Source organism: Loxodonta africana, chromosome 2 (assembly GCF_030014295.1).
Source record: "Loxodonta africana isolate mLoxAfr1 chromosome 2, mLoxAfr1.hap2, whole genome shotgun sequence".
In the NCBI taxonomy this organism is placed as follows: Eukaryota; Metazoa; Chordata; class Mammalia; order Proboscidea; family Elephantidae; genus Loxodonta; species Loxodonta africana.
In genome coordinates, this window is record NC_087343.1 from 20,786,378 (window position 1) to 21,074,735 (window position 288,358).

Consider the following 288,358-nt stretch of genomic DNA (forward strand, 5'->3'; position numbering starts at 1 on the left):
CTGTGTTTTCTCAGTAGCTTTTGTTGTTGTTACTGTGTCCCAGTAGTTTACCACTACCACTGCCACGTTTAGTGGTTGCGAAATAAATGTTTCATGTGAATATTGCACTACATGTTTTAATAGTTTGAAAATGGAAGAGATACATCTCTTTGAATAAGAGCGTGTTTCGTAGAGCTGTAGGCGCTCTTAACCTCTTGCATCAAGAATGAAATAATTATGTTCTGATGTGCTGTGGAACCAGGGTTGTTCAGTCTGGTTTGTGATTCCACGTTACAGTTTGGAAACTCTTGGGGTTAGTCATCTGTTCGTGCCTGTCACTGGTGATTTATATGGCGATCAGGAGCAACGTTAAATGCACATATTTTATGAACTGCAAGTGGAAGAGTCAAAAGTAGCCATAAAAGTTATTTTCAAAGCATTTCCTTTCAGAAGCGTAAGGAATGCTGACTATTCAACAAACAGTAGTTGGTTAAGGAAGAGTTTTGGTCCCATGGCCTGGCTGAGGCTTTGCATCAACAGCTGCTTATCTCATGAGTGGTATTTCCTGTTAATATTCCTTCGGGCTAATTGTTCATCAAAAGTATAACAAATGTCCACAAATATCACAAATGTGTTGCCTCTTAGTGTTTAAGCAACATCAGAAATAGCTCAGATGCTTAACTTGGTCACGCTTGCTCTGAAGGCAGCAGCACAATCTTTTTAGCTTCCGCCCTGAACTCCCCTTGATGGGATTCCTGGTATTCAGAGAAACCATTTGGTTTGAAGGCCTTTCCTTTTAATTTACCACAACATGCAGCTTAAGAAAGGAGCCGGCTAAGGGAAGAGACAAGATTGTAACTTCAAATAATGTATTGCTTTGCTGTGAATGGGTTTCATACAGTTTTCATCCCAAATACATGTGGATATAAAGCTTCTTAGACTAAAAATACTTCACATGGACTATTAAATTCCTTGGCAGCAACCACAAAGACATCTACTTTTGCGCTTGAGAAGTGAGTTGCTTGGGGTAGAGCACCCAATGGTAGGAAGTAGAAACACCAGGAGACCAGAGGTGGAAATTTTGTTGACAGTGGAAACTTCCTAGCATACAAGACAACAGATTTTTATAAAAAGTATTTCCATCTGGTTTCTCCTAGTAATATTAGCATTTTGCACTAAGGTGTAAGTTGAGATGCTGTGACCAGGAAGGTGCTCAGGAAGAAAATTTAGCACACCACTCTGTCCTCCTTCTTGATATTAATCATGCCCTATTTTCTTTCTTTCCTTTTTTCTTTTTTTTTTTTTCAATAGCACTGACAAGCTCAGTGTTCTTAAGCACTAGATCTGTGTACACGTTTCTCATGAGGAAAGTGTCCACAGATCAATGAGCTACAGGAGTTTTTCTACTTCCTTCCAGGTTGTTTCAATCTTTGTTCTCCTTTCAGACAGTGGTGATAATGGAATCAGGCTTCTGGAACCCAGGGTTCTCGTCTCATCTCTGGTGTTTTCTTCTGGGAGGGGAGGGGTAGTACTCTCATAGGCTTTGGGAAACCCTGGTGGCATAGTGGGTAAGAGCTGTGGATGCTAACCAAAAGGTCGGCAGTTCCAATCCACCAGGTGGTTCTTGGAATCCCTATGGGGCAGTTCCACTGTGTCCTCTAGTATCGCTGTGATTCCGACTCGACGGCAAAGGGTTTGGTTCTGGCTTTGTGGGTTCCAAGGCAGTTTCATTACTCCCCCCTCTGCTATCCTGTCTGTTTGGCTACATCTTTAGCCGGCTCCTCTCTCCCCTGGACACTTGTGTTTAGTCCCAAGGACTTCCGAGTCCGGAATGATCAGCTGCTGCACACCACCTCTACCCTCTTACCCCCCTGGACGAAGACTAGGCAAGTGGCTTAACACAAGGGTGGTGTTATTTACATGTCGCTGTCTGTGGCTGATGCTCTGTGTTTTTACATGGTATTCTTATATTCTGTTTAGATCAATTTTCTGGATTAATAGCAAATTCTTGGGAAGAGGAGTCAGGCCTTTAGGAGAAATGGCTGATTCCAAGCCTGATTCAGGGAACGTTAAGGTAAGGATGGAAATCTTGTGCTTCAAAGCAAAAAAACTGTCAAAGGCTAATGCAATCATGTCAAAAGGACATTAAGGAATTATTGTCATTTTCTTAGATGTGGTGATGGTGCTATGGTTCTGTAGAAAAATACCCTTATAGAATGATTACTCCAAAGAACTAGTGAACCACAAGTACCACAGCCTCCACCAGACTGAGTCCAGCACAAATAGATGGTGCCCAGCTACCACCACTGACTGCTCTGACAGGGATCACAATAAAGGGTCTCCAGATAGAGCTGGAGAAAAACGTAGAACAAAATTCTAACTCACAAAAAAAAGACCAGACTTACTGGCCTGACACAGACTGGAGAAACCTCGAGAGTATAGCCCCTGGACAACTTTTAGCTCAGTAATGAAGTCACTCCTGAGGTTCGCCCTTCAGCCAAAGATTAGACAGACCCATAAAACAAAACTAGACTAAAGGGGCACACCAGCCCCGAGGCAAGGACTAGAAGGCAGGAGGGTACAGGAAGGCTTGTAATAGGGAACCCAAGGTCGAGAAGGAAGAGTATTGACATGTCATGGGGCTGGTAACCAATATCATAAAACAATATGTGTGCTAGCTGTTTAATGAGAAACTAGTTTGTTCTGTAAACCTTCACCTAAAGTACAATAATTAAAAAAATAAAAAAGAAAGAAAAATGCCCTTATATTTGGATAGATAAATGCTTAAGTACTAAGTGGTCAACTGTCATGTCTGCAAATCATTTTCTAATATTATATAGATCTGATTATAATATATAGTATATAGATCTGAACTATTTGAATGGTTTGCCGACATGATAGTTGACTCCTTAGTACTTAACATATATGTCGTATATTTATTACATACTTTTTATATGTTGCTAGTTAGTTGTTGTTGTTGTTAGTTGCCATGGAGTCGACCCCAGCTCATGGCTACCTTGTGTACAACAGAACAAAATGTTGCCTGGGTCCTGCGCCATCTCCATGATCCTTGGGAGGCTTGAGTCCACTGTAGTGGCTAACTGCGTCAGTTCATCTCATTGAGGGTTTCCCTCGTTTTCACTGACGCTTTACTTTTACCAACCATGATGTCAGTTTTTAGTGATTAGACTTTCCTGATGACAAGACCAAAGTGAGCCTTGCTACCCTCGCTTCTGAGGAGCATTCTGGTTATATTTCCTGTATGATTGGCTTGTTTCTTCTTTTGGCAGTCCGTGGTATGTATATCATGTCTGCGGTATATACATATAAATTTCTGTTATATATGTATATATACAGTGTATCTTTCATCTAGCTAGCTAACTGTCTTGCTAGCATATTGCAAAATACAAGTAGTCCCCAACTTCTGACGGGGTTCCATTCTGATGAGTCTTGTAAGTTGGCTCTGACATAAATCGAATATCTCATCTTTTTTTAGTTTCCATTATTATTGCCTTTTATTATCAGTATTTTTATAAATCCAATCTTTATTTGTCTTTGGGGGTTAGAACATTACATACAAACTAACAGATAAATTCTAATATATACATACTGTCATAGGCACCTAGTGCTGCTATAACAGAAATACCATAAGTGAATGGCTCTAACAAACAGAAGTTTATTCTCTCACAGTCTAGTAGGCTACAAGTCCAACTCAGGGCATCAGCTCCAGAAGAAGGCTTTCTTTCTCCATTGGTTCTGGAGGAAGGTCCTTGTCATCCATCTTCCCCTTGGTCTAGGAGCTGTCTGCACAGGAACCTCTGGGTCCAAAGGACACACTCTGCTCCCAGCACTGCTTTCTTGGTGGTATGTGGTCCCCCTTTTCTCTGCTTGCTTCTCCCTTTTATATCTCAAAACAGATTGACTCAAGATACAATCTAATCTTGTAGATTGAGTCCTGCCTCCTTAATTTAACTGCCTCTAATCCCGCCTCATTAACATCATCGAGGTAGGATTTACAACACCTAGGAAAATCACATCAGATGACAAAATGGTGGACAATCACACAACATGGGAAACCATGGCCTAGCCAACTTGACATACATTTTGGGGGGGACACAATTCAATTCATAACACATACATATATAAAAAATACATAAATCATAAAAATGTATTCTGATGGTGAAGAAGAATTGGAAGACATTGGAATCTTCTCAGTTTTGGTAATAACTCCATTTGTGGAAGGTTCTGGGTCATCTGGATTATCTCTGAGAATGGGGATGGCATTTCCAGTCAGAAAAGTAGTGAAGGTAGTCTGTATGGTTCTTTTATTTTTTTCTTCATGTGGTTCTCCCACGGCTAGGTGTTTTTGCTGCTTTCGTTGAAACATGTCTTATTCGACTAAGCCCTTGGAAATTTTTACCTCAGGGGATGATTATCTGGGTATAGAAATTAGACAAATTTTGGATAATCTGTGACAAAAGACCTCTTTAAAATCTTAAAAAACAAAGATGTCACTTTGCTGGCTAAGATGCCATTGCCCCAAGCCATGGTCTTTTCAATTGCCTCATATGCATATGAAAGCTGCACAATGAGAAAGGAAGACCAAAGGAGAATTGATGCCTCTGAATGACAGTGTTGAGGAAGTATATTGAATACATATCATGGACTGCCAGAAGAACAAACAAATCTGTCTTGGAAGGAGTACAGTCAAAATGCTCCTTAGAAGTAAGGATGGAGAGAGTTCATCTCATGTACTTTGGACATGTGATCAGAAAGGACCAGTCCCTGGAGAAAGACATCATGCTTGGTAAAGTGGAGGGTCAGCAAAAAAACATGAGATGATTGATGCAGTGGCTTCAACAATGGCCTCAAACACCACAACTATTGTGAGGATGGTGCAGGGCTGGGCAGTACTTTGTTCTGTTGTGCATAGGGTCACTATGAGTCAGAGACAATTTGATGGCACCTAACGACAATTAACAAAAGAGAGATGCACCAGAGAAGCCTTTTGCCCTCCTTTTTCTCCACCCTGTCCCCCTCTCATACTTTCCTCTTGCCTTGCATGGTGTCTTGTGCAGTGTCAGAACCATCTTGTGAAGATCGGGATGATATTAATAAATAAAAATGGTAAGAGTTATATGCCAGGCCCTGGTTAAGGAGTTTATATTATAGTAACTAATTTTATGCTAACATCAAGTGTATGAGAAAGTCACCATTATTATGTCCAATTTAAAGATAGTGAAACTGAGGTTCAGAGAAGTTAAGTAACTTGCCTGAAGTCACACAACCAAGAAATGGCAGAGATCAAATTTGAACCCAGGAGAGCAAGGCAAAGCCTGCCCTCCTCATTGCTACACTATACTGCCTTTCTAGAACCGAGAGAAATGTAGAGAAGCTGCGTAACCCTAGAACTACCTATCTCTAGTCTTCTTGTTACAAAAGATTCTTAAATGTCTGTATGTTTAAAGCCTTGAGCGCTTATTTGGAGGTTCTAGAATGATTCTCTTCTATCTGGGAAGGTTGTTCTCTTTGTCTGAAAGGGTAGCTTTGGGAGGAGTGCACATGGAGCACAAGGGAGGAAGGGGATGCCCCAACCAGCCGAATTAGCCCCGGTGATTAATGGGTGATAGATGTTGTAGACAGACCATCCTCACATGCACCCGTCTGTCAGTGAGTTGTACTGTGATTGCTTGCATGTCTCCATAATACTGGAAGGTATGCCACTGATATTTCAAATACCAGCAGGGTCACCCATGTTGGACAGATTTCAGTGGAGCTTCCAGATTAAGACAAACTAGGAAAAAGCCTGGAGATCTACTTCTGAAACACAGCCAATGAAAATCCTATGGATCACACCAGAATATTAGCCAATATAATGCCAGAAGATGAGCCCCCTAGGTTGAAAGACACTCAAAATACGTAGTGGCAGCAACAATGCACTTGAACATACCAAAGATGGTAAAGATGGCATAGCACCAGGCAACGTTTCATTCTGCCATACATGGGGTCATCATGAGTAGGAGGCAACTAACAACAACAACGTTTAAAGCCACTTTAGGTTGGGTTTGTATGACTTGCAGCCCGAAACATCCAAGTGATACAGTGTTTTTGAGTGTGTCTTCTTCTGGATTTCCTGACTACAGTAGTCTACTAAATCATGTTCTATCAAGAACTGATTCACTACATTCCATGTCTTCTCCACCAGTCATAGATTAGGAAAACATCCCAACGTCAGAGGAAGAGTAATCCATATATGGTATATAAGGCTGGTGTTGAAATACCTAGACAGTGACACAACAAGGTAATCCAATTCTGCCAGCTTTCCACACAGAGCCTATAGAAAAGGCCAGTCCCTCAGCATCTGCCCATTTTCTCTGATAATGAAAAACGAAGTTTGTCCAAAGGTATTGTGGGAATGAGAAGCTCAGAGATATGGGGAGACTTCCAAAAAAAAAATGTATGAAAGGATGCAGTGTGTTTACTTAAAGATTCAGCTCCTATTATTCACTATGTTCTCATCACGTACTCAGCGTCTGGACTTCCCCAGTACCCAAAACCCTCTTCTGTGACTAAGCATTCAGACAGACTTCAAGTTGTAATTCACTGATAAGGTGGGCTGTTTTTCCTTCCTGGCTTAAGAAAATTTGGAAATATATGAATGTTCAAGCCATTCTGTCAGTTGTAAACATGGGTTTTGGGAATAACGCTGGGAACTCTTGCTTATAATGGCGCATGCTATGCTGAGCTTGGGACAGAAGAGACTCCCATTCACAGAAAGCTGCAGGAAATTCCCTTACGTCTATGTAGTCATCCTTCTTTCTTCTCCCTTGCTGCTGGGTGGCCCCCCCGCTCACCTTTCACCCTCCACAACTTTGGCTCTTATGTCTTACTACATCCTAGGGTTAAGTAGAGCCAAGTTTGCAATGGTAGAACAAATGGGTGACCAAAGAGGAAGAAAGAGCAAATCTAAGTGGCAGACAGCTCCTGGGCCTGTCACTCACCACAGTCTTCATTCATCCTTTCACTCACTTAGCAAATAATTATTGAGCTCCTATTTTTTTTTTTTACTATATACTGGTGACCGCATGTGTGCCAAAGGAGAATCGCATTCCATAGGGTTTTCAACTGCTGATCTTTGAGAAGTAGGCCACCAGGCCTTTCTCCCGAGGTGGCTCTGGGTAGACTTGAACAATCAAGTGTGTTAACAATTGTACCACCCAGGTTGCCATGAGTTGGAATCAACTCCAAGGAAATAGGTGTTTACTACATAATGAATGCTGAAAATAGAATGGTAGAAAATCTCTTTCTGAGAGAAAAAGGAACCTGATTGAGGATTCCATGGGGTTTTACTTCTTAATCTTATTTCAGTATTCAGTGTATGCGAACACCCAACATTATATTTATATCAAGCCTGTGAGATAAGCTGTTCTGGGGTTATTATTTCACATGTGAGAGCAGCAAGACTGAGGTCAAATGCCTTTTTCATATGAGATGGGTAAGTGGCAGACCCAAGCCTCAAACACACATCTTCTCACTTATTTTTAGCCTGCAGCCCTGGTGGTGAAATGGTTAAGAGCTTGGTTGCAAGTGAAAGGTTGACAGTTCAAACCCACTATCATGGATTGAATTGTGTCTCCCAAAAATGTGTGTATCAATTTTGCTAGGCCATGATTCCCAGTACAGTGTGATTAATTGTCCACCATTTTGTCATCTGATGTGACTTTCCTATGTGTTGTAGATCCTACCTCTATGATGTCAATGAGGTGGCATAGGCAGCAGACAATGGTGTTAGTGAAGCAGGACTAAATCTACAAGATTGAATTGTGTCTTGAGCCAATCTCTTTTGAGATATAAAAGAGAAGCGAGCAGAGAGACAGGGGGACCTCATATCACCATGAAAGCAGCCTTGGGAGTAGGGCATGTCCTTTGGACCCCAGGGTTCCTGCATGGAGGAGCTACTAGTCCAGGGAAAGACTGACGACAAGGACCTCCCTCCAGAGCCAACAGAGAAAGCCTACCCCTGGAACCGACATCCTGAATTCGTACTTCTAGCCTCTAGACTGTGAGAGAGTAGACTTCTGTTTATTGTAGTTACCCACTTGTAGTATTTCTGTTACAGCAGCACTAAACAATGAAGACACCCACCTAGCTGCTCCACAGAGGAAAGATGTGGCAGTTTGCTTCTGTAAAGATTACAGCCTAGAATACCCTATGAGGCAGTTCTACTCTGTCACATGCTGTCACTATGAGTTGGAATTTACTTGATGGCACACAAAAACAGCGTGACACCTTACACCAGAGTCTGGCCTGGGCAGAGCCAGCCACTGAAGTTGTCCTCACTAAGTCTCCCTTCACTGTGACACCTTTCTCATAGGGAAAGGAGGGGGCCACTGGCGGCTTCCAGCTTGATCCTGCTGGTTAGTCTTTGAAGTGAAAAATCTCAAGTTCAAAGAAACTGTTTTGTTGAACTCAGCTATTTGCCCTTGATCTGCTAGAAACCTTAATTTAATTAGCAATATAAACGTTGTAAAGATTTCACTTTCCCATCTTCGTTTAACTTACAGTCTTTCTTTTATTCCCAAGTGACATGGACCAAATAAGGAAAAAAATCTTAAATAAGATACAGCCTACACAATGCTTGGAGCCCTGGTGGTGCAGTGGTTAAGAGCTCGGCTGCTAACCAAAGACATTGGCAATTCAAGTCCACCAACTATGGGGCAGTTCCACTCTGAGTTGAAACTGACTTGTTGGAGACTGGTTTGGGTTTTTTAATACAGTTATTCTATCCATGAATAGTTTCGAACAGTACTGACCCAAATATGTGTACTTCTCCTGCTCTAATGAGTAATAAGTTGTAGTGAGAAATATTTTGAACTAAATTATCTAGCTATGTTCCAGAAAGACAAACTTCCCAGATTCCTTCATGTTTGAAATCATAGCATATTAGAAAGGAAGGTACTAGCATGTGCTGACATAATCCATAGTCAGACACTTTATATATGTTTAAAGGATTCAGTTCTTACAAAAAGCCTGTAGGAGAGGTATTTCTCTCTCTATGGATGAAAACAGCTGACTTTCTTAAGCTCACACAGCTGAGAAGTGTGACTCTAATGCTTGACTCCACACGTGGTGGCTGCTACATCCTATTCTATGCTGTCTTTGGGTGGTGCAAACCACTGCTAACCAAGAGGATAGAGGTTTGAGTCCACCCAGAGGTGCCTTAGAGAAAGACCTTGCTATCTATCTGCAAAAAATGCAGGCATTGAAAACCCCGCGGAGCACGGTTCTACTCTGACACACATGGCGACTCCACAAGTTGGGATCTACTTGACAGCCAACTGGTTTTTATTCGGTGTTAGTAGTTTACTATGCTTTTCGACCTGCCTTAAAGAAACCACCTGGTCCACTTCTTCCCCTTATTTCAGAGATGAAGAAAACGAGTCCCTGAATCCTAGAGTACTTGCCTGCCCAGGCCTGACAAAGTAGAGACAAAACCCAGACCATGGACTCTCCAGAGGACAGTTTTTTCCCTTGTACTTTTGCAGATGAATAACGATGGGAAAAATTGTCCTAGATGAATGCACTTCACCTCTGGGTCCTAGAGAAAAGCTCCCATCCCGGGAGGTGTGGCTTGCCTCTGAGCATAGGGCAACAATGCTGCCAGTGATAACGGACATGTCAGGCCATTCATGCCACAGAGACTGGTTCACCCCATTGCCATTTGTGTATGGTGTGTGTCTACCATCAGTTTGTCGTACTGCAATGGCTTGCATGCTGCTATGATGCTGGAAGTGATGCCATCGGCATTTCGAATACCTGCAGTGCCACCCATGATTGGCAGGTTTCAGCAGAGCTTCTAGGCTAAGACAGACCAAAAAGAAAGCCCTGGCGATCTACTTCTGAAAATTAGCCTATAGAAACCTTCTGGATTGCAACAGAACATTGTCTGGTGCTCTTACATTTGACATATCATTAGAAGGAATCAACAGCTAAAGGAGGACATCATGTTTGGTGAAATATCAAACTAACAAGGGTGAAAGAGACCCTTGGTGAAATGGCTTGGCACGATAGCCACAATGATGGATGTGAACATTCTGGTGATTGTGGACTAAGCAATGTTTTTTCTGTTGTACGTAAGATCACCATGAGTCAGAGTCAACTCGACAGCAACTATCTATCTATCTATCTATGGCGTGTGAGTGTGTGTGTGTGTGTGTGTGTGTAAAAGTGAAAGCTATGGGTTTACCTCTCCTCTGCGTGACGGTATCCATTTTAGAAAAATATCTGCCTTAAGCATCTTATTCCAGGGAAGATCCCACGTGGAAGTAGAGATACTGCTTGCCAAGATTTCGGGCCCTCATCTATTTCATGCCCAAACTATTGTTATGTAGATGTGGTCAGTATTTTGGGGCAGTTATTCGAGTTCACCAAGTCCCACAATGGTTGGTTTCGAATGGTTCTAGTAACAAAGAACATGACTAGATCTTGAGCTAAAATTGGCACCTACCGCTCATAATTTTTTCCTTTCATTTTCACCTAACAGAAAACAAGTAGACATGAATAAGTGACTGTTAATTTTTTTATTATTATTATAATTTTTATTGTGCTTTAAGTGAAAGTTTACAAATCAAGTCAGTCTCTCACACAAAAACCCATATACACCTTGCTACATACTCCCAATTACTCTCCCCCCAATGAGACAGCCCTCTCTCTCCCTCCACTCTCTCTTTTCACATCCATTTCACCAGCTTCTAACTCCCTCTACCCTCTCATCTCCCCTCCAGGCAGGAGGTGCCAACATAGTCTTAAGTGTCCACCTGATCCAAGAAGCTCACTCCTCACCAGCATCCGTCTCCAACCCATTGTCCATTCCAATCCATGTCTGAAGAGTTGGCTTCGAGAATGGTTCCTGTCCTGGGCCAACAGAAGGTCTGGGGGCCATGATTACTGGGTCCTTCTAGCCTCAGTCAGACCAGTAAGTCTGTTCTTTTTATGAGAATTTGGGGTCTGCATCCCACTGCTGTTCTTCTCCCTCACAGGTTCTCTGTTGTGTTCCCGTCAGGGCAGTCATTGGTTGTAGCCAGGCACCATCTAGTTCTTCTGGTCTCAGGAAGATGTAGTCTCTGGTTCATGTGGCCCTTTCTGTCTCTTTGGCTCGTAATTACCTTGTGTCCTTGGTGTTCTTCATTCTCCTTTGATCCAGGTGGGTTGAAACCAATTAATGCATCTTAGATGGCTGCTTGCTACCACTTAAGACCCCAGACGCCACTCTCCAAAGTGGGATGCAGAATGTTTTCTTAATAGATTTTATTATGCCAATTGACTTAGATGTCCCCTGAAACCATGGTCCCCAAACCCCTGCCCCTGCTACATCGGCCTTTGAAGCATTGAGTTTATTCAGGAAACTTCTTTGCTGTTGGTTTAGTCCAGTTGTGCTGACCTCCACTGTATTGTGTGTCGTCTTTCTCTTCACCTAAAGTAGTTCTTATCCACTATCTAATTAGTGAATGCCCCTCTCCCCACCCTCCCTCCCTCTCATAACCACTAAAGAATGCTTTCTTCTCAGTTTAAACTATTTCTCAAGTTCTTATAATAGTGGTCTTGCACAATATTGGGACTGTTAATATTGATGATACAAATGCGCTTTTTCTCAATCAGGTCATGGTCATGCTCTTTAAAATTAAGAGAAAAAAAGAAGGAGAAGAAGAAAGAAAGGAAGGGAAATCACAGTCTACCTCTGAGAAACTTCCAAAAGCAATGTCTCATTCTTAATCAGGAATCATGGCCAGTTCTGACTCCTTCCAGAACAGTCTCCATTGACTCACCCTAAAATGACCTCCCATGGATCTTTTTTTTTTTCCAAGCCAAAACCAAACCCATTGCCCTTGAGTGGATCCTGACTCATAGCGATGCTATAGGGCAGAGTAGAACTACCCCCATAGGATTTTCAAGGCTGTAATCTTTATGGAAACAGACTGCCACATCTTTGTCCCACGGAACAGCTGGTGGGTGTAAACCGCCGACCTTTCAGTTAGCAGTGGAGCTCTTAACCACTGGGCCACCAGGGCTCCTCCTTTTTCTTTAAACGGTCTGAAATGTATACTTCCATTATGTGGCTGGAGTTTTCAGAAATCAAGTGTTATTTACGTCACTCCCTTTCTGTTGTTCTTCCTCCCGCCCTCCTCTCTCCCACCCCAGCCACACCCCCACCCCATCCACACCATCTCTTCAGCTAGGAAATTTTTGTAAAGCTTCTTACTGGAATTTGCTGCATGTGGTTAAAATCTCCAACCAGTAAAATGTGAGCTTGGCACATAGAAACAGTTTTGTCTTAGAGCCACATTCAGAGCAGTAAGTTAAAATGAGATACATTCCATTTTCAGGCGGCTCCTGGTAGAAAATTCCTAAATCGTATAACCTACTGACCGCTCTGAAATCTAATTAAAATTCAGAACCCTGAAGAGTTTTGGGAAACAGATTGTTTGTAATTTGTACTGAGAAATATCTCAGTACAAGAGGAAACATGGAGGGAGTGGGCAACACCAAATTTTATGTGACATTCTAATGCATCATTTCTTTTGCTTTGCTTTGCTTGGCTTGGCTTTCCTTCACTTTTCTTCCCTTCCCTTTCTGGAACATGACCTGCAGAATGCGGTGGCCAAAATGAGTTGATAATTGTGGAAGCTGGGTGGTGGGTACTTCAGGTGTCTTTGCTTCATACTTTTGTGCATGCTAGAAAATTCCCATAATTGAAAAGAAAAGAATGGCCAAGATAAGTTATTATGGCTGTAATGGTTAAGTGCTGGATTGCTAACCAAAAGGTTGGAGGTTCAAATCCACCCAGTGGCTCCATGGGAGAAGAGACCTGACAATCTGTAAAGATTACAGCCCAGGAAACCTTATGGGGCCGTTCTACTCTGTCATATAGGGTCACCATGAGTTGGAATTGACCTGACAGCACACAACAGCGACAACAACGACAACAGTATTGGGCTGTTCTCAGCTTGGAAGAGCCATTGGGGAGAACTAAACAGAAGCAGGAATTACATTGGGTTCAAACTTATTTTCCAAGGAGGCCTTTTCTCACTGTTTTCCTGGAACCTTAAGAATGATGTATTCCTGAACTGTGTCAACATGACCCCGCCTGGCAGGGGTCAGAGATGGCATGAGTACAAGACAGTTGAGAAAGCTATGACATAGCTAGTGGCTGGCTGAGAGAGTTTCCAAATAGAAATATGACCAAATCGATGGTTTGCAATTCGAAAAGTGACTGAAGCCAGTGACCCTGAGACTTCAGTGCTGTGACTGCCACATATGTTCTCCTTATCTGGGGGCCAGGATATATTGGTTTACTTTGAAGTTCTCCATGATTGTAACTGCTACAGGTGTTGCTCTTTTGGGTAATTCTCTGCTGCGCGCCTATCAAACACTGCAGAGTATACAATCAAGCTCGGGGCAAATTGCTCTGTTTCAGGTTTTCCAGTGGAAAAGAAGAACGCATATTAAGCAGATTATTTTTCCTTCCTTTCATCACACCAGGTAAGCCTCCTAAACCAGCTAATGCCCCTTTTGCGAGGTCTGGCAGCCTCCAGGCAGTAGCTAGGTGAATCAGATCTCCTTCCTCTGCCATATCTGTGGCTCCTAAGATTCCATTTTTACCAGAGGTAGAAACCAGCTGACCACGGGCCCAGTGTGCTGGTGCCCTGGCAGCTCAGAGGACAGGGGAAGAACTGAATGTGTGTGGGGCCCTGGAGGCTGGCAAGGCCTATCTTGCCTGCCAACCTGTCATTACCAAGGAACACCCAAGTTCTGGGCCCTCCGGCAATCAGTCTCTCTTATACACACTTGCTCCCTCCCCTGCTGCCCTGTGGGTCTTCCTCTCTGACTCCTGACTCCTCTTTAAATCCCCCGCCAATCCTTTCTACTGGGCCTCCTGGAAGCTTTGCTCCATGGTGGATAATCCCTTCTGTGTGCTCAGAGTCTTCAGAGCAGCTAACCCTAACTGAAGTCTGGCTGTCTCCAGATTATCCTGGTTTCCCACGTTTCCACATTTCATCTCTCGGGCTGGTGACTCAGCATTACACCAGCACTCCATGGTCACTTGCCATCCATTACTCCTCCTCCTTTTGGAAAATATGCCCCCTCTGTAGAGTCCTTGACAGTCTTTCATTCCTCTCTCCATCCTTTCTTCCATGCTGTCCCCTATTTGATCTCCTGATGACTGCTCTTTCAACCTCTGCAATTCAGTCAAGACACCAGTGAGTGAGTGTATGTGTGTATGTGTACATACGTAGTGTTAAGTGTTCCATCTGCAATACCCATGACATGGATTCTAATCTGGACTTTGTACTCTCTAGTTTGTCTGACTTTGGGTACCTTATTAATCTTGTTAAGCATGTTAAGTCTTCCATAAAATGAGGATAACTGTCGTTCCTATAGTATAGGATTGTTGTGAGAGTTAAATGAGAAGATCCACATAAAGCCATTAGCCTGTTTCTGGGATAACTCAATAGATGTTAACTAGTAGTATATTTGGCCTATTTTCATTCCTTCTCAATTCTCACCAGTGCATCTTGGGAAACTTCAGTGTTATTTTGAACTATACGAACTATTCCCATCCACAGTTCCCTGCCTTTCTTACTCCACTACAAGCCAATACTGCTGTCTTACAACAGCCTTCTGGTCTACCCTTTCTCACAGGCCACCTTCTCCCTGCCAGTATCACTGCCTATCTTTTCATCACTTCAGCCATGTCCATTAAAATCCTGAATGCCTTCGCTCCTTTTTATTTTTTTCTGTAGCACTAGCCTGTAACCTTCAGTCTTGGTCGGGTGGGTTACTTTCACTACAGTCTACACAGGCTATGCTAAGATGTGTATGTAATTCATCTCATATGAATGTCATGCTTATTATAGGGTTATGTTTTTGTAGGTTTTCCATTATAAGCATCTACATGGAGCAAAACGACTCCCTATGCGCAACACAAGCTAGATCACATCTGAAGAATGTGGCCATCTACCACTCACCTGGAGATTTGGGCTTTGCTCAGTAATGACCTTGATCTCCCAGGGCAAGTTGTCTAGGATGCTGGTTTGGCAGGGAGTTGGGATGGCATTTTTTACATGGTAATGATTGCTGGGATACAAGGAGTCCTGGTAGGCAGGCCATAAGGTTGCCATGTGTGGTTGTAATTATCTGAATTGACTCGTTGAGCTAGGGTGAGGAATAGGATAGGATCTGTGAACTTGTGAACTGTAGGATAAACCCAGTTATGTTTCTATGCTTCCATGATTTTCTTTGATTACCTTTTCTTTAGTACTTTTGCCTGTTTCAGCCTGTCTCAATCCTGCTGAGACGAAACAAGGTAATGGATTTTGTTCTGGCTTGGGCCAGATCTTTAAGACAGAGCTCATCTTTTGGGGGGCAGAATGGTGGTGGCAGAAAGTCTGCTAAGGCTTTCTAAACAGCTGTAGCCCATGGAGGATGTCTGAAGCGGTAGGTTAATGACCATCTTGTCCCAGTGTCTTAGTCATCTAGTGCTGCTATAACAGAAATACCACAAGAGGATGGTTTTAACAAAGAGAAGTTTATTCTCTCACAGTCCAGTAGGCTACAAGTCCAAATTCAGGGTGTCAGCTCCAGGGGAAGACCTCTGTCCATTGGCTCTGGAGGAAGGTCCCTGTCATCAGTCTTCCCCTGATCCAGGAACACCTGAGGTCCAAAGGATGCGCTCTGCTGCCTGCTCTGCTTTCTTGGTGGTATGAGGTCACCCCATCTCTCTGCTTGCTTCTCTCTTTTATATCTCAAAAGAGATTGGCTTAAGACACTATCTAATCTTACTGATCTCATCAATATAACTGCCACTAATCCATCTCATTAACATCACAGTGGTAGGATTTACAACACTGGGAAATCACATCAGATGACTAAATGGTAGACAATCATTACAATACTGGGAATTATGACCTAGCCAAGTTGACAGATATTTGGGGGGGACACAATTCAACCCATGACACTCAGGGACACATAAAGTCAGGAAACTTGGGGAAAAGGTTTAGCTGTGTGTGTGCCTGGTCTTTCTCATCATGTTGAGAGGTGACATGGCCCTTGCTCAGAATGGAATGGAGAAGAAGGGAGAACGCTTGTGGCTACTGTGAAAATAAAATATGTCAAAGTACTTGTTGTATTTTGTTTGAGGTTTTATGAATTTCCAGAGTATTAGAGACATTTCTATCCAAATTACTGAAAAAGTCCCCCAAAAGACAACTCTTGATTTACCATCACGTGGAGGATTTATTCACTCTTCTATTGTTATTGTTGGATGTTGTCGAGTCAATTCCTACTCACAGGGACCCCATGTGACACAGTAGAATTGTTCCATAGGGCTTCCTAGGCTGTAATCATCACAAGAAACAAGTTCTGGTGGCACAGTGGTTAAAGCGCTTGGTTGCTAACCCAAAAGTTGCTGGTTCGAACGTACCAGCCGCTTCTCAGTAGAAAGATGTGGCAGTCCACTTCAGTAAAAATTAAAGCCTTGGAAATCCTATGGGGCAGTTCTACTCTGTCCTGTAGGGTCACTGTCTTAGTCATCTAGTGCTGTTATAACAGAAATACCACAAGTGGATGGCTTTAACAAAGAGAAGTTTATTTCCTCACAGTAAAGTAGGCTAAAAGTCCAAATTCAGGGTGTTACTTTCAGGGAAAGGCTTTCTCTCTTTATTGGCCTTCTCATCAATCCTCCCACAAACTAGGAACTTCTTTGCGCAGGAACCCCTCTTCCAAAGGATGCGCTCTGCTCCTGGAAGTGCTTTCTTGGTGGTATGAGGTCCCCTGTCTCTCTGCCCACTTCTCTGTTTTACATCTCAAGAGATTGCCTCAAGATACAATCCAATCCCTTAGGCTGAGTCACTAACACAACTGCTGCCCATTCTCCCTCATTAACATCATAGAGGCACAATTTACAACATATAGGAAAATCACAGAATACTGGGAATCATGGCCTAGCCAAACTGATACAGACATTTTGGGGGGGGGCGGGTGGGGAACATAATTCAATCCAAGACAGTCACTATGAGTCAGAATCAACTAGATGGCAATGGGATTGGTTTGGTTATTTTTCAAATCTTTATGGGAACATATCTCCAGGTCTTTTCTCCCCCTGAACTGCTGGTAGGTTTTGGTTAGCAGCTGAGCACTTAATCATTGTGCCACTAGGGCTCCTGCTCTTAAGGGTGGATGTTTAGTAATCAACTCTAATTGCATGGTGTTTAAAGGAGGCTGTACAATTTGTTGGGAGAGCTGCCTCCACAGCCCTGTTAACCCACTGAAGGCCATGTGATTTAGCACAAGCTACACACACACGCTTAACTTTGCTCTGTATTCCCTGAGGTTGAAAATAACTGTTTGTTTTCTTATCTTTTCCTTTAAGAACTCATGGAGAATAGTAAGGGAACGTTTCTGTCAAATACTTTAAGCAGCTCAAGGGGGCAGAGTGATTTTAAAATGCCAAGAGGACGGTGAGGTTTGAGGGCATTTGAGGAGCCCTACAAAATGCACTAGAAAAAATAGACATGTCTCCAGAACTCACTAAGGGCTGTGCATTTAAATATAAATAAAAATCAGTTTTATATGAAAAAAATGGAATATTGGAGGTGGATGTTGGTGGTGGTTGCCATCGCGACAGCTCCGACTCCTGGTAACTTTACGTATAACAGAAGGAAATGTTGCCTGGTCCTGCGCCATCTTTGTGATCACTGGTATGTGTGAGTCCGCTGCTGCGGCTATTTTGTCAATCCATCTCCTGGCTGGTTTTCCTCATTTTCACTGGCCCTCTACTTTACCAAGTATGATGTCCTTTCTAGCAATTGGTCTTTGCAATGATGAAGGTAGGTAGACAGGAAAAAAGGGAAAAAAAGGAAAAAATACAGGAAACTGCAAAGGTTCTTTAAAACCTGTGTTTTAATTCTTAGAATTCCGCTCTGATGTTTCTGAATTTTGTCATAAATAATTAGGAAAATTAGTTGACCTGGGGGGAAAGAAAAAAAAAACTCTCACTGTGCCAGGGCAACCCTGCACTGGTGACTTGTCTGTGTGGATGAGGTCTCTTAGTGGCCTCCGTCATAGGGCAGGTGAGGAAGCCCGGGGACCAGGAGTCGTAGGCAAGTGACTCGTGATCTAAGTGCCTTGATGTTGTCTCTGTTGTAGCTTCTTCCTTGAGTTCCCGTCACGTCCTTTTCTACGCCACTTCCCCCTGTTGTTCCTCAACTCTCAGTCCAAGAAATTTAGTTTTAGTTTGATAAAGAAATCAAATGTGTTTAAAAAATGAATTTCGTTTCATGAATAAGTCAAATGCTTTAAAAAGTGAACCGTTGGAAGAAAGTCCCAGTGATCTACTTCTGAAAAATCAGCCATTGGCAACCATATGGAGCACATTTCTACTCTGACACCCAGGAGGTCACCAGGAGTCAGAGTCAATGGCAACCGTTTTTTTTTTTTTTTTTTTTTAAAGACGGTATTGGCCGTGGCTATTGAACCACAACCGTAATAAAGAAGCCCGCTTTGTTAAAAAAGCAAATAAAGAAAGAAAAAACAGGTTGGAAACATAGGTTTCTAACCTCTTCACTCTGTTTTTCCTCTTCTCCATTTGCTGCAGCCTCCGAGAGGGCACATACCGACCTTATGTAGCAAGGAGACCACTTCTCCCGGGAGATTCTACCCTCACTCACTTGGAGTCAGCTGGAGGCACATCAGATGCCTTTTAAAATTAAATATCCTCCACTCCTAAATCTTGTTTTAAAGCTTGTGAGTTGTCTCGATTTTAGTGCCTGTGAATATCAGTAGGAGTTGCAGGGTGAGGGCAAATCGAGGGGACGGGAGGAGGACGTTTTTCAGCAGAGCAAGCACAGTTTGACGTTTACAAGAGCTGCATGTTATCTCTGACCTGGCGCCTTGGTTCACATTCCTGTGCGGACTCAGATTTCTCGAGCACGTGTATACCACACCCCCCGCTTTTCGCCACTTCGCCTTTAGGAAAGCCCTGCATTGGCGCAGGTAGCCCCCACGTTTCGAAAGTTCACTTTAGGCCACTTCACTTTCAGGAAAGACCTACATCAGTGCCCGTTTTTACTAACTGAAAAGAAATCCGAAGAATATTTTTGTTTTTACGAGAAAAGGCAAAAGTGTTCAATGTTTGTTTTGCAGGGAGCTGTTAAAGAGGCAGTGGGCACCCCCCAGCAGTGAGAGTGGCATCACCAAGCTCCTTCTGTACCTACGTTAAATCTGCTTTATATAGGCTGTGTATTTATCATATTGTCTTGATTATCTAGTGCTGCTTTGACAGAAATACAACAAGTGGATGGCTTTAACAAGAGAAATTTATTCTTTCGAAGTCTAAGAGACTAGAAGTCCAAATCAGGGCATCAGCTCCAGGGGAAGGCTTTCTCTCTCTGTCAGCTCTGGAGGAAGGTTCTTGTTATCAGTCTTCCCCCAGACTAGGAGCTTCTCCTTGCAGGAACCCCGAGTCCAAGGGACATGCAATTCTCCTGGCTCTTATTTCTTGATGATATGAGGTCCCCATGTCTCTCTGCTTGCTTCCCTCTTTGTATCTGAAGAGAGATTGGCTCAAGGCACAATCCGAATTTGTAGATTGAGTCCTGCCTCATTAACATAACTGCTGTTAATCCCATCTCGTCAACATCATCCAAAAAAAACCCAACCAAACCCAGTGCCATCGAGTCCATTCCAACTCATAGTGAGTCGATTCCAACTCGTAGTGACCCAAAAGGAGAGATTAGAACTGCCCCATAGAGTTTCCAAGGGGCGCCTGGAAGATTCCAACTGCCAACCCTTTCGTTCGCAGCCATAGCACTTAACCACTAGGCTACCAGGGTTTCCCATCAACATCACAGAGGGAGGATTTACAACACTTTGGAAAATCACATCAGATGAGAAACTGGTGGATGGTCATAAGACTGGGAATCACAGCCTAGCCAAATTAATGCACGTATCTTTGGGGGACACAACTCAACCCATGATGTATAACATTCCTGCTTTTACCATACGTTAGTGTTGTTTTAGGTTTTATGTGTTACTTGGTATGATCTGGTAGGTTATTTTTTGGGTCTGGGAATGCTAAAAAAATTTTCCCTTATAAATTAATGGTAATTGTTTCTTCACTTTACATCATTTTGGCTAACGAAAGCTTTCGTAAGAACACTCTACTTTTGGATAGCAGGGGAAATTTGTAGTGACCTTCCAAACTAAAACAAAAGCCCATTGCTCTCAAGCCGACTCCAACTCATACTGAATCTATAGGACAGAGTACAACTATCCCATAGAGTTTTTACAGCTGTAATCTTTATGGAAGCAGACCACCACATCTTTCCCCCGCAGAGCGGATGGTGAGTTTAAACCACCTACGTTTTGGTTAGCAGCCAAGTGCCTTAACCACTGTACTGCCAGGGCTCCTTATATTGACCTTAAACCCAAAACCAAACCTGTTGCTGTTGAGTCGATTCCGACTCACAGTGATCATATAGGACAGACTAGAGCTGCGTCATAGGGATTTGAACTGCTGACATTTTGGTTAGCAGACGAGCTCTTAACCACTGTGCCACCAGGACTCCATATTGACCTTAAACCCAAACCCACTGCCGTTGAGTGGATTCCAAGTCACAGCGACCCTATAGGACAGAGTAGAACTGTCCCATAGAGTTTCCAAGGAGCACCTGGAGGATTTGAACTGCCAACCTTTTGGTTAGCAGCCGTAGCACTTAACCACTACGCAAAAAAAAAAAAAACCCAAACCCACTGCCGTCCAGTTGATTCCGACTGATAGCGACCCTATAGGACAGTGTTGAACTTCCCCATAGAGTTTCCAAGGAGTGCCTGGTGGATTTGAACTGCTGACCTCTTGGTTAGCAGCGGTAGTACTTAACCACTATGCAACCAGGGTTTCCACCACTATACCACCAAGGGCTAATTTTGGATGCTGTGAGTTAGCTATTTGAAGCTTCTGCTGTTGGAAAATGGATACTTTTTTCTTGAGCCAAGAGTGCCTTGTGCAATTTTTACCTAAATATATCTTACAAAAGGAAGGGGCCTCTTGTTTTTTAAAACAATTAACTTTTGACAATATTAAAAACATGAACCAGGTTTATGAAGGGGTTGAGTCCATTTCCTGTGTGCTTTGACTGCAGTGCCCCCTAGTGGATATTTTTTGTGCTGCATGTGGGTCTCATTTTTGAGCCATTTTCACATAAACATAAGAATACATTTTAAGAAACATTATTTTCTAAGGTGGGCCTATATTTAGTTTCTTGTTTTTTTTCACCCAGCTAAGGTTCACTTAAATGCATAACCAAATTGTGTATATGAAGGAGCCTTGGTGGCACAATGGTTAAAGTGTTTGGCTGCTAACTGAATGGTTGGTCGTTCGAACCTTCCCAGCGGCTCCACAGGAGAAGAGACCTGGCAATGTACTCCCATAGAGATCAAAGCCTAGAAACCCTATGGGGCAGTTCTACTCTATCACATGGGGCTGCTGTAAGTCAAAATCGACTTGATGGCACCCAACAGCAACAACAAATAAATCTCTAATTGTTCACACGAAATTTTCTCTACAACCTTTCTTCCTCATCTTAGGAGAGAAGGATGATGTAGTAAGAAATGGCAGAGGAGGGAATTGCCACGAGGGCTTTTGAACTGTGGTAGGGAACATAACATGTGCATGGAGAAAACCAAAATGCCGAAAATATGACTGTACTGAAGCTGGGTAGCTAAGAGTAGGATGATTAAATTTTTAATAAACAGCATAGGGACATGAATTCACTGACATCTACTTTGTGCTGGAGAACTTGTGCCAAGTAGAAGGGGAGGAAAAGGCAGGTCCCTAGATAAAGCTGAATTTTTTTTTTTATTGCTTTGCATAAAATGTGTCCGGCCAGTGACCTTATTCCCAATTTGTCCAGCCAAGACCAGGATCTCCAGCTGTTGGCATGTTCTCACTCATTCTGGTGTGAAGTTTTGATGGAAGCAAAGGTCCTGGCCTCTCCTCCTTGCACTGTAGCTGCCAAGAGATTGCAGAACGTCAAAGTCAAGTTATCATCTTGTACTGTACACAGATTTGAAGGGATCTCAAAACTTCTCCAAATTAATTGTAAAGTTATTGCAGAGATTCTCAGATTTTACCGAAAAAAAAGTAATAGTGAAGTGAAAATGTGTCTTCTAAGTAACTGCATTAAAATGAATTCATTAATAACCAAACCACTCTTATCATCTGTCACCCCACCCACTGTCAGTTTGTTGTACCGTGGAGGCTTGTGGTGTGTTGCTGTGATGCTGGGATCTGTGCTATCAGTATTCAGATACCAGCAGGGTCACCCATGGAGGGCAGGTTTCAGCTGAGCTTTCAAACTAAGATAGGCTAGGAAGAAGGACCCGGCAGTCTACTTCTGAAAAGCATTAGCCAGTGAAAACCTTATGAATAGCAGCAGAACATTGTCTGATATAGTGCGGGAAGATGAGCCCCCCAGGTTGGAAGGCACTCAAAAGATGACTAGGGAAGAGCTGCCTCCTCAAAGTAGAGTCGACCTTAATGACGTGGACGGAGTAAAGCTTTTGGGACCTTCATTTGCTGATGTGGCACGACTCAAAATGAGAAGAAACAGCTGCAAACATCTGTTAATAATTGGAACCTGGAATGTACAAAGTATGAATCTAGGAAAATAGGAAATCATCCAAAATGAGATGGAACGCATAAACATTGATATCCTAGGCATTAGTGAGCTGAAATGGACTGGTATGGCCATTTCGAATAGAATGATCCTACGGTCTACTACGCTGGGAATGACAACTCAAAGAGGAACGGCATTGCATTCATCCTCAGAAAGAATATTTCAAGATCTAGCCTGAAGTACAACACTGTCAGTGATAGGATAATATCTACATGCCTACAAGGAAGACCAGTTGATTCGACTATTATTCAAGTTTATGCATGATCCACTAAGGCCAAAGATGAAGAAATTGAAGATTTTTACCAACTTCTACAGTTTGAAATTGATCAAATGTGCAATCAAGATGCATTGATAATTACTGGTGATTGGAATGTGAACATTGGAAACAAAGAAGAAGGATCAGCAGTTGGAAAATATGGCCTTGGTGATAGAAACTATGCTGGAGATCACATGGTAGAATTTTGCAAGACCAACAACTTGTTCGCTCCAAATACCTTTTTTTCGACAACAAAATAGTGACTATACATGTGGTCCTTGGCAGATGGAATACAGAGGAATCAAATCAAATATATCTGTGGAGAGAGATGATGGAAAAGCTCAGTATTATCAGTTAGAACAAGGCTGGGGCAGACTGTGGAACACACCATCAATTGCTCATACGCAAGTTCAAGTTGAAGCTGAAAAAAAATCAGAACAAGCCCATGAGAGCCAAGTACTACCTTGAGTATATCCCACCTGAATTTAGAGATCATCTCAAAATACACTTGATGCATTGAACATTAATGACCAAAGACCAGACAAGTTGTGGGATGACATCAAGGATATTATACACAAAGAAAGCAAGAGGTCATTAAAAAGACAGGAAAGAAAGATTGGACAAAAACGAATGTCAGAAGTGACTCTGAAATTTGCTCTCGAATGTCGAGTAGCTAAAGCCAACAGAAGAAATGATGAAGGAAAAGACCTGAACAGAAGATTTCAAAGGGCAGCTTGAGAAAACAAAGTAAAATATTATGATGAAATGTGCAAAGACCTGGAGTTAGAAAACCAAAAGAGAAGAACGTGCTTGGCATTTCTCAAGCTGAAAAAACTGAAGAAAAAATTCAAGCCTTAAGTGGTAATATTGGAGGATTCTATGGGCAAAATATTGAATGATACAGGAAGCATCAAAAGAAGATGGAAAGAATACACAGAGTCACTGTACCAAAAAGAACTGGTTGATGATCAACCATTTCAGGAGGTAGCATGTGCTCAAGAACCAATGATACTGAAGGAAGAAGTCCAAGCTGGACTGAGGACACTGGCAAAAAAAAACAAGGCTCCAGGAATTGACAGAATGCCAAGTGAGATGTTTCAACAAATGGATGCAAGGCTGGAAGTGCTCACTCATCTATGCCAACAGAATGGAAGAGATCCATATTTACACCTATTCCAAAGAAAGGTGATCCAATAGAATGCAGAAATTATTGAACTATGTCATTAATATCACATGCAAGTAAACTTTTGCTGAAGATCATTCAAAAAGGGTTGCAGCAGTACATTGACAGAGAACTGGCAGAAATTCAAATTGGATTCAGAAGAGGATGTCAAATGAGGCATACCTTTGCTGATGTCAGATGGATCTTGGGTGAAATCAGAGAATACCAGAAAGATGTCTACCTGTGTTTTATTGACTATGCGAAAATATTCGAGTGTGTGGATCATAACGAAATTATGGATAACATTGTGAAGAATGCAGATTCCAGAACACTTAATTGTGCTCATGAAGAACCTGTACTTAGACCAAGGGGCAGTCATTCAGACAGAACATGGGGATACTGTATGGTTTAAAGACAGAAAATGTGTGCATCAGGGTTGTATCCTTTCACCAAAAAATAAATAAATAAATAATTTTTTTTAATTCAATCTGTATGCTTAGCAAATAATTTTTGAAACTGGACTATATGAAGGAGAACACGGCATCAGAATTGAAAGAAGACTCTTTAACAACCTGTGTTATGCAGATGACACAACCTTGCTTGCTGAAAAGTGAAGAGGACTTGAACCACTTATTGATGAAGATCAAAAACCACAGCCTTCAGTATGATTACAGCTCAACATAAAGAAAAATCCCTGCAACTGGACCAATAAGCAACATCATGATAAATGGAAAAAAGACTGAAGTTGTAAAGGATGTCAATTTTACTTGGGTCCACGATCAACGCCTAGGGAAGCAGGAGTCAAGAAATCAAATGATGCATTCCACTGGGCAAATCTGCTGCTAAAGATCTCTTTAAAGTGTTGAAAAGCAAAGATGTCACTCTGAGGACTAAGGTATGACTGACCCAAGCCATGGTGTTTTCAATCACCTCATATGCATGTGAAAGCTGGACAATGAATAAGGAAGACCAAAGAAGGATTGATGCCTTTTAATTACGGTGTTGGCAAAGACTATTGAATATACCATGGACTGCCAGAAGAACAAACAAATCTGTCTTGGAAGAAATACAACCAGAATGTTCCTTAGAAGTAAGGATGGTGAGACTATGTCTCACATACTTTGGACATGTTATCAGGAGGAATCAGTCCCTGGAGAAGGACATCACACTTGGTAAAGTAGAGGGTTAGTGAAAATAAGGAAGACCCTCAATGAGGTGGATTGACACAGTGGCTGAAACAATGCACTCAAGCATAACAATTGTGAGGATGACACAGGACAGGGCAGTGTTTTGATCTGTTGTACATGAGCTCCCTATGAGTCGGAACCGACTTGAAGGCACCTAAAAAAAACACTTGCTCCACAGAAGAAAAGATCTGGCGATCTGCTTCTTTAAAGATTACATCTTAGGAAACCCTACAGGGGAGTTCTATTCCATCATGTGGGGTTGTTATGAGTTGGAATCGGCTGGGTAGCACACGACAACAATACATTTATATGTACATGTATATATCCTTTCCACAGTAAAATGAGAGAAAAGTGAGGGCTATTCTATAATTATATATATATCTCAAACCCTTTGCTGTCGAGTTAATTATGACTTATAATGTACTGACTCCATAGGACAGAGTAGAACTGCCCCATGGGTTTTCCAATGAGCTGATGGATTCAAACTGCAGACCCTTTTGGTTAGTAGCCATGTTCTTAATCACTGTGCCACCAGGGCTGTGTGTATATATATATATATATATATATATATATATATATTTAAAAAACCAAATATATGTATATATATATATATAAATCCAAAAAGCAAACCCCTTGCCATCAAGTCGATTTCAACTCATAAAGGTCGGTGATTCGAACCCATTCAGAGGTGCCATGGGAGACAGACCTGCAGATCTGTTTCTTAAAGGTCACAGCCTGAAAAACCCTATGGAGTAGTTCTGCCCTGCATACTTGGGGTCGCCATGGGTTGGAAATGACTCAATAGCAACTAACAAGAACAAACACATGTACCTAAATGCATATGTACAAATACATGTATAAAATAGTATATACAGTGTATTTGTCTAAAATATAAAATTGTCCTTACCTTTCTCTCAGTTTACCATGGAACATGGAAAAGTTTGTCCTGAATGGGCACCAGTCCATGCACTGGCATTTGAAGACCAGTGGAAGCACTTTGCATTTGAACCTCATGTTCTTTGGAAACCATGGTTAAGAGCTCCGACGGCTAACCAAATCTTTGAAATTAGGAATCAGGACTTTATTGTTGTGTAATGATACATAAACTCTGAGAGATTTGGCCCTCTTGAGTTACAGCACTTGCTTGCTGCTGGTCTCTGCCTGCTTTGGAAGACACGTGAGAACAGGAGACCTCAGAGTATCTCAGGTGCCATAATACCTGGGGGACTGCCTGGTTAATCCCTCTGAGTTTAGTGCAGAACTGTGCACGAATCATTCCAGACGTACGGGATTGTTTCCTCCCGGTCAGGGCCTCAAAAGGAGAGATTCCAGAGCGTCCCTTGACAATGCATTCCAAAGTTCAGGAATGCTCCCTCTCAAAAAGAAAATTTTCAGATGCTTAGAATCAGCAGTTTAAAGCTGGAATGGGCCTAAAATCACATGGTTGAATTCCTCCAAGTTTCAGAGTCACTAATTAGCCTCAGAGAGACAAAGGGCAAGCAGAGCTTTACCAAATGGTCTTTGGGGGAGGCCAGTGCTTCTCCCTATGACCCACATAGCTAATCACCAGGGCCCTGAATAAGGATGCCCATCTCAGAGGGTGGGTTCGGGAGGGACCACCTGAGGGCCTAATACCACCCCTAACCCCAACCCTCTGAGGTGCAAAGTTAACCTCTTCCTAACCCTACGAGATGAAGAAAAGCCAACATCAGTTTCCCTTCTCCAAAGCCTTCACGTGCTGGGCTTGGACTTGGGCCTCTTTGATTCCCAAGCATTCTCTTACCCCTGCTCGAACTTTCTGTCATTTATTTAAAGGCCTGGTTTCTCAAATATTTAATTGCTAGATTTTTTTTTTTCTTCAGATTCTTATTTCCTTTTTCACACTGTTATGTCCCAAATAAACCACTGTAATTCCAGTCAGTATTGAATATTTGCATGCCATATGCATTCTCCTGTACCCTTTGGGGTCTGTTTATCACACACTCTCACTTATAAATGACAAGCGTTTGCTCTTGTCTTTCAATTTGCTTTATTTTGTCTTCTTCATTTTGAATTGAGTGTGTACTTCAACTGTTTGACTCAGTTTGTTGGTTTTTGATAATGTCTTTGTAGTGAGGTGCCAAAGAGAAAAATTAATAACAGACATCTTACTTCGATTTTAGGATTTTTCTTCCCGTGAAACCAAATATTAACTGTGAAAATTTTTACTTAACTTAAATTTTAAAAGCTATCATGGCTGCAGGTAGATGGAGGACCAGAGACCACCTGGTGACCTGATAACAGTTGATCTCAGTAGAAGGGGGAGAGTAGCCTTCTGTCAATCATGTTAAAATTCCCCAGCAGTTGATCTTTTCTTCTCCCTCCTCTTCTCGTTATAAGCTCCAGTTACAACTAGCCTGTTTCAAGCCATTTGCTGTTTTTTTGGAATCAGAATGGTCTCCCTATACGTATATAGAATAAATGCACGGAATAAACCATATGTTTCAATCTCTTTGAGTTTTGATTATTTTTAACAGAGTTGAACATGGCTCCCCCAAAAGATATGTCCACCTTCTAATTCCTGGAACTGGCATATTCTCTCTGATTCTGGCCCAAAATTGGAGTGGAAGCAATTTATTTGGAAAAAGGATCTTTGCTGAGGTAATTAAGGATCTTGAGATGAGGAGGCCTGCATGGGTTATTTGGTTGGGCCCTAAACCCTGTAAGTGTTCTTACAAGTAACGTACAGAGGAGACGGTGATGTGAGGATGAAGGCAGAGACTAGAGTGTCGAGGCCACAAACCAAGGAAGCCAGAAGCTAGAAGAGGCAAAGAGTGAATTCTCCCCTAGGCTCTCCAGAGGGATTGCGGCCTTATCAACATCTTGATTTCAGACTTCTGGTCTTCAGCACTGTGAAGAGAATAAATTTCTCTTGTTTTGAGTCATCAAGTTTGTAATCTGCAATGACAGCCACAGAAAACTAATACAGCATCCAATATTCTATGACTGTGTTTAACACCTGCACCCCTCTGTTGGTTTGTCCTACTGTGATGTCTTTCGTGTTGCTGTGATGCTGAAAGCTATGCCACCAGTATTGCAGAGACTAGCAGGGTCACTCGTGGTAGACAGGTTTTAGCGGCACGTCTAGATTTAGAAAGACAAGGAAGAAAGGCCTGGCGATCTACTTCCAAAAATTAACCAGTGAAAACCCTATGGATCATATCAGAATATTGCCCAAGAATTCGACTCACTTACTTTGGATGCCTCGTCGGGAGGGATCGATTGCTGGAGAAGGACATCATGTTTGATAAAGTGGAGGGCCAGTGAAGGTGAGGGAAACAAAGCCTCAATGACATGGATTGACACAATGACCACAGTAATGTACTCAAACATACCAGCAGTCGTGGAGATGGCACAGGACCAAGCGATGTTTCCTTCCAACACAAAGTTGCTATGAGATGGAGCCAACTCAGCCGCAGCTATGAACAACAACAACAACAAAATGTTTAACACTTTTCCTATAAGGTGTTGCCAGTCATTGTTCCCCATATTTACTGTTATTTTTCAACTGTCAACATTTCATTCTATCTTTAGGTCACTGATCTCAGTCGTTTTGTGTATTCGTTACATTTTATTTGCCAATTTATGGACTGTGGTCTAGAACCAGAGGCTTTTGTGCCCTTAAACCAAACCAAACCCATTGCCATCGAGTTGATTTTGACTCATAGTGACCCTATAGGACAGAGTAGAACTGCCCTATAGGGTTTCCAAGCAGTAGCTGGTGGATTCGAACTGCTGACCTTTTGGTTAGTAGCCATAGCCCTTAACCACTGCACCCCCCAGGGCTTCTATTAAACAAAAAGAAAATCAAACCTGTTGCCATGAAGTCGATTCCAACTCATAGTCACCCTGTAGGACACAGTAGAACTGCCCCATAGGGTTTTGAAGGCTGTAAATCTTTATGGAAGCAGGCTGCCACATCTTTCTCCCATGGCATGGCTGGTGGGTTTGAACCGTCATCCTTTCAGTTAGCAACTGAGCACTTATCTGCTGCACCGCCAAGGCTCCTGTTGCACCTTACTAGTAAACAGAAAATAAGTCAGTTCATTTCTACTTAACAAATTTTGGAGCAAAAGCTGAGAAAAGTTATAGAATTGAATGATTTAGAGTCATTAAAAGATGTTTTTGAGTAATTACAATAATTATACTCTTTTAGCACTTAGTGTGTGTTTTGGAGCTAGACTCCCTGAGTTGGAATCCAGCTTTGCCATTTGATCATGGTCAAGTTATTTATCTTCTGTAGGCCTCAATTTCCTCATTGTGAAATGGGTATAATAATTGTACCAACTCACAGTGTTGTGGTGAGGATTAAGTGAACTCATATGTCTTAGAACATTACCTAGGACATGGTAAGCGCCATATACAAGTTCATTATTGTTTGTGTGTTTATGCCTTGAATATCTGATTAGTGTGAAACTTCTTAAAAATGGGGATGGTCTTAGTTTTCATAATCTTGAATTATTCCCTTGGGCTTAGAGCATCAAGCAAGCACTCCTACATATATAACTCTGTGTAACCCTGAATATGGAGCCCTGACAGCGTAGTGGTTAAGAGCTTGGCTGGTAACCAAAAGGTCGACAGTTCAAATCCACTAGCCACTCCTTGGAAACCCTATGGGGCAGTTCCGCTCTGTCCTATAGGGTTGCTATGAGTAGGAATCAACTTGATGGCAACAGGTTTGGTTTGGGTACCCCTGAATATGGGGAAGTTATGCATACATACATATGTACTCATCTAGGAGCAAGTACGGAACTGTATGATCATATAGTATTAACTTTTTTTTATTGCGCTTTATGCTATTGATAGCTATATTTAGGAGGCAGTAGCCATAGTGGCACAGTGGTTAAGCTCTAGGCTGCTAACTGAAATGCTGGCAGTTCGAACCCACAAACTGCCCCTTGGGAACCCTATGGGGCATGGGGCAGTTCTACTCTGTCCTATAGGGTCGCTATGAGTCAGAATCAACTTGACGGCAACAAGTTTGGTTTGGGGATGCAAACAGTTAACAAACTCAACTGCTAACCTGAAAGGTTGGAGGTTCGAGTCCACCCACAGGCTCTTCAGAAGAAAGGCCTGGAGATCTCCTTCTGAAAAATCAGCCACTGAAAACCCCATTGAGCACAGTTCCACTCTGACACACACAGGGTTGCCACGAGTCAGAATTGACTCGAAGGCAGCTTTTTTTCCTTTTCTTTTCTTTTTTTAAGTATGGTTTACTCTTGAGCCTCGTAAGGTATGTAAGGTTATTTCTTTTTACGGAATTTTGTTTTTTCTGAAGGTGCCACATTTTCTTCTTTTTGTTCTTTCTGAAACTATGATAAGTTTTTAATTTCAAAACGCTCTCGCAGAACTTTGAAATGTCTTCTCAGTATAATTTTCCAAATTCCCAAACGCATCAGATAATCTTTCGGTTAGATTTTTTCCAGAGACCTTCCTCCCACAAACTACTTTCGACCTGATCCAGCGTGGACTGTGTATTGTCTAGGTTGGCTGCACAGTCGCCATAGTGAGACTAAGCTTTGGTAGTCTCCTGTGTTAGAGACCACCTTCCTGAAGCCCAGTTCTCCCTTCTTGCTTTTGACCCTCTTTCTGCTGGGGTCCTTGACTGTCTGAAAATGTCTATTCTACCCTTAATTTTAACGATAGATTGGGAATAAAATTCTAGACTGAGAACCATTTTCTCTTAAAATTTTAAAAGCCTCATCTTCTTGCTTCTAATGTTGCCAACCAGATTCCCGATTCCATTTACTTGCTTCCTCTCTAGAAGGTTCTAGCATTTTCTCTTTATCTCTGTTGTTGTTTGGGGCCAGAGTTGGCTCCAACTAATAGCGACCCTATGCACAACAGAACAAAACGCTGCCTGGTCCTGTGCCATCCTCACAATCGTTACGCTTGAGCCCATCGTTGCAGCCACTGTGTCAACCCATCTCATTGAGGGTCTTCCTCTCTCTAACTCTAGGTTCTATAACTTCAAGGTGGTGTGCCTTGGTGTGGTCTTTCTATTCACTGTGCTTGACTCTCAGTGGCCCTTTTAATATGGATACTTGTGGTCCTCAGTTTCTAGGAAAAAATTTTTATAATTTCTTTGATAATTTCCTCTTCTTGGAATTTCAGTCTGTCCAATGTTGGATCTCTGGTTTTGGAAATTTGTCTTATCTTTTCTCTCCTGTTATCTACTTCTTGATATCTTCATTTTACCTTTTAGGGTTTTTTCCATACTATGTTTAATCCTTCTATTGTAGTTTACAGAAACCCTGGTGGTGTAGTGGTTAAGTGCTACGGCTGCTAACCAAAGGGTCGGCAGTTCGAATCCGCCAGGCGCTCCTTGGACACTCTATGGGGCAGCTCTACTCTGTCCTATAGGGTTGCTATGAGTCAGAATCGACTCGATGGCACTGGGTTTGGTTTTTTGGTTTACTGAAATTTATATCTTGATTATCATATTTTTGATTCCCAAGAAATCTCTCTTGCACTCCATTGCTGGTTTCATATCATCTTGTTCTTGTTTAATGAACATAATCTCTTCTTCAATAGCTCTGAGGCTATTGATTACATATACTTATATTTGTTTGTATTTATATTAAAATTTCTCCATTTCTCTGCATCATCTCTGTTTCCTCTGAAGTCCTTCTCATTTCTGTCTCCAGTTTCTGTTGCAAGTTTTTTTTTTTTTTTTTTTTTAAATACCTGGCCATCCTTGGTTATTCTTTTATGATGAGGAGTAAGGTATTTGTCATGGATTGAATTGTGTCCCCCCAAAAAATGTGTCAACTTGGCTAGGCCATGATTCCCAGTATTGTATGGTTGTCCACCATTTTGTCATCTGATGTGATTATCACATGTGTTATAAAGAGGCAGGATTAGAGGCAGTTCTGTTAATGAGGCAGGACTCAATTTACAGGATTAGGTTGTATCTTGTGTCTATCTCTTTTGAGATAGAAAAGAGAATCAAGCAGAGAGAAAGGGACCTCATACCACCAAGAAAGGAGCTCCAGGAGCAGAGGGCGTCCTTTGGACCTGGGGTCCCTGCACTGAGAAAGTCCTAGGCCAGGGGAAGATGGATGACAAAGACCTTCCCCCAGAACCGACAGGGACAGAGAAAGCCTTTCCCTGGAGCTGGCACCCTGAATTCAGATTTCTAGCCTCCTAGACTGTGAGAGAATAAGTTTCTGTTTGTTAAAGCGATCCAATTGTGGTATTTCTGTTATAGCAGCACTAGGTAACTGAGACAATATTTAAAAGTGATTTGCAAGCTCTAGGTGTGTGGGTGTGGGCAGAGCTTGTGGATGAGTGGGCTTCACAGTAGAGTGGCTAGGGGGCAGAGAAGTCTCCATTCTCCTATTGGGGAGTAATTGCTTGGCTGCTGCCCTTCTGATAGCAGGTTGTGGGAAACGCGCTGGGCATTCTATCACCATTAGGCAGACTTTCTGCTACCAGTTGCTGTCAAGCGACTCCTGGCGACCCATGTGCGTCAGAGAAGATCTGAGCTCCATCGAGTTTTTAATAGTTGATTTTTGGAAGCAGATCACCAGGCCTTTCTTCCAAGGTGCTTCTGGGTGAACTTGAACTTCCAACCTTTTGGTTAGAAGTCGAGAATATTAACCATTTGCACCACCCAGGGACCCCAGACATTCTGCTAATCCCATTTTCATGCCTGTGCCTCACCTTCTCCTCCTCTGTACTGGGTAACAATTTGACTGGCATCTCTTGGAGTCAATTTCTCTAGTCAAGGATGAGGCGGGGAGGGCAGAGGTGCTTGTTTTATGGAATGACCTAGAAGGGAACCTGGGGTTTACTTGCTCTGCGCTGAGACTTTCTAACCAATCCCTGCGCTGTCCCTTTCCCTGCCTTCTTCTCTTCTTTTGGGTGTCTCCTGCCTCTTAGTCCTGGATCTTTGAGGGGTTCCACAGGGCACATGGGCTTTCAAACTCTCCTTGGAAAGAATGCAGTTTAAAACCTTTTTCTTTTTTAAAGGCACCGGTCATAGGAATATTGTTGTGAACTGTCTGACTGGGGGTAGTTTATTACGCTTAATTTGGGTTGAAAGAATCAACTGAAACCGCAGGCCAGAATCCACAAAATTTATTAAGTTTGTTGTTAACATGGAATTCAAAACTGTAACAGAACACTAAATTATCACCAAAAAACTCCTAAAAAAAACCAAACGAGTGGCTGTCCAGTCAATTCTGACCCATGGTTACTCATGTGCGCAGAGCAGAACTGAACTCTGCAGGGTTTTCAGTGACTGTGAACTTTGGGAAGCAGATCACGAGGACTTTCTTCCAAGAAGCCTCTGGGTGAGCTCGAACCACCAACTTGCAGTTAGTAGTCGCTTAACCATTTGCACTGGCGCATCAACCATAAACTGTCACCAGTTTGAAAGTCAATTTGTATTCTTTGGGACATTAGGTTGTGTTCTTGGGGATGAATTGAGGGATTTCAAAATAATCATAGTTTGGTACGAAACAGCCCTTGCTTTGTTACTCTGCCCTAGGACAGATACGGGAGGGTGCAGTTTCCTTCCGTGGATCCCAAGGAGACTGAGAGAACAAAATTATTCAAGGGAATCAAATTGAAAAAAAATTAGAATATCTTAGGTTAAGTAATTTCTTTTTATTGGTTGTATTTAGCGGTTGAAGAAATGTGTACCTTCTGAACAGTAGAGCTCACGAAGGCAGAGGAATGGCATCAGAGAAGTGACGCTAACTGTCCAATAAATATTCTTGAGCATACGGCTCCTGCTGATGGTACTGGGCCAGCAGAGCTTTTCATTCCTTCCCATGTAGACAACGCCTTGACCTCTTCATTGGACTCTAAATCTCATTCTAAACTTCTGAATGATGCCAACATCTTGTAATAGAAATTAAAGTCCAGATGTGTTTTTAGCTGGAATATGGCAGGTAGAATGAATGAATGATCAACGATATTGGTAACTTAACATTTATTCATTTCTTAATATATGCCACACGCTGGCCTAAGTATTTCATAGGTATTACATCGTTCATTCTCACCACCCCTATATGAGATATCGTATCAGTCAGTTTTCACTCGACTAAACCCAAACCCAAAACCCATTACCGTCGAGTCAATTCCAACTCATAGTGACCCTACAGGACAGAGAACTGCCCCATATGGTTTCCAAGGCTTTAAATCTTTATGGAACCAGACTGCCACGTTCTTCTGCTGTGGAGTGGCTGGTGGGGTTCAGCAGCAGACCTTTTGGCTAGCAGCTGAGCATTTAATCACTGCATCACCAGGGCTCCTTTCACTCTCACTGCTAACCTAAAAAGGAGCCCTGGTGGTGCAGTAGTTAAGCACTTGGCTAATAACCAAAAGGTCTATGCTTTGAACCCTACCAGAGGCTCAGGGGGAAAAGACATGACCATCTGCTCCTGTAAAAATTGTTGTTGTTGAGTGCTGTCGAGTCAATTCAAACTCATAGTGACCCCATGTGACAGAGTAGAACTGCCCCATAGAGTTTTCTAGACTGTAATCTTTACGGAAACAGATTGCCTGGTCTTTCTCCTGCAAAGCAGCTAATGGATTCGAACCGCTGACCTTTCAGTTAGCAGCCTAGTGCTTAACCGTTGCCCCAGCAGGGCTCCTTCCATAAAGATTAGAGCCTAGGAAACTCTATGGGCAAATTCTCTGTCCTATGAGTCAGAAAAGACTTGATGGTGCACAACAACAACACTAACCTAAAGTTGTCCGTTTGAACCTACCCAGCAGTGCCATGGAAGAATGGCCAGGTGATCTGCTCCTATAAATGTTACAGCCGAGAAAACCCTATGGAGCAGTTCTACTCTGTCACACAGGGTGTTGCCATGGGTCAGAATGGACACGACGGTTTGTATTTTGGGTTTTGGTCGTATCAACTGATGCAAAGACACTAAGCTGCGCTGCAGTGATAGGTAGCCCCTGTGCTCAGAGGCACGTGCTTCTTTCTCACCCACATGAGGGGCCCATTGTGAGGCTGTGTCCCTGGGGCCCCAGAGGTGGAGCTGTGCCTGTGCAGGGTCTTGGCAGTCAGGAGAAGAAGGATGGCAACCACGAGCTGGTTCTTAAAGCTTCTCCTCAGAAGTGGCACGTGTGACACTTCTTACCTCGTTTCAGTGGCCAAAGCAAGTCACGTGGTTACTCCCTACCTCAATGGGGCAGGGAGGTGTTATCTTATCACACAGGGTGGCATCTCAAATCCCACGGCCACGCTTGATACCAAGCGGTGGGAATCTACAATCTTCGGCCAGAGGAAGGGCAGCAAATATTTTGACTGATACCATCTGCCACCCGTCTGTCAGTTTGCTGTCCTGTTGTGTCTTTCATGTTGCTGTGATGCTGGCAGCCATGTCACTGATATTTCAAATGCCAGCAGGGTCACCCATGGTTGATGAGTTTCAGTGGGGCATCTAGATTAAGACAGACTAGTACGAAAGGCCTGGTGATCTACCTCTGAAAATTAACCAATGAAAACCTAGGGATCAAAAGAGAATATTGTTACTTTGGACACGTCATCAGGAAAGACAGATCACTGACGGGGCATCACGTTTGGTGAAGTGGAGGCCCTCGATGAGATGGATTGACGTAGTGACGGTAACAGTGGCTTCAAACATGCCAGCCATCGTGGGGCTGGCTCTGGACCCAGCAATGTTTTGCTCAGTTGTACATGGGGTCACCATGAATCGGAGCCAACTCAATGGCAACTGACAACCACAGGTAGATATTATCGCCCATTTTACAGACGAGGGAAATGAAGCGAGTTAAAGATGCCGTCTAATTCCGAAACCCGGGGAAGGAAGGAATCATTTGAATACTTAGAAGATTGTATACATTTCATCTAATTAAAATGCAAACGAGACAAAACACAACAAACACACAGTGTCAAGGACTGAATAACGCAGAGGTAATAGAATCAAACCCTGCACGTCACTTTTTTAAGACAGAAAAATTAATTTTCACCTGAGTCTTATTTTCAGAGCTTTGGGTGGGAAAGAACAATAAAACATTAAGATATTACCTATTAAGACTAACTCCCAGAGATTTTTTTTTTCAGAAGGAACAATCTAATATTATTTGTACAAATCAGATTCTAAAATCTAGACTTTAGAGAACTTAGGTGGTCTCAGCCAGGATCCTGCTTCACTTTGGGGATTTTCTAGTGTCTTACATTCAGCATTTAACTTTGAAATTTGCCAAACATGAGAAATAGCAGTTGCAGTGTGTCTTGTTATATTAAGGGAAAATAATTTCATGTTACTTGAAGCATTTTATTTTTGCATTTCCTATCCTTTCTCATTCTGAGCACAGTTCTCTAAGCAGTTTTTTCTGCCGTAAGACAAGTAAGTATACGTACATTCTAATACTCTAATGTGTTTTCCAGTATACTGAAATGTTCATTAAAAAGTAACCACTTCTCTGGGCTTAGTATTTGCTAGCTGCTGTCAAGTTGGCCCTGGACTCGTGGTGACCCCATGCAGGACGAAATGAAATGCTGCTCTGTCCTGCGCCATCCCCATGAACGATTGTACATCTGAGCATTGTGATCCAAAGGCTTTTCATTATTTGAGTTCAGAAGTAGATCACCAGGCTTTTCTTCCTAGTCTGTCAGCTCTGCCGAAATCTGTTCAGCATCATAGCAACACCCAAGCTTTCACTGATAGATGGGTAGTAGCTAGGTGTGAGGAGCCATGGCATCAAACCCTGTCTCCCACATAAAACAAAACAAAACAAACTCATTGCCATCGAGTGGATTCCAACTCACAGCCACCCTATCTATGCGACAGAATAGAACTGTCCCATTTTCAAGGAGCGGCTGGTGGATTCAAACTACAGACCTTTCAGTTAGCAGCCGAGCTCCTAACCACTACACCACCAGGGCACATCCAAAAACCAAACCTATTGCTGGCGGGTAGATTCCGACCCATAATGACCCTAGAGGACAGAGTAGAACTGCCCCCCAGGGTTTCCAAGGAGTGACTGGTGGATCTGAACCGCCAACCTTTTGGTTAGCTGCCGTATGATTTAACCACTGCGCCACCACCAGCCCCCTCCAGGGTACATAAACCTGAAACCCACTGATTCCGACTCAGCGACCCTAGAGGACAGAGTAGAACTGCCCATAGAGTTTCTAAGGAGCACTTGGTGGATTCAAACCGCTGACCGTTTGGTTAGCACCCATAACTCTTAACCACTGCACCACCAGGGTTTCACCAGGATACAGAGAAGGCAAGAATTCTACCCCCAAACCACCAATGCCCTCAGTATTTATTCTGTTACAGAAATTAGCCAACTGGGTGACATTGTGTTTTCTTGATGGAGCCTGCCACCTTGTGGTTGTTTGGAAAATTGGCACGGCAAAAACTAGTCCTCTGTATACTTTTTCTTCAAGAAAGATCTATCGAGCACCTGCTGTGTGCCAGGCCTTGTTCCAGACACAGAATATAAAACTGTGAATGAAATAGACAAGAAGCCCCAGCCTCATGGAGCTTATGTTTCATAGCATAAGAACTTGTGCATATAAGTTACTATTTAGAAAGGTGGTTCACCTTGATCAATCTGCTAAGCAACTATCCCACCCACACGGGTGCCCACCCTCTCTACCGTTCTTCCTGCTATGTGTGGGTGAAACGTCCCTGCTCCTTTGAAGGCCAGCCCTTCCACTTGTGCTCCCCATCCAAACACCTCGCCTTCTCAAGGACTTTGCATCTGTAAATGTCGCTGTCCTCCTACATCATTTAAAGCACCCTCCCCTGGCATGTCCCCCATCAACATATACATGCTCTGCAGGCTTCTATGGAGCTCTGGGTGGCACAGTGGTTAAGAGCTAGGCTGCTAACCAAAAGGCTTCTACAGAAAAAAGAATCCTTCTTTAACCTCAAGTTCTCTCTAGCTAATGCTCTATTTATCTGCTTCCCTTCACAGTAAAACTTCCCAAAGGTTATCTAGAGTCGCTGTCTCCGCCTCTGCTCCACTGGCTTTAATTCAGGGTTTTTTTTGTTATCACCTCTCTTTTGGAACCACTTCGGACAAGGTCACACACCATCGCCAGACACAAGGGGCCATTTTCTGTTCTCAGCATTTAGCACAGTCTTTCTCTCTTTCCAACATGCCTTAAATGGGTTGCCAGTGAGCTGATTCTGGCTCATGGCAACCCCATGCATGTCAGAACAGAACTGTGTTCCAGACTGTTTTCAGTAGCTGATTTTTTTGGCAGGAGATTGCCAGGCCTTTCTTCCTAGGTGCCTCTCGGTGAACTTGAACCTTTAGTCTTTTGATTAGCACCTGAACACATTAGCCATTTGTACCATCCAGGGACTCCTCCAGCATGCCTAAAACCCTTTGCTGTTGAGTAGATTCTGACTAAGAATAACCCTATAGAAAGGAGTAGAACTGCCCATCAGAAGGAGCTGCTGGTGGATTCGAACTTCTGTCCCCCAAAAATATGTGCTGTAAATCCTGACCCCTATACCTGTGGTTAAAATCTCATTTGGGAATAGGTTTTCTTTGTAATGCTAATAAGGCAGTATTCCTGTAGGGTGTGTCTTAAATCAACCTTTTTTGAGATGTAAAAAAGCAGATTAAGCAAGCAGAGATGGGGGAAAATAGATGTCACACCACATGAACATCACCAAGGACGCAGGGAAGAGGAGGTAAAAAGAGACAAGGACCTTCCTCTGGAGCCAACAGAGACAGAAAGCCTTCCCCTACAGCCAGTACTCTGAATTCAGAGTTCCAGCCTCCTAACTCTGAGGAAATCAATTTCTGTTCGTTAAAGCCACCCACTTGTGGTATTTCTGTTACAGCAGCATTAGATAAGTAAGGCAGTATTTTCAGTAGTAACTCCTCCCAGGGGAAAACAATGTAATGAGTTGGGAATGAGGACCAACTTTGAATTGAGTTGTCAGGGAAGCGCTGAGAATGTAGCCTTTGAGTTTAGACTTGAATGACGAGAGCCAGCTATGGAAAAATGTGGTGAAGGATGTACAGGGCAGAGGCAATGGCTCATTTAGAACCCCTAAGGTGTGCTGGGGAGCCCTGGTGGTGCAGTGCAGTGGTTAAGAACTCAGCTGCTAACCAAAAGGTCAGCAGTTTGAATCCACCAGCTGCTGCTTGGAAGCCCTATGGGCAGTTCAGCTCTGCCCTGTAGGGTCACTGTGAGTCAGAATCGACTCAATGGCAGCAGATTTTTTTAATTTTGGGGGACACAATTTAATCCATAACAATACCTTCTTTGGTTCTTTTTATCCCCCGCCTCATCCCCACAAGAACCTCCTCTGCCTGGCTTATTTTGTATTCCCAGCACCCAGGAACCATTTCTGGCAGTAAGGAGGTGCTCAACAAATATGCTCAGTTTGCATATGGATTCATATCATATGAATAGTGCCCCCACCCTGCCCCAACCTCTGAGTAATGTGGTATTTTTGGAAAACAAGAGAAGTAGGGAGGTCACTGGACTGACAGGAGAATTTCTTTTAGCCCTTAAGCAGATATTTTAACTTTATGGTGATTTAGGTTCCTGTCTTAGTCTCCTAGTGCTGATGTAACAGAAATGCCACAAATGGATGGCTTTAAAGAAGAGAATTTTTTTCTCACAGTTCTAGAGGCTAAAAGTCCAGATCAGGGTCTCAGCTCTGTTGATCCCTTTTGTGAGCCGTCCTTAGTTTCTAGTGTCCTCCAGTGATCCTTAGCATTCCTTGGTGGCTGTCTTTCCCCTGTGTACATCTCCGTGTCCACTCTGGTCACCTTACAACTCAGAAATGATCAGGTTCAGGACCCACCCCACAGTGGTCTGGCCTTATTAACACAACAAAGGAAAAATCCTCTTTCCATACAGGCTCACACCCACAGGTACAAGGGCCAGGAACTCAACACATATTTTTGGAAGACACAAAGAAATCCGTAACACCAGGAGTCATCTGATATCCTGAACACAAAGAAAAGGTATTTTACTGTATAATATTTAAAAATATTCCTTTCTGAAAAATGTCCTGCTTACTTACCATGCTTAATCTTTTATTTCTCTTTAAGATATCTTTCCTTCTCCTCTAGTTGGCTGACTGACCTTGCTTGCTTTCTCTCGTTTTGCTTGTCTACAAGGAGATAATTCCTGGCTAGACTGACAAATATTGCAAGCTGTTTTTCAATTAAGCCAAAAAACCAAACGCATTGCCATTGAGTCAATTCGATTTCGACTCATAGTGACTCTAGAGGACAGAGTAGAACTGCCCCATAGGATCTCGCCGTCTGTAATCTTTACGGAAGCAGACTGCCACATCTTTCTTTCGAGGAGTGGCTGGTGGGTTCGAATCACTGACCTTTTAGTTAGCGGCCAAGCGCTTAACCATTGTACCACCAGGGCTCCTATATTTCAATCACTGGATAATAAATGTAAAATTAATGAGATTAAAATAAAATAAACCTCAGAAGGGAGTGTAAGACCCTTTTGATGAAAGTCAGGATTAAATGCAAATTTTTCATCACTTTATGTGTCAGATTTTGAGCAGATGAAAAATCAATGTATGTAAAAGGAAACTGAGTGTTTTGAAGGAAGCTTCAAACTGATGATTTCGGCAGGAGTAAATTATTAGTGATCTAAATAAGGCGTCCACCACTCGTCTGCCAGTTTGTCATCCTGTGGTGACTTGCAAGTTGCTGTGATGCTGTAAGCTTGCCGCTGGTATTTCACATACGAGCAGGGTCACTCATGGTGGACAGGTCGTAGCTGAGCTTCCAGACTAAGACAGGCTAAAAAGAAGGGCTTGTCAACCTATTTCTAAAAAAAAATTACCCAGTGAAAAACTTATGAATAGCAGGGGAACATTTCTGATATAGTGCCAGAAGATGAAACCCTCCGGCTGGAAGGCACTCAAAATATGACTGGGGAAGAGCTGCCTCCTCAAAGTAGAGTTGACTTTAATGACATGGATGGAGCAAACCTTTGGAAGCTTCATTTGCTGTTGTGGCATGACTCAAAATGAGAAGAAATAGCTGCAAAAATAATTGGAACCTTGAATGTATGAAATGTGAATCTAGGAAAATTGGAAGCCGTCAAAAATGAAATAGGATACACAAAGATCAATATCCTAGGCATTAGTGAGCTGAAATGGACTAGTATTGGCCATTTTGAATCAGATAATCATATCGTCTGCTATGCCTGGGATGACAGCTTGAAGAGGAATGGCATTGCATTCATCATCAAAAACAACATTTCAAGATTTGAAGTACAATGCTGTCAGTGATAGGATGAGATCCATACGTCTACAACGAAGATCAGTTAATATGACTGTTATTCAAATTTACCCACCAAACCGCTAAGGCCAAAGGTGAAGAAACTGAAGATTTTTACCAACTTCTGCAGTCTGAAATTGATCAAACATACAATCAAGGCGCATTGATAATTACCGGTGATTGGAATGTGAAAATTGGAAACAAGAAGAATCGGTAGTTGGAAACCATGGCCTTGGTGATAGAAATGATGCGAGAGATCGCATGATAGAATTTTGCAAGACCAATGACTTCTTCATTGCAAATACCTTTTTTCAACAACATAAACAATGACTACACACGTGGACCTCACTGGAAGGAATACACAAGAATCAAATCGACTACATCTGTGGAAAGAGAAAACAGAAAATCTCAAGATCAGCAGTCAGAACAAGACCAGGGGCTGACTGCAGAACAGACCATCAATTGCTTATATGTAAGTTCAAGCTGAAGCCGAAGAAAATTAGAACAAGTCCACGAGAACCAAAATATGACCTTGAGTATATCCATCCTGAATTTAGAGACCATCTTAAGAATAGGTTTGACACATTAAACACTAATGACTGAAGACCAAACAAGTTATGAGATGACATCAAGAGCATCATACCTGTATAAAGCAAGAGGTCATTAAAATGACAGGAAAGAAAGGACCAAAATGGATGTCAGGAGAGACTATGAAACTTGCTCTTGAATGTAGAGTAGCTAAAGCAAATGGAAGAAATGATAAAGTAAAAGACCTGAACAGAAGATTTCAAGGGCCATCTTGAAGGATGAAGTGCAGTATTATAATGAAATGTGAAAAGACCTGGAGTTAGAAAAAAAAAAGGGAAGAAGACATTTGGTATTTCTCAAGCTGAAAGAACTGAAATAAAAATTCAAGCCTCAAGTTGCAATATTGATGGATTCTACGGGGAAAATATCGATCGACGCAGGAAGCATCAAAAGATGATGGAAAGAACACAGAGTCACTATAGCTAAAAGAATTGGTCGACATTCAACCATTTCACAAGGCACGTTATGATGAAGAGCTCATGGTATCAAAGGAAGAAGTCCAAGTCTCTCTTAAATTTAAAGAAGACAAAAAACAAATGAACAAAATTAAAATACAAATTATTTTATTTTTTTTCTGTCAATATAATGCTTCAGAAATCAATTTTTGGTCTGCAATTCTTTAAAATTCACACAATATGTTTGGCATTTAGTAAGAATCTGAGAGAAGGGGGTTGTATTAGCTTCCTAGGGCTGCCATAAAGAAGTAAAACAACCTGGGTGGCTTGAAACAACAGATATTTATTGTCTCAAAATTCTAGGGGCTAGAAGTCTAAAGTTAATGTGTCAATAGGGCCAACCTATTTCTGAAGGCTCTAGAGGAAGCTCTTTCCTTGCCTCTTTACAGCTTCTGGTAGCTGCTGACAATCCTTGGCTTGTAGCTGCATCACTCCAACCTCTGCCTCCATTATCACATGGCAGCTTTCCGTCTGTGTCTCTTCTCTTCTTCTTCTAAGGATTTAGTCATATTGGATAAGGGCCCCCTCTACTTCAATATGACCTCATGCAAACTTAACTAATAATATCTTCAAAGACCCTGTTTCCAAATAAGGTCATGTTCACAGGTACTAGGGGTTAGAATTCCAGCATATCTTTTTGGAGGGATATAATTCGACTGTCAATTGGACTGGTATTGGCCATTTTCAATCAGACAATCACATAGTCTACTATGCCAGAAATGACAACTTCAAGGAGAATGGTGTTGCATTCATCATCCAAAAGAACATTTCAAGATCTATCCTGAAGTACAACACTGTAACTGAGAGGATAATATCCATACACCTACAAGGAAGACCAGTTAATACAACTATTATTCAAATTTATGCACCAACCACTAAGGTCAAAGATGAAGAAATTGAAGATTTTTATCAGTTTCTGTAGTCTAGAATTGATCAAACATGGAATCAGGATACATTGATAATTACTGGTGATTGGAATGGGAAAGTTGGAAACAAAGAAGGATTAGTAGTTGGAAAATATGGCCTTAATGATAGAAACAATGCCAGAGATAGAATGATAGAATTTTGCAAGACCAACAAATTCTTCATTGCAATCACCTTTTTTCACCAACATAAACAGCGACTATACACATGGACCTCGCCAGAGGGAAAACACAGGAAGCAAATTGACTACATCTGTGGAAAGAGACGATGGAAAAGCTCAATATCATCAGTCAGAACAAGGCCAGGGGCTGACTGTGGAACAGACCATCAATTGCTCATACGTAAGTTCAAGTTTGCTGAGCAAATAATCTGAGAAACTGGCCTATATGAAGAACGGGGCATGAGGATTGGGAAAAGGCTCATTAACAGCCTGTGTTATGCAGAGGACACAACCTTGCTTGCTGAAAGTGAAGAGGACTTGAAGCACTGCACTTACTAATGAAGATCAAAGACCATAGCCTTCAGTATGGATTACACTTCAACATAAAGAAAACAAAAATCCTCACAACTGGACAAATAAGCAACATCATGATTAACAGGGAAAAGATTGAAGTTGTCACAGATTTCATTTTACTTGGATCCACAATCAACACCCGTGGAGGGGAGGTAGCAGTCAGGAAATCAAAAGACTCATTGCGTTGGGTAAATCTGCTGCAAAAGACCTCTTTGAAGTATTGAAAAGCAAAGATGTCACCTTGAAGACCAAGGTACACCTGACCTAAGCCATGGTATTTTCAATTGCCTCATATGCATGTGAAAACTGGACAATGAATAAGAAAGACCGAAGAAGAATTGGCGCCTTTGAATTGTGGTCTTGGCAAAGAATATTGAATACACCATGGACTGCCAAAAGAATGAACAAATCTGTTTTGCAAGCAGTACAACCAGAATGCTCCTTAGATGCAAGGATGGTGAGACTACATCTTACATACTTTGGACATGTTGTCAGGAAGGATCAGTCCCTGAAGAAGGACATCATGCTCGGTAGAGGGCCAGCGAAAGAGAGGAAGACCCTCAATGAGATGGGTTGTCACAGTGGCTGCAACAATGGGCTCAAGCATAACAATGATTGTGAGCATGGCGCAGGACTGGGCAGTGTTTAGTTCTGTGGTACATAGGGTCGCTATGAGTCGGAACCAACTCTACAGCACCTAATAACAACAACAAGTTCAAATAGAAATTGAAGAAAATCAGAGCAAGTCCAAGAGAGCCAAAATATGACCTTGAGAATATCTCACTTGAATTTAGAGACCATGCCAAGAACAGATTTGAGGCTTTGAACACTAGTGACTGAAGAGCAGATGAGTTGTGGAATGACATCAAGGACATCATACATGAAGAAAGCAAGAGGTCATTGAAAAGACAGCAAAGAAAGAAAAGACCAAGATGAATGTCAGAGGAGACTCTGAAACTTGCTCTTGAATGTGGAGCAGCTAAAGCAAAATGAAGAAATGATAAAGTAAAAGAACCGAACAGAAGATTTCAAAGGGTGGCTCAAGAAGACAAAGTATTATAATGACATGAGCAAACGGCTGGAGATAAAAAACCAAAAGGGAAGAACACGCTTGGCATTTTTCAAGCTGAAAGAACTGAAGAAAAAATTCAAGCCTTGAGTTCCAACAGTGAAGGATTATATGGGGAAAATATTAAACAATGAAGGAAGCGTCAAAAGGAGATGGAAAGAATACACAGAGACATTATACCAAAAAGGATTAGTCGAAGTTCAATGATTTCAAGAGGTGTCATATGATCAGGAACCCACAGTACTGAAGGAAGAAGTCCAAGCTGCACTGAAGGCATTGGCAAAAAACAAGGCTCCAGGAACCGATGGAATATAAATTGAGATATTTCAATAAACAGATGCAGCACTGGAAGTACTCACTCGTCTATGCCAAGAAATTTGGAAGATAGCTACCTGGCCAACTGACTGGAAGAGATCCATATTTATGCCTACTCCCAAGAAAAGTGATCCAGCCCAACGGAGAAATGATCAAGCAATATCATTAATATCACACACAAGCAAAATTTTGCTGAAGATCATTCAAAAACGGCTGCAGCGGTATATTGACAGGGAGCTGCCAGAAATTCAGGCTGGTTTCAGAAGAGGACGTGGAACCAGGGATATCATTGCTGAAGTTAGATGGATCCTGGCTGACAGCAGAGAATACCAGAAGGATGTTTACCTGTGTTTTATTGACTATGCAAAGGCATTCGACTGTGTGGTTCATAACAAATTATGGATAACATTGTGAAGAATGGGAATTCCAGAACACTTAATTGTGCTCATGAGGAATCTATACGTAGATCAAGAGGCAGTTGTTTGGACAGAAGAAGGGGATACTGAGTAGTTCAAAGATAGGAAAAGTGTGTATCAGGGTTGTAACCTTTCACCATACCTAGTCAATCTGTACCCTGAACAATTAATCTGAGAAGCTGGACCGTATGAAGAAGAACAGGCATCAGGATAGGAGGAGACTCATTAACAACCTGCGTTATGCAGATGACATAACCTTGCTTGTTGAAAGTGAAGAGGACTTGAAGCACTTACCAATGAAGATCAAAGGCCACAGCCTTCAGTATAGATTACGCCACAACATAGAACAAAAATTCTCACAACTGGTCTAATAAGCCACAGCATGATAAATGGAGAAAAGATTGAAGTTGTCACAGATTTCATTTTACTTGGATTCACAATCAACACCCGCGGAAGCAGCAGTCGAGAAATCAAAAGATGCATTGCATTGGGAAAATCTGCTGCAAAGGACATCTTTAAACTGTTGAAAAGCAAAGATGTCACCTTGAAAACTAAGGTGTGCGTGACCCAAGCCATGGTATTTTCAATTGCATGTGAAAGTGAAACAATGAATAAGGGAGACTGAAGACGAATTGACGTCTTTGAATTGTGGTGTTGAGGAAGAATACTGAATATGCTATGGACTGCCAAAAGGAAGGAACAAATCTGTCTTGGAGGAAGTACAACCAGAATGCTCCTTAGAAGCAAGGATGGAGAGACTGTGTCTTCCATACTTTGGACATGTTGTCAGAAGGGATCAGTCCCTGGAGAAGGACATCATGCTTGGTAAAGTACAGGGTCAGTGGAAAGAGGAAGATCCTCAATGAGATGGATTGACACAGCGGCTGCAACAATGGGCTCAAGTATAACAAAGATCGTAAGGATGGAGCAGGACCGGGCAGTGTTTGGTTCTGTGGTACATATAAGTAGGAACCGACTCTACAGCACCTAACAACAACAACAAGAATTCAACTTTCAATCAAAAAAGATAAAAGAACGCAAACCCGTTGCCGTCGAGTCGATTTCGACTCATAGTCACCCTGTAGGACAAAGTAGAACTGCCCTGTAGGGTTTCCAAGGAGTTGCTGGTCCATTCCAGCTGTCGACCTTTTGGTTAGCAGCCAAGTGCTTAACTACTGTGCCACCAGGGCTCCAGATGTTAAAAAATTCCCTAAGGTCCATCCTTAAATCTCGTATGATTCTGGGGTCCTCAGATTCAACAAGGTCTGCCTGAGATTAAAGGGGCAAAACAGTTTCAAAGGCTGGGAAGCCTCAGACTCCTTTCCCTGGTGGAAATTCTGACACAGTTCCAAGGAGAGGCTTCCTATTTCTTCCCTCCACCTCTCCACCCTCCACCTGTATGGCCAATCCCTGCTGTAAACTCTAGTACAAAGTTGCCTGTATGGACTACAGTATTTTTACTTTCTCATAAAAAATGCATTAGCAGAATTATAATATGATGGTCTCTACACTTATGAAGATTGATACAATAAATGGCCTATGAGAAAATTTTTATTCTTCAGTAAAAATCATTATTGAAAGACTGTCCTTTAGGAAATTCAGTATCTTTTACGTAAAGGATACATCAATACATTCTTCTCATAGTTGATTGCTAGGAATATTTGTCTCTCCTGACATATTGGAAACATTTTCTCTTACTAGATAGTGGGAGTTAAATAGTTCATAATATTTTTATTTTTTTCCCTTGGTTTCCAGCAAGCTTAGAGATAAATTCCTCGTGCAAACATAGTGACATACTTCAGGTTTTCCATTATTGCTCTTTGCCCTCACATCCTCCCTAAGTCAATACATGGCTCTTGTTGCTTTTGTCTTTTCCTTAATGGTCCTATTGGTGGTGTTACAAAATCAACATCTTTAGGGCACATTTTTTCTGAGCATGTCTTTTGAATTGGGTCCTAGGCTAATCGGGTACATTTTCTTCTATAATCCTCAGAACAACCCCATGAGGTTGGTAATATTCCCATTTTCCAGATGAAAAGACTAAGGCTTAGAGAGTTGATGGAATTCGTTCAAAGTCTCAAAACTAAAAAGTGGAGGCAAAGGCAGGATTTGAACCCATTACTATTGTTCTAGTGAAAACACTAGGCTGATGCTCCATTAGAAATTGTACAAATAGTTTTATTAAAGGAAAAAAAAAAGTTAGATTCCACAAAATGGAGAATCACATGGGCACTCAAACAAGAGGCAGCATGTGTTCTGGCTTGCAGGGAGAGCAGTGAGGTATTTATCAGGCAGAGTGAAAAAAGGCAAAATGGTTTCACATCAAGGAGGGTACAGGAGAAGGAAGGAAAATTTACAAGGGCTTGTCAAACTACAAGCTTTCTTAACATCAGTTTCTAACCTAACATCAATCTCTTATTTCCAGATACAAATTGTTTAAAGCATTATTTCTAAAGCAAGCCATGTAAACATTCCTGATGTGGGAGTTTAGTGATTGATTATAGGCTGGTTCAACTTCAGTTGGAGTCCTTGAAATGTGAAAATTGACCGTTTGGTTAGGAAGGAGATTAAACCAGCTCTAACTTTAAACCATTCAAAATGTAAACATGGCCCATCTGGCTAGGAGGAAGTGAGTCAGGGCCTGATAACAGTTAAGACAGCAAGATTATTTACATGTTGAAGGCACTAGGTTGGGTTAAGGCCTGGATCTCTACACTTTTTTTGTGTCACAAGCTATCAGAACTTTCACAGAAAGCTGGTTTGTCATTTGTGGAAGGCAGAGGCAGTCTTCAAACCTAGCTGCAGCTTAATTTAAAATAGAATTTCAATTTAGGTTGGGATTAACCATTTCAATTATGCCAAGAAGCCCCAGTTTTAAGGTTTTCTTATTCACTATCTGGAAACCCTGCTGGCATAGTGGTTAAGTGGTATGGCTGCCAACCAAAAGGTCCACAGTTTGAATCCACCAGGAGATCCTTGGAAATTCTACGGGCAGGTCTACTCTGTTCTATAGGGTTGCTATGAGTCGGAATTGACTCGATGGAAATAGGTTTGGTTTTGGTTGGGTATTCACTATCTAACACCTAAGCTTGGCCATTCAATCACTAAGATTTATTATCTCTCCTAGCTGTGTTCCAAAGGAGTTCAGCAGGTGTCAAAGAGAACTGGTCAGTAAGCATTACTTTTTTTATAGAAAAATGAACAAAATAATGAACAGAAGACTTTTATCAGTAGAATTGATATTAACCCTTTCATAGGAGACTGAGACTATTACCCCAGAAGAAAGAAATAACATTTGAAAAAAAGAAAGAGCCTAATCTTATGGGTAACTAAATATATGCAACTCAAAACCATTTTGCACCTACGAAAAAATTTAAAATGCACTGGTGCTGGAGCTCTGGGCAAACGAGTTCTCTCAGGTTTTTGTGGTTCCACTGAAGTTGTTAAATCTCATTGGAGAGCAAAAGTTATAAAAATCGGCATAGCGTTTGATTGATGGAACTTATTTCTAGGAACTTATACTGAGAAAATATTTCAAAAGTAGAAAACTATGGGCTTAAAGCTGTCATAATAGCATTATTAGGAGTCAAAAATGGAAAAGAAGATAATTGACCTCCAAAAGAAAGTCAAATGCTCGAGTGATTTTGACGCAGCAGCAATCCTGTGTAATAGGGAAATCATTCAGATATACTGAGAAAGACATACTGCGTGGAAAACTCATATAAATTCCTTGTCAGCTCTGTTCCCCTGTATTCCCCTTCTTTTCTGACCCTAATCACCTGCAGCTAGATCAGACTTCACAGACTGAAGGGCATACAGAGTTCTCCAGTCTGCCAAGTCTACCCAAGACCGTAGATACCAGCTGTAAGCTTGAAAGTCCCAGTAACGCCCTTGTTTCTGACCTGCTAGCTACAAATTTGGGATTTTCCCACTACCCCTTTAGAATGCCAGTCGTAAGATCAGGAGTCCTCAGGCGTCCTCACTTTTGATCTTCTGGCTACAAATATGGGGGTTCCTTCTACCCTCTCAGGATACCAGGCATAATCTCAGGGGTCTGCAGCCTCCCTCACGTCTGACTTGCTGCCTTCCACCACTCCCTTGGGTTTGGTAATTTGCTAGAACAAGCCACAGAACTGAAGAAAAGTGCTATACTTAAAATTATAGTTTTATCGCAGCCAAAGGATACAAATGAAGAAACACATAGGGTAAAGTCTGGGAGGGTTCCCAACATGGAGCGTCTGTGGCCCAGAGCCTTTATTGGGGCTTCATTAAGTAGTCATGATTGATTCAACCATGTCCCCATCACCCCCAGGTTGGCTGATACCACGTGGTGGGTCTGGCCTGGCCAGCCCCTCCCTGAGTCATCTCATTAGCATAAACCCTCAGATGTGGTCTGGGGACCTCAACACAGACACTCTAATTATTGGGGAAAGTTCAAGGTTTTAGAGGTTATCTCTCAGGAACCAAGGACAAAGATCAAATTCTTTACCCCACGCTTACAATGTTATATAGAAAACAGAATGCAGACTTTGTAAGTGTGTTATTGTGGGCCCATTGATACATAAACTAAGTGAATATATGGATGGAGTAGGTAGGGCTGACTATAGGCTGAAACTGCCTTCTTCCTGTAATCACTGCTCATTTGATAACCAAAAAGCCTGTTGCCCTGGCGTTGATTCCAACTTGTAGTGATCCTATAGGACAGAGTAGAACTGCCCCATAGGGTTTCCAAGGAGCAGCTGGTGGACTGGAACTGCCGATCTTTTTGGTTAGCAGCTGTAGTTCTTAACCGCTGCACCATCAGGGCTCCACTCATTCGACAAATCCCCTCAAAATGAACGAAGCTCTGGGGGGAAGATTTTTTGTGCCAGAGGTGGGCTGGGGTGTGGCATTCCAGACACCTGCGCCACGAGTGGAATGTCTGTTTGCTCTCAGGTCAGAATGAGTGGAGATAAGGGGACAAAACTCAGAGTGTTGGAGCTGGAGCCAAGCTCTTCATCCAGTGGAGTCACTAATTGAAAGACGAAGCAGCAGAAAGGTGGGTAGGAAGCAGAAACATGGTGCTCAAAAAGCAGAGCCCAGAGGAAGATGCTGAGAAGGCAAGCTCCATGCAGTGATTCCTCAGCCTGAGACATTTCTCCTGAACACCCTCCAAAATTCTATATTCTCATTACCAAAGTGGGGCTCAAGCATAATGATTGAGGGTTGACTCGACGGCACCTAACAATAACAACATTACCAAAGTAATAAATGGCTGTTGCAAAACATTCATTCAGTGTAGAATTTTATAACATGGCATTAGAAAGCTGAACTACTCTTCACCCCCATCTCTGAAATGCCACCAATTCTCAGCAAGAGCTACTGTGCAGACTTGCGTAAAATCCTACAGACGTTTTCTCATATATTTATTTGTAACATACATGGGATAATATTCTATGTATTGTTCAACATTTTGTTTTAGGGACCTTTCCTATGTTTTTTTTTTCTTTTTAAATTGTGGTAAAAGTATATATTCCTTCCATCTTCTTTTGATGCTTCCCGCGTCATTCAACATTTTCCCCATAGAATCCTTCACTATTGCAACTCAAGGCTTGTTTTCTTTCTCCAGTGCTTTCAGCTTGAGAAATGCCAAGCGTGTTCTTTCCTTTTGGTTTTCTATCTCCAGCTCTTTGCACATGTCATTATAATACTTTGCTTTGTCTTCTCATGCTACCCTTTGAAATCTTCTGTTCGGCTCCTCTACTTCATCATTTCTTCCTTTTGCTTTAGTTACTAGACGTTCAAGAGAAAGTCTGAGTCTCTCCTGACATCCATTTTGGTCTTTTCTCTCTTTCCTATCTTTTTAATGGCCTTTTGCATGTATGGTGTTCACAACTCGTCTGGTCTTTAGTCATTAGTGTTCAGTGTCTCAAATCTATTCTTGAGATGGTCTCTAAATTCAGGTGGGATATACTCAAGGTCGTATTTTGGCTCTCGTGGACTTTTTCTAATTTTCTTCAGCTTTATGTACTTTGGACACATTATCAGGAGAGACCAGACCTTGGAGAAGGACATCATGCTTGGTAAAGTAGAATGTCAGCAAAAAAGAAGACGCTCAATGAAACGGATTGACACAGTGGCTGTAACAATGGGCTCAAACACAACAACGACTGTGAGGATGGCACAAGACTGGGTGGTGTTTCGTTCTGTTGTACACGGGGTTGCTATGAGTCAGAACAGACTCGATGGCACCTAACAACAACCCAAAAATATATATAACAAGATACTTGCCATTTCAACATTTATCACATGTACAATTCAATGATATTAACTACTTTCATGGTATTATATGATCATCACCACCATCTGTTTCTAATTTTTCCACCACCCTTAGCAGAGGCTCAGTGCCCCCTAAGCAATAACTACTGCTTCTCCCTGGTAACAACCAATAAACTTTGTCTCTATATATTTGCCAATGTATATGTCATATAAATGGAATCATACACATTTGTCTTTTTGTAACCGACCTATTTCACTCAGAAGATGTTTTCAAGGTTCATGCTTATTGTAGCATGCGTCAGGACTTCATTTTTCTTTATGGTCAAATAATATTCCATCATACATACACCTCTTTTATCCATTCATGTCAATTTTGATGCAATTAATATTTTAATTACAATAAAATAGCTTTTCCTTTTTGTTACAAGTCTCCCAGTAACACTGATGTTTCAAGAAGGGAACTATGATTTCTTTCCTTTTTTTTTTTTTTTTTTATTTCTTAGCATTTTATTCTGCTTCTGCACCTGAGTGAAGTCCTTTTTTGCAATATCTTATTTAATCCTCACAACATCTTTATAAGTAGATACTTTACTTACTGAGAAGGAAACAAGTTCAGAGAGATCTAGCAATTTAGGAAACTATGCTTTTTTCATACTTGGGCACTCTGTCCTGAAAACTACTAACATAATACATGTAGGTTTTTTTTATTGTTATTTTTAAATATCCTCAATTGTTTATGTCATTTTTTTGTTAACACATTCTAAGCCTGTTTCTTGTTTATCTTACCTTTTTGCTTGGGGAGAAATCACTCTGACATGGAGTTCAGCTTATCTCAGTAGGAGATTCCAGGGCTGGAGAAGCAAGAAGGTTATGATAAGTATTTGGGAGTCTTAGGGAATCTCTCAGAAGAGCAGAGTTAGGTAGAAGTTGAAGTTTGGACAGTGTTTGCACTTGGAAAAATAAGCAAAGCTGCACCTCCTTTTTTTATTTATAACAAAAATCTGCATGCTTCGCACTCTGTGTGGCAACTTGCTTTTTGCACTTACCAGTTTCTTTTGGACACCCTTCCTGGGATTGGATTTAAAGTAAAAACATTTTGTTTCCCAGTAGTGGGGTGATCTAAGCGGAGAAGCTGATGGTGCTGAGTGGGCGCGGACTTAACGCTCAGGCGGTTTAACACCAGAACCTCTACAGTCTAATTTATTCAGAAGTGGAGCCACGTGCATAATCTGTTTCCCAGCATTCTTTCTGCTGTTGTAAAGCAACTTGTGTTCTGAAGGGTTTGGTGGGTGATTACGGAGGAAGGGTAGCCCAAGAATTCAGGAGTGATTTCCGAGGGCCAGGTTTCTCTGCTCTAATCCCCTTCCTGGTGTCTGGGGAGACAAGGAGGCACTGCTGGAAAAAGGCCTCGCTGGGTCAGGGTGCAAACACTTGTTTATCCTGGGTTTTATTTGTTTTCTTAATAGAATAATACTGGTGAGTAGAAGGGTTCTAAGGAGGCTTGGTGGTGCAATGGTTAAGTGCTCGGCTGCTAATTCAAAGGTCGATGGGTTGAACCTAGCCAATGGCTCTGTGGGAGAAAGACCTGGCAATCTGATCCAGTAAAGACTACAGCCTTGGAAACCCTATGGGGCAGTTCTCCTCTGTCGTATAGGGTCCCTACGAGTCAGAATCAAGCTGATGGCACCCAACAAAAGAAAAGTACTTCGGGCTAGGAAGGACGAAGAGGATTGGTGGCACACTACAGGCTATGAGATGGAGGAGAGGGTTGGAAATGAGAAATACTGTCCCAGGGCAGCATGAAGGCTTTCCGTTTCAACTTGGTAGTAAACAAATGTTTGTGCTGGTTTCTGAGATATCTTTTTACAGAACATAAAGAGGAAGGCGAAATAAGGAACTGAGGTTAAGCTGTTTTCTTCCAGTTACTCAGCGTGCAGTAACAGGGAATAGAATTTGAAATCCCCAGTTTTAATCTTTTGCATTGCTCTTGAAGTGACCTCCTACATCTGTGTTATGGGGGGAGAAGCGTGGTCAGGGAAGGGGCAGGGTGCACGAGGCCAGTCCTAAAAGGGAAATCTCCCTGAAAGTTTTGCTCCTCCACATCTGAGGCCTTTCTGCAGACAGGCTGAACCACAGCAAGGGGCGGCTGTACTTTGTGGCATGTGCTTGTGAAAAAGAAAATCAGGCCTTTTCCAGCTGGGCAGTAAGTTCATGCCCATCTGAGCCAGTGTTTCTCAAGTTTGGCACTATGGCCATTTTGGACAGGATAAATCTTTGTGGTGGGAGCTGTCATGCGCACTGTAGGATATTTAGCAGCACTGCTGGCTTCTATCATTTGATAAAATCAGTTGCCTTCAAGCCGAATCTTCTACTGTTCAGGTACTGCAAACAGTTAACACTCTAGTCTACTAACCAAAAGGTTGGAGGTTCCAGTCCACTTTGGAAGAAAGGCCTGGCAATCTACTTCCGGGCAATCAGTGATTGAAAACCCTACGGAGCACTGTTCTACTCTGACGCGCATAGGGTAGCAGTCAGACTGGACTCTACAGCGAATGGTTACCCCTAAATGCCAGTACCATCCTCCCACCCCGCAGTCGTGACAACCAAAAATGACTCCAGATGTTGCGAAATGTCCTCTTGGGGGCAAAATCCCCCTGGCTGAGAACCACTGATTTAAACAGAAGTTCTTTCACCTGCTATGAGGCTGTAAAAATCCAGGGGTGGGAGGGCAGGATGACGACAGACGAAGTAACTCTATGGGTTTCAATATTTTCCTCTGATTAAAAATCATAAATATATTTACGGGGAGAAAAGGTGTACGTATTATGTAATATTGACTGTCTGGCCTTTAGTTTGCAATTCATAGAGGAGCCTTTGTGAACGAATTGCAGCAGTCGAGAGGAATTTGCCTTCAAATTCTATAGCTGGGTCTCTAAGAGTTTAGATTAATTCAGTGGCCTTGAACGGATACTATTTATAAAGGTGTTGAGCAGAGGCGGCTGGGCCAATGCTGGGGTGACACCACTGTCACCCTAAGTTTGCTTTTGTGTCATTCACACTGGTCTGCATCTTCTATTTGGGATCTTAACCTTCTTTCTTCTATTTAGGAAAAAAGGAAGAGGAACCGAAGGCAAATGCAGGGCCTCTTGGGTAATATGGAGGGTACAGAGAGGGGAGTCCGGGATAAGATTTCGAGGTGAGATGAGGTTTATGTAATAATCTATCGTATCTGTCTAAATTGACACGATATAGTTTGAAAAGCTGAGCATACATTGACATTTTTGTGAACAGACAAGTAATACAAGTTAAAGTAAGCCCAGTATTTTGCAAACAATTCTATGGTAAGTCCTTCGGCAAAATGAGTCATCACTGAGGAATATGTCTTTTTTGATAAATATTTTCATAATGCAGGTTTTGTTTTTATTGAAGCAAGTTAAGCAGACAATTAAAAATAACAATGGAGTTCATTTTACAGCCTATGAAGTCCAGCTTTGCTTATTGAAAATATATTAATTCCATTTGGACAGTAAAGCAGTTTTTTTTTTTCTTTATGAGCCAATTAAATTTTGGCATCTTTAACAAATGCCCCCAAGTCCATTAGTCTATAATCCAAACAGCTATGTGACACTTTCAAGATTAACAATATTAGTATAACAATTTTCTAAACTCCAGAGCTCCAAACGCTTATGAATTAATTCCCTAAAAAAAAAAAAAAAGTGCATACACCCTAAAAAATGTTAGATGTGAGAATGAACAACTAAAAAAGAGACTAAAAGGGTCACCAAATTGGATTTTATATAGTGATGAATTTGTGGCAAAATGTAACATTTTGGTCACCATGTGACGATTTGACGTATATCTACAAATCCTGCAAATCTTCCACTCTCAAGATTAGAACACCGTCAGTCAGATAAATCATTATTTCGTTAAAATAAAGGTGTTTTTTTTTTTGTTTGTTTTTTACCTTTAAGAGGACTAGTAAATCTGATGTTAGACAAAACTGAGCTGACCTGCAGTTTTCCTCTTTGGTATAAATCTTTCCCATCGGTTTCTATGGTAACCTGTGATCTGTATTCCAATCACACCTTTGAAGGGTTGGTTTTCTCCATCATGAAAATTTAGCCGCAAGCATTTATGTCGTCTTCTTTTAAAAAGATTGGGAAAAGAAAATAGAAAGATGTTGACGCCCACAGGCTTATCATTTAAACACAAAAGGAACATACATTTCCTAATTTTAAGATAATTTGCATGCCTAGAAGATCACAGGGAAGATCACTGGGTGCTTAATGAAAAACGACTCAGCTCTCCTAACAGACACAGTTGGTAAATGTTTCGGGCATAAAATTGCAAACATTCATCTAATGGGGTAAAAACCTAGCGTCTTACTCACAAACGTTTAAAGATGACAGCCTTGGAAACCCTGTGGTGCAGTTCTACTCTGTCCGATAGGGTCCCTATGACTCAGAATCCACTGGAAAGCAATGGGTTTGGTTTGGGTTGGGTTTGATTCTCAATGGGGAGTGACTTGTCTCTCAGGTGACATTTGGTAATGTCTGGAGACATTTTTAATTGTTATGACCGGGGAGATGCTACTGGCCTCCAGTGGATAGGGGCCAGCCAGGTTGCTAAATACCCTGCAATGCACATGACAGCCCCCACAACAAAGAATTATCAGCCCCCTTTTTAAAGGTTGATATGAGGTCTGTGAGACATCTAGCCTCATAGACGGGTGTGCTGGAATCAGGGAAGTAAGCCTTTAGATAAATAAAATGCTTTGGCAGCAACTTTATTTGTAATTTGCTTCCCTGTTCTAGTATCATATTCACTTGTTATTTCATTTAAATGGCAAAAAATAGAAAACCTAAAAAACCCACTCTGTTCTTATGACCTTTTGGTGAAAATGCAAACAGTTTCAGCTTGCATGTCTTGAACAAATTTTGTGCGGCCCCGTAGAAACTGCTAAACCGGGTAGTCAAGGCTTTTTCCGCTACAAAAACTGCTAGAATAGTAGTGGGTCACCATCGCCACGTCGCTTAAATTATATACAGTTAAGTTCTGAAGGAGCCCTGGTGGCTCAGTGGTTACATGTTTATCTTCCTGTTATGCAAAAATGGACTTACCTTTCTTCAGTTGGATAAGGATTCAGTTGTCTTTGTCGTCTGATCCCCCCCACCCAAATCATTTTGTCACCTCCATTCTGGAGGCAAACCTGTCCCAAATCCACTCCCAGGTCAGGGGGCAGATCCACCTTGGAGAAGAACTCAGTGGGATTCTTGGCAGGGATGCAGGCAAGCATGAAAGTAATCCAAGCACCGCCAGAGGGCGCTAAAATGTTGCATATGAAAGTTGCCAAGGTTCAGACGGTTTTTGCAGATTTGTAAAATTGGCTTTGTCTAATGAAAGGGCTACCATTGGACGCATTTCCCTCTTGCCAACAGGTAAGCAAGGTGAGCAGGACTTTCCCCTCGGTGGTTGTTTTGTGTCCTGGTGGTACACCTCGGGACACCCAGCACCCCGCACCTGGCCAGGCTTTGGGCCGTGCGCTTCCCAGCAGCCCGCTGGGGCTGCCTCGTCTAAGGCTGTTTCTGAGAACTGTGGCCTCCATCCAAGCACATCCATCCAAAAATACTACGGCTCTTTTCTCAGGGTGCTTCTCTTCCCTCTGTCCTCTCCCAAGTCCTGAGAGCATCCTCGCTGTGCCGACGCCGCGCGCCCTGCAGCCGGACTCTGGCCGTCGCGGGTCTCCCGCCCGGCTGTCTTCCCGGCTCAGCCCTCCCGGCTAGGGGGCCGCCTGCCGTGCGCGTCTCCTCCGCGGAGGCGCGGGGCAGAGTTGCCTGCCGTTGGAGGCCACCTTCAACCCCGCGGACATATGTCCCGGTTGGCTGAGGGGAGCCACCAGGTCACCCCCAACCCCACTGCCCTCGGTGGGAGAAGCCACCTCCCCGACGTCGGGGGCGGGAGGCATCGGGGTGCTGAGAAGGGTGGCTGGTGGCACGGTACGTCGTTCCACCTCGAGGCAGCCCTTAAGTCTGAGAGAGAGCCTGAGCACTTCTTGTTCAATCCTTTCAAGTGAGAGAGAGAGAGGGAGAAGGGGACGGACGGTGACAGTGAGAGGGAGAGGGAGCGAAAGTGCCCACCGACAGCCCTGGCGCGGCTGGGGGGAGGGAGGGGCGCCGGGGCCCGAGCAGAGGGGGAGGGAGGTGGGGGGAGGGCTGGGATGGAGGGGAGGGGAGGGGGCTGGGATGGAGGGGAGGGGAGGGGGCTGGGATGGAGGGGAGAGGAGGGAAGGCGGCCTGGGGACCCTGATGGAGGGGAGCAGCTAGCGGCGGGAAGGGTCGGGAGGGAGGCTGGGCGGGCTGGCGGGGGGTAGGGGAGACCGTGATGTAGGTGAGAGGAGGGGAGGGGAGGCGGGCGGAGGCTGGGACGGAGGGGAGGGGAGGGGAGGGCGAGCGGCGGGCGGGGTCGGGGAGGGAGGCTGGGCGGGCGGCTGCGCCGGGGGAGGGCGCTGGGCAGGAAGGGGAGGGGGAGCGCGAGCGCGAGAAATGCAGAGGCTGCAGCGGCGGCGGCGGCAGTAGCGGCAGCGGTGACGGCGGCGGCGGCAGCGCTCCGACTCGCTCCTCGCTCCGGACTCCGCCGTCGAGCCGGGGAGAGCGCCTCCGCCAGCAGACACCAGCCGGGCCGACGACGCCAGCGACCCGGGCCCTTCGGCGGCACTGCGCGCATCCCGGGCGGTACAGGCACCCAGAGCCGGTAAGGAGGCGCGCCCGGTGGCCCCGCTGCCATCGTGACCCGGGGCTCGGGGGACATCGGGGACCCGTGCCCCCACCGCACCACCCTCCTTCCCCCTTCGTTTTCCCCCTTCCCCCCGCAGCTGGACGTGCGGGGCCCAACTGGACGGCGGCGGGCGCGGGGTGCCTCCCAGAGGGCTCCCCAGCGCTTCGGGGAGACTGGGCGACGCGGGTCCCCGAGGTGGGCGGCTGCAGCCACTCGCCGGGGGCCGGGGAGAGGTTGATAAGCAGAGCTGGAGGAGCGGCAGCGGGGAGGGTGGGCTACTGTTTAAGGAGGAAATGCCGAATGCGAAGCCTTTAAGCGCATTGAGTCCCAAAGGGACGGCTTTGTGGGGCTGAAGGCAGCGTGTCCGTCATCTGAACGACTCACAGCCGAGAAGAAAGCGCTCAGCGCGAGGGGCGCAGCAGCAGAAGATGGAGGGTGGGGGTGGGGTGGGGCGGGAGGAACCCGGAGCAAGAAGAAGGGGGTGGCCCGCGGTGGACGCCAATCTAGTCTGACCAGAAGGAAGGGGGTGGCTTTTGGGTTCGGCACATGGGGACGCTTGACCCGCGGGACTCCCGAATCTTGGCTTGGGGTGGCCAAGGAATATGAGGTTCACACGACAACGTGCATCCCTGCAGAAGCCCCATCCTGATCAGATCAACGCCCCAGCCTTGCCCATAGCCGAATTCCCTCCCCACTAACTTGTGGGCGCCTTCTGCACATTTTATTTTCTCGAGCCTTCGGTTAAAGGATTGCGCTGGGCGCCTCCGCCCGCGGCCCCCGCCGGGGGGTGTGAGCTTGAACGTGACAGCGCGCGGCCCCGAACCCGGCTCGGCCTCACTGCAGGCCAGGGTTTGGGGTTTAGCAGCTGCTGCCTAAAGCGCTCGCGCTGAAACCGCACACCCATTCCTGACCCCCACTTCTCCCCACAGACAGAAAAATAAAAATTCCAGAGTCCCTGGAGCCGAGCGCGCACACAATGCATGGCTAGGAACCGCATTCTTTTCATGAATATTCATCGAGCGCTTAGCTGGGCTACTTATTTGCTTCCCCAGAGGTAGTTCTGCCTTGAAACGGACTCCGTGGTCAGCTTTTGCCTGTGTAATTTTCATTCGGCTGAAATTAGCACAGCGCACATGGGTGATTTTAGAACCTTGTAAAGGGTTGACACGCCTCGGTCTCTCCCGAGGTCCCTACCACGAGTGTGGCTGGTTAAAATCAAACACTAGAATCAAGGTGGCCTTCTGGCTCTAGGGGTGTGGATCAGCCCCCCGGGATTACAACCCGGGCTAACAGACCCCCAGGACTGCGGGGAAAATGAATGAATCGGGACTGTAATTACCTATTCCTTTGTCTTGGCGTCGCGCATGCGCCGGAGAGCAGGGTGTGGAGGGCCCGGGCCGCCCCATCTGATCTCTCCATCATCTACCCACCCACCCACCTCCTTTCCGAAGCCCAGGAACAAAGGCGTTTGCCCTAAATGTTGCGTGAACCCCTTGGACGCGAATGACAGTTTCCCCAAGGTGTGTCTCTTTTTTCCCGGGCTGTCTCGCGTCTTTTGCTTTCTTAGTGATTTCAGTTGACCAAAAATGAGATTGGCCTTTATGTTGAGGGCAGAGATGATTTAAAAAAAAAAAAAAAAAAAATTTTTTTTTTTTAAACTGAACATTCTTATTTTCTTCTCTAGTTCGGCCCATTGTTCTTTTTCCTGCAATATATTGCATTGCAGCGACGGTGGCTCTCTGAATTTGCATCGATTAACCGTTTGTCTGACAGATCTTTGTGGCTGGACCTTTGATAAGGGACATGGGCTCAAAACTGACAGTGGGTGTTGCCCTTAGTGACACTAGTTGGGGAAAATGAAGACATCTTGGCGTTTATACCAACAAAATGGCCTACAAAAACTAGAAGAGAGAAAATGGTTACCTCTGGATCCTAACGGTGGCTGTTTTCTCCTGAGTCCAACCTTATTGTTTCATTAAGAATCCCCAAAGGGAGACTCCATGGAGATGGAAATCCACTGGCCAGGGAGGAAGAAGGCAGCTCAGCCAGCTGGAGTGAAGATAGTTGATTAAGTGCACAAGGCTTCCTTATTTTATTTTTTTTTAATGTTTTTTGCAATATCTAACAGTAGTCATGCTACCTATCGCCTTGATGGCTGATTTTCCTTTCAACGATATATTATCCAGCTTGTAGCCCCTTAGATTTCTTTTTGGGTTGGTTTGGTTTTATCATCCAAAAGTAGACTTCTTGTGTGTATGAAATGAAATAGGAGGCTAAATATTATATTTTGTAATGGTGGGTTATGTTGAAAAGAATTTATGCTAAGTATTCCCAGTAGACCCTGGTGGAAAAACACGTGGCATCAAATGCAAACCATCTTTTGTTCTTTTTAATAAGAACTTGATATTGACCGAGCATAATATATAAGAGCCTATGCTTGCATTGAACGTAGGGGGCTGGCTTGGCTGCCTGCTAGGTGACCTGAATTATACCCTCTTTTTTTTTTTTTTGCTATTTAGTTTTGAGTGGTTTATTATGATTTAGAAGATAATATATACTTCTCTCTCTTTTTCTTTTACGTATTTTTTTGGAAGGGGAGTGAGTTGAAATATATACAAAATTCAGTACCATTTGGCATATCAGTATGCCCCTAATTCAGTGGGCCTTGGGTTTTTGAGGAAGATAATGAAAAAATTTTTAGATAAAATTAAAAAAAAAAATTATCAGTGATCTTTTTCCTTTAGCTACCTAGCTTTTTGCCAAACCTTAGTAGGTATAGAAAGAGAGCTAGTTAGGCCTTTTGACAAAATCCACCAACACTATCTCGACAGTGGCATTTCTGTCTCAACCCATGCTGTAATTGTGGTGTGTCGATAAAAACCTTTTTCCCTCCCAAAATCCTAATTTCAATGCTCAGTGGAGAAGAGCCCCGAGAGCTTAGGCTCACTGTCCTTTTAGGTATCTCTATAACACCTTAGATTTATGCTCAGTGGAGTAGAGGCCCGAGAGCTTAGGCTCACTGTCCTTTTAGGTTCACCAGAGCAAACCATAAGATGGTCTAAGATGGGGTGTGTTCCATTTGCTTATTTTTTTAATTTTACCTTAAGAACAATGTCATTCCATGGTCAAGATACACAGTATATGATATGAGGAAAAAAGTTAGGTTTGGGAGATTGGGAGTCGGGTGGTTGGCTACTGTAAAATGGATGCCTGCGTCTCTTGTAAATAAATGCAAAATCCCAAACCATTTCGTAAAACAATTAGGCTGATTTTATGTATATATGTATATATATATAATGTATTATATATAACAGATATTATATATAATAAATTTAACATATTACATAGACATATTAATATATATATTTTATTGATGACATGAAACTAAACTAGTTGGTATAGAATATAAAAAATATAGTTTCTTCATATTTGTCCTTGGGAAATAATCAATTTGTCATCTTCCAAAAACTGTATTTAAAAGGGAGAGTCGAGCTAGTCCCAATAAGCTCACGTCCAGTTTCTACAAATGTAGTCCGAAAATAAATGGGTTGCACTGAACATTGGAACTTAGCCTTAAATTAAGATGTTCATTTACAGGTTAAGCACTACTGAACTTTTAGAGTTTGAATAAACAATGCTTACTAAATAAAGGATTTATAAAATCATTTCGTCTTATTTTTTGTGATCTCATGAAATTCTGTTTTATAAAATGGCCAAAAAAGACTTATAAACTAATATTTGCCAAAAGCAATTGCCTTTGGTGTCTGATTCTGTTGAAAGAAACACATTGGATTTGCTTAGGCCTTTATCTTTCCTATCTGTAGTTTTTACCTATTTATATCTTGTTGTTGAGAACGTATAGCAGAACATACACCAACTCAACGATTCCTGCTTGTGCATTCAGTGACATGTTGATTACATTCCTCAAGTTGTGTGACCATTCTCACCCTCCTTTTCCTAATTGTTCCTCCCGCATTAACATAAACTCACTCATTTCCTATGTAATCTTTCAAGTTATTGTCAGTTTGGTCCGGTGTAGATAGTTCTTAGAAGAACATAGTGGTCAAGGCAGCCATTCTTTGCTAGTTAAGTTAAACTGTCGTTTGATGATTAATATCTTAATGGAAGCAGCAGTCAAGAAATCAAACTACTTATTGCATTGGGCAAATCTGCTGCAAAATACCTCTTTAAAGTGTTAAAAAGCAAAGATGTCACTTTGAGGACAAAGGTGAGCCCGACCCAAGCCATGGTATTTTCGTTCTCCTCACATCCATGCAAAGACTGGATAATGAGTAAGGAAGACTGAAGAATTGATTCCTTTGAATTATGGTGTTGGTGAAGAATATTGAATATACCATGGACTGCCAGAAGAACAAACAAGTCTGTCTTGGAAGATGTACAGCCAGGGTGCTCCTTAGAAGTGAGAATGGTGTACTTTGGACATGTTAGCAGAAGGGACCAGTCTCTGGAGAAGGACATCATGGTTGGTAGAGTAGAAGATCAGTGAAAAAGAGGAAGACCCTCAATGAGTTGGAGTGACACAGTGACTGCAAATGGGCTCAAACATAGTAATGATTATGAGGATGGTGTGGGACCAGGCAGTGTTTCTTTCTGTTGTACATAGGGCCACTATGAGTCGGAACCCACTGGACAAGTACTTCACAACAACAATGATTGTCTTAGCTGGTACAACTGGAAACCAGGTAACTGCTCAGGAAAAAATCCTGAGTACATAGACAAGTTGAATGCCTTCAATGGCTGTGAAATCTTTGTCATTTTATTAAATTTTCCCAACTCACTTAACCCATTTCCAATTTATTTTCTCTCTTAAGATCTTAAGTAACCCATTGCAACATGAGCTTTTCTGTTTGGCTTCATTAAAGTGGACAGGCATCAGGAAATAACTATAAGCTGCAAATAGAATTTATTTTTAAAGATAAAAATACCCTTGCTGTGGGGTGCATATTGGGAAATGGTGGAAAGAAACTGGATTTGAAAATTTCTAGACAGTGGCTAAGCCACTTTGGACAAATTACTTCACTTTAAACCTCTCTGAATCTCCCTTTCTTCAACTGTAAAATTGGGATAGTAATTCTTATTTTTAGTTTCTAATAAGGACCATACATAATGTCTGAAAAAACGAAGACTGGATCTTAAGGACCCCTCTACCTGTCAGTCTACTCTTCCAACACATTCAGTGTGGTTGACATCACTGACTAGTTTCTGGATATTGAGCTCCCTGTTGAGGAATGAGGATCTGAGGGCCTTTAAGCGGGTTCAGTCAGAAGTAGGCCATCTCAGTCTCAAAGAGGCCCACATACTGTAATTCCTAACTTCCTGTCTTTGTGTATATACATATTTGAAATTCTGTGAGGCACCATGTGGGAATTTTGTCCAAAAGTGCATGAGGAAGTATGAAATCAGAATGGTCAACCTCATTGAATTTCCCAGGGCTGCTTATGGAACCCAAGAGATGGCATTTAAGTTCTTTTGAGAAGATATATGGGGGTGGGGTGGGGTGGGGTGGTGTCTGAAAACCACAGCAGTTTCCAACTTGCCAAAGGAAGGTAGGACTGTTCCCTACATGGCTATGGCAATTAAGACAGACATCTAGGTAAATGTCACAGGAGACCAATTGTCTGGTGAACCTTCTCAAGAGCAAAAGACAGTCACGTAGAATCACATTCTTACCAGAATATAGTTAAATTGTAATTTGGAGAAGACTGAAGCCTAAGGAGCGGTGTGATTCAAGAACAGTCTCCTTTTTTCTCTCTGGAAGTCAGAAATGGATGAAATGGGAGTGAAATAGGGTGTGTTTTTCTTTCTTTATACCCTAAGGATTTAAATAACTTAAAATCAGACTTTCCAAAGGCAGTACGTTTTGAACAAAAACAGGGAAAGCAGAGATTTATTTTCTGACTAGCCAAGGCCATCCATGCCGTGAAGGTGCTATTACTGCAGCAGGCTTGGGAGTCTAGGGATAAATTCCTGAAAGCATCGGAGGGTTAGAAATAGAAACCATCTGTGAGCACAACAGGGCTCCAGGCCTAAGGAAACACTTCAAGGTAATATAGGAACAGGGTGTTCAGTGGGGAAGGCCAGGCACTTCCGTAATATTTTCTCCTGTTACTAAAACTTGGTTTTCAATGGATTTGGGGGATGAGGGAGGAGGGACTGGTCTTCTTTGGTTAGTTTTGTGAACTTCTGTTTGAAACATATATGTCAGCAATTGTTTATTCATTGTATAGAGGATATGGGTTTTAGAAAGCATAAATTGGAGGGCGAGTTGTAATGAAATTGGACTTCGAAGCCAGATTCATTGCGTTAGAATCCTGTCTCTGCTATTTACTAGCTGTTTGACCTGTGGCAAATTGCTTATCTTCTCTGTGCCTCAGTCCTCCTCTGTAAAGGAGATTGTAATAGAGGGTTATTGTAAGGATTAAGTGAAATTGTCATACACTTAGAACAATGCTTGACATATATTAAGTGCGTATTTTTAGTTTAATTTTTAAGGCAAATTTATCATAAAGTCGTGAGAATACTAGTTCTATTTACTTCATCTTCTCCCTCTATAGCTATTCATTTGCTTATCTCAAAGAGACCACCACGGCAAGGCAGGCCAGTGGAGGTCCCTGGGACAGTAGTTGGTAGAGCATCGGCATTTGCGTAGAAAGGGTCCCCCAGGTGTGGTTATGATATCTTGAATATGTTGGCAGGACACTTGTACTAGTTTCAAAGTCCAAAGTGGGTGGGAAGTTAATACAACCCCACCCCGGCCTCCATACTCGATTGGCATTTATCAAAATGAAAAAATAAATGTGAAAGTCCTTGGAACTTCAGAGACCTTCAGAGAAAGGCCCACATTTAGTATGTTGAGTCAGGACTCAACTTGATTAGCTGTATGACCTTGACTATAAAACGTAATTCATTTAGATTCCTGAAATCACTTAGCTTTGTTGTGTTCCGAATCTAGCCGCATTCATTAGCATTTAAAAGAAGTATCTTTTTCATTAGTACTAAGATCGATTAGCCAACTTAAAAAAAAAAAAAAAGCCAACTTAGATTTGTTTAAAATTCTAAGATAACAGTATTAAGAACCTAGGGACGTCCCAGCTTATCTACACAAACACCCACTCTCGCGCGCGCGCACACACACATACCCACACCAACACCACAAATTTGGTACGCCTTTTTTTATTTTCCCATGTCCTCACCACCCCCATGGGAAGCCCTCATTGGTAGCACAGTGGTTTAAGAGCTACAGCTGCTAACCAAAAGGTCCAGCAGTTCAAATCCACCAGGCGCTCCTTGGAAACTCTATGGGGCAGTTCTTCTCTATCCTATAGGGTCACTATGATTTGGAATGGACTCGATAGCAGGGGGTTTTTCACCACCCCCATATAAGGAATAAAACAGAGGCTCATATTATGCAAGAATGTAACAAAGGTGTTGTTACCTTGTGGACAAATCTTGGCAAGCAGTTTTCCCCGTGGAGACTTTGGTCACTGTGGTCTCTTAAAAACAAACAAAAAAATTCCCTGGAATTTCGGATATTTGGCGTGGATCAGTCCAGTGAGTTGGAACTGACAGTGGGTTTGTTTGCTTCCATTGGGTTTGCTTGGTTCCATCGTAGAATCAGTCTTAATGGTTCAGGCATTTAATTCAGGGATACGCCCAAGTAATTTCTTTTTGACTTCTGGATACTTGTTTCTGTTGTTGAGTAAAGGTAAACTCATTTTACAACTTATTTACATTTTGTATAAATTCTTTATTTTTCTTCTAATACTTTTGAACAGGGTTTTGAATTATATGGATTCAGGAGAGAAATTCTATATTCACTTTATCTGTCAGGTGTTCAGTGTGAGGAAAGGAAGTTTTGAATATGGAAGTTGCATTTTTTTTGGAAAGCTTCCTAGTTTAGGTGTGAGGACAAGATTGGAGGTTTATTTATTTATTTTTTTGGGGGGGAGTGGAAACTGAAAGGATGAGAATGGATATTTCTTTGACTATATGTTGTAACGTCATGTGCTGTAATTGAATTTTATCCCCTCAAACACCTCGAAAATGCATTCTACCTGTGAAGAAATGGAAAATGTAGGGGTTCATGCACAATGGCCCTAAGAACCCACAGTGAATAGAAAGTGATGGAATTTGAATGTCTGTCTGATGGTTTTCAGCCCTATTCCACTGGCCCATGCTACACTGTAGTTCCCATAAGCCTGACCATTGTATCTTATGTAACATGGACCCTTGAGAAAATGGTTAGCCTTCTAACTTAGTAACATCTTCAGTATTCATTTAGAGAGAGTTGCACTAGGTTCTCCAATTAAAATTAGTTATCATGGAAGACATGTAGCCTTTAACCATTTAATCAGTAAATACATTTAAGTCACCTGCGGATTACCGGGGATTCTTGTCATAGTTCTACTCTGTCCTATAGGGTCGCTATGAATTGGAATCGACTCGACAGCAATAGGTTATGGGGTTTTCTTGTCATAGTGCACATGAACTAATATGCTTTTCAAGAATAATGACAATGATGATAAGGGTTATAGATGGACGTGTGTTGGTTTGTCGTCTTTACGTTGCTCCTTATACTTCACAGGTGGAAGTAATCACCCAAATGCCTTAACTTAATTCTGGCTTTTGGGGTGCTGGTCAAGAGATTCTGGTAGGCTCTTTTCCAGCTGTGAAGTTAGGGTTGCCTAACTAGCAATAAGCCAAGTACTAAATTGTGAACCTGTTTTTGTTTTCTGCCTCCATGTAGGATTCATTTACAGATAGGGGTGGCTGCCTTTAAATACCATCCTAAGTACAATTTCAGTCCTTTGTTAAATACTTGAGTCATCATGACAGAAGCTTTGAAAGCTTATCACTGAAACCCTTATTTTGGAACTGAGAAGGATCTTGGAAAAGTTAGTGCTCGTTCAAGGTCACATGGGCTGGTTAGTGGCTCAGTGGAAACCCAGGTTATTTCCCAATAAAGCCTCACCCTTGGACACCCCCCTCATGAGAGAGAGAGAGAAATAATCACAGAATGACTGATTGAGTCAAACTCCTACTTAGTGTCTGCAACTTAAAAAAAAAAAAAAATCCTACCATTCTTTTACCCTGGGAATAATTTTTGAAAATCTAGACTTGGTTCCATGAGGTCCTCCCCCCTCTCCCTCAGCCTCTTGCTCTTCTGCCTTCTAACCCATCCCATGGGCCTCTCTTTGGGAACTCATCAGGTACTGCCTGCTATTACCTTGTCCATGTGTCTACTTTTCCCCTCAACATATTTCTCTTTGCTTCCTAAATCATATGTACAGGGTTTCCTTCATATGCCAAAGAATAATTGGCATGCATTCATAGTGTCTTTCCTCATAAAGCTGAATTTTAGTGTTGTATCCTCATTTTCCTCCTCAAGATGGACATTGGTGCAGGGGCAGGGGGCTGCAGATAGAGGGTACATGTTAGGAAAGAAAGCCAGGTGGTTTTAGACTTGACTTTGAGAGCGGCAGAGGGAGATGCTGAGACTCTGGGTGGAACAAATAGTTAATGTGCTCGCTGCTACCCAAAACGTTGGAGAATCTGAATCCACCCAGAGGCATCGCAGAAGAAAGGCCTGATGACCTACTTCTGAAAATCAGCCGTGGAAAACCCTGTGGAGCACAGTTCTGCTTTAACGCACGTAGCGTCTCCATGAGTTGGAACTGACTCCAAGGCAGCCGGTTTCAAGGGAAGTGCAGTCCAGCCTCCTGCCCTCGAAACGCTCCAGAGTCTCTGAAGGTCCAGCCTGGACGACGTGGTGGGGGTGTAGTGGGTGGGGATGAGCTATTATGCTATTAGCAGGTGTTATGTGGCTTCTTGGTTTGAAGCCTCCATGAAAATAATGCTTAATCTTTTTCTCTTGAGAATCATCGTCGGTGGTATTTGGGCCCATTTAGAGGATTTAAAAAGATCTGTAAATTTCTGAAATAGTCTTTCAAACAGGGGACTTAAGTACTTAAGTTGTTAAAGCACACTTCATATAAAGCTTAATTTTGGGATGTTTGAAAGTGATGCCAGCAATGTAAGCTGTTTTTGTGAATTTGTATCTGGACAAATTGTGATAAATTTAGTTTTAGGTTAGACACGGTTTTATTTTCATTTTTTAAAAAATTGTATTTTGTTGTCGTTGAGGATATACCAATATACACAGCAAAACACACCAGCGGTTTCTGCGTGTACAATTCAGTGATACTGATGAGGTTTGCTGAGGGCGGCAACCATTCTTGCCCTCCTTCTCTGAGTTGTTCCTCCCCCATTAACCTATTCTCACTGCCCTTAAGGTGCCTATCTAATCTTTTGAGTTGCTGTTGTCGCTTTGATCCCATATTGATAGTTCTTTATTTTCACATTGAAAATGGTCTATTTAGAAGTTTTTTTTTTAAAGTGGAGATAATATATTTTTCCAGAGAAACCTGCAGTCAATGACTTAGCAGATTTCATAGTTGCTTTTAATAATTAGTCATGCAGATTTAGAAATGAATACATTCCTTGAACAAACTCAGATAAAAACTTTTCTCTGCTTGTGAAGAAGTATGTTAAGAGAACACCTTTTCCAGGTTGAGCTGTCTAAATAACAGGTTTCCTGGATTGCCTCAAATCAGTTTACCCGTTTACAGCCCGTTCAGAGCACCATTACCACATAGACTAATACAATAATAATAAAAAAAAAAATACAATAGGGAAGTTAAATAGTAACAAGGTCTGTTTGGGAAAACAGTATATTGAAATGGAAAATCTCAGCAGCCACCCACCAACTGTGAGAATGTCCCTGTTCATATAAAAGAAACGGCTCCTTAGAATTGTGGGTCTTCAGAGTCATTTCCTAAGCTTCTCTGAGCTTGCTTTGGAAACCGCAGAGGCCTTAGGAATATTTGCTGTCTTTGACCTTTACAAAATATTCTCGGGTGTTTTAATGGAGGGTAGCCACATCTGTGCTTACTTTGGCTTATTGAAGATGCCTGGGGAAAAGAAAAACCTAGAGACCTCAGTGATTTTAAAGGTGGGAAGATTTGCAGTTAGTCTCTTCTCCACTTGGGTGTTTACTAAAGATATTAGTATGACTAATAAGCTGACCTGGAATTTTCTTGCAATAACTCATTTTTCTGAGGAAAAATGAAAGAATCTCCTTACAATAGTAGTGACAGGAGCTTCTGGGGTTTTTCGTGATCACCCAACCTCAGTGAATACCATTCTATTGACGGAAAGTTGACTGTGGTGTTAGTGTTTCTTCAAGTAGCCCTGGAGATCTTTTGTTGAGACCTCCAGCTCTGATTTCTCAGGACCCTCCCAACTGGGCTTTAGAAACCTGGTTCTGGACTTTTCAGTGTTTGCTTTTCAGACAGATAATAACAAGTGTTTGTTCTGAAGTTCTCTGGGAGTTTGTTAATACAAGATTGATGGTGGTTTCCCAGATAGGTGTTTCTTTGTATACTACTGCCTGGTTGTTCTGTATGTTATCTGCCTTCATCCAACTCAGTGGTTGACTAATGAAAAGTCTTATTGAAGGTTTGGTTATTTTTTCATTGGCGTAAGAGACAAAGCGCATGTACGCCTGTGCACATACACAGACAAAACATTAATCACTTACCAGGTTCTTCTCCATCTTTTCTCTTCTAACTGATTTTATTTCCACTGTCCAGAGAACTTGGCATTGATTTCATTTGTTTTAAAGTCTTGGGTGAGTAGGTGGGGATGGTCAGAAGAGAACTCAACTTATCACAATGCAGAGAGAAGTAACTACAGGAAGGAAAGATAACAAATGATTTTGCTAAGGTAAGAGTTGTAGATGGAATGAAACTCGTAATGGGAAAGTGTTGTTAATATTTCTAAGGTATTACGTTTAACTTACTTCGAACTTCGAATGCAGACAAGTGAACAAAAGAGTTAAAAAAAAAATGAAATGTCAACAAGCTTAACATCTTCCCTACCTCCAGCCCCCCCAAATCATGTTGATTAGCCCTTCCTGCTTTAAAAAAAAAAAAAAAACCACTTTGTTGCACTTTAAACTTCAATGCTGTCAATAGCAACCCATTCTTTTACTATGTCCTTGTATCCAGCAACAAATACTACAATATTAAGGGGAGAAGGAAGTGGTGGTTAGAGAGAGCAGTTGGCAAACTAAGGTTAATGTACTCCTGTGGCTAAGAGCTTGGCTGCTAACCAAAAGGTTGGCAGTCCGAATCTACCAGCCACTCCTTGTAAACCCTATGGGGCAGCTCTACTCTGTCCTGTAGGGTCTTTATGAGTCAGAATTGACTTGATGGCAATGTGTTTAAGGCCACCCATTAAACTTACTCTCTTTGGATAAGAACTGCTACTTGTAGATCTTACTGCTGTGTTGATCCCCATTGGCTAGGTAGACGACGCAAAGGAGTACCCTTAGTCACGTCTGTAGTGGGCTTGCCAAGAATTTCAGATAATAGACAAAGAAGTCCAGAATGATGTAATACTGCAAAAACTGTTCCTGCTGTTTCTAAGGCGAGTGAAAGGAACGCAAGCTAGTTTTGAGTTGGGCGTGATTCCTGTTGGGAGATGGTGAGCAGTGGGGGAGATGCAGTGTTTTTTTTTTTTTTTTTTAGACCCCCTAGGGTATTATAGACAGTTGTTAATATTAGTGGCATACAGCATGGCAAACCTGCATGCCCTGACATGTTAACAAGTGTTTGCCTAGTTTACCTGGTAGAGAAAATATCTTAAATGATTGAACAAATGTTTTAGAATGCTAGCATGCACGGTGGTTCCAGGGTGAGGTTTAACAGTCTGGGGAAGCATTTCCATTTCAATTGGATTCTGATAACATATTTAACTACTCCGCCAGCTAATTAAACTGCCCTGCCTTTCTAAAGGGAGAGGCATTTGTGAACAGTAGCCTTTCTTGTTAAGCACTGTTGTGGATGGTAAAACCCTTCTTAAAAGGAAGAAATGGCTGTACTTACAGGGGGTTTCAGCAGGGTGATTTTGCAGCCAGGTAAGTCCCATGTTCCTATGCTCTTGGATGGGGAGAGGGGAAAGTCACTTCTGGGTTCTTTGGAGGGTCTGGCTTCCCCTTAGCATGGGCAGGGTTCCTGGTAATTGCAATACAGGAAGCAAAACTCCCTCGTTCAAGATCAGCAGTCAGTGACTCCTTGTTTCTGAGCCCTACCACTCCCTCTGCAGAATTTTTTAGGGGAAAAAAGGAGAATAGAGCATGAGAGGAGGAAGGGGAGGGGGAGGAGAAGTTGGGAAGAGACACATGCGGTAGAAGTGGTACAAAGGCAAAAACCAGCTGCCATCGAGTCAGTTCCAACTCATGGTGACCTCACATATGTCAGAATAGAACTGCTCCTTAAGGTTTTCGTGGGCTGATTTTCTGGAAGTAGATCGCCAGGCCTTCCTTTGGGAGAAGGACATCAATGCTTTATTCCTGTTTCACATTGGGAAAGATGGGCCCCTGTGCCAAATGCTGCTTCACTAGTACCTGCCCTCAGGAGGAAGGAAGGGGGCAGATTGGCAACCGTTGAGCCCCTGGTTTATTCCTTACAAATCCATGTGAGGCAATCATACCCTATACCCGTTGCCATCAAGTCGATACCAACTCATAGTGACCCTGTAGGACAGAGTAGAACTGTCCCATAGGGTTTCTAAGGCTGTAATCTTTATGGAAGCAGACTGCCACAGCTTTCTCCCTTGGAGCGGCTGGTGGGTTCAAACCATTGACCTTTTTGGTTAGCAGCTGAGTGCTTAACCACTGTGTAACCAGAGCTTCTGGAGGTAATCATTAGGGCCCCCATTTTGCCTATGAGATGCAAAGAAGTTCATTTCCCCAAGATTCACATAGCTAGGAAAGTTAGAACCTAGTCTGGGATTCAAAGTCAGGCTTTTCATGCTCCATTGTACTGGGATTGGCCAAGGGATCATGCAACTACCAGCCTTCTTTTTCGTTTCCTGGTGGTCATGGGGACGTGAATGAGGCCTCAGGATCCTTTTCAACACAGTGATCTAGGCGCCTCTGCCAATCAGTAGATACTAACGTGGTCATGCCTGTTCTTCATTCCATCACCGTATATCATGATGCGTTCCCTCTGCAAGAAGACTTTCCCATTGGGGTATCCGCATACCCAACTTTTACAGGAGAATGAGTGAAGAGAGGAAGATTAACTTGGTGACTGCAGTGTGAAAACGTAGCCAGTCTCAAATTTTCTAAATTAAAATAAAGTTATTTTGGGAAGGACCATTTAAAAATCTACCAACGATGGCAATGATAGAGAGTGCTTCTTGTTCTGGAAAGAAGTGTTGACCCAATGTCTAGGCCAGTTTAAAATCCTAATCTAGCATCCATGTTTATTGGTAGGAATTTACCAGACACTTACCTTGGGGCAGGTTTTACTAAATGGAGGGCTTGGAGTTGAAGACATTGGAAGACAGAGGCTGTCAGAAAAGTAAAATGTGGAAAGAGTGGTTGGTGTTTAGCTAGAAGGTATATAGATACAGCTGGACATGAAGGAAGGGAAGTTACAGGTACCAGGAATCATATGAAGTTGATGCTTAAGGGAGTTTTTTGGGGGGCTATTTTCAACAAGTGTTGATGTGGGTATGTCTATAGTTAACACTTTTGAGAGGCTGTCTGAAAAAAACCGGTTAACAACTTTGTGGGTGTAGACTCTCAAATAATTCAATCATTGCTTCTCTGTTTCAGATTTCAGGTCACATCATGTTGTGTTAACTATGGCAATAAAAAATCACTTCATTAATCAACAGTAAAATTGAATAACAATTTTATTTTACTCCACCAGGTGAACCCACTGGCCCCCAATGTGAACGTTGGTACTGTTTAATAGTTTTTTATGAAAAGTTCCACGTGTGCATGGTTTTCTACCTTAGAACATGTGATGTGAGTGACTGTAGAATTTAAAATTTTTAATTCTTTAGTTTATGCAAGTTTGTCTTAGCTAGTGCAGCTGTAGCACAAATACCACAAATGGGTGGCTTTTGAGAATGGAAATTTCTTTTTTCCAGAGTTCTGGGGGCTGAAAGTCCAAGTGAGGGTCCAGCCTGTGTGATCCCTTCCTGATTGGTAGCCCCGGGTGCTCCTCGTTTTCCTTGGTTTTTGGCGATCCTCACATTGGCGTCAGTCTACACCAGTATATGCCTGTCTCTGTCTGATCTGCTCTTTCATAACTCAGAAATGTTTAGGTTTAAGGTCCACCCTACACTGATAGGACCTCAGCTGGTTGATTGATTAGATTGCACTGTGGCAGGTGATCTGTTCTACTCCAGGCCAACTGATTTAATCTCATGGTCATATCAGAACAGCATATGGACAGGATTTCAATCCGTATTTTGGGTAGACACAATTCCATCCATCACAAACTTGTATTTTGAAGGCAAACGCAATGGTCTCCTTGTAGGGCTCACTTCCTTGGTCAATAGCACCTGCAGCCACTCATGCCAGAAAACTGGGCATGTCTTTGCTAATTCCATCTATTGCCTTTCCTGGGTAACAAAGCTCTAGCTATTCTACCTTGAGGAACCCTATGGCAGAGTGATTAAGCACTTGGCTGCTAACCGAAAGGACACCTGTTCAAACACCCCAGTTGCTCCATGGGAGAAAGAAGTGGCAGTCCGCTTCCATGAAGATTACAGCCATGGAAAGCCCATGGGGCAGTTCTGCTATGTCCTATAGGGTCTCTATGAGTCAGAATTGACTCCAATGGGATATCTCTCACATATGTCCATTTCCCTACTCTAGGCCAGGGATTTAGTTAAAGCTTCTATTCCCTTCCTGGATTACTGTGCTAATACTCGTCTACGTGCAAGCATGGCATTTCTCTGTCTCAGACCTGATATAACTTTCTGTTACACTTAGAGTTCACTGTTAAACTTGGAATTCAAATCCTTTTCTGATCTGAAAGGTCTGGTGTGTTCATCTATCTTCCTCTTCAACTTCCTTTTCACACTCACTGTCTCACCCACCCTCTGTTCTCCAGTCACACCTCCATCTTTCAGTTCTCCCAGGGCTCCAAGCTCTTTTCTACTGTTTCTTCTGCCTGGAATACTCTTTTCTCCACTTTATAGATCCCCCTAGTGCAGGTCTCAGCTTAAATGCCACTTTCTCTGGGATGCCTTCCTGATTGCCCCTGCATCTCTCGAAGCACTTGGCTTTTTGGTCTATCCACTTATCAAAGTTGATGTGATTATTTAACGTTGTCACCCACTCTAGATGAAAAGACCCAGGAGGCAGAGGTATGTTGGCTTTGTTGACCTATCATAGTTGCCTATAACAGTTTCTGGTACCTTCCAAAGCACTCCATATGTGTTCAACATCAAAGGTTGCCTACGGTACATTACACTCATGAAGGGCAGGTTACACATGTTTTCTGAAAGTCACCTTTGGCAGCTGAAATGACTTCCATACATAGACATTAAATTTCACGTCCACTCGTTAGTGCTTACTATGAAAATGAATATCTAATAAACTGCAATTAGTGCAGTTACATTGTTTCCAGGCTGTCGCCTTAGTAGTAATTGCTCTAAAGCCCGGAGACTTTACAAGCGGACAGTGCTAATGGTTCATGCAGGCAAGCTTCCTTCTAAGGTAGAATCTCAAATGAAGACTTAAATTGTGCATTCTCTGTGGGAAACAATATCACATGGTGGAACCTTTTCAGAAATACACCACAACGTGTAGAAGCTGGAGCTGATTGTAGCTATATTCCTTGTCCATTCTTTCAAGTCGTTGAATGTTGGGGGTCTGCTCCAGATTGGTCATTATTGGGCACCTTAACCATGGCATATAGTAAATCGGGCTCTGTGAAGTCAGAAGTATCAGGCCACTAGACAAACATGCGGCTTTTAAAGCTTTATGCATTAGGTGACTGGGAAATCTAACGAAGTAAAAGTGAATTTAGCCCGGACTCTGCTGTGACTGCTTAACTCTAAATTGTGAGTCCCTGGAAGCTAGGACCTTGCTTAGTTCATCTTTGGACTTCAGCTTCTAGCATAGAAGCTGCGGTTGGCCTGGTAAAGGGCTCATTGCGTGGGATGGCAAGTTTCCTGGCCCTTTGACATCACGCTGTGCCGATAAAGCATATTGCAGAATGTCGTGCTTTGCAATACTTCCGTATGCGGGAACTAGTTCGTAAGGAACCTTTAACTGAGTTCACGGTGTTTTTTTTTTTTCTTTTCTTTTGGGTGGTGGGGTGGGGCATAATTAATACACAGACAAAACCCAAACCTGTTGCTGTATAGTTGATTCCAACTCATGGCGACCCCATGTGTTACAGAGTAGAACTGCTCTAGAGGGTTTTCTTGGCTGTGATCTTTTTATTATTATTATTGTGCTTTAGGTGAAAGTTTACAGCTCAAGTTATACACATATTGTTTTGTGACATTGGTTGCAGTCCCCACAATGTGACAGCACACTCCTCCGTTCCGTCCCGGGTTCCCTGTGTCCATTTGTCCAGTTCCTGCCCCTTTCTGCCTTCTCATCCTGCATCTGGACAGGAGCCGCCCATTTGGTCTCGTTTATCTGATTGAACTAAGAAGCATGTTCCTCGTATGTATTATTTTTTGCTTTGTAGTCCTGTCTGATCTTTGTCTGAAGAGTGGGCTTCGGGAATGGTTTCAGTTCTGGGTTAATAGCATTCAGGGGTCCCTCCAGTCTCTGTCAGACCAGTAAGTCTGATCTTTTTACATGAATTAGAATTCTGTTCTACATTTTCCCCTGCTCTGCCTGGGACTCTGTTGTACTCCCTGTCAGGGGGGTCATTGGTGGTAGCCGGGCAACACCTAGTTCCTCAGGTCTCAGACAGGTGAAGTCTCTGGTTCATTTCTTGGCTGTAATCTTTACAAAGCAGATCACCAGGCTTTTCTTTTGCAGCACTGCTGGGCCGGCTGGAACCACCAGTTTTTCGGTTAATAGTTGAGAGAAAACCATTTGCTTCACCCAGGGACCTATAGGTAGGACATTTCTGATTTATTCCTCCCTCACTGCCCGTTGTCATGTACACCTTGATGACTACTGTTCATTTTTCCTTGTCCCAGCCCCGAGTGTCATTGGCCTTGGTTTGAACAAAGATTATGAGAGATAAATATTTTCATGTCAACCCCGAGATCTCTTATTAGGTCAGTGTTTAGTTTTTTCTAAGGCTGACATTTATTGATGGGATTCTTATTAAATTAAAAGAAAATGGCTGTAGTTTTCACAATGATATGAAATTGATTTTTTTTTAAAGTAATCTGTAGTTAAGAAATAATAATACAGGGTCCCAATCAAACCAGACCCGTAGCTGTCAAATCAACTCCAATGCATAGTGTCCCTATAGGACAAAGTAGAACTGCCCCATAAGGTTTCCAAGACTGTAATCTTTATGGAAGCAGACTGCTACATGTTTCTCCCACTGAGCGGCTGGTGGGTTTGAACCGCTGACCTTTTGATTTGCAGCCAAGCGCTTAACCACTGCACCACCTGGGCTTCTTAGGGTCTCAATAAGCAAGCCTAATTCTAGCAGTATGATTTACTCATTCTGAAACATTTCTAGTTACTGATGACCCTTTTTTTTTTTTATTGTGGTAAATATATATGTAACAACATACTTGTCATCCAATAATCTTCACATGTACAGTTCAGTGACGTTAATTACGCTCATCGTGTTGTCTAGCCATCACCCTTGATACCTTGTTCACCACTTTTTACTTTACTTGGCTTTGCTTTTACATATGAAAAGTGTATTTTTAGTTGAAGTGGTTGCAGGGTTTTAATTCTTACATGTATGAGCTGAGTTGGAGTATAATACATTCTCACACTAGCTGCATAATTTATACCATAAACAGTTGGATCTAACAACAACAGCGTTTTACTATTAAGTTATTATTTTGTCTTTAAATTGTTTCACTTCAAAGTAAATTCAGTTCATGAATTAGCCAATGGCATTCTCTACAGTGGCAACTCCTTTATCTCTCTTTTCCCTAATCCCCCTTCCGCCTAACATACGAGAAGACACTTTCATAGACAAGGTTTAGGCCTGGGGATCTAAAGGAACTAGCCAACAGGAAAGGAGAGCACAGCCCTGGAATATCCAATTCCTAAAGTAAGATCAGTCTGGGCTAAACTGAATAGTAGAATAGAAAAAGTAGCCTGGGTGGTGCAAACAGTTAAGCACTCAACTACTAGCTGAAAGGTTGGTGGTCTGAATCCACCAGAGGTGCCTCAGAAGATAGGCCTGGCGATTTGCTTCGGAAAGATCACAGATCAGGAGGCAAGTGACTGGTGAGTTAAGAGCCCTAAATATGGTCTAAGATAAAGAATTACCTGCCTTCTGATTTTTCACGTACCAAACTTCAGGCTTTGTTTGGAAGTCTTGGCTCCTGTTGTACAGTATATACTTGGAATGTGTAATTAGCCAGAACGATATGGTATCAGTGGCTGAGCAGGACTTTATGGCACACACGTGTAACTGGGGTGACTAATATACCTTTTATTGTGTAGTTCCAAGCAGTTCACTAGATGATATTTTCCTCTTTTTTTTTTTTTTTTTTTAACCCTTCTCTAACATGACTCACTAGGGTTGTAGCGTCATTTTGGTTTTAAAATTGGGGAATCCAAACAGAAAAGTTGCTATGGCTGGAATGCGGAAGCTCAAGAGATGATTGGCATAGAATGTTTAGTTTCTGCCATCTTTGAACTCCAGGAAACGTTTCCCACAGGCTTCAGTCTTCCGCTGTTGTGGGTACCTGTTCCATTCACCTTGAATTGTGTGAAGATTTTTCTATTTCTGCTGTATAAATAAAGCTATTAGGTTAGACACGCAGGGTGTACATTTATACTTTTGAGGCCATACGTAAAAAAAAAAATTATCTTGTATAGTTAAAAGGAAGGTACGAGCACTGCTTTTGTGAAAATCCATTGTTTATTGAAAGATCAGTGGCATTTGTAACCTGGTTTCTTAAGACTAAGCTCTTTAAAAGCAGTTCGAATGGCTGAAAAATACTCTCCGAAAGTATGCTGAAAACTTGTTTTTGTGCATATGAATTAGCAGCTGATGTGGGGTTTATCTCCACTATTAAATGCATTGTGGGAGCATCGAAACCTCATCAAAATATAGCAGAAGTACTGTTTATTAATTTTTTCTTTTTTTAATGTTTATTTACTGAGCTGAGAGAGGCAATGACAGGTTTCCCTCCTTTAAGGAGCTTATGGTCTGGCAAAAGGAGACAAGTAGACCAGCAATTATGGTATTGGTACGCAGGTGCGTGGGGCTCCTGTGGAAGGACAACGTCGGGGCTGTTAACCAGCAGCGAGTGCATTAAATTGATTACTCAGACCAATCATTACGGTTGTTTCTTCCCTGTTCTGCTGTCTCTCAGTACATAAACTTCTTTCACGTGACTAAGCCATCTGAAATATCCCAAGTTCAATTGGCTATTATGTAAAAAGTTTCATGTAAATATCACTTTTGAGAGTATGGGAGAATTCAGGATTGAATTAATTAAGTTCAAAGGTCTTAATTACTAGATAGAAAAGACATTGGCATATCTTGAATTCCTATCAAATACCGAGTACTTTGGAATTAGAAAGTAGAAGAAAAGCTTTCTAAGAATAGCTAGTTCTTAAACTACAGTTAGCGTGTGCTTATATCTCAGGCCTTATCCTTACAGGGACTGTCAGACCTCTTGGGGAACTGTCCCCTGCAGGTGCTCCCTCAGGCCAGCTTACCTGTGTTAAGACAGGTTGGTCAGCTGAGGAAACAGAGTTAAGAGTTGCTGTTGCTCCCATCTTCAAGATTCAAGATTTCAAGTCAGATAAGTCTGACTTTGCAGGATCGTGAGTATCTTTATTCTAGGGAAGGTACTGCCTGAATCCAAGGAATGAATGGTCTTTTGTCCTTTGTTCCAGGGGAAGATGTAATCTCTAGGAAGGCAAGCTGGGATACCTATAAATCTTTTTGAAATCAACGTGACACACCGTGAAAAAACGGTATCTCTACCAACAAAACATTTTATTTTGATAAACTGGCTTTGGGAAATGTTAGTTCCGAAGTTTCTTTGGTGGTTTGGTAAGGTGCTAGTGCTAGTGCCAAAGTAGGTAACAGCTCATTTTTCCATTAATGTTTCGCCATAAAACGCACTGCCGTCGAGTCGATTCCGACTCATAGCGACCCTATAGGACAGAGTAGAACTGCCCCATAGAGTTTCCGAGGAACGCCTGGTGGATTTGAACTGCCGACCTCTTGGTTAGCAGCTGTAGCACTTAACCACGACGCCGCCAGGGTTTCACCATAGGAGTTACATTTCCCTACCCATCTAGTCAGTTATACCTGTGGCTTTTGCCCTAACTTGTTGGGTTCTCATGACTCCTGAATTGCAAATAGATTATAGAGGTAGCTGGGACTCTTCAACAGGATCTTTTCTCTTTGAAATGGAATGTTTTTTTCTGAATTGAAGGATGGGCTGAAAATCTGTTCTTAATATTAACTGGTTGCCATTGAATTGACTCCGACGTGTGGCCCATGTGAAATGTTTCCTGGAGTTCAAAGATGGTAGAAACTAAACATTTTATTCCAATCACCCTTTGAGCTTCCTCATTCCAGCCACAGCAACTTTGCTGTTTATATTCCCCAATTTTAAAACTCAAAAGATGCTGTAACGCTAGCAAGTCATGTTAGAGAAGGGTTAAAAGGATCATAGATTTATGGCAGCTTGGTAACCTATCACTTATCATTCTGCTAGCCTTCACACAGCACTTGGCCCAGAGTAATTGCTCAGTGTGACCTAATGCATTCATCTTTGAGGCTATTCTACTTCTGGAGAGACTAAAAACCCATTACCCATTGCCATCAAGTTGATCCTGACTCCTAGCAACCCTATAGGACAGAGTAGAACTGCTTCATAGAATTTCCAAGGAGCGCCTGGTGGATTTGAACTGCTTACCTTTGGCTAGCAGCCGTAGTGCTTAACCACTATACCACCAGGGTTTCCCTGCAGAGATTAGCAGACATTAATTTATTATTGCATGTATGTAAACCAGTGTTTACATTTGTGGGGATCTTGGCCAAATCATTTCTTGGCTGATAAATGAGAATTATTTATTCTCTGTTGCTGTTCTCTCCTGTATGGTTAGATGGCTAGTAAATATGTCCCGAGAGCATGGCCTAAGAGTTTAGTTGTTGTCTCATTGTTTAGGAATACAGAAAAACTTTAATAAGAGGAATTAAAGATTTATATCAAGTCCTCCTCATAGACCCAGATACCCAAAAGTTGAGTGGTACAAATGTGGTGAGTAATATACTTTTGATCAGAGCTCTATCTTAAAAAAAAAAAAAAAAAATTCTTAATAGACGGCACCGCTATAAATCAGTCACAGTTCTAAGTATCAAAAAAACTGCTTGTGCTGCTGTGCAATTGCCTTGAAATCTTCAAAAGCTGGGATTTCTCTGTATACCTTGCAGGCTTGCAAATGGAATCTGCAGGTCTACACTGAAGTAAACAACTGGGAATTCTTCTTGGAGGTGGGGTATAAGGAAACTGATAAGACTCTGATTAGGGACCCAAGGAATCCTCCTTTCAAACTCTGAGCTCATCTGGAATGTTTTTTCTGAACTGAAGGACGGGCTGAAAAATCCGTCCTTAACATTAGCTAGTTGCTGTTGAATTGACTCTGAAGCATAGCGACCCCACGTGTGTCAGAGTAGAACTGTGCTCCGTAGGATTTTTACTGGCTGATTTTTTGGAAGTCCAAGGCACCTCTGGGTAGGCTCAAACCTCCAGCCTTTTGGTTAGCAGCCAAGATCATTAAACTTTTGCATCACCCAGGAACTCTGTGTTTAACATTAGTGACCTGGGTAGTTTTCATTTCGAAGAAGGAAAACTACCTTCATCTGTGGATGAGCTTGCACGCATCACAGGTGTAGGCCTCTGGAAATGAGGTGCTTAAACAGGTTCTGTAACCCGGCCCTTGCTAGGTGGGTGACCCCTGATATTGTTGTCACAAGTCAGAGTCCTTAGTGTTCTCAGTGTCACCAAGCCAGTAACAAATATAATGTTTATATTAAGAGGCTGTTAAGTCATATAAATGCTTATTTGAGGGATTATTGTCTTTTCCAGTTCTCTGTTCCATTCTTTTCTGGATATATCTAAGCAGTTTGACACTTCTGCTAACACTTTATTGGATTTGTGACCTGAAATATTTTAGTGAAATTTATACCTGTGCTACCTGTAACTGTGCCTTTCTATTTTTTTTCTCTACTTAAATAGGTCTGCTTTTCCAGAATAGTCCTAGACTTTCCTTTCTTCTTAAAACCTCATCATTTTGGCCTTTTTTTCTTTTTTTTACTGGAAACGTGGTCACTTTTTTAACCAACTCAATTTATATAACTGGCTCTCTGAGTTTTTACTGAAACCAAAATAAAACTTCAAAGAAACTGCAGAGGCTCAAGCCTCCCTCCTCTCCCTTTTAACTAACACCTACTGCTGTTTATCTTGGAAATAATTTCATGTTGATTTGATGAAGCATGTAGTTAAGAGTTAATGGAGACCGATGCCAAGCTTCTGAACGTTCTGGAGTCATCCTTAATATTCTTTGTTGTGTGTTTGATACCAGTGCTCTATGGAGTCCATGGGTGCTAGCAGTAAAACTGTTTTCTTGACTCCAAATAATCTCAACTGAATGGAGCCACAACCATTTCAAACCTGAACTTGACCCACCTTTTCATCTTCATCTACCTCTGTCTCTTCCTCCTTTCTTATGGCACCTCCAGCTTATCAGCCTGTGTTTCTAGCATCATTAACTGTTCATAAGTGCTGATACATATCTGTTGTGTGGCATAAATTATATGACTATTGATTGATTATGAATTGTATTGAAATATTGTGGTTAGTTGCCATCGAGTCAACTCCAACTCATAGTGACCTTATGTATAAACAGAATAAATGTTGCCCAGTCCACCGCCGTCTTCATGATCGTTGGTGTATTTAAATAGAGATGTGACTTAATAATAAGTTTTCAAAGAAAACTTTGTAGATTTTTTTTTTTTTGAGAATAAACTATTATCACTATTTTCTATTCAACTTTGGTTACCTTGGGTAAACTTTTAATATCTTTCCACTCAGAAGGAGAATTGGTTTAATGCTTGCCACGTTTTAGCCAAGTAAAAAGCCAGTTAGCTGGGTTCATCCAATTAAAAAAACCCCATTGCCACTGAGTTGATTCGGACTCATAGCGACCTCATAGGACAGAGTAGAACTGCCTCAGAGGGTTTCCAAGGCTGTAATCGTTACAGAAACAGATTGCCACATCTTTCTCCCTCGGAGTGGCTGGTAGGTTAGCAGCTAAATGCTTAACCACTGTGCCACCACCAGGGCTTCAATAGAAATTATAAATGAATTGGGAAATGAAGCCATATAGCTCTTGCTCTTTGCCCGAATAAGAAGCATGTGACTCATTGCTACACACTGCCTTCAACTCTTTCTGAAAGATGGTATGACAGACATACATGAAATATGAAAATATAGAAACTCTTCTTATTCATTCTGTCTTTTCTCATTCAACCATGTTAGAGATCACCAAACTCGGGGTCCAAATGAAATAAGTCAAAGTTAGTGCAAGTGACAGAAGGCAGTGTATTCAGTGGTAACCGTTTGACCTCACACCTCCCTTGTGGCATAGGCATCAGTTTCCTGAAGGCCAAGCTGAGATAGCTGGAGGCCATCTGTCTTCATTACAGCCTCAGTTATCTTCCTTCCAGGGCTTTGCAAAGAAAAGCTGGGCCCCTTAGGGCCCCAGTTAGGAATTTAGATATGGGTACCACCTGAGAATCTGATACTGTCCTTTTACGGTTGGGAACACAAGCATAAAGTAAAGAGGCAAGACTCTACTAGCCCCAGATTACCTGGGAGAGCCTGGGTTCCCCCTAAGATCTGTGGATTTTCCAGAGCCTCGTTACTGATCACTCTAGTCATGTGGGGGCGTTTGTTTTTTCTCTTCTTTAGTCTGTAGTCTTATGGTCGGGACTGATTATGTTGTTGTTAGTAACTGTCGAGTTGACTCTGACTCATGGGAACTTCATGTATACAGAATGAAATGTTGCCCAGCCCTGCGCCATCTTCATGATTGTTGGCCAATACCTATGGATGTTTGCTGCTGTTACTGCTCCTTCTGAGTCATGCATATCAGCAAATGAAGGGCCTGAAGGCTTTACTTTGTCTGCCTCATTGAGGTCAACTCTATTTTGAGGAGGCAGGTCTTCCTCAGTCATATTTTAAGTGCCTTCCAACCTGGGGGACACATCCTTGAGCACCATACTAGACAGTATCCTTTTGTGATCCATAGGGTCTTCATTGGCTGATTTTTGGAAGTAGATCTCTAGAACTTTCTTCCTAGTCTGTCTTAGCCTGGGAGCTCTGCTGAAACCTGTCCACCATGGGTGACCTGGCTGGTATTTGACATATCAAGTGCCATAGCTTCCAGCGTCATTGCAACATGCAAGCCACCACAGTACGACAAACTGACAGACAAGTGGTGGAGTGATTATAAAGACATAATTTTAAACAACTGCTAAATAAAAATACCGTTTTGTGGTTTCACTTTTAAGTTGGTAACATAAACCAGTATTAAATAGAAAGTGAAACTATGTAAAGATTTATTGAATTTGTTGTTGAGAATGTAGACAGAAAAACATACCCCAATTCAACAATTTCTGCATGTACAATTCAGTGACATTGATTACGTTCTTCAAATTGTGCAACCCTTCTCGTCCTCTTTGTCCTAATTGTTCCTTCGCAATTAATGTCAACTCCACTGCCCCCTAAGCTCCTGTCTTACCTTTTCTGTTGTTTTTGTCAATTTGATCCCATATACCAAACCCATTGCCATTGAGTCAATTTCTTCTTATAGGAACCCTATAGGACAGAGTAGAACTGCCCCACAGAGTTTCCAAGGAGCATCTGGTGGATGCGAACTGCCAGTATGACCCAAGCCTTTTGGTCCACGTTCCATCGTCTTAACCTGCCTGAGCATTTCAGTGAACGCGGAAAATTAATTCGTTGCTTTTACTTGGCGTAACTTTTCTTAAAGAAAAACAAGCAGTTGCCGAGTCAGTTCCGACTCTTGGCTACCCCGTGTGTGTCAGAGTAGAGCTGGCCTCCATGGGGTCTCCAGTGGCTGGCTTTTTGGAAGGAGATCCCCAGACCTTTCTTCTTAGGCACCTCTGGGTGGACTCAAACCTCCAGCCATTCAGTTAGCTGCCAATCATGTTAACCGTTTGCACCACCAGGGTCTCCAATTTTTCTCTTGCTTCTTTAAATGAGACTGTGCTGTTGGAACATGAATGTTTTCATAGGTCTGCCCGAGACCCAGGGTGGAGCCAGCATGCATAGCGGCAGGTTCCTTTGAGCCCTGTGTGCCCCAGCTGTCACGGACGCTCCTTCCTTGAGCCCTGTCGGCCGCACTGGGTGCTCTGGTCCAATACACGAGAACAAAACGGAGGCTCTGATGGGGACCTGCGGGATTCAGGGGCAAGGCTGCAAAAAATGATGGAGCCAGAGTGCAAACTTGGACTTTCCCGAGACTCAGACTTAAGCATTTTATTTTCATTTTTGACTAAGTCAGAGTCTCTTCATTAACAGACTGAACTATGCTGAGGGCTCCCCCAAAACGCACGGTGTGCCGCATTTTAAATATAAGAGGTTATCTCCAGAGGAAAACCCTTCTGTCTCTCCCACTCGGTGGAACTTCGTATGCTTTCTTGAGTGGCAGAGAAATAGTAAAATCACTTTTAGATGCTATCCTAGTAGTCTGCTCCCTGGAGTAAAGTATCTTTGAGGCACCGTTAATGGTTTTAGCAGTTATTATAAACTGCAGTGAATATGTAGTTTCTTTTTAGATTCTATCAATGACTCAGTTTTTAACCAAAAGACAGGGAGAGGTAGAAAAATGTTTCTTATGCCTCCATATCTACAGTGAGCGGGTGAGCGTGGTCCCGCGGCTGTGTCTCCTCCTAAGTGCTGATGTCAGGACTTCTCGTTTAAGGAGGGGATTTGGTGATTGCACACACATTTGCGTTGCCATTAGTCTAATTAATGATATATTTAAACCGAAAAGCCAAACCCATTGCCATGAAGTCACTTCCGACTAATAGCGACCCTATAGGACAGAGTAGAACTGCCCCATAGGGTTTCCAAGGAGCACCTGGTGGATTCGAACCGCCCACCTTTTGGTTAGCAGTTGTAGCACTTAACCACTACGCCACCAGGGTTTCCATTAAGAACCTGTGAATTCTACACATTATAACTTTAAACAACAGCAACAAAAATGTTAACGTTATTTGTAGCAGTTCGTTCTTCCTCACTGTATTAATATCGCACTGGAGTGGAGGTCTAGAAAATAACATATCAACTCAGTTAAGAAAATAAAAGTAAGAAAATTTTCCTTCTAAAAACAGATTTTTTTGGGAGGTAGGTGTGATATCTTTAGGTAAATGAAAACATACTTGTAAAGTGACATTTTTACAAGCCCTCGTATCCCCATCAATTTGTGCATTTATTAAAAATCTGGGTATGAGAGCAGGTCATGTGTATAAAGGGAGCGAGAACATTCTGGGGCATCTGTAGCATACTGCCTCCAGCATCCGTACGTGGCATGTGACCAAAGGACACCGTAGGAGAACTACCTGGGCTGAAATCTTTGTTCTACCTCTTCTTTATGTCTACCTGGCCTGGGTAAATTCCTTCCAGCTTCTGAGCTTCAGTTACTTTGGATCTAATTTATACTGTTGATGTCTGTGTTTTACCCCATGTTATTAGCTCAGCAGTTAAGTGCTCAGCAGCTAACCTAAAGGTTGGCAGTTCCAACCCACCCTGTGGCTTTGTGGAAGAAAGACCTGGCGATTCGCTCCTGTGAAGATTTTAGCCTAGAAAATCCTATGGGGCAGCTCTACTCTGTCACATAGGATCACTGAATTAAAAATCGACTCAACAGCACACAACATTGTAAGGATTAGCCAAGCTCATAGTAGCCTTTCAGTAAGTGGTGGTTGTCACTCTTATTCCCCTCCCTTCTAATCTAGATCCTTGTTTGTTTCCTTCATAACGTTTATGAGAAGTGTAATTTTTTTGTCTGTGAATTTGTCTTGTTCGTAGACTCTGTCTTACTGCATGATCTTAATGTTGTGAACCCATCTTACTTGGTGTGACTGTTTTGGGTCAGCTCACATGTCTAACTGGATATAAACTTATAAGAATATTTGTAACTTGGAGAAATCTGCATTCCCTAACTGCCTTTCCCACTTTGCTTTAAAATCTTTCTGTTAAAGGTCTTTGAAAAGTGACATTTCCTCTGGAGCCTGCACATTTTGGCTGAGGCCATTGGGTAGCACCTACCTTCTGTCACTTAATGTTGTTTGGATTTCTGAATGTTGGATCCTTACTTAGGTTAAAGTTCTGAACCCACAAGGTGCTGACCACTGGATCTGAGGGCCTTTAAATCCGGAGGCTCACAGTGTGAGAAGGCGACGTAGTATCTATAAAGACCAGGGATCCTGACTTCATGAGTACCGACAACTACGTGATGTTTCCACTTGAGATAACCTGTTGTCGTCGAGTCAACTCTGACTCATAGTGACCCTATTGGACCTAGTAGAACTGCCCCATAGGGTTTCCAAGGGTGTAATCTTTACTGCCACATTTTTCTCCCATGGAGCAGCTGGTGGGTTTGAACTGCTAACCTTTCGGTTAGCAACCAAGCACTTAACCACTGCATGCCAGGGCTTCTATTCATTTGAAATAAAAGGTTGAAAAATATAGAAGTTATCATGCCTTTATTCAATTATGGGAGAAATCAGTTGAATACCAGGTTGCCGATAGGTGTTCATTCTTTATACTCTCAGGCTTTGGAGACTGAGCTGAAGCTGTAAATCTGCTTCTTCAGAAGAGGCTAGTGGTTGGGCAGTCAACTTTGATGTGGCCGGTGAACCTCCTGGGGCAGCACTTAAGCCAGCCGTGGAGGAAATAACCGCTCAGGAAAAAAGCAAAACAAACCTAGTTGCTGTCGAGTTGGTTCTGACTCACGGCAGCCCCACATGCGCAGAGTAGAACTGAGCTCCCTACAGTTTTCGAGGCTGTGACCTTTAGGAAGCAGACCACCAGGTCTTTTTTTGGAGGCTCCTCTAGGTAGGCTCAAACTACCAGGCTTTTGGTTAGTAGTGAGGCACTTAACCATCTGTGCCACCCAGGGGCTCAACTGCTCAGTGTGATTTAAGAAATTGTATCTCTTTCGGTATTAGGCAGTGGCAGGAATGAAGTATGGTCATATCAATGCGCTGACATTTCCTAAATAAATTCATGTTCCAGGTTTATTCAAAAGAATCAATAGACTTCATGTTATGAGAATCATGGAATAAATGTATTGCAGAGGATTTGGAAAATCTTTAGCAATTTATGTGTTTTATTAGCAATGCCTCAGTCTTTTCTGGAAAAGGACGCTGATAACTTGGAAAAATTGTGAATCTCTGTGGCACAGATTGGCCAATAGCCCCCCAGTTGTGAGGCTCCCTCTCTCTCATTTTCAGTTGCTTATGGGATTATCTCAGTTCAGACTTGTACATTCCAGATCTGGGGTAGTGGACAGATGGTTCATGCTAGTCAGTATTTTGGAAGATGTATTTTAGACAGTTCTTGTAGACACGTCAGAATTCTCACTTTGGCTATAAATGCAGCCATTCCTTTGCACATCCTTAAATTTAGACCACTGCTTGTAAACTGTTGTCATAAAAGGACCTATTTCCCCATCCATTATATGGAGAAAATGCCCAACAGGGGTGTGCTTCATGGAAGCCTGTGTGTGAGCTGAGTCTGTTCATTTGATGTGAAAACAATCGTGTCCTACTTTAAAATTAAAGATTTCTTTTTTTCCCCATGGTATACTGTTGCTGTGTATGGTAGATAAGGATTTTGTAACTAAAATTGATTTCTCACTATCAGTCGTATACATGGCAGCCTGCTCTGACTCATGGCAACCCAATATACAACAGCACAAAACATTGCCCAGTCCTGTGCCACCTTCATGATCATTGCTATGCTTGGGTCTGTTGCTGTGGCCAATGTGTATTTTGGGTGTCTTCTAACCTAGGAGGCTCATCTTCTAGCATTATATTGAAAAATATTCTGCTATGATCCATAGGGTTTTCATTTGCTAATTTTCATAGCTAGTTGTCGGGCCTTTCTTCCTAGCCTGTCTTAGTGTAGAAACTCCTCTGAAACCTATCCATCTTGGGTGACCCTGCTGGTGGCTGAAATATCCATGGCACAGCTTCCAGCATCATAGCAACGCACAAGCTATCACAGTAGGACAAACTGACAGGCAGGTGGTGGATAGCTGACTCTGCTGCGTAAATTTAAATGTGAGGTTACTTCAGCAGAACCATTGAAAAGTATCTGCTTCAGCTCTAGCTGGACATTAGCCTGGGGTATGATGGTGTTTAATAAGCATTAACATAAGATGGTTCAATGTTGATTCAACCACTGAATGTGCTTATTGCATAAACACTAGAGTTAATAAATCCAAGTTCAAACTCAGAAGGACAGGAGGTAATGTGCTCCATTGTAGAATGTGTGACTTCCAGCCCACAATGTTGCCATGTGTCCTAAGCCACAGTTATAGGTGCTCACATGAAACAAGATGGCGCCTGATGACTCTTTTCTTAACTCCATACTTTGCTAAAACTACACTCCACTTTGCAATTATGCTAGCTTTTAAAGTGCTTTACATGTTGGTGTACCTGTCTCAAGGCTCCTTGGTTATGTTTTTGCTTCATATACTACCATTCCCTAGGCTCCAACTGAAAAAAGCCCGTTGCCGTTGGTTGAGTTGATTCCGACTCATAGCAACCCTATAGGACAGAGTAGAACTGCCCCATAGGGTTTCCAGGGAGCAGTTGGTGGATTCCAACTGCTGACCTTTTGGTTAGCAGCTGAGCTCACAACCACTGCACCACAGGCTCTACCATCTCTCAATTATAGAGGAAAGTGGAGTGAGAAAAACAGTCATCAGGTGCCATCTTGTTTACATATTAAAATATACATACCTCCCATATTAAATATAATTAAAAAAAAAAAAAAACCCAGGTGCTGATGAGACGATTCCAACTCATGGTGACCCCATGTGTGTCAGAGTAAAGCTGAACTCCAAAAGGGCTTTTCAGTGGCTGTGAAGTAGATCACCAGGCCACCTCTGGGCCTACTGAAATAGTCCAGTGCTTAACCATTTGTATCACCTGGGGACTCCTAAATATAACTTCACTATAAATCTGTGTGAGTTGTAGAAACTAGTTGGGATAACTATTATTGAAGACAGTTGCCACTTATGAATTAAATTGAAGATTTCCTTTTTGCGTTTTGGATATACTATTTTATTTTTTGAGATCTCAACCTTTAGGCTTTCCAGGACCCTCGTGAGCTCAGACGCTTTTGCTCTGTCCTTGCAAGGCCAGTCGTTGGAACCATCCCCATTCCTGGCTCTGCCTTGCTTCACCTCTGGGCAGGTATAACCTGTGTGAGCCCAGTAACTCTCCTGACAGCCTTCTTTTTCTCTTGCTTTCACCCAGAAGTCAATTTGGTCAGAGGTAAGTCATCTGCTCCTCCCTGGTGCATGCCTGTGGTGGTGAGTCAGGGTTTTATCTTCTGGATTGCAATGTTCTGGGTCTTCTGCCTGGTGGCTCCTTACTAAGCTGTGGGGCCAGTGAATGTCTGGATGGATGTGATTCACTGATGTGGAATTTGAAAAGCCAAACCGAGTTACTACTTCCATGAGATTTTTCCAGTCCTATTTAATCACTGTCAGGGCATTTTCCCATTTTCCCAACATGAATTTTTTTTTGCCTATGGAAAATCTTATGCTACATACAACTTCTTCATCTTTTTTAAACTTCACTTTAGACTCAAGCATATTTTGTATCATTGGCTTCCCCCCCCCCCGGCCACCATATTCTAACATTTCATTGTCTTTGCTTGTGTTGCACCTTCCTGCTTCTTTAAATTTTCTTTAACCCACAACTTAATCTAAGTCTTTTTTTCTTGATCATTGCTAAGGCAGCCTCTCATCCTAATGAGTTCTTAGGGTTTCCTACTGCTGAGGTTCACTTTTGCAAGTGCTGTCTTGTCCACCTGTATTAAATGCTTCTTCTACTTTGATTTGATGTATGATCCAGGCAACTATAAATATAAGTGTGTTCCTTGATTGACTTGTCTATTGTGAAATTATCTGCATTGATTTCGTAGTAACTATTAAAAATCAACAGAATTTTTTAATATGATTTTTTACAGCATCAGTACCTATTTTATATGAAGCAATTCATTTAGTGGACTTGGCATATTCAAGTGATATAATACTCTAAACCCTAATAATTGGGAAATTTATGTGTTTGAGAGTAGATAGGGAGTCATATACCAAATGTACTGAGTTATTTTAACCTGAATTTTTGGTGTTCAAACAGTGGATATAAGAATTCTACTCTCTGTTAGCATTAGGTTTTGCTGCATAGAAGAGAAAATTAAAAAAATTATAGTGGTTTAAATAAGAGAGAAACTTAATTTTCTCTTACATAAAAAGTACAGAGATGGGCTCCAGGACTGATGTGGCAGTTTAGAGGTGTGATCATGGTTCCCGGCTCCTATCTTTCAGCACTTTCAACCTCAGCATTGATTTCCATCCTCATGGTATAACATGGCTGCTGGGGCTCCATCCATCTTTGCCTAGCAGCAATAGGAAGCATGGATGAACAAAAGTTTTCTCAGAAGTACATGCAACACTAGCTCATACTTTGTTTGCTAGAACTTGGCAGTGCAATTGTAACAGATTTTAAGGGCACAAGCAGTTGGACATGAGAATAGAGTTGTGTGGTACAGGTTGGTCCTGAAGGAACTTCGTGTTCTCTGGGTGGATGGGTGGTTCTAGTCTCTTGGATGGAAACATGTGAAAAGGAGCAGGTCCAGGTAGGTGGTAAATGGTGAAGAGCTCCCTTGGGGAAGTGTTAAGTTAGAGGTACATGAGACACATCCATGTTGGTCAGTGGTAGATCACGTTGTTCACAAGTCTGAGAAGATAAAGTCACTAGGCCAGAGAGACTAGACAAATCCTCAGCATCTGCACTAAGTAAAGGGCAAAGTGGGAAAATCCCACCTTTGTTGCTACCTGCATGGTAATGATCAGCATGAATTCAATCCCCAAAATGTGGGAATGGATCCAGTCCTCAGCTTCCCACTTTTCCATCGTCATCACCAACCACCCAAGTCACACTCTCTTGGACCCTAACTGCCTGGAGCTTGGATCAGAGCTCACAAATTAGATGAACACCATCCTTCAGACTGCCAAACAGACAGATGTCACCCCCTGCTGACTCTCACTGCCTCGGTGGGTTTGTTAATTCCCTGGAATAACTCACAGAATTCACAGAGAGTATACCGTATTTATGGCTACAGATTTATTACAACCACAAAGGATACAAACAAAGAGATGTATAGGGTGAGCCCTGGGAGGGGTCCCAGCACAGAGCTTCCACGTCCCAAAGAGGGATGTGTTATCCTCTCCTGTGTCTGGTCACCAACCAGGAAGCTCATCTCAGCTTTAGAGCCTAGGGCTCTTAAGCCCTGTGGCCATGATAGATTCCATCATGCTTCCTGCAGCTTAGTCAGCATCAGGCCCCAGGTAGTCCTTCTCAGTCTGGTCAGCCCCTACTGATTAGCCTCAGGTGGTCTGGCTCTCAGGAACCAAGACCAACGGCCAAGTTGTATTTCACCAGGTCACATATCACCTTACAGCATCCCAGAAGGCTCCTGAAACTGCTAGGTAGAATTAAAGAGAAGCTTTGACTCAGGGTGAACTAATGATAAGAAAAACTGCTGTATTTTCTTTATCTTCACTTTTACTATTGGACTATAGTTTGATATTATGGGAGCATCATGAGGATGAATATTTTATCTTCAGAGAAGGCCAAGTGTGATACAATCCGAAGGGTGCCACAGGACCACCTATTTGCTCAAGTGGAGCATTTAAGTCTTTATTATCTTATTTAAGTTTTGTAACACCTTTCACATGCAGGTATTATTATCCCTATTTTATGCTTACAAAACAGCAGAGGTTAGGTGACTCACTCTACACCACAGAAAGAGATGGAACCCTTGATGTGGTTTCAGGTTTTTGTGGATTTAGTCAGTGGTGTCACTAGGGTTGGTGCCACCCAGTGTGGTAACTCATGGTGCCACCCTCCCCCCCACGGACCTCAAAACTAACAATCAAATTGTTTTATAAAATCTTTCTACTTTGAATTACAACATTATTAGTAACAGAGTTGAAGCCTTTTTTTTTTTAATTCTTTTCTCCTCCTGTAATTACTACTTCAGTCTCAAAAAAGTTGTTGATATAGGTTCCCAAATACTAATTACCAAGATATTATAGCTGAAACACCAGAAAATTTGACAAAATCAATGACTATAAAAACACCTGCAGCAACGAAAACAACAGCTCATGCTATTGACAAAACCACATAATGGGAAGCATCATTGTGATTGAATCATAATGTCAGCTCTGACTGAGCACATTAGAAGGTTCAAAAAGTACATTAGCACAGAGTTTTAGCCCTGTAGGTATGCCGATACATGGAAGCTAGGCTTAGAAAAAAATGTTTTTGTTATTAAAACTAACTACAGGGATATTTTAATAAAAAATAATAAATATTTGCTGAGACACTGCACAGAAATTTTATGGACAGTAATTTTAGTGTCAGCCCATCTGACGGTGTCACCCAGTGCTGTCCATACCCCTCAGATCCCTCTAGTGACACCACTGGATTTAGTGCTGGGTAGTACTGGGTCTTCCTGAGAGGTTAAGTAATTTGTCCATCCAGAGGTTTTTTTTTTCCCCTTTTATACTTTCTTTTTTTTTAATTGTGAGAAATATGTATGCAACAAAATACTTACCATTTCAACACTCTTCACACATTCAGTTTGGTGACATTAACGTATGTGCATCACATTGTTTAATCGTCACCTTATTCCTTCCCAAATGTTTCCATCTTTTCCAGGGTTCTTGTTGTGCTAAGTGCTGCTTTAATACTTCAACCTCTCTTTTTACTCTCAGGCAGTCAGAATACACAGGATAAATGATTAGAGTAAAAGAAAGACTATTTTGTTCCCCAAACTTTTGTTTATTTTTTTATTGTACTTTAGATGAAGGTTTACAGAACAAACCAGCTTCTCATTAAACAGTCAGCACCCATGTTGTATTATGACATTGGTTAACCCCCCCACGACATGCCAACACTCTCCATTCTCAATCTTGGGTTCCCTATTACCAGCTTTCCTGTCCCCTCTTGCCTTCTAGTCCTTGCCCCAGGGCTGGTGTGCCACTTTAGTCTTGTTTTGTTTTATGGGTCTCTCCAGTCTTTGGCTGAAGGGTGAACTTCATGTTCCCCAGTCTTAAAACGTTCCTGTGTGGTGTTCTTTTTTTTTTTTTTTTTTAAAAAAAACTGATAATGGTGTTGCAAACCCAAAAGAGCCAGATTAATCTTTGGAGCATCCTTTAGACTTGATGGGAAACCCTGGTGGCTCAGTGGTTAAGTGCCATGGCTGCTAACCAAAAGGTCGGCAGTTCAAATCCATGAGGCACTCCTTGGAAACTATGGGGCAGTTCTACTCTGTCCTGTAGGGCCGCTTTGAGTTGGAATTGACTCAAGAACAATGGGTTTTTTTAGACTTGAGTGACACCATCATTTGATAGTCAGAACTGAGTCAGTGCTTAAATAGGTTTATCTAAGACTCTAGAACAGGAGTTGACAGACTTTTTTTTTTTAAGGACCAGATAGTAAATATTTTAGGCTATGCTAGCCATACAATTTCTGATACAACTACTAAGCTCTGCTGTTGTAATGTGAAAGCAGTCATAGAGAATACACAAACAAATGGACAAGGTTGCATGCCAAGTCTTTATTTTAAAAAACAGGCAGCTGGCCCAATTTGCCGACCGCTGCTCTAAGAAAAAAAAAGTGCTAAATTCTAGAATTTCTGTCTAATCCTTCCGGTAAAACCATCCAATAAGATTATGAAAAGAGCCAATAGTTGCTATTCTTTTTTGTTTCCAGAATTCAAAATACTTTAACCAATTATCATTTTTAAAGTGACTTCTCACGGTAATGATTGTTTAGAAATGAAATAACAGTTTTAGAAGCATTGTTGAAGTATAAAATTAGGTTCCCCACCTTGTTCTCTGTTCTGTCTTCTCCTGGGCAGTCTTGATCTAATTCTGAGTTATCAAGGGCCTTTCCAATCCCCCCAAAATAATTCCTGCCTTTTAAAACTGCTCCCTAAGTCATGGAGATCTTTGATGACCAAACTGAGGATTTTGGGTGGCTTTGTTTACCAAAAAAAAAAAAAAATTTTCTTTCTTTTTTTTTTTTGTTTACCACGGAAACCCTGATGATGCAGTGGTTAAGTGCTATGACTGCTAACCAAAAAATCAGCAGCTCAAATCCACCAGGCACTCCTTGGAAATTCTGGGATAGTTCTACTCTGTCCTATAGAGTCGCTATGAAGTCAGAATTGACTCGATGGCAATGGGTTTAGTTTTTGGTTTTTGTTTACCACGTATGAGCACACTTTATACCTGTGGGGTTACAAACTGGTTCTGTGAACTACAGAAATCAAGCTTGGATTATCACCTTAGTAGCTAATTTGCGGGTATTATGCTTGCCAATGATGAGATCACGGGCACGTTCTGGAGGATTTATGGAACAGGAAAACTCTCCAATATTAATTCCTACAGCTGCTGTTTTTTATTTGTATTATGCAGAAGAAACAGATATTCGATATATCTAAATCTTAGAAAAGCATTGTAAGTGGACTTTGCCTGTTGCTAGTTTCATGATCAGATTGTAAATCACCATTCAAGCGCCAATTGAGAGTTTTGGTGTTTGGACTAGACTGGATTTTCGAGGCAAAATACTTTTTACTCAGAAGAAAGAACAAACTAGGAGGACTTTAGCACTTTGTATGCATATCAGTGCTGCTGATGACAAATGAGCGTAAGTAATTTGTAAGGGACTCATAAACAGGTTCTCTATTCTTTTTAGCAGTTTGTTTTCATTTACTTGTAACTGAAAAAATAAATTCGCACTGAAATAATGGCAGTCCATACTTTGTGTTCATTTGAAAATGCCCTTCCTGCAGGCCCCCCAGACAGGCTGCATGCATTGTGGTGATATAGGGGTGCCCCTGTAACAAATGCACCTTCTCCCTGCTGTGATAATCTATGGCTTTTCTCAGGCTATGGGGAATAACATAATTCTCCTGGTAGAAAAGGTTCTGTTAATTTTAGAGTGAGTGGGGGAGTTGGAAAGGTTTGGAGACTTTTCCGAATTTATAATCATCACCTATAGCAGTGACACTTCACTAATTCCAAGTAAAGGGTGACCGTTTTCCCCACTTACAGGATGGTTCAGCATCGTTTTTTAGGACGTGCAGTTCTGTTACTTTCGAAGCTACGTGATGAACAGCATAAGTTTGTGTGAATAAGTAAAGTGAGATGAATTAACAGAAATATTCAATTTGTGGTCAGAGCTTCATTGTAGAATGAAGTACTCAGTGAACTTCTTTATTGTTCTGAAACTATAGATGGCACCCCATTTATGAACTTAACATTTTTCAAGTATACGATCAGTGAGATCCCTTACATCAGTCATGTTGTGCAACCCTCACCAACGTCCTTCAGCCAGTTTTCCATCTCCATAAACAAAAAGCCCTTGCTTCCTAAACAGTGCTTTCGTTCGCCCTCCGTCCCGCCTTTGGTGACCACTATTAAACTCTGATCTCCATGTATTTACTTATTCTAGGTGCTTCATATGTGTGAGATCATGTAATATTTGTCCTTTTGTGATTGACTTATTTCACGCAGCATAATTTTCTCAAGGTTCATCCATGTCATGACGTGTATCAGGACTCCATTTCTTGAATTTTGGAGAAACCACAGTTATTTCTCAAGTTTTAATTTGAGTAAGAATTGCAAATCCTGTTTTTGAGTCACTACATAGTGTGAATGATTGTGATCTAGAAGAATGAGGGTTTACTGTAGATCGCGCTGTTGGTACTGATTCCAAAGACATTTTAGGTTTATATTAGAGAAGAGGCTGACAAAAATGAAGAGACTAAAGCTTAAATAACACCATTTACCTTGGACATCCTACTTCAGTAGACACCAAAGGAAGTAACAAGGTTCTAATATTGATGTTTACCATGTTAGATGCCCTCACTGCTATTGGTGGACTTAGGCAATTTTAGTTTACTTTCTGCAGCTTCTTTTTTTTTTTTTTAATTGTGCTTTAAGTGAGAGTTTACAGTTGAAGTTAGTTTCTCATACAAAAATTTGTACACACGTTGTTATGTGACCCTAGTTGCGTTCCCTATAATGTGTCAGCATACTCCTCCTTTCCACCCCAGATTTCTCACGTCCATTCAGCCAGCTCTTGTCCCTTTCTGCCTTTTCATCTCACCTCCAGACAGAAGCTGCCCATTTAGTCTCATGTATCTACTTGAGCTAAGAGGCACATTGTTCACAAGTATCATTTTATGTCTTATAGTCCAGTCCAGTCTTTGTCTGAAGAATTGGCTTCGGGAATGGTTTCCATTCTGGGTTAACAGAGAGTCCGGGGGCCATGTCTTCTGGGATCCCTCCAGTCTCTGTCAGACCATTAAGTCTGGTCTTTCTGCTAGAATTTGAGTTCTGCACCCCACTTTTCTCCTGCTCCATCAGGAACTCTGTTGTGTTCCCTATCAGGGTGTGGTGATTGGTGGTAGCCGGGTACCATCTAGCTCCTCTGGTCTCAGGCTGATGGATCTCTGCTTCTTTTTAGTTTTCCAATGGACTGAAGGTAATAGCTGTGACTTTTCTTCATGTTACATGATATCCTTATTCTAACCAGCATCATTTTTACTAATTTATTTGTATATTTTGGCCCCTTGTTTAAAACATGTCAACAGTTTTGAAAGTGCAAATTTTTCCGTATTGGTATTTACTGTGTTCGTGTTAAATACACATGAAATGTTAGAGGTGAAATTGCAGAAACCTCATAGGCTAAGAGATGGGAGGGCCTAGTGTTGGGTCACAGAGCTAGGAGATGCTGTTCTTACAAAGATTCTCCTTCCCTTCGGTTCACTTAACCTATTTTAGGTCCTTCTGTCTTCATGCTAATAACAGAGTAAAATAATCTACCCACTTAGTACTAGAATAAATTCACCAGGTTTTCCCCCAGGAAAACACATTCATGACTCACAGCATACTATTACTTTCCAAGCTTTTATTATCTGCTCTCCTTACCATCCACAGTCTGGTGGGATCTGTGATACCTGTGCAGATTCTGAGGCTGCTATGTGTTTTGAAATCTCTTGCCCCACATTGGATGCCTAATGTCAATCAGGAAATGAAATTTGCAACCCACTGCCTGTGACGATGTTACAGAGTGTAGGAAGTTGTGGGGGTGTGGGGTTGGTGGTGGGTATGAGTAATAGAACACTCAGGCTCGTCTGCGCTAGGCTGAGTTTTGCCAGCTCTTATCAGTCAGATAAACATTCTTGTGTTAAACGCATCTTCTCTATCACTTCCACCTTCTGTTTGAAAATGAAAATATGTTTGCCTGTGACTGTTACTGAGTTAGTACATACAGCCAGTATGTACGCCTCTCCTCAACCATATCTGTTGCAACTTCAGAATTGCTTCAGCCTCAAGGTGACACCGGTATATTCCATTTAGCAATGTCTTATAGACCAGAGAAGGTTTATAGCCTGGGAACTCAAGACACCTACACGTAGGAGAAATGGGTCGAGCGCATAGAATAGGCTACTTGGTCAACCAATCAGAAGGAATTGGTGCCTGGCTGAACCTTGAGGTGTCTATCAGTGACATCTGAGGTTTAACATAACCTGTCCCTCGTACATGTCTGATATCAGCACGAATTCCCTCCCTTGCCTTTTAGTACCCCACTTTTTAATAGCTCACACTTTAGTCCACGTCTCAAGATAGTGCAAAACAATTGAAGGCCATTCCAAAGAGATCCCAGAAATATTTGAGTCTCTGCCTATGTATTTTCTACTCTAACTCTTGCGAAATAAAGGGACTTTCTATTGTTAGAATTGTATAAGCCATGCTGCCAGATTCTAGCCTCCAGGCTAGCATTTGCTCTCTTACCTTTGACCTTTTTAAGAGGCATGGTTTTGTTTTGTTCTTTAATCATCTAGATTGGAAAGAACTATGGGAGATCAGAGACCACCTTGTTTCCCATTGGGTGCTCTCTGGCTTTCCTGAAATGAACGAGCAATGGAGTTGGGTGCTCAGTGAAACCTAATTAATTGTATACATTATTACTGCACACTTGTGAAAAGACTCAAAATTACAGACCTAAGGATACCATTCTAATCATTTATGTTACAACTGGAACAACTAAGGCCTAGGGAATTAAAAGTGGCTTTTTTTTTGTTTAACATAAACAGCTAGTTAGTGACCGAGTGAGACTTAAGCCCAAGATGAAAGGATTGTTGAAGGATTCCAGTTCACAAAATCACGGACAAGGGAGTCAGCTCCTTTTCTGAGGATGTTGATTTGGGTGGGTTATTCATGGCTTAAACACCCAAGAGGGACTCCACTGAAGTATTACATTGGTGCCCGATTCAAAGTTGAGTGTGTTGGGGTGGTATTTAACAATTTGATCCACAGGATGGGTACCAAGATGATACTGGTATGGCCTGGAATGCAATACCACCTTCCCACTTTTCCAAGAAAACTGCTCCTGGATTCAGGCGATCTAGTTTTCTTGACTTCCTTTCTCTAAGCCTATAGGAAAAAAATAGTCATGGTTGACTTCTTGCTTAAATTGTATAGGGTTCAGGGAGTTATTGTTAGCTGCCATCAAATCAGTTCCGACTCATGGTGACCCCATGTGTGCAGAATAGAATTCCTCCATTGAGTTTTCAAGGCTGTGACTTTTTGGAGGCAGATTGCCAGGCCTGCCTTCCGAGGCGCCCTGGGTGGATTTGAACCACCAACCTTTCAGCTTAGTGGTTGGGCACTTTACCCCTTTGTGCATCACCCAGGAACTCCTAGATTCGGGGAGGGTATGAGGTAATTCGTTCCTTTAATTTGAGTTTGAGTATATTATTTCGTAGCTGTAAGGTGGAAAATAAAATATTGTTAGGGAAAAGGTTTACTGATATTTCCAATTTTAAAACTATTTCCGAACGCCAAAGATATGGTACCTGGCCCTTTGCCATAGCCGCTCAATTAACTAAAACAAGTAAGATAGAAATAAAAGTTGGGGTAGATGTTCTTTCCCTGACCGTCACCCTCAATCACGTTTTAAGGCACATTCTCCATTTTGATTTTCGTGTTTTCCCTGGAAGCATTTTCCCATGCGTGCTTAGTCATTTGGTGTTCGTGGTTGACATTCATCTTTCCCCAGTGTGAGACATCTGCTTTTATTGTAAGATTTTGCCCACTTGGTAACATTTACTTGCTTTTAACATACGCAGATTATATAATGGATATTCCAGGTTTTAATATAGGACTTAACTATTAAAGGAAAATATTTAGTATTTTTATTATAATCAAATCAACTTCCATGCATGTTTGCCAGTTTTGAACGCAGTGACTTGTTCCACCTCTGTGTTACATAACGAGCCCTGGTGGCTTGTTATTGGCACAACAGTTAAGTGTTTGGCTGTTACCTGTAAGGTGGGCGGTTTGAACCCACCCAGCAGCTCCGTGGTACAAAGACCTGGTGATCTGCTCCTGTAAAGGTCACAGCCAGAAAACCCTATGGGGCAGTTGTCTTCTGTCACATGGGGCTGCTATGGATCGAAATTGTCTCAATGGTACCTAACAACAACTATGCTACTTCATCTTTAAACTGGTTTACTTCCTATCACATTGTAACAGGGCTGAGAAGTAGTTTTAGGTCAAGGAAGGTAAACAGAAGTTTATTGAACATCTAATGTACACCAGGCACTGAACTGTACGCATTCCTGCAAGTATTCCATGTAATACTGTCAACAGCCTCCCCCCGCCATGCCCCATTTTTTCTCTAATAGGTGAGGTTGAGTTTGCTGAGACTAACTTCCCTGTCCAAGTTCATATAGCTGCACTTGGCCTGCTGACCCCATTGCCCATATGCTTTCTCCCACAGAGTCAATTGGATCAGGGCTCAAAACTTGTTGGCAAGCCATCAATGTTCCATGTGCACTAAAAGAGAAAAACCTGTTTTCTGAAACGTGGACTCTAATTACATAAAGTGGATGCTTCTGAAAACAGTATCGTCTCACAGGGCAGGCTGCAAACGTTGAACAATTGCAGCCTCGTGTTATGCAAGAAGGAGTTTATAGAGCCGAATAACGACAGTGCTGTTTCCCCTTCACTGACAGAGTTGCTGGGGTAAGAAGGGACTGGTCAGGCATGGGGTGAGGGGTGTCTCTGCAGTTGATCTAACTGCTGTGTGGTTGGGAGCCTTGCTCTTCTAAGCAGGCTGCTTCTGTCTTGTCACTCCATGGCTAAACAATGGCCCTAGGAAGGAAGGGAGTGGTAGTAGCAGAGTGTTGGGGAGGGTAGTACCAAAAAACAAAAAAACAAACCAAACCCATTGTGGTTGAGTCAAATTCTGACTCATAGTGACCCTAAAGGACAGAGTAGAACTGCCCCATAGTGTTTCCAAGGGGTGCCTAGTGGTTTTGAACTGCCGACCTCTTGGTTAGCAGCGGTAGCTTTTAACCACTACACCACCAGGGTTTCCAGTAGGGGGATAGTGGGGGCAATTGACTGCTCTGGAGTTTCTGGTAGGGAGAACAAAAAATAAGCCAGTCGCTGTCAAGTCAACCCTGACACGTGGCAACCCCATGTGTGTTAGCGTACACCTGTGCTCCATAGGGTTTTCAGGGGGTGATTTTTCAGACGCGGATCACAAAGCCTTTCTTCTGAGGTACCTCTGGATGGACTTGACCCTACAACATTTCAGCTGGCAGCCAAGCCCATTAATGGTTTGCAGGACTCTGGGTAGGGAGAAAAAGCCGTTATAATTCTAATTCTTTGTAGCTCTGATAGCGAAATTATAAACAAATATCTCAATAGTCGATGAGATTTCATTAGGCCTAATACCACCCTGTTCTGTCCATCCTTACGCCCAGGTTAGAACAAACTAGGTTTTCTGCCATGCTTGTTCCTAGCTTTATAAAAAAAAATAGCCACCAGTGTATCACACCGATCTTTGGGATTTTCATGTGTAATGGTTTTTATAGATAATGCAGAAGTGTGAACCGACTCCATGTCTCTACAATCTCCTACGTATCTGTAATTCTCAGTGTTCCCTGAACCACCTGCTTTGGCTTTACCTGGTCACCTTTAAAAAAAAAAGATTCTTAGGACTCACTGTAAAAACAAACCAAAACAAACCAAGCCTGTTGCCATCAAGTTGATTCCAGCTCATAGTGACCTTATAGGACAGGGTAGAACTGCCCCATAGGGTTTCCAAGGAGCAGCTGGTGGATTCCAACTGCCAATCTTTGGGTTGGCAGCCAGGCTCCTGACCACTGTGCCACCAGGACTTCAGCACCCACTCTAGACCTAGTAATTAATCTCTGGAAAGAGACCCCCCCATCTGCGTTTTTTTTTTTTTTAATTCTCTTACCTCATGACCATCGGGTGGCTTTTTTTTTTTCTTTCCTATCTGCACTTTTAACAAGCTCTTCAGATGATTTCTCTGTGCACAAATTCCATTACTCCTATTTTGCACATTATACAGGGAAGTAAACAAATATAAGGAGCCCTGGTGGCACAGTGGTTAAGTGCTTGACTGCTAACCAAAAGGTTGGAGGTTTGAACTTACCCAGTGGCTCCAAGGGGGAAAAAATCTGGTGATCTGTTCCTGTAAAGATTACAGCCTAGAAAACCCTTTCGGGGCATCTACTCTGTCACATAGGGTCACTACGAATCAAAATTGATTGGACAGCACCCAACAACAACACAGACAAATAAGACAAGTTAAGTGACTTTGCTGCAAGTCACAGCCTGAGTAAGGGGCAAATTGGTATTGAGTTATAGTTGGTTCTGTTAGAATTCATTCCCATTCACTCACTCACTGAAAAAGTACGTATTGAGTTTTTACTGTGTGCCAGGTCTGGGGATGAAAGACCTAGTCTCTCTTCTCTAGGAGTTCCACAGTTAGGAAGGAATACTCCCCAGAGTTGGTTTCAAATCTCAAAACATTCTAGGATTCAAGCCTTCAGTGCTTCCTCATTTCTGCGTGTCTCACTGGTAGTCAAGAAGCTTGTATTTGAAGAAGGTAAAAGTATGAGGGGTGGGGAGGAGGGAGTATGAACCTGGACAGCTTGGGGTGGAGTGTTTGGTGGAGAAATTTGGGAAGATTTGGATTTTTAAGGACGTGTTGGATCACAGATGGCATTAAATGCTACCCCTGTTATTTGAGGAGTACCAATGTAGTGCAAGCAGTTAACGTGCTCAGTTGCTAACCAAAAGGTGGGAGGTTCAAGTCTACCCAGAGATGCTTCAGAAGAAAGGCCTGGTGATCTATTTCCCAAAAGTCAGCCCTTGAACAGCCTGTGGAGCACAGTTCTACTCAGGCACACATAGGGTCACTGTGAATCGGGGTCAACTTTACGGCAGCTGGGTTTGTGTTCTTTGAACTCAACGTTGCAGTAGACTCTTGAAGATAAGTTCTTCACATACTATTCACCTGTGACTTTAACACATTATTTCATTAATTCAGCAAACATTTATTGAACCCCTGTTTGTGCTAAGCCTGGCACCAAGAGAAAAACAAATTTTTTAGTTTAATAAATCAAGGACATACGTAATGAATTTTAGAGTGGCTTTCATTGAAAATTATTAAAACATGAAATGGCTTTTAGACTAGAAATACTACATTTGCTTTGGTGCCAGATAAAAATAACATATTAAAATGTCAATACGTAGCAATTGTAGGTGGTTATTAAAAACTGTGAACCGGCCCTTCATGCTTGAAGATAGAAATTACCAGAAATAAAATTGCAGTTATTCCAGACATGGGCAGACCTCTCCTCTTCTCCTTGGCCACGAGCCTGGGAGCTACATTGGGTGAATCTCTCAGGGCTCCAAAGTCCATCACGGTCTGTCTAGTCCATTAATAAGCAGCAAAAACATCTCAGTTGCTTCAAGTTTTTTCCCCCATGCTTTACTTTGAATTTTCAGAATTCTAAATTAGCTGTGGTGCTAAGATATATTAGCCTTCTGGGTCTGTGGAAGAGAGAAATAATCCAGAAATGATCTCAGTAGCTTCCATTTCCTGAGCTGGTTGAGGTTCACTTACTAGCCTTATTGACTAAAAGAGCAGGTGATTCATGTAAGTCTTAAGTTAGGATGCTGCAACCAGGGCTTTTGAAAGGACCACCCGTTAAGTGCAAATAAATAACGATGTGAACGCACAAGTGACTCTAAAAGCATGCTGGACTATTGATGAGAATGAATAATACATGTTTTCTGATGGTGTTTGCTGCATGTGGCAGGAAACTTTTAAAAAGAAAAAAAAAAAAAAACTCTGAATAATGTGTATATTCAGTCAACCATTGCATTCAAAGACAAGCTATCATCTGCCATCTTTATAGCAGCATCATCGATTCAGAGTTTTATGGTTAAAACTTATAAAAATCAATTAGGAGCTACACTTTGAAAAATTGGCTCCTGTGATATGCATAATGTGCCCTGGCATTGCAGTGGTTGAAGCGCTCGGCTGCTAACCAAAATGTTGGTGGTTCGAACCCACCAGCTGCTCCATGGGAGAGAGATGTGACAGCCTGCTTCCATAAAGATTACAGCCTAGGAAACCATATGGGGGAGTTCTGCCCTGACCTATAGGGTCACTATGATTCAGAACTGACTTGACAACAGTGAGTGGGTTTTTTTTATGATATGCATATAGTAAAATCTCGCCAGTATCATTACATTGATTTCTGCATTCTCATCTTTAATTATGTGATGGGTCCTAATGGCAGAGAATATGTCACTGTGGATGATGCCTGAGACTTGGCTGTGTCTCATTTAATGGGATGGAAATTTCACTTATACTTTAGCATATTTATTTTTTTCTGTTAAGTTAAAGCTGGGTTTATCTAATTCAATTAGTAGTCATGGTTGTATTGACTCATCTCAGAAGTTTATAATTGGAAAATTGCATTTTTTGCATTGCGTAGCAAGCCTGTAACATTGTGGCAATGTGTAGCAAGCCTGTAACATTGTGGCAGTGTATAGTAAGCCTGTAACAGTGTTGCAGTGTATATTAAGCATGTAACAATTGTTGCAGTGTATAACAAGACTGTGACATTGTTGTAGCGTATACTAAGCCTGTAACATTGTTGTAGTGTATAGCAAGTCTGCAAAATTGTTGTGGTCTGTAGTAAGTCTGTAACATTGTTGCAGCGTATAGTAAGTCTGTAACTTTACAGCATATAGTAAATCTGTAACACTGTTGCAGCATACAGTAGGTCTGTGACATTGTTCCAGTATACAGCAAGTCTGTAACATTATTGTGGTGTATAGTAAGTCTGTAACATTGTTGTGGTATATAGTGAGCCTGTAACATTTAGCAAATATTGACCATAAAACAAAATCTTTGCCATCTAATACATGCTGGGTAAATATCTGAAAGAAGGCTTTAAGTCAGTATTCAAGGGAGGTCAGATCTATTTTACTGCTAGGACTTCCAACATATAATACATCAGAGTAGGAAAAGGTACAAGAATAATGATGCAGATCCATGATCAGAGATGAATGGTTTTGTCTAAAGATTTAAGACCAGATTTCATAATAAGGAAAGAATAAGGATAATAAAAGAGTTTCTTTTTTAAAGAAATAGGGTCTTCTTTATATTTACATTGAGAGTATATGTCTAGATAACAACTTACCTAAGAAACTCAAAGTTTCCTAAAACAAACCTATTGGCTCTACTTTTGCACATCAAGTTGTTTCACAATACAACCTCTCCAGGTTTAGTGGTCACTATGCTAGTCTTTTAGTATTGTAGTTGGTGAAATACTTGTCATTTTCCTCTCGGTATTTAAGAAATCCAAAGTGTTGTAATATGAAAGAACTGAGAAGTTAAATGACTAGACAGATAGAGACCTAAAATACTGAAAGATAAATGACCATTTCAAAGATACGTGATCTAACATTTATACAGAGAGATCTCGTTAGAGTCTTTGCTCTGGAATAGCTCAGATTTGACTGTATTCAATTAAAGAAGAGTGCTGTCGAGTCAGGGAACACTCCTTGGATTTGGAATTTATCTTTCTCCTCTCCCTTCCTCCCCCATTTAAATACAGTGTCCCTCTTCCCCAAGTTTAATCCTGACCTTCTTTTCTGAGTCTTCAGGACCTTGCTCTGTCGATTATTTCTCTCTTGTCTTTCCATTGTAGTTCTTTATTCTTTTTTTGCCTTACCCCTTTTTTCTCATATTCTCAGTTCTCCCAAATCCTCATAAACAAATGAATTAAGCCCAGTCTTACCAGGTCCTTGCAAGTTCCTATCTTGGCCTTTACCGTCACTTAACCAACACTCTTCCAGGTAACCATTGTGGATACCTGGCTCTTCTGGTTCCTCATAGGCCCTGCAAGCCCTTCCGAAGAGGCAAGTGTCTTCTTCGCCCCTCAACCTAAGTCCTCCGGAGGCATCAGTGACAGCTCATCACCAGATCGAATTGCACAATCTTAGCTTCTTATCTGCCTTACCCTTTTTGCATACGACTCTGCTTTTTAAAGCTCTGTCTTCTTTTGTTGACAGTAGGTGCTTCAGAAACAATTCACCAGTGAATTGATCACATCATCTCACTAATCCAGTGAACATTTGTTGAACCCCTATTTGTGTTCATTTTGATTTCTGAGACATAATTTTTTTTTTTTTCCTTTCTAACTCCTTTAAAAGCTACTTTTCTGTTTGCTACTGTCTAAATATAGACATTCTCCCTTTTAGGTAACCTTTGTGGATTTATATTCTACCATCCATTTACTTCAGGTCAGTGAGAATCCTCACCACTCCTGAATGTGAAGAGGGTTTTCTTACAGTCTTGACGGGGCACGTCTTATTTGTTCCCTCTCACATAAATGCTTTGCTTCTCTATCTTCATCTGTAGGAGGCTCATCCATCCTTCAAGGAGGCTTCACTCAAGAGTCAGGTGCCTGGGTTCAAATCATGTCTCTACAAGCTACTAGTTGTATGATCTTGAGTTTGTTCCTTACCTCCTATGTAATTTAGTATCCTCATTGTAAAGTGGGGAAAGTAATAATTCCCTCCTCATAGGGGTGTTGAGACAGTTAATGGGTTCATAGGTGTAAAGATCAACTATTAAAAGTCTTAGACATGGTAAGTACTGTATATGTAAGTACTCTCACTATTTCTACTATCTCAAATTCCACCTTCTCTATAAAACTTCTCTCAACCCCCTGACCCCAAAAGAGCTTCTGGTGAAACTCTATTATTTCCACTCTCTTGTGACACTGTTCTGCTAGGTGACTGTTGTTGTTGATAGGAGCCAAGTCGATTTTGAATCGTAGCAGCCCCATGTGACAGAGTAGAACTGCTCCGTGGAGTTTTCTGGGCTGAAATCTTTATGGGAACAAATTGTCAGGTCTTTCTCCAGTGGAGCCGCTCTGGATGGGTTGGAACTGCCAACCTTTCGGTGAAGAGCGGAGTGCGTAACCGTCGTATCACACCGGAGTGGGCTTTCTGCTCACATATTCGCCTGTCATGACATACACTTAGTTGCTGTTGTTAGTTGCCGCTGAGTTGGCTCTGACTTGTGGTGATCTTTTGTATAAGAAAATGATATGTTTAGCCTGGTTACACTTAGTACACACTTCAAAAAAGATTCTTTTCCACTAAGGTCCAGTCTATTTTTCTAGAATAACTTGTGAACACTGGCTGTTCTTAGGCTATTCTGCAGGTAGACTTTGGATCAGAGATCCCCAAAGACACTTTGAGGGTGATTCTGTAGGGTCCTTCATAAAGGAGAAAAAAGGGGAATCACTTGGAATTAATCCTGTTTTGTTGGGGTTGTCCGGTTATGCCTCAAAAGAGGGGATAATTAGGAGGACTTTCTGATTTTATAGGACAACTCATTCTTCATCACCTCTTTGGGAAAAATGGGTTGTAGAAGTATGTGTGTATACTTTTTTCACATATTTCTTGGACATTTTTACAGTAAAACACAGTGCTGACATTTTTGTTGTAACAAGGGAACAAATTGTCTTGAAAATATTTTCTCTAAATTTTTATTCCTAATACTTAACAGGTTTGCCTTAGAAACTTAGACATGGGTTGACAACTCTTAAACTGTAGCTGTCTCTCCCCAGAGAACACTCCCAGCCCCTAAATGCTGATAATGTATGAATTGCTGAATGGAAGCTTTGACTGAGTCAGACACTGACAGCAGTAACTCCAACAATGGAAATTACCACCAGGCATTGATGAAACCTGACAGCCAGTCGTAGGACAAGACCTGTGGCAGAGCGCGTACTGGTAGGAACGCCAAAAAACGCATAGGCTATGTTATCTTGTAGTCCGCGTTCCCCTGCTGTTATTGAGAATACTAGTTTTGTCCATTTATAAGGAAAGGGCCAGTAATTTGTGAAAAATTAGGAATTATTGGACTTAACCAAATGTTTTAGGCTGCTCTCTTTTTATTCTTACTGGAAACACTTTTTGAATGCAGTTGTACTCCTTTCATTCTCTGCAATGAGTATGATTTTTTCTCTTTTAGTCCAGCATTTGCTTCAGCTGGGTTTAATCAATAATTTGGATTTTTCTGGCCTGAGTAATTATAAGCCCAGCTTGTCTGGTGTTGAGTTTCCCTGTAGATGCGACTCATGAGTCAGTCGTAACTTCATATGTTACTTAAAAAAAAAAAAAAATCAATAGTAGATTGCCTGGTATATAACCTGTTTAACCTTTGCAGCCCTGGACTGATGAAAGCAAGCACCTCCCCGATATATTCTTATCTCTCATTGTGGTGTACAGAGGCCAAGTTTGGTAGTATATTTTGAATTTTATATTATTATGTTGTGATCTCGGCTGATTGCTCTCTGAGTAGATGCTGCTGACTTTTGATATATCCTGATTTTTTCTTTCCAACATTAGGAAATAGTAGTCTAGCTGAATTAAGAGATATCAGAGGGATCGATCAAGCTCTTCAATTTACAGAGCATCTACTAACTGACTGATTGATAAGTGAACAAAACTAGATCCCTCTTACTACTCTTATAGCCCAGAAAGGCTGGTGACATATATATATGTAATCAGTTGATGTCATATTGATTCTGACTCCTGGTGACCCATATATGCTCCATATGGTTTTCAATGGCTGGTTTTTTGAGAGTAGATTGCCAAGCTTTTCATCCAAGGCACCTCTGGGTAGACTCAAACATCCAACCTTTGGTTAGCAGCTCAGTGTGTTGTTTACGCCACCCAGGCACTCTGAAACATATATGGTAAACAGTAATGAGAAGTGGAATGGCGTAAGAGTAATACAAGAAGGTTCTGCAAAGGTCATGCAAGTTCTCGTTATTTCCCATGAGTTTAGATTTCCCAAGCAGATTGTGAACATGAAGAACCATAGTTTTCTATCTTAGAGCCCAGCACTTTACTGGGCTTATGTTGAAACAGTGATGGGAGGAAGCATGTTGTCGTCGATATTAGGTGCTCTTGAGTCGATTTTCCATTGACAGTGACCCCATGTGACAGAATGGAACCGACCCATAGGGTTCCCTAGGCTGTAATTTTTATGGGAGCAGATCACCAGGTCTTTGTCCTGCAGAGCTGCTGGGTGGGTTTGAACCGCCAGCATTTCAGCTAGCAACCAAGTGCTTAACCATTGTGCCACCAGGGCTCCTTGGAGGAAGCATAAGACATTGCAGTTGAGGAAAATGAGGACTTGAGCTCTAGGACCACAGTTCTAGGGCTAAGCTGGGAAAGGTAGAATTTGGGGAAGAGGAGAACATTATTAGAATACTGGAAGGGGTCTTCTATGATAGCTGGAGCTCTCAATTTTTTTGTTTGTTTTTTTAGCTGTCTGCCGTGATCTGCTCTGGCTTCTGCATTATGGAGGGAGCTTCTTTAACTACCCAGATAGTTTAGTTTTAACTGAAAAGCCTGGGTTGGGAAAGAACTGAAAAGGTCTTAGCTACTCTGCCCCTCTTCCGCTTTAGTCAAGGGACCTTCCAGTCTAATCCGTAGGCTGAAAGTGCGTGTGGCTGAAAACTTGCAAGAGCTTTTCTAATATCTTCCAGCATCTTCCAGCTGTACAGCCCATCTTCCTTGTTGAAAATAAAGATGAAAGAGTGTTTACTTAAATCCAGGCTAATAAGACATCTCTTCTACTGGGAAACACAAAAAGCCACTTAATCCACTTAAAATCCGCTTAATTTTTATTCTTTAAAAAACATCTACATTGCTGTAAGTTATTAATTGCTTTCTCATTTCCTGCCAAGCCTTCCAGATTGTAAGTTCCAAGTTTAAAGGATTGAATAATGTCCCATATTTTTTTCAAAGCATTACTGCTTAAATGGTTTGAGGTGTGTTATATATCTGGTACATGTAGATAGACCTAATTTTGTGTGTTTCTGTAGTTCTGCTGATAAATGGAGTACCATGCATTCTTGTATTGAAATGATTAATTGCCTTCCAAAATACTAGAGTATTAGGTGTGCCAAAAAGGACATTCACCTGGAGATATTTTATAAACATAAATGGTGATAGTGAAATGCACTTTGCCCAGATTAAGAACATAATTTTGCTTAAAATGAGGACAAGCACAACAGTACGATTGATGGATCGGGCTTGAGTTTTGTACCTAGACTGGAATCCCAGCTCAGCAGATTGCTCACTAGAGGAACTGGAACAAGTTACTCTTTCCCCATCTTTCAGTAATACCTGTGGTGTGAGAGGATTCAGTGAGATCACTGCAAAGTTCCTGGCATGTACAATACCCAGATCCACTGCCATTGAGTCGATTCCAACTTATAGCGACCCCATAGGGTTTCCGAGGCTGTAAATCTCTACCGAAGCAGACTGCCACATCTTTCTTCTGCCGAGCCTCTGGTGGTTTTGAACTGCAGAACTTTTGGTTAGCAGCCCATTGCTTTACCCACTGCACTACCAGGGCTCCAAAAAGGATTGTTTTTTTAATTCACTTAGTTAAAATTACCTAGGCTATTGTCTTATTTTTCTCTGTTGAAAATAGCAGACAAAATTCAAGAGTAGTGACCCATGTACCAGGCATGTATCATACTCCATACCTTGTTTGCATATTTCTCATTTAATCCTTAGAACAATGCCAGGAGATACCCCAGAGTGACAAAGGCTTGGCCAAAGATACACAGCTAATGTGCTGCAGTCACATATTAACTCTGTCAAGAAACATTGATTCATTCTCGGCATCCTTCTAAGGCACATGTATTTCCTTCTGATTATAAGATGGAAACAGAATCAAAAGGAGGTCCTGATCACATGAGGAAGCAGCAGTCAAACCAAAAGCAAGACTCCAGGCTCTGACACGCATTGCCACATATTCATGTTGGTTTTGTTTTAGACTTGCTGACATCTTCTCCAATGTAACCTGTTGGATACCATCTGTTATGAGCTGACTTGTGTCCCCCCCAAAATATGTATCAACGTGGCTAGGCCATGATTCTCAGCCTTATGTAATTATCCTCCATTTTGTGATCTGATGTGATTATCCTACGTGTTGTAAAGCCTAACCGGTATGATGTTAATGAGGCAGGATTAAAAGTAGTTATGTTAATGAGACAGGACACAATGTATAGGATTAGATTGTATCTTGAGTTGATCTTTTTTGAGATATAGAAGAGATTAAAGAAACAAGCAGAGATCAAGGGACCTCACTACCACCAAGAAAGAAAAGCCAGAAGTAGAGTGAATCCTTTGGACGCAAGGTCCCTGCACTGGGAACCCTCTAGACCCAGGGAAAGATTGATGCCAAGACACATGAAGATCTCCATGGTACATCGGGCCCAGGGTCGTTGAAAGGAGATAAGGACCTTCACCCAGGGCTAACAGAGAAAGTTTTCCCCTAGAGCTAGAGCTAGAGCCCTGATTTTGATCTTCTAGCCTCCTCAACTGTGAGAGGATAAATTTCTGTTTGGTAAAACCAACCACTTGTGGTATTTCTATTATAGCCGTACTTTTTTTTTAGATAACTAAGACATTATCCTTAATAATGCCCTCCTGCTGGTTCTAGATGAAATGGAAGATTGGCTGGGTATTAATTAATCTAGTGTTGTATTTCAAGATAGAAATTTGGCAGTGAATGGGACCTTTGTATGGTTCAAACTGCCCCATATAGAAAGTGCCTAAAGATTTTTAGTGAAAGAAAGAAGACAAGAACAGCATGTGAAGTAGTGACTGTGGTAACTTTCAGATGATCATGGAGAAATTTGATATGAATTATGTTTATATTTTGTTTTACTCATCAGTTAATATTTATTTGCCACTGATTTTTCATTAAGCCACAGAACTGAGTTGTCCATTCATTGACAGTGATATAAATGTAAAGACATGCTAATGAGAAATGGAACTGGGAGATATCATCATGGAGTATGCAGTCATTGAAGGAAGAATACAATGCATACCATCCCTGTGGTTTTTAGGGTAGTTAATTCCTGGAAACTGTGCCATTATGCAAGACTGCATTTTCTGAATAGGGTCAGTGATATAACTGGGATTTGCATTTTTTATCCAAAGTCATGGGCAACACTGAGTAGTGGATATAACCAACAAAGTGTTATCAAAATGAAGACTCACCGGTTACAAATGATGATCCTCCGTATAGCAAAACATCTAAAATTCAGTAAGTAGGCTGGAATAAACACGAACATTTAATTAACAGTGCTGTTGCTTGTTACCAAGATACAGAAGGGCTCTTGAAAGTTACTTGGTTATTTGGATGACCCAGGTCTCCAGGGGAACTCTTCCAGGAAGCCTGTTGACACACCGTTACTAAGACCTGCCTCGAGGGACGAGAGTCTTTTTCAAGTTGGTGCTGACAATGCTGCTGTCGTTTCTTCTACTCAGAGCTCCTTTGAATCCAATACTTCTCCCTTTCTCCCTCATCTGTATCTTACCAGACTAATTAAATCATAATTTGTTTAAAGGACTAAAGAAAGGAAATAGTGATGGTTCATAGAGGCCTCACATTTCATTGGAAAACCATACAGACAACTTCCATAATGACTACAATCTCCACTGGGCACAGTCCTGCTGTGTAGGGCTGTGTCTTAGGACATTCTTGATTGAATCCAAAGGAATGTAAAGGCAGTGTGGACAGGATGTGTTCTCACTTGGTACCAGCAGTAGAATTTTAGAACCTCAGTCAACACAGTCCTTCAGTGGAGGACATGATGAGAGTATTCTATTACTCCCAAGGACAATGGGGTCAGCTCACCGCTTCACCCACCAGAGCAATTGGTAGCCACCCAACTTGGGCTCCTTTGGTAGCACTGGAGGGCTAGGACAAGCATCTCAACGGGCTTCCTGAGTCCTAACACCATGACTTCACTTTGGTGCAGAATGGGGTCAGGGTTTTAATCCTATCCTTCAGCATACTCCCATTCTTGGGTTGCTTGTGAAGAGTTCCTGTTACAGAAACTTGTGGAATGGAATATTTGGCTTCAGGTTCCATAAGTTAAAAATGCAGAAACAGATGGGGTCCAGGAGTAGATTTTGAGAAGACGAGCGGCAGTACAGGGAGAGCAAAGAGAGACTTGATTAAAAATGAGCAGCTCTCTCTCCTTCTTTTGATCTTTCTTTCATGTAGGGGTGGCCTTCTTGTGTTTAAAGTCACCATGACCTCCTAGTGATATTCCCAAAGCAAAACCATTGGCATTAAAAGCTAGAACTGCCCTGAAATGCTTTCCCAACTTATAAACTCCAAACAAAATCTTCTAAAATATTGCATTCCAATAGATCTGTAAAAACAGTGATATGTCCCAGTTTTTGTTTTCTATGGCTTTTCCATTACTGTGAATGTCGAAAGAAATTATCCCTTTATTTTGAAATAGAAAAAGCAACTCAGGACAGATTTCTTAGTTAAGACTGTTTAACTGGGTTCTGAACATATAAGAGAATCCAGGAAATGGTATGGGCCTTTATGAACAAATTAAAAAAAATTTTTTTTCCTTTGAAGAAATGCTCTGTACTAATAAGCTTAACTGAAAATAAACAAAAAAAGATTCCTCCTAAAATAAGTGCCATAACTGATTGGTAATAACCGTGTTTATGTGTTAAGCCCCTCAAATTTGTTGAAGGAAGGAAAAAGGAGTAAGTCAGCAATTAAATGCTTCAACTGTGGTAAAATTTAGACCATGTTTTGTGGTACTGAACAATCTCAACGTGTATTCTGTCTCAGAAATTTAACCTACTTCATAAAATTCAAGATACTTGTATTTTATCTTTTTTTTCCTTCCTGATCTTAACCTACACATAAATAAAATTGTCCTGTATATTTTAAGTATCTCTTGCTAGCTCTTGAGGGCAAAGGAGTCTGCGATGAGGAACTGAAGAACATGTTAGCATTTACTGAGGCGGAAGTGAATTTTGCCGAGAACGTAACTGCTTTTACTCACCAGTAGCAAGTGGGAGGAAGCAGATTTCTGGCAGAGAAAATACCCTGGGTGGGAGGATACACATGGCTCAGCTCTCACTAATAGAGTCCCTGGGAAACAGCACTATCTTGCTTTAGAAAATAGGCAAGTTCTCCCTTTGCAGTGAGCTTGTGCTGGAGCCCTGGTAGCACAGTGATTAAGAGATTGGCTGCTAACCAAAAGGTCAGCAGTTCAAATCCACCAGCTCCTTGGAAACCCTATGGGGCCATTCTACTCTGTCCTATAGGGTCCCTATGAGTTGGAATCGACTAGACAGCAATGGGTTTGGTGTTTGTGTGTTCCTGCAGATTTGAAAACCCTGTCCACAATATTAACTACTTCTGGATGAGGCGGCAGAGATGATGGTGGCAAGAAAATAATCTCCACACTTGTACAAGTTCACTTATGGTTTATAAATGAATCTGCTGTATAGGGAACAGATTGCTTAGTCAGCTTTAGAATACTGAGCACTGAGCTTATATATGTAGATGATACAGAGTGGGGAAAGGAACTTGTTTTAGTTTAGCTTTACAGGCTTGGCAGTTGTTCTAACATCACGGAATTTCTACTTAAGAAGCCCTGGTGGCACAGTGGTTAAGAACTTGGTTGCTAACACAAAGGTTGGAGGCATGAACCCACCCAGTGGCTCCATGAGAGAAAAAACCTGGTGATCTGCTCCTGTAAAGATTATAGCCTAGACAGCCCTATGTAGCAGATCTTCTTGTCACATGGAGTCACTATGAGTCAAAATCAATTTGACACCATCTAACAACAACAACACACTTCTATTTGAATTAGAAGGCTCCTCACCCACCCCTATTTTTCAAGAGTATTGGGTGGATATAGTCTAGAAATCTGGACCTAAGAACTCTTCCCATTTTTCAACACTTCTATACAACACTAAACTGAATGCCATGTTAGTTTTTGATAATTGTGAATGGTCCTCCTTAGAGTGATCTAGTTGCCCCTAGATGGTGCAGTCAATGTGCTTGGTTGCTAACTGAAAGGTGGGAGGTTTGAGTCCACCCAGAAGCACCTCAGAAGAGAGGCCTAGTGATGGACTTCCGAAAAATCAGCCATTGAAAACGATGAGTCACAGTTCTACTCTGACACACATGGAGTCTTCATGAGTTGGAGTCGTCTGGACATCATTTGGATTTAGAGTGACTTAAACTGGAAACCCTGGTGACATAGTGGTTAACTGCTGCAGCTGCCAGCCAATAGGTCAGCAGTTCAAATCCACCAGGTGCTCCTAGAAATTCTATGGTGCAGCTCTACTCCATCCTATGGGGTTACTATGAGTTAGAATCGACTCAGTGGCAATGGATTTGATTTTGATTTAAACTGTATTTGAAATGGTTGTTTTAAAATGCCCGTCAGCTGGTAGTGCTTAGCATTGCATAAAAGGGGTAGATGATCAGCATTTGGTTGTTTTTAGGCAACACCCTAGCTCAGAGATTTTGGGTCTAGGCAAATCTTGCTGAGTAGGACCACTAATGCTTGGCCAAGGACCCATCAGAAATAGTAGAGAGGGAGTAACTGAAGCATCTTCTGTCACCACAGTGAGGAGAAGCAGCTTTGTGCAAGAGAAGCTAATAAGACCTGATTTCTCTGAAAACTAACTTCATCTGGGATCTCTTCAGTGTGACGGTCCATCTCGACTCATCACTTCCCAGAGCTGACACTAAAAGCAGTTCCTAAATGTAATTGAAAACATTAAAAATCTTTATTTTTTGATGAATACTTGGATATTGTTTTGGAAATTCAAATTTCAAAATTTTAACATGCTTTGAATATGTTGAAATCAAGTACAATGGCATCCAATCATAGCAGTTAACCAGCTGGTTGTCAATGGAATCTTCTGGGTGAAAGATGATGATAATCTTTATGTAGTGATTAGTGGGAGTATAGAACTTTATTGATTCTGTCACATTTTTCTCAAACATAACATTTTGCTTAATGCCATAAACATAAAAAAAACATTCATATATACATACACATACATACGTATATACATATACTTACACATACATACATACATACGTACATACACACACACACACATATATATTGTTTTTGGTAGGTACCATTCAGTCAGTTCCGACTCATAGCAACCATATGTACAGCAGAAGGAAACACTGCCTGGTCTGTGCCATCCTCAGAGTCATTGCTATGTTTGACCTCATTGTTGCAGCCACTGTATCAGTCCCATCTCCTTGAGGTTTTTCCTCTTTTTTTCTGACCCTCTAATTTACCAAGCATGATGTCCTTCTCCAGGGACTGGTCCCTCCTGATAACATGTTCAAAAGTAGGTGAGATGAAGTCTGGCCATCCTTGCTTCTAAGAAGCATCCTGGCTGTACTTCTTCCAAGACAGATTTGTTCATTCTTCTGGCAGTCCATGATATATTCAATATTCTTTGCCAACACCATAATTCAAAGGTGCCAGTTCTTCTTTGGTCTTCCTTATTCAGGGAATTTGAAAATACCATGGCTAAGGTCAGGTGCACTTTAGTTCTCAAAGTGATACATATTTATATATTCCTCCCCCACCCCCCACCAAAAGAGAATGAGCCTTAAAGATAACCTAGTCCAGTGTCTTCATTGTGCAGGTTAGGAAATTTGCAGCCCAGTGGGGGAAGTAACTTGCTCAGAGTCTTACAGCAAATTGTGACAGCAGGAGCCAACACACTTGCCATTTTCAGTAAACCATCACGCTGGGTGCCAAGTAGCTTGTTTTTGACACAGGCCTTAAAGAAAATATTTTAAAATTTATTTAATTTTTTCCTAAATGACTTATTGTCATTTTCCCTTTCACCTGTATTTTTTCAAATGAAAAAGACTAAATTTTAATTCATCAGGCTATGTTGACAGGTTGGCTTCTTCTAAGGTGTCTTGATCATCTAGTGCTGCTACAACAGAAATACCACAAGTGGATGGCTTTAACAAAGAGGAATTTATCCTCTCACCATCTAGGAGGCTAGAAGTCTGAATTCAGAGTGCCAGCTTCAGGGAAAGGTTTTCTATGTCTCTGTCAACTCAGGGAAGTTCCTCGTCACCAATTTTCTCCAGTCAAGGAGCTTCTCAACACAGAGACCCCAGTCCAAAGGATGCACTATTCTCCTGGCTCTTGTTTCTTGGTGGTATGAGGTCCCCATGTCTCTCTGCTGGCTTCTCTCTTTTATGTCTCAAAAGAGATTGGTTTAAGACACAATCTAATCTTGTAGATTGAATCCTGCCTCATTAACATATCTGCCACTACTCCCATCTCATTAACATCATAACCCATTGCTATCTAGTTGATTTCAACTCATAGAGACCCTATAGGACAGGGTAGAACTGCTCCATGGGGTTTCCAAGGAGCTGCTGGTGGATTCTAACATCCGACCTTTTGGTTAACAGCTGTAGCATGCTGTAACTCTTAACTACTTTGCCACCAGGGCTCCATAGAGATAGGATTTACAACACATAGGGAAATCACATCAGATGACAAAATGGTGGACAATCACATAATACTGGGAATCATGGCCCAACCAAATTGATACACATATTTTTGGGGAACACAATTCAATCCATGACATAAGGCAAGAAAAAATTTAAATACATGCTAAGAAGGTCCTGGATGAGTTGATTCTGTCAGCAGCCAAGTTGTTATATTTAAAAAAAGCCAGTTCCCTTTGTGTCAGTTCCAACTCATGGCGGCCCCATGTGTGTCAGGGTAGAACTGGCTCCACAGGGTTTTCAATGGCTGATTTTTTTTTGGAAGTGGTTTGCCAGGCCTTTCTTCTGAGACACTTCTGGGGGAACTCAAACCTCCAACCTTTAGGTTAACAGCCACGCACATTAACTATTTGTACCACCCAGGGACTCCAAATCATGGTATAGTTTGTGAGATTTGTGATTGTTTAATGATATTCCATAATAATTCAGTTTGTAGAGCAGTGAGTTTGGCTCTGTTTGTCCTCTGGATTGTGTGTACAAAATAAACATTACTCAGATGATTTGAGTGGCTCAGGAACCCCTTCTGTTCCTTCTTGTTCCCTGATAGGTTTCTTGAAGCAAAAGGAATAAAGAATTGGAAGAACTTTCAGAAAAGATCATCTCTGTCTTTTAAAGAGTATCTTGATTACAACATTTCAAATTTCTTTGTCCTTAATCCCCGTAAGAAATTGTTTATATAAAGTTTAAGCTCTCAGCAGTAAAAGCCTATTTATTTATTTATGTATTTTAGGTTTACTATAGGGTTGCTATAAGTTGGGATCGACTCAATGGCAATGAGTTATAGTGGCACTATGTAGTATCACTTTTTTTTTTCCCGGTAAAGTTGAACATTAGCTTGTAAACAGGCTTTCCTTCTAAGAAAAGAGATCTTTGTAAGCCCCAAGCCTGAGCAGAATCCTTTTCATATTTGTTTTGGAGGAAGAATTAAAACCTCATTTTTAGACCATTGATTACTTCCTTTATGCAATTGTTTCTGAAGTCACAAAAATCTTCACTCTGTGTAGGCTCACCAGCTGGGAAGTTGCTATTTTATGCACCTTTCTAGGCATAAAGAAGTTTAGAGAAATATGCCTCTAGAAGTGTCACGAAAGTTCATAAATGCACACTTCCATTTATTACAGAAAGTTCATTTTCTGCCAATAAATAAATGTTTGTGTCTTGGGAATGAGTGTGTGGTGTTAGCTAACAACAATTCTATGAAGTCAATCTCTGGAGGTGGGTGTGTATTACATGTATTCTTACACCTATGCAGACTCTTTCTGAGTTACCTGACAGAGGTGTAGGCAAAAAAGAGAGACAGGCTGGTGTGATCAGTAGGTGCCATTGGTCCTCCCTCGAACCTCCCAGAGCCTCCCTTCTTCTCCTGCTTCCCCTCCCACGCTGCTTTGATCAACTCACAGTGGTAGAATGACGTGTCCTGTGTTCTCTTCACCAAAAAGCAAAACATTAATAACATTTCTTCGGCAATGTTTGTTTACTCTAGTATGCAAACCAGAAAACCAAACCCGTAGCTGTTGAGTCAGTTCCAACTTGTGACAACCCCATGTGTCTCAGAGTAGAACTGCACTCCATAGAGTTTTCAAGGCTGTGACCTTTTGGAAGGAGATCTCCAGGCCTGTCTTCTGAGGCACCTTTGGGGGGTTCAAATTGTCATCCTTTTGCCTAGTAGTCAAGTGCTTAACTGTTTGTGCCATGGTGGGAGTCAGTTAACTAGATATGAAGCCCAAAACCAAACTTGTTGCCCTGAAGTGCTACAGAGTAGAGCTTCTTCCTTGGGGTTTTCTTGGTTGTAATCTTTAAAGCAAATTGCCAGACCTTTCTTCCATGGTGCTGCTAGGTGGGTTCAAACCACCAAATTTTAGGTTAGTAGTTGAACACAGTTGGGTTAGTGATTAAATGGAGAAACTATTGAAGTTGTCAAGGATTTTATTTTACTTGCATCCACAATCAAGACTTATGGAAGCCGTGGTCAAAAAATCAAACAACATACTGCATCGGGCAAATCTGCTGCAAAAGACCTCTTTAAAGTGTTGAAAAGCAAAGATGTCATTTTGGGGAATAAGGTGCACCTGACCCAAGCCCTGGTGTTTTCAATCACCTCATATGCATGTGAAAGCTGGAGAATGAATAAGGAAGATCAAAGAAGAATTGATGCTTTTGAATTGTGGTGCTGGTGAAGAATACTAAATATACTAAATATACCATGGACTGCCAGAAGAATGAACATCTTGGAAGAAGTACAGCCATAGTGCTCCTTAGAAGCGAGGATGATGACACTTTGTCTCACATACTTTGGACACGTTATCAGGAGGGACCAGTCGTGGAGCAAGGACATCATGTTTGGTAAAGTAGATGGTCAGTGAAAAAGAGGAAGACCTTCAAGGAGATGGATTGACACAGTGGCTGCAAGCATGGGCTCAAGCATAGCAATGGTTGTGAGGATGGCGCAGAACTGGGCAATGTTTCTTTCGTTGTGTGTAGGGTCGCTATGAGATAGAACCAACTTGATGGCACCTGACAAGAAGACTTGAATGCAGACCGTTTGCGCCACCCAAGGATCTCAATTAACTGGATAGAGGCTTGGTTTCATAAGAAAGGTGAAACAGGATTAGTCACAAGACAGTTGTGGGAGATTTAAAATACAGGCAGTCCTTGGGTCAAGTATGTCCAATTTATGGACAACGTGTATTTGCACTTTAATGTTAACGTAAATTTGTCCTCACGTTGAAACAACTGAACTAATCACTGGAAACAAATTCTTCATCACAATCGCCTGCCCTGGTTGCACCTGCAGCTTTACATCATTGAAAAGGATCTGAGCCTTTTCTTGTACAAAAGCCAAAAGCCAAACCCTTTAACAACTCTATAGGACAAGCAGAACAGCCCCATAGGGTTTTCAAGGAGTGACTGGTGGGTTCAAACTGCCGACCTTTCTGTTAGCAGCTGAGCGCTTAGCCACTGTGCCACCAGGACTCCTCCTTGCAGTAAGGCTAAGTAAAAACCCTGAGCACCTGTTCCAGCTTACCTACAGATTCTTAAAGACACATTCAGGAACTGATCTCATTCATAACCCGGGGACTGCCTGTAGTGTATGTTAAAAACCCAAACCAGACCCTTTGCTGTCAAGTTAATTCTGACTCAGTGACCCTGTAGGACAGAGTAGAACTGTGCCATAGAGTTTTTGCAAGGCTGTAATCTCTATGGAAGCGGACTGCCACATCTTCTGCAGAGCGTCTGGTGCATTTAAACCATGGACCTTTCGGTTAGCAGCCAAGCACTTAACCACTGTACTACCAGGGCTCCTTACTACCTATATGTTAGTACCTTAAAAATATTAAGCTATTTGATATTTTATAGAAGAAAAAAATTTCATCTGTGGAAAGTAGCAAGAAAAAAAGGTATTTGACAGCGTTACCTTTCCACACAAACATTCCATGTTTAGCCTATTAGCATAGGTAAGATGTAGATCAAGTTTTTCACCTTTCTTGTATAAAATTTGAGGCAGCAAATGAGTTTTAACTAAAAAATTTGAATTCTTTTTCTGTCTTGGTGTCCAAATTGAAGTTTTCTCTGGTCCCCTTGTACTGTGTGATGAAAAGGCGGTGAGAATACAGTAAAAGATAAAATGATATTTTTGCTGCGATCACTCCGTTACTAGCTCAAGTGAGGAGAAAGCAGATTTGATGACTAATCTATTATTTTTATCTCTGTCTGGTAAATTATTTCTTGGTATAATGATCTGTTAAGATAAAAAACAAACACTTGTAACCTCTTGAATTTTTTTTAAGTATATAAAGCATTCAAGTGAAAGACACAGCCCAGTTTTAATATTAGCAATATGGTGGCAAATTTCTTATTTTCCACATATACAGAGTCAACAGCAGCATGCTGGGAGCACACGTACTATACATATTTATATAAAACAAAGAAAAACTAAACCATTGCCTTTGAGTTGATTACAACTCATAGCGACCCTCAGGACAGAGTAGAACTGCCCCACAGAGTTTCCAAGGAGCGCCTGGTGGATTCAAACTGCCAACCTTTTGGTTAGCAGACATAGCTCTTAGCCACTGTGCCAGCAGAGTTTCCATATATATGTATATACACATATCCTTTCAGTTACTTATTCTTTGTAATTCTTACAGTTACTTATAATACCTGATACTAGAACTCATGGGGCTTGGGAGGCGTACCTACATTCTACTCTTCTGTTTGGGTATATTAGTGTCCTAAGGCATCAGTAACAAATTACCACAAGCCAGGTAGCTTAAAACAAGAGAAATTTATTGTCTCAGAGTTCTGGAGGGCAGAAGTTAGAAATCAAGGTGTCGGCAGGGCCATCCTCCCTGTGAAGGCTCTAGGGGAAAATCCTTCCTTGCCTCTTCCTAACTTCTGGTGGTTACTGGCAATCCTTGAAGTTCCTTGACTTATAACTCTATCCCACCAGTCTCCGCCTCCATCTTTACATTGCCATCTTCCCTCTGTGTGTGTGTGTTCTCTGCTCCTTTTATAAACACACCAGTTGTATTGGATTTAGGGAGACCCAGACCCTGAGGGCTACAGGAGCCCTGGTGGTACAAGTGGTTAAAAGCCCGGCTGCTAAGCAAAATGTTAGCAGTTTGAATCCACCAGCCACTCCTTGGAAACTCTATGGAGCAGTTCTACTCTGTCCTATAGGGTCACTATGAGTCAGAATCAACTTGATGGCAATAGGTTTGCTTTTTGATTGGGTGCTACAAATTGTTAACACATTCAACTGCTAACCCAAACATTCGAGGTTCTAGTCCACCCAGAGGTGTCCTGGACAAAAGGCCTCCTGATCTACTTCCAAAAAATTAGCCATTGAAACCCCCATGGAGCACAGTTCGCTGACACGCATGGGGTTGCCATGAGTTAGACATCAGCTGGTATTTTTTTTTTTAGTCCAGTGTGGCCTCATCTTAGTTAATGAACATCTGCAAAGACCTATTTCCAAATAAGGTCACCTTCTGAGGTTCCAGGTGGACATATGGTTAAGTGCTACGGCTGCGAATCAAGAGGTCAGCAGTTCAGATCTGCCAGGTGCTCCTTGGAAACTCTATGGGGCGGTTCTAGTCTGTCCTATAGGGTCGCTATGAGTCGGAATTGACTCAATGGCAGTGGGTTTTATTCATCCCTGTACATAGGGTTTACAAGCACAGACTCATATAAGAATTGAAAAATTAGAAGAGAAGGAAAGCAACTAACATTTATTATGGGACTGGGAAATGTCAGACGTTGCACTGATACTGCTCATTAAGGTCTCATAAGATTGATGTTTTTTATTTTATAGGATATGGAAGGACAGTGAGGTTAAGTAACTTGCCCAAGGATTCAGGGTGTGGGTACTGTGGCCCTGGGATTCACATTGACATCTGATGAGTCTATCATGCCCCACGCTGCAAAGATTCCTTGAGCTAATTCTTATCCAATAGTTCCCAGATAAAACACCCTGAAGTTTCTATCTCTACTGCTGTAGTTTTTTTTAGCTATTTTCTGTGCCAATTTTCAGACATAAGTCTATAGTTTTGGCCCTTTGGTGTAAAATTTTCTTATAATTTTGAAGGACAGGTCTTGAGGTTACTTTCCTTTGAAATGTCATGGCTGAGAGATCAACTTTAGTGTTTGGTTATTGTATAAACAAATAGAATTTAGTACAGTGCAATCTGCCTTGGGCTGCATTTACTTGCTGTACCACGGAACGGCCACAGAAAGCCCTCAGTGTGGAGAACCGGAAGGCAGTCATGGCCCTGGTACACTGTAGCTTAGGTTAGTTTAAGTGACTTGCAGGGTGGATTACTAGTTGCCGTATTTTTTTTTTTTTAATTCTCTTTTTAACTTAGATCCAGCTTCCAAGTTTCTACATGGAATGAATTCTTTCAAAATTGCAAGTCATAGAAATGAAGAGAAATAAGTAAGCTTTATGTCCATGTCTCTCTCTTCTCTCTTAAGGGTCTGGAGATAAAGGTTCACTGGCAAATAGGAAGATGAAACGTTTAGGGGCAGAGAGTCCCTGATGTACTGAATCTCTTCCTTACCCTGGCGACATCCTGAGTTCCGAGCCATCCCAGGCTGCACCATCCTGTAACCCTGGATGGGTTTCATTTTGGGGATGAGACTTCTGCCCTGGTTGCCTGGTTCTTAATGTCGTTCCCTCTGACCTCCTAAGAGGGTGCCTTCCTGCCTTAGCTAATTCTATTGGATTTGGCCTTTTGCTTATAGCACCAGCTCCATGAACTCAGCTAGAGTTTCCTTATCAGTAAAAGGAAGAGGTTAATGGTATGCTACTTCATGGTACTGTTGAGAAGGTTAATTCAAATGATTTAGGTAATGTGTTTAGGATTAAGGATATGCCTCATACTACTTAAAAAGAAAACAAAAAAATCAGATCAAACCTGTTGCTGTCGATTTGATCCTAACTCATGGCGACCCCATTATGTCAGTCAGAATAGAACTGCTTCATGGAGCTTTCAATGACTGTGATCACTTCTAAGGCATCTCCGAGTGGATTTGAACAACCAACCTTTAGGTTAGTAGATGAGTGGTTAACTATTTGTGCCACCAAGGGACTCTTAACACCTCCTAAGAAACAGTTAATAAGTTTAAAATTATAAATATTATTTACCTGTGGACCTAGGCAAGATCTTCACCCAAATCATCTTGGGAAAGGAGCAGACTACCCTGCTTTTGCAGAGTTCTAGGGCATTCTAAAAGCCTCTCTCTGATACCCGCTTATAACTAACACTGTAAATTAGTAAAAGCAGGAGTGTCTCTCAACTTCGTGTCTGAAAAACAGGTTTCGAGACAAAGTACGTTCACTTTCTACCCGGAAACTCATCGCAGCTGGGCTTGAAACAAAGCGTAGACTGTGGCCGTAACTGTGTTTCAGAAAACCAGTTTTAGTAACTTAGATTTTAGGTTTGTGAACTTTAAACCTGTGGAGATAGCTGTATAGAATTTCATGCTGTGTGTGCCAGATAGCAGTCCTCTATATTATGTAGGCGATCCACGCTATATTTAAACTGCCTTTTGTTCTGTAATTTCTAAATTGGTGCCTGGGTTTCTATTACGGAATTGGAAGAGGATAGGAATGGCTGGCGTGACAGGTTTTCTATTTTTCAGCTCAACATCATGTACCAGAGTGCATCTTGAAATATAGAGATGGAATTATATTTATTATAGACCATTCATGTAGACCAGCCAATAAAAAAAAATCAAAGAAGTGTAAACTGCAGTTTAGAAATACTGGCCCAATTTATTTCTTTATTTTCATTTATTACTTTGTGACTTCTTGTGGTATAAAAGTGTATATAATTGTATTTGTACCATATACGTTTGCTTTCATTTCTGAGGGAGAAATAGCCAAAAATTACATCACATAGAGCCTATTGGTTGTCTAAAATGAATTATGACCAAAATCCACTCCTTTTTTTTTTTTTTTTTAAAGACATATAAGAGAAATTCTTTCTCTACATAGATAAGAAAAACATTCCTTGAGGATAGGAGCAGTATTTTATTTTTCAGTTTATTGCCTTTTTTTCTCCCCAACTATTAAAGTTGGTCCAAGAAGGAAATTAGCATATAAAGTGGTGGACAAATTTAGAATGAAGACTAGTACTCTCGTAGGGTTGCTATGAATTGGAGTTGACTCAGGGGCAACAGGTTTGGTTTTTTTTTTTACCCAACACCCAACTTTTAAACAAGATATATGTAGGTATTTCACTATCGTGAATCATAATTGCAAGGAGTGTAATGAATCAACAGCAAATTTTCTGTTCCAAATGGGTGCCATTAAAAAAAGAAAGGAAAAGATGACTGGACAAGGAGTGTGTCTTAGTTTGGTAGTGCTGCTGTAACAGAAATACCACAAGTGGGTGGTTTAAAGAACAGAATTTTGTTTTCTCACTGTTTTGGAGGCCCAGAGTTCAAGTTCAGGGTGTTGGTAGAGCTATGCTCTCTTTGTGTTGATTTTAGGGGAAGATCCTTCCTGGTCTTATTCAGCATCTGTGTTTTGTTTTTAGGTGCTATTGAGTCGTAGTGACCCCGTGTGACAGAGTAGAACTGCTCCATAGGGTTTCCTAGGCTGTAATCTTTATAGGAGCAGATCGCCAGGTCTTTCTCCTGTGGAGCTACTGGGTGGGTTTGAACTGCCAACCTTTCAGATAGTAGCTGAGTTCTTAACCATTGTGCCATCAGGGCTCCTTTCAGCATCTTTAGCCCTGGGTGTTTCTTGGGTTGTAGAGGGATCCTCAGGTGGTGTCTCTCTTTTTATAAGACATGACTCAGAAGGGATTAGATTTAGGACCCACCGTACCCTGGTTGGAAACCCTGGTGGCGTAGTGGTTAAGTGCTACAGCTGTTAACCAGAGGGTCGGCAGTTCGAATCTGCCAGGCACTCCTTGGAAACTCTGTGGGGCAGCTCTGCTCTGTCCTATAGGGTCGCTATGAGTTGGAATCATCTCAACGGCACTGGGTTTTGTTTGGTTTGGTTGTTTTCTACTCCTGTATGACCTCACTAACATAACAAAAGAAAACTTCTATTGTGTGCAGGGGTTAGGACTACAACATGTTTGGGGGACACAATTCAATCCATAACAGAGTGCTTTACCGTTCTGCCATGGGTAGACCCTGACTGGGACAGAATCAGGTGGTCTTACCTGTACTCTGTAACCTTCACTGGGGCCCGGGGAAAGGCATGTACTCATTCTCTCCTGGACTTGGCTTATTTGTGGGGACTAAAGGGGACAGTGGAATGTGACGGTCATGATTTATTATGGATAAGCAATCAATTTTCCTCCAAAGAGCAGCATTTCAGTTGGTTCTTACTTGTATCTGGTGCCATAAAAATGCATTGGAAGGAAAAGTTAAAAGCCATGCTTGTTTTGCTCTGGCAACTGTTCTGGATTGACGTGGATTTATGTTTTGGTACCAGAGGAGAAAAATTTAGGATTCAACTGTAGTCTGAGGTTCTTAAGCCAGAATCACAGTGGCAGCCTCAAAGAAGTTGGAGGCTTCATGTTGAGTGAAAAAAGCTGTTAATGACCACCAAACTTGCATATGCAGTTTGTGTTCTAATCAGGAAGATGATAACAAAGAAGAATTTTATATTACTATGGATTTTTTTTTAAACCAAAACCACATTTAAAAAAAATGAGCACAGATCGAACACAATTGATAAAACATAGCAGGAAGCTACGCTTTTCATGACTTGGGCAATAGTTTTCCTTTAACTGGTTCTGCTTCCTAAAAATGTGGATGGAATCCTACCTGACTTTGGTCTTTGAAGATATATTTGCTTATCTGGACACATTTAGAAATGAGAGTTTGAAAACAGCTTGTATTTTGAGATTATTTTCTAGAAAACTGTGATGTGTGCTTTATCACAGCTGTTCAGGTTCTCTGGGCAGTGTTTTAACATTATGAAGGTGTGCTGACTACAAGATTCTAGATGTAAAATGGCTGCCGCCGCCATTTTGTATGCTAGTGTTCAACACCTGGAATTTGAATTAGAAGCAGGAATACAGATAAGAAACAAATATTGCTCCACCTCTCTCTACGGTTGACAGATAGGCTTCCTCTCTAATCCCTGATTCTTTGATTTCAGCTTATTATTTCCTAACCTTGTTGCAGTGAAGAGCTCTGTACCTGAGCTCTTTCATTTTTCAACTGCAGCCTCCTTTCATCTTCATAGTTGGCTTTTTTTTATTGTTGTAATTTTTTTTTTTTAAATACATATATAACACATTTGCCAATTCCACGTTTTTTCAATTTAGTGATCTCACTTACATTAGTTATGTGCAGCCACCACCGTATTCACTGCCAAGTGTTTAGTCTTCTTACTTGACAAGTAACCCATTTTGTGTTTTGTTGTGTCTCCGTACAGAACTCCACGATGGGAGGCAAGCTGAGCAAGAAGAAGAAGGGGTACAGTGTCAATGATGAGAAAGCCAAGGACAAAGACAAGAAGGCTGAAGGGACAGGAACTGAAGAGGAGGGAACCCCGAAGGAGAATGACACCCAGGTGGCTGCAGAGACCACTGAGGTGAAGGAGGGCAAGGAGGAGAAGCCAGAGAAGGATGCCCAGGATGCTGCAGACAAGACCGAAGAGAAGGAAGGTGGCAAAGACACAGCCGTAGCCAAGGAAGAAGCGCCTAAGGCAGAGCCCGAGAAGATGGAGGGGTCGGCAGAGGCGAAACCCGAGCCCCCAGAGGATACAGAGCAAGAGCAGGCTGCAGCCTCCACCCCCGCAGCCAGCGGTGACGCCCCTAAAGCGTCTGAGGCCAGTGCTGATGCCAAGGCGGAAACCACAGCACCCACTAAAGTGGATGACAAGAGCAAGGAGGAAGGGGAACCCAAAAAGACTGAGGCTCCCGCAGCTCCTGCCGACCAGGAAACGAAAAGTGACGGGGCCCCAGCTTCAGACTCAAAACCTAGCAGCACTGAGGCTGCCCCATCTTCCAAGGAGCCCCCTGCCGCGACAGAAGCACCTAGTTCTACACCTAAGGCCCAGGCCCCTGCAGCCCCAGCAGAAGAGGCTAAACCTGCTGAGACCCCAGCAGCTAATTCGGATCAAACCGTAGCGGTGAAAGAGTAACAAGGACATCCTATGGGGGAAAAAAAAAAAAAAAAAACCACTTAACAAAAACAACCTGTCTCTCTCTGTCTCTCTCTCTCTTTCTCTGCTATCCTAACTTGTTTCAGATTGATTGGAAGTAATGATAAATGTATTGCCCAAGGAGGAAAAAAAAAAAAAAAAAGAATGTTGTCCCATCAAGGGAGGGAGGGGGTGGGGAGAATCCAAATAGTATTTTTGTGGGGAAATATCTAATATACCTTTGGTCAACTTTACCAGTCAGTCCTGGATTTTAAAGGTAGCGTCTGAAAGTCCAGTACATCTTTGGTACCTGAACTGTTCCGTGCGCCCCACTGCTAAGATCCTAGTATCTTTTCTTCTACAATGGGGGTTGGGAGCGATGCATTTGATTCTGCCCACAGGGCCTGTACCAAGGCAATCAGATCTTGATGAAAGCAGTATTTTCTGTGTTTTCTTTTTAATTTACAGCCTTTCTTATTTTGATAATTTTTTTTTTTTAAATGTCGTGGATGAAGCCAACTTTCAGACAGAGCCCACTTAGCTTGTCCACACGTATCTCCATGCCAACCCCCCATTCTTCCTCTCCAGATATTTTTGGGAGGAACAAACATTCTCTCATCCTACTTAGCCTACCTAGATTTCTCATGACGAGTTAATGCATGTCCGTGGTTGGGTGCACCTGTAGTTCTGTTTATTGGTCAGTGGAAATGAAAAAAAAAAAAAAAAAAAAAGTCTGCATTCATTGCAGCTCCAGTTTCTCTTCCATTCTGTGTCACAGACACCAACACACCACTCATTGGAAAATGGAAAACACACACACACACACACACACACACACAAAATGTACAATGGATGCATTGAAATTATATGTAATTGTATAAATGGTGCAACAGTAATAAAGTTAAACAATTAAAAAGAAGTCATAAAGACTATTGGTTTTCTTTGTCTTCTCCACCCCACCCTTAGGACTACCTTGGCCAAACAGAACACTCTGTACTGGGCATTTTCTTGGAGATATTTGGATAGAAAGTATAAGCTTGGGGGTCCTTCAATTTCCATGAAAGTTATCTGTTTAAAATAAATAGCTGGATCGGTGTCAATAAGTTCTCTTGGAAGAGGCTAAACCAAAAAACTTAGCGCATCTATGCATATGCACCCTATAAAAATGTATTGCCGTTGATTTATTTAAAAACAATTGTGTTGAATAAAACACATTAAAGACAAATAGAATTGGTTTTGAAGGTGAGGAAGAAAAGAGTAAGACTGGATAGAAACAAGCTGGATGTGTGTAAATTGTGGAACCGCTGATGATTATTTTATTCTACCCCTTTATTATTTTTATGATAAAGTAAAGAAAGGGGACCCCAAGGCTGTGAGGGAGGCAGTGAGACTGCCACCATATGAAAACAAATGTGGAACTGGCCTCTGTGGTGGCCTGATTCTTGTTCTGGTTTTGCCACTAATCACTTGCATGGCATTTAAGTCACTTCCAACTTCTCAAGGTGTCCCTTGCCTTAAATACAAGGAGGCTTAGTCTTTATGATCCATCTATAAGGCAAGGCCTCTTTCAATTCTGAAATCTTTAGTAGTTTCTGTACATGCCTGGAGACAATTTTATATTACGGTGAATAGGGATATAACAACAGATGGATGCCACCTCCAGCCCTTAATTTCTCTTCCAAAGCTTGAATAGTGACCGTAAGTTTACTTAGGTTCCACATATGCTGTTGATGGAGACAGGGTTAGAGAATTGGTATCGGGGAATTTCACTTCCAACTCATGGTGGCCCCATGTGTTCGAAGCAGAACTGCTCCATAGGTTCTCAAGGCTTTTGGAAGCGGATCACCCAGCCTGTCTTATAAGGCACCTCTGGGTGGGTTTGAACTGCCAAACTTTCAGCTAGTAGTTGAGTGCTTAACTGTTTGTGCCACCCATGGTTCCTTGAGCTTGACCTTAACCACCTCAAAGTTTTCCTATGCTTGAATCTGCTAAGAGTCAGGATTTGGAGGGAGTGGGTGGTGGGTGGTAATTGCCCAACACTGTTTAAAGTTACCCAACACTCAAACACAATTTCACACTTTAGAAAACTAACATAGGAAATTTCTTATAGGTTTTGTGAAATAGAATTAATTTCCAAAGGGTCCTTTGTGACACCGTGGATGAGGATGCAGCTGGTTCCATCCTTAGGGGTTACATCATACTTGGTTAAGCAGAAATGGAGAACACAGTCCTCTCCAGTTTCCGCCCCAGTAGCTTGTAGTCTGGATATTCCTAAGATGTTGCCAGTGAATCGTCTTGGAGAAGACAAAATGGTGAGACGGAGCAACAGGCAAATACATGTCAAGTTCAAGGTCTGTGATCACCTCTTCGCACTTTAGAGTAAAATCAAGTTAAACTTTTAATGCTTGAAAGCTCAGCAAACAAGAAATATGTAAACTCATTAACCACCAAGCAACTACTTTGGGTAAGAAAAATAGCAGGGGAACATCTGGGCCATTCCTGACGTGGCGTAGCATATGTAAAATAGCTTCCGGATGGAGGTGGGTGCTGAGAGGGCAGGGATTCAGTGAACCGTGGAGAACATTTATGTAGTTACTAATAGTGAATACCATGTATTTCTTGCAGAAAACGTGGAAGTAATAAGTTACATGTTCACCTTTTTCTTTCCCCCCTTTAATTAAAAAATCACTAGGCTTTTTGGTGACAACAGTCGAATCAGCCTCTGGGATTAACATTTATAAATCTAAATATATACTAGCAATAAGGAGACATTTTCCTCAGTTTATTTACACTTAGGGTTGTTCAGTAGGATGAAGGAGAAGTGTAATCATATATATGTGTTGTTGTGTGCTGCTGAGTCGATTCTGACTCTGTGCGACCCAGATTGAGGACAGAGAAGAACTGCCCCATAGGGTTTCCAAGGCTGAAATCCTTACGGAAGCAGATTGCTAGGTTTTTTCATCTGTGGAGTTACCAGTGGGTTTATATTGCCAACCTTGTGGTTAGCAGCTTAGTGCATAATCTTTGTGCCACCAAGGCTCATATACAAATCTATAGATACAGATGTATGTATGAAAGCAAACCAAACTGGCTGCCGTTGAGTCGATTTCGACTCATAGCGACCCTATAGGTCAGAGTAGAACTGCCCCATAGGGTTTCCAAGGAGAGGCTGGAGAATTTGAACTGCCGACATTTTGGTTAGCGGCTGAGCTCTTAACCACTGTGCCCCAGGGCATCATACACACACACACACACACACACACACACACACACACACACACAGACACACACACGGAAACCCTGGTGGCATAGTGGTTAAGTGCTACGGCTGATAACCAAAGGGTTGGTAGTTCGAATCCACCAGGCGCTCCTTGGAAACTCTATGGGGCAGTTCCACTCTGTTCTATAGGGTCGCTATGAGTCGGAATTGACTCTACGGCACTGGGTTTTTGTTTATACATACACACAGATGCATACCTACAAAAGCTGGAACCTGTGTAAGGTGGAAACTTGTCAGAGAAGGAAAACACAAATATTTTCCACTAAAAACAAGCAATAGAAAAGTGGTAAGACTGCACCCTGCCAAAGGTGAAAAACAGGGCAGTTCCATCCAATTCTGGCTCTCAGGTTTCATTGTATATATATATAAATTAATTTAATTGTACAAGCAATTAAAGAATACCAGAAATCTGATCACAAAAGATATTTAAACCATTTTAACCTAAACATGGTTCATGACATTTAATTTTACCATACTTACGAAAAAGCACTTAAGTCGTAGTTTGAATTGGATATTGAGCAGAAAATCTAGTATGTGTGGGAGTAAGTGGCTGAGCAACCAGGAAGGTAACAATGTCAGGCGCCCACGTTAATTTCGGATTAACCCAGATTCTTCCCTTCTGAACAAGGCAAGGAGTGAGTACACAGGCTGCTAAGCAGGCAAGCGAGAACTATTCGGGAACTCATCACCTCATCAGCTCGCTAACTCAGGCGTGTACAGTGACTCCTCTATGGAGAGTGAAGGAATTGGTGTCTAACCTTTGTGGGTGCATATCCCAAGGTGGGGGGGTGAAGCTCAGGAATCCGCATTACCTTGTCCAAGGTCACCAAGCTTGTCGCTCCACCTCGAGGGTCCTCTCTGCCGACACTGCCTCCACATAACTGGGGTTCTCCTTGCAGTCCAGTGTGACCCTAGCTGGCCTCAACCCTAAGAGAAAGCTGTCTTAAGCCTGTCCCTGGCCAGTGACACGGAGGCCACACACGGGCACAATCCTGGAGCACCATCCGCCTTTCTCAGCCTCTCTCAGGGGGGCCAAAGTCCAGGTCTAGTGCACAGATCTGGTGCTGATGAGATTTAGACATTCTTTAGTTAAACCCTGGTGGCGTAGTGGTTAAGTGCTATGGTTACTAACCAAAAGGTTGGCAGTTTAAATCCTCCAGGTGCTCCTTGGAAACTCTACAGGGCAGTTCCACTCTGTCCTCCAGGGTCGCCATGAGTCGGAATTGACTCGACGCCTGTGGGTTTGGTTTGGTTTTGTTTTTTGTAAGGAGTTCCTGGGTTGTGCACATGGTTCATACATGTGCTCGCCTGCTAACTGCAAGGTTTGAAGTTTACATCCCCCCAGAAGTACCTCAGAAGAGAGACCTGGTGATCTACTTTTGGAAAACCAGCTATTGAAACCCTATGGTACACAGTTCTGCTCTGAGACACGTGGGTGACCAAGAGTCAGAAGCGACCCAGTGACAACTAGTTAACTGGTTAAATTGGGCCAGTAATTACGTGCTAGCAGAGGCAAGAGGGCTGCATTGCTACACAAACTCTTCATAAAGCATTCCTTTGAAACTCTAATTCCCAGAACATGCAACATCATGGCCTATTGAAGTGTGGTATCTTCACTGAACCACGTTCGGGCCATTTCAGTGAACGTCTCCTGGGAGAGCCGGGTCTCGTGATGCCCGTCTTATGCTGTTCCTGTACGGATATAAGGCTTTTACATGCAGCAGATTTCAGCCAAGTTTCATTTATAGGAAAAACATCTTTTATTTATAATATTTGGAACTTATGAAATTTTATATTTTGATGTTAAACAACATTTGGTTTCAGGATTAATAAGATTAACTTCCATCCTGTTGATTTCTATCCTGCTTTTTTCAAGGGTAAGTGTGCACTTATTTTGAACTTTGTGTTTAACTAATTTGCACAATAATAAACACTGGATGCTGGCAGGGTAATTTTGCGAATTTACCAAATAGCGGTACCGCCAGTAATTGTGGGATGAGTCATCAGATGAACTTCTATGTGCATGCTTATAAAAGAGGCAAACTTTGCTTGACTTAAGACCGACACTGTTTGATCTGCTAAGTGGTTTATACACAATTTAAATATTTAGTACAGGGATTACTATTTGGCCAGGGTGTGACTGTGGTAGTGGAAAAACCAATAGGGCAATGTGTAAGGGGTTTTTTACGAAGATGTATCTCTATGATTAAAAAAAACAAAACAAACAAAAAAATTTCTTATTAGTACCATTTGTCAGTTTGTTCTACTATGGTGGCTTGTGTGTTGCTATGATGCTGGAAGGTATGCCATCAGTATTTCAAATACCATCAGGGTCATCCATGAAGGACAGGTTTTAGTGGAGTTTCTAGACTGAGGCAGACTAGGAAGAAAGGCTTTGCAATAAACTTTTGAAAATTAGCCAGTGAAAACCCTGTGGATCACAAGAGAATATTACCTGATACAGTACTGGAAGATGAGCCCCTAGGTTGGAAGGCACTCAAAATACACAGTGGCCACAACAACGGACTTGAGTATACCAACAATTGTGAAGATGGCACGGGACCAGGCAACATTTTGTTCTGTTTTACATGGGGTCACCATGAGTCAGAGCTGACTCAATGGCAACTAACAACAACAACAGGCCTTATTAGCCTGTACACTTTTGGAGCCCTAGTTGCACAGTGGTTAAGAGCTTGACTGCTAACCAAAAGGTCCACAGTTCAAATCCACCAGCCATTCCTTGGAAACCCTATGGGCCAGTTCTACTTTGTGGTATAGGGTAGCTATGAGTCAGATTTGACTCAATGGCAGCGGGTTTTTTTTTTTTTTTTAATGATTTTGGTACAGTATGAGTCAGAATCAACTCAATGGCAATGGGTTTGGTTTGTTTTTTGGTTGCTACAGTAGAGGGTCAGCGCAAAAGAGAAAGACCCTCAATGAAATGGATTGACATGATGGCTGCCGCAGTGGGCTCAAACATAGCAACGATTGTGAGGATGGCGCAGGACTGGGCGGTGTTTCATTCTATTTTACATAGGGTTGCTATGAGTCATAACCGATTTGATAGCACCTAACAACAACACATGCTTCCTGCCTTTTTAATGGCAGAAATTTCATTAGTGTATGAATTCCAAAGCCCAGGACCCATTCTTTTAGCATATGTCTCCGAGTTTTTCTCAGTCTTCGTTTTATCAAGAATAATGTTTCATTCTGAAGCTGTATGCTTCCGTCCACCTATGTATTTAAGTAAATTCCTAGAGGGAATATCTTTTTGAAAACTGATCTTTACAACAATAAAAATTAAAAAAAAGAACTATAATCTTTAAGAAAAGTACTTAGGGTGAGTGTGCACATTGAAATAGAAAAATCAAAATATCCTACATAGACTTCACTCTCATATACATATGATGTTCATATATAGCATATATACGTACATATCACGTATACATCATGCTTATATGTATTGTGTATACTTGACGGCACTGGGTTTTTTATCTGGGTTATACTTGACCTTCGTATTTTCCACAATTGTTCCTCATTTTGTTTTCTTTGAAGGTAGTTTTATATTTCCTCTAAGAATAGGAAAAATTCACTTTTGACAGCATTCATTTATAAATTAATTAGAAGTCCCTGGGTGGTAAAAGCTCTTAAGCACTTGACTACTAGCCAAAAGGTTGGTTGTTCAAACCCATCTAGAGATGCCTGGGAAGGCAGGCTTGGTGATTTGCTTCTGAAAGGCCACAGTCTTGAAAACCCTATGGAGTGGTTCTACTCTGCGCACATGGGGTCGCCATGAGTCAGAACCGACTTGATGGCAACTAACAGCACCAGTAGCAGCATAAACTAACTGGCCCTTATATAATGTGTCCATTTCTTTTGTTTGAGTCTCTCAGGTCAATACAGGAATTGTTTAAAAGACAAAATAATGGGGTAATATGCACCGATTTTGATTTCTTTAAAGAACGATCATATTGGTTTCTTCACATGTGTCTTCACTTAAGTCGTTGTTGTTTTGTGTCATTGAGTCAGTTCCAACTCATAGCTACCCTATAGGACAGAGTAGAACTGTCTCATAGGGTTTTTAAGGAGCAGCTGGTGGATTTGAACTGCCGACCTTTTGATGTGCAGCCTAGCTCTTAACCACTGGGCCACCAGGGCTCCATTTTTACTTATGTGGTCCCAGATTTCAGAGATTAAGGGTAAAAGAGTCTCAACAAAAATGTTCTTTTGGAGAATTCTCATCTCGCATATGCTTTTTACATATATTTCATTGATTCTGGAGCAGAGAGTTTCAGGTCATCGACAGCTTTGTCAGGCTACAGGCTTCCCTGAAGCCCTGTGTGTAGAAACATACACAAAAGCTTAAAACAAAACAAAACAAAAACCACTTTGTTTTTAAAACTTGAACAAATATTCTGATAAGTTTTAAATAAGTTATCTTAAAGACTGAGTTCCAGTGATTAGAAAGATAAGATGGTTCCTGGCAACCTCACTGTCTTTTGGCTTCTCCAGCTATGAACTCATTCAAGTAGAAAATATGATGGAGCAGGGAATAAAGGCTCAAGGCTCATAACTGAATGGATTAACCCTTAATGTCAATTGGATCTTGGTTGAGAGACACACAACCAGAAGGTCAGCCATGTCATGTTATTAGTTAAAGGAAAAAGGCACCAGTTTTACTTCCAGGAAGAGAATTCACTCCCAACACACTTTTTTGTTAACCAAAAGGCTGAGGAGGAAAGTGTTAACCCACCCCCCGCCTCCAAGTAAAGAAACTAATTTGTAAATGGAAAAGATCACATTTCTGTGTTTTAAGGACAGTAACAGCTCAGTTTGAAGTTTCTCCATGAAAAGAAAAAGGGAGCGGCAATTTTGATTACTACAGCCTTTCACCCAGGTTTGGGAAATTTGATCCTTAAAGGCGAGCCCCGTTGAAAGGAACTGACTCTAAGATCCTGTAGCAACAGTGAACAGTTTCCATCCTCCTCTGCCTCAGCAGAGACATCTAAGAATAGAGCTAGCACCCAGCCGGAACCACCCACAACAGCTGACGGAGTCTGACTAGTATGCAAATGGCCAGGCTTTCTGTTTTGTGAGCTGGAAGGTAATAGAGACTGTATTTTGCTTGCTACCTATTCAGCTGCTTTCCCTTTCAGGTGCTGAAATTACCTTGACATTCTCAGCAAATTCCACCTTTTCAAAATAAAACGCACACTCACACACACAGACACACATAATAGTAAAAGCAACAAAACCCAAAATAGACACAATTATAACACAAACTGATTAGAGTACCTGAAAGATTTGCTCACACTTCTGATGCTAGTCAGAACATTATTATAATGTTTCTGTCTATTTTTCCCTCCTCTGTTCCTTTTTTTTCTGTTCCTTATCCTGTTTCCTGTGTTTTCTTTTTCTTATCAAATCCCCTACTTCTACTTATATTTTTCTGGGAGGGTCAGCTAATTAATTTATATGGCAATAATGGCGCTGTATTCCTTCTTCCATTTCTTCCTTCCTTCCTTGCTTCCCTCCCTCCCGCCCTTACTCCCTCCTTCCTTCTTTCTCTCTTTCCTCCCATCTATTTCATTCTGAGACAAACGCTTACACTGGGCCAGAGCTATAACAATTATATATATCTTAAATGTATAGTTCTTAAATACATTTTAAGGGCATAGTTCTTTCTAGTTATAGAATGTTGAGTATATCCCCCCTGAATTTGGAGACCATCTCAAGAAGAGATTTGACCCATTGAATACTAATGACTGAAGATCAGAGGAGTAGTGGAATGTTATCAATGACATCATACATGAAGAAAGCAAAAGGTCACTAAGAAGACAAGAAAAAAGAGAAGACCAAAATGGATGTCAGAAGAGACTCTGAAACTTGCTCTTGAACGTAGAGTAGCCACAGCAAAAAAAAAAAAAAAAAATCATGTAAAAAAGCTGAACAGAAATTTAAAAGGGTGGTTAGGGAAGTTTTAGGGAAGACAAAGAAAAGTATATAATGACATGTGCAAAGACCTGGAGTTAGGAAACCAAAATGGAAGAACATGCGTGGCATTTTTCAAGTCGGAAGAACTGAAGAAAAAATTCAAGCCTTGAGTTGCAATATTGAAGGATGCCACAGGCGAAATATTAAGTGATGCAGGAAACATCAAAAGAAGATGGAAGGAATACACAGAGTCACTATACCAAAAAGAATTGGTTGAGGTTCAATCATTTCAGGAGGTAGCATATGATCAAGAACTGATGGTACGGAAGAAAGACGCCCAAGCTGCACTGAAGGCATTGGTGAAAAACAAGCCTCCAGGAATTGACAGACTACCAACTGAGATGTTGCAACAAATGGGTGCAATGCTGGAGGTTTTCAGTCATCTAAGCCAAGAAATTTGGAAGACAGCTACCTGGCTAATCTACTGGAAGAGATCCACGTTTATGCCCATTCCAAAGAAAGGTGATTCAGTAGAATGTGGAAATTATTGAACAATATCATTAATATCACACACAAGTAAAATTTTGCTGAAGATCATCCAAAAGCAGCTGATGCCAGAAATTCAAGCTGGATTCAGAAGAGAATGTGGAACAAGGGGCGTCAATGCTGACATTGGATTTACCTTGGCTAAAAGCACAGACTATCAGAAAAAATTTTTACCTGTGTTTTATTGACTATGTAAAGGTATTCAACTGTGTGGATCATAGAGAATTATGGATAGCATTGCAGAGAATAGGAATTCCAGAACACTTAATTGTGCTCATAGGAACCTGTACCTAGGCCAAAAGGCAGTCATTTGAACAGAACAGGGGATACTGCGTGGTTTAAAATCAGGAAAGGTGTGCATCCCTGTTGTATCCTTTCACCATACTTATTCAGTCTGTATGCTGAGCAAATAGTCTGAGATACTGGATTATATGAAGAACGGGGCATCAGGATTAGAGGAATTAGAAGAAGACTCATTAATGACCTTTGATATACAGTTGATACAACCTCATTCCCTGAGAGTGAAGAGGACTTGAACCACTTACTGATGAAGATCAAAGACTACAGCGCTCAGCATGGGTTACACCTTAACATAAAGAAAACAAAAGTCCTCACAACTGGATCAATCAGTAAACAGCTTTATGAGAAACAGAGAAAATATTACATTGTCAAGGATTTCATTTTACTTGGATCCACAATCAACATCCATGGAAGCAGCAATCTAGAAATCAAAAGACACATTGTATTGGGCAAGTCTTCTACAAAAGAATTCTTTAAAGTGTTCAAAAGCAAAGATGTCACTTTTAGGACTAAGGTGCCCCTGACCCAAGCCATTGTATTTTCAGTGGCCCCATATGTATGTGAAAGCTGGATAATGAATAAGGAAAACCAAAGAAGAATTTTTGCCTTTGAATTATGGTGTTGGCAAAGAATATTGAATATACCATGGACTGCCAGAAGAACAAAGAAATCTGCCTCGGAAGAAGTGCAGTCAGAATGCTCCTTAGAAGCAAGGATGGCGAGACTTCTTCCCATGTACTTTGGACATGTTATTAGGAGGGAACAGTCCCTGGAGAAGGACATCATACATGGTAAAGTAGAGGGTCAGCAAACGAGTGAAAGACCCTCAATGAGATGGATTGACACAGTGTCTGCAACAATGAGCTTAAACATAGCAACAATTTATGAGAACGGTGCAGGACCAGGCTGTGTTTCATTCTGTTGTAGGGTCTCTGTGAGTCAGAACCAACTCCATGGCACCTCACAACAGCAATAGTATGCTGAATTTGCAAGACCCTCATTCTTCATTGCTCAGGAAGAGAAATGCAATTGCTTGGAACTCCTCTCTTCCTTACTCATCTTCCTTCCTTTACTGTTTATTCAAGGAGTAAGGCTAAGGGAGGCTATGTTTAGGATATATGGTAGCAGTCAAACTCTTAATCACTGCATCCTCAGGGCTCCATGTTTAGGATATAAGGTATCTGAAATAGTCCTTGATGTAGAGTGCTTATTACAAGTAAATCTGGAAGATCCTACCACAGAGAGCTCAATTCCAGAAGACACGGGAAAGCTTCCTAAATGCCAGACAAACTGGCTATATAAGAATGTTCTTGGATATTAAAATAAAAACACTCCAGGCCCCAAGCCAAGATTCTGATTTAGTAGTTGTTGTGGAAAGTAGAGGAGCCCTTGGGGGGGGGGGTGCAAATGGTTAAAGTGCTCAGATGCTAAATGAAAGTTTGGAAATTCGAGTCAGCCCAGACATATCATGGAGAAAAGGCCTGGTGATCTATTTCTGAAAAATCAGTTTTTGAAAACCCTGCGGAGCACAGTTCTAGCCTGACATATATGGGGTCGCCATGAGTCAAAGTTGACTCCGCCACAACTGGTTGGTTATGGAATGTGGAGGGTGGACATCACTTTCATAAACACTTACTCTCTGACCTTCAGCAAGTTATTTATCATCTTTGAGGCTCACTTACCTCACTAGAGTAGAGAAATAATAATGACAATTGTGTTGCTGCGTTTTCAGTAAGGCATGGCAGTAATTGGCTTATGACACATACTCAACGAACCAGAGCTGTTCTGCCTGAGACCTCTGCTCCTGAAGAAAGCCGGGATCATAAGCTCCAGCCTGCCTTTCCTACTTCAATTGTAGAAGAAAGATGCAATGGGAAGACGTTTCTTAGTATTTCCTTGGAAGTACAAGAAAAATGTCTATGACCCAGAATCGAGACCCAATTATCCTACAGAGGACAGCCCAGTTTGTAGGTAAAAAATAAAACACATACACAATGCTTGGAAACCAGATTTTTTTTGAAGGGGTGGGGATAGGGTGAAATTCAAGGTACTTTTCCTGAGAAGATTCTAATTAAATAACCGAGAACTAAGATATGACACAAGGTGGAAGAACAAACTGCCTTTAGGGAAGGAAGATGAAGTAGCTTTGCTAACTCTGTGGCCTGGGCACGGAATGGACTTCTCAGAGCCTCCATCCATGTGGTTGTCTAAGGAGTGGAGAGTCATACCTGGCTCAGGGCCTTGTGGGTGGACTGATGGTAGACTATGGCACAGCCCCTGGCTCAGAGTAGGTTGTGGTTATGTGGATACACTATAGTGCCGCTCATTCCTTTATGGAACGAGGGAGCAATTGGGACCGAGGCCATTTCATTTTCCTTTGCCCTGATTTTTATGACCAGTATCTCTCTTAAAGAAAAATCGTATTTTATGGATTAACTGGGTTTGGACTTTACTCATTCTGTTTATCTAGCATTTTTCATATAGGTCTGCTCTCCTAGTGTGTCCATCCTCTCTCCCTCCCTCCTTCTCTCTCCACTTTACACTACACCAGTGACTTCTCAAAGAAGGGCTTTATAGAAGTCTCGCCCATTTCACTTCATCAAATATTAAGTAGCTACTCTCTGACAGTTGGAATCCCTGGGTGCTGCAAATGGTTAACACTCTTGAAGGAGCCAAAAGGTCGCAGGTTTGAGTATACCCAGAGGTGCCTCAGAATAAAGGTCTGATGATTTACTTCCTAAAAACCAGCCATTGAAAACCCTGTAGAGCACAGTACTATCCTAACACACCACGGATCAGAGCTGGCTTGATGGCAGCTGGTTGGATGGGCCCGGTATTTTATTCCTGCCAGTGCTAGAAATGTAATGGAGCATAAAAACAGAGCCAAGAGCTCTCCCCTGAACTCTGTACTCCAAAATTCTACTGCCTTCTGGGTTTTTTTTTTTTTTTTTTCTGGGTACTCCACTTGGATGTCTAACAAGTATCTCAGTGGTTAACACGTCCAAAAGGGAACTTCTGGTTTTTCTTGCCAACCGTGCTCCTTAAACCTTTCATGGCTCAACTAATGGCAAGTTCATCTTACAGATAATCACACCAACAACACTGACTTCACCTTTGAGTCATCTGCTTCCGTCATGCTGGATATCTCATAGGTCAGCAAATTCTATAGACTCTAATGTCTGCTACAACCAGGATCCAACCACTCAAGCCCTCCTGGTCCAAGGTCCCATGGATCTCTTATCCTGATTATTGCAATAGCCTCCTAGCTGATTTCTCTGCCCCGTTCTTGCCCTCTGACAGTCTTCTCAACAGAGCAGCCAGAGCAATCTGCTAAAACACAAGCAGAGGTAAGCTCAAGCTCAAGACTTTCCATTGGCTCTTCATATCACGCAAGAGCAAAAGCCAAAGTTGTCGCTAGACCGTATTATGCAGAAGGAACAGCTGCTCACTAGATCCCACAGACAGGACTGGCAACATAATTTGTGAGGTTCAGTGCAAAATGAAAATGTGCAGCTTCTTGTTCAGATATCATTAAGAAGTTCAAGACAAAAGCAGAGCGTTAAAGCAGGCACGGGGCTCCGGAGCAAGGGGCCGTACGTACTGTACAGGTGGCTCACCCATGAAGCTGGCCCTGCCTATAGGCTCTCTGTCAGATGCCCTTCCTTCTGTGCCTTCCCCAGCCCCTCATCTCTCTGACTGGCCTCCCATTCACTCTGCTCAACCAGGCTCGCCTCCTGGCTGTTCCTCCAATAGGAACACCCAGGCTCCAAGCTGCCTCAGGGTCTTTCTGCTGGCTAGTCTTTCTGCCTGGACCTTTTCATCTCCCTCATGACTTTGCTCAAATGTCCCATTCTCAATGAGGTATTCTTTGACCATCCTATTTTAAATTGCAACCTGTCGTGGATTGAATTGTGTCCCCCAAAATATGTGTCAACTTGGTTAGTCCATGATTCCCAGTATTGTGTGGTTGTCCTCCATTCTGTGATTGTGATTTTATGTTAAAGAACATTAGGGTGGGATGTAACACCCTTATTCAGGTCACATCAGTGATCTAATATACAGGGAGTTTCCCTGGGGTGTAGCTTGCACCACCTTTTATCTTATAAGAGATAAAAGGAAAGGGAATTGAGCAGAGAGGGAGAACCTCATACCCCCAAGAAAGCAGCACTGGGAGCAGAGCGGGTCCTTTGGATGTGGGATTCCTGCACAGAGAAGCTTCTAATTCAGGGGAAGATTGATGACAAGGATCTTCCTCCAGAGCTGACGGAGAGAGACAGCCTTCCCCTGGAGCTGATGCCCTGAATTTGGACTTGTAGCCTATTAGACTGTGAGAAAATAAATTTCTCTTTGTTAATGCCATCTACTTGTGGTATTTCTGTTATGGCAGCACTAGATGATCAAGACACAACCCAACCCCCCATGCCTTTTTTCTCCCCCTCCTTCGTACTGATAACCATTAATGTATGATACATTTTTCTTAATTCATTCTATGTCTCTTTCCCCTGTAATATAAGCTCCATAAAGACAGGGACTTTTGTCTTTTTTGTTCACTGCTATACCTCCAGTGCCTAGGACAAAGTAGACAGTCAATATATCTTATTCAAAGGAGTAAATGAGTTAATAGCAAAATTAAATGGTAGAATCGTGGAATTAAATAAGTAATCACCCCAACAAATGTATAATTAAATCTAAGTTGTGTACTGCTAAGGAAAATACCAAGTTCCACGACAGGGAGTAACCAGGAATAGGTTGGGGAGAAGGAACAGTGTTGCAGGCAGAGGGAATAGCATGAACAAACCATCTGTGTGCTGAAGGAATAAGGAACATTTAAGGAGTTGAGAGAAGCATACGCTAGCTGGAATTCAGAGACAAAAAGGAAAGGAGGAAAAGAGGAGTCTGCTATATTGCTGAGGTCAGACCGAGCAGGCCTTTGCAAGCCATACCAAGGATTCTGTCTTCATTCTAAGGGTAATTGGAAGCCAGAAAGGCTGTAAACAGAGGGGCGTAGGGAAAGGAAATAAAATATTATTCTAGGCTCAGTGAGGAGAATAGATAGGGGCACAGGCTGGATTCCTTCAGCCTGAGGAGGCTCTTTGCAGCCATCTGACTGAGAAGTGATTGCAGCTTGGGCGACAAAGAGGGCAGAGAGAAGATGGAAAAAAGTGGGCAGATAAAGAAGGTGATATTCACAGCCTGAGGCAATGGATTGGTTAAGGTGTGCGTTCTCTATAGGGGCAATATTGCCCTCAAGGGGCGAAATTGGTTTCCTGAGGAGGGAAAAACTGGTTCCCTGGGAGTGATGATTTCTCAGATAACTAAGGAAGAAGGGAGCTGAAGTGATGTGCAGATTATTAAATAAGGGGAGATCAAGACACTGAGAGGCCTGGACATGAGATGAGTTGTCCATATGGAAGACAATGTCACTCAGGAGGCTGGTGGTGGAGACTTGGAAAAAGAGGAGTGACGTGGAGCCTGCAACAACAGTCAGAAGGAGAGGGTGATCTGGTAGCATGATGTCAAAGTCTCAGAGCAGACTTGGTCCGGTTGTTGCTGTTCTTACGAGAAGGTGGGGGAATAAACTTCTGGAAATGGTGGTGGGGAGCACTTGAGAGGCCTGCTGGGGAAGTGAGGTCCCCATGGGCTTTAGTTAAAATAAGGAGGTAGAAGGGGTGCTCTGAAAAGAGGGTTGAAGGTAGAAAAGAGTTTGCCATGATGAGGTCGTGGTTCTGGAGGCAGGGAGTAGGACTTGGAGTGCAAGGAAATACAGTGCATTATGGAGATGAGCCTGGTGCCGTAGTGGTTAAGAGCTACGGCTACTAACCAAAAGGTCGGTAGTTCGAGTCCACCAGGTGCTCCTTGGAAACCCTATGGGGCAGTTCTGCTCTGTCCTGTAGGGTCCCTATGAGTCGGAATCGACTTGATGGCAATGGGATGGTTTTGTTTTTTATGGAGATGATGGTGTGGTAGTGAATGGAGGCCCATGGTGGCTTACACTGGTGCTGATTGATGACGACTGGAGATGAGACATGGATGGAAGATGATAAAGGAACAAAGAGTTTCAAACAAACTCCTTCTGGAAAGGGCCAGACAGTAAATATTTTAGGCTCTGCAGGCCATGTGGTCCAAGTTGCAACTACACAACTCTACCGTGGTGCGAAAGCAGCCACAGTCTGGAAATGGCAGATTTCAATAAAGTTCTAATTATTGACACTGATATTTGAATTTCCTACTATTTGCACATGCCACAAAATAGTCTTCTTCTTTTGCTTTTTTTTGGCAATCATTAAAAAACATAAAAACTATTCTTACATCATCAGCAGTACAAAATCAGGGAGGAGACTGGATTTGGCCTGTGGGCCATGGTTTGCAGATGGCTAGCTTACAGCAGTGGTTCTCAAACTTGAGAATGCTTAAGAATCACCTGGAAGATGTGTTAAAACACAAACTTTTGGGCCCAGCCCTGGAGTTTCAGTAGGTCTGGGGTGGGCCTGGTCATCGCATTTCTCACAAGTGCCCAGATGATGGTAACGCTCCCGAGATTGTACATGGAGGAAACAAAACAAAAAAAAAACCCAAACCCACTGCCTTCTAGTCGGTTCCGACTCATAATGAGCCCAGTGTTACAGAATAGAACTTCTCCATAGGTTTTCTTGGCTGTAACCTTTATGGAAGCAGATTACCAGGTCTTTCTCCTATGGAGATGCTGAGTGGGTTTGAACTGCCAACCTTTCAGTTAGCAGCCAACTTCAAACCGCTTGTACCACCCAGGGACCTTTGTACATGGAGATCCACTAGTTTAAAGATAGGAGAAGAAGACGGAGAAGGAATAAAGAACTGTCCATGTCGGGCCAAGATAGGTTAGCAATAGTCACCTGGTGTCGCTTAAAAGCCTGTATAAACTTTGAACAGAAATTGTTGTTGTTGTGGCAGAGTAGAACTGCCCCATAGTTTCCAAGGCTATAATCTTTATGGGAGCAGAGTGCCAGGTTTTTCTCCCACAGAGCCTCTGGGGAGGTTCGAAGGGCTAACCTTTTGGTTAGCAGCCAGGAACTTAACCACTGTGCCATCAAAACTTCTTTTGAACACAAATTAAAAAAAACCCGTTGCCATCGAGTCGATTCCAACTCATAGCTACCCTATAGGACAGAGTAGAATTGCTGCGTAGAGTTTCCAAGGAGCACCTGGTAGGTTCTCGTTAGGAGACAGGATAGTGCACATAATAGATTTTCAATAACCAATAAATAACACCTGTTCCTCAGCCTGAAAAATTCTACCCACTGATGTCTACAAGACTCATTCCCTCACCTCCTTCAAGTCCTTGCTCAAATGATACCTTCTCAGGAAGGCCTATGACCCCAGCCACATAGTAACATTGTGGTCTGTGCCCTCTGCTCACACCTACCCCTAGCCCTCCTCCTTTATTTCTCAGCACTTATCATCTTCTGTCATACTGTATGAGACCCTGGTGGCGTAGTGGTTAAGAGCTACAGCTGCTAACCAAAAGGTCGGCAATTCGAATCCACCAGGCTCTCCTTGGAAACTCTACGGGGCAGGTCTACTTTGTCCTATAGGGTTGCCCTGAGTTGGAATTGACTTGACAGCAACGAGTTTGGTTTGGCTATCGTACTACGTAATGCACTTTGTCACTGTGTTTATTATTCATTCTTTGTCTGCCAGCCCCTCCTCTAGAATATAAGGTCCATTTGGGCAAAGATAACAGACAAGTGGTTGAAGCACTTGACTACTCACCAACAGGTTGGCAGTTTGACCCCAACAGTAGCTCTGTGAGAGAAAGACATGGCAGTCCGCTTCCGTAAAGATTTACAGCCTCAGAAACCCTATGGGGGCGGTTCTACTCTGTCCTGTAGGGTTGCTATGAGTCAGAATCAACTGGACAGCAGTGGGTTTATGTCTAACTTGTTCATAGATGTCTATCCCAAGTGTTGAGAACCATCTCCATGGCCAGGTCTTTGTAAGGACTTAAATATTCCAGGATGAATGGGTGAATAAATGATACCAATCTATTTGGGTTTAAGTAAGAAAATGTGTGAAGTGAGCCTGATACTTTTGAAGAATTTGGCAAAACTTTTACTTGCTCATAGTGAATCTCAGGCATCACAAGAAATTGAGGATGCATCCTTTCATAAAATGTTATAATCCTGGAGCTGCAGGTTTAGTCTCAAAAATCACAATTTAGCATTAAAAAGAGCCTGAGCAACCCACTCATCCAACCACTTCCTGCTACAAAGGAACAGACCTTATCATTATCATTAACTTCAACACACACAAAAAGGATAATTTCAAGGATCCCACTCAGGATCACCACATCCTAGCTTTCTACCCTTCTGTCTCTAGTTATTGTTGTCAGGTGCTGTCGGGTTGGTTACGACTCACAGCAACTGCGTATGATAGAGTAAAATTGTTGTCAAAACCATAGGGTTTTCTCGGCAGTAATTTTTAGGGAAGCAGGCTTCCAAGTCCTTCTCCCACCAAAGCCTCTGGGTTTGTTTGAGCCACCAACCTTTCTGTTAGCAACCGAGTGCTTAATCCTTGCATCACCAGGGTTCCTTTCTCTCTCTAGTATCACCTCCAATAATTATTTAACACTAGTGAAATTTACAATCCTTTGATTGTATGTAATCTTACCACGTTTCAATATTCTTCTCCTTCCTGGTGTCCTCATTTTCCTACAAAGTAGCTTAAATGCCGTCGTCTTTCATTAAATATATCACCTTAACTACATCCTCAACCACCAGACACACTCTCCACCATCTTGGGAGGTAGATGTTATTATTATCCCCATTTTACAGGTAAGAAAATTGAGGCACGAGGGAAGAGCCCAGCCAAAATTCAAGCTCAGACTCCAGGGCCTCCAGCCCAGAGTCCAGAGCCTCCACTACTTCTCATTTTACTGAGGTTTACTTCACCAGTTGTTTTATTCCAATTGGCTGATTAGTGATTACACTTTACAGGTGGTTTGACAAGTGCTACTCCAAGTGTGGCCCACCCACAGACCAGGGCCCACCTGGAGCTGTGTGTTACCCATCCATGCAGATCTGTTCAGAAAATGAGAATTAGTGTTTAGAAACGTAATTTGGTAAGTCATTTTATGTCTGTTGACTCTACTAATGAAAGCCAGTGCTTGTATTTTGTATAGCTTTTTTTAGTTCATTTTTCCTGGTAGTTTATTTAATTGTCTTTTACAGAACTAACAGTCCAGGATTTGGTTACACTGTGGGGCCCTGGTGGTGCAGTGGTTAAGCATTTTTGGCTGCTAACCAACTCTATGAGTCAGAATCGACTCGACGGCGCTGGGTTTGGTTTGGTTTGGAACCAATGGTTGGCAGCTGGAATCCACCAGCCACTTCTTGGAAACCCTATGAGGCAGTTCTATTCTGTCCCATCAGGTTGCTAGGAGTCAGAATCGACTCAAGGGCAATGGGTTAAGAGGTTAACGATCCAGGATAGACTTGGAATTTAAAAACAAACAACAACAACAAAAACCCTTTTTTTCACAGATAATTTAGAAAGCACTAATTTAAACAACTAAAAGTACAAGTTTATTTATTCCAGTATATTCTGGATTCCAATTATATTAAAAGAGAAAGTCTCTCCTATGCCATCATTGTGGCTTTGAGCAAGTTGTTCAGGTTAAATGACACAAATAACTTTAATTAACTCTTAAACTCAATCCAAAGCTCTTTGAAATAAAGTTATTAAATCTCTTTCCCAGTGTTTTTCTCACAACTCTTCACATCCCCCTTATAACAAAAGCCTTTGCCCCTGACTATATGGAGGATTATCGTCGTGGCAATATCTACTTAATGAAAAATAAAATTTTGACCTTTTTTTGTGCCTGTTCTGCTATATACTCCTTTTTTTTTTAATTGAAATTTAAAACTATGAATTAGAACAAATTGAAAGTCTATCTTACAGGTTTATTTAGATCTGCACGTCATGAACTTGAGAGAGCCTTGGAATTACATGCAGGGCTTGGTAAACACAGAGATTCTGGTTCCCTGAGTCTGGGATAAGGCCCTTGAGTCTGCAGTTCTAACAAGCTCCCAGGTGGTGCCGACGCTATGGCTATGCTGAGCACTGATACAGATAACAGGGGTCCCTGGGTGGTGCGAATAGTCAGCACACTTGGCTGCTAACCAAAACGTTAGAGGTTTGAGTTGAACCAGAAATGCCTCAGAAGAAAGGCCTGGCAATCTACTTCCAAAAAACCAGCCATTGCAAACCCTTCAGAGCGAAGTTCTTCTCTGACACGTGTGGGGTCCCCAGGAGTCAGGATCCACTTGACAGCAGCTGGGTGCTGATTTGGACATAAACGTCAACCAAACCAAACCTGCTGCCATCGAGTGGATTCTGACTCAGAGCGACCCTACAGGACAGAGTGGAACTGCCCCATACGGATTCCAAGGATTTGGGTATCAGTTTTTTTTAACACCAAATACCAGATCATTTTGTGAATTCAGTCAAAATATGAATTTATTCAATTATTTTATTGTATATATTTTTAAATGCATTTTAACGATTTAAAAATGTTTTGAAAGAGATTCATATGAAACCTAAGATATTGGAGAAAATTCTGTTCTCGAAGATGGCTTAGGCCAACCGTAAACTCCACATACTGACCAGCACGTAGCATTTTACACTTTGTTTCATAAAGGTTTGCAGAGAAGACAAGGGCCAGGAGTGACGAAGTGGGTTGAAGGACTCACCAAGTTCAATAAAACAATTGTGAATGGAATTACTGATTCTTGGGATTGTGCATATTTTAATCTACTCTAATCATTGTAAATAAAATTAACTCTGCCAAATATTGTTTCCCTTTCACTTGACCCCACTTCCGATCCAAAAATATTGCCAAGGAATCTCTGATTACGTAAAATATCATAAAGCCCTCAAAGAAGTGTGATTTTGAGTGATCTTCCCCATTTTCTGCCTTCTCCCTTCCTCCATTCATCTTCTAGGAACACACCCACACCCCTTCGCCATCTTCCTCTTTGTCCTTTCATCTGTAGGAAGCCAGTTATAGACTCTACTATTGAGTTTAAAACCAAAACAAACTGGTATCAGGGACTTTAACTTTTCCAAAAGGCACATTCCTCTTTCTTTGGCTTACATACTATTTATACAAACACATTAAAAAAAAATGTTCCCACCCCTGGAGACAATGAAATTTGAAGTTACCTGCAAAGAAGAATTAGCTAAGCAATGTCACAGCAAACTCTACCATGGTCTGGTATTTTCCGCCCCCTTGGTTTCCTGTTGATTCTAGTTGGTAATGGATGTGTTTTATTAACTGATAAGGGAGTTTCATTTCCTTGGTTATTAACCTGTCAACTTCCATATAAATTGATGGGAATCTTGAAAGAACAAAAACAGCTCAAAGTTTTAATGTGCAATTAAACCCCGAATATCAATGTATTTCAAGGGGACTTTTTGGCTGCCGATTGCTTTGTGTACAACAGTGGTCTTGTATTGGAATGCTTGCATATTAGAAAAAAAGTAATTGGACCCTCCAGTATCTCATGTTGTTTGGCCCAAATAGATCTGTTTCCTAACCCAAGGAAAGATTTCATTAAAAACAGCTTGCACCTCATTGTGTAAACATAAACGAATAGCTCTTTATTCAGAGTTGATTCACTAAGAAGCATGAAAAAACACATTCATGGTGACTTTTGCAGACACACATGAGCTTTTAGCCAACACACCATAGGATAAAAAAAAAAAAAAAACCCCGCTGCCGGATAGGGTGCCTATTATCAATCTCACAGTAGTAAAATTCAATATCAAGTAATTTAACTCATTCCTTCCATCTGGGTAACATTTATTTAGGTGGAAGCAATTAATGAGTGGTTTATGCACAACAGAAAGAAACAGTACCCTGTTCTGTGCCATCCTCGCAATTGTTGCTAAGCTTGATCCCATTGTTGGCAGCCACTGTGTCAATCCATCTCATTGAGGGTCTTCCTCTTTTTCACTGATTCTCTACTTTACCAAGCATGATGTCCTTTTCCAGGGACTCATCCCTCCTGATAACATGTCCAAAGTATGTGAGATGTAGTCTCATCATCTTTGTTTCTAAGGAGCATTCTGGCTGTGTTTCTTCCAAGACAGAGTTGTTCATTCTTTTGGCAGTCCATGGTATATTCAATAATCTTCACCAAAACCATAATTCAAAGGTGTTGATTCTTCTTCAGTCTTCCTTATTCATTGTTCAGCTTTCTGGAGGGGATTGAAAACATCAGGGCTTTGGCTAACGCATCTTAGTCTTCAAGGTGACATCTTGGCTTTTTAACACTTCAAAGAGGCTTTTGCAGCTGATTTGCCCAATGCAATGCATCTTTTGATTTCTTGACTGCTGCTTCCATGGTTGTTGAGTGTGGATCCAAGTAAAATGAAATCCTTGACAAGTTCAATCTTTTCCCCCTTTATCATGATGTTGTTTATTGGTCCAGTTGCGAAGATTTTTGTTCCTTGTGAGCACAATTAAGTGTACTGGAATTCCCATTCTTCCTTGATATTATCCATAATTTGTTATGATCCACACAGTCGAATACCTTTGCATAGTTAATAAAACACAGGTAAACATCCTTCTGGTGTTCTCTGCTTTCAGCCAGGATCCATCTGACATCAGCAATCTCATCCCTGGTTCCACGTCTGCTTCTGAATCCGGCTTGAATTTCTGGCAGTTGCCTGTCGATATACTGCTGCAGCCGCTTTTGAATGATCTTCACCAAAATTTTACTTGTGTGTGATATGAATGATATTGATGATACTGTTTGATAATTTCCACCAGAGGTGCTTAGAAAGAAAGGCCTGAAGATCTCATTCTGAAAAATCAGCTATTGAAAACCCTACGGAGCACAGTTCTACTGCAACACATATTGGTCTCCATGAGTCAGGGTCTATCTACGAACATATGGGTCTCCATGAGTCAGGGTCTACCCTACGAACATAAGGGTCTCCATGAGTCAGGGTCTACCCTACGAACATATGGGTCTCCATGAGTCAGGGTCTACCCTACGAACATATGGGTCTCCATGAGTCAGGGTCTACCCTACAAACATATGGGTCTCCATGAGTCAGGGTCTACCCTACGACGACTGGTTTTTTAAACAATGATTAGCCTGAAAGTGTTAATTCCCCTCCAGGTCCTCTCAATTAGTCTAAGGAAGAGCAAAATTCTTAAAGTTGAAAATACTTCATTTAATAGGAGAGCTGGTGCCAAAGATGTAGGTATGTACTACAGAAGCTACCAGGTTTTCCACATAAGCTGATGTACAGTTCTCCTGGAAAGTGGCTTTACTCAGAGGTAGCCTGTCAGCTTTCCTAAGGAGCTGCCCCAATTCTGACCTTTCCACACCAACCTGTGTGCTGCTCTCAAGGCAAATATCAACCCGGAGCACTGCTTGCCATCACTCCACTCCTAACCGTTTACCTCAATCTAACATGCTTGCATGTTGCTACTATGCTGAACAGGTTGCAGTAGAGCTTCCAGACTAAGATGGTCTAGGAAGAAAGCCCTTGCAACCTACTTCGGAAAATCAGCCAGTGGAAACCCTATGGATCACAACAGGCCCATTTGAAACAAGTCATGTGGATGGTACGGGACCAGGCAGTATTTTGTTCCCTTATGCATGGGGTCGCTGTGAGTTGGGAACTGCTCGAAGGCAGCTAAAAACAACAAATTAATTTTATAGTAATGGAAAATAAGACTGAGAGAATTTAACTAATTTTCACAATGGGGCAATAGTTACAAGGATTATAGCCCAGCTCTGCTCACTTTCTGTTCTGCTTATTTGATCAAAGGGAAAAGCTGTCTCAAATATTCAGCCAGAAGTAGTCACTTTTCATATTTTATTGCCTGTACATTTTATGGGGGCAATGGTGGTTCGGTGATAGAGTTTTCACCTTTCACGGAGGAGACCCAGGTGGGATAGGTGGAGCATGGTGGGGAGTGAATTTCTGAGGAAGGGAAAAAAAGAAATAGGCATATATATATATATATATATATATATAATTTTAAAAAGCATAAAACAAAACTTAAGAAAAAGTTTTTGGGTTTTTAAAGAAAAAGTTAAAGTACGATGAAAGATAACCATGCATTTTTCAAAAATAATACAGAAAGAGAAAAGAAAATAATAGTATATATAAAAATAAAGGAGAAATATTCCAGAAAGAGAGGAAGGCCCAAGAGGGAGAAATTGTATTCATTTATCAGTCACATTTATGCAAAGACCTTTAGAATTTTTAAAACTCAAGCCCATTTTTGTTTTCACTGAAAAACAGTGTTTCTCCCAGAGTATGTACTCAGTAAGTGTTGAATTGAATTTAAATTACCTTAGTTTGGCAAAATTATGTCTTTTTCACGGTGCACTGAGAGAAAAATCATTAAATGGATTTTCATTTTGCTTTTCATAAATGTCTCAATAAAGGTGCACCAGTAGAAAGTTTTCCTTTGCAAGAATATTATGGTCTCCTGTTATCTGCTCATATAGAAAGAGCTCCCCTCCCTTTTCCTGCATGAAAACTGCCAGTAAGAGAGACCTGTGTAGCCCACAGTGGCAAATTTCAAAGGCTTCAGCAAGTATTCTAAGTGTCTTGAAACAGACTAGTCACTTCCAGAAGCCACCAGAACTCTCATCTTTGTTGTTCATACAATGTTGCTGTTGTTTTATTTCAACCACCCCAGCCACAGAACAGAATATTTGCTTGGACTCCACTTCCGTGTCTGTGTTTATTTGTTGTTGTTTGTTGCTATTAGCTGCCGTCGAGGTGGCTCCCAACTCATGGCAACCCCCTGCACGCTGGAACAAAGTGCTGCCATTTTGGATTGTGGATCCGATCGTTGTGCTCCTTGGGTTTTTACTGGTTGGTTTTCACAACAACAAATTAATTTCATAGTAGGTTACCAGGCCTTTCCTCCTAGCCTGTTTTGCTCTGGAAGCACTGCTGAAACCCGTTCAGCATCATAGCAACACTTGAGCCTCCACTGACTGATGGGTGGTGACCGTGCATGAGGTTCACTGGCTGGGAATTGAACCCAGTTCTCCCAAGTGGAAGGAGAGAATTCTACCGCTGAGCCACCACTGTTCCTGTATTTGTTTAGAGCTTTGCAACTGCACTGCACATTGTTAGGAATGAGAGAAGTCTTTGGGGAACTTCAGAATTCCAGTTGGAGAACTCACTGCTGTAAGACATTTCACAGATGGGGAGGCTTAATGTTCCTTTAGGATCATCTCTGCTTTGGGAATTTCTCTAATACAGTGTTAAATTTCATTGAGAAGTTTACATTAATAAATCTAACTTCATGAACTCACCAATTTTCGAAATAAGGATTATTGTTTCAAACAGCTTAGAATATATCTTAGGACTCATTCTTGCCCACATTTCACGAAATTATGCTACACAAAAGAATTTCACATTTGGAAGAGATTTTCTTCAGCTTTCATCTTCTTTAGACCTGTCATATGATCAAATAGTTGACCTGATAACTTTCCAGAATAGGGTGGTTTCATATTTACTTAAACGAATAGCATGCTATCCTTTACTATACACGTGCATGATAATTAAATAAAACTTTAGAGTTGGCCATAGAGACCATCTGGCCTCACCTTCTAAATTTACTGATGAGAAAATTGAGGGCGAGGGAGGTTAAAAATTCTCTCCTTAGAGGACTAAAAGAGCCAAAATTAGAAATGAAATCTAATAATTCCAGATGATTCTTTCTTCCACTCTAACATGGTATTACTCTCTTGCTTGAAGGACTAAGGTGCGCCTAACCCAACCCACAGTCTTTTCAATTGCCTCATGTGCATGCAAAAGCTGGACAATGAATAAGGAAGACAGAAGAAACATTGATGCCTTTGAATTACAGTGCTGGTGAAGAATATTGAATATACCATGGACTGCCAAAAGAACGAACAAACCTGTCTTGGAAGTACAGCCAGAATGCTCCTTAGAGGCAAGGATGGTGAGACTTGTTTTATTTACTTTGGACATGTTATCAGCAGGGAGGAGTCCCTGGAGAAGGGCATCATGCTTGGCAACGTAGATGGTCAGCGAAAGAGAGGAAGACCCTCAACGAGATGGATTGACACAGTGGCTGCAATGATGGGCTCAAGAATCAGCAACGATTGTGAGGATGGTGCAGGACCCGTCAGTGGTTTGTTCTGTGGTACATAGGGTCGCTATGAGTTGAAGCTTGACAGCACCTAACAACAGCAATAATCTGACCTCTGCCAGTCACTGTTGTAGGCACTGGGAATAGAACAGTAAATAAAATAATAAAATCCGTGCTCTCATAGAGATATATCCAGTTGAGTAGAGAGGCAGAAAATAAGCAAACAAGCAAATACATGTCAGTTGGCAAAAAGTGCTATAAAGGAAAATAAAGGGGAGGGGAATAAATGTGATGGATGATAGACCAGGAAGACCTCTCTGGTAAGGTGACTTTTGAACCAAGACCTGAAGGAAGTGAGACCAACCCAATTACTCGTTCCATTTACATTCAGGAGTGCTGAGAATTGGGAGTGAGAGATGGGAGTAGAGGGAGTATAAAAATTAGATTCCCTTGGTGTTTTTCTAGGTTTGCTCTTTTCTAGTCCTTAGTTCATTTCTGAGTCTGTTTCCAAGTCATATTTAAACTTCTGAAAAATGTTTGAAATGATCCCACAGTGATGAGGAACTAAATATATTTCAGCCCCTAACTGAGTGCCTAACACAAGATAGTGTTGTTATTGTTATGTGAGTTGCCATCCAGCCAGCCCCCAACTCATGGCGACCCCATCTATGCACAATGAAATGAAAGGCTACCCAGTCCTGCGCCATCCCCATGATTGGTTGTGGATCAGCCTGTTATCCATAGGGTTTTCACTGGGTGATTTTTGGAAGTAGGTTGCCAAACCTTTCTTCGTAGTCTGTCTTAGTCTGGCAGCTCCCCTGAAACCTGTTCATCATCATAGCAACACACGAGCTTCCATTGGTAGACAGGTAGTGGCTGTGTATAAGGTGCACTGGCCAAGAATCAAGCCCAGGTCTCCTGCAAGGAAGGTGAGAATTCTACCACTGAGCCATCATTGCTCCCAGCGACATATAATAACCCTTCAATAAATCCAAACCTGACAGTTGCTGTCGAGTCAATTCTGACTCGTAGCGACACTATAGGACTGAGTAGAACTGTCCCATAGTGTTTTCCAAGAGGGCTTGTGAGCCCTGGTGGCTTAGTGGTTAAGCATTGGGCTGCTAATCAAAACGTTGGTGGTCTGAATCTACCAGCTACTCCTTGGAAACTCTATGAGGCAGTTCCACTCTGTCCTATAAGGTCACCGTGAGTCGGGTTTTGGGTTTTTGGTTAGCAGCCAAACTCCAGTAGTTGTTATTATCAAGAATAAATAACTGAAAAGAACATAGTGCTAAATACCTTACAGGTAACTGCAAACTCTGAGGTAATTTTTCCTCTTTGGAAGGCAGAGAAGTGGCAACAAGACCCTTGTGGAGAGAAAAGCTTTGCACAGATTTGCCCTCTTCAGACTGTTCACCTGTCTTATATTCTTCCAGTGGTTGGAGAAATAGACTGGAAGTGTTTCTCAGTAACTGTGCCATTTACTGTCTGCCATACTGAGAATAATCAGTACTCCCTGATTTGCCAGTGGACTTGCTCTGGGTTTTGCCCTGAAGTTACACAAATCTTGTTGTAAAAAGCAAACGAGAAGAGATTATTGTGTTTCTGATTGTGTAACTTGGCATTCACCGAATCTCTAATTTACTTATTTAACAGGCAACTGCTGACATCATTGCCTGAAGTGATATCAAGCAGGCCTGATCCCAGCTTGTTTGCCACCCAAAGTCAACAACATTTAAATGGATTGTGATAATAAAAATTCCATTTTTATCTAGAGCCAGATATCTGGTTGTCTTAGTCATCTAGTGCTGCTGTAACAGAAATACCACAAATGGACAGCTTTAACAAAGACAAATTTATTTTCTCACAGTCTAGTAGGCTAGAAGTCCAAATTCAGGGCATCAGCTCTAGGGGAAGGCTTTCTCTGTAGGCTTTGGAGGAAGGTTCTTGTCATCAACCTTCCCCTGGACTAGGAGCTTCTCAGGAACCCCAGGTGCTGCTTTCTTGGTGGTATAAGATTCCCATGTCTCTCTGCTTGCTTCTCTCTTTTATATTTCAAAAGAGATTGGCTTAAGACACTATATAACCTTGTAGATCTCATCAATATAACTGCCACAAATCCATCTCATTACATCGTAGTGATATTACAACACATAGGGAAACCACATCAGATGACAAAATGGTAGACAATCATATAATACTGGGAATCATGACCTAGCCACATTGACAGATATTTTTTGGGAAAACAATTCAATCCATGACACTGGTCAAATAGTTGGTGATATCTAAAGTGTTATGGTTTGAGGAATGACTTGAGCTAGAGTTGAGGAGATTTGGAGATATTCCTAGTCCTGTTCTGTTTTGTGCCCCCCCCACCCCCCCAAATGGCAGCATAGTCTTTGTATCATTCTAATTCCCCATTATATAGAGGTTTTTTTCTCTGCCCCATGTACCTTGCCAAAGCTTGTAAGACTTGTATTTATGTTTACCTAATTGGGACAATTCAAGTGGCCCTAGTGGCACAGTAGTTTAGTGTTCGGTTGCCAACCAAAAGGTTGGTGATTTAAACTCACCAGCGGCTCTGCAGAAGAAAGAGGTGGCAGTCTGCTTCAATAAAGATTGTTGTTGTTGTTGTTAGGTGCCGTCAAGTCGGTTTCGACTCATAGCGACCCTACGCACAACAGGACGAAACACTGCCCGGTCCTGCGCCATCCTTACAATCGCTGTTATGCTTGAGCTCATTGTTGCAGCCACTGTGTCAATCCACCTCTTTGAGGGTCTTCCTCTTTTCCGCTGACCCTGTACTCTGCCAAGCATGATGTCCTTTTCCAGGGACTGATCCCTCCTGACAACATGTCCAAAGTATGTAAGATGCAGTCTCGCCATCCTTGCCTCTAAGGAGCATTCTGGCTGCACTTCTTCCAAGACAGATTTGTTTGTTCTTTTGGCAGCCCATGGTATATTCAATATTCTTCGCCAACACCACAATTCAAAGGCATCAATTCTTCTTCGGTCTTCCTTATTCATTGTCCAGCTTTCACATGCATATGATGTGATTGAAAATATCATGGCTTGGGTCAGGCGCACCTTAGTCTTCAGGGTGACATCTTTGCTCTTCAACACTTTAAAGAGGTCCTTTGCAGCAGATTTGCCCAATGCAATGTGTCTTTTGATTTCTTGACTGCTGCTTCCACGACTGTTGATTGTGGATCCAAGTAAAATGAAATCCTTGACAACTTCAATGTTTTCTCCATTTATCATGATGCTGTTCTTTGGTCCAGTTGTGAGGATTTTTGTTTTCTTTATGTTGAGGTGCAATCCATACCGAGGGCTGTGGTCTTTGATCTTCATTAGTAAGTGCTTCAAGTCCTCTTCATTTTCAGCAAGCAAGGTTGTGTCATCTGCATAACGCAGGTCGTTAATGAATCTTCCTCCAATCCCGATGCCCCGTTCTTCTTCATGTAGTCCAGCTTCTCAGATTATTTGTTCAGCATACAGATTAAATAGGTATGGTGAAAACATACAACCCTGACACACACCCTTCCTGACTTTAAACCAATCAGTATCCCTTGTTTTGTCCAAACAACTCCTTCCTGAGCTATTTAAAGGCTCCTCATGAGCACAATTAAGTGTTCTGGAATTCCCATTCTTCACAATGTTATCCATAGTTTGTTATGATCCACACAGTCGAATGTCTTTGCGTAGTCAATAAAACACAGGTAAACATCCTTCTGGTATTCTCTGCTTTCAGCCAAGATCCATCTGACACCAGTAATGATATTCCTGGTTCCACACCCTGTTCTGAAACCGGCCTGAATTTCTGGCAGTTCCGTGTCGATATGCTGCTGCAGACGTTTTTGAATGATCTTCGGCAAAATTTTGCTTGCGTGTGATACTAATGATATTGTTCTATAATTTCCACATTTGGTTGGATCACCTTTCTTGGGATCAGGCATAAATATGGATCTCTTTCAGTCAGTTGGCCAGAAAGCTGTCCTCCGTATTTCTTGGCATAGACGAGTGAGCACCTCCAGCGCTGCATCTGTTTGTTGAAACATCTCAGTTGATAGTCCATCAATTCCTGGAGCCTTGTTTTTCATCAATAAAGATTACAGCTTTGAAACCCTATGGGGGCAGTTCTACTTTGTCCTATAGGGTCTCTATGAATTGGAATTGACTTAAAGGCAATGGGTTTGGTTTTTGGTTTTTAATCAGGTCAATTTAGTCGTAATCGTTATGGGCTGTACAAGTCACAACTTAATTGAAGTCATGTTTAGATTTGTAACATCAATTATGCCATTAAAAAAAAAATTCAACCAAGTTTTCCTTCATGTATTATAATACGAATTGTTAATTCACCCTGCAAATTGTCATAGTTAGCAAAGACCACACAGACGTGGCAGTTTTAAGAAAGATATGTCGTCTTCCTTAATCTAACAAAACATTTATCTTAGTAAAAAACAAGAACCTTACACCAATGTCCACTGCAGCACTCTTCACAACAGCAAAAAGACGCAAACAACCTAAATGTCCATCAACAGATGAATGGATAAACAAAATGTAGTACATAAATACAACATTACTCTGCCATAAAGAGAAATGAAATCCTGATGCATGCTACAACATGAATGAACCTTGAAAACACTATGCTGATTGAATTCGGCCAGTCACAAAAGGGCAAATATTGTATGATCCCACTTAAACGAAAGAGGCAAATGTATAGAGACCAATGTTTATTAGTGGTTACCAGAAGTGGGAGGGAGTGGTGGAAGAGGAATCTTAGCTTAGGGAGCTTTGAGTCTCTGTTAACATCGGTGGAATAATCTGGAAACAGACAGTGATGATGGCTGCATAACATGATGGACATGACGAACGTCACTGAATCATGCGTGTAAAAATGTGGAACTGGCAAGAGTCTTGTTATATACATATTTATCACAATAAAACAATTAAAAAAAAAACGAGATCCTTGTTTACGTATTTGCTATTAAAACTTCTGCACTTGTAGAAACCAACTCAAGCTCTGTTTTCGGTCACTTTATAGTTCTACCTTCTCAATACGTCAGATTGCTGACAGATGGAAGCTTTCAGAAAATCCTCCCCAAACGTTAAAAGAGAAACATAGCAACAAGAGGCCTTCACTGTCTCAGAGCTGAGTAAACCAACTGCGTTATCTTCAAAACTTAGGCCAAGTGCCAAACAAAACAAATACCGTTAGAAGAAAAATTTCTCTACTAGAAAAATATTTCCTGACCTTGCAGCCTCGTTTGCCTTGACACAGTAAACTACACCACACAGACAGACAAGGGGCCTGTCAAACACTGAGCCTGTGCATGCTGCAATGTCCACCTTCCCACTAGAGGTCTTTAAGGGCAAGGGTTTGTATTCCTGGCGTCTGATAATTAATGGGATGGTGTATGAAGATGGCAAGAGTAGGTGCTCAAGTCATGTTAGGTACTGAGCAAATTGGTTCAATACATCTCCTTTCCTAAAACTTGAAAACAAGAAACAGGGATTTGCAGTATGACCAAAATATAAGAAGTATTTTAATTGAAGAAATTTATTTTTGTTGGCAATGTATACAACTGTTATCATTAAGGTTGTGTGTCAACTTGGCTGGGCAAAGGTTCTCAGTGGTTTGTCGGTTATGATGTAGTTTGGGAGTAGTATAATGATGTAATCACCTCCATGATGAGATCTAATATAATGGGGTCACCTCCATGATGAGATCTGCTGTGAGCAGCAGTTGAAAGGGAGTTTCCTTGGGGTTGTGGGCTGCATCCAATATAGGTGGATTTTCTGGCAAGGCTCTAGGGTTTTGCTTGTTCTGGATCCTGTAAATGGCTCTTGTCCATCTGACTTCTGGTTCTTGGGACTTGAGCTAGCAGCTTACCTGCCATCTTCCCTGCTGATCTTAGGATTTAATGGCTTCCACAGCCTGTGAGCCTGACTTTTCGATCTTGGATTCACCAGCCCCTGTGGCTACGTGAGTCAGAGAAGCCACCAGCCTGATCCATAGACTTGAGACTTTCCAGCCTCTATAACTGTGTGAGCCATTTCCTTGATATTAATCTCTCTCTCTCTCTATATAGATAGACACTTGACTAGTTTTCTATCTCTGGAGAGCCCAGCTTAATACAACAACCAAACATACATCCATTCACAATTTCTACATAAACAGTTCAGTGACATTGGTTACATACTTCATATTCTGTCAACATTCTCACTATCTCTACCCATATTGTTTCATTTCCATTAATTTAGGCTCTTTGCCCCTTAAAATCCTCATCTGTGCTTTAGATTTAACTGTTTTCAGTTTACACTCATCTAGGTAATTCTTTGTATGACAGAAATGCTCAAGGCTAACATTCTTTATTAATTGGGCTAAACTCTTGTTTAGTTTGGAAACCCTGGTGGCGTAGTGGTTAAGTTCTACGGCTGCTAACCAAAAGGTCAGCAGTTTGAATCCACCAGGTGCTCCTTGGAAATTCTATGGGGCAGTTCTACTCTGTCCTATAGGGTTGCTATGAGCCGGAATCGACGCGACGGTGATGGGTTTTGGGTTGTTTAGTTTAACGATGGCTTCATGAGAGAGTTTTGGTTCAAGGTTTAAAGATTATTTCCAGGCATTAGACTTAGTGGTTACCCCAGTCTCAGTGGTTCCAGTAAGTCTGGTTTCCAAATGAATTTGAAGATCTCTTCCATGCTTTTCTTCTTTTACTCAGGATCTATCTGTTGAGTTCTTATTTGAATCTGTTATTTGCAGGTGTTGAATAGATTCTTAAGGAAAGGATACTGCAATCATTTTGTAGGAATGTGCCATTTTAATTTGTTTCAAACCACCTCCACCATCTGTCTTTCTCCTCCACTGGACAATAAATTGTTTGTTTATATAACTACACTGGCTATCAGAGTGGCCAGTTCCACAGTAATTTCTAGAATGGATCTGTTGTTAAACTTAGACTTTGAGCGGTTAACCATAAAATAGATAAGTAAGGGGTCTCCTGAATAAAAATATTCCTCCCCACTGACAATTTTGTATAGAGGTGCCTACAGTCCTTTAGAAACTTCTGTAGAAGGTACTCTCTCCCATCCAGTGTAAGGAAAATGGGGAGGAGCCAGGAAGATTTTTGTCATCTGAATTGAAAAAGACTGGAAGCCTTTCCCAAGCCCTGTACCCATGCTGTATAAACTCAGGATCATTATATCCTGTACTGGATTTTCCATGGAATTGAGTCTTCTCAGTGGAATTACAGTGCTTCTCCATAAAAATAATCATATTTCCTTAAAACGCAAGAGGATCAACTAGAAATCTTCCTTTACAGGGTTGAGATTTCTGAGGCAAAGGATGTTGCCTGCAGAAATGTTTTCAGATACCAGCTCACCTCTTCAGTCACCTCTCAGGCCAGTAAAGCAGACAATTGCCAAGGCAGCCCAGTCTCGCTGGGCCTACTAAGAATGGGTAAGGACTACAGAGAAAGAATAGAGGCCCAACCCGCACCAGGAACCTTGAGAAGTGAGGGAGAGGGAAGCTCCTTCTGAAGTGTGTTACTCTGCTTCTGGAAGATGAATGACTGGATTTTCCAAAGGCTGTAGTGTAGTAGAAAGAACACCGGGGAAATAAGGAAGGAGGAAAAAACAAAAGAGAGGGAAGGAGAGAGGAAAGAGTAAAGCAAGGGATGGAAACATTTTCATAGTTGTGATGCACGTAGAGCCCTTACAAGTAAAGCAAGGTAGTGGGTCTTATTTCTGCTTAACTAATGAGGAAATATCCACCACTTGACTGTTAGTTTGTTGTACTGTGGTGGCTTGCTGTGATGATGGAAGCTATGCCACTGGTATTTCAGATACCAGCAACGTCACCCATTATGGACAGGTTTCAGTGGAACTTCCAGACTGAGACAGGCTAAGACGAAGGACCTGGAGACCTACTTCTAAAAATCTTGGCCAGTGAAAACCTTATGAATAGCAACAATACATTGTCTGATTGAATGAACACATCTGTCTTGGAAGAAGCACAGCCAAAATCGTCCTTAGAAACAAGGATGGTGAGACTTCGCCTCATGTACTTTGGACATGTTATCAGGAGGGGTCAGTCCCTGGAGACGGACATGATGCTCGGTAAAGTAGAAGGTCAGCAAAAAGAAGGAAGACCCTCAATGAGAGGGACTGACACAGTGGCTACAACAATGGGCTTAAACATAGTAATTGCTGTGAGGATGGCACACGACCAGGCAGTGTTTTGTTTTATTGTATCTAGGGTTGATATGAGCTGGAACTGACTCGACAGCACCTAACAACAACAACAACTATGAGGAATTGAACTTCAGAAAGGTCATTTGGCCTAAACCTCACAGGTAGTGATGTTGAGACTTGAACTCATATCTTCTGATTCCTGGTCCTGTGGTCTTTCTGCTAGAAAAGCTACAGCATTTTTTTTTTCCTTCCTTTTACGTGATTGAGCACACTTAAAGCTTCCAAGAAAGATTTGCTTGCACATGGGTAAAATGTACAAAGACACTCACTGCAAAATTGTCAGCAGTCCAAAACTTTGGAAACAACCTAAGAGTGCATCAGTAGGGAAATAGTTAAATAAACTATACAGTTTTGTCCCTAAAAACATGAAACAGGTCTATATGCGCTGATGTGGTGAGATTGCCACAATATACTATCAAGCAAAAAATAAAATGTCAAGCAACTCAAGGTTCCCAGGGGTGAGGATGTCTCCACCAGGGCTGGAGAAGATGTACTGTCTCTTCTATGTCTAGCTGAAATCAGCAGCAGCTCTTCTGGCCCCACCCTCCAACCCAGACAGGCTTGTTGTTCTTCTGTGCCATCAAGTCGATTCCAACTTGTAGCAACGCTATAGGACAGAGTATACCTGCTCCACAGGGTTTCCTATGTTGTAATCTTTACAGGAGCAGATCATTAGGTCTTTTCTCCCTCTGAGTGTCTGGTAGGTTTGAACCATCAACCCTTTGGTTAGCAGCTGAGCACTGAACCATTGAGCCACCAGAGATCCTTCCCAGACAGGCTATAGGCTGTGAAAACAACTTAGCTTTGTTCTTAGTCCCTTTTGAAATGAACTTTTTGGAAGAGTCTAGGCTATATCTCCAGAATAGGAAGCCTTCTGTATAGAACTTTCTGTATGAGAGAAACCCAGAAAGAGTGAGTTCCTCCAGGAAGCAATTCATTCCAGGAAGGCACTCCAAGTTAACAACACAGAAAAGATGACTCCTTAGCATAGAGGACCAGCTACGTTCAAACAATTCTGAGTTGAAAGGTGGAGCAGAGGAAAGAAATGAACAATAGGTTTCAGCAGAAACTGTGAGGAGGGAGACAGAAGTTGGGTCTCAGTCTTTAAGGAGTACCAGTGCCAGTGGTGACCTTGAGACAGTGGCTTAAGCTGCCAACTGGCTGCTAGGCTAAGACCTAAGCCAATTTGCCTCAGAACAATTTTTCCTTCTTTGAAAGACCCAGAGTTGCAAGAATTGTGAAGGATTGAAGATATGTGGCTGGGAATCTCGAGGAGGTCATAAAAGTGTGTCAGTTGTGAGCAATGGCCTCCCTAGAAATGACACCTGCCAGGGTCCAGCTACTGTGACTCCCTGGCAGTCATAGTCATGGTGAGAGTCCTCAGGGTCCCCTGCGGTTGGCATCTAGGGAAGAAGGTGTTTTCCCCATCTGTGTAGTTAAACTAGACTGCTATAAAGCTCATGTCACAAAACTAATTTGAAACTCATGAAAGATTCCAAAATAATATCAGCCTGAGAACATTATTTGTTGTCATTAGTTGCCTTCAAGTTGTCTCCAACTCGGGGATCCCATTCTGTGTACAACAGAATGAAATGTTGTCTAGCCCTCTGCCATCTCCACCGTTGTTGGTATGGTTGAGTCCATTGTTGCAGCCACTGTGTATTTTGAGTGCCTTCTTTTTTTTTTTTTTTTCTAAACTAGGGAGCTTGTCTTAGGCTGGGTTCTCTAGAGAAGCAAAACCAGTGAAGCATATATATCATATTTATACTTATATCAAGGAAATGGCTCATGAGCTGTAAAGGTTGGCAAGTCCCAAGTCTGTGAGTAAGGCATCAGGTGTCAGGCAGAAGGCTTCCCCTGACTCATGGAGCTGCAGGAGCTGACAAACCCAAGGTCCATAGGTTAGACAGCAGGCTTCCGGCTCATGGCTGCGAAGGCTGACAGATCAAAGATCTTCAGGTAAGATGGCAGGCTGCTGGCCTAAGTCCCAAGAACTGGAGGTAAAATGCTGATGAACCAAATGCAGGATCCAGAGCAGAGCAAAAACCAGCAAACTTTGCCAGAAAGTCCAGCTGTATTGGATGCAGGTCATACTCACAAGGAAACTCCCTTTCAACTGATTGGTTACTCATAGCAGATCTCATCATGGAGATGATTCCATTACATCGGATCTCATCATGGAGATGATTACATCATTATATGATTGTCAAACTACATCATAACTGCCAAACCACTGAGAATCATGGCTCAGCCAAGCTGACACACGACCTTAACCGTCACAGGGCTCATCTTTCAGCACTGTACTGGACAGTATTCTGTTGTGATCCATAAGGTTTTCATTGACTAATTTTTGAAAGTAGATTTCCTGGCCTTTTCTCCCAGTCTATCTTAGTCTGGAAGATCCACTGAAACCTGTTCACCGTGGGTGACCCTGCTGGTGATTGAAATACCTGTGGCATAGCTTCCAGCATCATAGCAACAAGCAAGCCACCATAGTATGACAAACTGACAGATGAATCACGGGAGAATTTTATTGTTCAAGGGCTAACCTGAGGAATGATGAGGGGATAAAAGGAAATTACTAGTAACAGGAGTGTGACTATTCCAGTGTTTATGGGGTAAAAGAATTTTGCCAAAGCGTTCATGTGAGCGACTGACAAATTCATATTACTAATGGAAACAGATGATATACCAAACAAAAATGTCAATAAAATATTTCTCATGACCAATGTAATCTGCTCTGATTTTCCTGCTTTCATGATTTGATTGAAATATTTGTTTCTTGCAATGTGGGCCTAATTGGAACTACATTTCATGTAATCAAAATTCTATTCCTACCCTCCTAAATTTGCCTCAGGCCACATTTTAATAGTTTAGAGAAGTTTACAATCACTGAAGAATATTAACTAAATATTACATTCTATTATGAATTTAAGGTTTTAAGTAATTATTTCTAGAAATTCTATAATTTCTAGAAATAATTCCACATCCTTTTTTAAAAAACCAGTCTTTCAATTTCTAAAACTTAGTCGTACATCATCTTCCTCTCACTATTAACTCTGTCTTGTTATTTCAGAGTTTTGAGATCAAGTAAGCTGGTCAAATATGAGTCCCCTCATATGCCATTTATAACTCAAGAATATATATAATCCTTTTGGGAAATACATTGCCACCCAAGGTTATACTATCATGCAAGATTAGAGCTATAAACTAGCCTGAGGTGGTGTCTTAATACGTACCTTTGTCCTTATTCATATGTGATTAGACACAGATTGAGGGTAGGGGAGACAGAGTTACGGGGTGAACTCAAAGACAGATAATGCTGATGTGACCAAATAGAAACCCAGGGCTCAGGTTGGCCCCACAAAGTTGTTTTATTTGGTCCACGGGTTTTTAAAATTTTACATGAGCTGACATAGAAAAATTGGGAAATCTAAATGAAAAGTTGGAAAATCCAAATGAAAATCTAAACTGGAGTCTTCCTTTCAGAAAAAGATCCAGCAACTCAGGTCCCGAATTCCCTATACCTGAGCCGCAGCTGACCCCAGAGCAGATTTCCACAGTCCCCACTTACCCTAAATGACTCCCATAGGCCCATGAGATTGCAAACCTTGGACTAAGGGATGAAGCAATGCTACTGAGAAGGCAAGGTGAGTGGTGGAGCAAAAACTAAGGACGGGATGAGAGTTAGAGATGAAGTATAAATCAGAAGTGGTAGTTCTGTTTGTCATCATTTGGCAAACGCAGTGATTTTACATTTTGATACGGCATGAGAATGTTCTGCTTAATGCCAGAGATTGCTTGGGGCTTTGTCCTGATATCTGCAGATGTGAAGAAGGATCAAAGATACTCCTCATTATAGCACCACCAAGGAGGACAGTGTGTGTCTGGTGGGTAATTGAAAAGAGAACAAAAACAAACAAAAAAAAACTGAACCGTGCAGGACATGGAATATAGTTTGTTTCTTTGTGATTTGGGAGTCTTTATGCACACCAGGAAGCATCAAAAGAAGATGGAAGAAATGCATACAGTCACTGTACCAAAAAGAATTGATGTTCAACTATTTCAGGGGGCAGTATATGATCAAGAACTGATGATACTCAAGGAAGAAGTCCAAGCTGCACTGAAAGTGTTGGCAAAAAAAAAAAAAAGACTTTGGAATTGATGGAATACCAACTGAGATGTTTCAACAAATGGATGCTGCTCTGGAGGTGCTCGCTTGTCTATGCCGAGGAATTTGGAAGACAGCTACCTGGCCAACCTACTGGAAGAGATCTATATTTGCGCCTATTCTAAAAAAAAGGTGATCCAAGAGAACGCAGAAATTATCGAAAAATATCATTGGTATCACATGCAAGTAAAATATTGCTGAGGAATTCAAAAACAGTTGCAACAGTACTTCAACAGCAAACTGCCAGAAATTCAAGCTGGATTCAGAAGAGCACTTGGAACCAGGGATATCATTGCTGATGTCAGATTTATCTTGCCTGAAAGCAGAGAATACCAGAAAGATGTTTACCTGTGTTTTATTGACTATGCAAAAGCATTTAACTGTGTTGGTCATAACAAATTATTTCGAAGAATGGGAATTTCAGGACACATAATTGTGCTCATGAGGAACCTGTGCATAGAACAAAAGGCAGTCCTCTGAACAGAACAAGGGGATACTGAGTGGTTTAAAATCAGGAAAGCTATGCTTCAGGGTTGTATCCTTTCATCACACTTATTTGATCTGTGTGCTGAGCAAATAAACTGAGAAGCTGGACTATACGAAGGAGAATGAGGCATCGGGATTGGAGGAAGATCATTAACAACCTATGATACGCAGATGACACAACTTTGCTTGCTGAAAGAGAAGAAGACTTGAAGTACTTACTGATGAAGATCAAACACTACAGCATTCAATATGGATTACAAGTCAACATAAAGAAAACAAAAATATGCACAACTGGACCAATAAGTGACATCATGATAAATGGAGAAAATGATGAAGTTGTAAAGGATTTCATTTTACTTGGATCCACAATCAATGACCATGGAGGCAGCAGTCAAAAAATCAAAGATTTGCATTGGGCAAATCTGCTGCAAAAGACCTCTTTCAAGTATTAAAAAGCAAAGATGTCACTTTAAGGACTAAGGTGAGCCTGACCCAAGCCATGGTATTATCAGTTGCCTCATATGCATGTGAAAGCTGAACGATGAATAACAAAGACTGAAGAAGAACTGATGCCTTTGAATTATGGTGTTGGCAAAGAATATTGAATATAACATGAATTTCCAGAAAAAAGGACAAATCTGTCTTGGAAGAAGTATAGCTATGATGCTCCTTAGAAGTGAGGATGGCGAGACTTTGTCTCACATACTTTGGACATATAATTAGGAGGGACCAGTTCCTGGAGAAGGACATCATGCTTGCTAAAGTAGAGGGTCAGCAAAAGAGAAGAAGACCTTCAAGGAAATGGATTGACACAGTGGCTGCAACACTGGGCTCAAAGATACCAATGATTTTGAGGGTGGTGTAGGACCAGGCAGTGTTTCGTTCTGTTGTACGTAGGGTTGGTATGAGTCGGAACTGACTTCATGGCACCTAGCAACAACAACAACATGCACATCAGATAGTTTACTGTTCACTCTTGCACAAGGGTGCTTTCAAGAGTTCCTGAGACATGTGACACTACCTGTCCCCCTGCTTGATGGACCCAGAATACGATGCTTCTGTCTGCTTTTTGTAGCTCTTCTGCCTTTTCTCTCTAGAGGCACCCATCACCCATAACCTATTCTCCATCTTTCTCCTCTACTCCCTTATTTACAGATAATTGTCCAAAAGAGGGACTGAAAACTTCTGGAGAACAGTGCCTAGGCTTTGTGTCAAGAGTTTCCTTTGATTTCTGCTATGGTCTTTGTCTTGGTTTCTTACTGTTGCATAACAGAAATACCACAAGTGGGTGATTTAAAAAAACTCAGAAGCTTGTTTTCTCACAGTTAAAGTGGCTAGAAGTCCAAATTCAGGGAACCAGCTCTAGAGGAAGGCTCTCTTTCTATAGCTTCTGTGGGGAAAGATACTTGTAGCGGCTTCTGTGACCCCTGCATTCCTCGGTTCCTTGGTGATCTCCACGTGGCATCCCTCTTCCCTCATTTATGCTTACTTCTGTGCTTAGTCTACTTTTTTTAGATCTCAGAAATCGTTAGGTTTAAAATGTGCTGTACACTGATATGGCCTCATTAGCATAATAAAGAAAACCCTTACATCTACCGGTATAAGAGTGAGGATTTACGACACTTTTCAATCCACAGCAGTCTTCTTTTGCTTATTCTGGGGTTCATGTCTGATGAGTTTCCATAAGGCTGATTCCCAGATAAGGGAAACATCACAGTACTACTACTTCTAGAAACTGGACTGTTTAGCCCTTGCAAAATACACTTGCCATATTTAACTGGTAATTATACATACATATATAAAATTAACAGTACAATTTCTGGATGTAGTAGTACTGTGACCTTATATATATATATGAGTATGTCATTGTCGTTTATATATATATATATATATATATATATATATATATATATATATATATATATATGTCATTGTCGTTGTTAGGTGCCCTCAAGTCAGTTTCAACTCATAGTGACCCTGTAAGACAGAGTAGAACTGCCCATAGAGTTTCCAAGGAATGGCTGGTGGATTTGAACTGCTGACCTTTGGTTAGCAAGCAGCTGAGCTCTAAACCACTACACCACCAGGGCTCTGTATATAAATATATACATATTTATATTCATTTCATTACTATTCATGATTTTAACTCTAAATATCTACTTAAGAAGATGTTTCCCCAATTTATGAGTGATCCAAGATAATAGCCATCACTTGTCTGTCAATTTGTCATACTAGAAAAAAAGTCCTGGTGATCTACTTCCAAAAATTTGCCAATGGAAATCTTACAAATAGCAACAGAACTCTGTCTAATATAGTACTGGAAGATGAGCCCTTCAGGTTGGAAGGCACTCAAAATACAACTGGGGAAGAGTTGCCTCCTCAAAGTAGAGTCGACATTAATGACAGGAATGGAGTAAAGTCTTCATGGCCTTTATTTGCTGATGTGACATCACTCAAAATGAGAAGTAACAGCTGATAGATAGACTCAATAACCACAACAATAGGCTCAAACATATCAAAGATCATGAAGATGGCACAGAACCATGCAGCCTTTCATTCTGTTATACATAAGGCCTACTTGATGACAGCTAACATCATTGACAACAAAATACCAAATATATATATATTTTTCCATGATTAGACAAATTTATGGAGCTTTGGTGGCACAGTGGTTAAGAGCTATGGCTGCTAACCAAAAAGTTGGCAGTTCGAATCCAGCATCTGCTCCTTGGAAACCCTATGGGGCAGTTCTACTCTGTCCTGTAGTGTTGCTGTAAGTTGGAATTCACTCAATGGCAATGCATAGATAGATTTATAATAAAAAACAAGTTTGGAAGGTCCAACCCTAGCATTGTTGTGATTTTATGGAAAGAAACCAACAGGTTCTTCCACAAATGACCACCAACATAGCAATGATTCTTAGATTCGACCAAGTCAGGAGAGCAGAGCAGAAGGTGAAAGCTGCAGTGTTACTCTTCTTGTATTGTGCCAACTGTGACTCAATCCTTTGATATGATCACTAACCTCTCATGTTATTGTCTATCCTTCCCCATGTTCACTTCTTTTACACCTACTTCATGCACATACATACACATGCAAACAGACAACACCTAGACATGTTCTCCATTAATTGTCACTTGTTTGCCCACATACAAACTTTAAATAATCATAACCTGCTATCTGAATCTGAACACCTCAGTCCAATTTCTCTTTCCTTTATCTATCCCTGATAAATATGGACTTATCAGCCATGCTCTTATCAGACCCCATTATCTATTAATAATTGCCCCTCCCAAACCACATTAGTACTTCTCTAGGAATGTTGCCCTTTTAGAGGTCTGATTAAATAGGCAACAGGGCACGGAACTCCAGCCTTATTTCCAACATGAAAACAGCCTTTTGTTTCAAATTATTATTTTTTTTTTGCCAAAGGGTGAATATAATTTATGAAGACCAAAAGCATAATTCCTCAAGGCAGTAATTTAGTAACATCTCTTTAATATTGTGGAAGTCAGACTCTTGGGAAATCTAGCCATTTCAAAGAGTTGAATGCAAAAATAAATTGAGTATCTAAAAAAAAAAACCAAACCCATTGCCATGGAGTCGATTCCAACTCATAGTGGCCCTTATGACAGAGTAGAACTGCCCCATAGAGTTTCCAAGGAGTGCCTGGAGAATTTGATCTGCCAACCTTTTGGTTAGCAGCCGTAGCTCTTAACCAAAATGCCACCAGGGTTTCCAGTTGAGTATCAGCATGGAAAAATTGGGAGGTGATCAAATGAGGAAGCATACTTAATATCATATGTATTTATCCCCCGTTTGCTGAACATGTGCCAAGCACGTTTATGCTCAGTACTCTCGCTGCTTTCCTCCTTGCAGTAATTCAGACAAGAGAAAGAAATACTTTCAAACAAAATGACTGGTCAAACAAGGACAAGTAAGGTTTTAAGCCTGATTTAAACTAAGACTCTAGCCATAAATCCACAGAGACTAATATTAGAAAATAGCAACATAAAAATATGAGTGCTGTCAAACATCTATTTGAGGTTGAGATTTCTATACAGTAATAAAGAATAGCAAAAATGTGTTCAGTACCTACCATGGGGCCAGTGCTGTTAACCCTATTCATGCTGAGAAGTCCACGAGGTAGGCACAGTTATCATCCTTATTTTATAGATGAGGCTGAGGGTGAGTAGCTCAGTCTGGATTACTAGCTGTTAGACAAAGAGCTAGAGTCTGCGTCAACAACTGCCCTACCATCTGCCAGCATAGTACCAGCAAGCAAGAGAAATAAAACTTTACTTCTTACCTGGTGGTTTGGCTTTTTGTAAGGGCTTTGAAATGCTGCACTATGCCATGTCTGGTTGTTGTTTTTAGTTGACTTTGAGTCAGCCTCTGACTCATGGCAATCCCATGCACAAGGGAACAAAACGTTGCCTTGTCCTTTGCCATTCCTGTGATCGGTTGAGGATTGGACCATCGTGATCCACGAGGTTTTCATGGGCTAATTTTCAGAAGCAAATCTCAGGCATTTCTTCCTAGTCCATCTTAGTCTAGAAGCTCAGCTGAAACCTCTTCAGCATCATAGCAACACACAAGCCTCCACCGACAGACTGGTGGTGACTGAACATGAGGTGTATTGTACTGGCCAGTAAGTGAAGCTGTATCTTTCTTAAACACACTTCTGGCCTTCTGTCCAAGACTTTACATTTGATATTCAGGCAAGTTCCCCTCCTCTGTTATACAAGCACATGAGGTGAGCATTTAGGACAGATCTTATCGTGGAGCAAAGATCATCATCCGTGCCATGGGATTTAAGGATGCCCATTTTCCAAAAATCTCTCTCCCTTTCGCTGATTACACTGCCTCAAGTTGCACTTCCGGGAAGCGTGTGAGAGTGGCCACATAGTCACAGTTTAATGTGAATGTGGCTTCAGATTGATTTCTGCCATCCCAGTCAGTGGACAGCAAGGCCACCAGGATGATGGGATGTTGTTACGGCAGAGGTGGATCAAAGATCGGCAAGTGTAGAGAGAAGCAAGGGTACAGATGAGCAAAAGCAAAGGGTGTAGGGGCTTGAGAATGAGTGACGAGATGCTTAGAAGAGTAGGCTGGAGGCAGCACCCAGCAAACTCTAGTGAAAACACCTCAAAGGCAGCAGACAAGTACAGACTTGTACCGACAAGTAGCCAATATTGGTTTCTTCTTTAATCCTACGTTGTTGGAAATAGTAGAAAGTTAGCAATGAAGCCAGTTAAAGGAGCTGGTTGGTCTTGTTTAATAGAGGAAGGAGTGTGATCGGATTTATCTTTCCCTTTTCAACTGGTTGAATTGACATCTTAGGCACAGTAGAAATTACGGTCAAAAGAACACGACCTGTACGGTTTCTGGTGAGAACAGACATAGTCCAGTCATCGTCTCCATGGGGTGTGACGTCCACACTGGGGACTGCAGGATGGTGTTAGGTGGCTAGGAACCAATATGAAGTAAAAATGAACCACATAGTTGTTCCCTTTTGGGGTTCCTTTGAATGAAGTCCAGGTTAAACTCTCAGTTTAGTCTACTAGGTCTTTAACCCCACTCTAGCCAGTTGCCGTTGAGTCGATTTGAACTCATTGTGACCCCCTGGGTATTAGGGTAGAACTGTGCTCCCCAGGAGTTTCGATGGCTGATTTTTTTGGAGTAGATCATCAGGCCTTTCTTCTGAGGCACCTCTGGGTGGGCTTGAACCTCCAACCTTTTGGAAGTAACAGCCAAGCATGCTACTTCCTAATCTCCCTACTTGAGCAAGGACACTTCCCAACCAGAGCCTGGGGCAGCCCCCATTACCTGGCTAGAATTCAAGTGTGCATTCTTCTCAGGTACCTTCTATTTATGGCAAGTAATACTGGTTTTTCCATTTTGATAGTGAAATGAAGTATCCCTTTTAAATAAATATGTCAAAGTAAAAGAAAAAACAAGTAAACTGATTTGAAGAAAACATTAAGTAAATAAGTCCAAACATTACAAAATGCAGCAAAATCATGTTTATATGTGAGTTACTAAAAAAAAAAACCCACTAAAATCATTAGAGACATCTTTAGTATATGCGTATAGTATGTATGTGTGTTTGTCTGTGTGTGTATGTACACATTCATATATATTCTGGCAGGTTTCAAAACTTAAGTCTAACAAAGAATATATATATATTTTAGGGAAAGTGTTAGGTGCCGTTGAGTCATTTCAACTCACAGCAACCCTAGGTACAAAAGAACAAACCATTGGCCGGTTCTGCACCACACCCACAATTGTTGCTATGTCTGAGCCCATTGTTGCAGCTACCGTGTCAATTTTCTGAGTGTCTTCCAACCTGAGGGGCTCATCTTCCGCCACTATATCAGACAATGTTCTGCTGCTATTCATAAGGTTTTACTGGCTAATTTCTTTTTTTTAAGAAGTAGATCACCAGGTTCTTCTTCCCAGTCTGTCTTAGTTCGGGAGCTCCGCAGAAACCTGTCCACCATGGGTGACCCTGCTAGTACTTGAAATACCAGTGGCATAGGTTCCAGTATCACAGCAACACGCAAGCCACCAAAGTTCCACAAACTGACAGATGAGTGGTGGATAATTTTAAGGAAATAAACATCTATAATTCCTAACTCTTTTCTTTTGTAGTATAAACTGTCAACTCCCAATGTTAGTATTAAAATTAAACCTGTATTTTCACAAAGGAATATTTCTTCATAACCAATTGAGAGTTTAAATAGTAGATGATAAAGCATGCTATAATTTTTTTTTCTGGAGATTTTTAATGGTACATAAAGAAGACACGCTTTATCCCCCAAAGTAACCAGAAGTATGTCGCTCATGAGTCTGAGATTCTGTCCAGTCACTAGGCAACTAGACAAAATCTCTTTCCCCAAACTTTAAATAACATTTTTGTCTCAAAATTACAGGTCATGGTTCTTCTGTTGGGAGACAGCATCGGCAAATACCTGGAAATATCAGAAACATCTACCTCCCTGTAACCCACACCCCATCTCAAGACATTGTCAGTTAGAGTCAGATTCATTATGATGGAGAGATCAGAGTGGAGGAATTGGCCCAGAAATACTCCTGAAACTATAATGTGTAGCCTTGTTATGCTCTGACTCCTCCCTGTTCAGGGACATGTTGATTCTGGCAGCAACACCCAGTATTCAGAGAATTTGGGAAAACTCAACACTTTCCAGGCAAGTGCCATTGTTAGAGTATATACAATGGAATAGCGGGACCATCTATATAGGAAGCAGAATGGGGTTGAGGGATCCAGGAATAGGTGCAATTCAGAGATTCTGCAGTAGCATCTGCAGAGATTCTGGGAAACTTGTGTTGGCTGCTTGACCAGGACTCCCACACCAGAAGAGGACTAACGAGATCTACGTAGGCCTAGATCTTGGAGAAGTACAGATATGGGAAAACAGGTACTGGGATAAGCTTCAGATCCACTTACTCTAAGTGGAGTCCAAGAGTGGATTGGGCCTCAGGACCATAGCTACAGTGCCCTTATCAGAGGATACTGATATCAATATAGTCTACATTAAGTCTTTATTAAGCCTCAATATTGGGTTAAGGCTTCCTAAGCCCCCAAACTCTCTGAGGTGAGGTATGGTTCTTGATCTGGGAGGGGGCAAAGATGAATCTCCATGTGGGGGTAAAGTCTCCCCAGCAGTGGGGAGAGGAGGAATTGACAGGATGAGAATCTGACAGGGCCTGTTGACTTAATGGATGGTGTCAATGTGATCTTTCCATTCCCACTTGGACCTCTAGGCTGTTTGAGAAGATCACTCAGGGATTAAGACCCCATGCATGTCCCCACGTCTTCTGTACATTCCCCATTATGTACACGCCAAAGTTGCGCAGCCTTAACTTAAGCCAATTTCTATTTCATTCATATGTGAATGTGGGTGTAGAGGGGAAGGAGAAATGGTCAGTCATCCTATGAGAAAAAGAAAACAATAACTCTTAAAATACTTAAAGGTACAAAAGCTGTCATTAAGCTGTCTCTTTTCGGAGGTCAAGCAATTTCACAAAGATTGTAAAAGATCACACACACACACACACACAATCACAAATATCTCTACTTTCTGACCTCATCTACTGTCTCCATGCTCAGATGGGTTGGCAGCTTCTTTTGCATTTGATTTGCTGGTTCCTGGTAGATAGGTTCATTTCTAGACCCAGAGGATACTGATTTCAGTCTAGCCTACAACTATCGCCCTAGGACCTTGACCTTCGTAAGTCCTCAAAGCCCACACAAGACTTTCTTCTGACTCTTCCATAAGCCCAAAACTGTCTTAAGAAACTATGCAGAGCCATAGCCTAAGATTCAGAAAAGGAGCCCAAAGATCAGCACAACAAATATGTCTGAATCAACAGCAACACTTTGGCCTCCTCTTGTTTTGAGAGTGGCAATGGTTTGTAGCTAGTATAAAATCACTCATAAATCTGAGTTAGTTTTTGCTTCCAAAAATTGGAAGATAGGAAAAATCTACAGGAAGAACTCTGATGGGAATGTTAGAAAGACTTTGTGAACCTGCAGGCATAAATACACAACTAACAAAATGGCAGCCTTTAAGAAAGTAACCAAGAGCTAATTTAGAAATTCAGTGTTATGGACTACTGACAATCCAGATGTTTCCTCAAAGACTGAGATTATAAGAAAGTATCAATCACGCTAGGTAGATGACTTTTCAGAATTTCTCTCTGAAGTTGGCCTCCTACGTTAAATGAAGACACTACAAATGTCAACATGTTTTTAAAAGTAGAGTAATCTTAAATACCTTGTAACCTTACCCAGATTATTTTCATTGCATTATAAGATTCATAATTGGACAAGTTTATGTATAATAACAGAATTCTTTCCTTTAAAAAATATAACATAGTGATAGCATCTTTTTGTGTGTTTTGTATAAATTAAATTTTTATACAAATTAGTAAAATATAATGAAGATATAGGAATGTGCATACTAACATTTTATAATTGAACAAAAGTATGAACATACTGTATTTTTACTTACGCCAGGGAGAAGAAAACACCCTGACTAATAAAAAAAGCACTGGTGGCATAGTGGTTAAGAGCTCGGCTGCTAAGCAAAAGGCCAGCAGTTTGAATCCACCAGCTGCTCCTTGGAAGCCAGAAGCGGCAGTTCTACTCTGTCCTATAGGGTCTCTATTAGTTGGAATTGACTCGACAGCAGTGGGTTTGGTACAGTAATAAAAAGAAAATCTGTAAGGGTATCATGCACGTTTCCATTAGAAGTGCACCAAATCACCATAGATTTAGAGAGAAGGTAACATTTATGTTAAAGTTTATTATAGGAGCTCTGCCAGAGTAAGCTTACTCTCTTGTTTCTTAATAACTCTGATGGATTGATTACAAACATTGTACGTAAACTCCTACTTCTTTGTTTAAAAAAGGTAAAACTACATAATAGTTTTAATTGTCTTTAGAGAGACTTAGAGAATTACGTAAGGACATGCCACCTCTTTGAATCAGTCCATAGTAGACCACTGAACTTCCTATGGAACCGTCAGGAGAAGGTACAACTTAGATTCTAACTGGACTTACTGGTCTGACAGAGACTGGAGGAACCCCTAGATTACAGCCCCTGAACACCCTGCTCACTCAGAACTGAAGCTACTGGACAGAAAAATTTGAGGAATGGACAAGGGGAACCAGGGTGTAAAGGGAAAGGGGGACAGTGCTGACACATTGTGGGGATTGCAACCAATGTGACAAAACAATCTGTGTATAATTTTTGGAATAAGAAATTAATTTGCACTGTAAACTTTCATGTAAAGCACAATAAAATTAAAACAACAACTTAGATTCTAAAATAGATGTTAAATTTCCAGGAACTTAAGAAGAACCTAATGATAAATGTTTTGCTTTGTCCAACGAACATTAAACAGTTTTGAGGCCTTTCTAATTATTTTTATTTTGTCCAAATTTAAATTGAGTAATGCAGAATTTTCAGCAAAATTGCTATAAAGCTATCAACTAAATTACTGTCCAATTTCTTATGAAGACTATGATGCTTAATTTTATATGTCAGCATGGCTAGGCTATGGTGCTGTTTTTTGGCCAAACACTAGTCTAGATGTTACTGTGAAGGCTTTTTGTACGTGTGATTAACACTTACTTACCCCGTGGTACTGTGAAAGAAAAGGCCCGACGACATGTTTCCATTAATATGGAACACATGGGGTCACCGTGAGTTGGAATCAACTTGATGGCAACCAATGGCAACAACAAAGGAGATTACTCTCAATAAGGTGGGTGGGCCTCATCGAATCAGTCAAAGGCCTTAAAAGCAAAAACTGAGGTCTCCTGGACAAAAAAAAATTCTGCTTCAAGGCTGTAACATAGACACCTGTCTCAGTTTCCAGCCTGCCACTTGCCCCACAGAGCTCAGACTTGCTAGCCCCTACAATTGTGAGAGCCAATTCCTTAAAATAGATCAATCTTTCTCTCTATCTCTTTCTATCTCTATGTTGCTGTTGTTAGGTGCTGTCGAGTCAGTTCCGACTCATAGCCACTCTATGTACAACAGAATGAAACACTCCCCGGTCCTGCACCATTCTCACAGTTGTTGTTATGCTTGAGCCCATTGTTGCAACCACTGTGTCAGCCCATCTTGTTGAGGGTCTTCTTCTTTTTCAATGACCCTCTTCCAAGCATGATGTCCTTCTCGAGTGACTGTTTTTTCCTGATAACATGTCCAAAGTACATGAGATGTGGTCTCGCCATCTTTGCTTTTAAGGAGCGTTATGGCTGTACTTCTTCCAAGACAGATTTGTTTGTTCTTTTGGCAGTCCACAGTATATTCAATATTCTTCCCCAACATCACAGTTCAAAGGTGTCAATTCTTCTTTGGCTGTTTTTATTCATCGTCCAGCTTTCACATGCATAGGAGGTGATTGAAAACACCATGGCTTGAGTCAGGCACACCTTATTCTTAAGGTGACATCTTTGCTTTTTAACACTTTAAAGAAGTTTTTTTTTTGCAGCAGATTTGCCCAGTGCAATGTGTCTCTTGATTTCTTGACTGCTGCTTCCATGGATGTTGATTCTGGGTCTAAGAAAAATGAAATCCTTGACAACTTCAGTCTTTTCCCTGTTTATCATAATGTTGCTTATTGGTCCAGTTGTGAGGATTTTTGTTTTCTTTAGGTTGAGGTTTAATCCATACTGAAGGCCGTGGTCTAGAAACTGCCAAATCACTGTAATCCTACATTTTAAGTTCTCTTTCTTGGCAATCATAGATATACGTTTTGGTAATGAGAGGAGGATCTTCATTGGTCGAACAAATCTTACCCCTCACTAAATGCTAATAGAAAAAGGTAAGACTGGAAAGTACATGGGTCATTTTTGCTTTTCTTTTATGATTTGTTTATGTGGAAGTTTCCCTAAAAGATGTTTTCCAAGGTTGTCCTAGCTATTGTCTTTATACCTCAGGGCCCAGTTGATGTGGCCTCGTGAGTCCTTGTGAGTCCAGCTCCAGCTGCGTCACATTTTAGGACGGGGAATAATGGCTGCAATGTTTTCTCCTAAATCACTACCCAAGTGCTGGAAAGGGCCTGAATCAGAAACTCCGGGGATGTGTCCAATAATCTGTGTCTTAACACGTCTTCTAGGCATTTGTGATGCATGAGAACCACCGCTGTAAGCCAGCCACCTGTAAACCACGACCCAGGGGCCAAATCCAGCCTGCTACGTGATTTTGTACAGCTGGTGAGCTAAGAGTGGTTTTCACGGTTTGAAATGATTGAGGGGGGAAAAAAGCAAAAGAAGAATATTTTGTGGCATGTGCAAATAACATGAAATTCAAATTCCAGTGTCAATAAACACAGCTTTATTGGAACCCCACCACACCCATTCTGTTCTGGATTGTATGTGGCTGCTTTCACACCAGGGCAGAGTTCTGTAGCTGTGACAGAGACCATATGGCCTGCAGAGCCAAGCCCTGGTGGCACAGTGGTTAAGGATTTGGCTGCTAACCAAAAGTTGGCAGTTGGAATCCACCAGCTCCCCCTTGGAAACCCTATGGGGCAGTTCTACTCTGTCCTGTAGGGTCACTTTGAGTCAGAATGAACTCAACGGCAATGGTTTTGGTTTTCTGTTTTGGCTCTTCCAGGAGTTTGCTGACCCCTGCTCGAAACCCTTTGTTTCTTTATTAACCTCCATCTCTACCTGTCCCCATCCTTGTGTCTGAGGTCAGCTGGTATCATTCAGTGGCACCGGCAGCTTCCTACCAGTTGGTGGAACGCAAGATCAAAGAGGTGGTTAACCTTTGCCATAGCATGCTGTAGTGCAGGGAAGCAGAGCAACCTCCATTTCCATATGTGAACTCGAATTCCGTGGCTCTGCCCCAGGAGAACCTGACCCCTGTGTAGTTTGCATTCACATTTTTGTTTCAGGGTTTAGGGAATATATTTCCTCAGCATTTGATTATGGATCTGGTTTAGCAGAAAAGCCTGTGGGAACGGTCTGCTGTTACTGTTGGTTCTGTCGAGAATGCTTTGGCATGCAGATGGTGGGTTACTGCAAATTACAGAACTGAACATTCGTGGTTTCAGGACATGGCAGTTGTCATTCTAGGTGAGATTATCTTTCTGTCAAGTTCAGGACCTCACTTCCTGAAAAGGGTCCTCTGCTAATACTTCCTGAGTTAAAGACACGTATGCCCCCTGCAAACTGAGGAAGGCTTATGGATGCAAGTGTATTGCCTGTGGTCAGAAAAGAGGGTTCCTCTGTTCTCCTTGGCCCTGCAACCAGCAGCTTCTTTCTGAGGCTGTGTGCTTATTTGCTTAATACCAGCAGAATAGCCACCGGAACTGTGTGGTCTGTGTTAAAATTAATCTTTTAAATTACTTAATAATGTGCTGCAGAAGCAGCCAATTGTACACGGACTACTCAAGTGAGCTACTTTTTTTTTTTTTAATTGTGCTTTAAGTAAAAGTTTACAATTCAAGTCAGTTTCTCATAGAAAACTTATATACACATTGTTATGTGACCTCAGTTGCTCTTCCTACAATGTGACAGCACACTCCTCTCTACCCTGTGTTTCCCATGTCCATTCAACCAGCTCCTGTCCCCCTTTGCCTTCTCATCTTGCCTCAAGACGGGAGCTGCCCACATAGTCTCATGTGTCTACTTGAGCTAAGAAGCTCACTCCTCACCAGTATCATTTTATGTCTTTATAGTCCAGTCTAATCTTTGTCAGAGAGCTGGCTTCAAAAATGGTTTTAGTTTTGGGCTAACAGGGAGTCTGGGGCAATGACCTCTGGGGTTCCTTCAGTCTCAGTCACACCATTAAGTCTGGTCTTTTTACTAGAATTTGAGGTCTGCATCCCACTTTTCTCTTGCTCCATCAGGAATTCTCTGTCAAGTGAACTACTTTTCACATGAAGAGGAATGTTTCACTTTGGTTGTAATTTTACATTACTTTATGTGAGTGTCTGAGAATGATGCAATTTGACTTTACTTTTCCCTGGGGAGATGTCAGCGAATTCTCAGTTCCTTCCAAGAAGGTGGTCTTTGGGATTTGTGTGGCTGACTTCGTGATCTCGCTGTTTGATTCTAAAAAGGCCTGCAGGGCTTCAACCAGGTCTACTGGGCTTTGTCTAGTGGAGGAATGATTGTGTTTTGTGTGTATGTGTGTTTGTGTGTGAGGGTATTGAATGTACAGGCGTCCGTACCTTCTTATAAGGAGGGAAGAACTGGCTGAATTCTAAACTCAGCCCTACAGAGTGATAGAAGGAGGAGCATTATGGAGATTTTAAATGATAGCAAATACAAAGGGAGGGCTATATTTGAATAAAATCATGGTTGATAATTACCAAAAGTTTTACCTTAGACAAGGCTGTCAGTTTCACATAGAAAACAGCTTTCAGAAAGTGCCTGTTGAGAAGGTGTTATTGTTGTTAAAAGCCTCCAATTTTCAACTCATAGTGACTCCTTGTGGCAGTGCACATAAGATTTCCTAGGCTCTAATCCTTATGGGGGAGCCCTGGTGGTGCAGTGGTCAGTTTGAATCCACCAGCTGCTCTTTGGAAACCCTATGGGGCAGTTCTTCTCTGTCTTATAGGGTCACTATGCGTCAGAACAGACTTGACGGAAATGGTTTTTTTTTGTGTGTGCTTTTATGGGAGCAGATCGCCAGCTGGGTTCAAATCGCCAGCCTTTCACTTAGCAGTCAAGTGCTTAACCATTGCACCACCAGTGCTCCTTATAGAGAAGGTAGGAAACTACATTTTACTTCCTTGCCATCTGGAAAGAGAATAGGGCCAGATCAGGTGAAAAGAAGAAGGGGAAGCATGGGGAATTTGGGGGAGGAGAAAAGTATAGAAATACCAAGACTGAGAAGGAGGTCTTTGGTCTATTTATTCAAATTACTTTTTTGGCAACTTTTATTATGAAAAATTTCAAAGATACAGAAAAGTTGAAAGAGCAGTTTAATGAACACCTATATACCCACTCAGCTAGCCTGAACAAATTGTGAACGTTTCCCCTTATTTATTTTATCTATTTTTTTATCCACCTATCGATCCATCCATTTGTCCATGCCTTGCCTGTCTATCTGCCTAATTCTCCATCTCTTCACCCATCCTATCCATCAATCTATCTTTCCATGTCTCTTTCTTTTTAAAGCCTTTTGAAAATAAGTTATAGATATCGTCACCCTTGATCCATAAACACTTCAGCAGGCTTCTCTTCCAAATGAAGACACTACCCTGTATATCTTTATTACACTTGCAATAGTTAACAATAATTCCTTAATATTATTGAATGCATACTTTTATTGAGTTTTTATGTTCAACTATTCTATTTTTCACATTGAGAAGTTCTGTATTCTTCTTAAAATTTGCCCCTTTCATGTACATGTTTTAAAGCTTTTTTTAAAAAAGTCTTTAAGCATACTAAATATCGCTGTTATCTATATTGTGTCAAATAATTCCAGTATTTACAATTTTATTATTTATCATTATTATTTATGATTTTTGCTGATTCTCATCAAGAGGTCTACTCCTTGTGTTTCCTGAATTTTGACCAGAAGCTGTCCATCTTCCTTGGACATTTATTAGTGAGAATTCTTTGAGATTTGGTTTGAAATTCAGATCCTCTGGAGAGGATATGGTCTTGTTTCTGCGTGCAACAAACCTGAGAGTATTTTAAGGCAATTATCTGCTTGAGATGATTCAGGTCACATAGGTAGCGGAACTTTAGACTGAAGATTAGTATAAGGGTCTTAAGGGAGATTTCCTGTTTATCCACCCAGTACCAGCTTGAGATAGATACACAGTTTTCATTTTGTATCATTTTGGTTTTGGCCTCCTTTGTGCATGATGTATTTCTTGTTTACTTTTTTTTTTTAGTTGTGCTTTAGGTGAGAGCAAATTAGTCTCTCATTCAACAACTTATACACTAATTGTTTTGTGACACTGGTTACAATCCCACAATACCCGGAATGTGTCAACACTGTCCTCTTCTCTGCCCCAGGTTTCCTGTTTCCATTCGTCCCGTTTTCATGTCCCTTCCTGCCTTCTTCTCTTTGCTTTTGGGCAGCTGTTACCCATTTGGTCTCATTTACATGGTTGAGTTAAGATGCACCTTTCTCACATATGTTATTGTTCGTTTTATGGACCTGTGTAATCTTTGGCTGAAGGCTTCAGGACCTTGTTTACTTTTGAGTTCCAACATTAGGGAAAGGGTCTCCTACTAGGTTCCCCAGCTTGGGTGAAAACTGGACTTCATTGCATTTCCAGAGTTCAACACAAAGTCGTCAGAACATGGCAATGTTTGGATTGGCTTGCTTTTCAGGGTTTCCAAGTTCCCGTTTTGGGGGGACTTTGTAGTACGGGGACTATACTTCTAGAAAGAAGTATTCCATAAATTGTTCACTAGGGTCATAAGAGAGAAGAGTCAAGGAAGAATAAAGCTGACTTTCCTATAGGGAAAGAGTTTATAGCTTGTGTTTAATTCCCTGTCTTGAAATAGCCCAGAATAATGATGGTGTAAAGTTCTGCATGCATGATTTTCTATTTTATTTATATCAAAAACATTAAACAACATGGATTTCATCTGACTGTGTACAAATGCTTGTTGGTCTTGCAGCAGTGGAGTTACACATTGTCCAGAAAAGGACATTTTGCCCATTCCAAACCAGGGGAACTAAAAAATGACTTTATAGCCAGAAGGCAGAGCTTCTACTCTTCATCTTTAGATGTTTCTTTAAATCCACAAATGGGGAGCTCCAAAGGGAAGTGAAAGATAAAGGTGAATTTTATGGTTGTAATCTTTAGGATCAATTCTATGGGAAGTCAAATATTTGGCATCTATGACTATTTTTATGACTACTCAGATGAAGGAAGTCAAGGTCTACAATTTGACTGAGTGACCATCACAATTAACCACCCTGAAAATGCAAAAGTGTTGGAAAGTAGAAGAATAAAGTTCAGTAGATAATTTATCTTAAAACTTTGAATTTTACTACCTGGCGATATAGGAAAGGATTATCTTTCTTTATGTTTATTTTCACAATTTTGTTCACTAATAAAATCCAAAGCTTTGAGGTTTTATGTACTCAAGTAGGACAATGGAATATTAGGTCAGATTTCCAAGTACATTTACTCCAGAGAGATTCCATAGTCACAGTAGGAATAAAGGATGGGAAATTAGCTTTTTTTTTCTTTTTTTTTTTTTTTTTGCTTCTTTGTTTCTTGTTGTTGTTAGGTGCCGTCGAGTCGGTTCTGACTCATAGCGACCCTATGCACAACAGAACGAAACACTGCCGGGTCCTGCGCCATCCTTACAATCGTTGTTATGCTTGAGCTCATTGTTGCAGCCACTGTGTCAATCCACCTCTTTGAGGGTCTTCCTCTTTTCCGCTGACCCTGTACTCTGCCAAGCATGATGTCCTTCTCCAGGGACTGATCGCTCCTGACAACATGTCCAAAGTATGTAAGATGCAGTCGCATCATCCTTGCCTCTAAGGAGCATTCTGGCTGCACTTCTTCCAAGACAGATTTGTTCGTTCTTTTGGCAGTCCATGATATATTCAATATTCTTCGCCAACACCGCAATTGAAAGGCGTCAATTCTTCAGTCTTCCTTATTCGTTGTCCAGCTTTCACACGCGTATGATGTGATTGAAAATACCATGGCTTGAGTCAGGTGCACCTTAGTCTTCAGGGTGACATCTTTGCTCTTTAACACTTTGAAGAGGTCCTTTGTAGCAGATTTGCCCAATGCAATGCGTCTTTTGATTTCTTGACTGCTGCTTCCATGGCTTCTTTGTTTAAGATGTAGGAATTATCATGTTGATTTGGCCACTTCCTCTATGCACATGCAGACCACATAGATGTCAGGGTGCTGAGAAGTACATAGCCTTGATTCCTCCAGAATGTTAAAGAAATTGTAAACCACCAAAAAACCAATCCCATTGTCATCGAGTTGATTCTGACTCATAGCGACCCCATAGGACAGAGTAGAACTGCCCCATAGAGTTTCCAAGGAGCGCCTGACAGATCCGAACTGCTGACCCTTTGGTTAGCAGCCGTAGCACTTAACCACTATGCCACGAGGGTTTTCTTGTAAACCACAGCACTGTCAAATTCAAATCACTGGATATGGAGGTGTTGTCTGTTAGGGCTAGGTTTTTACCTGAATTTTCCTTAAAAAATTCTTCAAATATGGATGAAGACAAAGTCCCTATACACTAGAAAAAAATTGATGGTATTTCCTTCAGTGCTTTCCTCTGCTTCTTTAAAAGTGCTAATGAGAAGCAACGAAGCAGGAAAGGATAGGCTGATACTGCGGATTTGAGAAGATAGAGCAGCTTCTGCCCTTGGGCCTGTTCCAGCACTCCCTGGGCCACCCATCTAGCCCAGAGAAGCGCAGCAGAGCATTATCATGTAGCTTATCTTCATTCCTTTCAGTTAAACTTGTTCTCCGACTCGGTGTTGGAGAATTTTGGCACCAATATTTAAAAACGCCTACATTCAACCAGCCATCTATAAATTCTTTGCTTTCTGCTGTCCTTTCAGTTCTGTTCTCACTGCACCATCTTGGTAAAAATTCCAGTTGGCACTGGTTTAGTATTTTAACTGGCTTCTTGACTATCATCTCTTCTCACACACGACCACCCTGTCTAGGACTCACTGTTAATCTCTCCAAAAGCAACTTCGCTCAGAATGTCCTGTGCTCAAAAACTTTTAATAGCCCCATCATGGCTACCTAGAAAATGTCCAAGCTGTATAATTTTGTTTTTAAGGTCCTTCATGATCTGGCCCTAAATTTGTCAACCAACTTTATTTGTCCCTCACAACTCATTATAAGAATCTTCTGTTTTAGTTGTATCTGTGCTCGACTGCTAACCTAAAGGTTGGCGGTACTGCAAACCATAGGCCTGAAGATCTGCTTCTATTGCGATTACAGCCAAGAAAACCCTATGGAGCAGTTCCACTCTGTAACACACTGGATTGCCATGAGTTGGAATTGACTCCACAATTATTTTTTAACTTTCTGAAAATATCATATTGTAAACTTCGAAGCAAACAGAAATCATTATTTTTGTAATGTGAAAGCTCAAGGCAAAAGGTTAAGGATGAAGACCAATGGATGCAGCAAACTTATTTAAGGACTTATTAGCTGTTATAACTCTGTATGAATCTTGTATGATCTTTCTTATAATTAACTCTTTGGTCACATCAGGTGGGTAGACAGAATGATGTGACCAAACCCATCGCACCTGGAAGCAGCAGATCGCGTTGTGTAGGAAGCTTCGTCTTTGTAGGGCTCCTTCCTCCAACTTCTCTTTCTCTGTCCTCTTCTTTTGAACTCTCCTCTTGAGCATTTATTATTAACAACATCTGCAGTCCCATGTCCCTGAACATTTGCCATCTTTTGGACAGCTGGGTTTATTTTGATTGATGTTCCGCTGTTCACTGTGCAAATACAGCATCACTTTGAACTTGATTTTCAGTTTGATGAATGTTCTGAGGGTTTATTATGCAAGGGTGGTCTTGTCCACAGCATAATCGCCTTTCAAGTTTGGCAGCTTCCCACAATGCCGTATTTATTACTCAAATTCCCTCTTTTTCCCCCTAATTCTAAACCCTAGATTCCTTTGTTCTTAAAAATCTTGTGATCAAATCAATAATTTTGTATTAAAATATTATTTGTGTATTTTAAATCTCAATTTTATTTTTGGGCGTATCTTATACTGTACATAATACACTAATACATTAGTTATGCTATTATTTTTTAAAGAAATAAATGCACTTATATTGAGGTCAATATATGTTAAACCTTTTGATAACTGGTCAAACTGCTTTCCAAAGTGGCTGCACCATTTTATCTTCCCACCAGCAATGCTTGAGAGTTCCAGTTTCTCCACATCTTCATAGACAACACTTCTTTCTGTCTTTTTTTTTTTTTTTTAATTACGGACATCCTAGTGGTATAAAGTGGTATCTCATTGGTTTTCATTTTCATTTCCCTAGTAGCTAATGAGGAAACGCTGGTGGTGTCGTGGTTAAGTGCTACAGCTGCTAACCAAAAAGTTTGGCAGTTCAAATCCACCAGGTGCTCCTTGGAAACCCTATGGGGCAGTTCTGCTCTGTCTTATAGGGTCGCTATGAGTTGGAATTGACTTGATGGCAATGGGTGGGAAGAGCTAATGTTTCTGAGCATCTTTTCAATGTATATCTTCTTTGGTGAGATATCTATTCAAATCTTTTATGGGTTATCTTTTAATGTTTTCTTCAAATAAGTGAACCCTCTACAAGTACAGGAGTAAAATTTCTTACTTCTGTGTACCCCAAATACCTGCCTGGCACAGAATAAGGTCTTGTCCATAATAGTGACCCAAATGCCCACAAAAAGGATGATGATTTTATAGATTAAATTTAAAGAAAGTTTAATGTTCTGATCTCACTGACTTCACAAACTCAAATACAGTAGCCGGGCTGGTAATATAAATGCGCAACTTGGGTAGACTTTTTGGGAAATAGTTGTGTAGAGGGACTACTTAAAAAGACAGTTAACAACAACAACAAAAAAAACCCAAACCTGTTGCCACTGAGTCGATTTTGACTCATAATGACCATATAGAACAGAGTAGAACTGCCCAATAGGGTTTCCAAGAAGCAGCTGGTGGATTCGAACTGCTGACCTTTTGGTTAGCAGCCCAATGCTTAACTATTGCACTACCAGGGCTCCAAAAAGACAGTTAAGTTCGCTTAAAACAAAAATCCCTGCGCTGGTCAAGGGAATTCACTTATCACTGGATTTGACTCTCAGGCTATCGGATTGATAGCCCTGGTTAGATGGACACCAGACCTTTTACAACCAAGCCTAATTCAGGATAAGACAGGGCACTACCCAGGCTGTGTTTCCCTGTCACTGTAGTGTTGAGTATCTTGTATGAGAATTTCTGCAGCCTCCTAAGTCGTCCTCCTGTCTCAGACTTGCCATAGTCCTCTATGCTGCAGTCATGAGTATCTGAGTGCAGCTGTGGGGATGATGTGGCCAGGTCTGAAATTCTTCTAAGACTCCTCCCCCCTCATTGAATCAACTCCAAATGCTTTAACATGGCCAACAAGGCATAGCCTGTTTTGGCTTCTGTACCCCGCCAAGGGGAGCTCATCTGCGCCTCTTCCAGTTGCACCAATGCATTGCTCACCTTTCCATCACTAGCTTTTGGTCCTGGAACTTCATCTTCTTGTAGGATGCCTCTCCCAACACTGATTTCCACCTTCAGCTGAAAACTCCCTCTTATCCTTCTCAGCTTACCTTTGATGCAAACCCTCCTGTATACCCCTAGAAGACCCCACGTTGCTCTTGTCTGAGCATGTTTGACATTTTATTGTCATTTCTTCTTTTCTTATTTAGTTTCTCTGCTATTGGAGGGCAAGACCTTTGTGTATCTTATTCATTGACGTATTTTCAGTGACTAGCAGGTGTGGTTGTAAAGAGGAAGAACTCAAAGAGATTGCATGGCTGGTCAAACCAACTGATTTAGGAGTATTGTCTTGGTTATTATGGTGAAGAAGCAGTGAGCCTGGCTGGAAAGGATGAAGTAAAACTCATTTACCTGCATGACAGGTTAGCATCTGATTTTCACTTGTATTCTCCTCTGGGTTTGGAACTTGGGGAAACATGTAGCATATTTTCTAGAATTGAGCTTGCTGGAGATGCTCAGTCAGATTATATCTGGAACCCAGAGATGGGAAACTAGATAATGAAACTCCAATCTGCTGAGCCATCCAACGTGCTGTCTGACAGGTCTTTTCACTCTGCTTTACTGCTATAGGCTTTAGTTATACAATTCCTTCCTCCAACAGAGTCCCCAGGGAATATTAATACCTAACATATTAGTTTCTGAAATGTGCCGAGTGATGATTATCTAACCAGTTTCTTGCCTAAAAAAACAGACAAAAAAAACTCTTGGGGCTGGAAATGTTAAAGATCTGTTTGTGCCAAAAATATGACTTCATTCTCTTGTTTTCAAGAGCTGAAGTCCTCTGCAAACCTGTGGGGTCATGTAAATTGGTGTAACTTTCATTTGAAAAAGGAAGTGTACACTTAGGGCTGAAGTTGTCGAAGATTTCATTTCACTTGGATTCACCATCAACAACTATGGAAGCAGTAGTCAAGAAATCAGATGACATATTGCATTGGACTAATTGGCTGCAAAAGACCCCTTTCAAGTGTTAAAAAGCAAAGATGTCACTTTGAGGACTAAGGTGCACTTAACCTAAAAAGCAAAGATGTCTCTTTGAGGACTAAGGTGCACTTGACCTAAGCCGTGATATTTTCAATCTTCTCATATGCATGAGAAAGCCAGACAATGAATAAGGAAGACTGAAGAAGAATTGATGGCTTTGAATTATGGTGTTGATGATGAATATTGAATATACCACAGACTGCCAGAAGAATGAACAAATCTGTCTTGGAAGAAGTACAGTTAGAATGCTCCTTAGAAGCGAGGATGGTGAGACTTCATCTCATATACTTTGAACATGTCATCAGAAGGGATCAGTCTCTGGAGAAGGACATCATACTTGGTAAAGTGGAGGGTCAGCAAAAGAAAAGATTCTCAAGGAAATGGATTGACACAGTGGCTGCAACATTGGGCTCAAACATAGCAATGATTGTGAGGATTGTGCAGGATCAGGAAGTGTTTCCTTCTATTGTACATAGGATCTCTATCAGTCAGAACTGACTCAAGGGCACTTAACAACAACAACATAACAACATCCCATTTTAAGGACCTAATCCTGGATTTGAGTGCCTCAGGAAATGAGAAATGATGAAGGAAATGCTGTTTTGTTACACCCTTTTTTCTTCTTTCTTGGGCAGGATCAGATCACTTTTATAGAGCTTGCCAGGTATATTCTCCAAATTCTAGTGTAATAAACCCTGCCAATTATGCTTCTCATTCAACTAGTTTCCTGTGGGACTGTTGGCAACACCACAATAGAAATGGTGAATTGCGGGGGTTCTTGCCTTTGATGTTAGGAATTCTTCAATCTCTAATCCTTGAGAGTTAAAAAAGCAAATAAAAAGGCTCTAATTCCCTGTACTACTAATTGGCACGGAACTAATTTAATGGTATTTGAACAACTCATTTACTTGGCAAGTTGGGGAATGACAGGCTTCCTGTTGAGTGTATTATTAAGGTATTTTACCATTTTAAACACCAAAACATTTATTTAGCTATTTTTATAGGCTACAGAACATGCTTCTCTGCCTTATTAAGCATTGTATAAAAAGCATAATTCGATGCCATATTCATCGTACAAACCCCAGATGTTGTATCGTGGTTCAACGTACTGATATGCCCAGAGCCCCTATCAAGATGTGTTAGTTGATCCTTCGCTAAATGGCCCCAGGCTCTGCTGTCTTTGTTTCCTCCCTTTCCATCCTTCCTGCCTGCCTTTTTGTCTTCCTTCCTTCCTTTTTCCCTCCCTTTCTTTTAAATTTTGGGGTCTATTTTTTAAGAACAGTTTTTCTGTCTCATTCTTGCTGTCATCTCTCACTTCTTTTTGCTGATAATAAGGTCTGTTTTAGCAATCTACTCCACACCCCTTTTCTGATCTATGACTTCAAAACTTACCACACATTAGACAAATATATCTCTAAGCATGTTAGAACTTACATGAGTGGTTAGATGTACAGACACTCTCTTAAGCCAAAAAAGCCCAAACCTGTTGCCATCAAGTTGACTCCAACTCATGATGACCCCCTGTGTTATAGAGTGCAACAACTCCATGGAATTTTCTTGGCTGTAATCCTTATGGAGATCGCCCTGCCTGTCTTCCACAGATCTGCTGGGTGGGTTTGAACTGCCAACCTTTAGCTTAGTAGTAGCACAAACAGTTTTGTACCTCCCAAGGACCTTGACACTCTCCTAGGGGTCAAAATAAGGACGTTAAGTACAATTGATTATATCTGATTTGGCTAATTTTTAAAACTTTGGACTTTTGTTGTTGTTTCTGGAAACTGAAGATATTAGGCAGGTGAACTCTACAGAAGTGATACATTTTTTCATTATATCTGAACACTCCAAATAAGAATACAATCCTAGAATAAATCCTTACTTTGATTCTTTCTTTTTTTTTTTTTTTTTCAGGCTGTGAGAATGAATACGACTGTATGTATTATTCTAAAAAAGCTGAGAGAGAGAATGAAAATGAACCTCAAAAGGGTTTACTGTTGGTCCAGGGCTTAACTATCATCTTTTTGACATTTGATTTTTTTTAGCTCATCTCAAGGTTATCAGAGTCTGGAAATTTGAAACAGGCTAACTAAATTCATAATTTTCTGACCTAAAAATCAGAATGGCAATTTATAATTTTAAGATATTTAATAGGATAACTGGAAATGACTTTTTGCCTAGGACACTGTCTACTGCCAGGGCAATAGGTCATGTCAGGGACCAAATAACAGGAGATTGCTTGGTGGCGGAGACTTATACCAAGGGATATTGTCAAGAAACTATGGTAGATTGAGAAATTGCCATGTGAACTCTACAGACATTTCTATTCAGATAGGTAGTACTGGCTGTTAGTATTATTTTTCTGAATAATTCTTTATACACTGACAAATTCAGACTTTTTGGTTCTTCTATCTCTATGTCCCATGCAAACTGCGATCAAGTGTTATAATAACATTTCCTTGCGTAAGCATAATGTGATGCATCTGTATTTAAGTTAACTTTAGTCTACACTTGTCTTAGTCATCTAGAGCTGCTGTAACAGAAATACCACAAGTGGGTGGCTTTAATAATGAGACTTTTTTCTCTCACGGTCTAGTAGGCTCCAAGTCCAAATTCAGGGTGTCAGCTCCAAGGGAAGGCTTTCTCTCTCTGACGGCTCTGGAGGAACTTCCTTATCATCGGTCTTGCTCCAGTCAAGGAATTTCTCAGGCTCAGGGACCCTGGGTCCAAAGGATGTGCTCTGCTCCTAGTGCTGCTTTCTTGGTGGTATGAGGTCCTCTACTTTCTGCTCACTTCTCTTTCCTTTTATCTCTTGTAAGATAAAAGGTGGTACAGGCCACACCCCAGGAACACTCTCTTTACATTGAATCAGGGATGTGACCTTAGTAAGGGTGTTACAACTCCACCCTAGTTCTCTTTAAAATAAAATTACAATCACAAAATGGAGGACAACCATACAATACTGGGAATCATGGCCTAACCAAGCTGATATATCTTGGGGTGGCAAAGTTCAATCTGTGACAACACTCTAGAGGCAGTTGAAGTACCTTAGTCAGAATTCACCTTCCAGGGTGAGTAGTTAATATCTGAAGCACCATAATGGGGGACCAGCCCTTCCTTTACTTACTGCTTATAATATCTTGAAGTCTATGTTAAAAGATTTATTAATTAGCAACTGGAACTTAGGCAATCATTTTTCTTGGTTGAAAGGGTTGAGTTTCAATGTAAGTGCTTGGTTAGAAACATTAGCTTGGTCCCAGTGCTTTTAGTGAACACTGTATGCAGAAACAAATCAAAACAAAACAAAAGAGAAAACCATTGCCATCAAGTCGATTCTGACTCATAGTGACCCTACAGGACAGAGTAGCACTGCCCCATAGGGTTTCCAAGGAGTGGCTGGTGGATTTGAACTGCCAACCCTTTGGTTACCAGCCAAACACTTAACCACTGTGCCATCAGTGCTCTGAACAAAGTATACCAAAAAAACCAAGCCCATTGCCGTCGAGTTGATTTCCAACTCATAGTGACCCTGTAGGACAGAGTAAAACTGCCGCATAGAGTTTCCAAGGAGCGCCTGGTGGATTCGAACTGCTGACCTTTTGGTTAACAGCTGTAGTAGTAAACCACTTTGCCACCAGTGCTCCGAACAAGGCATAGAACCCAGGAAATGCAGCGGGCTAATGTGGTAAGGTGGTGCTCATGGACTACTGCTGTGTTTGTCCTACATTTCTCTGTTTTAGGGAGGACACCTGACTCTGAGGCTGGATGATCCTGTCCACAAATATCTTTTAATCTGCCTGAGCATGAAACTTTCATGCAAGTTGCTTGTCAGAGTGCCTGAGGACAGAGTGGGGAATTTCCCAAGCTATGAGACAAGGTCTTATGACTGTTTTACACCCACTCGCTAGTATTTGTGTATTTGTCAGAATTTGGTCTTAGACTTGCTTTCCTTGTCATCTACCACCTGGTAGCGACTTTGAGGGGAGAGGCATGCAGCTCTCTACCAGGAACGATAGTCTGAGGGGTCATTGATTGTCCATCTTAAGCCAACACGGGTAATGCCCTGAGAGCCAGTTAAAACAGATTGCTGGGCCCCACATGATGGGTTTCTAATTCAGTAGGTCTGGGGTCTACCACGTGTTTGTCAGTTTGTTGTACTGTAGTGGCTTGCCTGTTGTTATGATGCTGGAAGCTATGCCACCAGTATTTCAAATACTAGCAGGGTCACTCATGGTGGAGAGGTTTCAGAGGAGCTTCCAGACTAAGACAGACTAGGAAGAAAGACCTGGAGATCTAATTCTGAAAATTAGCTAATGAAAACCCTACGGATCACAATAGAATATTGTCTTATATAGTGCTGGCAGAGGTGCCTGCTTAGGTTGGAAGGCACTCAAAATACACAGTAGCTGCAACAATAGACTCAAGCATAGTGACGATCATGAAGATGGCACAGGACCAGACAAAGTTTTGTTCTGCTGTACATTGAGTTGATCTGCTCGAAGGCAACTAACAAGAGCAACTACAAGGTCTGGGATGGGGCTGAGAATTTGCATTTCTCCAGGTCCCAGGTGATGCTGATACTGCTCTGGGAGGGACCATACTTGGAGAACCTCTGAACTAGATTTTGTTACGGTGGCACCAATCACCCAGTCTCAATGGCTTAAAACAACAAAGATTTATTTCGTACTCACACTGCACATCCACCGTGGGTTCATTGAAGGCTCTGTTGTGCACCATGGCACATCTTATTTTGGAACCAAGGCTATGGAGCCACTGCTATGGGGAGCATTTCCAGTGGCAGTGGATAGAGAAAGAGTACCGGCAGGTCAAAAACTGGTGATTAAAAGCCTGCTCACAGTTCATTGGATCAGACTGGCCACGTGACTACATCCTTCCACAGAAGTGCCAGGAAGTAAACCCTACCTTGCGCCCCAGAGGAGGGAATTCTGAATATCTGTAAAATAGCACCAGTGATAACCACAACCCCTACACAATTCTAACTCGAAGAACCTGAATGACAGCAGAGCAGCCAAATTGATTTACATCCATTCACAATACTTGGGCATAATACAGCACATGTCATCATGGCCTAGGGTACCTAAACTATAAGTTTAATCTTCTGGAGTAGAATTGGAACTTATATGAATCTTTTTTTTTTTAAATAATTTTTATTGTGCTTTAAGTGAAAGTTTACAAATCATGTCAGTCTCTCACACAAAAACCCATATACACCTTGCTACACACTCCCAATTACTCCCCCCATAATGAGACAGCCTGCTCTCTCCCTCCACTCTCCCTTTTTGTGTCCTTTTCACCAGCCTCTAACCCCCTCCACCCTCTCATCTCCCCTCCAGGCAGGAGATGCCAACATAGTCTCAAGTGTCCACCTGATCCAAGAAGCTCACTCCTCACCAGCATCCCTCTCCAACCCATTGTCCAGTCCAATCCATGTCTAAAGAGTTGGCTTCGGGGATGGTTCCTGTCCTGGGGCAAGAGAAGGTCTGGGGGCCATGACCACCGGGGTCCTTCCAGTCTCAGTCAGTCCGTTAAGTCTGGTCTTAGGAGAATTTGGGGTCTGCATCCCACTGCTCTCCTGCTCCCTCAGGGGTTCTCTGTTGTGTTCCCTGACAGGGCAGTCATCGGTTGTAGCCAGGCACCATCTAGTTCTTCTGGTCTCAGGAAGATGTAGTTGTTGGTTCATGTGGCCCTTTCTGTCTCTTGGGCTCGTAATGACCTTGCGTCCTTGGTGTTCTTCATTCTCCTTTGATCCAGGTGGGTTGAGACCAATTGATGCATCTTTTTTTTAGAAGGCTGCTTGCTAGCGTTTAGGACACCAGAAGCCACTCTTCAAAGTGGGATGCAGGATGTTTTGTTAATAGATTTAACTATGCCAACTGACTTAGATGTCCCCTGAAACCATGGTCCCCAGACCCCTGCCCCTGCTACTCTGGCCTTTAAAGCATTCAGTTTATTCAGGAAACTTCTTTGCTTTTGGTTTAGTCCAATTGTGCTGACCTCCCCTATATTGTGTGCTTCCTTTCCCTTCACCTAAAGTAGTTCTTACCTATTATCTAATTAGTGAACACCCCTCTCCCACCCTCCCTCCCTTCCCCCTCTCGTAACCACAAAAGAATGTTTTCTTCTCAGTTTAAACTATTTCTCAAGTTCTTATAATAGTGGTCTTATACAATATTTGTCCTTTTGCAACTGGCTAATTTCACTCAGCATAATGCCTTCCAGGTTCCTCCATGTTATGAAATGTTTCACAGATTCCTCACTGTTCTTTATCAATGCACAGTATTCCATTGTGTGAACATACCAAATTTATTTATCCATTCATCCGTTGATGGGCACCTTGGTTGCTTCCATCTTTTTGCTATTGTAAACAGTGCTGCAATAAACATGGGTGTGCATATATCTGATAGTGTAAAGGCTCTTATTTCCTTAGGATGTATTCCAAAGAGTGGTATTGCTGGATCATATGGTAGTTCTATTTCTAGCTTTTTAAGGAAGCGCCAAATCAATTTCCAAAGTGGTTGTATCATTTGACATTCCCACCAGCAGTGTAGAAGTGTTCCAATCTCTCCACAGCCTCTCCAACATTTATTATTTTGTGTTTTTTGGATTAATGCCAGCATTATTGCAGTGAGATGAAATCTCATTGTAGTTTTGATCTGCATTTCTCTAATGGCTAATGATCGTGAACATTTCCTCTTATATCTGTTAGCTACCTGAATGTCTTCTTTAGTGAAGTGTCTATTCATATCTTTTGCCCATTTTTTAATTGGGTTATTCGTCTTTTTGCAGGTGAGTTTTTGCAGTATCATGTAGATTTTAGAGATCAGGTGCTGATCAGAAATGTCATAGCTAAAAACTTTCCCAGTCTGCAGGTAGTCTTTTGACTTTTTTGGCGAAGTCTTTGGATGAGCATAAGTGTTTGATTTTTAGGAGCTCCCAGTTATCTAGTTTTTCTTCTACGTTGCTTAAAATGTTTTCTGTACTATTTTTTTTTTCCATGATCTTTATCATTTTAGATTTAGGTCTTTGATTCATTTTGAGTAAGTTTTTGTGCATGGAGTGAGGTATGGGTCTTGTTTCATTTTTTTGCAGATGATATCCAGTTATGCCAGCACCATGTGTTAAAAAGACTGTCTTTTCCACATTTAACTGTTTTGGGGCCTTTGTCAAATATCAACTGCTCATATGTGGATGGATTTATGTCTGGATTCTCAATTCTGTTCCATTGGTCCATCTATCGGTTGTTGTACCAGTACTAGGCTGTTTTGACTACTGTGGTGGTATAATAGGTTCTAAAATCAGGTAAAGTAAGGCTTCCTACTTTGTTCTTCTTTTTCAGTAATGCCTTATTTATCAGGGGCCTCTTTCCCTTCCATATGAAATTGGTGATTTGTTTCTCCGTCTCATTAAAGGATGTCCTTGGGATTTGGATCAGAATTGCATTAAATGTATAGATTGCTTTTGATAGAATAGACATTTTTATAATGTTAAGTCTTCCTATCCATGAGCAAGGTATGTTTTTCCACTTATGTAAGTCTCTTTCGGTTTCTTGCAGAAGTATACTGTAGTTTTCTTTGTATAAGTCCTTTACATCTCTGGTAAGATTTATTCCTAAGTATTTTATCTTCTTGGGGGCTACTGTAAGTGGCATTGATTTGGTGATTTCCTCTTTGATGTTCTTTTTGTTTGTATAGAGGAATCCAACTGATTTTTGTATGTTTATCTTGTATCCCGATACTCTGCTGAACTCTTCTATTAGTTTCAGTAGTTTTCTGGAGGGTTCCTTAGGGTTTTCTGTGTATAAGATCATGTCATCTGCAAATAGAGATACTTATACTTCTTCCTTGCCAATCTGGATGCCGTTTATTTCTTTATCTAGCCTAATTGCTCTGGCTAGGACTTCCAGCACAATGTTGAATGAGAGTGGTGATAAAGGGCATCCTTGTCTGGTTCCCAATCTCAGTGGGAATGTTTTCAGGCTCTCTCCATTTAGGGTGATGTTGGCTGTTGGCTTTGTATAAATGGCCTTTATTATGTTGAGGAATTTTCCTTCTATTCCTATTTTGCTGAGAGTTTTTGTCATGAATGAGTGTTGAACTTTGTCAAATGCCTTTTCTGCATCAATTGATAAAATCATGTGATTCTTGTCTTTTGTTTTATTTATGTGGTGGATTACATTAATTGTTTTTCAAATATTGAACCATCCCTGCATACCTGGTATGAATCCCACTTGGTCATGGTGAATTATTTTTTTGATATGTTGTTGAATTCTATTGGCTAGAGTTTTGTTGAGGATTTTTGCATCTACATTCATGAGGGATATAGGTCTATAATTTTCTTTTCTTGTGGTATCTTTACCTGATTTTGGCATCAGGGATATAGTGGCTTCATAGAATGAGTTTGGTAGTATTCCATCCTTTTCTATGCTTTGAAATACCTTTAGTAGTAGTGGTGTTAACTCTTCTCTGAAAGTTTGGTAGAACTCTGCAGTGAAGCTGCTCTGAGCAGGGTTTTTTTTTTTTTGTTGGGAGTTTTTTGATTACCTTTTCAATCTCTTCTTTTGTTATGGGTCTGTTTAGTTGTTCTACCTCTGTTTGTGTTAGTTTAGGTAGGTAGTGTGTTTCTAGGAATTCATCAATTTCTTCTAGGTTTTCAAATTTGTTTGAGTATAGTTTTTCATAGTAATCTGATATGATTCTTTTAATTTCAGTTGGGTCTGTTGTAATATTGCCCATCTCATTTCTTATTTGGGTTATTTGCTTCCTCTCCTGTTTTTCTTTTGTCAGTTTGGCCAAAGGTTTGTCAATTTTGTTCAGTATTTCAAAAAACCAGCTTTTGGTCTTGTTAATTCTTTCAATTGTTTTTTCTGTTTTCTATTCCATTTAGTTCAGCTCTAATTTTTATTATTTGTTTTCTTCTGGTGTCCATGGGTTTCTTTTTTTGCTGTCTTTGTATTTGTTCAAGTTGTAGGGATAGTTCTTTGATTTTGGCCCTTTCTTCTTTTTGGATGTGTGCATTTATTGATATAAATTGGCCTCTGAGCACCACGTTTGCTGTGTCCCAAAGTTTCTGATGGAAAGTGTTTTCATTCTCATTGGATTCTATGAATTTCTTTATTGCATCCTTAATGTCTTCTATAATCCAGTCTTTTTTGAGCAGGGTATTGTTCAATTTCCAAGTGTTTGATTTCTTTTCCCTGCTTTTCCTGTTATGGATTTCCACTTTTATGGCCTTATGGTCAGAGAAGATGCTTTGTAATATTTCAATGTTTTGGACTCTGCTAAGGCTTGCTTTATGACCTAATATGTGGTCTATTCTAGAGAATGTTCCAAGTGCACTATAAAAGAAAGTATACTTGGTTGCTGTTGGGTGGAGTGTTCTGTATATGTCTACAAGGTCAAGTTCATTGTTTGTGGCATTTAGATCTTCTGTGTCTTTATTGAGCTTCTTTCTGGATGTCCTGTCATTCACAGAAAGTGGTGTGTTGAAGTCTCCTACTATTATTGTGGAGCTGTCTATCTCACTTTTCAATGCTGATAGAGTTTGTTTTATGTATCTTGCAACCTAGTCATTGGGTGCATGAATATTTAATATGGTTATATCTTCTTGGTGTAATCATTATATAGTGTCCTTCCTCATCCTTTCTAATGGATTTAACTTTAAAGTCTATTTTGTCAGAAATTAATATTGCCACTCCTGCTCTTTTTTGATTGTTGTTTGCTTGATATATTTTTTTCCATCCTTTGAGTTTTAGTTTGTTTTTGTCTCTAAGTCTAAGCTGTGTCTCTTGTAGGCAGCATATAGACGGATCTTGTTTTTTAATCCATTCTGCCACTCTCTGTCTCTTTATTGGTGCATTTAGTCCATTTATATTCAGGGTAATTATGGATAGGTATGAATTCAGTGCTATCATTTTGATGTCTTTTCTTGTGCGTTGACAGCTTCTTTTTACCACTTGATTTTATGTGCTGAGTAGATTTGCTTTGCATATTGTCCTTTCCTCATATTTGTTGTTGTTGATTTTGTTTCTGCTGAGTCTGTATTTTTCCCTTGTATTTTATTTTGATGTGTAGGATAGTTTGTCTCCTTTGTGGTTATCTTATTATTTACCCCTATTTTTCTAAATTTATAGCTAACCTTTTATTTCTTTTTTTATAGCTGTATCTTCCTCTCCACATGGAAGGTGTATGGTTACATTTCTTAGTCCCTCTTTATTATTTTAATGTTGTCTTCTTTTATATAATAACATCGCCATTACCCTGCGTTGGGCTTTTTTTTTTTTTTAATCTTGCTTTTTTTTTTTTTTTTTTGGATTTCCCTGCCTGGGTTGACTTCTGGTTGTGCTGCCCCAGTGCTCTAGTCTTGGGTCGATACCTGATATTATTGATTTTCTAACCAAAGAACTCCCTTTAGTATTTCTTGTAGTTTTGGTTTGGTTTTTACAAATTCCCTCAACTTGTGTTTATCTGGAAATGTCTTAATTTCACCTTCATATTTAAGAGATAGTTTTGATGGATATACGATTCTTGGCAGGCAATTTTTTTCCTTTAATTTTTTAAATATGTCATCCCATTGCCTTCTTGCCTGCATGGTTTCTGCTAAGTAGTCCAAGCTTATTCTTACTGGCTCTCCCTTGTAGGTGACTTTTCTTTTATCCCTCACTGCTCTTATAATTGTCTCTTTATCTTTGTTTTTGGCAAGCTTGATTATAATGTGTCTTGGTGACTTTCTTTTAAGATCTACCTTATGTGGAGTTGGATGAGCATCTTGGATAGATATCTTCTCATCTTTCATAATATCAGGGAAGTTTTCTGCCAACAAATCCTCAACAATTTTCTCTGTATTTTCTGTTATTCCTCCCTGTTCTGGTACTCCAATCACTCATATGTTATTTCTCTTGATAGAGTCTCACATGATTCTTAAGGTTTTGTCATTTTTTAAAATTCTTTTATCTGATTTTTCTTCAAATATGTTAGTGCCAAGTGATTTATCTTTGAGTTCAGAAATTCTAGCTTCTACTTGCTCAATCCTGCTCCTCTGACTTTCTATTTAGTTATCTAATTCTGTATTTTTATTGTTAATCTTCTGAATTTCTGATTGCTGTCTATCTATGGATTTTTCCAGCTTATTAAACTTTTCATTATGTTCCTGAATAATCTTTCGGATTTCTTCAGTTGCTTTATCTGTGTGTTCCTTGGTTTGTTCTGCGTATTGCCTCATTTCCTTCCTGATGTCTTGAAGGGTTCTGTATATTAAACTTTTGTATTCTGCATCTGGTAATTCCAGGAATGCACTTTCATCTAAAAAATCCCTGGATTCTTTGTTTTGAGAGCCTGTTGAGGTGACTATGGCCTGGCCTGTTTCTTTATGTGACTTGATCTTGACTGTTGTCTCTGAGCCATCTATAAGTTATTGTATTAGTTTATGCTTGCTTACTGTGTCGTAGCTGCTTGCTTTGTTTTGGTATACCCCTATGGGTTGCTTGAGTGAGCTAGCTTGATTATTTTCACCTTTGGAGCCCTGATGTCCTGTCCCCAGCTGGCTAGGGCTGTTATCAGGTATATCAGTCTAGGATTCCATTCAGTTTTCTTGTATGAATTCAGCTCAGGTTTCCAGGTAGCTGACATTAGGTGTGTGGTACAGACTCTGTCCTACAGTCTAAGAGGGGCAGGGGTGATTGGCGTATATACCCCGTATCTGACTGCAGCAGGGGGTCATGCTGTGAACAAGGCAGGGGGCTGAGAACCGACCCCCAAGTGTCTCTGAGGAAAATGCATCTCTGTTCCCTAGAGCGTGCTGGTGGGTCGGTTCTGCAGAGGGACCGTGGGCACCCAAACTTTTTGTTGTAAGGACTGGGAGCTACCAGTTATCCCTGGACCCGTGTTGAGGGTGGCTGGGCAACCCACATTGAGCCACCAGTCCTTAGGTCCCTATTGTGGGTAGGTGAGGGCCTTGTTTATTAGGCAAATCAATGTCAAACATCAAACAGCCACCTCTCCACCTCACGGCTGAAATGGTTGGAGTTTGCCAACAAGGGCCTATTCTCCTGAAATAGGCCCACTCAGGTCCATGCAGAAGGGACAGGTGATCAAGGTCCACAGACAGTTTATGCCTGGACAGGAGCCACCTCTGTCCTGAGCTCCCCCAGTTAATGGAGCTAGCAAATTATCTTTCCCCCCCGCCCCATTGCAAATTTTTTCCTTCCCCAAGGCCGGGAGGATGGCTCCAGGTGCTCACCAGGGTCTATCTCAGGCCTAGGAATTCAGCCACTGAAGCTGGGTTGGGGGTGGGGGGGCGGGGTAAAATATACGCAAGTACTTAGCTTTTGCCGAGAGCGCCCTCCCGCTCAGGTTCCGGAGGTGTGAGTGGGCTGTGTGGCTGCTGCTTCTCCCTGAGGAAACTGCGACCGAACGCTAGGACCAGCCCGCTGCTGCCACGCTGCCGCTCCGGGAATGGTGCCTGAGGGCTCCCCGCGATTCAGGTCCGGTAAGTCCTCTCCACTTCTGAACAGTCTCTTCCTTCCCCTGCACCTCAGTTCATTGTCTAAGCTTGCCTTTGATGCTCAGGGCTCCCAGCTTGTCACAAATATACTTGTTTCACTTGTTTTTTCAGGTCTTTGTTGTAAAGAGGGCTTCACGGAAGCATCTGTCTATTCCGCCATCTTGGCTCCGCCTCCGGAAGTTATACGAATCTTATTGGTATCACACTTACAAAATATCTCTAATGAGGTGGTTGCTCTTAGGAATATGGTTACAGAGGCCTAGTGGTGCAGTGATTAAGCACTTGGCTGCTAACTGAAAGGTCAGTGGTTCCAACCCAACAGCCATTCCAAGGGAGAAAGATGTGACAGTCTGCTTCTGTAAAGATTACCGCCTTGAAAACCCTATGGAACAGCCCTACTTTGTCCTATGGGGTCACTCTGAATCAAAATCAAATCTATGGCAGTGGGTTTTATGTTTGTTTGTTTTTGGTTAGATATATGGTTAATCCATTTCTCCCCCCCTCATTTTATTCTTAGATTCAATCACAGAAACCATGTTTTCTGACTTTCTATTTAAATTTTGAGGATACTCTTGGTTTTAGAGGTCTGCTGCCAGATGTGCTGACTATAGTCTTGGCTCATTGATGAGAACAAAGTTTTGAGAATTCTGGCTATCAGCCAATCTTCCTTTGTGGCTTGCTTTCTTTCTGTTTCACCCTCCTTCTCCTTCTTAATTCAGATTTGCCATCAGTTTTGCCCACCACTTGTCTGTCAGATTGTCGTACTGTGGTGGCTTGCATGTTGCTGTGATGCTGGAAGCTATGCCACTAGTATTTCAAATACCAGCAGGGTCACCCATGGTGGTCAGGTTTCAGTGGAGCTTCCAGACTAAGACAGACTAGGAAGAAGGATCTGGCTATCTACTTCTAAAAAAATTGGCCAGTCAAAAACTTATGAGTAGCAGCAGAATATTTTCTGATATAGTGCTGGAAGATGAACTCTTCAGGTTGGAACGCACTCAAAATATGACTGTGGAAGATCTGCCTCTTCAAAGTGGAGTCAATTTTAATGATGTGGATGGAGTAAAGCTTTCAGGACCTTCATTTGCTGATGTGGCACGACTCAAAATGAGAAGAAACAGCTGAAAACATCCATTAATAATTGGAACACGGAAAGTACGAAGGTTTAATTTTACTTGGATCCATAATCAATGCCCATGGAAGCAACAGTCACGGAATCAAATGACATGTTGCAAACCTGCTGTAAAAAAACTCCTCAAAGTGTTAAAAAGCAAAGATGACACTTTGAAGAATTAAAGTATGCCTAATGCAAGCCATGGTATTTTCAATGGTCTCATATGCATGTGAAAGCTGGGCAATGAATAAGGAATGTTGAAGACTGAGGAATTTATGCCTTTGAATTATGGTGCTGGCCAAGAATATTGGATGTATGACGGACTGCTGGAAGAACAAACAAATCTGCCTTGGAAGAAGTACAGCCAGAATACTCCTTAGAAGTGAGTATATGGCAAGACTGTACTTTGGACACTTTATCGGGAGGGACCAGTAGAGGATCCACCAAAAAGAAGAAGACCTCAATGAGACAGATTGACAGAGTGGCTTTGAGAATGGGCTGAAACATAGCAATGATTGTGAGGATGGTGCAGAACCAGGCACTGTTCTGTTGAACATAGGGGTCTGTATGAGTTAGAAATAACTTGATGGCACCTAACAACAACAACAGTTTTGACATTTTTGAAACTGGAATAACCTGTTATTGTTACTGTTTGTTGCCTTTGAGTTGGCACCAACAGAATGAAACCTTGGCCAGTCCTGGGCCATCTTCATGATTATTGGTATACTCAAGTCCATTTTTATGGTCCTTGTATTTTGAATGCCTTCCAACCTAAGGACTCATCTTCCAGTGCTGTATCAGACAATACTCTGTTGCGATCCGTTGAGCTTTCTTTGGCTCATTTTCAGAAGTAGATTGCTACTGGTAGTAGGGAACCCAAGGAAGAGGAAGGAAAGTGTTGATGTGTCTGTGGGGTTGTTAACTGATGTCATAAAACAATATATGTACTGTTTAATGAGAAACTAGTTTGTTCTGTAAACCTTCATCTAAAGTACAATTAAAAAGAAAAAAGAAGATAAAAAAGAATGAGGTAAACGTGCTGATGATCTTAAAAAAAAAGAAAAAATAGATTGCTAGGCTTTTCTTTCTAGTCTGCCTTAGTCTAGAAGATCCACTGAGATCTGTCCACCATGCGCGACCCTGTTGGTATTTGAAATACAGTGGCATAGCTTCCAGCATCACAGCAACAGGCAAACCACCCCAGTACTACAAACTGACACACAGATGGTAGGGAAAAACAGTGTTAAATTTAAACTTAAATTTTGGCTCCAGCACTATTTATGAAGACCCCTCTCTAACTTTTCACTTTAACAAATGTTCATGTTAAACACCATCCTCTTACTGGTTCTTAATTACTTTCCTGCCAGCCAGAGAGGGAGCAAACTGTGAGGGAACCAGCCAGGGTAAGCTCTGCTTGTTTTGCATTCTTTAGTTCAATTGCTTCAGTTCATCAGGGAAATAAAACTGTCAGCACAACATCTCTGAATGCAGATGACATTGGTTGGGTATATAATTCAAAGGATTGCCCAGGGCTAAAACCACTGTGTAAGCTTTAATTAACTGGGGCACTCAGTGGCAGGTGCTGTAGGGGGGAGCACTATGGTTATAAATGTTAATTTTTTATGTGAATGTAGGGAAAGTCCTGAATGCATTGTTTTATAATTAATTTTCTTATAAGTTATGAATGTCCTAGATTTCCCCTCCAGGAGGGCTATAGAGATCAATTAATTTAATGCAATTTTGTTTTTAGAGGTTCTTCTCCTAGCCATATATTTATGGCTACAATTTTACTTCAGTTTCTTGTGTGGTTTTCTAGAACTTGGAATAAGCTCTGCCTTTAAAACAGCTAATTAATGATCACTACTATGCCTTTTGGACTACTTTAAGTTCTTTGGGTGTGTTTGGGGTCATAGGTTGAGGCAAGATGAGGAAAACTCATGATTGTTTTAGAGTTTCTGATACTTAAGTCACTTATTGCAGGAGGCATACAAGTATTTGTCTACCAAATAAATTCTTGCTATTTTTTTTAGTATGGTTATCCTGGAAATCGGTTTAAGCAAGTCGAAGTATTTTGTCTTATGCAAAATATTACATATGTTCTAATATTCCCTTCTTTTACAAGTTGAGTTTACCATTCCAATTTATTGTTAACACTGATATTTTTATTGTTGCTTAAAGCCAACCTTTAGACAGGAACAACTAGGGCCAAACAATTTGTGTTTGCCCCAAGGCTTAGAAACTAGGCTGATAAGACCTTTTTCAGTTTAACCAGATTTTCAAGTAGGGGCTGAACTGCCAGGGTCATCTGAAGCCCTGGGCAGTGCTGAATTCAGCCCGGGGGGAGGTGGCAGAGCTCTGTGGTACATAGAAGCAAATTTTCCATAAAGGACATGCTTCTTTTGAAAATTAACATGTTTCTCAAATCACAGCATGTCTGTGATATTTATTGTGTGGAGGCTGGAAACTCATCAAAGCAAATACTCTATCCCCACTCATGAGACCTACCACTCGTCTGTCAATTTGTCATGCTGTGGTGGCTTGCCTGTTGCTATGATGCTGGAAGCTATGCCACTGATATTTCAAATACCAGCAGGGTCACTCAAGGTGGACAGGTTTCAGGGAGCTTCCAGACTACAACAGGCTAGAAAGAAAGGCTGGAGATCTAATTCTGAAATTAGCCTGTAAAAGCCTTATGGATCATTACAGAATATTTTTGATATAGTCACAGCATCAGGAAAGACCAACTTCTAGAAAAGGACATCGTATTTGGTAAAGTAGATGATCAGTAAAAACAAGGGAAACCCTCAATGAGATGGATTGATACAATGGCTGTGACAAAGGACTCAAACATACCAATGATTATGAAGATGGTATAGGACCAGGCAATGAGGTTAGTTCTGCTATAAGTAAGGTTGCTGTGAGTTGGAGCCAACCGGGCAACTAACAACAACAATCTGTGAGATGTTCTTTCTCTACCTTAAAGTCTACGTTACAATCAGCATATGGCTCTGGAGCCAATTGTTTAGTTGAATTCAAAAGTTTCTCTTTCTGTACAAACTTGGTCAATTTACTTAACCCCATGTATCTCATATTCCTCATTTGTAAAATGAGGACAATAAGAGAATCTATCTCACAGGATATTGAGGACATTAAACCCATTGCCATCCAGTTGATTCATAGAGACACTATAGGACAGAGTAGAGATGCCCCATAGGGTTTCCAAGGCTGTAATTTTTACAAAAGCAGGGTGCCACATCTTTTTCCTGTGGAGCAGCTGGTGGGTTCGAACCACTGATCTTTTGGTTAGCAATCGAGCTCCTGATCACTTCTTTACCAGGGCTCCTCTACTGAGACAAACAAATGATATAATATGCAAATAGTAGCTTGAACAGTACCTGATAGATAGTAAATAATAAATGTTGTTGTTCATTACCGTCCAGCCGATTCTGACTTACAGTGGCAGAGTAGAACTGCTCCTTGGTTTCTAAGGGTTTTCTTGGCTGGAATTAACACCTTTGAATTATGGTGTTGGCAAACAATATTGAGTATACCATGGACTACCAGAAGAATGAACAAGTCTGTCTTGGAAGAAGTACAGCCAGAGTGCTCATTGGAATTGAGGATGGTAAGACTTTATCTCACGTACTTTGGACATGTTATCAGAAGAGATCACTCCCTGGAGAAGTACATCATGCTTGGTAAAGTAGAGGATCACTAAGAAAGAAGAAGACCCTCAACAAGATGGATTGACACAGTAGCTGTAACAATGGGCTCAAACATAGCAACGATTGTGAGGATGGTTCAGGATGGGACAGTGTTTTGTTCTGTTATACATAGGGTCACTACGAGTTGGAATCGACTCAAAGGTACCTATCAACAACACCAACGATCTTAATAGAAGGAGTTCACCAGACCTTTTCTTCCATGGTACCGCTGGATGGGTTCCAACTTTGAACCTTTAAGTTAGCAGTCGAGCACAAATCATTTGCTCCACATAGGCACTACACACAAACCATTGGCACCACATAGGTACCTTTCAGACAATGGATAAGGAAGACTGATGAAGAGTTGACACCTTTTAATTATGGTGTTGTAGAAGAATATTGAATATACCATGGACTGCCAGAAGAATGAACAAATCTGTCTTGGAAGAAGTATAGCCAGAATGCTCCTTAGGAGCAAGGATGGTGAGACTTCTGGTGAGCAGCCTGAGCTCTTAACCACAGTGCTGCCACAGCTCCAATAGTAGTACTCAATAGTAGCAATCGTAAGACTAACAGCATGGAGGCAAAGAAATGCAATGTTATTAGGAGGGACTTAGAGAAGGACATCATACTTGGTAAAGTAGAGGTCAGTGAAAAAGAGGAAGACCCTCAATGAGATAGATTGACACAGTGGCTACAGCAATGGGCCCAAACATAGCAACGATTATGAGGGTGGCTTAGGACTGGGCAGTGTTCCATTTCATAGGATGTCTATGAGTCAGAACGGACTCAAGGGTATCTAACAGCAACAACAAGGGACCTTTCAATAAATGTTAGAAACTATGTTTATCTCTCTCGTTCCCTCTCCTTCTTCCTTAAGCAAACAAGCAAGAAGTATAGATTGTCACCCTCCAGGTGTAAGACATTGTTGGATTCACAAAGACATGTAAGTCTTGCTGTAACAGACTTTAAAACAATTGGCAAGACAAATCATAAATAAATGATGATTTAGAAAATACAATTGAGAAATAAATTCTCAGTACATCAGTTTTCAAATAAGTGATCAGTGCATGTGCACCAGAGAATTTTAGGAGGAGGAGAAATGACTCTGGAAGGAAGTGGTCTGGAAGACTTTACTGAGGAGGAGTAATGTGGCTGGGTTTAAAAAATTTTGGTGGGGGTGAAAATGAGGAGCGGATGAGAAGAGAATACTAGAGTATTAAATAAACTCAAAACCAAACTTGTTGACCTCAAGTCTATTCCAACTCATAGTGACAGAGTAGAATTGCCCCATACAGTTTCTAAGGAGCTCCTGGTGGATTTGAACTGATGACCTTCTGGTTAGCAGCCTGAGCTCTTAACCACTGTGCCACCAGGGCTCCAAAATATTCAATAGTGGCAATCATAAGACTAAAAGCATAAAAAAAAAAAAGCATGGAGGCAAGGAAATGTAAGATGTGTTTGAGGAATAGTAAATAAGTTTTTTGGCAGGAAAAGTACTCTAGCAATGAGTATTTGGATAAAAAAAAAAAAAAAGTGGGTTAGTGCCACTTTGGGTGGGGGGTGGGCTTGCCAGCACATTTATGTCAGAATCATCCTTTTAGTGAAGTTGAGTGCTAATGTTTTAGTTGGAGGTGCATATTTGATTCTTCTCTACCAAATTATTGTTAAGTGATTAGCACCTAACAACAATTAAAATTCTATTCTTTGTAGGGTCAAAATATGCTCATTAACATGATCTACCCATTACTGTGGAGTTGATTTTGACTCATAGTGATCCTACAGAACACAGTAGAACTGTCCCATAGTGTTTACAAGGCTGTAAATCTTTACAGAAGCAGACTGCCACTTCTTTTTCCCTCAGAGCAGCTGGTGAGTTTGAACTGCCAACCTTTTGGTTAGCAGCTGAGCACTTAACTCTTCTACTACCAGGGTTCCATTAGCATAATCAAGACTATAAATATAATCAAGACAATACAAGGTTATGGACACGTGTCAAACTCTCCACAGAGAACCTTTTCGTATCTTCTTTTATAGCTTCTTAAATGGCCCTTCAAGCTAAACAGGTATAATACAATATTTATCTGATACCATATAGTGTTTACCTGTTTTGAAAAATTGCACATTCTTGGGGCTGTCCACTTTAGAGCCATGGGAAATGCTCACTGACCTGGCAAAAGAAAATATTCAGACTTGGATCAATAAGTAAGTACTTATGTCATATTAAATTTAAGTATCTATTGAAACATTTCCAGTGTTGCCACAGCCTACCATTTTTTCAGGTACTGATGCCAAAATAATATTGAACAACTTGAATAATTTATGTATTCTTTACTTTGTCACATTTTTCATTGAACCACCAAAATCCTTAAAAATAATTTCCACCTTTTAGAATGAAATGATTTTATGTAGACTGATTGTTTTATTAAGGCTTCTAGAACAACATATATAACCCAAGTGTCAAAGTTGATGTTTTGCAAGATGGAAGTTTCTTTTATAAAATACCCAATTAAACTCAGATCCAAGGGATATATTCTTGATGACAAATGCTTCCTCTTTTAAAATTTTTTCTTTTTTTTAGTGACCATAATCAAGAGCAAGAAGGAAAAGGGAACAAAGGAAAGTAGGAAGGAAGGGGTAATGTAATCCAGTGAGACTAAGTTCGGACTGGTTGGGCGTTCCGGGTGTGTTGTCGTTGTTGTGTGCCGTCTACTTGATTCCGACTTCCACCAACCATATATGATGGAGTAGAACTGCCTCATAGGGTTTCCTAGGTTGTAGTCTTTATGGGAGCAGATCACCACATCTTTTCTCCCTCGGAGCTACTGGTGGGTTTGAACTGCTGACACTTTGCTTAGCAGGCTAGTGCTTAACCACTGGAAACCCTGGTGGTGTAGTGGTTAAAGTGCTATAGCTGCTAACCAAAGGGTCAGCAGTTTGAATCTGCCAGGTGCTCCTTGGAAACTCTATGGGGCAGTTCTACTCTGTCCTACAGGGTTGATAGCAGCTGGAATCTACTTGACACTTGACGGCACTGGGTTTGGTTTGGTTTTTTGGCTTAACCACTGTACCATCAGAGCTTCTTTCTGTAAGTGTTGAGACTTTAATTTTAACTGTGCTTGGAATGATTAAGTTTGGGACAGGAAATTAAATCAATTCTTAGTAGTCAGAACTCCAGGTGGTTAGGCCTATCCTGTCTATTTTCTTGTTTCTATAATGTCTACCATGACTTTTAATGCAAAGCCGAGGTGACAGATTAGAAGAGTAAGTTCAGTTTATCAAAAACATGCTCTTGAGTATTTAATGAGGTGCTTAACATGACTTTGTGGAGCTGTGGCGTTTTAGCTACACAGCAGTCATGTGGTGAGCTTGTTATCAGGACATTCTCCTGGGCCTCACTCCCCTGATGTTTGGGTCAATAAATCTGACATGGAGACTGGTAATTTTAATTTTTTTAAAGCTCTTTAAAAGGCATCAAAGGTTATTGTGATGGTTAATTTTATGTGCTGACTTGGCTAGTCTATTTAGTCAAACACTGGCCTAGGTATTTTGTAGATCTTATTAACATTTATAGTGAGTTGACTTTTAAGTAAAGAAGATTGCCCTTGATAATGGGGGTGAGACTCATCCAATCTGATGAAAGTCTTCAGTGGGGAAAGAATTTGGCCTCAAGACTGTAACATAGAAATCCTGCCTGAGTTTCCAGCTTGTCAGCCTTCCTTACGAATTTTGAACTCAAAATTGCAACATCAACTTTTGGTTGAGTTTCCAGTCTGTTGGCCTGCCCAATAGATTTCAGACTTTTGAGCCTTTACAATTGCCTGAAGCAATTTCTTAAAATAAATCTCTCTGTCTCTCTATTCTATTTGTTCTGTTTCTCTGGAGAACTTCAACTAATGCAGAGATTTTGATATGTGGTTGGATTTGGAAAACACTGACTTTGACACTATTAAAGAAAACCTTTGGTGAAAGCAAGACATTTTGGGCAAAGATCAATAAGACAATTTACAACTAAGCACCAAATTCTGTGGTTTGTGTCCTTAGTGCTAGAGGCTTTCAGAAATGGAAATACCAGTGTGGGCTAGAAAGCTGGTCAAAGTTTCATGAATGATGAAAGGTTTAAATTGAGTCTAAGGGAATTAGTAGACCTTAAAGGAGTCAGGAAAGAGTGGAAGGCAATTTAGGTCTAGAAAACACAAAAGGGGAATGCCGTGAACTGATAAGATGGCATGTGTGTGCTGAGGAAACATGGGGTTGCTGGGTTTAGATTTTGGAAGGTGTTGAATGTTAGCCAGGTAGCAAATGTAAATTGCTGAAAAAAGATGAAAGAGTCGCCTTGAAGATCTCCAACCACTGCCCTGGCAGTAAATGACACACTGATTTTCTGCTGTGGTTTCTGGTAGGCATGGAGTCAAACTCACTTAATAGGAAGTTTAATGGAGTCTGGGGCAAATCAATCTCATGCTAGGATGAAGCAGTCTCTTGTATTCTGATGGCCTGTGCACTTTTGGGTTGTAGATTCTTGCCAGTTTGAGCCACTGAGACCTGAAAACTTTTTTCCACCTTGGCATTGATTTCCCGGTTCCAGAAGCCTTATTTGGCTCATGGCAAAATTGACATCCAGATTCCTTTCCTTTTGTATTAATCTCCAAGATCTCTGGCTCCTTTTGATCCCCTATTGTTTTGTTTTGCTTTGCTTTTTTGCTTCCTGGTCCTAGTGTTAGCATTGACAGCTGAGACCATGGAATCTCTAGATGCTCCTTCATCATCTTGGACCTCTCTGGACCCTTGATTTATTTATGGGATGATGGGAGCTGTAATAGGAGTCCCTGGGTGGTGCAAACAGCTAATCTTGGCTACTAAACAAAAGGTTGGCGGTTTGAGTCCACCCAGATGCACGTTAGAAGGAAGACTATTTTCAAAAGATCATAGCCATTGAAAACCCTATGGAGCAAAGCTCTACTCTGACACACACGGAGTCACCACGAGTTGGAATTTGCTTGACAGCAACTAGTTTTAACTGGGAGCTATATTAGTTATTGATTACCCCTAAACTTAACAGCTTAAAACAAAAAACATTTATTATCTTATGCTTTTGAGTGTTGGGAGTAGATTTACTGGGTGGTTCTGCCTCAGGGTGTCTCCTGAGGTTGCAGTTCAGATGTCAGCTAGGACTGCAGTCATCTGAAGACCTCGCTGGAACTAAGGGATTCACTTCCAAGCTTACTCATGTGGTTGTCAGCACACTGGCTGTTGACAAAGACCTTAGTTCTTTGCTGTATGGGGTTCTCCATAGGGCTGTGCACAGTGTGATCAGTGGCTTTCCCTAGATCAAGTGATCCCAGGAAAGTGAGGGCTAGTGAGCCAGAGAGCACTTAAGATGGAAGCTGCAGTCTTTTATAGTCTAATCTTGGAAGTGACATCCACTACTTCTGCCATATGCTGTTGGTCACACAGACCAGCTCTGTCTGGTACGATGTAGAAGGGGACTATGAAAGGGTATAAATATCAGGAGGTGGGGATCATTGGGGGTCAATTAGAGGTTGGCCACCCCAGAAATCTTCATCCCCATTTACTTGTTCAACACTCTTCCAGCTCTGTGCCTATCTACATGCTTCCTACATCTGTCTTGTGCCAATATTACACAGGAGAGACACTGAGCACTTATCTGGAAAGCATCAATACAATTATGGAACTCATTTGCATAGTAAAAGTCATAATGAGTACCATAGAGGATACTAAACAATAGGATATGAGCTCTTGTTCTCAAGACTTTTATGATATAGTTGAGAAAGCAGAATACACACAAGAGGAGGCAAAGTCCTTCTTATGGCAAGATATAGAAATTCAACTTATAGCTTAGGCAAAAAGGGGAATTTACTAGAAGGTTCGAGTAGCTATAGAAACGGCAGGGGTGTGGAGACAGCTGGATTCCAGGCATGAATCCGAACAGGACTCTTCCGACCCATATATCATCTCTGCTACTCTGTCTGTATGGGCTTCATTCAGTCAGATTGGCTTTTTTCCCATGACGGCTGTTATGAATTGAATTGTGTACCCCCCAAATATGTGTTGTAAATACTAACCCCTATACTTGTGAATGTAACCCCATTTGGGAGTACAGTTTTCTTAGTTATGCTAATGATATCATATCAGTGTAGGGTGTGTCTTAAGCCAATTGCTTTTGAGATATACAAGTGTAGGTTAGGGACAGAATCAAGGAAGCACAGATGGGGGAAGGGGTCATGCTACCTGAAGATTGCCAAGGAAACTAGGAAGAGAAGTTGGAAGAGACGAGGATCTTCCCCCAGAGCTGACAGAAAGGAAGACCTTCTCCTACATTTGGCGCCCTAAATTCAGACTTCTAGCCTCCTAAACTGTGAGACAACAGATTTCTGTTCGTTAAAGCCTCCCACTCATGGTATTTCTACTACAGAGGCACTAGATAACTAAGACAGTGGCCAACAAGGCTTCTGGCAGCTCTTGGTCTGTATCTTGAAGCCATAAGATGTAGGAAGCACTAGGCTGATTGTGTGTGGTTCCAGGTGAAGGAAGGGCTTTAATTGGCCCATCTGGTTCGGATGCCCGTTCCTAGACCAATCAGCATCCATCCATTTTTTTTATCCTGCCATCATCAGGAATCGGCACTGTGGCAGACATTGGCTGGGTGCTCTTTTCTACTGTCTTTTAAAGTTCTGGTTTTTCTCCGTCCTTTTATTATTTCAGTCTTCCACATTCTGCCTAGGCTGCTTCTTCAGGATAAGTCGGAAACTTCCTAGACTGTACAGAGTAGCACCTAACTTGCTGAAAAGCACTGGGTTTCTAACAAGGAGTTTCTGACAGGTTCTTTCTTTGGAGAAAAAAATGTGAGAAAGCAAGGGGGATATAAATGTCTTTGTTTTCACCGAAGTACACTCAGAATGAATAATTAAGAAATTCATACTTAACTCGGCAGCATTATCAGAGCTGTTAATCCAAAAAGGTGGATGAGGGTGTGGGTGTGTTTGTGCTTCCAGAAGACAGGTGGGAGTTCTTGAGTCTATATTTCTGTTAACAGTTCCATCCAGCTCCACGGTGAGGACTGAATTCTCTTCTGGCTGAGGAGAGCTGTTTTTCTGGAATGACACAATAAGAGAGAGAAAATAAGTGGCTACTTACACCTGAAGGGGGAGGAGGGAACCTGTTGCAGTCAGTTGATTCTGACTCATAGGACAGAGTAGAACTGCCCCATTGGGTTTCTAAGGAGTGGCTGGTGGATTTGAACTTCCGATCTTTTGGTTAGCAGCTGAGCTTTTAACCACTGGGCCACCAGGGCTTAAATGATGTGATTTCAGGAAAGACATAGGGTCCCAACTCCCAAATAACTTCCCAATTCTAGGCTTAGTATCAAAATTCCTTTGTCAGAGTGGCAAAATATTTTATTCTACTGTTAAAAAAAAAAAACAAAACAAAAAGATAAAAATATTTCAGATAGAGTTAGGACACTGATGTAATTTCTTTTCTATTTTTTTTTTTTTTATTGTGGCAGAAATATACACAACAAAACATACACCACCTCAACAATTTCTGCATGGACAATTCAGTGACTTTGGTTATGCAATTTCATAATCAGAGATGTTGGTAAATAATATCAAATTCTTTCTTGGATTTATTTTTATAGGATGAGGCGTGTGTGTGTGAATAAGGCTAGGAACATGGACCTCAAACTCTGCCTAACACCCAATCTTGCCTAGTTCTCATTATGATATTAAATTCTCATTGTACTTCATACCACATACAATTCATATCATTGGATAAGAATTCTGTCTGCAAAGTAATAATATAGTCAGAACTTGGACTCTTTTGGAATTTTTAATTCTTTGGCTATTTAACAATTTCTTTGGATATTTGCATTCTGCAAGGTTAGCTCTCTCAGAATTTAATTTTTTAAACAGAAACAAGTCAGCTAACTTTTCTCTCCTCTCAAATATCTTGTTCAGGAGCAAAGAAAAGTTCGACATTCCTTTCCCAATGTGATGTCTTTCATTACAGCATTATCTCCTTCATGACAACATTTGGATATAATTCAAATCAGATAAAGTTGGCATTTATTTAACGCCCTTTAAGAAGAACACAGCCAATTAGAGATTGTTGAATAATAAACACATCATTGAGGTTTCCTAGAAAGGGCTCAGTAATAAGTTTTGAGAGCTCGATTACAAAGCACGGTTGTTGTTAGTTTTTAAGGGCATGTGTATCCTTGAGACTCTGGGATTCTCTTGTCAGCCTCAAACTCCTTTTCTTGTAGATGTTTCAAAGAAAGTTCTTGTCTGGCTGTTTTTATAAAGTCACCAACATTTTTTACATTGTTGCCTGGGAGAAGAAATTGAGTGGAAATAAGCTTAACAAAACTGCATCCTGCTCAGTTCAACCAGCTTCAAATCAAGTTCATCAAATTTGTATCAATAGATTATTGTATTTATTGAGGGCTTATTATGATCCGTCCCCACGAGTCTGTCAGTATCTTACTGTGGAGGCTTGTGACTTGGTGTGATGCTGAAAGCTATGCCACTGGTATTCAAATACCAGCAGGGCCTTCCGTGGTAGACACGTTTCAGTGGAACTTCCAGACTAAGACAGACTAGGAAGAAGGACCTAGTGGTCTACTTCTGAAAGGAATTAACCAGTGAAAACCTTATGAATAGCAGCGGAACATTGTCTGATATAGTGTCAGGAGATGAGCCCGTCGGGTTGGAAGGCACTCAAAAGATGACTAGGGAAGAGCTTCGTCTTCAAAGTCCACCTTAATGACGTGGATGGAGTCAAGCTTTAGGGACCCTCATTTGCTGATGTGGCATGACTCAAAATGAGAAAACAAACAGCTGCAAACATCTGTTAATAATTAAAACGTGGAATGTATGAAGTATGAATCCAAGAAAATTGGAAATAGTCCAAAGTGAAATGGAATGCATAAACATCGATATCCTAGTCATTAGTGAGCTGAAAGGGACTGGCATTGGCCATTTTGAATCAGACAATCATATAGTCTACTATGCTGGGAATGACAACTTAAAGATCAATGGTATTGCATTTATCATCAAAAAAGAACATTTCAAGAGCTACCCTGAAGTACGAAACTGTCAAAAAAACCAAACCAAACCCATTGCTGTTAGGTTGATTCCGACTCATAGCTGCCAGTGATAAGATAATACCTATACACCTACAAGGAAGGTCAGTTACTACTACTATTGTTCAAATTTATACATCAACCACTAAGACCAAAGATGAAGAAATTGAAGATTTTTACCAACTTCTCCAGTCTGAAATTGATCAAACATGCAATCAAAATGCATTGATAATTACTGGAGTTTGGAATGTGAAAGAGGGAAACAAAGAAAAAGGATCAGAGGGTTTAGTTGGAATATATGGCCTTTGGAATAGAAATGATGTTGGAGATCGAATGATAGAATTTTGCAAGAGCAATGACTTCATCATTGCAGATACCTTTTTTCACCAACATAAATTGTGACTATAGACATGGACCATCCCAGATGGAATACAAAGGAATCAAATTGACTACATTTGTGTCAAGAGACAATGGAAAAGCTCAATATCATCAGTCGGAACAAGGCCAGGGGCTGATTGCAGAACAGATTGCCAATAGCTAATATGCAAGTTCAAGTTGAAGCTGGAGAAAATTAGAACAAGTTGATGAGAGCCAAAGTATGACCTTGAGTATATTCTACTTGAATTTAAAGACCATTTTAAGAATAGGTTTGACCCATTGAATACTAATGACCGAAGCCAGACAAGTTGTGGGATGATACCAAGTGCATCATATATAGAGAAAGCAGAAAAAAGCAGAAGGTCAATAAAAAGACAGGAAAGAAAGAAAAGACCAAAATGGATGTCAGAAGAGACTCTGAAAGTTGCTCTTGAATGTTGAGTAGCCAAAGCAAAAGGAAGAAGCGATGAAGTAAAAGAGCTGAACAGAAGATTTTGAAGGGCAGCTCGAGAAGACAAAGTAAAGCATTACAATGATATGTGCAAAGACCTAGAAATAGAAAACCAAAAGGGAAGAACATGCTTGGCATTTCTCAAGCTGAAAGAACTGAAGAAAAAAGTTAAGCCTCGAGTTGCAATACTTAAGAATTCTACGGGGAAAATATGAAACGATGCAGGAAGCATCAAAAGAATATGGAAGGAATACACAGAGTCACTATACCAAAAAGAATTGGTTGTCATGGTTGACATTCAGCCATTTCAGGAGGTAGCATATGGCCAGGAAGCGACAGTAGTGAAAGAAGAGGTCAAAGCCACACTGAAGGCATCGGTGAAAAGCAAGGCTCCAGGAATTGATGGAATACCAATTGAGATGTTTCAACAAATGGATGCAACGCTGGAAGTGCTCACTCATTTATGCCAAGAAATTTGGACAACAGCTACTTGGACAACCTACTGCAAGAGATCCATATTTATGCCAGTTCCAAAGACAGGTGACCCAACAGAATTCAGAAATTATGGAACAATACATTAATATCACAAGCAAGTAAAATTTTGCTGAAGATCATTCAAAAGTGGCTGCAGCAGTACATCGACAGGAAACTGCCAGAAATTCAAGCCAGATTCAGAAGAGGGTGTGGAACTAGGGATATCATTACTGATGTCAAATGGATATGTCTACCTGTATTTTATTGACTATGCAAAGGCATTCAACTATGTGGATCATAATAAATTATGGATAATATTGCAGAGAATGGGAATTCCAGAACACTTAACTGTGCTCATGAGGAAACTGTACATAGATCAAGAGGCAGTCTTTTGAATGGATACTGTGTAGTTTAAAATCAGGAAAGTTGTGCATCAGAGTTGTATCCTTTCACCATACTTATTCAATATGTATGCTGAGCAAATAATCTGAGAAGCTGGACTATATGAAGAAGAATGGGGCACCAGGATTGGAGGAAGACTCATTAACAACCTGTGATATGCAGATGACACAACCTTGTTTGCTGAAAGTGAAGAGGACTTGAAGCACTTATTGATGAAGATCAAAGACCACAGCCTTCAGTTTAGATTACACCTCAACATAAAACAAAAATCCTCACAACTGGACCAATAAGCAACATCACAACAAAAGGAGAAAAGATTGAAGTTGTCAAAAATCTCATTTTACTTGGATCCACAATCAATACCCATGGAAGCAGCAGTCAGGAAATCAAAAGACACATTGTATTGGGCAAACGTGCTGCAAAAGACCTCTTTAAAGTGTTAAAAAGCCAAGTTTCACTTTAAGGACTAAGACGTGCCTGACCTAACCCATGGTGTTTTCAGTTGCCTCATATGCATATGGAAGATGGGCAATGAATAAGGAAGACCAAAGAAGAATTGATGCCTTTGAATTATGGTTGTTGGTGAGGGATATTGAATATACCATGGACTGCCAAAAGAATGAGCAAATCTCCTTGGAAGAAGTACAGCCAGAATGCATCTTAGAAGTAAGGATGGTGACACCATGTCTCACATACTTTGGGCAAGTTATCAGGAGGGACCAGTCCCTAGAGAATGACATCATGCTTGATAAAGTAGAGGATCATTGAAAATAGGAGGATCCTCAATGAGATAGATTGACGCAGTGGCTGCAAAAATGGGCTCAAGCATAACAACGTTTGTGGGCATGGCACAGGACTAGGCAGTGTTTCGTTCTGTTGTACGTAAGGTCCCTATGAGTCAGAAATGACTTGATGGCACCTAAGAACAACAACAACAACTATGATCCGAGCACTACAATTAATAACATAGGTAAGTACTTTAGATGACAATACACAAATATACAAACATATACACAGGAATATCAAATAGGAAGTAAGTGTCAGATGGATAATTCACCTGAGGTGATGCCATATTCAGTATCTTCGTTGTGGAGGTTAAAGGTAGTATTTTGGAGGAGTCATTTTTTTTTTTTTTGTATGGCTCTCTTAAATTCAGCAGTTCGAATCCACTATCTGCTCCTTGGAAATTCTACGGAGCAGTTCTACTCTGTCTCGTAAGGTCACTATGAGTGGAAATCAACTCGATGGCAATGAGTTTTTTTATTTTTTGACAGGAAGAAGTTATACTTATAAGGATCTAGGGACGATGAGCTGCCAGAGGAGCAAACAAATCTGTCTTGGAAGAAGTACAGCCAGAATGCTCCTTAGAACCAAAGACTGTGCCATTGAGTCAGTTCCGACTCATAGCGAACCTACGTGCAACAGAACTAAACACTGCCTGGTCCTATGCCATGCCCACAATCTTTGTTATGCTTAAGCCTATTGTTGCAGCCACTGTGTCAATCCATCTTTTTGAGGGTCTTCCTCTTTTTTGTTGACCCCGTACTTTATCGGAAAACCTGGTGGCGTAGTGGCTAAGTGCTATGGCTGCTAACCACAAGTTCAGCAGTTTGAATCCACTAGGTGCTCCTTGGAAACTCTATGGGCAACTTTACTCCATCCTATAGGGTCGATATGAATCAGAATCAACTCAGCAGCAGTGGGTTTGGTTTGATTTTGGGTACTTTACCAAGTATGATGTCCTTCTCCAGGGACTGCTCTCTTCTGACAACATGTTCAAAGTATGTGAGACATAGTCTTGCCATCCTTGCTTCTTAGGAGTATTCTGGTTGTACTTCTTCCAAGACAGATTTGTCCATTCAAGCAAGGATAGCAAGGATAGTGAGACTTTGTCTCAAGTACTTTGGATATGTTATCAGAAGTGACCAGTCTCTGGAGAAGGACACCATGCTTGGTAAAGTAGAGGGTCAGTGAACGAGAAGAAGCCCCTCAATGAGATGAGTTGACACAGTGGCTGCAACAATGGGCTCAAGCATAGCAATGATTGTGAGAATGGCACAGGACTGGTCAGTATTTCTATTGTACTTAGCGTTGCTATGAGTCAGAACCAATTCAATGGCACCCAACAACAGCAACTCAACCCTCTTAGGGTGCCAACCATAAGCTCAGGGGTTCCCAGCCTCCTTCACTTCTGACCTGCTGGGTCCTACTACTCCTTTGGGCTTGATAATTTTCTAGAATCACTCATAGAACTCACGGAAAGTGCTACATTTATGATTATAGCTTTATGATAAAGGATACAAAGCAAGATCAGCGTAATGAAGAGACACATAGGAAGAGGTTTGGGACAGCTTCCAATGCGAAGATTCCACGTCCCAACGGTTGTGCTGTCTTCCCACGTTCATAGATGTCTTTCACCAACTGGAAAGCCCATGGAGCTTGAGTCCAGAGCCTTTATTGGCGTCGTGAAGCAGGCATGATTGAGGCCTCATTGCATAGGCATGATTGACTGGATCATGTTTCTCTCCACCTTCTTGAGGTCAGCTGATATCAGGCCATGCTGTGGTCACTGTGGTTATTATACCTTAGCACAAACCCTCAGGTATAGTCTGGAGGCATCTGAATTACTCCACAGGAAATTCTACAGGTTATTTCTCAGGAATCAAAGACAAAGATCAAGTTATGGGGGGGTCAAGTAATTCTTAACCTCATAAGGTATGTGTTCTGAAATATATTTTATTGATGGTGTGAGCAATCAAAAAATTCTATGTGAAAGATGATGGTGACAGGGCTTTGGCAGTAATAGTAGAGATGGAGAGAAGTAGATGGGATAAGTTCTGGAGATAAAATTCAAAAGATTGCTGATGAGTTGGGTGACACTAGACACTGTGTGCGAGCCTCAGGGACACATATGGATGAAAACATGGCCTTGGTCCTTGCAAAGCCCATGGGTAACCTTGCAGCCTTAATGAGGGGCAGAGTGGTATTGTCTCTACTAACGATTGAGAATGTAACAATTTTCAAGCTTTTGTTGATTTGCTGCCTTCACACTTATTATGGCTCACTGTTTCCAAGGAAAAATAAATTACACTTCCTTTCAGGGCAATCTCTTTGGAGAAACCTAGGGGCCTCCATCGACATTACTTTCTCTGGAGTTGTGTTGTGGGGGCGGTTGAGGTGGCAGAGAGTAACACGGAATATCAAGGTAAACAATTCAGAGTTATATATTGAAAAAATGCTACGTGTGTGTGTTCAGAAGTCTTTTTCTTTACAGCCACTCTAGTTTTACCACCTTACCAGTTGCCATTGAATTGGTTCTGACTCATGGGCACCCCATGTGTGTCAGAGTAGAACTGTGATCCACAGGGTTTTCAATAGCTGGTTTTTTGGAAGTAGGTTACCAGGCCTTTCTTCCAAGATGACTCAGGGTGGACTTGAACCTCCAACCTTTTGGTTAGCTGGTGAACACATTAACCGTTTGTACCATTCGGAGACCCTGACCCTGGCTCAGGTTTTTTTTTTTTTTCCTTGAATGAGTTCTTTACTTGAAATTAGAAATTAAAAAATAGTATAATAATTTGGAATTAGCCAACTCTCTGCGTGGCCAAGAGCTCAGGGCTCAAGGATGAGTAGCAAATTTCAGGTGGGACTTGGGGGCAAGGTCTGAAGCTCTCGTTTGTTCTTCCTGAACATGGTGATAATAGAATGTAACCCAGAGGTCTGGTGATTTTCACCTGTGAGAAGTTTTTGCCCTTTGCCAGGCTTGATGGAGATCTTAATACCACTTCCCGGCCCGGCCCCCACCCCCCCAACCACCTATGTCAAAGACATTAGTGAATGCTTTTGTTTCCTAGGGCTGCCATAATAAAATGCCACAAATTGGGTGGCATGTAAGGAGAAAAATGTATTGTCTTGCACTTCTGGAGATTAGAAGTCCAAATTCAGGGTGTCTGCAGGGCCATATTCTCTCCAAAGGCTATAGGGGAATATCCTTCCTTGTCTCTCCCAGCTTCTGGTAGCCCCAGGTATTTCTTAGTATTCTTCGGCTTATCGATGCGTCTTCACACGGCCATCTTCCCCCTATATGTCTTCTCAGTCTCTTCTCTTTTTTTAGGACACTACTCAGATGGTATCAGGGCCCATCTGACACCTATATGATCTCATGTTAATTGATCTTAACATCTCCAAAGACCCTGTTTTCAAATAAGATCATGTTCACATGTATAGGGATTCAAACTTCAACATTTTTTTTTTTCGGTCGGGGGCGGGGAGGAAGGGCAATTCAAACCATTAACAGTGAGCAATATTAAACTTATTGAAAATGTTGTGTCCAGAAGGTATTTGTCCTTTTTCAAGTCTACTCTCTTCTAGCGTTCAGGAAACCTTTCCTTCATAGAGCCCTGAACCCCACTTCATCTATCTCACAACATTATTTCCTTCTGTAGGGCACACCCTGCCATCATGTGCTCTTCAAATCATCTTCTGCACCAACATCTAAAAAGGAAAAAAAAAACTTTTCTATGTTGCTACAGTTGTGCTTATGATAAGATGAATTTTGAGTTCTAAATGCCTGTCCAACAAAGGACCTTTTGGAATATAATCTGTGTTTAAGTTAGAGCCCATCTTCATCTATTAGTCACAAATGTAGCCATCAGTTAGTTGCTGGAAGCACATTGTGCTCTACTTGTCTTGGGTGTGTCATATAAAAGTCCTCTAAGAAACAGGAAAATGACATTTTCAATTGTCATAGCATCTCTATTTTTCATGGAAAATTAAACCCTGAGCAAATAGTTTAATTAGGTTTTGTTAGGTAATTATATTATTATTCCAGTATGTTCTAGTAGGTTAAAACCATTTTTTAATAAAGACACAAAGTCATTATTTTCTAATAAAAAAAGTGAAAGGAACTACTGTACCACATTTTTCTTGTTTTTGGGAGGGAGCGAAGGGTTGGGTTCTGTATTTTTGGTCTTGGACATTTGAAAATAGTAGAAGACAAACTCCCTGTACTCTACAAACTCAAAATCAAGGTGGGGAAAATTGAACACATATGCCCAAAGTGAATCAAGGCACTTGGTGCGTTCCGTTGATGGCCAGAGGCCAGGCAGAGAATTCACTGTTTAGCCTGGCAAATGCTTTTTGTCTGTACCCTGAAGAGAAGAACCGCAGAACTATGTCAGAATAGGGGTTTGGATAAAAAGAAAAATATAGGTAGAAAATTTAAAATCTTCAGATGGTGAGCAATTGACATGTTTTCTGACTGTTTCATACCATTTGAACACCATTGTCTTGCCTGGAGAGTTCCCTGCCTATATTGGTTTCCCATCCCATCACTACTGTAGCAATCACCACCAACTTAGTGGCTTAATACAGCACCAATGTATTGCTTATAATTTAGTAGGCCAGAAGTCCAATTCAATCTCACTAGGCTAAAATCAAGGTATTAGCAAGGCTGGTTCCTTTGGAGGCTCTGGGGCAGAATCCATTTCCTTTCCTTTTGCAGCTTCTAGGGAGCACCTGCATTCACTAGCTCATGATCTCTTCCTTCATCTTCAGAGGCAGCAGGATAGCAGCTTCAAATTTGCTTCTCTGACCTCTGCATTCATTGTCACATCTCCTTCTCTCTTGCTCTGACTCCTTTGCCTTCCTTTTGTAAATACACACATGGTTGCCCTGGACTGACCCAGTCAATCCAGCATAAACTCTCATTTCAAGATTCCTAATCACATCTGCAAAGTCCCTTTTGCCATGTGAGGTAACACAGTCATAGGTTCCAGGACTAGGGGCCATTATTTTGTCTACCATACTAAGGTTCAGTCCTATGTCCAGAAGCTCGTATTCCCAGCTTCCTTTGCCAGGCCCAGGACTAGGGTGAAATGAGTGAGACATTCACCCTGGGAGACAAATTTAAAGGGATACCAAAAACTCAGTAATCGAGATAAATACTATTTTAATGAAATACTAAAAACAAAACAAAAACAAAAACAAAAATTAATTTAAAAAATCTATGATGGACAAAATATGAAAATTTTAAACAAAGACAGGACCAGTATTATGAATTGTTTCTTTTGCCTCAGGCTACAGTATGGCTCGACAAGGCATTACCACCCCTTTTTTTAAAAAAAAAAAAATTAATTTTGGCAGTAACATACACAACAGAATACACACATTCGCTATTTCTATCCGTGTTGTTTCCCCACCATTGACTTCGACTTTCTGCCCCTAAACTTCTCACCTGTGCTTTAGGGTTACTGTTGACAATTTGGTCTCATATAGATAATTATTTAAAAGAGTGCAATGCTCACGGTGAATATTCTTTACTAATTTAGCTAGACAGATGTTTAAAGATGGTTTCATGGGATAATTTTGGTTCATAGTTTGAAGATCTTCCTCAGAGTGATAGATTTGGGGATCCCCCCAATCTCAGTAGATCCAGTAAGTCTGGACTGTGTAAGAATTTGAAATTCTATTCTATACTTTTCCTCTTTTAATCAGAATTCATCTATTGATTCCTTGATTGAAATGTCCAGTAATGGTAGCTGGCTGGGCACCATCCAGTTCTTCTGGTTTCATGGCTAAGGAAGCAATTAGACCTGCAGTCCAGTTCCTTCTCCAATTCCTGAGTCTCCTTCTTCCTCTCCTGTTCCAAGCAAATAGAAACCAATTGTTGTATCTTAGATGGCCATTGATCAGCTTCTGAGACCTCAGCCACTACTTATCAAACTAGGGAGTGGAATAGTAACTCTAAAAACAATATTAAGCCAATAGACTTGACAGTCCCACGAAATGACACTGTCCTTTGCATCTAGAGCAAAGGTACGTGGCGTAGACTATACAGATGAGACGCACTTGTGCTGGACTTTGGTTTAGAAAGAGTGACATTTGTTCACTCTGATGCCTGCAGTTTTCACGCTGAGTTGGCTGGGACATGCACAACTGAGAGAGCAGGAGTGGACAGCTTGTCTGGCCTCAGAGGCATGAGCTACAGAGCCTGGGCGCAGTTCCTTTGGGCCAACGTCAGTGGCCTGTGGGTCAGAAGATGGTGTAATTTAGGGTTTATTTCTGGTTACATACCCCTAAGTCACCAGAAAATTCTGAGAGCTACCTATTATCCTTTACTAAATTCCGGTTCTGCTTTAAATAATTATTAGGCATTCATCAATGTTATAAGGGCAATATAGATAGATGGACAAATAATAGATGGTTAGATAGCTGCTTTCAAGTCAACACTGACTCACAGTGACCTTCGGACAACAGAAGGAAACAATGCGTGATTCTGTGTCACCCTCACAATTGCTGGCATGTTTGAGTTTATTGTTGTGACGTTTGTGCAAATTCACCTCACCAGGGGTCTCCTTCACCCTCGTTGGCCCTCTGCCTCACCAAACATGATGTCCTCCTCCAGCAAATGATTCCTCCTGTTGTTATGTCCAAAACAAGCGAGTCAGGCAATATTCTGATCCATAAGTTTTTCATTGGCTGATTTGCAGAAGTAGATCACCAGGCCTTTCCTAGTCTGTGTCAGTCTGGAAGCTCCGCTGAAACCTGCCCACCATGGATGATCCTGCTGGTGTTTGAAATACAGGTGGCATGGCTTCCAGCATCACAGTACTGTTCAAGACACACAGTACCACAAATTGACAGGCAGCTGGTGGAAGGGCTATAGGGCAGTGCCTTAATTATCAACTGTACGGGCCTCATCTAAAAACCCTGATTCTAATATTCTCTAGAACCTAAAAATAAAATCGTTACTTCTCTGTTCCTCACCTGTATACTTCCCCAGTTCCAAATTAATAGCTTGTTCAGGGCTTTATTAGTAATAAGAAGATATTGACTTTATCTTTGCTCACTGAATAACAGATCAATTCTTGTTGGAACCATGTATGAGATGATAGAAAGTTCTTTCTAATTTGAGCCTGGGCTTTTTCTCTGTGTGTGAGTATTCTGGTACAGGGGTAGAATCGTTTGTGGTCTCCAATTTCAAAATTTCCAGACATTATATTCCAGTTGTTAACGCAGCTGGTTTACCTTTGAAGGGTCAAAGATGCCAGGGGATATCTAGCTTTTATAGCTCTTTTTTCTCCGTTTCAGCTCTTTTCTTTCTTCGATCTTCCTTATCTTCTTGCGCAAACCTGTTTAACCGAATTGAGGACATAATCAGTCATGCATTCAGGAAATAATTTCTTTAATCATATTAAGAGATTGACATTGTGATCACATTACAAATCTGTGTGTCATCGAAAATAACAGGTAAAAAATATAAGAAATTTTTACGAATCAAGGTAGTTGAAGTGAAGGAGGCTGTCAGCTTCTTTTCCAGGAGTTTGGACCGTATCCTGTGACATTTTGGCCAGCCTGAGAATAGTAGTGGACTTCTCTTCAGTGGATTGATTGAAAGCCTAGTTCTCGCGTGCAAAACCAGGGGGTCCTCTAGCAGTTCTGCTTTGCTCCTCCTTATTCCTTCCTTACCTCTTTGACCCTGCCATTCCTAAGCTGTAAGGTGGTTTATGATATGCTGGTAAACAGGACACTACAGTCTACAACTGTGGCCTTTCTACACTGAAGTGATGTGTAAAATACCCTTTCTTTGATCTCTTTCAAGTGAAAACAGCAAACGGTTATTTGTTGAGTACGGACAAAATGCCCAGCACTGTCATATGTATTACCAGAGATAAACATAAAAGCTTCAAGCCTTGCCCTTCAGTAACATACAATCTATTTGGAGAGTGGATTTTTTTTTATTTAAGAAAAAAAAGAAACAAGATATGAAAAAGCGGGATCAAGTGCAAAATCGTGGGCACAGACTATACCACATGCAACTTAGGATTTCAGAGAAGGAACAGACCAATGATGGTGAGACAGGGCTATTTGGGAAGGTTTTTTTTTTTTTCCCCACACTTAGTAGACTACAATATAGTGTAAGCATAGCTTTTTTTGGGGGGGGATTTTTTTTTATTGAACTTTAGATGAAGGTTTACAGAACAAACCAGTTTCTCATCAAACAGTTAGTACACATATTGTTATATGACATTGACTAACAACCCTGTGACATGTCAACCCTCTCCCTTCTCAACCCTGGGTTCCCTATTACCAGCTTTCCTGTTCCCTCCTGCCTTCCAGTCCCTGCCCCAGGGCTGGTGCGCCCCTTTAGTCTCGTTTTGTTCCGTGGGCCTGTTCAGTCTTTGGCTAAAGGGTGAACCTCAGGAGTGGCCTCATTACTGAGCTGAAAGGGTGTCCGGGGGCCATACTCTCAGGTTTTCTCCAGTCTCTGTCAGGCCGGCAAGTCTGGCCTTTGTTTTTCAGTTTGAATTTTGTTCTACATGGGAAGGCTTTTTTGATTAGTGTGTAGCCTCCTTCCCCACCAGATAACTCAAGATGTTAGAATAGGAATTAACAAAGGCTAGAATCAACATGAGGGCAATGGAGGTTTCATAGTAGAATTCTCACCTTCCATGAGGGAGACCTGGGTTCAGTTCCCAGCTAATGCACCTCATACGTACCTACCACCCATCTGTCACTGAAGGCTTGTGTGTTACTATGATGATGAATAGATATCAGCAGACCTTCCAGACTAGAGACAGACTAGGAAGAAAGGCCTGGTGGTCTATTTGTGAAAATCAGTGAATGAAAGCCCTATGGATCACAATGGTCTTATCTACAACCAATCATGGGGATGGCCTAGGACTGGGAAGTGTTTTGTTTCATTGTCCTTGGGGTCACCATGAGTTGGGCACCTACCTGATGGCAGCTAACAACAACGATAAAAAGAATTGATATGATTAAAAAAAAGGTAGTTGTCAGCCTGGATTCAGTCAGGAAAATAAAAACCACTTCAGACATTTTCAGCAGAGAAGAATTTAATATGGGGAATTCAATTACAAAATGTCCAAAAGGCTGGGAGAGCAGGAAATGGAGAGGGGTTTTCCAAAATGAGAAACTACAGACTCTGCTACCAGTCCTCAGGGGTCTGTCCCCATCTGTCCCAAGCTGCTGCACAGAAGCCTAGGGTTGTCTGTTGTTTTGCCATCACACAAGCTGTCTTGCAGAATCCACAGGAGCCTAAAGCCTTAAAAGGAACGGTTCCTTCCACTGTCTAATCTTCCATGAGGGCCTCCTGTTGGCAGAACCTCCCCTGGAACTCTGCTAGCGAGGCAGTGTGTGAAGTGTAGTTTCCAGGCTTCTAGCCCCTGCTGAGAACCAACAGATGGCAGCTGGTATGGGAGTGGTAGGATGCAAGAGCTATTTTAGAAAGATTTCTAAGATAGTGGCAGAAATCTTAGGTCCCCAATAATGACATCCCTTTTCTACCATATACTGAATTCCATTACAGCTGCATTTGAGTTTTGTTTTGTCTTTTACTTTCTATTATTTAGTTATATTGTATGTCTTAGTTCTATCTCTCTAAGTGGATTTTTCAAGATTGGGAGCATTACTTCATTTATCAACAAGCAATAATTTGCATGTACAAGGCATAAGACACCTTCCCAGATGCTGAGGACAGAGCAGTGAGCAAGGCAGTCAGAATCGGCTCTCCTGAAGCTCACATTCTAGTGGGTGGGGGAGTGGGCCGGGAATAAACACAGAAATGCATATTTAATATTGTGTGGTGATAAGTGCTTGGGAGGAAAATAAGTAGGGTAAAGTGAAAGGAGCCTTGGTGGCACAGTGTTAAGCACTTGGCTGCTATCTGTGAGGTCGTTGGTTCAAACCCACCAGCTACTCCTTCGGAAAAAGATGTGGCAGTCTGTTTCTGTAAGATTTACAGGCTTGGAAACCCTATAGGGGAGTTCTACTCTATCCTACGGGGTCACTGTGAGTCAGGATTGACTTGACGGCAATGGGTTTGGTTCTTTCGGCTTAATGTGACAGAGGAGGATAGTGGTGGTGATAAAACAAAAACAGAAACAAAAACAAAAAAACAAGGCCGTTGCCATTGAGTCAGTTACGACTCACGGCGACCCCATGTATTATTATAGAGTAGAATGGCTCCATAGGATTTTTTTTGGTTGTGATCTTTATGGAAGCAGATTGCCAGGCCTTTCTTCTGTGATATTGCTGGGTGGCTTTGAACCACAAAGCTTTAGGTTAATAGTTGAATGATTAACTCTTTGAGCCACCCAAGGGCCTATGTTATCAATGGCTCCAGGGAAAGATTTTCTGATATGAGGACCCATAGGATATGAAAGGCGTCCCTGGGCGATGCAAACAGTTAAAGTGTTCAGCTGCTAACCACCCAGCTATGCCTTGAAAGAATGGCCTGGTGATCTAGTTGTGAAAAATTAGTTATTAAAAACCCTATCGATTACGGTTCTATTCTGATTCTGACACACATAGGGTCACCCTGAATTGGAATTGACTGGACGGCGACTGTTTTTTTTTTTTTCTTTTCTTTTAGGATAAGCAAGAGGGAGCTATGTGTACGTGTGTATCTAGGGAAAGAGGTTTTCAGGCAACTGAAAGAGTAAATGCAAAGAGTTGAGGCAGGAGCTTGAGAAATGGCCAGGAGTCCAAGGAGGCTGGAGAGGAGAGAACAAGGGGAAGGTGGGAGGAAATACAGTCAGAGGTAAGGGGAGAGGGGGCAAAGTCATATAAGACTTATCTATCTTTTGTATTCTTCATAGAGTTGGCTTTATTCTGGGAACATAACAGGTTTAATGCCAATACCCAAACCCAGCATCTACCACCTCAAGCATTGCGTGGTTCTTTTCCCCTTTTCATTTTTCTTCACTCTGGTGTGGCTCTGCAGCTACATTTATTTTTTCCCTGTTATAAAATTGCAACACCACTTGCACAAATAATGTGTAGACCGGTTATTCCTATAGGTAGGTTGCCTTAGCAACGGGACAGCTCTTACCCATTTCAGCAAAACCTTATCAATAGAGCGCTCTCACAAGAGATGGCTGTTCACATCATTAAATGACTAATACATTTCTCTTCCCTGCCTTCACCAAGGTGATGCTCAGATTGCTAATTAGATGAATGTCAGTCAACTGAACGGCTCCCCAGGAGCAGAGACTAAGAAAACATAATCATAGATTGAACCTTGGCAGTCACAGGAGACAACCCCAAGGTATCATGTTTTTTCAGTTTCCTCGTTATACCCCAGCAAATCTTTATCCCTTCAGGCAAAGGCATGTGGGTTCCATGTTGAACACCTGGCATCTATTTAGACCTGCTAGTTTTTTTTTAGTATCCATTACCTAGCATGCCTTGGGCAATAAGGAAGCTGTGTTTGGAAGGAGAACAGAGTGTAATCCAGTCTTGTCAACTAACAATGAACAGGTATGTGGGTCCCTGAAGTGGCAAAATAAAGTCAAATAAATGCACCCTTAACCTGTCAGGTTATAACTTAAGGGACCTTGCACCACTTAAATTCTTTAATTCATGGTAAAAGCAGGCACATGAACTAAGATTTTTTGTTACAGTAAGTTGTGCCTCTTGTCTAAAACATTTATGAGAAATCTAAGGAAGAAACTCAAAAGAAGATAGGTTTGGTTTTCATTGTTCTAGGTATCTAAGTGTAACTTCTTTTTTAAAATGTGAGGAGTTAAGAAAGAAGTGAAACCAGGATGCAAAAGAAATATGGCAGCCAGAACAAAAGTGATTCTCATTATTCTAACAACTTCCTCATCCCTTTTTTTTTTTTTTCTCATTTCCTTAATTGTAGCATTTTTATATGGTAAGATTATTAGGGAAGCAGGAAAGAATATCCAGTCAGCTATGAATCAGAATTTGTGTCATAATTGTTTTATATAGTACAATCAAGTTAAAAAAAATAATCGTATACCTTGACAACAGCAAACGATTACATGTCCTGGGTAAAATTAAAATCTCATATAATTGGATACTTTTTCAGCTAAGATTAACCAATACCTTTCAAGACTGTGGTATGGTTCGCTTAAAACAAAAGATGATTCGCTTTGACAACACAGTGTATAAAGGACTGAACTGAATGAATTAACCAGTGATAGGGTTTTGGCCCTACAGGAATGTCTCTCCACTGCACGTACGGTGATAGCGTATGACCATTTATGTAATTTCCCAGGACTGTCAGTTCTATCAGTAGATTATCTTCTTCCGCAAAGCAGAAACCATGCCTTTCATGCCTTGAGCTGTCTTAGCTTCCTAGGGCTGTCATAACAAAGTAACACAAAGTGAGTGGTGATAAAGAATAGAAATTTATCGTCTCATAGTCCTGGAGGCTAGAAGTCCAAGCCAGGGTATCAGCCATGTTGATTCCTTCTGCGAGTTCTGATGTTCCATACTTCTCTCCTAGCTTCTAATGGCTACCAGTAGTCCCTGGAATTCCTTGGCTTGTCAATCAATCTCCACATGGTGAATGACTTCCCCTGTTTGTGTTTCTCCTTCTGTGTCTCTTCCCCAGTCTGACCTCATTAACTGATAACATTTTCAAAGAAAAACTATCTCCAGACAAGGCTGCATACATAGGTACAGGGATTAGGACTTCGACATATCTTTTTGGGGGACACAATCTAATCCATAACAGCAAACATTCTCTTCCATCTGATTATAGTCGTTGCTAATACTGAACTATAATATTGTAGATTCACAAGAATCGATACCCTGCAATGGTTAGTTTTATGTGCCAATATGGCTAGACTATAGTACCCAGTTATATTATCAAACACTAATGTAGGTGTTGCTATGAAGGTATTTTGTACATGTGGGTCTACTTCTATAAACTAAACAGCTCTCTTACTGAGAAAGCCTAATGATTTGTTTAGGAAACTTTTTGCAAGTTGGATTAAACATAGCACTCATCAAACTAGACATTACCACCTTATAAAATTAAGTTGTTTGACTGTGGGATTCAACCTTAAAAACATTAATTGGTAAATATTCTTTACAGTTGCATTTCTAGTAATAATAATAAGACTAATATAATAAAAAAAAATGTCTAAAATCATGACCAGCTGCAAAATAAACAGCTCCCTCTGCGATTGGAAGCATCCACGAACAGAGACATTGAGAGTTTCATCAGGCCAGAGTGGTGCGGTTCAAAGCATAGGGGGCAGGGTACCTGCATGAAATTTTAGTACCTTAAAAAAGGATGCCAGAACCTGGACATGGTTTTAAAACAGACACCCACTGAAGGATGTGGCTTCTGATGCTAGAGAGGGAGAATGGCATGGGTGCTTAGGGTATTCTCATAATTGCCATCAGTAGAGATCTGTTTGAGAAGATGCTGGGCACAGAGCTCATTCTAAGTACTTTTCTAGGAATGTAGCCATAAGTAAACAGCTTTTGGAAACGGCCTGGAGCCATTTTGTGACAGACAGCAGAAAACTGGCAACAAATGTCTCGAAAGTGAATTTCCTGTGCACATGCTAAAATATGTGGCTTTACAAATTATCACAAGTACCATGAAACCCATGGTTTTATTACGCACATAAAGTTTTTTTTTTTTTGCTTTCTTGAGTTAACTAGCTACATTTGAGGAGTCTGACATAAGATTGTATATTAGAAATTGGGCAAACTAGCTCAAGGGAGGATTAGAAGGGATGATTTTTGGGATTGGAACCAAGTGTAGCTTAACTCCTTTCTGCTGAAGTGGCTTCTTTGAAGGTTATCCTCTCTCAAGATCAAGTCCAATGTCTTTATTCTCTATGGCTTCTGTGGAATTTACTCCTCCAACACCTTGCTTCCTGACATTTCTTTCCCTTGACTACTTTTTCTCTCTCCTCTCTGTTGATTTTCCTCTTTCTCCTGCTCTAGCTTGTTCAAGCTCTTTCTTCTTTATAGAATGAAAGTTATGAACTCTCAAGAAAAGCCTGGAGTCCCTTGGCAGCACAAAAAGTTAAGCACTCAACTACTAGCTGAAAGGATAATGGCTTAAACCTACCCAGAGGTGCCTTGTAAGGCAGGGCTGGTGACCTGCTTCCAGTTCATAGCCTTGAAAACCCTATGGTGTAAGTTCCACTCTGCACACATGGGGTCACTATGAGTCAGAGTCGACTCGATGGCAACCAATGACAACAAAAAGGACGTTAGCACACAAACACAAAAAATTTAGTGTATAATTTGTCATCACTGGGAAAACAAATTTTCTAGTCTCAACTTTTCATACTCTCCCTTATTTCTCTTTCTCACCTTTTGGTGAAGAAGAAGAGGGTGTTTTTTAATCACAGTAAAACATGGAATTATGCTGAGGTTCCCTTAAAACTGGCCAGAGATGGGTTTGCTTGTGTTGTAGCTGCCTCAGTCTGGAGAGTGGAGAAAACCTCTGTCTAATAATACGAAAGAGAGAAGGGAACCCAAACTCCGAGGAGCTTTCCTCCCAGGATGTAGCAAGGAACATGGGTCTTGGAGGCCTACCCTGGCAGCATGTGTCAGGAGAAACAGGGAGGGTGACACTGGGCATAGGGAAGGGTGAATCAGGAAGGTGGAAAAACAGGAAGTGAATTGGGCCGAGGTGGCCTACCTTAGCCCTACTAGGCACGACTGAAGATGCCTTTGGGAAAAGCACAGAAAAGTTGTCACACACCCTTCTCATTTTGCATGTTTGTGAAGGGCCAGTAGTTCGGCTGTTCCTCCCAGGAGCGGACTGTGTCTGCCTATTTTGCAGCCACTATCTGAATGTTTAAGAGGCCCAGCCTGCCCCAAACTGTGTATGCTTCTCTTTCCTTCTATTGTGTCTCATACTCCTGCCTCTGATACCTGTAACCTATTTGTGTTGAGTTGATTCCTACCCCTAGCGACACTATAGGGCAGAGCAGAAATGTCACATAGGGTGTCCAAGGCTGTAATCTTTAAGGAAAGGAGCCCTGGTGGTGCAGTGGTTAAAATGATCAACTGCTAAAGGAAAGTTTGGTGATTTGAACCTGTCAGCAGCTCTGAGGGAGAAAGATGTGGCAGTCTGCTTCTGTACAGGTTTACAGCCTTGGAAACCCTATGGGATAGCTATGAGTTGGAACTGACTTGATGGAAGTGGTTTTTTTTTTTTTTAATCTTTATGGAAGCAGAACACCACATTTCTCTCCTGCTGAGCAGCTGTCGGGTTTGAACAGCCAACCTTTTGGTTAGTAGCTGAGTGCTTAACCACTGTTCCACTAGAGCTCCTTTTTTTTTCTCTAAAACAAACAACAATAGCAAAAACCCAACCCCGTTGCCACGGAGTCGATTCCAACTCATTGCCACTCTATAGGATAGAGTAGAACTGCCCAATAAGATTTCTAAGAGCGGCTGTTAGATTTGAACTGCTGACCTTTTGGTTAGTCGCCAAGCTCTTAACCACTGTACCACCAAGGCTCCAATTCCTCTCTAGTACTCATTTATTTACAACACTGGGCATGATAAGGTGATAGAAGACACATGTAAAGCAGGGGTGGAAGGAAAATCTCCAGTAACTACACAAACCTGGAAACAGGGCGTCATATTTTCTCATAGCTACCAAACAAAGCACTTCCCAAAAAGCATTAGTGAATAATATAGATTTTGCCGAAGGTTTTCTGCAGAAATACAGGAGAGGGTGTATGTTATATAGCCAGGAATTTAATTAAATTCCTATAAGGACTGAAACCAATGTAATTCCCTGTCTCTGCGTTAAACAATACTGGGACCAAACATTATTTTCCTGTCCCTGTGTCAAACAGTACTGGGAGCAGGCACACTTTCCTGACTGCATGTCAAATAATACTGAGAACAAGTGAAAAACAAACAAATAAAAAATATTAGCTACTTGCACAAGGAAAGACTTACTCCTGGAAGACAAGATGGTGAACTTCTCAAGACTAACAAGTAGCTCTGGGGGCTGGCTTCCGGACCCACTCACTGTGCTCATCAATCTACAGCTATTGCATCATAAATTCTTCCCAGACCCAACTAGTTACCTACTTTTCAAGACTTGCCTTAAAATTACCCAGCTTCTAAAACCTCACAAATGTGTTTCCCCAATTTCCCGTTTTGAGACACTGTTAAGCTCTGCAAAGCCTGGTTCTTTTTATGGCAGGAAGTATAGTAAATCTGTTGTCGTTAGGTGCCGTCAAGTTGATTCTGACTCCTTACAATACTGTGTACAACAGAATGAAACGTTGCCCAGTCCTGTGCCACCCTCGTAGCAGTTGCTGTGTGTGAGCACATTGTTGCAGCCACCGTGACAGCCCATCTCATTGATGGTCTTCCTCTTTTTTGCTGACCTTCTACTTTATCAAGCATGATATCATTTTCCAGGGACTGGTCCCTCCTGAAAACGCATCCAAAGTATGTGAGGTGATGGCTCACCACCCTCGTTTTCAAGGAGCATTCTGGCTGTACTTCTTCCAAGACAGATTTGTTCATTCTTCTAGCAGCCAATGGTCCATTCATATTCTTTGCCAGCACCGTAATTCAAAGGCATCAATTCTTCTTTGGTCTTCCTTATTCATTGCCAGCTTTCACATACATATGAGGCGACTGAAAATACCATGGCTTGGGTCAGGCGCACCTTGGTCCACAAAGTGATGTATTTGCTTTTTAACACTTGAAAGAGGTCCTTTGCAGCAGATTTACCCAATGCGATACATCATTTGATTTCTTGACTGCTGCTTCCATGGGTGTTGATTGTAGATCCAAGTAAAATAAATCCTTGACAACTTTAATCTTTTCTCCATTTATCATGATGTTGCTTATTGGCCCAGTTGTGAGGATTTTTGTTGTCTTCATGTTGAGGTATAATCGATACTGAAGGCTGTGGCCTTTGATCTTCATCAGGGAGTGCTTCAAGTTCTCTTGGTTTTCAGCAAGCAAGGTTGTGTCATCTGCATAATGCAGGTTGTTAATGAGCCTTCCTCCAATCCTGATTCTGAGTTCTTCTTCAAATAGTCCAGCTTCTTGGATTATTTGCTCAGCATAGAGATTGAATAAGTATAGTGAAAAGATACAATCCCCCCGACTAACACCTTTCCTGATTTTAAACCACGAAAGTTAAGCAAGAGGTTTTCCTGGTGTTTTTTAGCGAGGTCGATTAGATATTTTCACCCTCTCTCAAAGTCCTTCAACGTCCAGGCTTTTCCTAATTCTTCCTCCACATAGCTCATAGCTCTCCCCCACCCCTCTCCCTCAACTTTCCTTCTCAGAGGTAGGGCAATTCAGAGCAGACCCAGCTGGGAAACTCATAGGTCCCAAATGGTCAACTATCACATAGGCTTACCGAGCATTTACCCACCCAGGCAAATGGGTGGTAAATTTTTATTACCCGTCCCTGTCTAGGGAAGTTAATACTATTTGCTGCATAATGGTACATGTTATAACTCCACCCAGGAGTCTGGATAGTGTGGAAGTCTCCACGGAGTTTTCAATTCCTTTTTGTCTTCTCTCTCTTACCTATCTCAGGAGGCTGAAATAGCTGTTTGGCAGCTGCTTCAGAAATGGTTTCAAAGTGTGGAATCAGCAGATGGCAGGAAGACACATTCAAAACTCTGACTGTGCTATAATACTTCCTGTCTTCCAAGGGCAAGAGAGTTCATTTTTCTGTGTGGATACAGATTTACAATGAGAATATACTCCTTCCCACCACCTTGCCCTGTTTTAGTACCATGGCTTGTCAACGTTGTGATATAATCCCCCTCACCCAAAGGAAAGGATATAAGAAAACCTAGAAATTCTTTGAGATTAACCAGAGATTAACTGTGAAGTTTTTAGAAGTGTGGTAGAATTATTTCAAGCACAGGCGTGCTGTTAAAGTTCTCCAGAAATATAATTTTAATGATGATATAACGTTCGTTACAAGCACATTCAATAATTTTTCTTTACTGTTTCCCAATTGATAGACATTTAGGTTGTTTATAATTTTTTAAAATGCTTTTTAACATCCCTGAGCAAGAGTCCTTGTCTGCATTCCTTGCTGTTTTCTTTCTGGATGAATTTCTGGGTGTAAAATTACTGGATACAAGGCTATGACAATTTTAAATGCCTTAAGCACTTTCTGTACAAGGGTTTCCTGTTGAAATTTTAAGATGTTCTTTGTGAAATGGGGACTCCCTGGATGGTGAAATGGTTAATACATTAACTGAAAGGTTAACTGGGCCGCTAACTGAAAGGTTGGAGGTTTGAGCCTATTCAGAGGCATCTCAGAAGTCCTGAAGACCTACTTCCAAAAAATCAGCCATGGAAATCTACTGTGACACACGAGGTTGCCGGGAGTTGGAATCGATTCAACTGCTACTGGGCTTTTTTTGTTTTGTTTTTTGGTGATTTGGATTAATTTATACCAGGGAAAAGTATACAGTTATTCATTGATATTACATGCTGACCTTATTCATACGGAAACTGTGCCTCTGCATACCAGTATGCACCAAGTGGTATCTTTGTTTTTGAGTAGCAACCAGATGCAGTGGACGATAGTCAGGGTCTGTCTGTTTAAGGAAAATCCTTCACCACTTTAAATGCCGGATTCAAGAAAAGCCAGGATTAGAGCTCCAGGGACACTGGGCTTTGTGGAGCACAGGATGGCTGTGTGGCAGAAGCCTCTTCCTGCTCTCAGCTGAGGTGACGGCTTCTGCTGAGAAGTGCTCTGCTGTCTTGGGATGTTTTTCTGTGTTTTGTTTTGACCAGAACTCACTGTACTTTGGAAAAGCCAGTCCCCCTCCTCTCTACTTCCCTTATGTCATGTTGAGAGTGGTGCGTGTTTCTAAATTGTCTAGCCAGGCAGAGCAATTAGCGTTCAAGGAGACAGGAGGCCGCCTGCTTCCAGAATGAATGGTTTTCCTGGGAACAGCATTGAACACATGGCACTGAGCAAGGAAATTTGCCAGCAACGTTGCTCGGTGCTGGCTCCCCTGTGTGGTTTTATAGATATTGTTTATATTTGCTGGTGCTCTAATAAACAGCCCTTTTCATGGGGCAAATCCTTGAAATCATTTTATTTCCAACACAAGTCCCCATCACTTGTCAGTCTACAGCACAGATTCAGCTAAGAGTCATTGTGATTTCTGCTGTTTTTGGGTAAATTCATTCAGCCACCTGGGCAAAGGTTTCCTTCAACCACTCAGTCTTCAGATATTTCTTCCTTGGTCACCGTGGGTCAGATCCTGTGCTGGACACTGGGATAGAGTGAGGAACAAGACAGACAACTTCCCATTTCTTATGGGACTCCCAGACAATGAACAGACAACAAAAGCAACAAGTGTCAGATACTGATAAGGATATCCAGAGAATTAAAAGAGCCTGCTGTGAAGGTCAGACTCTATTTCTTACTGGGTGGTCCAGAAAGGCCTCCTGCAGCTGAATTCTGAATGACAAGAAGCATTGACGTGTGTAGAAGAGAGTACAGAATGTCAGGCCAAGGGAGCAATCAGTGCAAAAGCTCCAAGGCAAGAAAGCCACTGATGTATCCAAGAGAGCCAGAGGAAGGCCAATGGGGAAAGGACTTAACAGGCAAGGGAATGTGGTATGAAAGAAAGTTCACTACGCAGTCAAGGGCCAGATCCTGAAGGGCATTGAGAACCAGAAACAGGTGATGATATTTTATTCTAAGTGTGGTAAGAAGCCATTGGAGGGTATAAGCGGAGGATTGACATGTTGTGATTTCTGATTTAAAAAACCCACTCTGCTGGTTGAGAGTAATTGTATTACAGGGCCAAGGGAGTAAGCAAAAAGATGCGTAAAGAGCCTATTGTATAGAGTCATCCAGTTGAGCGATGACTATGGGTGGGAATAAAATGGTCGCAGATGAAAAAGAATGTTGGAATTGGGCTATGCGCTGGAGGTAGAATTCATAAGGGAATGCAGAAAGAGAAAGAAATATGGGTAACACCTAGCTTTCTTGCTTCTAGCTGCTGTTGAGTTGACTTAACTCATGGCAACCCCATGTGCATCAGAGGAGAACTGTGCCCCATAGAATTTTCAATGGGTGGTGAATTTTTGGAAGTAGATCGCCAGGTCTTTTTTCCCAAGGTGCCTCTGGGTAGAGTCGAACTCGTAACCTTTCGGCTACCAGCTGAGCATGTTAACCATCTGCACCACTGAGGGACAGCTTTCTTGCTACATGTCACCAGATTGCACTGATAGTTTTTGCATATTCAGCAATCACTGAGACAGAAAGCATAGTTTGAATTTCATGGTTCTCAAAACTTATTTATATTGTCGTTATGTGCTGTTGCGTTGATTTCGATTCATAAAGACCCTATTGGCCAGAGTAGAACTCTCCCATAGGGTTTCCTAGGCTGTGATCTTTATGGGAGCAGGAAGCCAGGTCTTTTCTCCTGTGTAGTGGCTGGTGAGTTCCAAACACCTACCTTCCGGTTAGCAACCGAGCACTTAACTATTGTGCCACCAGGGCTCCTTTTATTTATTTATTTATTTATATGACTTGACAAGATCTCATCCTGTCCCCGGCAATTTTAGGGGAGAGAGGTGAGGACGTACTGGGAGGAAAGGGGAGAGTTAGAAATACTAACTGATGTACTGTATTTAAACATTTCCCACTGACTGATAATTTCATGCCCACTGTACAAGAGAAGGAATGAAGATTTTACGTGTGCATGTATGTGCATATGCGTGTGTGGACAAAAGCCTGCAGTGTAGTGAACCTCTGCCTTATTCCAGGGGTCTTGGAGCTGCTTTCATTCTGAGGCTTCTTACCAAGATGCTGATCTTCTTACCAAAAGGCTTCTTACCAAGATGGTGTCAGCAAAGTTTTGCAGCAGGATGGGTATCCCTTCTGCTGGTGGGCAACTAGGGTTGAACTGGCTGCTGTTGAAGGAGAATCCTCCCTGGACAAGGATGGGAAGGACGGCAGGCTGTCCTTGGCTACGTGATGCTCACGAGAGTGACACCTGTAGGGGCTGTTGAAGGTGGGTCACTCAGATCTCCTAAGGCTCTGAGGGCTCAAGCAAAGCCCCGACATCCTGCCAATATGAGACCCCCAAGTCCAGCTCTCTCTCTAAGGACACCTAGACCTCTCTTTTCCTTTATTTCCCCCTATTTCCCTAGCCCAGAAGAACTGTTTTCTGATCTTTAGGGAGAAATCTCTTCTGCTCCTGGGATGTTTCTGCTAGAAATTTCCTTCTCTCTTGTTTTGCACAGCCCTTAGTGTAAAATTCCAAAGGCATTGATCAGGCTTTTGGAAACCAAAAGCTCTGAGCCCTGAGTTCATGCAAATGGAACTCTGAACCAGGGCAAGGCAGAGGGTGGTGCTGAGGTGTTTTGGAAAGGAAAAGGAAAAACACTGGAGAAAAACAATTTTTTATCTCAAAGTGCTGGCCTGACCTATCAGGACCAGGAACTGAGTTCAATATTTTTCCTTTTAGATAATTCACAAAAATCTGCTCTCTGATCAATTTCTAAAAAGATGGTGCTAAGTCAGTTTTTAGTAAGTAACAAAGGAACAAACGAAAAACCAAACCCTTTGCTGTCGAGTTGATTCCCACTCATAGCCACCCTATAGGACAGAGTAGAACTGCCCCATAGGGTTTCCAAGGAGTGGCTGGTGGATTTGAACTAACAGTTTTTCATAATTACTTGAGGAGCTACGCAGATATCTGAAGAAGCTGTGGAATAGTAGAAATAATCTGTAGCCATAAAGAGTCTGTTAAAAGGAAGTAAGGACAATAACCTCTATTTTAAAATTTTCCTCTCCCGGGCCCCCCATTCTACTAACATAGTCTTTTCTTGAAGCCTTCATCCCATTCCAGGCTGTTCTTTCTCTTTGCCTAGAGGCTGATGTTCTCTGAAGGGGGCTGTATGCAGAGGATTGGGGTGGGGAAGCCAGATGATCTATTTGGGTGTGTTGTTGTGGGCCCTCAGGTTGATTCAGACTCATAGCAACTGTACATGACAAAGTAGAACTGCCCCACAGGGTCTCCTAGGCTGAAGTGTCTATGGGAGCAGATCACCAGGCCTTTTCCCCCATGGAGCTGCTGGTGGATTTGAACTGCCGACCTTTAACCTGTAGTAAGAAAATATTAGAATTTACACTTATTTTGTACCAAATCCTTTAGAAATTTCTCGTTTTTTTTTTTTTTTTTCTTTCTGTTTCTTGATGTCATGGATTAAATTGTCCCCCAAAAATGTGTATATCAGTTTGGCTGGGCCATGATTCCCGGTATTGTGTGATTTTCCTGTATGTTGTAAGTCCTGCCTCTGTGATGTTAATGAGGGAGGATGGGTGGCAGTTGTGTTAGTGAGGCAGGACTCCCATCTACAAGACTGGATTGTGTCTTGAGGCAACCTCTTGAGGTATAAAAAACGGAAGTGAGCAGAGAGACAGGTGGATAGCATACCACTAAAAAAACACTGCCAGAAGCAGAGCGTGTCCAAGGGAACATGATGAGAAGGCGGACAGAGAGAGAAAGCCTTCCCCTGGAGAAGAAACCCCAAATGTGGACTTTTAGTCTACTGCGAAGAAATAAATTTCTCTTCTTCAAAGCCGTTTACTTGTGGTATTTCTGCTACAGCAGCACTAGATGATTAAGACACTTTAAGTTCATAATATTAGTAGCGCAGTGTAAAAAAAAACACAAAAAACAAACAACCCATTGCCGTCAAGTCAATTCTGACTCATAGCCACCCTATATGACCGAGTAGAACTGCCCCAGAGAGTTTCAAAAGAACAGCTGCTGGATTTGAACTGCCAACCTTTTGGTTAGCAGCCGGGCTCTTAACCACTGCGCAATCACAGTGCAAAAAAAAAACCCCGGTGTCATCGAGTTGATTCTGACTCATAGCAACCCTATAGGACAGAGTAGAACTGCCCCGTAGAGTTTCCAAGGAGCGCCTGGTGGATTTGAACTGCCGACCCTTTGGTTAGCAGCTATAGCACTTAACCACTATGCCAGTCACAGTGCACTTGTATATAATAAAAAAGTAAATATGATTGCACAGTAAGAATGTTTGGAATCCCTGATCAAGAGCTCTCAAGGATTACATTTAATTCACTTTTTTTTTCTTCTAAGTTTGATTTCCTATCATTGGTCCTCAAAGTCTGATTTCTTGTTAAAAGCGTTCATTCTTACTCTCCTCCAACCTCCAGTTATTCTTCTGTTGGTCTTGGGTTGGGCCCAGTAATCTGCATTTCAAGGAGGTAACCAGCTGTTTCTTGAACAGATGTTTGGAAAAGAATTCAACATTTTCACTTCCAGTTTGCCCATAGTAAAAACCCATTGCCTTGGAGTTGATGCCGACTCATAGTGACCGTGTGAGAATCTCCATGTAAAACACAAGACTACTTTATACTCACATGGTATGACTTACCTGCAGGTGTTGACTAACTGAGGCACCTTGCCCTTAATTACACCCTTCACGTTGTCGTTGTTAGGTGCTGTTGAGTCGGTTCCGACTCATAGCAACCCTACGCTCAACAGAACGAAACACTGCCCAGTCCTGTGCCATCCTCACAATCGTTGTTATGCTTGAGCTCATTGTTGCAGCCACTGTGTCAATCCACCTCACTGAGGGCCTTTCTCTTTTCCGCTGACCCTGTACTCTGCCAAGCATTATGTCCTCCTCCAGGGGCTGATCCCTCCTGACAACATGTCCAAAGTAGGTAAGATGCAGTCTCTCCATCCTTGCTTCTAAGGAACATTCTTGTTGCACTTCTTCCAAGACAGATTTGTCTGTTCTTTTGACAGTCCATGGTATATTCAATATTCTTCGCCAACATCACAATTCAAAGGTGCCAATTCTTCTGTCTTCCTTATTCACCGTAAAGCTTTCACATGCATATGATGCAATTGAAAATACCATGACTTGAGTCTGTCAGTTTCTCGTACTGTGGGGGCTTGCACATTGCTGTCATGCTGGAAGCTATGCCACCAGTATTCAGATACCAGCAGGGTCACCCATGGAGGAAAGATTTCAGCTGAGCTTCCAGACTAAGACAGACTAGGAAGAAGGACCTGGCAGTCTACTTCTGAAAAGCATTAGCCAGTGAAAGCCTTATGAATAGCAGCAGAACCCTTCAAGTAGGTCTTGTAAATTGAAGCAATGGCCGACCGTGTGTTCTTGGCCCCTGTCCTAGATTTAGTAGTGGAATGAGACTATTTGTGATATTCACCCACTGTAATCATTTCAATTCTTGCCTCTACATTTCCATGCATTGCTTCTGTGTTGTGAGTGAGCAATCATATCTCTGCAGTTGTCCCCTGTAGTTATGAACTAAGTGACAGTGACTTCAAATGATGCTTCCTTTGGTCTGCTTTTCTTGCCCCAAAGCGTGGTCCTCTGTATCTGGTAGATGACCTTTAACATCAGATCCTTAATACTTACATGCAGTTATGCCCCCAGCAATGCTGGAGAGGGACATGTTCATGAATGAGCTGAAGATGTGACCTTTCAAATATCACTTCTCTTAAGATCTCAGACTGTGAGATGAATGCAGGCAAAATGGCATGCCAAATGTTATCCAGCCTGATCAGTATCATTTACTCCATTTCTACCAGGGTTGAAAGCATTGGTGTTTTAGTTGTCGATTATGTCTTCTTTCTACAGATCTCAGGGAAGGGGACAAAGGGAAAATAGATGAAGGAAGGTCATTGCATTGTGAATGGGCAACAATCTCATCTAGGGATATTCGGGAGTTCCTCGGTGGTGTAAATGGTTAGGCTCTCATCAGCTGAAAGGTTGGTGATTCAAACCCAACCAGAGACTCCTTGAAAGTAAGATCTGGCCATCTCCTTCTAAAAGGTCACAGCCTTGAAAACCCTATGGAATGCAGTTCTACTCTGCACACATGGAGTTGCCATGAGTCAGAATTGACCCAAAGGCAAGTAACAAGAAGAAGTGGTATTCAGGCTGGGGCGTGTATCCGTCAGGCTGTTAAGTACAGATTTTTAAGGTTAGTGTGGAAGCCTGGAAAGTTTTAATGAATTTAACTTCCTCAACTTCCATATATGCTCTTTTTTTGGAAAATGATCTGTCTTAGAATACTTCCGTAAACTTGCTCAACCATCCTCCTTCCCACCTCACCTTTCACAATCTCCTTTTTCCTGCTTTAAAAAGAACGGCATGCCCCTCTCCTATCTCAACTCTTACTATGCTGCCCTGCTTCAGATGTAAAAACTTCAGGGAGGCCAGATAAATGGGCAATTCAAAATACTATATTGATATCAAAGAAGCTTCTTGACCTTCTGTCCATCTCACCTATCCATCTCATTGAGATGCATGGCCCCCAAAAGTTACTTTTTATTATATATTATTTATCAAAACTTATATATTTCTACCACCCTGTGTCATTTAGTTGTACTATGGTGGCTTCCATGTTGTTATGATGTTGGAAGCATGCCACTGCTATTTTAAAAACTGGAATGGAGGACAGGTTTCAGTGACACTTACAAACTAAGACAGACTAGAAAAAAAGGCCTGGCCATTTACTTCTGAAAATTAGTCAATAAAAACCCTGTGGATCACAACAGGATATTGTCCAATATAGTGCTGGAAGATGAGTCCCCTAGGTTGGAAGACACTCAAAAGGCATAGTGGCTGCAACAATGGACTCTAGCATACCAACGATTGTGAAAGATGGCACAGGACCAGGCCAGGTGTAGTAGGCAACTTGACGGGAACTAACGACACTATATATTTGTGTTGTTTTGATCAGTGTGGACTGATAATAATATTAGTGATTCCGTAATTAAAAAAAAAAAAAAAAACTTTTAGCACTTAAAACCATGTCAACAGAATCACTTAAAAAGTACATAATTTAAATTTATCTACTTCGATCACTTATGATAAAGTTGTATTAGTTTATTACAACAAAGTAACAAAGTACTGCACATTAGGTGACTTATAAGAACAGAAATTTATTGTCTCGTGGTTTTGGAGGCTAGGTCCAAATCAGTGTCTTGGCCCGGCCACGCTCCTTCTGAAGTCCCTAGGAGAAGATCCTTTCTTATCTCTGCTAGCTTCTGGTAGCTCCAGGTGTTCCTTTGCTTGCGGCTACAGCGTAACTCCCTCCCCACATGTTTTCCCTTTATCTGTCTCTCTGTGTCTCTTAACCTCTTTTATTAGGATTCCAGTTGTATTGGATTCCAGTTTCAATTAGGGCTCGCCCTACTCCGGAATGGTCTCGTGTTCTCTTAACTGATAATATCTTCACAGACCCCATTTCTGGACAAGGTCACATTCACAGGTATAAGGGGTTAGGACTTCAACATGTCTTTTAGAGGAGCATGATTGAATCCGTAACAAGGGTGATCAGTTAAAGACATTCAAACTAAAAATATATCACCTTATAGTAAATCGTGTGGGGAAATGAAATAAAGAATATGATTTTAGGGAGAAAGGGAATAATGTAAAATTTTTGACCTTTACAAAAGACCTTATTCATGTGTTTTAAAAATAGATGATGGTAGGGATCAAATTGTTCTGATACTTAGAGTAACAGTTTTATTTTAAAATATCAAAATTTAAATATAATGCCAGAAATTACACCCTTTGCAACCATTAAAACTAACAATAAAAAATTTTTACATGTCAACTTAAAAATGTGTTATATAATCAAAAGTTTCAAGGTCTGATCACTCGCTAACAACTTTTTAGAGTTCCTGTTGGAAGCGTGGGAAACCCTGGTGTAGTGGTTAAGAGTATGGCCGTTAACCAAAAGGTGAGTAGTTCAAATCCACGAGGCACTCCTTGGAAGCCTATGGGGGCAGTTCTAATCTGTCCTTTAGGGTTGCTATCAGTCAGAATCGACTTGACGGCAATGTATTTTTGGTTGGAAGTATTATATAATAGACATAATCCTTCCAGTTATTCCTCAGCTTTTAGTTTATTGGTATGTTTAAACATTCTCATGAAATCTTTCATTCTCTTAGGATGCAGGAACTTGAACACTTTCGTATGCTGAGTAAAAGGAGCTAGTAAAGATGAATATACGGAAGATAGAGTTGAGAGCCACCACCGGTCTGTCGGTTTGATATACTGTGGCGGCTCGTGTGTTGCTATGATGCTGGAAACTATGCCACTGGTATTTTCAAATACCAGCAGGGTCACCCATGTTGGATAGGTTTCAGTGGATCTTCCAGACTAAGACAGACTAGGAGGAAAGGCCTGGTGACTTAATTATGAAAATTGTTGTTGTTCGTGTTGTTAGGTGCTGTTGAGTTGGTTCTGACTCATAGCGGCCCTATGCACAACCGAACGAAACACTGCCTGGTCCTGTGCCATCCTTACAATCATTATGCTTGAGCCCATTGTTGCAGCCACTGTGTCAATCCACCTCATTGAGGGTCTTCCTCTTTTCTGCTGACCCTGTACTTTACCAAGCATGATGTCCTTCTCCAGGGACTGATCCCGCCTGACAACATGTCCAAAGTATATAAGACGCAGTCTCGCCATCCTTGCTTCTAAGGAATATTCTGGTTGTACTTCTTCCAAGACAGATTTGTTTGTTCTTTTGGCAGTCAATGGCATATTCAATATTCTTTGCCAGCACCACAATTCAAATATGTCAATTCTTTGTCTTCCTTATTCATTGGTCAGCTTTCATATACATGTGAGGCGATTGAAAATACCATGGGTTGCATCAGGCATACCTTAGTCCCCAAAGTGACATCTTTGATTTTAACATTTTATAGAGGTCTCTTGCGGCAGATGCGCCCAGTGCAATGTGTCTTTTAATTTCTTGACTGCTGCTTCCATGGGTGTTGATTGTGGATCCAAGTAAAATGAAATCCTTGACAACTTCAATCTTTTGTCCATTTCTTATGATGAGAATAAATATGGACATAGATAAATTTGGTGGCATTGATGGTTCTGATGGAGGAGGGCAGTTGTTTCACGAATACAAGCGAATTGCCTCAATCCTCCTGTTGAAGGAAGAAAAGCAAATTTTTTGAGGGTGAGGAAGGGAGGAGTTGAGCGGGTGACATTTGAGATGTGAAGGTTTGGAGGGGAAGCAAGCAAAGCTCTACTAAGAGGAGATTGAGAATGAGCACTGAGCACTAGGTATGTCCTTACTATGGGTTTTTTTTAGTTATCAAAATAATTTTTTTAATAGAATTCAGTATTTCAATTGATTAGATCTTGCATCATTAATATTTTTCTGCTGAAAGGAAAATATAGTATCAACATATGATGGATTTTCTTTTAACTTATTTTTAACTTTCTTTAAACTTTTAGATTATGCTCTGATGCCAACGTTTCTTATATTGCACATTGCCATCTTTCTTTTATTCTTTCCGGTTTTGTTCAAACGTCCCATGGGAATTTTTTTTTTTTTAATTGAGTTTAGATTTCTCTGTTTCTAAGTGTCTGAAAATATATTTATTTGACATGCATGGTTGATTAATGATATGACGGTGTACAATTTTAGTCTACAGATGTTTTAAAAATTTAAAAACCTTGTTCCATTTTCTTCAAACAGCTTATATTTTTATGAGAATGTTATATCCCTGTCATTCTCCTTTCACTGTAAGTAACATTTCACTCTCTCTCTCTGAAATCCATAGGACTATTATTTTTAACCTTGGTTATGAAATTTTGCAAAGTGTAGGTCTTCGCTTGGGATGATGCAGGACTGGGCAGTCTTTTGTACTGTTGTACGTGGGGTTGCTATGAGTCGGAACTGACTCAGGGGCACCTAAAAAAAACAACAGGTCATATTTATTTGCCATGGCTATTTTTATGTGAATCAAATCTTGGACTAATTCTCTTAGGATGAACTTCTATTAAGTTTTGCTCACAGGAGAGAATCTTGGTGATTTACGATTCTTTTCCCCAAGCTGCTGATCTCTAACCATTCTGACAGCAGGTGATTCTTTCAAGGTTTACAGAGCTTTACTGTTTTCATCTTCGTCCTTTCGTCACAACTGGAAGAGAACCTACTGAGTCTCCTTTTGTGTTCAGTTGTGTTTTCTTCATGGTGAGTCAATCTCAAGCCTTGCCTAGGGCTTTCTGACTCCCCTGACCCTCAAGGCTCTCCATCCACCTTTTTAAATGTAACCACAGGGGCATCCTAGGGGATGCTAAATGGGAACTTCTGTTCCAGCACAGCAGAAGGGGGAGGAAAGGCTCTCAGGCAGGTCCCAGGCCAACGACTTGTGTCTCTGAGGGAGCTGGCTGGTGGCGTTGGCTAATGGGCTGTGTCCAGACATTTGTTGCTGCCTTTTAGCCTCTTAAACATAAACCTGGCACCCCCTCCCCACAGTACTATCTGTTCTTTAGCTCCTTACCCCCTTCATTGGTTATTCTTCATTTTCTATGCCAACGATTCAAAACAGAATGTTAGGGTAAAAATAAATTTAATATAAAAATTAAGTAATTTGTTTATCCTTCCAGGGCTCATAAACAAAAACCTTTTCATGAGTCTTGGATTAAAAATCTTTATCTTAGCTTTTTTTTTTTTTAATTAAAACAAATTTGCACCAGGTGTTACTTTTGCTTGAGAATACCAATATCTAGTATGCCTTTTAGATCAACCATGTCACATAATGTAACACACTTTTATTATTTGTTTATACCCTGTCTCTCATACTTGATTCTCTCTGGTACTTGGTACAAGAGTGGGTCCACCATGGTTAGTAATAACTCTGTAATGAAGATTATATTCTTCCTGACCATGACAATCTACTATTGGAGGGGTCTGATGAATTTTCAAAAGTGATCGACTGCTATCATGGATTGACTTGTGTCCCTCCAAAATATGTGTCAACTTGGTTAGACATGATTCCTAGCACTGTGTGGTGGTCCTCTATTTTGTGATTGTAATTTTATGTTAAAGAAGATTAAGGTGGGATTGTAACACCTTTACCGTGTCACATCCCTGATCCAATGTAAAGGGCCTGCTCTACCTTCTATCTTATAAGAGATAAAAGGAAAGGGAATCAAGCAGAGAGGGGGGATCTCATACCACCAAAAAAGAAGGACTGGGAACAGGATGCATCATTTGGACCCTTTTTGGAGAAACTCCTAGTTCAGAGGAAGATTAATAAGAAGGACCTTCCTCCAGGGACGACAGAGAGAAAGCCTTCCCCTGCAGCCGGCACCTTGAACTTGGGCTTCTAGCCTACTAGACTGTGAGAAAATAAATTTTTCTTTGTTTAAGCCACCCACTTGTGCTATTTCTGTTATAGCAGCACTAGATGACTAAGACAACTGCTAACTGAAAGTTTGGTGATTTGAAATCACCGACAGCTCTGAGGAAGAAAGATGCAGCAGTCAGCTTCCATAGAGATTTACAGCCTTGAAAACCCTGTGGGATCACTATGAGTTGGAATCAACTTGATGCAGTGGATTTGACTTTGGGGTGAGTTTTGATACCTTGAACCACAGACATTTTCAGGCGAGCAGTGGGTTGAGTGTGATTTAATTTGGAAATGGGCTACCTAGGCAGGTTGCAGCTGCAAAACATGGGCCAATCCCCAACTTCCAACTCCCTAAGGGAAAGGAGCTTAATTTGGGGGCTTCTGTTTGGGAAAGGCTTTGTTACAGGGCCTGAAGAGACCTCTCTGTTGCATCCTAGGACAGGCTTACTGAGCGGACCATCTCCTGATCCAGCTTTTCTTTGTTTTCAATTCTTTTGTATTTTCTGGGCTTCAGAATAGATCTGGACCTTCCACTTTTTTTTTTTTCCTCACATTTTTAAAAATTTAACATAAAACCATGTGGGTACAAATCATAAGTCGCTAATTCTCTGGTTCAAGAAATGTAATTTAATTTATTTTTCTATAATTCAACTCTAGTCCTTTTCTACCAGGCAGCAAAACCTTTAAGATAATTTAGCCTTCCACTTTCCTCCAAGTATTTTTCGTAGGTGCAAACTCATTTCTAAGGAGCTTTACACGGTGCTTTTGCCTGGATGGAGGTAGGAGGGGGCTGGTTGTCACTGTCATCTACCCATGTCAGATCTGCAAAGAGCAGTGGGTCCTGCCACCTTGTTCACTGGCTTGTTCAGATTGCACTCTTTTGGGGAATTTGGCTCTTATGCTGAGTCCCTGCCTAGCACTGCTTACAGAAAGCACTCCCCTGCCTCCAGCAGGTCTACGTGATTGACCTCTGGTCTGTATAACCATCCTATTTGTCTGCTCCTCCATCATTGTGCTAAGGCATTGCTCAAATCTGGGGTCCTACTGGGTTCTATTACTGCTGGACCTTTTGGTGGCTCAGTGGTAGAATTTTTGCCTTCCACAAGGGAGACCTCTGTTCAATTCCTCGCCAAAGCAACTCATGCACAGCCACCATTCATCAATGGAGGCTACCACGTTACTATGATACTGAACAGGTTTCAGCGGAACTTTCAGACTAAGGCAGACTAGAAAGAAAGCCTGGTGAGCTGCTTCCAAAAACTAGCCAGTGAAACCCAGTGGATCACTACTGGCCAATCTGCAACTGATCATGGAGATAGCACAGGGTGGGGCAGCATTTCATTCCATGGTGCGTGAGGTTGCCACGAGCTGGAGCTGGCTTGGTGGCAGCTACCAACGACAACACTGTTTTCCCAGTACCTATCTGGGCCCTTCTAGGAATAGGGTCTCAGTCCCAAGCCTCTCATCTTTGGGAACAGGAAGGAGAGTGGGGCAGGCATAGGGCTCCCCCTCAGATACCCACCAGCTTTGAATTCTCTCTGTCTTCTCGAAATCGCTTCCCTTCTTCTTCTAGTTACAGAAAACTGCATCTCATCTTCAAGACAGGAGACACCATCCCTGCCTGATATGAGTCTTCCTTTCAAGTGTTTCAAGAACTGAACCTAGACTTTTGAAGCTCAAAAACCAAGAAATAGCAGCTGGCTCCTTGCCCTTCTGTCCTTCTTTATCCCATTACTCAGTTTTATTGTTCTCCACAGCAGTTTTCACCACCTGGCACTTTTTGTATTGTTTTCTCATTGACTTTTCTCCACTAGAATACAGAAGTCTGTGGAAATAGAGACTTTGTCTAATTTGTTCACCTCTTTATTTTTAGCAGGCGCTCTGGTGGTGCAGTGGTGAAGTGCTCAGCTGCTACTGAAAGGTCGGCAGTTTGAACCCACCACCAGCTCTGTGAGAAAAAGATGTGGCAGTCTGTTTCTGGAAAGATTACAGCCTTCAAAACCCTACGGGACAGTTCTACTCTGCCCTATAGAGTTGCTATGAGTTGGAATCAACTTAATGGCAATGCGTTTATTTTTAGCGCTTAAGACAGTGTCTTGTACAGACATGATGTTTAATAAATACTTATTGAAAATACAATGAAGAAATGAGTGAAATTGACCCTCTTGTTCTTATGAGTCAGTCCTTGTTTGAGGTAGTGAAAATAGGGTAAATTGACCTGGGCTGGGGGGAATGCTATGGGATCACAGATCCCAGAAAAAAATAACTTGGTTAATATCTCAAAATGTTGTTCCATTATATGTATGTATGTGCTGGTAACTATACTAGTTAAGAGTTCACTGTGAGAATGCTATTGGTGTTTTTCCTAAAGGTAGAAGTCTGTTCGCATTTCCTTGTGGGTAGGTGAATTTCATTTCCTGGTGTGCTTGTCAGAAGGAACTTGGCAGTGACCATTTGCCTTAGCATTGCTCAGTAGAGATTTTTTGCTCCCAGTCATATTCATGTCTTGTAAGTTTGAGTCACTGTAAAAAGGTCTTGTCTACATTCTTCTTGGAAACTATTGATAGAGGTTACTGCAATACTACTATGGAATGTAATAAAACATAAAAAAATGAAGAGACTGTTGGGAAATGAGCCTGGAGTTCATAGAGTTATTCTTTTTCTACCAAATACATTAGTTAAGAAAATACATGTCTCGATATATATGTATTTTTTACAGGTAGAACATTTTTTCTAAGCTCCCCACTCCCCACCCACTGCTGTCAAGTCGATTCCGACACTTTGTTCTAAGTAGAACTAACTTTAACTCCTGCTCTTTTCCAATCTGAATTGGGTGTTAAAGAACATAAATGTTTTGAAATGACTTATTGACTAGCTGAAAACCCTGGTGGCATAGTGCTTAAGTGCTACAGCTGCTAATCAGGAGGTCAGCAGTTCAAATCCACCAGGCACTCCTCGGAAACTCTATGGGGCAGTTCTACTCTGATAGACTCGCTATGAGTCAGAATCAACTTGATGGCAATGTGTTTTTTTTTTTTTTGGTACTAAATAACTTGTGTATCCCCAGTTGAGAGAGAGGACATAAACAGCACACCTTGAGGGAGAAGCAGAGACAGTCTACAAGGTGATAAGCCTTAGTGCATATTCTCCTGGGTTACGGGAGGGGAGAAAGATTTGGAGTTCTCTTTGAGAGGAAGCAGTTTCCAGTGGACGACAAGCACCCGCAAGACTAACATTTTAAGTCATAGGTTTAGTTTTAATATGAAATGATTACTTTTTATGTAGGGAATTAATGTTTGTGCAGCCACTTAAAAACACTAGGCAACAACAAACGCTTTTATACCAAACACTCCCAAGTTATATTTTGGGGATTGAAAACATAGCTCATTTTTACAGAATCTGGGGTGTTTGAAGTAGTTCTATTTCCAGGAAGAATTATGGGCTTTAATCATGATTCAAGCTCTAGTCAAAACCTCTTCCTCCTGGTAACTCCCAGCTGAGATGTTTCTCATTTTCTGCAGCAGTGTTCCCTCAAAGACACAAATAAACGAGGCCGTCCTTTAAATGTACTGAAAGCACTGGCTGTAATACATCACGAAAGGCGATATCTTCTCTGAACTGAGCCACTAACTCTAATGTAGCTGTCTTTTAAATCTGAATTCCCAGGGGCTTGGTTTCAAGCTTGGCTCAGGGTCAAGCTGCCATTAGGAGATTTGTGTGGTGACGCCAATCCACTCTGGGCAATTGCCCCCAGGCTTGTAAATGTTCCCAGCCAAAGGGCAAGACACATTTTAATATCATTTTGTAGACAAAAGAGGTACAATATGGAAATGTTATTATGGTATCCACTTAAAATGAGCTGTTCACAATGATATGTGTACGAGAAAAGTAATAATATCATTAAATTGGAAAGAAAAAGATATTTCTGCCCCGTTGGTACTTTTCCCATTCTAGAGAAAGCTCAAATAAGGGATTGTTTGGTCATGTGGCTGTATTAATCATGACACCCTGACTGTATCTCCATTATGTTCCTGAAGGCTGTGTTCTTGCCCTCTCCCACATATTTGCTGCCAAATGGACCAATTTATCAATGAGACATTCTAAAGCTGGTGGAAGGGATACATTACAAGCTCTCTTTGTTTTGATTCCTGCTTTATGGTTTTATGGTTAAATGAGTGGATGCAGACTTGGCCAAAGATTCAGCTCGCTGTAGGTGCTGAGCTACCAGCGCTACTGTTAGTACCTGGGAGCTATTGTTTCTTGTTCCCCTTGAATTTGGCAAAAAGATTTCTTACTGAGAGTTAAACTTTGAAATCAGCTCATATGGGGTCAGAACAACAGGATTCTTTAAATGGAGAAAATGGCTCCCAGGGTCTTCTAACCCTATGGGTATGTTCTTTTATTAGCTGTGATACCTCTGTCATTCTGAAGGGAGGTTGAGCCCCACTTGGAAGCTTGGAACAATGGAAAACATGGGTAGTCCTCATCTAAGTACTGTCTAGGGGTAACCAGTCCTCAACAAGCAACCTCAAGTGCTAAGGGTCCCCATTTGCATGACCCTTCCTATTCTAGAGATCGAAGACCAACAATATTATATTTCCAGTTATCGAATTCTCTCTGTTCTGATTCCAAATTCACTAGGCCACTTTGTGAAGGTACTTTTTTTTTTTTTCTTTGATAGGTTTGCATGGCATTTCTCAGTTTAGGGGGTCATGGACATTTTGATTTTATGCGTGCATCTTACTTGGTAGCTGTGAATATGCAGATCTAATATTCAGTGATGAAATGGAATGTAAACGGAAGGCAGAAGAAGAATTGATGTGTTCTAGTTGTGGCACTGGTGAAGAATGCTGGATATACTGTAGACTGCTAGAAGAACCAACAAATCAGTCTTATGAGAAATTCAACCAGAATCTTCCTTAGAATAGAGGATGGCATGACTTTGACTATCTTACTTCGGCCGTGTCATCAGGAAAGGTGAATTGCTAGAAAAGGACAGTATGTTTGGTAAAGGGCCAATGAAAACAAGGGACAAGGTCAGTGAGGTGGATTGACACAATATCCACAACAATGGACTCAAACATACAAACGATCGTGATGACCGTGCAGGACCGGGCAAGCTTTTGTTCTGTTTTGTATTGGGTTGCCATGAATTGGCGCTGACTCGACGGCAACTGACAACAACTAACAACTAACAAGAGAACCCAGCTGAATGGGTACTGGTTGTACACCCACTACTGGCTAATGTCACTCTGTGAAGCCCTTTAGGATACAGCAGGGAGTGCCCCCGTGGCCAGTTGCCAGTTTCCATTTGAAATTATTTGCAAGCCTTCTTGCCATTTTCTCTCTCACTTGAGGCTTTCTGTGTTTGATGTGATACTGTTGTTGCCAGATGCTCATTCAACTTTCAGACCAAACCAAACCAAACCAAACCAAACCAAACCAAACCAAACCAAACCAAACCAAACCAAACCAAACCAAACCAAACCAAACCAAACCAAACCAAACCCAGTGCCGTCCAGTCGATTCCAATTCATAGCGCAGGCAGCTGTGATAATTTTCATTAGCTTCCTAGGTGGCAAAATGAGGGAAAACATTAAACTATGTGTTGCAGATGGAACTCTTGAAAACCATTAATTGTGCACCAACCTTTATTATCACTTTCAGGCTATACCTTCTTTGGAGAAAGGCTGCTCGATTTTGGGAAGGGCTCCTTAGCACATGGCAACATTTTTGACTAAGTGGGTCGTAAAATCATGGAGCCATGTTGGAACTGGATGGCGCCTGATTGTCTAGTGTAGCAGTCATGTTTCCAAGAAAACTGAACTCCAAAGAGGTTAAATCACTTGACCCAAAACATATGGCCTGTTTTCTTTTTTTTTTAATTTGCTATCTTGATTTGGGCAAGTTTCTAGTAGTTTCTGTGAGTGTACTCTCTTGATCATGGATGTTTTTAACATAATTATCCTGATACCTCTTCAATTATTAACATTCAGTTTAGGTAAGCTAAGTCTTACCCAAATTACTCTAAAAACTACACAATATAATTTTAAAGAAGCAGCAAATGTTGTATTGCAGGACATGCCAAAGTAGTCTAAAAACCTATTGCCGTCGAGTTGATTCTGACTAATAGCGGCCCTATAGGACAGAGTAGAACTGCCCCATAGGGCTTCCAAGGAGCACCTGGTAGATTCAAACTGCTGACCTTTTGGTAAGCAGCTGTAGCACTTAACCTACTACGCCACCAGGTTTCCTAAAGTGGTCTAGTCCTGATGAATGCTACAAATCAATGGCTGCACCCTCAGGAGGAACCCATGTGATTCTGCATCTACTGTTTCTATGACCCAGTGTACTTTGTAGCATCAGTTTGTTATTCACTGTTATTTGTGTTATACGCCTTTAGTTGCAGGCTGATGATGACAGAGAGCCTCTAAGAGATAGCTGTAATAGGTAGGCTTCTCAGATGGTCCCCAATGGTCACTGCCTCCTGGTCTCATGCCTTTGTGTCCCTTTGAGTATGGTGTGAACCTAGTGACTTGTTTCTAAATATCTGACTGTGGTAAAGGTGATGAGATTTTACTTCCTTGACTGTGTTAAAAAAGACTTTTGTGTGGCCAGTAACCAAAACTAAATTAATTGTCCTTGAGTTGATTTTGACTCATGGTGCCTGTCTTAACTATCACTGCTGCTCTAATAGAAATACTACAGGCGGATGGTTTTAACAAAGTTTATTCTCTCACAGTCTACGATGCTAGAAGTCCAAATTTAGGGTGCCAGCTCCAGGGGAAGGCTTTCTTTTTCTGTCGACTCTGTAGGAAGATCTTTGTCATCCATCTTCCCTTGGTCTGGGAGCATCTCAGCTCAGATACCCCAGGTCCAAAGAATACTCCTGGCTCTATTTTCTTGGTGATATGAGGTCCCAACGTCTCTCTGCTCACTTCTCTATTTTATATCTCAAAAGAGATTGAATTAAAACACAACCTAATCTTGGAGGTTGGGTCCTGCCTCATTAACATAACTGCCTCTAATCCCACCTCATTAACATTATAGGTAAGATATCCAACACATAGGAAAATCACTAGGAATCATGGACTAGCCAAATTGACACATATTTTTTGGGGGGGACACTACTCAATCCATAACAGAACCCTCCATGTGTTACAGAGTAGAACTGCTCCACAGGATTTTCTTGGCTGTAATCTTAACAGAAGCAGATCACAGAGTCTTTCTTCTGTGGTACTGCTGACTGGGTTTGAATCGTCAACTTTGAGGTTAGTTGCTGTTCTTGTTAGGTGCCGTTGAGTCAATTCATACTCATAGCACCCCATGTAACAGAATAGGACTGCTCTGTAAGGTTTTCTTGGCTATAATCTTAATGGAAACAGATTGCCAGGTCTTTCTTTCATAGTACTGCTGGGTGGGTTTCAACCACTAACCTTTAGGTTAGTAGTTGAGTGCAAACTGCTTGTGCCACCTAGGGACCTGTGTTGCCAGTAGACACTCTCTATTGCTTTCTTGGCTTGTGTGCTTTGATGAAGCAAACTGCCACGACAGAGATGTCCACATGACAGGGAACTGTGAGGTACCTCTGGCCAAAGCTGTGAGGAACTGAAACCTTCAGGTCAACTGCCAGTGAGGATCTGAATCTTGAAAACAGCTACATAAGTCTGGAAGTTGATCCTTCCCAGTAGAGCCTTAAGGTGGCTTCGGGTCTGCTGACAGATACTTGATTGCAGCCTGTGAGTGACTTTGAAGTGGAGGATAAACTTAGCTCCACCAGATCTCTGACCCACAGAAGCTGTGAGATTGTAAATGTGTATTTTAAGCTGGTAAATTTTGGAGTAATTTGTTACAGAGCAATAGATAACTGATATCCATAGCAAAAGGGGAAAAGATCACTTTGTAAGCATAAGAGGCTTAACTTAAATGCATTTCCAGGCATGCTAATTTTTGCACTATAAAAAAGCAGAACCAAAAACTTGTTACTGTCGAGTCAATTCCAACTCACAGCAACCCGGTAGGAGAGAAGAGAACTGCCCCATAGGGTTTCCAAGGAGAAGCTGGTGGATTCGAACTGCAGACCTCTTGGTTAGCAGCCATAGCTCTTAACCACTGCTCCACCAGGGCTCCTTTTGCATTTTATACAAGACCTTAATTTAGCAATTACAACATAAAAAAGCATTTCTAATGGAAATACATTCAGACAAGAACATGAAACACTTCTCTGTTCCCTTTAAACCCGTGAAGCAGCATGTTTGACTTCATGCAAAATTTGAATTGCACTTGACTTTCTAGATTGTAGCAATTGTGAAGTTTGGAGACAGTCTGTCAGGACATTTTCCATTATCGTATCTACCGGTTGCCATTGAGTAAATTCCGACTCATAGCAACCCTATAGAACAAAGTAGAATTGCTCTATAGGGTTTCCAAGAAGTGGCTGATGGATTCAATCTGTCAACTTTTTGGTTAGCAGCTGAGCTCTTAACCACTGTGCCACCAGGGCTCCAATTATCATATTAGTAATTACAAAAATCCTAAGAGACATTATTTATTGAACACTTGCCATACGTTAGATAAGGCACTCACGATGAACCTTATTTCATGCACTCTTTCACCAGCCCTAAGATTTTTTTGTGTGTGTGCTGTCAAGTTGATTCTGACTCATAGCAACCCCATGTGACAAGTAGACCTGCCATACAGGGTTTTCCAGGCTGTAACCTTTATGAAGGAGCAGATCTCCTGGTTTTTCTCCTGAGAAGCTGCTGGGTGGGTTCACACTGTTGATTAGCAGCTGAGTGCTTAACCATTGTACCACCAGGTCTCCTTAGCCCTAAGATAGAGGTAGCATTATCACAGTTTTTTGGATGAGAAAACACAGGTTTGCATAAGTTTCCCAACCGCTGGTATGTAGCAGTGATGGCACTGGGACCCGAGTGTGTCTCCCATGAAAGCCAACGTTCATGGAAAACAACCTGTGCTCTGGGTTTTTCAAATTTGAAAAGTAGTCTAAAGTGACATCCATTCTTCACCTCTGACTTGTTCAACTGAAGGAAGCGGGCCATCAAAGATCCTACCTTTGTTTTGTTGAAAAACAAAACCAAAAATAAATAAATAAATAACTTCCTGACTCTAAAAGTCATTATTTTCCTAAGGGCAGATTAGCAATAAATCAAATTTTGTGTTGTGATATTTTTACAGTTGTTCTGTCATGGTAGTTTTATTACTGTATGATCTTTCCCTTCCACATAAATTTTTGTTATACCGTATTAACAGTTAAATAAGTTCACTGAAGACAGGAGTACATTTCTATACTTCATCATCCGCAGCTACGTCTCACACTGTATTTTGTAAGATACAAGCTTCAAATAAATCTTCTTTGATGGATTTCATTAACTCTGAACTGAAAAAAGTGATAAGCAGAGAAACTGCTCCTTTTCTGGGGAGGGTGATCAGGGGCCAGGGATCTCAGGGAAGAGCTATGGCTCAGATTATGCTGAAAATCAGGACAGGTTGCCATGAGATCAACCTTAGGGATTCTCTTGGGTGTGGCCTTGCTCCAGGACCACGTCTCAGAGATTTAGCAGCTAAATTAGGAAGAATAATCATTCTTATTTGCCTGGGACTGGGGAGTTTCCCAGGACCCGGGACTTTCAATCTAAAATGGGGAAAGCCCCAGACAAACAAGGAAGGGTTGGTTGTCCTACCAGGTATGTGCAATAGGGTGCTGTTTTTGCTATATTTCCATGACTTGTATTCTCTGCGAGGTTAAGTCAACCAACTAACCAACCAGCCAACCGACTTCTGGGCATTTTAGAGGTGTATCGGAGCCTATTGAAGAACAAGTTTCTTGTTTTTAGCTACTATCAAGCTGGCCCAAGACTCAAGATGACTCCATGTACAAACGAATGAAATGCTGCCATGTGTCCTCCCCATGACTGGCTGCAGATCAGACTGTTGTGATCCATAGGGTTTGCTTTGGCTGATTTTTGGCAGTAGATCTCTAGGCCTTTCTTCCTAGTCTATCTTAGTCTGGAAGCTCTGCTGAAATCTGTTCAGCATCATAACAGCACTCAAGCCTCCACTGATAGACGGGTGGTGGCTGTGCATGAGATGCGTCGGCTGGGAATTGGACCTGGGTCTCCCTCAGGGGAGGGGAGAATTCTACCACTGAGCCACCGCTGCACCATTGTTAGCTAGATTTAAACAATCAAGTTCAGCCTGTAAGATCTAGCCATACTTTGGAGGTCATTATCATTAATCTTTATCTGCAATGTGCAGACGGGGCTCCTGGGTTTTTTCCACGTTACAGATATTCTTTGAAGTCCTGGAGAGCTTTGCCCACTAAGCAGCTAGATAGGGGGCAGGGAGAAATGAAACCAAGGTATTAGCATACACCACAGGGCCAGGAGAGCCTATCAAAGGCTCACACACCAGGCTATTTAATTTGATGGCCTGCTGGGTAGAAAGATACCTGCTAGGCAGGGTAGATTTGAAGAATCAAATGGAGTATAAATGAGTATAATTCACATTATTATTTCTTGACTATACTCACACATGGATGAAAAGTTTTTCCTACCATAAAAAAAATTTTTTTTTAGAGCTGGCATATATTTCTTACCACTTTCTCTGGGCCATTACCCAAAAAACCAAAACCAAACCTGTTGCCATCGAGTCAGTTCCAACTCATAGTGACCCTAAAGGACAGAGTAGAACTGCCCCGTAGGGTTTCCAAGGAGCACCTGGTGGATTTGAACTGCCGACCTCTTGGTTAGCAGCCTTAACTGTTAACCACTATGCCACCAGGGTTTCTGAGCCATTACCCAGAGACTTGAAATTTGGTGGAGAATATCACGCAATTAAACTATTTTTTTTCTTACCTCCAAATTGTTTTAAACTTCCAGTTGGCATTGCCTGGTTGTTTTCCTTTCCCATTCATGGCAGTTGTTCTTCCAGACCTTCCTCTTAGGCCCAATCCTCTTACAACCTCTCCTTCAGCAGATGACCTTGCCCCATTCTCCATTGAGATTAAAAAAAAAAAAATGCCATTGGACCTAATCTCACAATTTGTCACCACCAGTTATAACAACCTGTTTCCACCTGCGGAGTCCCTGGGTGATACAAACGGTTAACACGCTTGTCTGCTAACCAAAACGTTGGAGGTGTCAGTCCACTCAGGCATTTTGGAAGAAAGGCCTGGTGATCAACTTCCAAAAAATCAGCCGCTGAAAACCCCACGGAGCACAGTCCTACTCTGACATGCGTGGGATTGCCATGAGCTGGAGTTGACTCAGTGGCAACTGGTGGCACCTCCACCTGCACCCATGTCTTCCTCTCCTGTTCACCTGTGATGGAGGAAGCTACCTCTTTTTCCAAGGCCAACCATTTTACGTGTGCTGTATGTAGGCAGCTTCTGAGTTGGGCCCCAGTGATCCCTGCTGACCAAAGGGTCAAGGGAGAAAGATTTCACAGTTTGCTTCCACAAAGATGAAACCAAAAACACCCGTTGCCATCAGGTTGATTCCAACTCATAGCAAACCTATAGGACAGAAGGAAACTGTCCCATAGGGTTTCCAAGGAGAAGCTGGTGGGTTTGAACTGCCAACCTCTTCATTAGCAGCTGAGCTTTTAACCACTGCACCACCATGGCTCCTTGGGAACCCCACGAGGCAGTTCTATTCTGCCTTATAGGGTCAGTATGAGTCAGAATCAACTCAATGGCAATGGGTTTGTTTTGTTTTTTTTTTTTTTGATCCTTGTCTCTTTGTACTTATGCCCTGTGTAATTCCCCTTTCTCTGAGAATGAGCTGTACCTAGTGACTTGCTTCTAATGAATAGAACATGGCAAAAGTGATGGGGTGTCACTTCCCAAATCAGGTTATAAAAAGACTGTGGCTTCTGTCTTTTTTATACTATCTCTCTCACTTGTTTACTCTGACGAAGCACTTGCCATGTTAGGAGCTGCCTCAGGGAGAGGAAAACGTGAAAGGACCCGAGGGAAGCCTCAGGTCAACAGGGATCAATGAACTGAGCACTGAGTCCAACATCCCACCAAAATCTGGATCCTGTCAACAACCACATGAGTGAGCATGGAAGTGGATCCACCCCCAGTTGAGCCTTCTTTTCTTTTCTCTTCCTTCTCTGCCCAAACTCTAAATGGAATCCTTCAGCCTCTTATCTTTTCTCATTATACTTTTTCCTTAAGTGATTCCAACAATTGTCATGGATTTAAATCAATATTTATGCCAATGGCTCCAAAAATTTTTTCACTTGCTCATATACATAGATAGCAAATATATAATCAAAATATTTGATATATCTTCTTTGAAGTCACACAAACCTGTCAAACTTATCTTAGAAAATTGCAAGAATCAATAACTTGCTCTTCTAACTGCCATCTTGTCCCCCGCAGCCATTTTCCAGACAGCAATCAAAATGATCTACTTCTTAGTATATTGTTGTTGTTGGGTGCTATCAAGTTGATTCTGACTCATAGCAACCCTATGTACAACAGAGCGAAAAGCTGCCTGGTCCTGCACCATCCTCACAATCATTGCTATGTTCGAGCCCATTTTTGGCAGCCACTGTGTCAATCCATCTTGTGGAAGGTCTTCCTTTTTTCCCTGACCCTCTACATTACTAAGCATGATGTCCTTCTCCAGAGACTAGTCCCTTCTGATAACATGTTCAAAGTATGTGAGACAAAGTCTTGCCATCCTCACTTCTAAAGAGCATGCTGACTGTACTTCTTCCAAGGCATTATTTGTTTTGTTCTTCTGGCAGTCCATGGCATATTCAATATTCTTCACCAACACCATAATTCAAATACATAAATTCTTCTCCAACCTTCCTTTTTCATTGTCCAGCTTTTTCATGCATATAGGGTGCTTGAAAAGACTATGACTTGGGTCAGGCACATCTTAGTTGCCTTTTGCCCTTTTTTAGTCTCTATTTCCTTTGCTTGGTTCTTTTTTAACCCTTATTATGGATTATATTTATTTCATTTATTTGGGTATTTATTTGTTTTTTGTTTGTTTCCTCCAGTAGAAGTTAAGCTCCAACAAAAGGGAGGATTTGTGTCTGTTTTGCTAACAATATCACCTGGCACCTGGAGTATTAAGAGGGCCAATACAAATGTATGAAGGAATGGAAGAACCTGACTCTTTCCAGGCAAGACAATCTTGCCATTCATTTTCAACTATATTTTCTCACAGAGAGGAACAAAATGAGAATTAGAAAGCTGTAATTGGAAAATATAACTTATAAAAGGTAATAGTTATTGTGTTTATACAAATAATACGAGGTTCACTCTAATGAATTCAAGCAAAACAGAAAACGTGTTGTTGTTAGGTGCCGTCGAGTTGGTTCCAACTAATTGTGACCCTATGTACAACAGAATGAAACACAGCCCAGTCCTGCGCCATTCTCACAATTGTTATGCTTGAGACCATTGTTGCAGCCACTGTGTCAATCCATCTCATTGAGGGTCCCCCTCTTTTTTGCTGACCCTCTGCTTCACCAAACATGATGTCCTTCTCCAGGGACTGGTCCCTCCTGATAACTAGTCCAAAGTATGTGAGACGAAGTCTCACCATCCTCTCTTCTAAGGAGTATTCTGGCTGTACTTCTCCCAAGACAGATTTGTTCATTCTTTTGGCAGTCTATGGTATATTCAATATTCTTCGTCAACATTTTAATTCAAAGGCATCAACTCTTCTTCGGTTTCTTTATTCACTGCCCAGCTTTCACTTTTATACGAAGTAATTGAAAACACCACGGTTTGGGTCCGATGCACCTTAGTTCTTAAAGTGACATCTTTGCTTTTTAACACTTTAAAGAGGTATTTTGCAGCAGAATTTCCCAATGTAACATGTTGTTTGATTTCTTGACTGCTGCTTCCATGGGTATTGATTGTGGATCCAAGCAAAATGATATCCTTGACAACTTCAATCTTTTCTCCATTTATCATGAGGTTGCTTGTTGGTCTAATTGTGAGGATTTTTGTTTTCTTTATGTTGAGGTGCAATCCATACTGAAGGCTGTGGTCTTTGATCTTCATCAGTAAGTGTTTCAAGTCCTCTTCACTCTCAGCAAGTAAGGTTGTGTCATCTGCATATTTCAAGCTGTTAATAAGTATTTCTCCACCCCTGATGCTGCATTCTTCTTCACATAGTCCAGCTTCTCAGATTATTTTCTCAGAATAAGTGTAATGAAAGGATGCAACCCTGACACACACCTTTCCTGATTTTAAACCACACAGTACCCTCTTGTTCTGTTTCTTGGTCTATGTACAGGTCCTACATAAGCATGATTAAATATTCTTGAATTCCCATTCTTCACAATTTTATCCATAATTTGTTATGATCCACGCAGTTGAATGCCTTTGAATAATCAAATCACATGTAAACATCTTTCTGGTATTCTCTTCTTTCAGCCAAGAAGCACCTGACATCAGCAATGATACCTGTGGTTCCATGTCCTCTTCTGAATCTGACTTGAATTTCTGGCAGTTTCCTGTCAATGTACTGCTGCAACTGCTTTTGAATGATCTTCAGTAAAATTTTACTTATGTGTGATATTGATGATATTGTTCAATAGTTTCCACATTCTGTTGGATCACCTTTCTTTGGAATGGGCACAAACATGGATCAGTTCCAGTTGCTTGGCCAGGTAGCTGTCTTCCAAATTTCTTGGTGTAAACGAGTGAGCACTTTCAGTGCTGCATCCATTTGTTGAAACATCTCAACTGGTATTCCATCAGTTCCTGGGGCTTTGTTTCTCATCAGTGCCTTCAGTGCAGCTTGGGCTTCTTCCTTCAGTACCATTAGTTCCTGATCATATGCTACCTCCCGAAATGGTTGAACTTCAACCAGTTCTTTTTGGTACAGTGACTCTGTGTGTTCCTTCCATCTTCTTTTGTTGCTTCCTGTGTAATTTATCATTTTCCAAGCCACCACAGTACGACAAACTGACAGATGTGTGAGGAGAAAATATGTAGAATCATATAAAAGTTAACTCCAAATTTCATCATCAGAATACATGATTATTACACAGATGTGTGAGGAAAAAATATGTAGAAGCATATAAAAGTTAACTCCAAATTTCGTCATCAGAGTACACAATTATTACTTTAGACATCTTCCTACTCATAATACAGACACAAAGTTATTATTAGTTATATAAATTAGGCTTATGCTCTGTATGGAAACCCTGGTGGCGAAGTGGTTAAGTGCTATGGCTGCTAACCAAAGGGTCGGCAGTTTGAATCTGCCAGGCGCTCCTTGGAAACTCTATAGGGCAGTTCTACTCTGTCCTGTAGGGTCGCTATGAGTCGGAATCGACTCGATAGCACCGGGTTTGGTTTTTTTTTTTTTTTTGGTATGCTCTGTATGACTTTTAAAAATTAAATAATAAAAAAGAAAAAAGTGCCAGACTTCATATCATTGCAGCTCAAATAATTTTCTTTTTTAAAGGCACCTCAAAGTTTAAGAAAAATAAATTTGGAAAACCTTAGTAAATTGAAGTCATTGTATTTTTAAACAGTATCTTTAAGTTTTAAATTGTATTAATAACTTCTCATTCATCCTTTTACTTCTCCCTCTTCTCCTAATGTTTGGTGGTTATATTGTAATGCTCTAATGGTACCATCATTTTGAAGTTGTTTAGCTTTGATTCCGTATTTAAATTCATTCTCAACTCATCCCTTAAACATTTATCATTACTTCAATCTTTAATATTTAACAGGAACTTTTTTCTGTCATTGATTTCTACTTTAAAAAAAAAGTATAGCATAGGGTTATATCTTCTTTATTTTTGTTCCTGTTGGTGATTTTTTTCCTGCCTTTTTTTGGGGTGGAGGGTTATTTTTCATTAAGTATTAGAAGAGTTTATTTGTCAGAACTTTTGGTTGTAGGTTACAAAAACCCAACTCAAGCTAGCTTAAGCAAAGTAAGACATTTTATTTTCTAAGTAAAGGGGAACTTTCAGGGGGTGGACTAGCGTCAAGTATGGCTGGATCCAGGTGTGCAAATGCTGTCCGTGGGAATTTCCTTCTATGTCTCAGGTCCATTGGTGTTCTTCTGAGGTGTGCTCTTTACTGTGGAGGCAATGAAGTCTACCAGCATCTCCATCATCTTCATAGGCAGTATAACAAATAATACAACTTGCAGAATAAAAAAAAAAATCATTATATTGCATTTGCTAAATACAAGGTTAGATGTCTCAGTACGCATTCTTCTTTAATTGACTATTAGTCATATAGATAAACAGTTATCTTTATATAAAACAAAAATAGAACTTACAATACCTCTTCTATCACTACTTCTGCTCTCTATTCAACCTCCACTTTCAGTTCTTCCGGTCACACCACAGTTGAATACCCCAAACTAGTTGACATAATTGGGGAAATTGATCAGGCACAAATCATTTCCTTGGGAGAGAGAAAGACAAGATTATTTTAGAGGATTGCATGGGATTTTCTTGATGATCTAAAATAATATTTACCTCCCAGAGAACAGAAGGAAACAGCTGTTGCTGTTACCTTGGAAGCTGTCCATACTTGTCGCTTTCTGCTTTGCTTGATGTGGGCACCCTGTCTCTGGGCAAATGTGACAATGGGCAGCCCCAAGGCTGAATAAGCTTTTATTTCAACTCTTTAAAAAACAAAACAAACAAACAAAAGCTTCCCAAAGAAATCCAATATGTTTCTCAGGTGCTAGGCTGAAAATTCTGCAAACACATATCTAATCTATTTATGGGCCAACCAAACCAAACCCATTCCCGTTGACTCAATTCCAACTCCTAATGATCCTATAGGACAGAGTAGAACTGCCTCATAGGCTTTCCAAGGCTGTAAATCTTTATGAAAGCAGACTGCCACATCTTTCTCCCTCGGAACAACTGGTGGGTTCAGTTGGACATGGGCCCCATTAAAGGTGCCGTGGATTCCATTGCAAAACAATGTGTGAATATTGGTTTATGTGAAATCCTGCGTGCAAATGGAGATGGTATTTATTTAATAATTCTCACTGGGGTGGAGAGTCTTTTCTTCCTGGGATCTCCAGCATGTATTATAATAAGCACTGAATGTTAACAGATCTGAGCAATCAGTCTGTGTGTTAGACATTGGAATAGAAGTAAAAGAAAACAAACAAACAAAAAAAACCCCAAAATTACTACCTGAATAATTAGTTGTTTGCTGAATTTAATCTTTGCATTCTGTGACTTAGTAAATGTTCTTTTGTACAATGAGTTGATATTCAATTAACTTGTAATAATTACATTAATAATTCTAGAGCATTAATTTGAGTCTCCTTAAATGTTTTTGAGCATTTTCTTTGTTAGTCTGTTCTAGCGGACTGAGTCATAAGTATTAATTACTTGCTAAGTATTCACTTTTTTCTTCCTTCTTTAATTTTTTTTTAATACAATGACTAGCATGTTGCACTAATCTGAAAGAACTCTTAAGAGTTTTTCAATTATTTGAAAGTTATTAGTAGTTGGTGGGCAAAGAGATTTTATTCAGGTGTCCAAGCACATGGCAAAACGAAACTGGCTTAAGTTATTGAATTTCTGCTTCCATTGAAAAGTTGTTTAAAAATGAAACTGGAGAATGTGTAATTACCCCCAATGGAATGATTACGGGACATCGAAAAACTGGTTGCCCTAGGTGGTTAACTGCATGATTGAGAAACGATAATGGCATGGATAATGGGAAACTTGTCCAGCAGTGATCTCGATTAGCATTTGGATTCTGCAAAGCACAAATAGGTTAACTAAATACCAAAGAGCAATGAACTGCCTAGGATTTGCATCTTAAAATGGTGGTTAAGAATTCAAGAAATCAGAATATAATATTCATAACACCAATGGTCAAAATAGCCGCCCAACTTCTGGTACTTGTGAATGTAGAAAGCCAGAAGGGGTCATACTCTTCACTTATGTAGTTGTTAAACTACTAATTTTCTAATGATTGCTTGTTATAAAAATGTAAAATAGGGCCAGAAGCTTTAGAATGTATTATTCACACTGTAATTTTGGTTTATGTTCTTCCGGAATTTTTTCTAATGTATAGTTTTTGAAACAGTTGTAATCAAGTTGCAGTTAGGATTTAACCTGACTTTTTTAACCTGGCACTGTAAAGGTCACTTAAGCTTACAATAGCAAAACATCTGGAAACAAAGTGAGTATGCACTGTACTAAATGGACATATTGCACTCTTAAAGGTAGAGATTATGAAGATGATTATCATTTTGCAATGCAATGGGTTTCTGTTTACATGTGGCCTTTTGGGCCCTGGGTTTGTAGTTCTGCCACAATGATTTGCTAGGCCACAATCTTGCAAAGGGATCAGACAGCTTACTATGCAAATGAGGTGCATAAAACTCTTAAGTGGATTGGCCCATTACTATGTGATGTGGCCTACCAAGGAGATTGGTCAGTTTTGCCATCTTGTTAGGCTTATAAAGGCTAATCCCACAGAGGACGGAGGGAGTTTTCACTGCCATCAAGAAAAAAAGCCAGAAGCGGGGCACATCCTTTGGACCTGGGTTGCCTGTGCTGAGAACTCCCTACACCCAGGAGAGAGAAAGAGCTATAACACTGAAGACAGCCAGGCATGGCTGGAGAAGGCATGGCAGTGGCATAAGCGGCAGCAGCAAGAGTCTGCAGAAACCGGGAGACTGGCACTAGATGGCTACAGTGGGCTTCTTGGACCACAGAGTGAGGCAGCTGCTTGGGTTTGCTAGCCCATGGATCAAGGGAGCTGAGTGCCTTTGCGTAGGCTTGCTGGGAGAGTGGGGGTGCGTGTGGGCACTTGTCTCCAGAGCTAAAGAGCTGTAACTCTTGCTTGAGCAGGGCAGAGATGGAGAAGAGGCTAGCATAGCTGAGAGAAGGACTTGCTATTCAGCCTGAGGAGAGGCCAGCTTGGCTGAGAAGCACAGCCTGACTATGGGCATAGCCAGAAGGAGCTGAGTGCAGTCCTGGTTGGAAGTTGTCCTGATTGGTTAACTGTATACTGTTACTTTCAAGTTGACCCTGATCCTGAATTGCAGCCTGTTACTTCCTTAATAAACCCCATAAGTGTGAGTATGATCTCTGAGTTCTGTGTGGCCGTTGCAACAAATTAGTGAACCCAGCAGAGAAGTAGAGTGGTGGGAAGTAGAGGGGAGGATGATGGGTGTCAGAATTGGTAAAAAGGTTGGAGAACAGAGGTGTATATCTGACCTCCACTTCATAGGAATTGGCTTTGGGCTGATTTTGATTCTCTCTTCTTCTACGTTACATTTTATTTAACAATTCCCATGTAGTTGACTATTCAGATTGTCTCCATTTAATAATTTTTGTTGTTACAAATGAGACAAATGTTGCAATACATGTATTTTTTTATGTACACAGATTTTTCCAGAACTTTGACTGCTTCCTTAGGAGACAATTCTTGAAGTGATAAGTACAATAGAAGTAAATTCAGAAGAACTCAGAAAATGGGATAAAGAACCATAGGTCAGTAATTTTGATAAATTAATGGAAGATATAAAGATGGTTTTGATGGATAAGAGAGAGAGCAAAGGATGCCACAGCCCAAAATATATAAAGAGAAGGTCATGGTAGAGATAGAAATTGTTCTGCTAGAGCCCCAGAGGGACTCCATGCTCAGAATCTGCAAATATAAGAAGAAAGACAGGAGGAAGCTACTGGAGTGATGGTTTATTGAAAGACTAGCTGCCAGTGGATCTGCCAGGTGCCTTCCACTACCCCTGCCCAGGGCATATGCACCTGTCATCATGCAGAGTGATGGGCAGCAGAAGCTTGTGCCACCCATGATAAAACCAGAGAGTTGTCTAAAGTATTGGTGGGATATGCTTAGCTAGCACTCCTAGGTGGGAGGTGACATGAAGTATGAAAGGTATTTTAATTATCTATTATGGAGGAAAAAAGTATCTCAAGACTTAATGGCATAAAATAATAATGATTTATTTTTTTCCAGGATTCAGTGGGTTGGCTGGGCTCTGCTGGGTGGTTCTTTTCCGTCTGGTGTTGGTTTTGTAACTCATGTCACAAAAGTCAGCTAGGAGCTCAACTGGAGCTGAAGAATCCAATACGGCTTCCCTCACATATCTGATGCATCAGCTCGAGTATCAAAAACCTCTCTGGGTTTCCTGGGCCCCCCTCTCTTTCTCTTTACATTGTCTCATTATTCTAAAGTCTAGCTCAAGATTCTCTATATAGTACAGATTCTATGAATGCAAAACAGAAGAGCTGCAAAATCTCTTAAATCACACAGCATCACTGCCATTCTATTCCATTGGTTAAAGCAGGTAATGAGGCCAGCTCAAGTTCAAGGGGAGGGAAAAGAGGCTCTACTATTTGATGGGGGAATGACATTCATGTACCTGGATGGAAAGGATTACTAATGGCCATTTTTGCAGGTATGTTACCACAAAATTGGTGACTAGGCATGCTTGCAGTCTAAAGAAGATATTTTTATTGCTATTCCTTGACCATATGCATACAGCTAAGAGCCCTGGTAGTGCACTCGTTAAGCATTTGGCTGCTAACCAAAAGGTCAGCGGTTGGAACCTACCAGTGGCTCTGTGGGAGAAAAAGACCTGGTGATCTGCTTCCGTAAAGATTACAGCCTAGGAAATCCTATGAGGCAGTCCTACTCTGTCCTATAGGGTTTCTATCAGTTAAAATTGACTCAATGGCTCAAAACAACAACAACAAAGGAATCAGTACTTCCAATAAGTAGAGATGACTGGTGGGGAAACAGAACTACACGAAGACTGACACTCATATTGCCAGTCTGATTCTGTGAACAGACAATGAAGGAACCCAGACATAAAAAAAAAAAAAAAAAATTACCAACATGAAAGAAAAGGGCCAAGATGAAATATACAACAATTGATTTTGGAGGAAAGAAAGATAATTCGGTGACTAGAATAGACCTTCAAAGAATTATGATTAGTGTCTGTATCAGTTTCCTTCTTCATGAAAAAAGGCACGCCTTTGAGGACAGAGATGTGCTGAGCCAAGTCATGGTACTTTCGGTCACCTCATATACCTGTGAAAGTTGCACAATGAATAAGAAAGATTGAAGAAGAATTGATGCCTTTGAATGTATGGTGTTGGTGAAGAATATTGAACGTACCATGAACTGCCAGTGGGACAAAAAAATCTGTCTTGGAAGACTTTGTCTTACATACTTTGGATGTGTTATCAGGAGGGATCAGTCCATGGAGAAGAACATCATACTTGGTAAAGTAAAAAGCAAAACAAAAAATTCCATTGCCGTCAAGTCGATTCTGATTCACACAGACCCTGTAAGATAGGATAAAACTCTCCCACAGGGTTTCCAAGGAGCGGCTGGTAGATTTGAATTGCTGACCTTTTGGTTACCAGCTGAGCCCTTCACCACTGCACCACCAGGGCTCCATGGTAAAGTAGAGGGTCAACGAAAAAGAGGAAGCCCCTCAATATGGGATTGACATAGTGGCTACAACATTGGGCTCAAACACAGCAGCAATTGTGAAGATGGCACCAGGACAGGGCAGCCTCATTCTGTTGTTCATAGGGTTTCTAGGAGTCAGAACCCACTCAATGGCGCCCAACAAATTTAATTTCTTTTTGCTGTTGTAACAAATGACCACAATCTTAGTGGCTTGATTTTATTATCATGCAGTTCTGGAAGTCAGAAATCGGAAATGGTTCTCGCTGGGCTAAAATCAAGGTGTTAGGAGGACTATGTTTCTTTCTGGAGAATGTAGAGGAGAGTTTGTTTTCTTGCTTTTTCCAGCTTCTAGTGGCCCCCTGCATTGCTATGCTCTTCGAAGTCATCAATGGCTGGTTGAATCTTCCTCATGATGCCATCTCTCTGGTTCTGACTCTTTTCCCCCATCTCCATTTAAGGACCCCAAGATTACAATGGCCCCACCTGGATGATCCAGGATAATCTCTTTATTTTAAACTCAGCTGATTACGGTTTCTAATCAGCTAAGTTTAATTCCACCTTGTCATGTGACATAACATATTCATAGGTTTCATGTAGTAGGATATGGACATCTATCAGGGGAGGGGGTAAGCATTATTTAGGCTACCATTGTGTCCTAGGGAATTTGGAGAAGAAACACAATACTGTGAACATAGGAATTAGGTAGTGTTCTTATGATTGACTCTCATATGTTGGCAGATTCTCAAACATACTACATGCTCAGTAAACACTAGATTGTTGGTTGGTTGAAGGGTAGGGGACAGTAAGAATCGGGCCCAATGAAGTATCCAGGATCTGGTAACATGGATAGTTAGGAACAAGTGTAGGAGTATCTGTGGAGGCATCATGTGAGTATTGAGCTAATGAGCAGTATCTTGCTTTCAGATGTGTGCTTACTAAATGGTATTTTAGAGGGAGGAACATAGAAAAGATCCCAAGAGAACTTGGAGTCTTTGAGTGATTCTAATTGGGAAGGAGTGGAATATCTAGAATCATAAGTGATTGTTATGGATTGAGTTGTGCCCCCACCACCTCCAAAATGTGTGTTGGATGCAATCCTGTTTGGAAATAGGATTCTCTTTGTTAGGTTAATTAGATCACACTCACATAGGGTGTGCTCTAAATCTAACCACTTCTAAGTTATAAAAAGAGTAGATTGACAAAGAAACACAGACACAGGGGAAGATAGATGACATGTGAAGATTGTCTACAAACCAAGGAACCAAGGATTGTCCAGGGCTTCCGACAAGAAAGGAATAGACAAGCTGAGCCCCTGGTTTGGACTTTTAGCTTCCAGAACCGTAAGAAAGTAATTTTCTATTCTTTAAAATTACCCACTTGTGGTATTTGTGTTAAAGCCGCACTAGGTAATTAAGACACTGACATTATTTGTCGTATGTTTCAGAACTCTCTTATTCAGGTGACGAAGTCAATTAATAAGGAACCCTGGTGGTGCAGTGGTTAAGCGCTCAGTTACTAATCAAAAGGTCTGAGGTTAGAACCCACCAGCCAATCTGTGGGAGAAAGATATGCCAATCTATTTCTGTAAAGATTTGCAGCCTTGGAAACCCTACGGGGTGGTTCTACTCTGTCCTATAGGGTCACTATGAGTTGGAATCAACTTGAGGGCAACAGGCTTTAAGTCAATTACTATTAATGAGGATGTAGGGCAGGGTTTACTTCCTGCATAAATGTTGACAATGACTTGGGCCGAAGGAACCAGCTTCAAGATCCCACATAGACAACTGGACTGCAGAGTTAGAAGAGGCTGGAATGCCCATAGAAATTAGCTTTTTCCACAATTAGTTTTCCCAAGTTTCTTGCATGCACTGACAATATGGGAGATTCTCCACAGCAGGACTTCTTCTCATCTATCACTCTTCAAGACAAAAACAATCTCCCCCATGGACTGAAGCCATATGCCTTGTTAGTTTACGAGGCAGCGACTTCACAGTGGATGTCTGTTTTATTTCTTTTTAAAATTCCATGAATCTTGAAATAAATTCTTTTTATTTAGTGTTCTTCATATATATGTAAACAAAACGTTCCACTTAATCTAAACAACCAGAGCTTTAAATTTTGAATAACTGTGAGAAAATTGAGTACCGGAGATTCAAGGAAAAACCCCTGCAAACACTCTGTGACTTGGTCCCCTACCCCCAAAGCTTACTTTAATGATAAGCCATTAAATTGAGATTTTCTCAGGATCTGGGACAGAAAACAGCACTTTAAAACCCACTAGAATGTTTTTTGTTTGTTTGGTTGGTTGGTTTGCTTCAGGATGGGTAACTTTGGCATGTGATAGAAGATATCTTTTGAGTTATCTCAAGAATAAAATCTTTAGTTTTATGAGCAGGAATTTGTGTCATGCTTTGTGTCATGAATAATCCTGCATGACATAGTCCATGACCCTTTAGCATCCTGGAACACAGGAAATTTTCCAAGTCTTACTAAGAAAACAAGCAGAAGCATTTTGTTACTTTTTGGTTTAAATTTACAGTATCATACTTCAGACTCTATTCCACCCAAAAATCTGAAGTGCAGGTTCACAGATTTCATGAATATTATAGGAAATAGCCTTGATATTTGGCTTCACGGTGACCTATGCCTATATCTATTTGTCGTAAGACAGTTTTTATTTTAGAATAATTTTATATTTGCTGAAATGTTACAAAGGCAGTACAGAGAGTTCCCTGTACCCCTCACCCCGTTCTGGTTTTCCTTCTGTTATCATCTTACATTACTGTGGTACAGTTGTCCAAACCAAGTGACCAACATTGATGTACTGCTACTAACCAAACTCCAGGCTATAATTAGGTTTCACTGGTTTTCCCATTAATGCCCCTTTTCTCTTCCAGGATTCCATTCCGAACACCACATTGCATTGGCTTGTCTCCTTAGCTGCCTCTGGCCTGTGATAGCTTCTCAGTCTTCATATTGCATTGCATTATCTTGATAGTTTCAAGAGTATTGGGCATGTGTTTTTATAGACTGTTCCTCAATTTAGGTTTGTCAGATGTTGTTTTCACAGTTAGACTGGGGTTATGGGTTTGGGGGAGGAATAATCCAGAGATGAAATGCCCTTCTCATCACCTCATATTGGGGAGTATATGATGTCCACATGACTTATCACTGTTGATATTATCTTTGATCACTTGATTAAGTTCGTATTTGCCTAGAGTGTTTCTTCGCTTTCAAGTTACTGCTTTTCCTTGTCCACACTCTATTCTTTGGAAGCCAGTCATAAATTCTGCCCACACTCAAGGACTCAACGGGGTAGGAAGTATTAGGCTCCCCTTCCTGGATGGGGTGGGAAGAATCTGCATATATTATTTGGAATTCAAAATGGCAATTTGAAAATGTTTTTAATCTAAGGATTCTACCCTCAGTTCACCGCCCATCTGTCAGTTTGTCACACTGCAGTGATTTGCATGTTGCTTTTTTTTTTTTTTTATGATACTGGAAGCTATGCCACTGGTATTTCAAGTACCAGCAGGGTCACACATCATGGACAGGTTTCAGCAGAGCTTCCAAACTAAGACTGACTAGGAAGAAAGACCTGGCAATCTACTTCTGAAAGTTAGTCAGTGAAAACCTTGGGATCCCAACAGAATGTTGTTTAATAGAGTGTTAAAATGAGTCCTCTAAGTTGAAGGAAAAAAAAAACTCATTGCCGTTGAGTTGATTCAGAGTAGAACTGCCCCATAGGGTTTTTAAAGCATGGCTGATGGACTCAAACTGCTGACCTTTTGGTAAGCAACTGTAGCTCTTAACCACTGCACCACGAGGGCTCCTGTAGGCTGAAAGTCATTCAAAACACACAGTGGCTGCACCAATGAACTTGAGCATACCACGGGATGGCACAGGGTTGGGCAAAAGTTCCTTCTGTTGTACATGGGGCTACTATGAGTTGGAGCTGACTCATAACAACTAATAACAACAGCACTCCATGGACCTATATGTTGTATTGTGAAGAAAAACCCACTGCACACCATGACATTAATGCAAGCTTTTCCTTATTTTCTCTATCTTGAGTAAAGAATGTGTCACAGATGGCATGTTGACACTCTTATATGTTTTGTCTAAAATGCCCAACAATATTGACCTATGCAGGATTGTGGGGAAGCCAGTGTAGGGAGATTTGCATATTCCTTTGAATGTATTTTCATCATTGAATGAAATGAAGCTGAATTCTAAATAGGCGGTAACATGAACTCATTGAAGTCAAACCCCAAGGTAGGGGATAACAAACATGATATAGCTACACATTTGTATCTCTCAGTTTAACCATGACTCTATACACTCAGTGGACAGCTGAGCAATTGGCTCCTATCTTGATTTGCATCTCTACTTCCTTTTTTGCTCCCTAACATGGATCTCTAGAGTTGATAATTGAAGTTGAACTGAACACTTCAGCTTTGGGGGCTTAACGCGTGGCTGGTTGTAGAGCTTTAGCTTAGACACTGATCCAAAAGGAACCTGTGGCTTATCATTTGCTGTTAGCCATCCACAACTAGACTCTTCTAGTAGATTTCCGTCCAAGAATGCTGTACGGTGGGCATCGTGTTGAAATTTGTATTATTTCTGGCCATATTACAGGTCCACAGTGATGCAAATTGTTTTTGCTCAACTAATAACCTAAAGATCAGCAGTTCAAATCCACCCAGTGGCACTGTTTAAGAAGGGACTGAAGACCTGTCTTTGTACAGATTACAGCCAAGAAAACCTTATGGAGCAATTCTGTTCTGTAACACGTGGGGACGCCATAGTTGGAATTGACTCGACTGCAGTGGCTTTGGTTTTGGGTTTTTATGGCCATATTTGATGTCTTTGCCTTCTAAAATATCCTAGAAAGCCTGGTATCATTCTATTTATTGACACTAATTTGATGACAAATGAGCCCTGCTGGTACAGTGGTTAAGTGCTCGGCTGCTAACCTAAAGGTAGAAGATTTGAACCCACCGTCTGCTCTGAGGGAGAAAGATGTGGCAGTCTGCTTCTGCAAAGCCTTGAAAATCTTATGGGGCAGTTCCACTCTGTCCTGTAAGGTCACTATGAGATGGAACTGACTCAACAGCAATGAGTTATTAGGATGACAAACCGATGCTGGCTTTGGACATCAAATTATTGCTCACTTCCTAATAGTTGAACCCTTCAGTTTTGTGTCAGAGTTGGTCATTGGTGAGGGAAGATGCCTTTTTATTTTATTTTAATAAAGTAGCATTACCTTTCTGGGTAGAATGAAATACAGTCATTCATTTCACAGTGGGGTTTAAAAGCTTTTGTGAGTTTTCTATCTGAATTAAGCCCATGCCCTTTCCACTGTGGTTCAGGGCTGCCATTAACCATGGCTCAGTGGACCACCTGTGGCCCTGGTACAGTGAAGTGGTGGACAGTTCCGTATAACCATGCCTATTACCTAGGGGGATTTTGCAAATATTTCCCCACTCACTTAAGGACCAGAATATGTCACCTTCCAAAAAGGTACTAATTAATCAAGTAATGGACTAGGGAGTGGAGAGAAGATGGGGTAAGTGATTCTATTCATTAAGGTAATTTGAAAATTAACTCCTTGAAAGATATTATCATATAGTAGCACTTCTTCAGAATAGTTCAAATTTTACTTAGGCTTGCCTGATAATAATTCCAGGAAGCAAGACCAACTAAGTATCATTATGTCTGTTTAGTACGTAACGGAACAGAAATGTGGAAATGAATTAACAACTCATGGGTGCACCTCCTCTCCCCTATTCCAAAGCTTAATTTGAATGTAAATGAAACCAGCATTTCACTGGGGAGGTAGCTTGACAATTTGAATAGGAAAATGAAAACCTTAGTGCTTTTGCCTATTTTTCAACAAATTGTTGTCCAATAAAATTTTGGTAATTTGAGAATTTTGGAGGGTGAAACTGGTTGCTATAGTCCTATTCCTCTTGTAAAGTAAGAAAGACAAGGGGGAAGGGGTGCTCCCTAAAAAAAAAAAAAAAAAAAAACCACTGCCGTTGAATCGATTCTGACTCATAGCGACCCTATAGGACAGAGTAGAACCTGTTAAAAACAAACAAACAAAGGAACCTGTTGCTGTCCAGTTGATTCTGACTCATAGTGACTCTATAGGACAGAGCAGACCTGTCTCATAGAGTTTCCAAGGAGGGCCTGGCAGATTGGAACTGCTGACCTTTACGGTTAGCAGACATAGCTCTTAACCACTGGGCCACCAGGGTTTCCCAGGGGTTAGAACAGTCTGGTTTAATGGCTGTTGTGAACATTGCAGAATGGATTATGTGCATGTCACGGTTTAATTGAAAGTTACCAGTTAGGAGACTAGGGGTAACTTTCAGGTTTGTATAACACAGATTTGGCAGAATCCACTTCCTAGATCTCAAAATGGGCTTTTAATTTTTGGAGAAAGAATTCTGATTTGTCCCCAAAAGAACCTGTTCCAGCTCATTTTGGAGTTAGCATATTTCTCCAAGTGTCAATTCCTTATCGATTGTCTGGAAATTACTACATAATCTGACTCATCCGGAGGGCAGTTTTGGGGAAATCTCATCCTCAGAATGGCACCAAATCTAAAGTTGGAAGGTGTTGAGGGAGGGGAAGAGAGCAGTTCCAACAAGAAAATGAGCCAGAATGGAAAATCCAAAGCCCCAAGAACTGGAGATCTCAGTGTAGTGAAACTGGCCATTTATCAGAGCAGAACCACACAATGTGTGCTTTGACTGGAGCCAGAGTAAGAACTGGAAAAACAGGAGAGAGGCAAGGAAAAAGGCTTAGAAGAGAGGGCAGAAATAGAATAAAACAAACAACCTGGACCAAACATCCCGCCAATGAGTGTTCCGACTTAGAGCGATGCTATAGGACAGAGTAGAACTACCCCAGAGTTTTCCCAAGGCTGAAATACTTAGGGAAGCAGATCTCCACGTCTTACACCTGCAGAGAGATGGTGGGTTCAAACCATCGACTCTTTGGTTAGCAACCAAATGCTTTAACCACTGTGCCACCAGGGCTCCTAGAATAAAACAAAATAACAAAATGTAATGAAAGGAATTGTTGTTGTTGTTGTTAGGTGCCCTTGAGTCAATTCCGACTCATAGCGACCCTGTGTACAACAGAACGAAACACTGCCTGGTCCTGAGCCATCCTTACAATCATTGTCATGCTTGAGCTTATTGTTGCAGCCACTGTGTCAATCCACCTTGTTAAGGGTCTTCCTCTTTTCCGCTGACCCTGTACTCTGCCAAGCATGATGTCCTTCTCCAGGGACTGATCCCTCCTGACAACGTGTCCAAAGTATATAAGACACAGTCTCGCCATCCTTGCTTCTAAGGACCATTCTGGCTGTACTTCTTCTAAGACAGATTTGTTCTTTCTTTTGGCAGTCCATGGTATATTCAATATTCTTCTCTAACACCACAATTCAAAGGTGTCAGTTCTTCTTCGGTCTTCCTTATTCATTGCCCAGCTTTGACATGCATATGATGGGATTGAAAATATCATGGCTTGGGTCAGGCGCACCTTAGTCTTCAGTGTGACATCTTTGCTCTTCAACACTTTGAAGAGGTCCTTTGCAACAGATTTACCCAGTGCAATGCGTCTTTTGATTTCTCGACTGCTGCTTCCATGGCTGTTGACTGTGGATCCAAGTAAAATGAAATCCTTGACAACTTCAGTCTTTCCTCCATTTATCATGATGTTGCTTATTAGACCAGTTGTGAGGATTTTTGTTTTCTTTATGTTGAGGTGCAATCCATACTGAAGGCTGTGGTCTTTGATCTTCATTAGTAAATGCTTCAAGTCCTTTTCACTTTTCAGCAAGCAAGGTTGTGTCATCTGTATAACGCAGGTTGTTAATGAGTCTTCCTCCAATCCTGAATGAGGCATCAGGATTGGATTGGAGGAGTCAGGTACTGGGTGCTGCAAAGAGTTAAACACTCAGCTACTAACTGAAATGTTGCAGGTTCGAGTCCACCCAGATGCACCATAGAGGAAACGGCTGGAGATCTATGTCCAGAAATTTGCAGTCATGAAAACCCTATGGAGTGCAATCCTACTCTGAAATATACAGGGTCACCATGATTCAGAATTGACAGCAACTTGTTCGGTTTTGATTTGGATGAATGAGGAGCAGTTGACTGTGGAGAAGAGCTGATACCACGTCTGGGCATGTCCCAGTTACCTAGTGCTGCTGTAACAAAAGTCCCACATGTGTGGTTATAATGAGCAGAAATCTGTTTTCTCACAGTTCAGGAGGCTAGAAGTCTGAATTTATGCCATCAGCTCTAAGGAAGGTCCTTTTTTGTCTCTTTCAGTTTCTAGTAGCTGCCAGTAACCCTTGGCACTCCTAGGCTTGAAGGTTCCTCCACTTCTTTCTTCGCATAGTATCTGTGTCCCTCTGTGTGTGTCCCTGTGTCTATTCTGCTCTTTTTATAAGACATCATTCAGAAATGATTAGGTTTAGGACCCTCTCAATTCTGGTATGACCTCATAACATAAGAAAACCCATTTGCAAACAGGGTCATATTTACAGGTACAGGAGCTGGGACTTCAACATAACTTTTAGGGAGACACAATTTAATCCACCAACCCCATTGCAGTTGAGTCAATTCTGACCCATAGTGACTCTATAGGACAGAGTAGAACTGTCCCATAGGGTTTTCAAGGAGTGGCTGGTAGATCGAGCTGCTGACCTTTTGGTTAGCAGCCAAGCTCTTAAAGCACTGTGCCACTTAGGGCTCCATTTAACTCCTAACAGGCCATAATGAAACATGAAACATTTTGCTGTGTAGGAACTCACTATGCTACAATACATCATGGCCCATCAGTAGCTGATTATATTACAGCACGACAAATAGTGGCTGAAAAATAATTAAGACCTTGAGCTAGCGAGAAAAGCTTGAATTATGCTTTTATATTTTGCTAAAAAAGAAGTTACTAATGAAGGAGGTGTTAAATTTAAAAGCTAAATTTTGAGTTAAAGGGTTCAATTCAGTGAGCTGGGAAAGCAACATGAGGAATAAGCTTATTCCTTGATGTGCTGGGAAACTCATGTGGAAATTATAATGTACCTAACAATTGAGATAAAAAGATTGGAAATTAAATTTTATAGGAAAAAAAAGTGTTGCCTTGACATTGTTACCAATGCAGTAGGGGCAAATCATGAGACATAAATGTTGAAGAATGAAATGAGTAAAAATAAAAATAAAGAGAAATGAACATAAAAAGGATGAAAAAATGAACATTATATATATGTGTGTGTATATATATATATATAAAATGTTATATGGAACCCTGGTGATGCAGTGATTAAGAGCTCAGCTGCTAACCCAGAAGTTGGCAGTTTGAATCCACCAAGCTGCTCCTTGGAAGCCTTATGGGACAGTTCTACCGTGTTCTATAGGGTTGCTATGAGTTGGAATTGACTCAACAGCAACAGGTGTTTTATATATTAAATATTTTATGTATTTTACAGATTTGTAAATACATAAAACATCAAACCACTTAATCAATGCCCTTGTGTTCCATTTTATTCTTTCCCCTCACTTGCTTTTTTAAAGAAAGAGCTCTGTTTGTTCCTCTTCCTGTTTCAGGATTTCTGTGTCTGAAATCTACTCAGAAGGTGGAAGTGCTAGTAGGAGAAAAGTCTGCTTGTGTAATGAAAATTCTTAGCAGAATGTAAATTCTGAGAAGGCTATTTTATTGGACTACGCCTCAGTGTGCGACTGACCCCTCTCCCTCCCCCATTTCCAGTAGGCTTTAAGCACACTTTTCTAGGGCTTTCAGTGCTCATGTATTATTGACAAGTAATCCCTTTCTGCATTCCCAGGGGTGCTTTATGAATCCTGTGGTGAGCTAGCACTTTAGCAAGGGGAAGTTAGTAAGTAAGGCTGTTATTTCATCATGCCAGCAAGCAGAACAACCAGCTCCTTACCTGTTGTTTACTAATTAAACCGGTAGCAACAAAACCTCTTTGGAATAGGAAGTCCAGAACCTGTAGTTCTACCGCACATCATCTCTGGCCCCTGAAGAAGAGGTTGCTGAGCCTCAGAAGGTGGTTCTGAAGGAGAAGAAAGGGAAAGATAGAGGTAACCAAGGCCCCTGCAATGAGGTAAATGGAGATTACCTAGGAAACTCCCCGAATTAGTCTTCTCACTTTTCAAACACGTCTGGCATGCCTGGTACATTGAAAAAGGACTAATAAACATTTAAACAGTGAATAGATAAGGTAACACAAGAATTACAATTCCCTGAGTTTGGAGGGACGTTGCCTTGCCCTCTGATTGACGTTTGTTTATGTACACGTGCAAAGATTTTGCAAGTGAACCCCAGAGTGAGAGAATAATAGGTGGTCAGTGTTGCCCCAACAACCTGCTGGACTTCAGGCATGGAAAGGTTTGGGAATACTTGTGGGCTAATAGATTTTTTTTTTCAACTGCACTAGTTCCATGGGGATTCTTTTCAAATTTTGAAACAAGCAACCAAGTAGGATTGTCTCTTTTTTTATTTTTATTTTTCAAGAGTTAAAATGAGCCAAATTTAGAGTGAATTTTGAAGGCACTTTCTCACTTTATTTTTGGAATTGAGTGAAGATAATTTTTATCTATACCAGATCTTCACATGTATGTGAGAGGAAACACAAAGCCCTGGGTTTGTTTTTATTTTTTTTAAGTTATTTTATTTTCATTATTGTTGTTGAAAATATACACAACACGACGTACACGACGTACACCAATTCAACAATTTCTACGTGTACAATTCAGTGACCTATTGAACCCCGTTGCCATGGAGTCGATTCTGATTCATAGCGACCCTATAGGACAGAGTAGAACTCCCCCATAGGATTTCTAAGGAGTGGCTGGTGGATTCGAACTGTCAACCTTTTGGTTGGCAGCCGAGATCTTAACCACTACACCACCAGGGCTGCAACTCAATGACAGCCCTGAGTTACTTTAATTGGCAATACAGAGTAGGAGATTTAGAAAGGGCAAATGAGGTCAAGCTCTTCCTTATTGTCTCTGTCTTGAGTAAAGAACATGTGTCAGGTGCCATGTTGATACTCATATCTTTTGTCTAAAACATCCAACAATATTGACCCCTGCAGGATCGTGGGGAAGTCAGTGCAGGGAGATTTGCATATGAGGTCATGTGTTCCAAAGTTTCTCCTATTGCCACTGAGGAATCTGAGCCTCCCAGTGACTGTAATAACCTTGGAGTCCCTGAGTGGTGGAAGTGGTTAATTCACTCGGCTGCTAGCCAAAAAGCTGGTGGCTCTAATCCACCCAGAAGCACTTTAAAAAAAAGACCTGTCGATCTACTTCCAAAAAATCAGCCATTGTAAACCCTTTGAAGCATAGTTCTGCTCTGACCGACTTGGAGTCAGACTCGATGGCAACTGGTTTTTATAATAACATGGGTTTTCTGAGTCAGGGCTGCCTGCTGCAGTGGGCCAAAGAGGAGGTCCCCAGGCCAATCTGCAGGTCCTTTCCAGAAGAGCTGCGTGATTGAGAGCCACAAGATAGAGAAGGATGAGGCCAAAGCAGGCTCAGGGGACCAAGCAAGGCCAAAGGCAGGTTTGGAAGGAGCTGAGTGTGGCAAGGAGCTGGCTGGGCAGGTTGACTGTCAGGATTGCAAGTCAAGGAGCCAACATCATAACCAGAGAGGTGGCACAGATTCTTCTAAGGGTATTTAGTGATTAAGCCTCTCATTCTACCTTCCTAGTAGAACTATGAAATATTCGTTACTGTCTCCTTGGGCTAAGGAGGGTGCTCAGGGTAGCAGAGCTGCTCTGGTTTTATCACTATTGATGCATCCACCCAAGGACCTGCCAGAGTTGTTGGAATAGACCCAAAGGTCACCTCGTGCCACTAGTCTTCCGATTCTCTTTCCCAGAGAAGAGAGAGGCTGAACCTTCCTCCAATTGTTAGCAGAACTGCTACATCTTAGGTTGTTTGTTTTAGGATTCCCAATAAACTTTCCTTTCTGGGGAGAGGAGGGGTGTATTGTTGTTGGTGGTATTTGAAATGCTTGAAAATGTTTGAAAAATGACGAATCTAATCTATTCTCATTTTACAAATGAGGAAACTGAGACCCAGAGAGCTTAATTGACTGACCTAAGATTCCACAATTAATGGCACAGATTGTTACCACTCTAACCTTTCAACCACCAGAGTTGTTGTCTGGTGCCATCTAGTCGATTCTGAGTCACGGTGACCCCTTGTGCTACTGAGGAGAACTGTTTCATAGGGTTTTATTGGCTGTCATCTTTACAGAAGCAGATCACCAGCCCTTTTCTTCCACAGTGCCGCTCGGTGGGTTCAAACCGCCAACCTTTTGGTTACCAGCCAAACACAAACTATTTGCGCCACTCAGCGTTTTCTGTTGATGATTCTAAAGAAGAACTAGGGCATGGAGAAGAAGACTTCAGGTTTTGTGTGTGCTATCTGTAATTCTGTTTTAAACTATGATGTGTCTATGTGGCAGGAATCATCTGTGTTTGTGTGTAATCTCTCTTTAATAACAGAGTAGTAACGTGGATTGAGGGAGATGAATTTTTTTTTCTTATATGAATAATATATGATAATTCTAAGGAACCGTGGTGGTCAGTGGTTAAAGTGCTTGGCTGCTAACCAAAACGTTGGTGGTTCGAAGGCACCAGCTGCTCAGAGGGAGAAAGATGTGGTGATCTGCTTCTGGAAAGAGCACAGCATTGGAAGCACTAAGCAGCAGTTCTATTCTGTCCTATAGGGTCACCATGAGTAGGAGTCGACTCTTCGACAATGGGGTTATGATACCTCTTAAGAACTGCTTTGCTTGATAAAAATAGGCTACTAATCTTGTATGAAAATAGAACCTAGTTCACATTTCTTGCTTTTGGATAATTCAGTTGATCGATTTCATCTAATGACTGCAATTTTAGCCAACTGGAGGATTTCTTCACATTTATAGAGTGCCCACTCAGAAACAGAAATAATTATGTGTGTTAACTTTTAAAATGTATAGGAATGGTTACCTTTCGGTTACCAGCCAAACACAAACCATTTTGAAAACCTAACCTCATTTGATCATCTTACATTCAACATTTAAATAGTATTATTTCTGTTGTGTAGTAATAATGCAGTGTTTATCTCCAATGTTGTTACAGAGTGCCATTGAGTCGATTCTGACTCATGGTGACCCCGTGTGACACAGTAGAACCGCCCCATAGGGTTTTCCTGGCTGTGATCTTTTTTTTTTTTTTTTTAAATAATATTTTATTGTGTTTCCTGTAAAGGGTTTACATGGTAGTTTAGGTTCCCATTCAACAATTTCTACACAAGTTGTTCAGTGACATTGGTTACATTCTTCACAACGAGTGAACATTTTTATTATTTGTTTGGTTGTTCTGCTTCCATTAATCTAGTTTCCCTGTTTCCTTACATTGTCATCTTTGTTTTAAAGTAACTGTTGACCATTTGGTCTCACATAGGTGATTTTTTTTTAAAGGAGTTAGTTTCAGTTCAAGGTTTGAAGAGTATCTCAGGACAGTAGACTTGGAGAGTCCTCCAGTCTCAACCAGTCCAGTAGGTCTTTTGTTTTTTTAGGAATTTGAGGTTTTGTTCCACATTTTTCTCCAATTCCGTCAGGGTCTGTCTATTGTGGCCTTGATTAGAATGGTCAGTAACGGTAGCCAGGCACCATCTAGTTCTTCTAGACTCAGGGTAGAGGAGACTGTGGTTCGTGTAGACTATTTGTCCTGTATACTAGTTTCTTCGAGTCTTTGGTTTTCTTCTTTCTGTTTTGTTCCAGATGAGTAGATATCAATAGTTGTATCTTAGATAACCAGTCACCAGCTTTTAAGATCCCGGACACCACTCACCAAACTAGGATGTACAACATAACTTTATGAACTATATTATGCTTTGCTATAGTTTTTATGGAACCAGATCTCCAGGTCTTTCTCCTACAGAGCTGCTGGGTGGGTTCAAAGCTTTTGGTTATCAGCCAAGGGCTTAACCTTTTTGCCAACAAGGCTCCTTTTATGTTCAATAAGAGAATGAAGTGCAATCACAGCCAGAAGTGAATAATACCCAAAGATATTTTTCCTGTTGCTATCGAGTCAGTTCCAGCTTATAGCGACCCCGTGCACAATAGAACAAAACACTGCCTAGTCCTAAGCCATCCTCACAATTGTTGCTGTGTTTAAGCCCACTGTTGCAGCCACTGTGTCAATCCATCCTGTTGAGGGTCTTCCTCTTTTTTGATGACCCACTGCTTTACCAAGCATGATGTCTTTATCCAGGGAGTGATAACAGGTCCAAAGTATGAAACACGAAGTCTCACCATCCTCCTTTCTAAGGAGCATTCTGGCTGTACACATACACACACACACACAAACACACACACATCAAAAAAGCATTGGTGGCACAGTGGTTAAAGTGCTCAACTGCTAACTGAAATGTCAGCTGTTGGAATCCACCAGCTGTTCTGCAGCAGAAGGATGTGGCAGTCTGTTTCTGTAAAGATTTACAGCCTGGGAAACCCTACGGAGGCAGTTCTACTCTGTCCTACGGGGTTGGCATGAGTTAGAAATGACTCAAAGGCAACTAACAACAACAACATGGTAAGTACTCAATATTTTTTGAACTATCTAAAAATCTTAAGGAGAAAGTACGTGTATGGTAAAGGAAGAGCCACCTTCAAAGTTAAGTCACTTGACTAAGCTAAGACCCTTAAAAAAAAAAACCTGTTGCCATCGAGTCGATTCTGACTCATAGTGACCCTACAGGGCAGAGTAGCACTGCCCCATAGAGTTTCCAAGGAGTGCCTGGTGGATTCAAACTGCTGACCTTTTGGTTAGCAGCCATAGCACTTAAGCACTACGCCACCAGGGTTTCCAGGCTAAGACACAGAAGTATATTAATGAACAGTGGGTAAGGGGCTTTTGTAATAACTTGTCCTTGTCCTTGTCCTGAGACTTAGTGCTCTACGAATAGGTGTCTTGAGCTCTACGTAAACGGTGAGAAACCTATCTGTTGGAGGGAATGAACACATGTTCTAGCTTTCAAGCTAATTAGTGTGATAGTCCTATTTCTTTTCTAGGTTAAGGAAGCAAATCTGTTCTGACATGATGCCAACTAAATGCATGATCTGATTGTTCCAGTTATCCTGTGCCAAAAAAAGCAAAACTGGGCTTTCTAGTGTTCATGACAGAATATTGAACACATTTGGTGTTAGCCTGCCTGAGAAACGAGGTGCTATTAAAAGCTTTCTAGGCAATTTGAACCAGGTTGCTGAGCTTTGAAAAAATTCTACAGTCAAGTTTAGAAGACCAAAGAACTTGGAGAACATACATACTCTGGGCTCTTACAAAGAATGCAGCGCTCAAGCAAATATGAATCATACTCAGAGCAATGCAGACATGAATAAAAGTAAGGGCAGATTTTATGGGAGGGAGGAGTGGGAAAAGGACAGTGTTATATGCATCTGTAACACAGGACAGAGAGAAGTCCAGTGTATCCCAATAAACTAGGACCAGCTTGAGGATCCTGTGAGATAGGGTTATCACTTGGAACTCGGGTGAGGCCAGGAACAATCTGCTGGACATCAGTGTCATGCTCAAGCTTCTATTCCTTGAATGAGCCAAATTAAATCCAGTTCCAGAATTCCTCTGGCAGTCGTATCTTGACATTCACCTAGATAACTGGTTTCTGGGTAAAGTATCTAGAGGAAAAGAATCAGGAAACCTGTTCCAGAATGTATGGGAACAAGGGGACAGGACAAAACCTCTTCACATAAAATCATATTTCCTCATATACAGACTGACTCAATTATTTCTAAGGCATTTTTTTTTTACTCCTAAAATATTATAATTGCATGAAAGAAATGTGGTAGTCTTATTTCATAGGAGGAATCATTTTTTCAGCCAAAAGATGAAAAGGTGCTACCAGTATGTTTAAGAAGAGGACGGTCTATGTACCCTTGACTCTGCAGGGTTGGCCACCAGTTGCCCTCTTAGAATGAGGACCTGATGAAGCTCTTAGAATTGAGACTGTGAAATAAGAGGTCACACAGACTGCCCTTCCCTTCTTGGGTAGTGCCCATGAGGGCAAGATGACCCATCCTGTGTATGGAGTAGGGGGTCAAGGACCCTAGCTCCATCTGGGACACCTGGCAAATTGTGGGTGAGGAATGAGAGACTGAGATTCACACAAACAGCTCCAAGTTTCTTAACTGAAAGTGAGGTAAGAAACTGGCTTTGTGGAGAAAAACAAAGATTGTGTGTTCAGTTCCATGCTGAGGTTCCTTCATGCTTTCCATTCAGGGTTCAGGCTTTCCTTCTGGGATCTGTCCTTTCCCTCAAGGCTGCCCTAAATGTTTGTTTGTTCAGAAGGACGTTCCCTGGAGGGAAACCCTAGAGGGATTTGCCTGATTCTGCATCTCTCATCTGGGCAGACACTAGAAGAGCTGGTTTCAGATATTTCCCTTGGCCTGTAGCTGAAGAGTCTCAATTCAGAAAACAAAGAGGAATGGGGTTGGAGGCTCATGGAACATTATTAAAATATAAGTCATACCTACATTATCAGGTATATAACTTGTGACCTGGCAATCTCAGAAAATGATGATAAAATCATACTGGCTTTTCCGCCCTGGGATTGTAGAGACAGACCCTGTGGCAGAAATCTTTTCTTGCTCTGTCACAGCCCACTTTTCTCCCCATAAGGAAACAGCTTGTTAAGCAGGTGATTCAAAGTTAGGTTCCCACAGAGGCATACACTTAGGGGTTATCTTTCCTCAGGAATGGGGAAATACTTTCACATTCAGGAAGGAACACTGAATTAAGAGTTAGAAGCTCTGGGCTCTGCTTCCAACACTGGCACCAGCTTGCTATGTAGCCTTGAGTGAGGCCTCAAACCTCTCTGACCCTCAGTGTTCTCTGCATTCAGATCGAATGTTGACATTAGATGATCTGTGGTGCAATGTGCTTTCCTGCGTGGCCATTTCCTATAGCGCCATACTGTCCATGTTAAAAAACAAAACAAAACAAAAACTGGAATACCGTATGGCAACAGGAACATATATTTGAAATTTAGGTTGTCATCATAAGTTTGGGATTGGAACACTGACTCTTAAAAAGAAAAAAAAAAAAAGATTTTTATAATTATTTCCTTTGAAAACCCTCATTTATCCTGAGGATTTTAATAGAGCATCTTCTCAAGACTCCAAAAAAAAAACAAACCAGTTGCCATTGAGTTAATCTTGACTCGTGGTAATCCCATGTGTGTCAGAGTAGAACTGTGCTCCACAGGGTTTTCAATGGCTGTGATTTTTCACAAGTAGATCACTGGGGCTTTGTTCTGGGGTGCTTCTGGGTGGATTCAGACTGCCAACCTTTGAGGTCGGTAGCCAAGTGCTTAACTTTTTGCTCTACCCAGGGACTCCTTCTCAAGACACAGGGATGTATTATTCCCTGCTTGGTTCAGAGTCTGGTTACCAGGCATGTTCACCTGTTGTTGTTGTTGTTAAGTGCCGTTGAGTCAGTTCCAACTCATAGCGACCCTATGCACAACAGAACAAAACACTGCCTGGTCCTGAACCATACTTAAAATCGTTGTTATGCTTGAGCTCTTTGTTGCAGCCACTGTGTCAATCCACCTCGTTGAGGGTCTTCCTTTTTTCCGCTGACCCTGTACTCTGCCAAGCATGATGTCCTTTTCCAGGGACTGATCCCTCCTGACAACGTGTCCAAAGTATGTAAGATGCAGTCTCGCCATCCTTGGAGCATTCTGGCTATACCTCTTCTAAGATTTATTCATTCTTTTGGCAGTCCATGGTATATTCAATATTCTTCACCAACACCACAATTCAAAGGCGTCAATTCTTCTCCGATCTTCCTTATTCATTGTCTAGCTTTCACATGCATATGAAGCAATTGAAAATACCATGGCTTGGGTCAGACGCACCTTAATCTTCAGGGTGATATCTTCGCTGTTCAACACTTTGAAGAGGTCCTTTGCAGCAGATTTGCCCAATGCAATGCGTCTTTTGATTTCTTGACTGTTGTTTCCACGGCTGTAGATTGTGGATCCAAGTAAAAAGAAATCCTTGACAACTTCAACCTTTTCTCTGTTTGTCATGATCTTGCTTATTGGACCAGTTGTGAGGATTTTTGTTTTCTTTATGTTGAGGTGCAATCCATACTGAAGGC

The 288,358-nt window shown here is 41.4% G+C and overlaps 1 protein-coding gene and 1 long non-coding RNA gene across 3 annotated transcripts; one reads left to right on the forward strand and one right to left on the reverse strand.

Moving 5' to 3' along the window:
* Nucleotides 1–20,773: 20,773 nt before the first annotated feature.
* Nucleotides 20,774–58,241, reverse strand: LOC111749949 (uncharacterized). Its single transcript, XR_002785107.2, has 5 exons — nucleotides 57,240–58,241; nucleotides 52,906–52,970; nucleotides 29,170–29,376; nucleotides 28,692–28,775; nucleotides 20,774–22,045 (listed from the first exon to the last, which is right to left on the reverse strand). It is a non-coding gene; the product is annotated as an uncharacterized LOC111749949 (long non-coding RNA).
* Nucleotides 58,242–58,735: 494 nt separating this feature from the next.
* On the forward strand, nucleotides 58,736–129,569 carry BASP1 (brain abundant membrane attached signal protein 1). Of its 2 annotated transcripts, XM_064270810.1 has the most exons (3): nucleotides 58,742–58,869; nucleotides 76,784–76,863; nucleotides 128,017–129,569. In XM_064270810.1, the coding sequence occupies exon 3, from the start codon at nucleotides 128,026–128,028 to the stop codon at nucleotides 128,725–128,727; it is 702 nt and encodes a 233-aa protein (XP_064126880.1). In that variant the 5' UTR covers nucleotides 58,742–58,869; nucleotides 76,784–76,863; nucleotides 128,017–128,025; the 3' UTR covers nucleotides 128,728–129,569. The 2 variants fall into 2 exon arrangements, with proteins under 2 accessions (XP_064126875.1, XP_064126880.1); XM_064270805.1 differs by lacking the exon at nucleotides 76,784–76,863 and having other exon boundaries at nucleotides 58,736–58,869.
* The last annotated feature ends 158,789 nt before the right edge of the window (nucleotides 129,570–288,358 follow it).

Excerpts from the sequence above, each read along its gene's own strand:
- BASP1 (XM_064270805.1), top strand. The coding sequence starts at position 128,026 with ATGGGAGGCAAGCTGAGCAAGAAGAAGAAGGGGTACAGTGTCAATGAT.